Source organism: Paramisgurnus dabryanus, chromosome 1 (assembly GCF_030506205.2).
Source record: "Paramisgurnus dabryanus chromosome 1, PD_genome_1.1, whole genome shotgun sequence".
NCBI lineage: Eukaryota > Metazoa > Chordata > Actinopteri > Cypriniformes > Cobitidae > Paramisgurnus > Paramisgurnus dabryanus.
In genome coordinates, this window is record NC_133337.1 from 68,982,473 (window position 1) to 69,270,830 (window position 288,358).

Sequence of the window (288,358 nt, forward strand, 5' to 3'; positions counted from 1 at the left end):
TAAGTCTTTCGTCGTGCACCAATCAGAAAAAATAGACCACTTTTGAGCGTAAAGGCGCCTGGTAGATGGGGCCCTAGCTTCAGTTAGAGTATTTAACACTCGTCCTGAAAGGCGTGAAGGTTGCCGTTCAGAGACCAAACGTGTAGATTCCATAGCTCCGGCTGTGGATGCCATATCGTCCCTCTCGCCTGAGATAGGAGGTCTTTCCTCAGCGGTACTGGCCATGGTGCTGATGTTTTCAGCTGCCATAGGTCGGGGAGCCACGGTTGATTGTGCCAAAACGGAGCGACCAGAATTATCGCGCATTTCGTCTCTCTTATCCTCTGAAGGACCTGTGGTAACAGGGCCACCGGAGGAAAAGCATACAGAAGACACGCCGGCCATGCTTGCGACAGGGCATCGTGATGTCTTGAGAAGAAGATCGGGCAATGCGCGTTCTCGTCTGATGCAAACAGATCGATCTCCGCCCGGCCGAAGACGGTCCATATTCTCTCGACCGTCTGAGGATGCAGTCTCCATTCTCCCGGCGGCGGACCGTTGCGCGAGAGAATGTCTGCACCCGTATTGGCTACACCCGGTACGTGAGTCGCTTTTAACGAACGTACGTTCGCGTGAGCCCATAATAAAAGCCGTTTCGCCAGCCTGGATAGGGAGCGAGATCTCAGCCCTCCTTGATGGTTTATGAACGAAACCACCGTCATACTGTCCGACCGCACTAGAACGTGTTGATGTTGGAGTTTCGGTCGAAAGTGTCGTAGCGCTAAGATAACCGCCCACATCTCGAGGTGGTTGATATGTAGCTGAGACAACTGGTTGTTCCACGCACCGAAGGCGAGCTCGCCGTCGCAGTGAGCGCCCCAACCCGTCGCAGACGCATCCGTAGTCACCACTTTCCTCCTGCTCACGGAGCCGAGCTCCGTGCCCGAGAGGAAAAGGTGAGGGGATGTCCATATCGAAAGCGCTTTCACGCAGCTGTACGTGATTTTGATTAATAAGCGGCCCGACAACCAAGCACGGGGCGGAACTTTCGCTTTCAACCAAAACTGAAGCGGCCTCATGAACAGCATTCCCAACGGTATTAGTGGGGATGCTGCTGCCATCAGACCCAGCATTTTCTGGAATCGTTTGAGAGGGAGATGTGAACCCGCTTTGAACGATGCCGCCTCGCGTCTGACCGTGAGCGCGCGTTCCTGTGTAAGCCATGCCCGCATCTTTAATGAGTCGAGCGTCGTGCCTAAGAACGTGATTCGCTGCGTGGGGGTGAGCAAACTCTTCTGGAGGTTGATTTTGAACCCCAAATTCTCCAAATGCTGGAGTACAACGGTCTTGTGCGCAGTAATTTCCCTCTCTGACTGTGCCAGAATAAGCCAATCGTCGAGGTAATTCAATATGCGGATGCCGCTCTGTCTGAGAGGGGCGAGAGCCGCATCCGCACATTTGGTAAATGTGCGTGGTGCCAGAGATAATCCGAAGGGCAGAACTTTGTACTGGTATGCTGTCCCGTCGAACGCGAATCTTAGGAACGGCCTGTGACGTGGCGCTATCGGAATGTGAAAGTAAGCGTCTTTCAGATCCACTGATATGAACCAATCGCCCGGTCGAATTAACGCCATGATTCGTCTGGCTGTAAGCATTTTGAACGGCCGTTTGGCAAGAGCGCGATTCAAAACGCGTAGATCCAATATCGGTCTGAGGCCGCCGTCTTTCTTTGGAACGAGAAAATAACGACTGTAAAAGCCTGATTCGCTTTGATCCGCCGGGACCGTCTCTATCGCGTCTTTTAGTAATAAAGAACGCACCTCTTCCCTGAGGATCTGTATACGATCGTCTGGGACAGTGGTGTAGAGAACGCCGCGAAACCGGGGTGGTCTCCGGGCGAATTGAAGTGAATAACCGTGTTGGATTACGTTTAGAATCCAGCCCGGCATACCGGGGGTGGATTGCCAAACGTGAAATTTGACGGCGAGCGTCGATATGCTTATGGACGTTAAGCCGTGTGTGTGTGTTTGTGTGTACAGAGGAGGAAATTTGCTCTTTTTGTGAAAAGGTAAAAATTTGTGTTTCGCTGTTACAGCGAGGGCGTGTCCAGCGCCCGAGGGGACTGAAACACGCAGAACTTTCGAGGGCGGGCCGGCCGAAGCGGGACCAGAGCCTCTTTTCCTCCTCAGACTCTCTTCAGGGAGGCGGTGCCGGCGTCGGGTCCAGCGTAATCCTAGGACGGGGACCGCGGCGTCGAGGCGGGCCAGCCGGTCGTGCAGGACGCTGGCGCTTGACCTCCGGTTCAGCTCTCGGCTGGGGCTGAGCTGGTGCTGGCTTAGGGCGTTGAGTTGGCGGCGGTTTTGGGCGGCCGGTCTCAGACGCTGAGGCAGATCGTTTCGGTAGAAAATGCCGCATAGCCTGCGACGATTTCTGTGCCTCAGTGAAGCGCTGGGTGAACCCCTCCACAGCGGAGCCGAAGAGCCCCGACGGTGACACGGGCGAGTCAAGAAGGGCAACCCGGTCCGTGTCCTTGATTTCCGTCAAGTTCAGCCACAGATGTCTCTCCAGAACAACCAGGCTGGCCATGGCTCTTCCTACAGCCTGAGTGGCGACTTTAGTGGCGCGAAGGGCCAGATCAGTCGCGCTGCGCAGGTTTTGAAAGGTCGACGGGTCCGGACCTGACTCGTCCATGTCACGGAGGAGTTTTGCCTGGTATACCTGCAGTACCGCCATCGTATGGAGAGCGGATGCAGCGTGTCCGTCGGCGGCGTAGGATTTCGACGCCAGGGTCGATGTCAGGCGACAGGGCTTCGACGGATGGTTCAACTTAGCCCTCCATCCGCCGGCTGAAGACGGGCAGAGATGGGCGGCGACAGTTTCCTCGAGCGGCGGTATCTTAGAGTAGCCGTGTTCGTCGGCGCCGTCCACTACGGAGAGGACGTGGGAGACGGCGCTCTGAGCTCGGGTGGAGTGGGGAGCACGCCAGGATTTGGTGAGCTCCTGGTGAACCTCAGGGAAAAACGGCGCCTGCCGTTGGCGGGATGATTGACGGCGCCCGGGCTGCAGAAACCACTCGTCCAACCGGCTGAGTTGAGGCTCTGACGGCGGCGACCACTTGATATTGAGCTCCGTCGTAGCTTGCGTCAAGATGCGGATGAGCTCAGAGTCGTGAGGACGCGACTCGGTAGGTTCATCGGCGGCGGCTGCGTGGGCGTCGTCATCCGAAGCCGCCCAATCCTCCAACTCCTCAGAGGATGACATCATCTCCAAGTTGTCACCGGACCCAAAGGAAACCATGCCGCTAGCACTCGGCAGGGGGCGTAAGTCCTCACGGGCGAAGGTGACAGGATGACGGCGGGGAGACAGAGCACGCGGGGGATGAGCCGGCGTGGACTCGGTCTCAGGGTGTCTTCCAGCTTCACGGCTCCGCTGCTGTTTAGGCGGGAGAGCACGGGAAGCCTTCCGTTTAAAGATCTCGAGGCGGGAGCGCAGCACCGCGATAGGAAGGAGCTCGCAGTGGGCGCAGCCCGCCTCAGTGAGTACGGCCTCGGCGTGGGCAGGACCCAGACAGATGACGCACTCTTTGTGGAAATCCTCCACGGGCAAAGGGGCTCGGCAGGAGCCGCAATGCCGAAGCGACATTATCTCAACGCGCTTCTGCTCTTTTAGATACTCTTGTAGGCTCACCGGAAAGCGGCAGGGGAACACGCTGGTGTGTTGTAGTCCGCTGCAGTGCTTGGATCGACGGCGAGTAAGGGCTTCTTCTTCGGAGCAGCGAGAAGGTTCGCGCTGAAGGAGAAAAGTAATGAGCTCTTGACGTATTTCACCGGCTTATATAGGGACGTGTGCCACGCCCCCGCGCGGGCTCAAACGTCATTGGTCTGTATTTTCTACAGACGTTAACCAATAGGCTTCAATCACGGAGTAAACAGGAGTTTCCCCCATAGCGTCAGCAAACTGACGCAATGCGAAGTGAACCGTATTGAAAGGGAACTAAGAAAGTTTATTTATGAGGTTTTATTAGAAAAGAAATCAAACACCTCAAAATTTTGACCTGGCAGAACAAACACAGATTAAACATAGTCATAGTCTTTTGACTGAAATTGTATTTAGTTTTAGTCATATTTTTGTCATCTGAATTGATTTAGTTTTAGTCTAATTTTATTCAACTAAATGCCATGAGATTTTAGTCTAGAAATCTACATTAAATTTAATTTAAACCCATTTAATTTTAGTCTAGTGTCATTGTGTACTTGAATGTGCCATGGTGAAAAATATATAGCCTAACTTTGTGATATAAATATATGGTAACACTTTACAATAAGGTTCATTAGTTAACATTAGTTAGCTACATTAGTTAACATGAACTAATAATGAACTGCACTTACAGTATACAGCATTTATTTATCTTTGTTAATGTTAATTTCAACAATTACTAATACTTTATTAAAATCTTGTTAACATTAGTTAATGTACTCTGAACTAACATGAACAAACAATTAAAGCTTAAATTTTTATTAACTAACATTAACAAAAATGAATAAATAATGTAACAAATGTATTGCTCATGGTTTGTTCAAGTTGGTTAATACATTAACTACTGTTAACTAATGAACCTTATTGTAAAGTGTTACCAAATATTCTTATATAGGCCTATCCTAAAAAAGATATAATTTTAATATTTAAAAAAATCCAGTAAACTAAAATTACACTAACAGAAATATGATAATGCATATTAAAAACGTGAAGTTGTTCATTTGAAAGATTAATTGTAAACACATGTAGTACGTAACACCACTATCTCACATTAAGTGCACTACATTTCTTCTGTCATGCATCCCTCTTTACAGTAAATACATTACAGCATACTTGATTAAATGTGAGGACAGTGAAATTGCACACTTATTATCAATCTTATGATGTACTTAAGTTACTCGGGCAATCAGTACAGGACCTCGCTGGTTTATTTTGGCTTATATAGTAAGTTATATCAAGTTATGTAACATACCAGCTCAGGTTAGCTGATAAAGTAGCATCAGAGTATATAAACATTTGTGCTTGCCTTTGAGTTGCGGGATGACCCTCCTGCAATCGCGCTTCAATCACTTTTGTTTTGATTGTAGCATCACATGTTTAACAAAGGCTCCCTTGACTAAAGCAAATGTGATATGCATCCATATGTTTGCTCTTTATCTCTTCTCTCAGACCCGACGCAAACTTTTCTCTACAGTTTATGACATACGCAGCACGCAGATGTCCCGCTACGGTGGCTCAACGCAAGCCATTCAGTGTTTGACATCAAAGTACCGCGAGACCAGACCTTCTCCATATGCATTTGATTCGCTCTCGCAGTACTTTGATTTCATACGATTGCTCTGCGCAGCGCCAAATGAAGTCCCTCTCAGTTGTGTGTGTGCGTGTAACCTCGCGACCACAGATTCTATCCATCATCACCCTCTGACACTTTCGTCTCGTTATTATTTGACGAATAAACAATGTAGGGAGTAACGTTAAGTGTCATTTCAAATGTAGTGGAGTAAAGAGTACAAATACCCAATCAAAACTGTAATTGAGTAGAGAGTAAAAGTTGCCTATATTTTTGATACTCAGTCAGTACAAGTACAAAGTAGCCCAAAAAATACTTAAGTACAGTAACGAAGTACATTTACTCAAGTACTTTACACCTCTGATTGTACCAAATACACAAAATAACTTTGTTTTTTAGCAATGAAATAGGTGCACTTTAAGTTTAAGCATTGATCTTTGCCAAGAAGTTACTACCCAGACCCACCTGCCCACAACTTCTTAATAAACTTCACCATTGTGCTGAATCAAGAAGGGTCCCAGTGGAGCCCTACCTCTTCAACCACATCTTTTTCTTAAACATCCCACTGTCTCTAATGTACTAAAGGGCATTTAAACACAAAAGACTGTTTAATGCCAATATTTTAATTCCATTACAGTTGTTAGATCTGGTCTCCACACCACAGACAAAATAAAAAACGATCCAGCCCCGGACACCAGATCACGTCAGAAAACATAAGTTTACTTTGTTAAAGCATCTGTCAGATACAAGGCTGATCAATCGTTGCTAGAGGAGAGCATAAACAGAGTCGTGAGACGGAGGTTTTAGATGATAAAATAGAACAGAGTTTTATTGATGGACAGATAGTTTCAGTTGCATATGCCTCAATGTTCAAACCTCGTCTAACCCAGGAATACAGCATACACGGTTATATCCAAAATTGCTCAGCTGCATCATCCCTTAGACCTTGGGCTTCCATAAACATTCTCTTTATCTATCTTGTTTACACACAGACAGAACAGCTCTATGAAACTTAACCACAAAGAGACATATAAAATATAGAAATACAATGAATTAATGAATGATATAATAAAATATAGAAATATAATAATGAATGAATAAATGAATAATGAATAAAAACAATAATGAATAAAATAAATTAATAAACAATAATGTAATAATAAAAATGATAATAATGAAATTGATAATGATAAAATGATATTAAATAATCAAATACAATAATTAAATGGATAAAAACTAATGATTATAAAATGATTATGATAATTATGTAAATAAATGATTAAAGATAAAAAACACAATAATAAAAACATTCTGCACGTGAGGATCTAAGGTAGGATCCTTCACTCCCCCCTCTTAATCATATATGACCAAATTAAATGATTACTGCAAGCAAACTTTCATAATCTTTATCAAAATGTATCTTTGAAAAGCTTGGATGGTACCTATCCATACTTTTCCCTTCTACACATTCTTAAAAGAACAGGTCATTTCCGTCATTCCGCATACCAGCGTCGGTTGAGGGAGTGTGTCTTACACTGGACAATGGCCTTGATGGGCCTGTCACTGTCAAGTGTCTAATAAGACAAATCAACACTTTTATGGCAATGTACAAGATGATAAACACTCCTGAAATTACAACTACCAAAGGTGCCTTCAGATGATTCCAAAGTGGTCCTAATATTGATGTAAACCACGCATCCCAATCGGATGAGAAAAGACCATGGTCTTCATTTAGTTTAGCTATTTGTTCATGTAAAACTTTAGCAAGATTATGAACCACTTTCTCGAAAACGTCTGGAATATAAAGGCAACATTCGGACATTCGGCCGCAATTACCTTACATGTGCCCCCCCTTGAGAAGCCCATAGCATGTCAAGCGCCATTTGATTTTGCAAAACAACTTTTCTAATTGCATTTACTTCGTCCGAAATATTAGCAATAGAAATGAAAGTGGCGTTCGCTGTAGCTTCAAATGCTTCATTTAATGCTTGTACTTCGTTTTATAAATCAGTTACTTCTTAGAATGGAATAAAGAATAAATCTTCCTAACCATTTCTCAGTATCAGAAATCGAACGTTTAGTATGTCTCATGATTAAGTGCTGCGTCACATAATCCTCTGACACTACTCACATCGCTGATAAAGGTACAAATAGCAGATTACCTCTCAACCCTTAGGAAGTAATGGATAAGCTTTGTTACCAGAAACGAAGTGTGTACCATTAGGAGTAATTAGTGTTTCATTTGTCATTATCAGAAGAGCTTTGTCACATCTGGAAAACTGGAAACGCATTTCTAGTTTGTAATTTTTACCCCATTTCCTTCATTTCCTTCAGAAAGAATTCCCTTCAAATTTACATTTAGAATAAATAGATGGCTTGATTCAGTACTGTTGTACACAGGAAAATACCAGGAATTACTTGGATGGGATAACTTTTTGTAGTGGCAAACACTGCTTGTTGAATAGCAGACTGCTTTCTCATGAATAATCGACAACCTTAAAAACACATCTGTACGAATTTGACATTATCAGTAGTTCAATAATCATACACGTTGACACCAACTTCGCCTTGTGATTTGGTACAATTAGAATTCCCCCCAAAAAATCATGAAAATATACTCTTTACCACCCCTAAATGCCTATGCTATGGCCATTTCCATCTTTAACTCCAGCCATTTTCAGCATCTCTTCCCAGCAATAGGGCATAGTAAGATAAACAAATTGTCTGGTAAGGTTGCAACTTTGATACCAAAACCATCAACTGTGTATCACTAAAACCATCAACTGTGGTGCACCACTTAGAGTGTTCAAAGATGGAATAGAGGTGTCGATTATCAAATCAATTAGAATTTGACAAATGTTACCCATGTTACTTTGTTCAATGATGGAGATCAAATCAGATAGCGGTAATGTACGTACATACAGATGTAGATTTTTGAAGAAAAGATTGACATATCCAACAATTGGAAATATTAGGCATCTTAGCGTATGTATGAGCTAGAGTTACTGCCGAATTAAGATTACTGTGATTTCCATGGATGAAATAATGAATCTGAATTGTGAATCAGAAAAGAAATCAACACAGCAAATAACATTGTGTTAATTTGGCTCATACACTTCAGTGTCATAATTAAAAAATGACCCATTTGCCTAGTTTTAATCTGGATAAATTTTGTATAACAGCCAAGTGTCTTAAATTTAAAAACAAAACCCCGTACATATGTTAATTAATGGCCAATACAAATACTGAGTGCATACAGTTAGAGTGAATCCATGAATCATTCTGAACAGATGTGAAACGCATCAGATCTAATATATCTCTGACTCTGTGTCATGTCATGAAGACAACACTTGCAACTGTGTCAGTTGTGATTCTTGAAACTCAGAATGTCTCTGTTCATGGAATCAACCGGAATCCACGAAGTCTCGCCAGTCCGTCCTTCCTGCAGAATCTCGAAGTACAGCGGAGGTCCAACTGCTGTCTGCTGGAGGTTGGTGCCAATGAGACTCGTAAACTTGATAAGCTTAATTTTTCAGCGAATTTCTTGAAGGCCGCCGACATATATCTCTGCGAAAACATAAAAACAAAAGAAAGGAAAACAAGAGAGCTCCATGGCCAAAAAACAACTTTGTATAAACAAATTTGTTAGGAAATATCTTGTTTTGACTATTGCTATAACTAGTTTTGACTCCCATAGAAAATATAGAAAACAACTTGTTTTGATTCTCATTGAAACCTTGAGAGTTTGATCCATAATCTGACTTAGCTTGAAAACTTGAATGTTGAACGTCGACCTATGGGCAAGACAATCCAACGCATCCCAGACCTATCTACCTATCCATCGATCTAACTGATGGCTGGCTAGTCTTCGGAGGGTACCAATTAGGAGATAGGAGATCTCCTACCCGGAGTAGCTCCAAAAATAACAAACTAAAATAACAAACAGCACGCCAACCACACAACTGGCGCTAGGAACAGCCATGCTGGTCATGCTCTTACTAACCGGAAAATGCGTTGGACCACCCATGTTTGAATCCTACAACATTTCGATTGTTTAGTTAAGATTTGGGAGTATAAGCTAATTTTGCAGACTAATATTTGTCCATCTAGGTTTACCTAGCAACTGCACTGCTGAGTTTTATTGTTGAATTTTATTCGCTGAATTTTATCGCAGAATTTTATTAGCTGAAGGGGTACCTAGTAGGACCGCATAAGAATCGCCCTATTTTGGTTTTAGACCTGAGTATTGTTATTTTTATAAATTATTTGCCCTGGCACAATATTATGTTGTACATAATTTTTACAGCATCCTGAACCTGATTTTGCTTTTTTTTACTGCTTCAGTCAAAGCCATACAATATGTAAAAAGAGAATCTGATATTAAATGTAAATTTACTTCTGCAAGGTCTGAAGTTTCTGCTATGCCATTGAATCTCCAAAAGCCTACAGACTTCCTGACATACCTGACCAGTAAAGTATTTACCCTGATCAGAATCAATCATGTTTCATTTCATCTGGAATGATGTCTCGAACCAGCATATTAGCCATAAAGGCAGCAAAGCCTTTCTTTGTGAAAAAAACCTTTACACCAAACAAGAAATTTACCAGTTATAATTGTAATATCTTGATAACCCTTGCATTTAGGTAAGGTTATAAAGTCACTCTGCAATTCACAAAACAGCCCTGAGGTGTTCTGCTTACAACTGATAGAATTTGGGGGTGCTAAATTGTGTTTTTGAGAAGTTACGCATCCGCAAACAATTTCTTTTGCATGTTTCCTAAAACCCCTCGCCCACCAATTTGCATTAAAATGTAAACACATTTGAAAAACACGCCTAAGCGTCCGACACTGTATATCTGTGTGACCAAATAAGGAAAAGACTTCTGGATTTACAAATCGGTGTTAAAATTTCCAAATATTGTCATCCGCCAATTTGCAACTATTTTCAAATCATTCTCATTTCTCCTTTCTGGAGCATTGAATTTGAAAATCAGCTTCTCAGCTATGTCTGTGAGCTGTGAGTAGTTTGTCACCAAAGATGACACATTTGAGCAGTAAGAGTTTCTCTGCCGTTCATGCAGCTGGCAACCGTAGCTGCCTGGTCAGCAAGGTATTCCCTTTAATCTCACTAGAATCTCCCTTCAGGTGGGCTTTTACCGCAACCTGTTCCCGGGACATCTCAGGAAACCTCTCTGCTGCCAACCTGCTCGAGAGATATGCACAGCTCCCCAGGCATAACAAAATATTAAATATAAATTTTAGGTTTTCTGTTACTAGCCAATTCACATGTTTTTTGTGATTTTGCCTTTCATTTCCTTTTTGTCCACAAAAGATAAACATCATTGTAAATCAAATTGGAATTTGTAAGTGACAAATTGTCTAAGAACACTTAATGTTTGTATAATATCTACACAGTCACAATCATGGCTGTTTGGAATTGCTTCAGACAGACCAAGTAGTTTAGCTGGATTTGATGGTGTGCCTTCTTCAATGTCATACGAGCAGCTTTCTCTAAAAAGATAATAAAGCATAAACAGAATATGTTTATCAAATGGTTATCTTTTGACCAAGCAAGGCCAAATACACTGCCTGAATTGCTCGTAAACAAGGCCCCAGCTTTGTAAAACAAAGTCAAGTTGAGTTGTTGTGAATAATACCCATACAGTACAGGCTAATTTCGATCTTCTTGTATTAAAACAGATGTCATATTACCCCTTTGTTCGTTTACATACAATGTAAAAGACTTTCTGTGATTAATCATGCAAGTGCAGGAGCTTCGCATAAGGCTTCTTTCAATCCCTCAAAAGCTATTTTAACTTCAGGAGTCCAGTTAACTGAGTCTTGGGCCTTTGGATTACCAAATTGTTTAAGGGTTGTGATTTTTCTGCATACCCTTCAATCTAATTACATTTGTAATTACATAAACCCAGAAAAGAAAGAGATCTCAGCTCTTGAATAGTTGTTAATAGATGTTTTTTTTTATAACCTCACAGTGACTAGGTGTTATTCGCCTTTTACCCTGCGATACACTTTGAATTTGGGTCAAAGATTACTTCTGTTTTGTTTTGTGATCTTTATTGTACAAGAAATCAAATAACCTGACGTCTCTCTCATGTTCAGTTTTGTCTTCTGAACAAATCAAAATATCATCAATATATTGAATGATGTCTGATGTTAAATCTAAGTCTTTCAAATGTCTTTGAAGTCTTAAATGTCTTTAATGTCTTTAACAAAGACTGCTGGTATCATTTTTACCTTAAATTGTAAAAGCAAATAATGATGAAATTTATTTTACAATTGGTATAGACCAAAATCCATTAGTCATATCAAACACTGTAAACCATTTGTGTTCCGGTTTTATCAAGCTGAAACTTGTTGATGAGTCAGACACAAGAGGTCTTATCTTATCAATGTATTGGTTTGCTTTGCTACTCTATAATCAACTGTGAGTCTCCATGATCCATAACTGCCATGTTACATTTCAATTCTGAATTGTAAATCTGAATTCAAATTAATCAAAACATCCAAACCAAGTAATGGCTGAATAATGTCACCTACTACACTGCAACAGTGACTACATGTGGGACTAACTGAAAAATGAGAGGAAGATCTAAACATCATGGATGAGTCCCCATTTATGTTACGAACCCCTGTTAAAATATGCTTATTGGAAAAGGGTTAAGCAACATAAATGACACATGACACTCACTCACACATCTCATTTCCCCTATTCTCGACAGGTTATTAAATGTTTAAATTATACTTAAATTTTACTTTAACACAGAGAAACATCAAAATAGAACACAAGTTATCTCGATAGGCCAACATCATCACGCACACAGAATTCACAGCTGCGTACCGCACAGCAAAGCTGCTGCCTAGGCCATAACACCGAGTTTCTCTGAGAAATGTCAAACTTTCTTCTGTTGCTTCTGTAACATGAAGTTTCGTTTCTGATTTTAGAGAAACTTCTGTAAGAAAATCAGATAGAAAGATTGTTATCTCTGATTCTTATCAATGAGAAAATAAAATATGTACTTAAAATATGGACCCTAACATATAGAGTAGAGTAGGCACATAAGCACTCTCTCTCAAAGCTTTAAAGAGAGAAGAGAAAAGCTTATCGTTGTTTTGTTTTTACTTCAGCAATTGCTGGAAGAACAGATACAGCGCCTCTCAAACCCCCTCATTCGCTCACACAAATGTTCAGTGATTCTCAACACTTTCATTTATCCTTCATTTACAACTTGCAAATGCGTTCCAAACTACTTACTTTTGTACTTCCTACATCAAACCAAACCTAAAGGTTTATCCAAAGATCTCTTTTAGCTCTATCGTCAGTTAAATGTTCACTACTCAAAGTTTCACCAAGAACCTCTTTCAAACTGTTTCTGTCTGCTCATAACAGATTGACTGAAACTATGCTGAACCCATCTCATCTGACCAATAAAGAAAATGAAATCTCTTTCAGAGCTTCCAAACAGTTAAAACTGATCTTGGATATGACATTCCCTACTTTCTTTGACCATCATAAACTTACTCCACTTACTCCACTTCCTCTAACCTTCATACACTTACTTTGAGCCCTCAACTCTATGAAAAACAGCACACTGTCTTTCACACACACCATTCGTATCTGAACATAAATTTACTGGGCATATTTTATTTAGTAAAATAAAAGAATGAGAGTTGAAACACTTTACCTTTATTTTACCCATTAAAATTTTTGAAAAATATTCTGTGGTTGTGTACGCTCCTGTGGAGCTTAATGAAATAGTCCTTTTATCAGACAGTTGATAGCAGCTGTAATCTTAACTCTAATTTGGAAGATTCAACCACAAATTTATAATCCTGTCCCTTAACTGTTATGTTTATACATGGCAAATTTCGAAAAGCAACTTCTTTAAACATTGTAGAATTAAACGGCATATATCATATATATCATCGTATATTAACTGGCATTTGCAAAGGCAGATCTTCATTGCCAAGCACAGCATAGAAGTAGCAAAACCAAAATACAATACTCATCTGAACTCACGAAGGACATGATTTACACTTTTACAAACATCATTGTCTGTGTCAAAATCTGAAACTGGTTGTTTGGATGTCACTACCAGTGTTGCATGCATTGATGTCACTACCAGTGTCGTATGCATTTAAAATCTGGTAAAACTGACGTAATTTTCTTTTGATTAACAAAGAGTTGTAACTTAAACATAAGCCATTTTAGATTTTTGTTTATTTTCAAACTGAGCCTTTAACATTTGACTATCTATCTTATAACCCCTTCAGCATTCCCTCCATAACTTCTTTTATCTCTGTTATGTTTGTCTTGATTTTACATTTTCACTTTTCAATTTCTACATTTAGACAAAGTGACAAAAATCCAAGGGATACGCTTCGATTCTCGGGTTATCATTTTTTGAATTTTACACATGTTTTTTTTTTTTTAACTCTTTATATACGTCTTTAATATGTCTTTACTTTTACCTTTGTCTTGGGAACCTAAAGACCGCCCAACGTACTTTGATGTTATATTATATTTGATGTTATATTTAGCAACTGAATTTTTCTTTTTCCTCTTGTTTGATCTTAAAGCGCTCTTTCAGCTGTTGTTTTAGCTAGCTTTTTAATTATATCATCTAGCTTGAAGCTTGATCTCTGTCTCTGACTGCTCCATTATCAAAGTAATATAATCTGACCAGTAGACAAGCTACCAACACAGTACGTACTGAATTTTCCAAAATGTCAGAACAGAACACACTCACTTTTGCTTTTGCTTAAGTGGATGAGTCAGGAGAGAGGATACCGGACCAGCCAAGGTTAACCCTCCGTCTTCACTCGCGGCTTGGAGTCAGCAGCCAGTGGTCTGGAAACATTTAAATCTGGATGTGCGAGAGAAAATCCCGACTCCTCGTTCGGATAGAGACAACAAAACTTGTTATTCTATCCTGCCGACTACGCCATAACTGTTAGATCTGGTCTCCACACCACAGACAAAATAAAAAACGATCCAGCCCCGGACACCAGATCACGTCAGAAAACATAAGTTTACTTTGTTAAAGCATCTGTCAGATACAAGGCTGATCAATCGTTGCTAGAGGAGAGCATAAACAGAGTCGTGAGACGGAGGTTTTAGATGATAAAATAGAACAGAGTTTTATTGATGGACAGATAGTTTCAGTTGCATATGCCTCAATGTTCAAACCTCGTCTAACCCAGGAATACAGCATACACGGTTATATCCAAAATTGCTCAGCTGCATCATCCCTTAGACCTTGGGCTTCCATAAACATTCTCTTTATCTATCTTGTTTACACACAGACAGAACAGCTCTATGAAACTTAACCACAAAGAGACATATAAAATATAGAAATACAATGAATTAATGAATGATATAATAAAATATAGAAATATAATAATGAATGAATAAATGAATAATGAATAAAAACAATAATGAATAAAATAAATTAATAAACAATAGTGTAATAATAAAAATGATAATAATGAAATTGATAATGATAAAATGATATTAAATAATCAAATACAATAATTAAATGGATAAAAACTAATGATTATAAAATGATTATGATAATTATGTAAATAAATGATTAAAGATAAAAAACACAATAATAAAAACATTCTGCACGTGAGGATCTAAGGTAGGATCCTTCACAGTCATCGTCAAACAGTTTCAGTACATAAAGACACAACCATTATCCAACACGTTACAAGTCTCATTATAATGCAGTTCGCAGAACTGTCTTTCAATCTAAATAAATAATAATAATTGAGGGGATTTGTTACTGCTACTTAAAGGCGCTCTAAGCGAATTAACGCGTATTAGGCCATAAAAATTTTTTTGTTTCACACAGTAAACATATCCTCACTATCTGCTAGCTGCCTGTCCCCTGAGCACACTGTAAAAAATGCGGCCTTTGTAGACAGCCCAGGCTCCACAAACTGCAACAAAAACAAACGTGGTCAAACCTACCACCACAAAACATAACAAACGTGTTCCAGCCAATAAACAACAAGAAGGATTTGGGAGTGGGGGTTGGGTGCTTTCATAAAGACAGAGCGCAGTTATGCTAATTTGAAACTACGCCCACCGGGGGGGAAACAATCCAACCGTCACCATTGACTTTGTATTGCGAGAGGCTGCCTCCTTGTCATTTCTGGTAACAAAAAACAGAATAATGCCTAAAAGCTGCTGTGTGACAAAATGTACAGCCAACAAGCCAAAAAACACAGAAATAAGTATTTATAAGCTGTCGAGCCATAAAACTCAGCCTTGAAGGAGAAAAAAGTGGATCGCCGACTACGTTTCTCCCTAGTGGACGCAGTTCTATAAAAGCAACACTATGTAGTTTCCATGTTAAAATGACTTACAGCTCCCCCATGTGGTTGAAAAGCGCAACAGTGCCTGGTATCAGACACTCTTCTGCAAGCGGGGCAGGGGCTGGGCTGTGTGCTCTACCCTCCACCGCCACTTTCAGAGTGTGCTTGTAGCAGCTAGGAGGCTGCTCAGGTTGCAGCAACAGTACAATTTGTCCAGTTAAAAGTTGTTCTATCACTGAAATAATTTTAGAGACATTATTTAAAGGTAAAAAACTACATAGTGTTGCTTTAATAGTAGTACTATGAAAAGTTGCCTGTTTCCACTTTTGTGTCTTTAAATGCTCGTTTTTGGGGGTCGCCGGCTTATAAAAACTTATTTCTGTGTTTTTTGGCTTATAAGCTGTGCATCTTGTCACACAGCAGCTTTTATGCTTTATTCTGTTTTTGTTATAAGCCAAAAATGACAAGGAAGCAGCCTCTCGCAATACAAAGTCAATGGAGATGGATGGATTGTTTCCCCCCGGTGGGCGTGGTTTTCAGGTTATGACGCTCTGTCTCTATGACTCTTCCAGAAAGCATGGAAGGGAGGGGGAGGAGTTACCTACGCTCCGTTTTGTTTGACAACACTTTGAACGTCAACTAGAAGTGACGTCACACAGATGCGCCCTTTAATTGAATGCATTGGTGCAAGTAAAAAAAAATCATAATTAATGTGACATTGTTATACATTTTTTAAATGTGTATTTTTACTTATTTCCTTTTCAGAGGACGCTTAGACTCTGATATGTGGAAATAAGAAATGAACAGCAGAATCATTTGCTTTTTGAAGGAAATCACCCTATCATGTCTCACAGTTGACTGTCAGTAGGTGGTAGCCCACACAATTCTACTTTTATCTTGCCATAAAAAATAGAAGCAGCACTCATGGGCAACAACATGAATATAAGTGATAGTCAATGTGTTATGTGATCAAAACTGGGACTGTTTGTCACATACTGTAGAGATTTGAATGATCGAAAATGTTTTATGTTGTGGTGAAAATGGTAATGACAACATTAGCTGCATAGCAACTGGATGCTAAAGAGAAGCAAAAGGCAGACAGAGGATGGGCTGAATTGCTTACTTGGCAAGAGAGCCGTGAAAAACGGAATTCCCCAGTGACTGGTAAAAGACACGGGTTGCTATGGTGACCTCATGGAAGGGATGGAGCCTTGACATGTCTTTCCACCTTATGATACAGGATTCCAATGGGCCTGAACAAAGAAGATGCTTGTAACGCAGTGATAATCTTAAAGAGGATATGAAAGATGAGTTTATGATCACATTGGGTATGGCCTTATTTTTTTGGTGAAAAAATTGGTGATCCTAATATTTCTTGTAAAAACAAAATACTCTCATTTTTAGCATAAAATGTATCATACCAATTGTAAAAAAAGAAAAGATTACGCAAAAAAGAAAAGAATGCCCCCGACTTCTACAATCACCATTAATAAAAGGGCCCAATCTCTTAAATGTCTACATGTAATTTTCAATTAAACCTAAAGACCTTTATTATCTGCTTTCATTTTGTGTTAGAGATAAACTGTGGAATATAACAGAGGAAATTCACTCGCAATCATGACACCACTGACTCTTAGAGATTATTGATAGCCACTTCTTCTCCGATTAGTCAAGGCCAACATCACCTGAGCTAATCCTGCCATGTCAGAGAATTCACTTTATTAAGAGGCATCCCCACAGCTTTCCCATTTCGTGAGAGTCTCTCAGACTTTTCCCGCATCTGACATGTCCAATCACAAAGAACTTAGATAGAAGTACCAACTCCATCAGCTCACTTGGCTCTAGGCTTGAAAAGCCAATTTGTGGTCTTTTGGTTAACTTTGTGATCCACGTATCTTTAATGTTTTGCAGGACCTTTCTATCTGTTCAGCAGAGGTGGACAGTGAAGTATATTTTTACTGACTAGGCTACTTAATTACATTTGTACTTTATCAGTGTTTTTCACTATATTCCAAAGCATAATATCATACTTTTTACTCCATTACATTTCATAAATACAAGTTGTTGTGTATTAATTTGCATTAAACAAAAGAATTTAGCAAAAAAAGTATTTATTTGCATTAAGTACCTAAAAAATCTAGTATAGGCTACTTTCTTACTTTTATTTAAATAAAACTACTTTTACTTGAGTATGCTTAAATTTGCCTGCTGGTCTGCCTTGGACAAAGCCCAGACTGAACCCCAAACACCTTTGCCTACTGTATATAAATTAAATCATAAATATTCACAACCTTGATTTTTATTTTATGACACATGCTGCAAACTTTTAGAGTCCGTTTAGAATTTCCCCCACCAAACCCCTCTTTGACCTCTGCCAGTGTCCCAGCAACCTGAAATACATTTATCAAGCATTGGACCGAACATCCTGAAATATAATCATCCTACAATGATGTTAGAACAGCTTCATCTGTTATTAAAAAGTTGTCCAATACATATAAGATTACAAAGCGAGATAGAAAATCCATAATTGTAGTCTACATAATAAGAGCAACTGTATGGGCCATCAGAAATGACACATTTTTTATAGTTAGGGATCTATTATCTACCCTACTCTGTTTGATATATTGCACATGGAGTCAAGAGGTGGCTTTCTGATACTAAAGAAATTTTATTACGTTTATTAAGGACTAAGCTACTCTTAAACGTGTTCTAGTGTGATAATATCCACTGTTGTCTCAGTGAGTCAATTTTAAGGGTGAAGCGGGGTATTCTGTGCCACTAAATGCACCAAGCTAAAATAATGACTGTGTAGGTTGTGTATTGATGCTCAATTGTTTGTATATTTTTCACGTCTTTTCATTTACTTTGGAATAGGGGATACATGCAACAAACTTCCGTATTCTGTAAAAGAAGTTCCCTTCAGGTTTAGATCTTTCGTATGTGCTTAATTAAATATAGAGCCGTTTTACTCAAAATACCTTCAAAGGAGCCACTAAGGATGAGCATTACCAATGTGAAAATGATGAGACACGTTTTCCTGTTTGTTCATGTGAGGCTCAGCAAAAGCCTATAAGGAGGCAAAACCATGAAAAAGTATTACAACAGCATTTTTAATTAAACCACAGGCCCCTGACAACTTAGCAATCCAGCTAGTACATTTATTTTTGTCAATAATTTATTCTTAACACATACAGTAGTAAGATTTGGTTGAAAAACAGTATGTATTTGAAAAATGATTAGAGATTATTATAGCATAGCAATCTATAACATCTTTTTTGGCTTTTATTAGTTATTGTTTACAATTAAGACAATTCATAGTAATAATAATAATAATAATCATATCTTTCATTGTTAACATTCAGATATACAGATAACCAGTGTTGACTTGTTTGTACTACTAATTGGTACTGTATGCTCAAAATGGCTCTTCACACTTAAACACACACAAGAGTCACATGGGTTTGATCTTGGTGATGTGCATCAGGGTGACATATGCATAGTCCATAATACTCTGGCCAGAAATTCCTGTGACGCCTGTGAGCTCCTCCACTACCTGCAGCGCACATTAACTAAAACACTTATTATTTACATGTATTTATTAAGCAGACAATTTTATCTAAAGCAGCTGCACTAATATTTGCATTCCTTTATGATATTCCAAACTCAAATGACTTTCTTTCCATGGAATACAAAAAACGTGTTTTAGCTGAATGTTTATGCGGCTCTTTACCTTCCAATTAATGTGAACTCAGATGCTATCAAACACCAAAAATCAAACCATAAAAGTATTAAAATGTCACATGGCCACTACAATCCAATCTTCTAAAACAGTATTTGGGAGCTTCACACTGGTAAAATCAAAGTGATCCTCATCTATAGCTCAGTGGTAGAGCATTACATTAGCAGCACAAAAGGTCATGGTTTCGAACCCAAGGAAATAGGGTTAATATAAAATGCTAAAATTAGTCAAGGCAGTACAGCGCTCGACAGCATCCTTCATTATTAATTTTCAACATATAAGGCAAAGAAAAGCATAAACATTGCACCCATCATCTTATTTGTGTGCCAGACAAAAGTTATAAAAATTTGATACAACATGAGGGTGAGAAGTTACTTTCACTTTTGCATAAACTAAACTTTTCAAATCCTCAACCTGCCTATTTTTTAACATTACCCCTGGATAAAACCATATACTTCTCTGGGTATTGCTTCTAGGAAATTATTAATATTTAAATACCTTTTCCCATGTTGAGATATGATGAATAAAGGCAGCAACAGCAATGACTCCAACTCCCAAAAGCATGAAGTCTTCAGTCACAGACATAAACTTGGCTCTGTCACAAACACAAGATATTTTAAATTTCCCAAGCTGTGGCATCGTTCAACACCAAACAGTGTAATGATGATTAACCCAACACTTCTGTATCCTGCACCCACTTTTTATTCAGTATTTTAATTACTTAATGCAAAAAATCTTACATATTGTGCCTTTAAGGATTAATTAAAAAAAAATCTTCATCTTCAGAGAGTGGACAGGGAAAAATGAAATACCCTAAAAAAAACTGTACCTTTGCTCATATGAAGGATTGGGGGATCCACTGGCAGATATGAGCAATGTGTTGTAGATTGACTCCCTCTGCAGGTAAATGAACTGCAGTACATACACACAGAGATGGTGCAGTTGCTCCACAGGGGATGTTGGATCATTATGGCCTATGGGAAGTCACAGTATTAATAGTCTCATGAGACCATGGCCACTTTAAGGGGCAAAGGACCACTCAGGACACGTAAAGCAAACAATCACGTTCTGCTTTGTGCCGTGTCATGTTTAGGAGAAGGAGTAGACATGTCTCCACAATATAATTTATTCACAAATAACAATGGAAAACACGTTAAAATATCTCTTTTAGATTTTATAACTGCTTCAAGCAAAACTCCTGGAGGTCTTTTAAAGCCTTTGAACCTTGAATACATTTAAAAAATGCAGTTTGAGTAAACTTACCCAGCACTTCCAAAAGAGTCTCCACATATGTCAAAGCATTTGGAACATTCAAATTAAAGTTGAGAGTTTTTAAAATAAAAATCTCAGAGTCCAGGAGTTTCTGTTTTGTACAAGGGTAACTGACTGAGTGCAGAAATTTCAGAGCAACATCGTTGTTCACAACCTAGATGAGAAAATAACCAAAATAAAACACTATATGAATTTGACATAAAAATGTTTTTGTTCTTCATCGTGTTCTGCATGCATACATTCAAGTGCAGGTCCAGTTTGCTGGCTATCTGAACACTGGATAAGGTGAGAAGAAATAACTTCTCCTTCAGAGTTTGGTAGATGAGATCCTTATAGTTTCCTTTGTCCTTACATGAAACACTTTGTGCGGGTTGTTTCCGCTGGCTGACGATAAGACCTTCAAGATATTTGGCCAGAAACCTACAGTAGGAGAAAGTGAAGCTCTTTAATGAGGTTGCAAATGAATCATGTTTATTCCTGAGTATTTGAATTACCTGTTCAGTATCTCGATGGCATAGTATCCAACCACAGGGTCAAGTCCTAGTTCAGCACAAAAGTAAAACACAGACTCTGTGGATAAAAATAAATTCTGCATCATTTTGAATCACAAAGGTGGCTGGTACCAGATAGCTAGTTATCAAAAAAAGGTCTTCATTTACTAATCCTCACTTTGTTTCAAACCTGTATAAATGTCTCTGTTCTGCTGAACACAAATGAAGATATTCTTAAAAGGAAAAAATATAAAAACCAAACAGATATGGGGCACCATTGATTTCATAGTAATATTTTGTCCTACTATGGGAGTCAATGGTGACCCAGATCTGCTTGGTTACAAACATTCTTAAAATATCTTCCTTTTTATAAAAGTCTTTTTATCCAGCAGAACAAAGACATTTATACAAGGTTGAAACGACTTCAGGGTAAGTAAATGATTACAAACATTTTTTTGTAGTCCCTTTAACCCCTGAACAGGGTTATCAATGTTTTAGTAACATAATATTTTGTACAATTGTAGAATAACATTGTTATGTATTACAATGTAAACGCTGCGATGCATGAATAAAGTATTTTATTACATTTATGCCAAGATCTCCCTGTATTAACTTAGCTAACACCCTCAGTATTTCTTGAGGTAAATAAAACAGATTGACAGTAGACAAACGTCTAGTGTGATATTGTGAGACAAACACTTACCCACTATGTTTTGATCTTTCAGATTTCCACACAGATACGATAACGTTACAGTTTTTAAGTTGGATTTGTTTATATTATTGAGGTTGGTGAGAGTATCAGATAAAATGTCTATAGACACCTCCCTAAACCTCAGGTTTCTTTGTTTGCTGTGTGGAGATGATAACGTGGCTCTTTTTTCCATTATATGTTCGTCGAGCTAAAATTGCTTTACACAAAATAATTAACTATGATGAATAATCTTTAATTTTACGATTTCAAGATCCACGTATTTATGCCACTCTGGCGAAATGTCCGTCAGATGGCGCTCGTTCGTCTTTTGAATCTGTAACTTAGATTTATGTTATAACTGTAAAATTATTTAAATCTCATTATTTTAACGGGTGATATCAATAAAATATTTACTATAAATTTCTAAAATCATTGTTTATTAATTCTTCAAAAATATATAAATCATAAACGTTTGTGATTGGACTACGTTAGCATCTGGTTAGCATGCGCTGCGAAAAGAAAGGACTGCGATAAAATGACGCACAACTTGAGGTGTTTAATAGATGTTGTGAACATTTAAATTAAACAAGACTGCACAGTAAAATCCAAAACTTAAATTTGACCCTTTTTTAGATTTTAGATCTTATTTATATAAAAGTATCATGAAAACATACACGAGTATCCAAAAGGTCCAAGTATCCAAAATAATGTGTCTAATACAAATAAATAAATAAATGTTTGACATCCATTTCTATAAAATGTGTTTAACTGGGTAACGTTGCACAAAAACAGTGCAGCAGGATTGTTCGCCTTCATGCGGCGTCGCAAGAATTGACAGCCTTATGAAGTCTTTATGAAGTCAAATTACCGCGAGAGCGATTCGCGAAATCATAAGGAGCCCTTTGATTTAAATCGCCCTCGCGGAACTTTGACGTCATCCGGCTTTCCGTTCTTGCGGCGCCGCATGAAGTCGAAAAAGCCTATTTTTAATCCTTCATGCTTTTTTATTTGACCTGTGTCGCGTCGCTTCACTTTTTTTTCTTTTGTATTATTATTCCAAGAACAAGAACATTGCATGCATGCATACACATACAAGAGGATTACAATGTGCTTATTTTACAATCAGAATAACAATGGGTCAAATCAAAAAATAAAAATACAATTTTATTTAACTACAACATTGGGATATTCTACAGTAATTCAATAAAAGAAAAGGTTTTAAACATTTTATATATTCGCTTTGCTAGTTTTTTTTACTTTTAATATGTAAAGTAACCTCGCGTTTACGTCACAGTGACAGCGCTTCTAACATGGCTGACAAGAGTAGTCAAGGGGAACCAAAGCCTGAAGCCAATTTTGCAAAGAGAATAGACCCTACAAAGGAAGAACTGAGTAGGGAACAACTGCAATTTATCCGACAAGTGGAAATGGCGCAATGGAAGAAGAAAACAGAGAAGCTCAGGGGTCGAAACGTTGCTACAGGACTCGCCATTGGAGCTGTAGTACTTGGCATTTGTATCCTTAACAACTTGTTATACAAGGTTATAATGGCATGATGTAAGAGTGAGTTATCCTACTGTCTTGAGTCCGGTTATTTATCACGTTTGGTACATTTCTGAACAGGTATAAGAAATGGGAGATCATTTGTAGATCTATAATATATGCTACACGTGGGTGCGTTATTGCATGATCAACCAACGTGCAGAAATTCTATTAACTTAAGTGGTTGTCATGTTAAATGGTTTACTGTAAATTTTGTTTAAAGTTATAAGTATTGTATTATAATTTATTTTTATATGTAGTAATGTTCCAAACCATGTTACAGTAATGTTATCAGAACATTAATGTTTAAATGTCCCTGCTCGTACAGTAGTGTTACATGTTTATGTTACAAGATATTATCAAGTTTTCGGTACTTAGTGCACCGTTACATCGTCACTAGTCAATGCTTTTGTTATAGGTTATGCAAATTGAAGTAATAAAAACTAAAATATGACACTTATTTTGTATAGAAGTTTCTGTAATCTTAGTAGTCAGTCAGACTGGACTATCTGTGTACTATATTCCTTTACCAGCTGAATCCAGACGGCTACACTTTCTACTCTGTATCACAGGAAAAAATAATGGATGAGATAGATGAAGAAGCCAGGACTGCTAAAATACACACTTCCAAGACAGGAGCCAACTAAAATGTCATCTGTTTATCTCTGCACAGACTACAAAACAAACAAACAAACAAACAAGAATGTTGCACTTGGCATCGCTGACACCTATGACGGCAATTCAAGACGACGGCCAACAGAGGGCAGCAGACACATTTAACAATTCCTCATATCTGGAGACTCTTTAACACATAAATATAGCCTGTGTTCAGTTAAGATGAAATAATCATTTGTCTTTATCGTAAATATTTCCCATGGACTATGGTAATTCCGTGTTATTGTAGAAACATGGAAAGTGAAATTCATAATATTCACTGTTATTATGATTTCTGCAGTAATTACATATCACCCTTACTGGAAGTTCTTCTTTAGGCACATATATATATAAATAAGTCAATTAATTTAAAAGATATGCAGCCTAATTTGTTGTAAAGATGTTTTTGTTTTGCCTTTTTTATAAACACAATAAATGTGTCCTGAATATTAGTGTGTAATGGTTGAAATTACTTTAAAGTACCTACGGTGTCCTTATCTTAATCACTCAGTGGTCAAATATTTATGCACATGGTACGTTATTAAAATGTTTCTTAATTTATTTTTTATGTGTGAATTTGGCATGTCTAACACATTGCTCGCTTAACTACAGTGAGTATAAAATCACACACAATAAAAAATAATTTTCAAATCTTTAAAAGTTAATTAATGAAACAAGAAATTTTGTTTATTTGTTATTTTTTGTTATGATACTTTTGCATGTGTTCCTGATGTTACTGTCCTCCCTGTCATTATGAGGTATTTGCTGATGTTACACATCCCCTCTTTTTTGCCATTTTTATATGCTGTGTACAGAAAGTATCTACATTTACATTTTCTCATTTTAATCATTTTGAAATGACAGGGTGAACGTGCAGTTTTTTTTCTTATTATTTTAATGTTTTCTTACACACATAACAGTAGATCTCGTACACAGTAATAGGGGAGAGTATGACTTTCTTGCAGTTTGTCATCTTGTTTACCCAGTTATCAGAAAAAAATGATTGTTTCAAGTTAACAAAATATAGTTGGATGATTTCTTTATAAACAAATAAGTGCCAGTTAGTATTGTTTAAAAGTTTGACCAGATAACTTAGTTGTTAGATTTACTTTGAATGTGTCCATATTATATATTGTGGTTTGCTTGTAGTTAATTCATAAAAAGTGCTGGAACTTTACCAACATGTATTTTAAACAATCTAAGATCTCCTCAAAAATAATGACGTTTATAATAAGCCTCAAAGGCACTTTATTGTGATTTTGAAGTAAATGCTCAACCAATAACAGTGATTTTATTCATATTTATTGAATGTATGTACAAATGTGATTTAGAACATGATACATAATCATAGGAGAAAAGGCACAATGTGTTTCAATGCACATTGTAGCCATCATTACAACACCATGAAGTCCCATACACCCCAATCTAAATTGCATCGATAAAAGACTAAAACTCTTTCCTCAGCAGTATGTTCATAGTGTATATATAAAGGCAACAATTTCACAGTTTTAAATGAGCCATTAATGAATGTTCTCAGGTTAGGGGAATCAAAACCTGCTGGCATATGTACTGCATGTGTGAAACTCAACACTTTAAGACAGAAGTATGTTACAATCTGTATGCAAAGGTGCAAGACATCGTCATGACAGAAAACTCCATCTAAATCTATTTGCCTAAATCTAAAGCCTATTCAACTTTTAATATAAAAATACCCATCTGTTTTACATCTTTCATTTCCTCCTGAATATAATTTAAGTTCATTTGCAGCTGTAACACTACCATATATAATACAACAGACAGAATGCTTTCAGACTGCATAAAGCATTAATGTTTTACTTTACTGATCATTGATTATACTAACCATAATAAAAACAAAACTTTAATGGACTGCCCTTTGTAAACATTAGGAACCAACTGTTTGTTATTGTCTTTGCTGTACTGTTTGTATATCGGCAGGCCATCACAACAGAAACATATGCATATGCAAAGTGCAGTGTGCATATTTATACATGTTTTGTTTTTTCAGAAAGGTTTTTTGTTAATCATTTATATGGCTGATACTTGCGTTTTAACTTTTGAATCTCTAAAATAGTCATAGTCAAAATAATACACTTAAAATATATATGTATATGAACATAAGCATGGGCTTTTTATACATTTGCCACATAAAGGTTAAGTACTGCATCTCAAGGAATAGAAATCTCAAAGCAGGCAAAATAAATCATAAAAAACAAAATATATATATACAGTTCGCCCCTAAAAGTATCTGGACATGTATGTCAAACATAAAAATGTAGAGATGTCTAAGTGTATATCTGCATTAAATAACTAAATATCAAAAGTGACATTAACTTCCCACAGTAACTACTTCTACCTAACTGATCGCAAGGTAATATTATTTTAGTGTGAATAAGTTCAGTTTCTCTTAAGTCACCCTAGCAGAGTTCACATTATTTATAGACATGTTTTTATTACGTTTGACAACCAGAAATTGTCTTCTTTTATATCTATTGTTCAGGAGGTCTATTGGAGTTTGCATGTTTTTCTTGTGTCAGTGCGTGTGTACTATCTGGATAAAGAGGGCACTCTTGCGAACCCTTAGGGTAAAAAAATTGAATGGATTAATATCTATTGTTTTAAAAGTGTTTCAAATAAATTGATATTTTAGTATAATATAAAAACCCTCCATACGTTGTAAGTGTGACTTAAGTATCCAAATACAGCTTGGGGCCATAAACATCAAACCCACCAACCCTCAAAATATATTTCTTTTTTATATTTATCTGTAATCTATTATTTTAATTCACATTGAGTTGTTGTCATAAAAGAAATCCTAAAAACGTCAAGCAACAGGTAATGGAAAAAACTGAAATATTGAAGAGTCTGTGATCCGGATCTGCTAAGTTTATAGTGATTATTGTGTTGGATTTGGATAAGGTCACAAAAACACGTCGGTGTTGAAATTTCAACAGCACAAACACAGGCAAAAGAACAGAAACAGCAGGACTGATCCAATAATGGATTATTGTTGTAGATATATGCATGTTCAGGGCTCATTGTTTGCATATCCAGGGTATATTTTGATAAAAAGTGCAAAAAGACAGTTAAGAATTATATTCAGTGCTGAGCCATAAATGAGCATCATCCCATGACAACAGCATCACATACAGCAGAGTCTCACCAAAAAAAATGGCTATTCACAAATAAAGCAGATTAAGTCAATCCTTCACACAGCAATTTCTGCTTGAGAAAATGTACATCACATTTTACCAGCTGTGAAACCTTTTCTGTTTATTCTTCCAGTTTTCCCTGTATTACTGTATATAATGTCAGTGTATGATACAGTGCTGACTGTATTGAGTTCAATGAGAGGCTGGCTGAGACTAACACAGGCACTCAGTCCAAGCGCTAAAGATTGTGAGAGAGGACAGCGATTGTGGCCAACCAATGAAAGTCTCTCCTCTGTGGCTGCTTATCCATGGATATTATTTTGCTTCAGTCTCAGGTGTTTCAGGATCAGTCACAAATCAGTGAGGTAGTCTGATGTTGTTTTGGTAAGGACTCTTACTAAGAGGAAAGAGATGAAGAAACAGTCATTTAGATTTATATCAGTGGGAAAACATCAATGGGACAATTTGGTACATTCAAGAGTTGATTTAAAAAATTAAATAAATAAAGGTTTTCCTTGAATATTTTTTTTTAATACAATACATTTAGGCACATTTGCATTTTATTTACAGACTGTACCATCTAACGTCTCTTTTTCTTGTTATATAGAGTAGATGGTTTCATCAGACAAGGTTACGCACCTGAACCGAAGTGAACTTCTGGTCTATATTTATTTATCGGTCTGGCTAGTGGCTAAACCGATCTCTACCTTGTCTAAAATAAATGTTTTGGTTTGCTAAAGATGAGGCGAGACGACAGGCATGGATCACAACTGTGTGGAGAGGTTTGGCAGCCAAGAATTCAAGGACCTGTACTGTAGCTAACACTGCATACATTAATTTTACACAGTAACATTAGCTCTGTGTAATAGTTGATACGTGTTATATATGATATATGAAAGAAGGTCATTTACGTATCATTTATTCCCATGTTATCAGAAATAAACTCTTTTGTTATTCATTCAATGTGGAAGTCATTGTTTGTTTGTTACTGCTGAAAGCGTCTGTATGAGCTGGAATAATACTATGTTATTTGTATTTAAACAACTAAGCATACATTTTTAGGCAATCACGCCTCCTTTCCAAAACAGAATGCACATTTTGGTCAGTGATATTTGATTGTGATGGTAATTAAAGGTTTGTTTAACTTCACAAACACACCCGAGATGTGAATGCAACATACCATTATAGTATAATCAGAAGCAAACGTTACTCCTTTAGTAGGCCGTGAACCCTCCTGGGAACTACTGCTACTGTGACCACTTAGGGAATTTTTCCTCATGATACCTAAAGACCACAACGACAGAAAACGGTTCATTATTATTAATGATTGATTGATTGATTAATAAATTAATATTAATACTAAACTAAAGCACAATACTACCAAATATATCTCCAGAATCTGGTAATGTGACTACAACCTCATACTGTAGGCAGCATCCCTAAAGGGTGTTTCAAAAGATTGCTTCTATCCTTTGTGGACATGTCAATCTCATAATGCATTGTGACAATAAGATCTTGAATATAATGCAATACACAAAAGAAATATAAAGCAAGAAATTATCAAAAAAATAATCTTTATTCAGTGCGTGGAGAAGGGTTGATGCCTCCACCAATGCTTGGACATTTACATTTATACACTTAACACATACAGTACTATGCAGAGTGACTTACAATTCATTACAAGTTATACATTTGATCAATATGTGCGTTGCCTTTGTACCCTACGCCCCATTCAGACAGCCAACGACCAGCAGTAGCAGAGCGACGCGATCTCCTTCATTTCAATGGAAACCGGGCAATTTCCTGCGACATGAGCGAAAGTGACCATTGGCGACCGTATGGGCGTGTTCAGCGACGCGAGAAAGTTAAGAAAAGTTTAACTTTATGCAAATGTCGAGCGAATTTCGGGAGCGACTACCAATGAGAACAAAGCAGTGGAGTTCACGTCATCCATCTCTCGTCAGTTACTGGCGTGGATGGTACTCATTTGTTTATGACAAGCAGATTTAGAAACGCCTCATTGAAAGAGACGAGCGACACACAGCGATAACGTCGCTGGCTGTCTGAACGAGGGGTTAGGTTGTTGACTAATTACCGTAGCCTTTAGGGCTGACTGTTTACTTTTGGTGTCTCTACTTTCTTATCCAGTCACTCAAAAACAAATATGAGCAAAAGTATTGTTAAAATATGTTTAAAATGAATCAAATAGATTTTTAAATCCTTATTTATCTATACAATGTCACTGTGCTAGCCAGACACTCACGGTCAGAAGAAATGGTCAAAAATTGGTCCCAAGCTGTCATCAGGGCAGTACCCTTTAAAAAGGTCCTAATATGTAACGCAGCTACTTTACATATTTATACAGGGCTGAGCAATCTATGCTTTTGGTCTTTTTTTCTTACTGTCAGAAGATGATCTCCTGTGAATTTGTGAAAAGTTTTGATGTGTTTTGGTTAAGATATTGAACAAAGAGTGTTTTGGAGGCATAAAATCAAGTTGGGTGTGTAAGTCACCAAATCCAACCTTATATTATTTTAATCACTGTCTTGTTACCTAAAACAACACTGCTGCATAATACAAGGATGGTTAGATGAAGGATCATGGATGGATGAATGTGTGGATATCTATCTATTATAGGCAGATATTTAAAAAAATATCCACCTTTAGTATTTAGAGAGAATCTGATTTATTTGTGTTTAAACTAAATTATCAAGCAGGTGTTACAACAAACCCTCTGTTTGTTACAATGAACCCCACCTACAGGTACGGTGTAATGTTTGCACTCCTGTCACTTTCTGTATATTTGTAAGATAATGGTAGGTCCCACAAACAAACTTTTAGTGTTTATTTGGAGCAGAGATGTGTGTGTTGATGATTAATGATTAATCTTACTAAAATAATTTTTTGAATGATAGAGCCAAAAAGTGTTACTTTGTGCACTGCTCTCCCTTACATTTGATACCAATATGCACCTCTTTTTTAAAGGGTTCGCCCCAGTGACAGCCCTAGGGACCATTTCTTCTGACAGTGAGTGTAGCAATATTTTAACACCAGACTATATTGTAATCATTGGTCGAGTCTCCTGGGTGCTTTGCATATGGAGTGATATCAATTAGATGTTTTCTTTATTTTGGAAGAGAGCCTATTGTTTTTCATTAAGGTTAAATTGAATCTATACTGAGATCAGTGTTTAACCTGTTAAAGGGTGAATATCCAATCTCTGTAGGCTGTTGCGACGTGATGAAGGGAAGTTTCCTCCTTTAGATAGTCGACGCTGGCGGCTTGAGAGCATAGCAGCTGGAGAGACCATGCACGGGGGAGGAACCTTTCCCATCTTGGCATAAAGTTCCTCTATCTCTCGTTTCTGCACCGCCTGAAGACTCTGGACCTCACACATATGCCTGAGAGAAAGAAAAAACTTAAATCAACCTTTTAATTTAATAAGATAAAATCTAAGCATGATTTATGATCGAGACATTGAAGACAAGCCATTAGTTTGCATGTTATATAGCATATGTTTAAACTAAAATGAGAAGCCACTTACTTCTCCCTTAGATCCTGTAGCTCCCCCCACATCTCATCATCCTCACTCTCTGATTCATCGCTGCTCAGGTAGGAGGAGCTTCGTGTGTAGTTCGTCCAGAGGTTGTGAAGAGGACTGGGATATGGAGGGCTGCCTGTGTTGCCATCCCACGCCCTTCCTTCTGGGTCCAAAGCAACAGAAAAGCCACTGTCCACAGATGTCCCCAACAGACTTGTCCCACAATCCACTCTGCGAACCTTTTTCCTTTTGTGTTTCTTATCTAAAGGGATCTCATCATTTTGTTCTTCACCCTGTTCTTGAGCAACCCGTCCAACTTGTTCTTCTTTCCGATTGCTTTGCGACTGTTTAGCAGAAGCTGATGAATCACATGGTGCTTCACAGACATTTTGAGTCTTTTCTGCTGGACAATTTTGCTCCTGAGATGCAAAAGTCGACAAAGGCTGATCCAGTGGCCGGATGAAATTGTCTTTTTCTGCAGAAGGTGTGGTTGATGTTTTACTGTGTGTTTTTCCGATGTCTGTCTGTATGGCTGGGGCAGGAACTGCTTTACTGGGGGACACCTGAAAACGGCCCACAGTCACAATAGACTTTGTCTCTGCAAGAAAGAGGATATATATGTGACCCTGCCTGTGAAAACCTTGCTTACAGTCAACAATTGACTGTTTTCTACATAAAATCATGTAAAGAACATTCTGTAAAACATAACCTTAATATTTTTAATATTGACTGAGTAAGATCATGTCAAAGATTAAAAAATCTATGTGAAATCAATGATTGAAATCAAACTTTGATGCTTCTAAATTTAGATGATGACACTTTAGCCTGGATTTCAGAGGCAGGGTCACACATAAGAAAATATCCACCTTATTTTCACTAAAGTAAGTGATGTGACGTATTTCCCCTCTTTGTGCGAGACGTCCATTTCAATAGCCAGCCGGTAGAAAACAGTGCAGTGGGAGCATGGATAACACATGATTTAAACAGTTATGGTATTTGTTTACTACACCTGCCATGTATGAACCAGTATGAGGATGATATAAAGAAGTGGCCTGATACATCCTATGAAGACAATTCAATAATTTAATGTTGTTGCTTGGGGTTAATGGGTATTCAATGCGCAAATATCAAAGCCAAAGATACCCTTTACATTGGGAAAATCAGTCGAGTGTTTGTACACAGAATATACCAAGACTTTGTGTTTTTAAGCTTTTCAGGTGATGGTTTAAAATGTCACAACTGTCCCTCTGGTGTAACTTTTTTTATACAGCAATTTTTAATCGACTTGTTTGCATTTTTATGCAAGTTAGCAGTATCTTTCTTATTCAACTCATTGTAAGTTATTTGAACAAACCATAATAAACATATTAAACTATTACATGTATTCAGTATTGTTTTCCTTTTTTGAAAATATTATTACATCACTTCATACACACTAGATGGAAACATGAGCTTATGAAATGATTTGATTATTTTAAAATTATTTGCTTTTTCATTTAAAACATAACAAAAGTACTCACAAACACATAAGCTAATAAGCAGTTTATGTCGTATATATTCTGTTATGTAATCGCATTTTTGTGATATATATTAGTAGCAGAAAATATAAACCAGCTAAATCACCATATTTTTATTAGCATAATATAAGTTGTTTTTAAACAATTATTGTATTTATTATTTACTGGCAGTTTGTATAAAAGGTTTTACTGGATGGATGTGTGGATAAAGAATGTACCTGTGCCACGTACACATTCAGCTCTGGTGCGTGAATTATTGTTAAAACAAATGTTTTGTAGAGATTTACTGCATTTGTAGCAGCTTTTATGGCAACCCCTAACTGCACAAATTATGCCGGTCTTCCTGGATTTCATAATAAACATTAAAGCGTAACTAAACCCCTGGTCAGAGCCTGACTCCACCCACTGGCAATATTTGAAAAATGCAAGAAAAGTGGGCAGATCCCAACGGAGATAGAGGGGATGAACTAAGCTCATACCAAGTGTGTGGTGAAAACGTAACTAGGGCGTGGTGATCTTGAACCTGCTTACGTCATGAGTCATTTTTTGGACCCAACATCCAATAGGAAAATTCAACTGCAGTAGCAACCGTTCAACCTGAAGAGGGCAGCACTCAGACGTTTTTACACCATATATTATAGTATTGAAACACTTTATATCCAAATGTCAAAAAACTTACTAAAATCAATGAACAGCACTAATAAAGTCCAATTCTTACAGATCATTAACTTAAAAAAGTTGGTTTAGGGTTTAGTTACTCTTTAAAAAGCCAGTAAAAACGGCACATGTCACCCACAATACTTTAGTGCCTCACCGGAAGTCTTACACAAAAGAGTTGAAAGATGGCGGCGCCCACATTTATGTCAAAGATAAGGTGTATAAAAGGGTTGAAGAATGTAAGCTTTCCAGTGAATCACAAAATACAACTCATATTCTCAGGAATAACTTTTGTTACTAAAGCGTTCCACGAGGAATAGTTTACCCAGGAATTTTTTGTAAAGTATTTTTGAATAATTGTCCTACAGCTTCCTTTTAAATATAAACTGTAGTTTGTAATGCATCAGTCCTATTTTTTGACCAGACAGGCTCACACTGTGTGTAAACAGAGAGCCGTATGACTAATGTGGCTGGGTTGATTTTTCGTAGTTGGCTGTACAAACAGTACAGTACAAAACTACTTTTACTATACTGGCAGTATAAATTCAGCGCAGTAGGTTTAAAAAAGCTAATTCTTTTAAATGTTTTTTACATTTTACAAGGTAAAAGTCTTTGATTTGATTACTATGGTCCAGTACATTATAAAAAGTCTTGGAGTCCCTACCAACAGAACTTTAGATTCAGGAACACATAAAGGCTATTAATACCGCTAGGAACATTACCACCAGATTTTTTGGTCATGCAAAGACATATACTGTACAGGCGGTCCACAAAACTCTCTGTGAGTGAGAGAAGCCATGTATTTAGACCAACTACGTGATGATGAAACCACATTGTGCAATGAAGAAACCCGAGAGTAAAACATCGTTGTAGGGTTGCATAAGTGTGTATGTGTGCCAGTGTTTATTGGTCAAATTTCTTACCAGATGCTAATGAGATTTCTTGGCTCTGAAATACTGTGGTACTCTCTGGTGGTGCAGGGGGGGACAGTGATCTAGGACTGGATGACGATACCTTGAAGAGTGCAAGACCATTTCGTTAGGCAAAATCTGTGTTTCATAACTGAAGTTAATAACAGTTACATAAAACACTGAATAGCCCTTTAGTCACAAAACAAGACGTATAAAGTACAGCAAAACATTAACTTAATAAAGGCAGAAAATGCAGTAAACTTACTCTGCTTGCTACGCTGTTTTGGGGGGAAGACGACAGCCCGGATGAAGACCCAGAGCTCGCCCGCTGGTCCAGCAAGTGCCTGGGAAAAGTTGATCTGTATTCATGATGCAAAGAATAGTCCTTGTATGTTTCTTGTGTATACTGTGCGTTTCCCGGTATTCCCTCTTGAGAAACAGTAAAAGCTGTCTGCTGAGCAGGAATGGGAATGACACCGGGTGAAGTAGACGTAGGAGTAACTCGAGAAGGTGGTAATATCCCAGTTTCCTGATTCCGAAATTGAGAATCCATAGTCTGGTAATACTCAGCCATCCCTGGTGTATACGGCACCTCTCCTTGTACAGGCTGGGAATACTGGGATGCATACATCGGTGGATATCCAGGTTGAGGAGGTGTGTGTTGGGTCATCTGAGGTTGGTAGCCTGGGGGTATGGTGTGTACCATAGATGGCATGGCCTGTGCCAGGCTCGAAGTGGGCATAAACGAATGCGCCATGCTCATGGCCATCGAAAGCACATTGGCCAGGGAAAACAGGGGTTGGGTGTGAGGTGGCCACATTGGAGGTGTGTGAGCAGGTGTGGGAGAGGGGGACAACATGTCAGATAAGGGACTTGAGACGTCTGAGCTGAAGGGACCGGGGGAGCCGGAAGTAGATGCTGGAGCGGAGAGGGAGTAAGTTGGATTGCTGTGCACGCGGGATAGAGGTGCGTGGGTAGGTTTGGGGGAGCCTGGGTGAGGTGGGTATGGAAAGGTAAAATGTGTGGGATTGTTCATATATGAGGGAATATACTGCTGCACGTGAGGTAGTTTGGAATTAAGCATTCTGGGATCAGGAGCGTAGGCCAAAGCTGACGGGACACGATGTGGATGAGGAGAACCTGCAAAAAGAAAACATTGCTGCTACTTAAGTTGTGACTCAAACTAAATTTTTGGTGGTCATTTTTTGGTAAAATAAAAAAATAAAAAAATTATTAATATAAAGATCTTGTTAAGACACGCTTTTCAAGTTTATGTTCAACTAACGGGCAACCCAAAAACAACAAAAGCTACTGATGCAGAACATGTTTTACCAATTATTATACTTGACATAGTAAGCAATAACCATGATTACTATAACCATGTAAATATTTATATGAATGGCAAAAAAGGCTGCATTACCAGTTCATTCTGTTTGTAAATCTTTTGTGCAAACCTAACCAAACCAGATAATGTTCACTCTCTTTTTATTGTTCTACTATATTTCACACACCTACATGCTTGCGTCAGACTGCATCTCGTACAGTATCTGTCATTGCTAAAACAAACAGCGAAGGCTTTATACAAAAGTATATTCTTACAGTGCCAATACATGGAGTTTTGTCTAAAACTGTCTCTGTTTGCACCCTTACAATACAGTACCCCTGCATGCCCAACTTTAAGGGGACGCCCTTAAACCCCCATGCATAGAAAAAATATCCAACCTACAAATAATTGCAATTGATTGGAATTGCAAAATTAAAAGATTCAAACTTGTCAATACTATTTAACACCTAAAACACTGATAATACAGTGTAAACAATTATAAGCCCATCTCATGGTTCACACCCAAAGTTTAGTGGTATTGGTTTCTTCACTGACAGCGGAGCCAACGGACCAACCTCTATGAATGACCATGATTTTGTCATTGATGAAGTGAGTAAGTCACTCTGACATTTAATGAAAATACGAACCACATGTGCATTTACAGCGCCCATCCTGAAGCATATGCTTGGCGGGTCGTTTCGGAGGTTTCCAGTAATTTCATCAATTAAACTAGTTGAATAAACGTAATTGCATTGCACGTTACGACAGTAGCTCTTTGGTATCTCTGGATGCTTGGAAACCACAACCTACAAAAATATACAGCATAAATAAGTCAGAAGTGTTGCACTTAGAAAATGCGTCATAGAAGCAGAAAGCCAGAAGGCAGCAGTACAAAATGTTCTGTAGGAGGGACTGAAAAGCACAGACAGCGGTGGTGAGAGATAAATCGACGGGACATGGCTACACTGCACTTTAACAGTTGGGGGCTTGGCAAGATTTGTGAGTCTTGGTTTTTTATTATGTGGTTTTTTATTATGTGCCAAAAGCTCACTGCTTCTGTTCAACTGGATTTAAAGAAAAGAGTACAGAAGAGTTTATAAACAGATGCTGAGATCAGATTGCAAATAACTATTTTCAACTATACAGTTTCTCTTTTTTTGCAATTTTGCTAAAAACTATATAAACATAATGCTATTCAATTTCATTTTGATGTAGTCAATATTTACCTTTGTAGTAAATAAAATTGTGAAGGTGTCCCTAATCTGTTTACCTTGTTGGTAACTCACCTTAAAATGTAAATTACTTGGCGATCACCTTTGTTACATTATTGATGAAGTACATTGTTAGAAATAAAGGTACAAAAGTTGTCAATGGAACGGTACCCTTTAAATACCAATATGTAAGTTTAAGTTTTAAACTCACAGTTAAGGAGGAAACAGAAGCGCAGCGCAGTGTCAATTTTATTCTGATGTATTCAATATTTACATTTTTCCTAAATAAAAATTCCCAAATCTTTTTACCTTGTAGGTAACTCAACTTAAGTGAGTTTGCTATCACCTATGTTACATTATAAATGAAGTACACATTTTGGCGGCTGTCCACTGTGACTCTGGACGCTGCTCAAATCCCTGCCACACCATAGAGCGCCACTCAAATAGTTTAACATTAAATAACATGATATTTGTCCAAAATCAATAACGATTAACGTAGGCTGCTAACGCATATTTAGCATCTGCAAGTAGACTCTGTCTGACTAAGCTTCCGCTGTTGAATATGCACGCCCGGTGTGCGAGTTGTCCTAAACGCGACTAAGTGTTTCTTGTCCGGTGTTTGATCTCCTTTAGAGTTAGAATTATGTTTAGATCTAAAACAACCTGGATTTTAAAATAAAATCTCAAAATACTAACAAGTGTGAGTTTGGTAAAACATGTAAGTTCTATTTAATAATTTAGCCTCAGATTAACCACTGATGTTTTGTCTGCTTTTTGGTCCTGGTAACAAACAAAAAAGAAAACAAAAAAACACTGCAAACTACTGGTGGATGCCAACAATGGACGCCAATATTAACGAGCACTTGTGTGAGGAGGTTAGTTTGATACAGTACAAAGACTTAAAGCTTCAGGCACCTGTAGTGCACAAGCATCAAGTGCTTTTATTTATGCACTTAGTGAAGTGGCTACCTCTACAGCTCTAAGCGTAAGCTAAATGTTTCTGTAAAATCGAAAGTACACTCTGCGTTAACCATGTTTACATGCATCCTTACATTTTGGTAATGTAAAAAGATTACTGGGATAATGTTTATTACGTTACGTTATAACAATCAGAGTAAACATAATGGCAGTGAGACAAAGTATTACAATTTGATTTACTCTGATCATACTTCTACTCTGACTGAAACTCTGCAAACAGATGACAAGCTCATATAACATAACTCTCCCAGCATAACTTGTTTCCACCAGTCTCTGCTATTGTACTTATCTAGAGATATAATCTTGTAATCTGGACACTTACTTTAAGCTTTAAATGTATCTTTTAAATGTCAGATTGACAGCATTTTGTGTTTCTGTCAAGAACATGTTTCTGTAGCTCAATTGTGAGAGCATTGCATTGGCAGCACAAAGGTTAACGTCTGCTAACTGCATAAATAAATGTGGCCTGTTGAATGCTTTATTCTGATTGGTTGAGAAATGTTTCAGAGGTGTTGATAATGTAAGTGTGGTATAAGTACATGTTTACGATATGCAAAAGGTAAACAATGACGCGAGTTATCGTTACCAACGTTAATTTCTTTTCTTGGACTACAACAAAAACACGTATTGGCAACAGTTTACTTCCTGGGCCTGTTGAAGTAGACACTGCGATCATTACTGCATTGTATTGTGACCGAATCTTTTAATCATGGCAAGGAGCATCACATTTCTAGCTGACATCAGAGGTATTCATGCCAATCACAACGTACAGATTAGCTGACCAATCAGGGACAGAGAGCTTTTCAAATTGATGAGTTTTGTACAAAATCAATGCGTTTGAGGAAGGCAGGATATCTGGAGCTACAAAAATGTACGGTAGGTAGAAAATAATGTGTTTTTTGAACCATAAACCACGCAAACACATTGTATTATACCAAATACACAAAATAACATTGTTTAAGCAATGTTAAACAACCATCAGACATTTTCTGTGGAAACCATGGTATAAGTGCAATAATTGACTTTGGGTCTTTGAATTTCAGAAAGTACTGCATTACCACCTTGGTGTGCATTATGTTTGAAAAATGTATCGCCCCGTTGTCAATTATCCCTTACGTAAATGACATGAACATCGTTTTCATCCTAAACCTAACCCCCAAACCTACCTCCCAAACAAACATTTCATGTGATTTAGGGCATAGCTGTATCATATCTAGCCAGAACCGCTATTTTTCATCCTAATCTTACCCCCACCTAGCCCTAAACCCAACATCTCGCGAGATTTGGCCATAGCTGTATCCCCTCTAGCCAAAACCAAATGGATTTGAGAAAGCTTTAATCTATTAGGGAATTCTCTAAACCTTTAATCTCCTCAAGTGGAATGGATTTGACTGACGGCGCTCTGACAAGTAAACAGACATATGCGCTAAATTAGAGAAAAGTGATTGTGTCCATATCATTGATCTTAAAAAGTGGGTTGGTCTAGCCCCACCCACAAAATGGTTCTGACGCCCATGGTTAAGACAACCTCTGGTGAGACATGTGAAGACTTCATTCAATAAACAAGCTGCCTCCAGGTAAAATAATTACCCAAAATGCCCTGGTGCCAGGCAAACACAATCTGCATCTTTGAGCTTCAGCATGTGTAGAAGGCGCCGGCTAGCGCCTGATGACATTTAGAAAGTAGCCAGCTTTATTTCCACTCACAGGATTAAAGCGTGAGCTAGGCATGAATAGGAAATAGTAGTAGGTTTCCTACATCGGAGAGAAGTGGTCACTTACCTGGAGCATTATGGAAAGACTGTGAACGCAATAGTGGGCGTGCGGGTGAGGTAATGTCTCTGCTGACTCTTGGAGGAGAGGCCAGTGCCCCAGCGCCCCTGCCAAACTCAGCTAAGAAACCAATACACACGGGTGAAAAAATGTCCTGGTTCGAAATGCATTGCATCATTCTACTTTATCAATACTCAATGTTTACCTGGTAGTGAGGAAGACGAATGGGTTTGTTCCAGACTGTGAAGGTTTGGCTAAAAGAAAACAACAAAAATAAGTGAGCCATTTTAGTTTTTGCCATCTACTATTCATTTTATTCCATTACTTTATAAAATAACTTGTGGTGGAGATATAATCTACTTTACAAACAATATGACATTCAAAAATAAGGAGGAAGCATTTTCAGTTGGTAAGTAGGAGTACTCATTACAAGTGTATATTTTACAATTAGGCTACATACAAAAGTGAGAAAAACATTGAAGCCATTCATTCTAAGGAAGGGATAATATAAGTGCTAAGATACAAAGCTTCAACAAATTATAAAGACAATCTGTATGAATGGTGATGCGGTAAGCAATAAGCAACAGATAACATTCAAAACATTTATAATCCTATTGGAAAACCTTTTATTTATCAACTATTGAAACTGTTTTTTAAAGGATTAGTTCACCCTTAAATTAACATTTTATCAGTTACTTGCCCTCATTACTGGCATGTATACAAGAATACTTTTTGTCTCTGACACGTATTCACAAAAGCAGCACATGCATGTGTTAAACATTGGTGTCATTTGTCAGCATAGATATAAAATACATAGATTGGCAGACACATCTATGGAGTTGTATACATACATAGCTATGAAATGAAAGTTTTAGATTTCATAAAAAAATCTTAATTTGTGTTACGAAGGTGGTACATTCAAATAGCTTAAATACTCTACTACTGTATGATTCAGTTTCTTTATTTGTCTCCCTTGGGAGAAATGGCTTGGACAGAGAGTCTACTGCACAAGACAAACATATAAAAAACATTTACATGTGTAAACAATTATAAAGTGCCTTACAATATCCAAATAAACTTATATGAATACAACTCACCCCCCAATCCAATGGCTTGGTTAAACAGCTCCAAGATAATATAAACATAATAATTAATATTCCCTTCACCTATAATAACACCTGATTAATATTTATAAGCTCGATATTAAGTTAGCAACATAGCAGCATCCACACATTTTTTTTTTTTTTACAAAATAACAAAGTAATTTTTTGGCCCTCATGGCTTTCTTTGACAGTACAGGGTAGAGAGACAAGAAGCTTAATGGTATGAGAGAGTGGAACAGAAGCCAAGATTCAAACTCGGGTCCCCTGAAGAGCTAATCCATGACATGTCAGCAGACACTCCACTGGACCATCTATGCAAACACCACATACTTATTTTACCTTCACTTTCCCCACCATCTGGCATCCAAGTTCTTTGTCATTATTTATCTTCCAAAGCGTATTCACCGTTTAATACCGTTTAACCTGCATCCAGTAATTTTATAAATTGGCAATGCTGTAATTTCTGTCAATCTTTATCATATTCAAAAATACATTTCGTGAATACTTGGTTTTAGAAACTGAAGCATTTGAAGCCAACAGAAGAAAATAGGAAGTGTTTAGAGTAAAGTTAAATGTATTGGGCTAATATGCTTTAATGACAGAGTCCTTAAACTTAATTAGGGTTAAGAGCAGTCGCAGTCTAACAGCTAAAGCTTTACCACTTCAGTCATATACACAAAGGAACAGTCATTGTGCTGCACAGTTTACGCAATCCATAACTACCATTAAAAACTCCTGTGGCTCTGAAGCAGCTCCTCATACAAACACAAACACTGTTTCTTCAACACAGTCTCTCTCCTCAACTCCACATCCGCCCAGTTTAATAGAAGAGTGATGTGAATTGGGTATACAGGGTTACATTCTGTTATATGCTAAGCATTTAGTTTTGTGAAAAACAGAGACGACTCCAGAGACAAGCAACTGATGATCGAGGAGAGACACAGACCTCTGTGGAAAAGGGGTCTGGGACACGGATTGTCTTGCACACCTGGTTCTAATCAGGCACTGGCAGAGCTCTCTTGGGGGGTTTACTGGTAGTTAAGCAACCCCCAGGGATCCATGCCTGATTGTGCGGGGGGGTGTACATCCATTACACTGTTATAGATCTCCACAATCAGATGAAACACTCCATTGTTTTGCTTCTCTATACTAATTAAGAGATATCTTAAGATCAGTGGGCTGGCAGGCTAGAGTATCGGATATTGTATATGATCTGCTGAGTTTGGGCACAGAGTAAGACATTTTATTGAAAAAGCTAAATATACCACAATGTTTCATGTTACTCATGCTTTTATCTCATAAAAGCACCCAAAGCTAGAAGGAGTATATTAAGTAGGTACTATACTATAAATGAGACAATATCAAGCCAAGGTTGAAGGATAGGTTATTAAAGCCCACAAACACATAAGGTTCATGTAAACCCATTAGCACTGAGGTATAATTTTATAGTCACTCTAAACAAGTTTTTTGTTGTACTGTTTGGAATAATAAAAGGCGGTACAGAACACGCCTCGAGATAATGAGGTAAAATCTAAAACCCCTCTTGTATAAACTAGTACACTGCCCTCACAATAACGAAGACAACAACTGGTTTTAGCTGGTCTCACAGCCTGGTATAAGAGTTTTGGCTTCTTAGCTGGTCAAGCTGGAGGAACAGCTACCCACCAGATAAAACCATCAGAATACCAGCTTGACCAGACTGAAAGACCAGCTTGACTAGTTTTTCAAGGCTGAGAGGACCATCTTAAACCAGCTACTTCCTTCTTAGCCAAGCTGCATGTCAAAGCTCACAACCTGGCTAAAAAGTGCCCAAAACCAGCTAAAACCAGGCTGGGAGACCAGCTAAAATCAACCAACGAGCTTAGGCTTGTTTAAACTGTTTCTTTAGTAGGGCTTTGATGAGCCACTCACAGGAGCGTGTCACGACAAAGGAAATGATGACGGGATACACAAACATATAACTTTTAATAAACAAATGAGGATTAACAATACATCTACATTATGTCATGACTTCGGTCTAATTACAAAACGGAACATAGCATAAACAAGACCGACCTGGACTAAGACAAACAACAGGAGCTGTGTCCCAATTCAAGGCCTGCGACCTTATAAGCATGGGACCTTAAAGATGAGCACTCGGTCTTTCAAGGTGGCAGCCTCAGAAGTTCGCAAAGAGAACTGAAATGAGACGGTCTAACCTTTGGAGGACCCATAATTGGCGTCACCTGCTGCACGAGCCTATCAGCAGGACATAGAGCAAACGTTTCTGACTTATTAAAATAAATATGAAATCAGAAAAATATTAATTTATTTTAGAAAATATGACACGTTGATGTAGATTAAACTATTCAACAGTATACCAAATTAATCAACCTTAGAAATATATGCAACATAAATAGAATATTATTAACACAAAACATAACTTATAATACTAAAAGAGTGACAAGAAAATGTTTTGATAAATACACACTTTTATTTAATGAAGGTTTTAATTGTTTATTTTAGAATATCCAGCCGTTATATGCAGCCGTTGCAGGCGCGCAATGACTCATGGGCTGTGTCCCAATTTAAAGGCTGCGACCTTCTAAGGACGTATTTTAAGACCGAATGCGTCACAGCAGCGCGACTTGAGGCCAGTAAGGCCGTCCCAATTCAAAGGATGCTTAGAATGAAGCCTCAAAATGCGTCCTCATTTCTCCGCGCTGTTAAGGATAGAACGAATGGATCCTTAACAGCCGAGGATATCCCAAGAGTCATTGCGCGTCTTCAACGGCTGCATACAATGGATGGATATTCTAAAATAGACAACTAAAACCTTTATTAAATAAAAGTGTATTTATCAGAAAACATTTTTCTGTCACTGTTTTAGTATTATAATTATGTTTTGTGTTAATATTATTCTTTTTATGTTGCGTATATTTCTAAGGTTGATTCATTTGATATAGGTCCCTATCTTGCACCCAGCGCAATTGACTTTGTCAGTGACGCATGTATCATTCGTATTTTGCTCCACAGACGCACGCCGGAAAACTAGGGAATGAACTTGCGCTCCCTGGGCGGATCAGCGCAAATAAAGAGGCGTGTTCCGGCGCAAACCATCCCTGATGCTATTTTGCAATTTCAAAAAACACTGCGCCACTGACCAAAAAAAAAAAGTTTAAAGTCAGTGGCGCGTTGCGCGTTGTTCATTATGCTATTTTAAGGGCGCATGCTTGACCATAATGTATAGCGTGAACAACGTGCATACACTTTGCATCTAATCTACACAGATGCAACAGTTATTTTTGCAAATCATAAATTGTTACACAAAAAAATATTAATACACGAGATAAGGGGAATCATAGTGGTGAGCATTGTGGTGATAGTTTTTATTTATTGTGTGGCTGCGTTAAAAAATTCTCATGCAAATAACGATTCAAATATTTTCATAAGTTTGTTGTGTGGCTGTATTATGTTTATTTTATGTAAATAATAATTCAAATGTTTTCATAAGAAACCTTAATGTATTTGAACTTGATTTGTAAGTGTACTTTGGGGTTGGACCTTGCGTGCGTTTCTTGGGTCCGATTTCAAAGCCCCCAAACCCTTTCAGCTGTGAGGGTGGATGCAGATCTGTGTAGAGGCAGATCCACCTTTATGTTAATAAGTCAGAAACGTGTCTGCTGTGTCCTGCCGACAGGCGCGGTGGGCGCGTGCAGCAGGTGACGCCAATTATGGGTCCCCGAAGGTTAGACCGCGTCTCATTTCAGTTCTCTTCGCAAACTTATGAGGCTTCCACCTTGAAAGACCGAGTGCTCACCTTTTAAACTCTCATGCTTAAGGTTGCAACCCTTGAATTGGGACACAGCAATGGGATATCCTCGGCTGTTAAGGATCCATTCGTTCTATCCTTAACAGTGCAGAGAAATGAGGACGCATTTTGAGGCTTCATTCTAAGCATCCTTTGAATTGGGAGGTCCTTATCAGCCTCAAGTCGCGCTGCCGTGACGCAATCGGTCTTAAAATAGAAGGTCGCAGCCTTTGAATTGGGACACAGCCAGGGTATACATACTGTGGAGTTGATGAGGAAATTGCTGAAAGGTGATGATAATTAACAATGACAATCAGGTGAGGGAGAGTGGAGGATTATTAGAAATGGAGTGCAAGTGACGATTATAGGGAAAACAACAGGCAAAAGACAGGGAGACACGACTGTAACAGAGTGACACCCAGCACCGTATTTTGCTAGTGTAGACAATCTGTTTTAAGGTTCAATATGTTAAGATATGCTCTTCGGCATGCCTTGGTTGAAATAAGTGGTCATCTGTTGCCTTTCTATGTGCTTGAATTAGTCTGCCATTATACTATAATATGTGTCTAGAGATGGGTGAGCTTGAGATTACCAGTTTCAAGTCAGCAGTTTCTGAAACACTTAAAATCTGTAAGTTTGGCATCAACAACCATGCCACTCAAATCACCTTCTGGCCTGGTTTGACCTTTAAAAAATCCTGTTGAACATGTCTGAATATATTGGGTTGTTTCCATGTTAAAGCAACACGCTAGCCAAATATCAAAATTACCCCATGATTTACTCACCCTCAAGCAATCTGAGATACATATGTCCATCATCTTTCAGACAAACACATTTGGAGTTATTTTAGTAAATGTCCTTGCTTTTCCAAGCTTATAACAGTAGAAAACAGGATCAGGGAACAATTTCTGACTTTAAAGCCCATAAAGTGCATCCATCTTTCACAAAGGTAATGTACACTGCTCCAAAGGGTTAATAAAGGTCTTCTGTGGGTAATCGGTGCGATTTTGTAAGAAAAATATCCATATTTTAAACTTCATGAACTATAATAAATAGCTTCTAGTAACAACTTCATTTTGGACTGCGCGACATGCCCATGGCAACCAACACACGCTAAGCTAAAACTCTTTCGTGAGTCCAAGATGGCGTAGTTACCGAAAGCTACTTATATAGTTTATAAAGTTTAAATATGGATATTTTTCTTACAAAATCGCATTGATTACCTGAAGAAGACTTATTAACCCACTGGAGCCTTGTGGATTACCTATGTGAAGGATGAATGCACTTTAAAGCGGTTTAATCAAAAGTTGTTACCGGATCTCTGTTTTCTACTGTTATAAAGCATTTAAGAGCAAGGATATTTAATAATGTAGCTTCAAATGTGTTCATCTGATAGATGATGGACATGTGTGTCTCAGATTGCTTAAGGGTGAGTACATCATGGGGTAATTTTGATATTTGGCTGGAGTATCACTCTAATGAGCGATTAATCCATTCCAGTGTATCCAATAGTGCTGGGTGTATATTTATATGTGCATATTCAGTGGTACATACGTGATGATGGCTCACCTGGGAACTAGACAGCGAGTTGGAGGTATTATGATGAGATGGACGATTGACCCCGAAGCTTTCATGATGACCTGATGAATCTTTCTTCATCAGCGACTCCGCCCGTTTCATGATGTCACAGATGCGGTAAATAAAGCCCTCTTTCTCCGAGGGCAAGATGAACTCATTGTGCACCTTTGGGCAAAAGAGAAATTTATGAAAAAAAATCTCACAGCAATTCATACGTTTTTTTGGGAGGTGGCTAATTTGTATAAATCTCATTTGCATATTTTATTCATGTCATATCTTTATTCATATCTGCTTTCGCCCCAAGTGACATTGGGTTTAGGGGTGGAGCTTCATTATTGTTTTTCTAAAAATCGTAAATTTCTGTATGATTCACATAGTACGATTATATGCAAATTGGCCACCTAATAAATTACTTAAATCAAGGCCGGATAAACACACCTCAATTAAAAGAGAAATGGCAAGTGTAACAAGCAACCAATCCATTCTGAAAAAGTGGTGAAGCAAAGTACCACGTACTGCACGTCGTACATATTAGCAGTCAAGGGATCTCTCTGTGCTGAATAAAGAAACCGGGATTGTGCAATACTTCTCAAACTGGATATTCCTTGACTGTTTAAAATGAATGACTGCCTAAATTGAGCATGTGCACACTTGTGTACTCTCTTCTCGGGCAGGTTTAATGAAGTTCGTCCACAAGCTGAGCTTTTACACACCGCTAATAGCAGTGGGTGTTTACGCTTCGACCAATAACACACGAGAAGTGACTACACGCTGCCAGCACTCTGAGACTAAACAAAGAGCCTCTGTATCTCAGCAAAAAGCCACCACAGAAACACACACACACAGGGTAATATACACATTGACACCCAAACAGACAATTGACATTCATCTACTCCAACAAAATCACTGTTAAATTCAAGTTATTGGGAGGGTAACATTTTTGTGTTTATACTCTTTTTGTGCATTCATCTTTTATCTGCATTATGGAGTGAATTCATTATGCAAATTTCCACAATGCCTCCGAAACACATGAAAACTTTTAATGATGATGTGGAATGCATCAGTTTTGTCATTGAGGAAGATAACAAATCTACATTGCACCCCTGCAAATTATAGTCAGGGACAAACAAAAGCAGATGGTTGAAACAGTGGGTGAGCTGGATATTGTGCGAGACAATTTATGATCAAAATATCTCTGCCCAACTGACATCCAAATGTGGAAACTGTTAGCTTTGGACTTATCCTACAATTTCTCCAAAACTGAAAAATGTCATTACCATAATACACCATACTAACATTCACTTGGAGGATCAAGGTGGCTCAAGGCCATAAATAGATCTTTTTACCAGGATGTGGTAAATGTAAAAAAAAAGTGAAACAAATACTTTGAAATTACAATTCAAGTACTCATTTAAAGGATTACTGATATAAAAAAGAGATGAAAATTTTTAAAAATCATGTTCGATGAGTGTGATATCTGGCATTTCGTATCATGACGATTTGTGGGACATTTGTTTACTGTAGCTTTTATAGCTGATCATTTGTGCAATAATGTCAAATGTGCGTCCAATAAAGACGTGAAATAAACCCCTTCAGTGTGATAAAAGACGCTACGCTTTGCGTTGTGTCCTTATCATACTGACAGGGCATATTTCAGTGATAACAACCGGCTGCCTATACATTATCCCTTACTTAATGTATGGTTCTGCCATGTGCAGTTTCAATGATAAAGTGTGAAAGCAGAGGTAGACAATGTGTGTGTGTGTGCGTGCGTGCGTGCGCGCGTGTGTGTGTGTGTATTAAAGATTTAAGGCTACAGTAACCTACCATAACTGCAGCAATGTCTTCAGGGTTGTCACCATCAAGGTCAAATTTGAAGGTGACCATCTTATCATTATGGGTCTGAAGCTGACATTCAACAACTCGGTCAACTTTATCAGACAGCTGTATAGAGAAACATATAGAAAAGTGATAAGTTAAAGTGATTCATTATTCTCTACAGCAGCACCTGGGTGAACTTCATATAAAAACAAAATGCAATCACTAAAATCACCTTAAGTCTAAATTATCCAAAAATCATGTAATTGTGGAAAAAGCAGTTGGATATTTTATTGTACACTTTCAAAAGTTAATCAATGGCCAAAGGGTACCTTACAAACTTCCCTCAAAGATTACAAACAGACACAAAAATGCAGAACATCTTGAATTCCATGCAATATTATTTCTGCTTCAAGCTATTACCGTTAACACTGTGTTTACTGATCTCTGTATTGATATATTAACTAGAGAAATAAAAATAAAATGTGTGGGGGGGTAGTTGGGAGATTGTGAATGGATGATGCATTATTCTCACCCCTGTAATGCGTAGACGAGACCGAGACCTCCTCCTAAACAGTTTGCATGCTGTCCGTCTGCCAGCTTGCTTACTCCCCCTCTCTGATTGGCCCTCGTAACCATCACTTAAGCCTGAGGTCACATCGGAAGCATAACTGTGAAGAAGATCATATTTACTGTAGCATTAACATGTTACATATAACAAACAAAGATTTATATTCTACATTCTCTGGCATGCCAAAAACTGAACATATCTCCGTGTGCATGACGCCGGACTGTCTGTAGTTATTTGTGGTGTTTGCTACCAAACTTTTAACAACAAAATGTGTGGCTTGTTGGGACCCAGCAAGCAATTCTACATTTAAAAGACATATATCAACAGATGTCTAGGCTAAAACAAGGCAAAATGTGTGCTGTCAGTGCAAACATAACATCTAAACATAGCCCAAAAATAAATAAAATAAAATAAACGAATGAATGAAACCAAACACCTTAAAATCGCTGTTGATTTTACTTAGATGATGCAATATCATACATCTCAAGTTATTTTGGCAAGACTGACATGTAATCAAATTCTAAGTTTATTTTGGCCAGAAGTGGGTTACTTATAACCAGAATACACTGAGTCAAAAGTTAACCTATATTATAGTAAAAGGGCACATATTATGTCCATTTTTAAAATATGTAATACAAGTATCAGGTCTAGAATGTGTCTGTAAAGTTTCAGCTCAAAATACCCCACAAATCATTTATTATAGCATGCCCAAATGCTCCTATTTGGGTGTGAGCAAATGGTTTCATGTGTGTAAATTTAAACACAAATGAACTACAGCTCCTTTCTCCCTTACCAATAATCAGTAAGTGCTTTTGGTTAAAATAGATATGATTCCTGTGAAAAGAGTCAGAGAAAATAGTATCTTTAGCCCCAATAAGGCTACAATGTGAAAAGAAACACATTTAGAAAAGCATTTGGGTAAAATTAACCAGTCAGTCAGTGGCAGTGGGTGGGCCTTTATTTGTGTGACGTGACAATAACAAGAAAATCAAAACAGCATGACTAATAAGACTGCTTTGGTTTAATTGGGATTTTTTGTGTTCACACACTGCCAACATATATTTATGTCCAAACACCTTGTAAAAGTGAATTTTACATAATGTGATCTTTAATATCATAACACAATGCCAGCAAGTTTTGCACAGACTCAACACTTTTTTCCCAGGAAAACCGAACCAACAGCTATAAATCATTATTGTAAGCTTACCGTTGTAAATTGGGGGCAAGGTAAGAAGACTTTTTGTTAATTTTTAACTGAAAAAAATGTACGGTTTGCCACTTTAAAAGAAGATCCATTTAGCATAAAATGAAGCAAACTGAAGTAGTATGACATCATCTTAACACTCCTATTTGTTTAATTTTATTAACGTGTTTACATCCCAACACCCTTATTTGTTTACATATAAAAATGTGCTTTTAGGGAACATGGTGGTGCATTTAATGAGTGTAGTGTTCCATGAATAGGTTTTACTAGTTAAAAAGCAAACATGTACAGTATTATGTACTGTATTTATTGTTGACCTCTGACCTCGCAGCTTTTGTCAGTTCAGTCAAGCACAGAAAAACATAACTGGACAGTAACACTTCCTTACAATAAGATATAACAGTTATTTCCTGTAAAACCGACCGTAATGCCCAAAGAAAGAAGCAGACATGTGTCGTATTTAAACTGGCTTTATCTTTGCTGAAGTACTGTTTGTAGACATGTTTGACTTTGGAGCTCTGTGGGCACACTGAGTCCATTCTGAGCTTGTTTCTGTAAGCTAATTGTGTCTCCAAGGTCTTATGCCACACTCAGTTTTATCCAAACAAAATCATAACTGTAGGCCCACAAACATTTATAGCCAGCCTACCACTTGGCAGGATCTGACTCTTTTGAAAGATCTCTGTTTGCTAGGGAATGTGTTCTTAAGAGAGGAAAAACTGTTGTAATGGCAGGCAATCGCTAAGGACATCGTCCAAGAACCAAGCGCACGTGGTGTTTATACTGTATTATTCTATAGGACGCTAAGATTGTGCTCTGTTACGAAAGATGAGAGAAAATGATGAACTCCAGATGATGACATAACCCCCTCGAGACTCACCAAATCACTCACTCACCCACACACACACACACACACACACACACACACACACACACACACACACACACACACACACACACACACACACACACACACACACACACACACACACACACACACACACACACAGCACACACACACACACACACACACACACACAGCACACACACAAACACTCCAGCTGAGACTACACCAATTCTTACATATACCCCTTGTGGGGGAAGAACACTCGACATCTGGGTCTGAAACTAAACAACGACTACAAAGTTTTAGCATGATTGTAAAAGTACAGCATACTGCAGACTAAAAAGGCCAACAATCGCATATCAGCATGCTATTTTGCCATCTAAAATAGATATGTGCACAGCCAAGGTATTATCCGTCTAGATAGAAATCTAGCAACCCAATTAAATTTTAACTAAACTGGCAACCAAATATAAAGGGAAAAGCATGCAAGTCTTTACCTGTCCACAGGTGAGGAGAAAGGGCTTGGTGGTCCTCTCTCAGTGTTAGCAGACACTGCAATACTCTATAATAAAGAAAGAATTGGTCCTCAGCTACATGAAGTGCTTAAACAACATCAGATTGTCATTAAAAAGAAACATGTTTGAAGTTCATTATGACTTGAGGCTAACACATCCCGGAACAGTACATTACATAAATTGGGTTTTAATGGGCCTCCTCCATTTAACTTGTCATTAAGTGAGTCATTAAACTGTAATTAAGTAAGTAAAAACTCACTGAGGGGAAACGTAAAGCTGGAATTGGTGTGGTAGGGATGGACCTGGCCTCTGTGGGTGGGGCCTGTGGCGTGGGGACAGTTGGAGAGCTGATGATGTTGGCATTTGAAATCTCTGTGCCATCTTGTAAACCCGAGGGGCTGAGATATCCATCGGTCTCACAGTCAGCTGGAAAACACAGAGAAAGAGACAGAAATAAAAAGAGAGATAAGTTAGGGGGGAAGTGTGTCATTTCTGTGCTAGCAGCCGAATTCCTGAAATATTTTATCTGTTTTTTTTTCTGTGCACTTCCCATCTGTCATTGGTTGTCTAAACAGATGTTTGTTTGGCAAGAGATTACTATTGTTCCATGAACAACTGTTGCCCTGATCTTCGCCTGTTTTTAAAAAAATCGCCCAAACGTGCAGTTGTGGAAAAAATTTGCTTATACCTGCCGGTATCGATCATATTGGTGCACCCCTAAAAAACAACGTTAGAATACTAAAGGCAATAATTCAGAGAATTTTATAAAACGTCAAAACGCTGGTTAAAAAAGAAGGATCTAAACAAAAATGCATGTGCGAGCCATCACAAAAAGAATATCGTTAAGCTCTATGACACACAAATTAACATTTACGACAAGAAATGTCTGCAAACTGGACTAAAGCAGAAATCAGGAAGCTCGTCATTATCCTTGCTGAAGCTGCATCATTGCACATTACGTCACGCGCTCCTGTATGACCTTAACATAAACAAAAATGCATGCGCATGGTTTCTTAAGAGAGAAATCTTGAATTATTAGCAGACTTCAGACGCTGGGGAAAAAACTACCAAGTGCAGGCTTTTATATACGTCATGTGTCTTTACTGGATCTTTACGGTATGTGTGTGAATGCACAAACAGATTCTGAAAAATCTATAGTTGTGTGACTACACTAAAAACCAAACGATCCCAGACACATTTTCTGTGTATTCTCCGTAATCTCTTTGTGAAAAGGACTGTAATTACTTTTTTATTATTCCATAGTTTTAATGAGTTTACTAATATTCTTAAATGTAACCCTGTCTGTGAAAATCCAAAAAAAGATGATAAAATCATCCTGCGTTACATAAAGAACATTTTGAATGAATGGATGTCAATGGAACAAAAAGCATTATGTGACCGCTCCTTAAGGTTGTGTCCAGAGGTGTATACTTTCTATTGTATTTTTACTTTCTACATAAAAGTAAATTTTCAATTATTTGTATTTTATCAGTGTTTTTCTATGGAAAACATACATTGCAAAGCATAATATCATAATTTTTACTCTACTACACTACATTTCATAATTTCAAGTTTTTGGTTTATATTTAATATTTACAGTTTTTTTCGATTGCTAAACGACAGTGGGCACAACTGGAGCTACATGTGCAAAACTCTAACTACAGTCTGCACTACCAAAAGTCACCTGAGCGCAACTCTTAACACATGACTCAAAACAGCTCAGTGCAGCCAAACACTAAACACAACCCTCACTGAGATAACACACACTGTCACTCACAACACACTGAGAGGAAAAACACTAACATCAAACACCAATACACAAAATACTAACTTTATATCTTTACAGTTTTAACAATTTCAGTGATGTCACACCAAGTAATGTTTTCTTTAAAGAATGATTTATTTATTGATTTATCACAATATTTTTTTTAGAACATCATAATTTTTTAGGGTAAATGAAAATTAGCAGTTTGCTTCAGTTGTCTGTAGTAATTTACGGAATTACAGTAATGAGAAAAAAGGTAGAAACTTAAAGTACATGAAAGGTAATATTATATATAAATGAAATATATATATGAAATTGGAATTTATATTTATATGAAATTGCAATCAGCAGTGTTTGAAAGGCACAAGGCTGAAATCAATTGTGTTTTGAATGTGTGATTCACAGTTTTGACAGCAGTGTGTTAGCATTTGAACAAAGTGCTGTAAATCCACAGTGTTGTGCAGGTTGTGGTTAAAGTCATGGAATAAGTGTGTAAAGTTTTGAAAACTGTGTTCAAGCAATGAAAAACGAACTAGAGTTTGGTCCACATGAACTGCTGCTGTGCAGACTGTAGTTAGAGTTTTGCACATGTGACTCCAGTTGTGCCCACTGGCGTTTAGCAATCGAAAAAAACTGTAAGTACATTAAACATCTAGTACATTTTTTTACTTTTACTTAAGTATAAAGTACTTTCGTACTTTTACTCAAGAAGAAAAAGTAAAAAAAATTATGTAATTAGGTATTAAATTAATTTTAACATGCAATATAAAAGGAATTCACAGTATGATTCTATGCTTTAGAATGTAGTGAACATTTTTTAGTAAAGTAAAGTAAATTCTTTCCCAAGACAAACACTCTGATAAAGCACAGATGATTGGAAATTTTAACTAAATACATAAGTACTAAACAACTCTGGTTGTGTCAAAGATTAAAAAGCTAAATGTGAAATTAGTGACCAAAATTTTGATGCTCCTAACTTTAGCCTGGATTTGACAGACAGGGTCACAAATATAAAATTAGTAAGTGACCCTAAACGTTTGAATGCTACATTTAAGTCAGGTCTGTCTAAACTTTGAACTGATGTGGATGTTTGTGTAAACACTAAAAACAGCATTATTGCAATCATGCAAACATAAAAAGTGCCTACAGGTTGCTGAAGAGCAGCTTGTATGCTGGATATGAAAGTGCTGGTCGGCCTCTGTTTCCTCTGCCTCTGGTGGAAAAGTCCCATTTATCCCAGAATCAGATGAGGCAATAACAGGAGAGCACATGGATTCAGGGACTGGAGTAGTGGGCAGAATCTGTACAGGAGGGGGAGTGAGGTTCTCAGGCATCTGACCAATGGGTTTGGGTGAGGGAGGCTCAAACTCCTCCTCAATAATTCTTTCCTTCTTTTGCTGCTGCTGCTCCTCTGCCTGCCTTCGATGCTTCTCGCGCTGGCGCTTAATGGCCGTCACGCGATCTCTCATCGCCTTGGCAACCAGTTTGTAGTCCGCCTCACATACAAAACCCAAAACTACCTGTAAAAGACAAACGCTTAATATACTTAGTGTACTATAAACACACACCTGGCCATAAAAACAGCATTGACGTATGTGTGAAAAAGCAAAAAACAGGGGGGTCATATATAGCAGTGGACACGATTCAGAAATGTGGATCTAAATGTAAATTGTGGATCAAGGATAACAAAATAATATATTTAGTAATGTGATGTGTCAACTCATATGATGCACAATGTCAAAAAAATGGGTCAAAAGCAGAACCACCAACAAACAGATTCCTCAGTAAAAACTATACAATGAGACAAGCACTTGTCTTTAAACAAACTAAATATTAGCACAGGCCTGCACTGGTTACTATATTATTCCTCTGCAAATATTGACACAGAGTCACAAACCTTTAAGTTTTATAGAAGCATGCAAGTATGAGATGGCTGCACGTAATCACTGTATTTATGAACATAACTTCCTATATCCTTGCACCCCATGCTGGAACATTGTGTTTCGACCTAAACAATGTAGGGCAATGTTCTTTTTTCCTGCCATACCATATCAGCATATAAGTCAGATTATGTGATCATGTTCTTATGTTCATGTTCTGATTCATTTGTTCTTGATGAAAGCAGAAGCACTGAGTGATAAAAGACGATCTGAACTAATAAAGATGGATTTCAGACAGGAGGAAGTCTCCAGTTTCATTCTGCCATCGTCATGTGACCTCCTCTTCCTCCCTGCCCCCCTCCTCATGCATTTCCACCCTGATGATTAAAAATGTTGCCCTTGAAACTGTTTTGCAAATTAGTTTACTGCTTGTTCATGGTTAAACAGGCTTTGTCTTTAAGTAAATGGCAATGGGCAAGTCCACTATTTAAAGTGACACTCCACTTTTTGAAAATATGCACATTTTCCAGCTTCCCTACAGTTAAACATTTGATTTTTACCGTTTTGAAATCCATTCAGCTGAGCTCTGGGTCTGGCTGTACTGTACCACTTTTAGCATAGCTTAGCATAATCCATTGAATCGGATTAGACCATTAGCATCGTGCTAAAAAATAACCAATCCTGCCTATCATAGATTGTTGTAATAAAAATAAAGCAAACATTTACAATAAAAAACAACTGTTATATATCCTGTTACAGCTTTGCAGCTTGAACACTTTGTGGTGTATCACAGGATGAATAGATGTACTTTGTTGATCCCTGAGGGAAATATTTGTGCTTAGTGTTTAAAGTGACACTCATTGAGAAATATTACCGCATCCTTGGAGATAAGATCTCAACAAGAAACAAACCAAAAGCTCACAGTAAATTGTACCTGGGGTGTGACACCATACTAACTACACTCTGTGAGATATTGTGCTACACTGTAAAAAACATATTGTGAAATTCACAGTAATTAACTGGCAGCAATTGACAAGTAACTTACTTTAGAAAAAGCACAGTAAGTTACTTGTCAATTGCTGCCAGTTAACTACTGTGTTTTTTTCTATAGTAAGTTACTTGTCAATTGCTGCCAGTTAACTACTGTGTTTTTTTCTATAGTAAGTTACTTGTCAATTGCTGCCAGTTAACTACTGTGTTTTTTTTTTATAGTAAGTTACTTGTCAATTGCTGCCAGTTAAATACTGTGATTTTGCTGTACTGTAAGTTACTTGTCAATGGCTGCCAGTTAACTACTGTGATTTTACCGTACTGTAAGTTACTTGTCAATTGCTGCCAGTTAACTACTGTGATTTTTCTGTACAGTAAGTTACTTGTCAATGGCTGCCAGTTAAATACTGTGATTTCTTTTCCACAGTAAGTTACTTGTCAATGGCTGCCAGTTAACTACTGTGATTTCTTTTCTACAGTAAATTACTATTGTCAATGGCTGCCAGGTAACTACTGTGATTTTTTCCACAGTAATTAACTGGCAGTCATTGACAAGTAACTAAGCAGAGATTATATATTTTTAATATATAGTTCATTGTGGTTTTCCCTACAGCATTTGATTGGTTAGTTATTTTCTGTAAACATTCATCAATGTTAAAATAAAGTTGTAATGGCCAGCCTTAAAGGTTGAGTTACAATTATTTAAAAACTCAAGACTGTTAAAAGAAGGAAATACAAAAAACAAATCTAAAACAATATAAAAGTCCAAGCGTGTTAAAAGTCCAAATGTGCAAAGTTTCCACCGTGTATATAAAATCCAAGAAAGTGATATCCAAAGTCCATAAAACGTAACTGGACAGGTAAGCCCAAATACACAAACTCCACACACCAGCAACCGCTTGTTTTAGCTATAGCGTCAGCTAACCATGTGCTCCTGCTCCTTCCTTTTATACAAAGTTCCATGTCATGTGACCCCTCACATGACAGGCAGACGAAGCAAAATAAAAGACATACACACATAAAATAGCAAAAGGATAAAATGGCTAAGAAAACATGTAAAACTAATTTAAACTCAAATACATAAGTCACAATATAATGAGTGGTAAAACATGTATCTTGTGTGATCATGTCACAACGTTAATGATCTAATTTAAATATGCTAAATTACAAAACAATACAATAAGTTTTCTGATTTGAAGGAAAATGCTACTGTTTCACAGATATGTACTAAATTAAAAAAAAAATTTTTACAGTCAAATACATTCAATAAATGCATGCTAACATTTGTAAAATAACATTTTAATTTGGATGAAAAAGTATGAATTCCCAAGAAATGTATCTTAAAACATCTTAAACTTTTGTTACAATCTAAATAATAACTAAATATAATTCAGTACAATCTGTAAATAAAACAAAATAATAATTATGAATCAAAAGTACACTACAAGTAAACTGTAAGTTTCCTCCAATTCTTATTAAACACAATATTACTGTGAAGTATAATATCTGAAATGCAAAACAAATTTATGTCTACAATATTTTCACTCCAAAATAAATAGTTCTAGTGCACAACACAACCATTGATTCTAAAAATGATTCTAAATTCAGAATCCTAATTTTACAGTGTATAAGTAACATTAAAATATGCCCAAAAAGGTCAGTGAAACCATACCACAACAGACAATGTTAAGAGATTGAAAAGCTATTTTCATTTAAATTGCTAGTAATCTGGATCCTACAGTATGAATAAACATATTTACAAGATTTACTAAAAGTTAGAATTTATGTTTTAATTCTATTCAACATGCTTAAACACATTATTGTTTAATTTACATTAAACGTGCCTGTATTGACATTTAAGTACGAAATAATATCAGCTTTGAGTGGACTAGTTATCAGATGTTTAAGTGAATCACCAAAACATGACTCCAAACAATGGACCTTTTCCTATAGATTATGTATCATATATGTGAACAAAGTTATTTATTAAGTTATTTATACACACTTCACTTTGATGAAACTGTGCAATTTTATTTCCTGTGTGCAGATTTAGCCACTGGTAAAACTCTTATGGGACTGCTCTCCATTCAGAGGGCTTATGTGTTTTCATGTCTCACCAGCATATGGCCAAGATGATTTCAGTGTAATACTGTTTAAAGTATCTATTAGCCTACCATGTGTATTTTCTCTAAAATTAAATATTTTAGCAGCAAAAAAAAGTCACAGAAGAAGAAGCTAAGCAAGCTAACCCACAAACGAAGAAGAAACAGCAACTTGTTGTGTATAATTTGAGAAGACCAGCAATGATGGAAGTAAATAAACAGCGACTTTTGATGCAGTTTGAGTTAAATCACTCCTCAACTTGGCTCATCTTTGTTTTCACCGTCTCAAACGGAAATACCTATGAGGCAGTTTTTTTTACCTGACGGGAGGGGTTCTGGTGGACCAATCACAGCGCTTGCGGTCCGTGTAGATCTGACGCGCTGTTAAAAATGTTGTGAGGCTACGCAGCGCTACGCACAGGCTACGGACCTACGCACGACTATAAATCGCCCTTTAAACTGACATACTGGGTGCATCCCAATTCAGGGGCTGTGGCCTTCCAAGGCCGTATCTGAAGGCACATGACATCACCGGGCTGTGACGAAGGCTGTCACAATTCGAAGGCTCCTTCATATAAAAGCCTCTTACTGTGGCCTTTTCCCCACTGTAACCGAGTTAGGGCTGTAACGCTATAGCTTGTCCCATTAAAAAAACCTGCCTGATTATGCATCAAAAATCATAATCATTCAAAATAAAACAAAATCATTCAAAATCATTCAAAATATTCTTTATTATCATGAAAATACCTGAAACTATTTGAAGAACAGCAATATAAATATTCCTGTAGACATTTCCTGGAACAGCGTTTGCAATGCTAGCCTACTTCTTCTGTGGCACAAAGGGAGTTTCTGCACGAGAGCGCCCCCTGGCTTTTGGATGTGGCAGCATTTCACTGTAATTCATGCAAATTCATTAATTGAGAAAACGCGCATTTGCACGATAAATCGTTAAAGCCTACCGAGGATCCATAGATGTATCCTTCAGAGCCTTGGCTATTCCAAAGTTCAAAATGAAGTCTGGGTATTTTGAAATAAACATTCAAAACTGTAGTTAAATAAAAGTGTATATTTTGCTAATTAAAGGTCCTTGTGGCTGTTTTACTATTATAAATGATGTTTTAGTGATGTAAATTAATATTATTGCTGCAATGTTGTGTGTTGCGTTTTGCTTTTGTATATTTCTAAGGTTGGTGAATTTTACATACTGTTGGATAGTTTAATCTGCATCAATGTGTTATATTTTCTAAAGTAAAATAAAAAAAATCTGCCACCATATATATTTTTAAAAGTCTGATAGGTCTCAGCTTTTGTGTCCCAGTGACAAGCGTAGTGGGCGGGAAAAGCAAGTGATGCCCCCGTAGGCTAGACCGTCTCATTTCATTTCACTTTGTGGTGTTTATGCTGCTGCCTTCAAATATTGAGCCTTGCCTTCAAAGTCCACGGCCTTAAAAGGATCCAGACCCTGAATTGGGATGCACCCTCAGTTTGTTCAAACTAAACCAGTGCTCACACAGCAGTCATTGGCCAGTTTACTGAATGACAGTCATATCAACCAATTATACTCAAAGCAACATTGACGAGTCAGCCAATACAATTTGGTAACACTTTTTTTCGATAGTCCACTTTAGACATTTTACTAATTATAAGTAACTTTGCAACTACTTATCCTACCAATCTTTACAGTATTAGACTGTCTGCTTAATATCTATTCACACTTTATTGTGATGATCCCTCAACAGACATTCAACTGACTAAGTATCTTTGCAGGTGCATGTCAACTTATTCCACTTACCCTACCCTCTTCCCTAACCCTAACAGTCTACTAATACTCTAAGGACAGTTAGACAGTTAGTTGAGATATAGTTGCAAATTAGTGAAAGTTGGTTGACATACTTGAAAACTTATTTATAGTTGTATAAGTATTAAGTGTAACCTACGATTTATTTCAGTGTGGTAGCATATTTAATGGAATGTTGTGTGTACCATGTTGTAGACAAAACAATAATCATAGTGACTTTCTCCTTTAAAGAAATAGAAAATAAATCTAATTTGTCATTACTAGCATAATACTCAAATATAATATAATAAATATACTTTAAAATCTATTCCCAACAAAGATTATTGAAGAAATAATTTTCTTCAATTTATTTTGTGTATCCTGAATAAGATTAGACAGAGTTTTTAAAAATAAAAGTCAATCGGGTTTAAATGTCAGGAGTTCCTGTCGGGATGAAAGTAACACTTGTTACTCTTCTCCCACTGCCAATACTGTTGCATTATGTTGAAAATGTATATTTTTTTATTTGATTTAATTTTATTGTGTTTAAACTGTTAAAAATTTTTGTTTTTTTTCAACAATTCAAGTTTGTACTGTCAGGTTGCTTTAGAAACATTTGATGAAACCAAAATTTAACCAAAATACATATAAACAAGATCATAGTCATGTTTATTTACTAAAAACAAGTGTAACACAAAAATCTATCTTGTTCTGTTCTGTTACTTTTGAACCACTTGTGTGTTACTTTCGTCCCTGCTGACAGAGTCTAAGGCCATTTTGTTTCCAAAATTTCACCTGGAATTCATAGTCCACACTTGAGTTACTGATCACAGCAAAAATATCTGTCTAAAACTTTATTTTTTAAAATTAAGTTTTTCTGAAAAATGGTACTTTCGCCCCTGCTCACCCCTACTGTGAGTCTCTACAGTACAATGTTGGTTACTGTGAGTCTCTACAGTACATTGCTGGTTACTGTGAATCTTTGCAGGATATTTTATTCACTGTGATTTTCTACAGCACATACCTTTTTACTGTGATTTTTACAGTTTTAAAACACTACTGTGATTTCACACTGAATGCACTGTAATCCACTGTGAACTTTATTAGAGTTATTTGCTGTGCATGAACACAGTTAATTACTGTAGATTTCACAAGCATTTTTTACAGTGTAGCAACGGCCTATGCTTAGAAATCTGCCTGGGGCAGAGCTTTGCAGAACGTAAGTGAATTTAATCCCCACCAATAACTTTTGGCTGAAACTCACCATCTCCTGTGCCACCTCCTCTGGGACATCTTTGTAGAGCTCAAACAGGAACTCAATAGCATTGTTGTCCTTGTACTTTCCGTGGAGTTTCTTGGTGCCATCCATACGAAGCCATAGCTTGAGACCGGATTTGACCATGTCATCTTCCTCGGCCAATTCGACGTGAACACCATTATTCTCCTGGAAGAACCTGTGCTCCAGCAAGTCTTGGATGGTATACCTACAGTAGTAGCCAGTTGGATTGATTTGAAGTCACATAAACTGTACTATATAAAGTGAACTATAACATTTTTAAAATATGAAAAATGTGGACTTGATTTATAACTTTGGCAATCACTGCTAAATGCTAAACATAATGATGACAGCAGTTAAATATATTACCTATTATATTACATTTTTGCATTTGTTCCAGATCAGGATTGTGACAAGTATTGAAAAGGAATAAATAGTTTGAGTCGCACAATACCTTTCATCTTTGTTCATGCGGATACAGCCTTCAATGATTTCCTTTAACTCTGATACTTTCACTTTGTAGAAACTGTCAGGCTTCATTCCCTGAAATAATAAATACATTGTATGTAAAATATATGTCAATCATTAATAAAAACTAAGTTTAATAATGGATTCATGGATGTTCATTACATAATTATTAATAATTATAAATCTTCAAATAATTTTTTATCAATTTGATCATGAGGTTTTAAAACAACACAGAAATTGAAAAAAGATCTTTCTCATTTCATGCTCGAAAGGTTAGCGTTGATAAAAGTTACACTGTACAGTGCTTAAACGGGAAAGACCAAAACTTCAAAATTGCTTGCCAAGGTTACATTCCAACATATTACAAACCACAAAACATCTGTCAGCATAATAATATACATTGTGCTTATTTTGTATTGTGTATATTTTAAACAATGCAATGTGAATACAGGTTATATGGGGATTGGCAATGTTGTTTATATTGTTTACATTATACTGTTTATATATGTATCCAATTTACATGTTTAAATATATATATATATATATATATGCCTGTGTTATTCTCCCAACTATCTCTATTTCTCTTGACTTGCCTTGTTGCTGCTTTGACACTTAAAGTCCATTTAAGACTTACAAAGCTATGATTGGCTTTTTACCTGTATGGTTCCTACAGCCAACAAACAAGTGGACCCATTGACTCAATGCCAATGTTTTGATTTTGTTTTGTTTTACATTGCAATCTTTTCAAATAAAACACAACATTTCTATTTAATTGATGAGCTGATGACAGTACAAGATTAATCAGATTTATTCCTGTTACATTTTGTCAATCTGACTATATTTCTATTTGATTTATTATCTGTTTTTGTATTTAGACATGGTAACAACAAAAGTATTTAAATGGTTAAGTTACACTATTTCTAATAGGATTTTAATGAATAACACTTTAGGGTTGATTTGCAGGGCTAGGTCATTCCCCTTGACACTTTCTGTAGTCTCACGTAATATTTGTGGAGCATAAGGTCCATAAACCATTTGGTGAGGTGTGGATTCTTGGATGACTGCCCATTTCATTTACACTTTGGTGAGGTCCTTGGATTTGTCATTAACACTCAACAAGTTTTCAGTGCAGGCTTTGTTTCGTTTGTTCAATACACGTCATTTAGCAAACATAAAGTAAAAGCATTGCCGTCATCTAAATACAGTTTACTATACATGAAGTTTAGGTACATGTTTAAATATATCATAAATTGTTTCCTGACATGTGTTTAAAATTAAAAATACATATGAATGCATGTTGTTAATTGTAATACATGTAAAGCTGTATAGCCCAATCTACTGCAAATTGTTGTTTATGTCTGAAAGTTGTACTTTTGTGTACAACGTATTACACTGTTGAAACTATTACTTTAATAAGGTAAAAAGTTATATTTTTCATGTAGATAGTTTAAAGATCTTATCTGCAAAATGTCATTAAAGGTCACGACAGGTTTAGAGTGAATGCACAGATTGTCAAGTTTTAAAAAACGGATGAATAGCCATATTTAAAGTGTGTATACACTGTAAGAGGTTGATTTAAATTAGGGTGCAAACACTGTACAAGGGTTATGGTCAATTATGTGACTAAATATTTTAAGATCTTCAATTTGACTTTAGGTTATGTAGGCATTCATTAAATGGATGGTTCAGCAAAAAAGCAAGAAAATTACCCCATGATTTACTCACCCTCAAGCCATCCAAGATACGTATGTCCATCATCTTTCAGACAAACACAATTTAAGTTATTTTAGAAGTTAGTTATTATAGTTTCTTTCTATAACCCTACCAGCATCTATGGCTATATTCATGGCTAGAACTTGTTAATCCATACACAAGTATCTCACCTAACTTGCATGTTTTTTGCCTGTGCAAGGACAAGCAAACTCCACACAGAAAGGCCATCTGACCTAGCTGGGGCTCGAACTGGGGACCTTCTTGCTGTGAGGCAACAGTGCTATCAGCTTTTATTACAAAATCACATCGACTACCCTCAAAAGGCCTTTATTTACCCCTGGAGGCATGTGGATTACTTCTGTGAAGGATGGATACCCTTTTTTGAGCTTGAAAGTCATGCACCCTGTTTTCTACCATTATAAAGCTTGAAAGACATCCAGGACATTTTCTAAAATAACTCAAATTGTGTTTGTGTGAAAGATGGTGGACATGTATATCTCGGTTGGCTTGAGAGTGAGTAAATCATTGGTAATTTTTGTTTTTCAGTAAGTCCATTTGTGCTTGCAGAAATCTAATTCTCTGTATTGTTTTTGAACTGACTTTTCGATCCAGCAAAACAGACGCATTCGTATGAAAACTAAACTGTTGTGTGGGCCCCTTTCTCAGATTAAAAAAAGAGAAAGGTCTTATTTCATACAAATTTCACAATATGCATAAATCCAAATAAATGTTTTCAGACAGGATTAAACTCACGCTGGTGACTTTGCGGTAAATCTGTGCTGCGTTTTGGCACTCTGAGTATGGGTATTCTGATGTCGTCATCTCCAAGATGCACATGCCAAATGCGTAGACATCCACCGCCTCGTCGTACTTCTCCTCATACATTTCTGGAGCCATGAATTCTGGGGTTCCTGTTAAGCACAGTTAAGCACAGTATGAATTTTGCTCATTACATCACTATCCAATGGAGCTAGGGTAATGACAAGTTTATTAGACACGGTACAGAGTAATACCACATATTTGTAAAGGACCTTGGAGATGGAAAAAGTATGGCTGAATAAATGACAGAAGGAATGATTGTGACTGACAGAATGATAAATGATAGAGTAATGAACGGATATGCGTGACCAATAGTCAACATTTAAAAGGAAGATTTGAATATTTTTATTAATATTTAAAATATAATGAGTTTCAGTGGTTTGCAATGATTTACCGATCACACTCTTTGCAAAACTAGCTCGTTTGAGTGTGGCCAGTCCAAGGTCACCAATCTTCACACTTCCTGTGGGCCCTGTGATGAAGATATTGTCACACTTCAGGTCCCTGTGGATGATGGGAGGGGTGCGTGTGTGCAGGAAATGAAGTCCTTTAAGAATCTGACGACTCCATCTCTGCAGAAGCTTTGGTTTCATTTCTTTAAAACGCTTCAGATACCTAAGTAGCGGGCAGGTATATAAACACTTTAGCATATTTAAGAGGCATTTATATGATATTAGAGATCCTAGGAAGAAGAAAAAACTCACGTTTTGAGAGTGCCAGACGTCATGAGCTCAGTGACCAGGAGGACGCATTTGTGCCCTTTCACAGTCGACTTCCAGGAGTCATAAAAGCGCACAATGTTTGGATGTTGAAGACCCTTTAGCATTTCAACCTCCTCACTGAAGCGCTGCCTCTCCATTTTTGTCAGTTTGCGAGTCTGAAGGGGAAAAAATATTTAGTGACAACAAAGATCACCTGTCACAACCCAAAAACATCCCAAACAAAACACAAAGACTGGAGAGGTTGTTTGTCTGGAGAGTTACACCAAATATTAGCACTTTTGGAAGTCACCAACCTAATCAGATCAGAGCACATGAATTAAAGGGATAGTTCATCCCAAAATGAAAAAAAAAATGATCGTCACCACCACTCACCACACAGTTGATGGCACCACTTGACTTCCAGATTTAAAACACACTTAAAAGGTGCAACCTAGATACATCATCAGTGATGTAACTTGGGGTCATTGGGAGTTTTCGATCTTTCAACATCATACACCCTCACCCAGCCGACCCAGCCAAAGATGATCAGTCCCCGACTTGTGTCTAGGTTGCTTAGTAGGATAAACCAACCATAAAAATAAACCAATTGTGTGGCTACCATCAACATGTCTTCTTTTCTGTTCAAAATAATAAAGAAACTCAAAAAAGTAAAAAATATTAGGGTGAGAAAAAGATGAACATTTTTGGGTGAACTATCCCAGAATTTAAACGCCAAAGCTATTTATTCCCAAATCTAGTCCCATTTCACTTAATCTACCTATCTTAACATATCATTGGATTTTTAGCCCAGGTCCCCATACATGACACTAACATAACACATACTGTACATCGAATACCACATACTGTAGGCCATCAGGTGGACCAGGTTCCTCATAAAAACACGGCAGATGTATGTCAATTTATAATAAGTCATATGGAAATGCTTTAATCTGGTAATGTCCGAATGACCAAGAATAAATGTTAGAAGAAACTTGGATGAAAGAGATCTTTCATAAACTCTTAAGCAAAAAAACAACTTAGTTTATTTGTCACAATTCTTATGACGTACATCCTCCTTTAATAAGCACAATTTACTGGATATTCAGGCATATTAGACTGCAATTAGCATTTAATAACCACTAAAGCAGATAAGAGCCTGTAGGAGAACTTAAACAGCAAAGAATTTGCTTATTTACATGAGACACCATTACAAAATCAAATTAACATAATTGCAACCTATTCTTAACATAGGCTTTTGAAAACGCTCAGTGAATTGCAACTGGACTAAAGACAAGCAATTACTTGGCAACATGGCCATTTCTGTCTTCTTGTGGGTATGAAAGGCTTGATTTAGCTGGCCGGTGCCTCTTTGCCGTGTGAGGTGGGTGGAAACTCCTCAGAGACACGGGTCCAAGCACTATGAATCCCACATTCAATGAGTTCTGGGAAAAGCACTGTATGTTTACAGTATGTCTTGAGTGACCACACTGTATGATGATGAATACATATAGGATTGTGACAGAGGGTCTGCAGAAGAATAGGGTCTACATTTAACTTCTCGGTAAAGAGATATCCACACAAATTCTGGTCTAATGCAATATTGCAGATATTGACAAAGGGCTACATGTCCAAATCTCTCACTTTTATCGCAATCTAAATCTCTTGATTGAACTTTCATAGATAAACACAGATTTAAAAAATAGAAACACCCAAGAATTTGACAGAAGTAATCTTACTCGCTTGGGAAACCAAATTATATATATATATTCTTGTTGAAACATGTGTCTTTCCCAAACCAACATAACCACACTTTCCCTGGTGCCTAAGGCATTTTTTTACACTATATGACTGACAAGCATTGTCCCTTAATTCATATGTGTTGGCAGTCACTCACGCTATCTAAGTTTACCATGTGGTCCCTTTGAACATACGGTACGGAAAAAATACAGTGATACACTACACACATATCTACTTAATAGACATTTAGACCACTAATCTTATTAGTGCTTCAAATGTCAGTATTGCACTTCCTGTCAAACACGAGACTGCCTTTTCCAAGCTGTGTGTCCACAATCAACATTGACTCCTATCCCCATAACCATCCTCATATTAGTCACGCGATTAAGACCCACTTACAGTATATACAAAGACCCGTTTCAACACCAGGTAAAGTGATTATCTACTAAAATACATGTGCTACCTTTCTAGGACCAACTTATCTGTGTATAAAAACAAATTGTCAGGAGCAAGGTTTTGAGAGGTGTGGGGAGGGTCATACAATCACCGGGCTAACAATAAAACATGCATTTAGTAATCAGGGCTTTTTTAGGATGTGAATATCATAAACATGTATTGGACTTTCCAATGCTTACTAAAAGCAGAAATGTTTGGGTATATGTTAGGTTGTCTCTACCCAAAGTAAGCAACCCTAAAACAGCAACTTTCCATAAAAATATTGCTTCTGACAAGCCGTAAGTAGAGTCTGACCACTGGTGCACAAACACTCACTGTACAGTAGCTCTACGAAAAAAGCACTACAAAAACTATTTTAAAATGATGATATTTAAAAGATGCAGCAAATATATGAGAAGTTAAGATACAAAACCCTCTAAGTGTGTCTGATATGTTTTCTTGTTCTTATGTTCAGTAATTTCACTTTAATGGCAATAAAAAGGTTATTAGTAAGTAATTGAAATGCTTTATTTTTTACTTTAGTCATTTCATCGCTATATAACAATTGTGACTGTCTTTCACTGCAAAACCCTCTAAGTGCATGCAAGTTTTTTTTTTTAGCAAAAACCTACACTTCTAAAACATTTAGCTCTTTGAACAAGACAGTAAACAGTTGCAAGATCACTAAAGATGCAACTAGAAACACTGTAAATGATAAAATTCAACTGAATTAAACATTAGGGGGCGCTGTGATTCATGTCACTACAACATTTAGGTTGTATTAAGGTCCAAGTTAGGGGTGGGCGGAATGACCAAAAATCTATTTCACGGAATGAGTCATTTTATTTCACGGAACGGAATATTTCACGGTATACATGTTTTTCAGTTTATATTGTTTTTTTGATGAAAAAAATGTACAGAAATACACCACTCACTATAGCTTTTAACTAAATGCTCACCACAGTTTTAAAATATGAGCAATTTAAAGTTAATAATGTTAAAGTGAAAATGCCCACAAGATAACAACAGATAAGTCTTGATTAGACAGAATCTTGTTTTTAATTGAGTTATTAATTTTATAGACTATTGAAGCTATGGTATGGCTTCATTGTATTTTGTATTTATGCATACATTACATTAAACATATGCAATATGTAAAATGAACAGGTATAAATATATGAAAAAACCTACAGACAGGATAAATACCTGTATATGAGAGAAGAAGCTCCAGATATTATAAATGTGACAAGTGCTATGATGTGATGATCATAAAGTTTGTTTTAAGGTCTTGACGCCCTTTACTTTCTATTAGATCTTAACATTTGCATCTCTTTCTCGTCTTTCCGATCAAATATGTTTGTATAAGCAAATGGCGCATCAAACTACATCGCTCCAGCAGAGCACGTGTCACTGATAAAAACGCGAGTTTTGTCTTAGCTTGCTTAAAGTTCAGAAAACTTTACAACTATTAGCATTATAGAAGAACTCTTTATTTGGCGTCGCAGCTCCTTGCGCTTGCCTAGAGAGACCTCTGCATGCGAGAGACCGGCCGGCTGCTGCATGTGGAGAGAGAGAGAGCGCGAGAGAGAGAGAGAAAGTCTATTCTAGTCTAGTCTTGTCGGGTTTAGTGTAAAGTTTGTCTTTGTGAATATCTTGTTATACGTTGTTTTGCCCCCACGTGGGCTTTGTTTTCGTGTTTGTACAATTAAAGCCTTTTGTTTACCCCTTCATCGTCGGCGCTTGGGTTCTCGTCTGATTCCTGACAAGGTCCTCATATTCTGAAAATGGAATATTCTCTAAATTGTATTTGAGTTAGAATTTGAATTAGACCTAAAATTATTTATTGATGCAACAAGTTTACATTGATTGGTCTTCAGAGAGAATAACTGTTTTAACTAAAAGTCATAATAAGCCAATTAATGTAATTTATTACTGTGAATTTCTTATATGTCAAAAATACCTTTACTTATGACAAAGTCACAATACATGGCATCTTATAGATTTGTGTTTTATGTGAATAGCTGTTTATACAACAAATACATTTGGTCACACTAGTGCTGGATGGTTTGACCAAAAATCTATACTGCATTTTCTTAAGTTAAACTAGCCGCTGGTTTTTCCCTTACTTAAAAATGAATGTTTAGTTTGTGGGTTATTTCTTAGTATTATTCAAGAAAAACACAACAACAAAATATTACAATTAATAGTACAAAAAGTGTTAGGTTTCCTTAAATATCATGTACTTACAAAAGAAAACTTGAACACAATGTAAAGCTGTTACATGAGCTGTTACTTACATTTAAATTATCTGCATGTAATACACTCTTAAACCTAACACTAAACCCACCCTGGACAACATAGCTATACACAATAAGTACAATGTATTAAATGCTTTTTTCTAATGTAAGTACACATTATAGTTAAAGGCATCTAATATAAAGTGGGACCATATACATTTTAAAAACTTTTATTTAATGACTTATTAGTTAAGGGTTTAGTTAGTTAAGGGTTAAGTTGACACCCTATTGGATTGGCACTGTTAAAACATGTTACAAACCACATGCCTGTAACCTAATGGGCTTAAACAGGAGTAAAGTGCATCTTAGATTGTGACTATACCACCCTAGAGAGATGTAGCAGTGTTCAGGACAGCCTAAGGCACAGTGAGGCAGCAATTGCAAAATGACACATAACAAGCTTCACAGGCTTATCATGATTGAAAGAAAAAACCTAAGGGCTTGCAAGTGAATGGGCCATATGTTAGTACTAATGTGTTTGACGTATGTGTGGGACAGTGAGAACAAAGTAAAATGTACACATGTTTGACAGCTATTAAACATTTGCTAAACAAAGAAAAAACACTAATACATGATATGAGTCAAAATATTGGTCCAAAATCACAAGCCCGGTATGCCACCATTAGATTTGTTGTTTTTGCAATGGTACAGTGATAATGTACAATTATCTCTGGCTCTTTACAATACAACTGCAAAACACATGAAATTTGTATGAAGTATTAAAAAACTGAATACAATTATAAGCTTAAGAATCAAGTATTTAGTTTGACCTCCTCTTAGGTACTGTGCACACAAAAGCATTTATGCCAGCGTATGTATTCAAATGTTTCCAATGGAAGTGCTGCCCTTTCAAAAACGTCAGCAGCTGACGGGTTTTGTCCGCGTTTTTCTGTGCTCAGCGCTGAGTGCCGAGAGCTGAAAAAATTTCTACTTAGTTCGACAATGTCACTTTTTACTTCGCCGTCTAATCATAGTGACGGAGTGGTGGGACAAATATCACAACAACCAACCGTCGTTCAACGCCTGATAAACAAAGCAAAAGTATCATACCAACTAGTCTACAGTCGGCGTCCACTTGGCAATTTCAGCCGTGTTTGAACACTTTGGTGTGCACGCCCCCTTACTCTTGAGGAATAGCAGTAACCTAAATACCAGTGGCGAACCGTGGGTACTTCAGCTGGGCCTTCAAAATATGCAATGAAGTGCAAATGCCTCTCCATCCATAATACTAGGCTATTCGTATTTCGTTAAATCATACAGTGAACGTGTAAAAATTCTGAGCACGCAAAGTTGAATTATAGAATGGACATTGTCTGCCTTTAAATGCAGTTTTAAAGTTTAAAATTACTTTAATCTAACTGATAAACACAAATACAGACTCTGCTGCTCTGTAATGACAGGGGCTCTGTTAATTTGCATTTAACAAGCTTAAATTATGTTCTTTAATTTATTTTTTATTTTTTGGAAATATATATTTAGCTGTAGGATACCTTGTTAGTCTTTTTCATAAGGGGAAATATAGCACCTCAACCACTCTCACCGCAGAGATTCGGGCCATTAGACTGTTTTAATATTAACGGTCTATGATCTTCGTCTTTGGTGTTTTACGGCAGCTCGCATCCAGTTTGTTGCATGCTTAGGACTTCATGAAGGCTTACAATGCTTTGTTTTTTACCCGCCCACTTGAAATCAAAACGTGATTGGTCGATTTGCCCGTCACTCTCCACACAAAAACACATAGCTTGGCCTTCCCTGGGATTCATGAAGTCCTAACCAATGAATGAGCCAGATAACCGGGCCTTAATAGAGACAGACGATTCTGATTGGATAAGATGTTTTCATGACATGAACCTGACAGTAAGCTTTACGTTAGAACACAGATGAGAGAAAATATATTACATGTATTGTATTAAATTGAATTAAATAGAAATTTAAAAATGTAAAAACATTTTTATTGAATACTATATTATTTATTTGTATTATTATTATAAAAAATCTTTTTATAAATTTTTTTAGGCCTTCTCTGAAGGCGTAGAAGGCCCTGAAGGTTCCCCACTGCTAAATACTCTCAAAACCCTCATTTGTAATTCTGATCTAATGAAGTCATAACTTAAGTCTCCTCAAAAGAGTTCAAGATGGCTTAGTGCCAAGAGAGTTCACACTAAATACTGAATTTTGTCAGAAGAAACCGTTTTGTTCTGAATTTTTTTTACACTTATGTGTAAATTTTTTCTGTATTTTCTGTTTGCAAAAATCTAAGGATGGTCATTAAAACTTTGCTGAAAATACAAAGCAGGTGGTGCCCTAAGTACTTTACATTAAAATGTAAATGCAGACTGTTACATTTGCAAAAGAACCAATGAGATATTAGGACCCATTATTAATGGCAAAAAAACAACTTGTCAAATTGGACAAAGCACCAAATTTAGGCGTCATTTTTCCCTGTTAGTAACATACCACAAGTCGTCCTACCTCTCTCATTTGACAATGATGTTAGAGAATTAGTTAATTTAGTAAAGTATATAAATATATATAATATATATAAAGTATATGACAATTCTTCTTCTTCAAAAAAAAAAGACTACATTTAAACAAGACTTATGGATCTCTAAATAAGATCGAAATACTAACTGTTTTCTGTTATGGTTTTGCTTAAATATATGGTAAACTATTTCTTTAACAGCTTTAGACAGTGAGACTATATTTTATTTTGCATCGTAAGCAATAAAAAAATTATTTTGAACCTGTCAAAATAAACAATTACTTTAAAGGTTAAAGTTAAAATCATAGACTTTGTGATTTTATTTTAATTGACAATAAAGTTTTTCGTAATGTTTATTTTGAATTTTAACCAATCTTGGCTAAGCTTTTAATTCCTAGGCATTTATTACCGTTTGTTATTGAAAGATATGCTTACGTAAGTTTTTGGAAAGCATTTTTGTTGTAAATAGCTTTGGTACTGTAGGCCTGAATGTTTAGAGGTACAAATGTAGAGAAACACATGCATTCAATCAGAACACACTGCTGGGGGTTGAGTGCAGTACAGGACAGCTGTTTCAAATCACTGTTTAACCCTTTCTAGTCCTACATTGAAAAAAGAAAGCTTGGTTAAAGGGTTAGTTCACTCCAAAATGATTTTTTTTTTCATTAATTACTTACCATCATGTAATTTCACACCTGTATGACCTTTGTTCAACTTTGAAACACATTTTTTTGCATGAATTAACAGGCGACGCCACATTGGTACGGGCATAAACTCATACAAGTGAACAGAGGTGGGTAGTAACGAATTACACTTACTTTGTTACATTTACTTGAGTACATTTTTTGGGTAAATAGTACTTTTAGAGTAAATTTAAGGATGGGTACTTTTTACTCTTACTCAAGTACATTTCTAGTGAAAAAACTATACTTTTACTTCGCTACATTCGGCGTCGCTACATCTTTTATTGAACAAAGCTTGCATCGCATTATGAAACTATTCTTTTTGACCTCTTGGAGTGAAAACATAGACCGAACTTGAAGCCACACATGATCTGCCTCCATTTCCATATAATTTCCCCACAACTAAACAAACTGAACAGCATAATGTAAGGACGTCTTGCATTTATACACAAATCCGGACACCTCACTAATGTGTAGAAAATACATTCAAATAAAAACGGAATTGTATTTTATTTAAATCCTTCCTAAAGAATGAATGAATAAAAATAAAAGAATAAAGTTTGATTTTAAAGAAACATGTAATAATAAATGTCAAGTTGATTTGCACAAACAGATAAGTTCCATATGAAATTCTAAAATGATAATTTTGATTAAGCTCGTTTATGTTCAGTAATTGCACTTTAATGGCAATGAAAATAACCTATTCATATAAAAACATAACAAACAGACACACACATTCTTTTTTGTTTATTGTTTGCATGTTTAAAGGCAGATGCTGACAAGTTTGTGTTGTGAACATGAAAATAAATACAGAGTTAACTGTCAGAAAAACATCTGTGTGTATGTTTGAGATTTTTTTCTCAAATGACACGTTATGTGATGTTAATGTATGCATTGCAGGACTGAGATAGGCTGCTTTACTTGTATAAAAGCAGAACAATGAGACTTTTAAGGAGAGGTTTGTGAAAATTCAGTGCTTTTGCGCTACTTCTCTATCAGATCGGAAGTAACGAGTAACCAACTACTTGAGTAGTGTTTTCATCTAATACTTTTTTACTCTTACTTAAATAATTAGATTGATACTTTTACTTTTACTTGAGTACATTTTTGTATAAGTACTTGTACTTTTACTTGAGTACAGATTTTGGGTTCTCTACCCACCTCTGCAAGTGAATTGGGGAGGTGCAGCACAACACGTATTGCAAGAAGGGACCAAATCGCTCAATGACCCCTCTAGGCATTAAATGAGTTTATGTATGTTTTGATTTAGGTAAAACCACCCAGAGCACTCAAACAAATGCATATTAATGTGCTAAATCCACTCTGTATACCTTTAACATCCACATAGCAAAGTCCTTTTAAAAAACTCTCAAAAACCTAGCATCACGTCAAGCAATAATCCTACTAATAATTCCTTAAGAAACAGTAAAATCCATTTTGATGACCATGAACTATCTGGATTTGTATTGGGTTGATGGTCTTTGGTTCTGGTGTAGCTGCTAGATCAGAATAGGCATGTTGTTTAGCAGCAGAAAATGCTGGTCAATAAGCATATCAATGCCAGTATCCAAAGGATGAGATATTCTGGTGACAAGCAATGCTTGTCTTTTTAACAGGGAACAAGAATTACTGTTTTATTAATCAAAACAAAATCAGGATGTTTCAACTCAATTCACGCAAAGCCAAAAACTGAGATCACCATAAGCCAATGGAATCAACAGATCAATGTTATAACCATGAACACATGCATATTGCATCAGGTTTGTAAATGATGTCGAGCACATTGTGGACAATAAACACCTGTCCATTGAGTCATTTAGTCATCAGTGTCTTCCAAACCTTTGACATACAAACGCACTTTATGTAAAATTATTCAGGAACTTGAATTTAATCATATAACGATTAAATCAATAAATGAAAATGTTCAAAAAATTAGACATGGCGCTCTCAAGTCTACAATAATTAAAACCTGGAGGGTACTTCAACTTCATGTTGAATTACAAATGTCAAAAAGTTCAAAAAGAACAAAAACATCAATAAACTTTACTTTTATCGTTCATGGGTGATGAACAAACAAACATCAGTATAAAGAATAAACACTATCAGAAGACGCAGTTCTGGAACGTGTTTAGTAGAAAGGAAAATAACTGTAATGACAAACTGTTCCAGGGGTTTCCAGCTCTCAACTCATTTTTCTGTTTATTCACGTTGATCCAACACTTGATCCGCTTTAAATACATGGCACAACATGAAATCTGCAGATTGCTTGTGGAATAACTGTCACAAAGTACTTTTGCAAAAAGCCACCATATTCGTTTTCCTGGCATTTGAATTAAATTGACGTCTTAAATGACAAATGAATACAATAGGGTGATTCTCACTAAATCCAGACTTAGCGTCCAGCATCAGATTTTTTTTAAAAGCCCTTGAAGCCAATGTTTTTGCACATTAAGGTCTGAACTTACCATAACCATTATTTTAGAGGATTTAAAAAATATATCCTATAGAATTATTTACATTTTTTATATTATCATTATCAAAAATTATCAAAATCATTTACCAACTCATGTTTCGGTAATGAGAACTAAAAAGTGTCCAAGTACTATGACAAACAAAATGTCAACTTTGATCTGGAGAGAAAAAATAAGAACTGCTTACCTGGTAGCCATCTTGAGTATTACAGTCAATCATGTCCCTTCCAACAAATTGTTGAAACAATGATTGAAAATTGTTGCGGAAGGTGAGAAAATTGGTCTTGGACAGATTTATATTCCTTATTATTGTCTCTACCAATGATCACCAAACACCACATTTTTTTACTATAAATGTTTATAGTATAACATGTACTGAAGCTTTTTATTTTTTTTAGATTTTTTTATTATAAATATTTCCACATCAAAAAACCCAAATCCAGTCTTGGACACGTTGCGGTAATGAAAAATTTCCCCTTAAATGTGGAAAAAACTACAAAATTGGTTTGTTGGATGTAATTTGAAATTATGTGCAAAATAGTACATAAAGAGATGTTTCTAACTGTATGCTAATTTTGTTACTCTTACTTTGCATTTACTTTTTTATCAAAATGTTTCATTACACTTCATAAGTCTAATTTTGCGAGAATCACCCAATCTACCTTGTTGGAAGACATTCTGTTGCTGAATCCTACATATGTATAATTCCTATACATACATTTCCCCTCATAGTATATAAACCTGTTTTTATGACTAATAGCAGAGGGGTGTGTTAGGGAAAACAGTTTCATTTTTACACTTCCATTTAAAGGTGCAATAACTGCCTTCTAAAGTGAATTTTGTCAACATGTTTGCCATGTGGCCTGTGTCTATAAGCCACACATTGCTTTGGGATGACTAGTCTTCCGACTCTTCCATAAACTTGAAATGTTTATTGATGTCTGCTTGTAGGGGTCTACATACAGTATTAGGCTTTTCACACCTGAAATTGTTAACCCTGGCTTATTCTAAAACCAGGGTTACCGGAATCCTGTTTTTTTTTTCATGTTTCACACTGTTCAAACTTAACCAGGGGTTAAGAGTTAACCCTGGGTATTCATAAGTTGACGTTTCACACTGTGCATTCCTAAACCCTGGGTCAGGAGTCTCCAACCCAGCTCCAACACACCTGTCTGTAATTACCAAGCAACCCTGAACACCATGATTAGCTACTTCAGCTGTGTTTAATTAGGGTCATAACATTCTAACCCTGCTTCGTTTCACACTGCATGCGTTTGGCACCGCAATGCGGGGTTAACACCACAAATGCGGTGCTAACCCTGCTCCGGAGCAGGGTTTCATAACCCTGGGTAAAAAGCGGTGCTAACACCGCTTTCAAATTACAGGTGTGAAACGCTCCTTAACCCAGGGTTAAAAGCGGGGTTCAGAATGAAGATAACCCAGGGTTAAGCGCAGTGTGAAAAGCCCTTATGTGTAAAGTCAGGCCAGAAAGGTTTTGGATGTTACATAAGTAGCGCGTTCATGTTATAGAGCTCAAATGGGGTTAGGACTGCCTGTCAACATAGTCATTATGAAGGGTAAAGAGAGGAGTGAGTTTAGATAATGTGGTAGATTTTTTACTACAAGTTACCCTGGAATATAAAGCGGGAAAATGACTTTGTTGGAGAAGCGTTAATAAATTTAGTATTTTGAGCAGCACAAACACAGTCCTGTAAAGATCTTTGCACAATGTATTCCAAAATTTCTGTATGCATTCGTTTTGTATTCGTAATCCTAAAAAAACGCAGAAAATTGAAATCCACCCAAATTTTTTTGATGGACCACATTTTTTAACGTAGGAAAATTTCCACTATAATAGCAGGCAGCTTCAGAATCTCTTAAACCTAAATGAAATTAAATCCTAATTTCTAATTCTAATCGAATGACTTGTTTCATGCCAAGAGAGGTCACAATAAATACTGACTGATGCCTGAAGAAGACATTTCGTTCTGAAAATTGTTTTGTTTTAAATTTTGTGTACATATATTTTCTTTTTGTATCTTAAAAAGTGAAATTAAAAATGGATGGACATTAAAACTTTGCTAAAACAACAAAGTTGGTGCCTCTTAGGGTTTGTGCACAGTAGTACTGTAAATATTTCGCATCTTCAACCTATACAGACAAAAATAGGATTTGGCAATTAGTCCTGCTTTATTATTTTTACTTTGAACAAACCCTTTCTCCTGACAGATGACAAAAGGGTGTAATTAAAGTTTGAGAGGACCCAGGAAGCCCATCAAAATATAGTGATTAGCAACCTTCTTTCTCCACTTTCCCATCCCATCCTGACCTTTACAAAAACATGATCACCCATTAGGCAATCTTTAAGGGGGTAAGGTAGAGCCATATGTATAGATCAGCATATCATAGATAAATTATGGGAGGCTTTTGTGACCAGTACACTGTCCCAGGTTTACTGGGCCAGTATGGCCAGAACACATTAGGAACTGCATAGCAACCACTAAGAATGCCTTAGTAACCCCTAAGCAATGCCCAGGCATACAACAACTTTAAAAATGCAGAAATAGGTAGAAAACCAAAACCACACAACCACTTCTTGTGTTAAACCTTTGATAAAAGAAACACAATCTGCCACACTGCATCTCTGCTCCCTACTCACCTACCTACCCATAAGTTTGGATTGTAATAGAAATGTAGATCACATTATCTATAGTCACAGGATTTTGTGGTAACACCTGTAGGTCGGTAGCTGCCCTAAGGCACACATCAATGCAATCCTATGACAGCTGGAATTTACCAATGATAGTATACAAATTTCAACTGCAGGAGCCGTTCATAAATTGAAACAGATTGTAATGAGATGAGAGAAAGTAAAAGACAAATATGGATAAAAATGACTATCAATTAGTTTTTGGGTGTAACTTACAAATTCTTTCAAGAACATGTCTATACTTAAACCGATTAAAATGTAATACTATGAATATTCAGCGAGTTGGGTGCATACTTTCTGCAGCACTGCACTTTAAATGGAATGAGGGACTGCACTAAATGTTCTCCCTCATCTTTGAGTGTGCGCGTGTGTGTGTGTGTGTGTGCGCGCGCGCGTGTGTGTGCGTGTGTGTACTTGTGTTGTAGGGGCTAAGGGGGAGCACATTCTCCCTTAGTTGTGTGGACCAAAAGTACCCACAAGGTTAGAAAACCCCAATTCTGCTACTGTAATTTGTGTGGACCAGTCCCCAAAAGTGAAACATTAAAGATCTGAATAGAGAATGGTGTTATTATGACTGTACCAGGAAGCATGTGGCTATGGCATTGTGTTATCATTTAGGTTTTGATAGTGTTTCTATTTCAAAAGCAAAGGTAGCAACATGCCACGAGAGAAATAGATTGCCAACCATAGACAAATTATAACAAAAATAAATATCTTCTGGAGAAGGAAGATAACTTTGGGAAAATACAAAAATAAAGTTTAACACACAGGGCCCTATTTTAACGATCTGAAACGCAAGTGTGAAGCGCAAAACGCAAGTGACTTTGTGGGTGGATCTTGGGCGCTGTTGCTATTTTCCCGGCGGGAGAAATAACTCTTGCGCCAGGCGCAAATCAATAAGGGGTTGGTCTGAAGTAGGTTCATTATTCATAGGTGTGGTTTGGGCGTAACGTCAAATAAACCAATCAGAACGCTATCCAACATTCCCTTTAAACACAAGTGCGCAAGTTCCATGGCGGGTTGCTATTATTATGACGGATATACCAGGCGCACGCCAGGAGCGGTTCACAGCCAAGGAGACCGACGTTCTTGTAAGAGCAGTCAAGACAGAGAAGTTGTTTTGTATGAGCAATGGGGAAACCCGCCCAAATCAGCTTCGGTCAAACAGGCGTGGGAGGAAATAGCCACAATTGTCTCATCAGCTGGCATCCCCAGGACGTTGTGCCAAGCGCTACAATGATGTCAGGAGACGGGGGAATCCCAAGCTTGCCAGCATAAATCGGGCACGCCGTTTAATGGGAGGGGGATCTGCCTCTACACAGAACCGGACACCAGCAGAGGACATCGCTGCGTCCACCCTCACCGCTGAAAGTGTTGAAGGCGGTTTGGGGGCTTTGAGTTCGGACCCAAGAAACGCAAGCAGTCCAACCCCAAAGTACACTTACAAATCCAGTTCACATACATTAAGGTTTCTTATGAAATATTTTAATTATTATTTACATAAATTAAACGTAATACAGCCACACAACAAACTTATGAAAATATTTTAATCGTTATTTGCATAAGAATTTTTTAACGCCGCCACACAATAAATAAAAACTATCACCACAATGCTCACCACTATGATTTCCCTTATCTCATGTGTTAATATTTTTATTGTAACAATTTATGATTTGCAAAAATAACTGTTGCATATGTGTAGATTAGATAAGCAAATTGTGTGCGCGTTGTGCACGCTATACATTATGGTCAAGCATGCGCACTTAAAATAGCATAATGAACCACGCGCAACGCGCCACTGACCTTAGACTAGTTTTTTTTGGTCAGTGGCGCAATTGTTTTTTGAAACTGGAAAATAGCATCAGGGATGGTTTACACCGGAACACGCCTCCTTTTTTGCGCTGATCCCCCCAGGGAGCGCAAGTTCATTCCCTAGTTTGCCGACGTGCGTTTGTGGAGGGAAAACCCCGCTGTGCGCCGGTGCAAAATACGAATGATACATGCGTCACTGACAAAGTCAATTGCGCTGGGTGCAAGATAGGGCCCACAATATTAATTGAAATATTTGTCAGCACCTTTTCTGCTTGGTGAATAGTAATAAATTGGTCTTCGGAAAAAGAGAAATCAATGAAAATCAATAAGGAGTAAGCCAGTAAGGCAATACAATAAAGCATTAACAGATCTTACTGAGTTGGAGTTTAAATCCCAAATCGATCTCTTATCAAATGTTAGCAACAATTTGTAAAGCCATCTCTTTCCTTTAGCGTTTAATTTATTCTTTGTTTATTCATTGTGCTGTATTGTAAAGACAAAATAAAGTGCATCACGGCAGCCTTTATCAAAGCTGTTTATTGCAGGTACATGCATGTGTTAAAGGGGTTAAGCTAATCCAATATGTACTCTTATTTGTTTTTTTTTTATACCTCAGAAACATGTTAAAATGTTTCAATATGGCAAAGAAAAGAGAAAACTGATTAAAAATATCCAGTTATCTCTTTATGTGGTGCCAAACAAGCACCAGACATTGTATCCCAAACTTTTATGCAATGTGGTATAAATACTGATAATACATTATCTCTCAGCATTTATTGTATTCTTGTACAATAAACGTTTTACTAATATTTTACTATACTATTTATTAATTTGAATAACAATATACATAGCACACAGACACTGGGTAAAGTACTTTGTATTTAAATAGATTTAACTGTTTTGCCCACACATTTTGGGCATGGAATGAAATCTAAGTAAATATTTATTTTAAGACCTTTCCTAATAAAAACTAAATATTGTAAGACCTAATAAAATTAACCACGGTTTTACTTAAAATAAACCCAAAAAATCATAGTCAGCATAGGTTAACCATGCTTACCACAAATTAACAATACTGTAATAGGGTTACCCTGGTTTTTGTAGTAATACCATGATTTTACAAATAGTACAGAGTTAATGTTTGTTTGCCATGCTGTAGGCTACAGATGCCTACAATGATGGTCTGGAGGTATATCACAAGATATCAAGATATCACAGAGAAGCTTGAAATACATTCCAGCATTGACTAACTTTTCAAATGAACGCACAAGACGGCTCCAGAATTAGATTCACTACAACAGGATAGCTGCTAGTTCAATGTCCCGAAGCATGAAAGAGGAAGAGGCAAAGGTGGAACAGGATGTACTGCATGCCGGGTTTAGTTACCTGCTTGTTCTTGTAAGCTGCACAAGTCTAAAAACGTAAATGTTGGTGATTGTTTTAGACATTTCTGTTCTCTGAAGCAATAAAAAAAATAAGATAAAGTATTACGTAAGATGCTCATAGTTTTTCGTATATCTTGAAACAGTATGTTTTGTCACAACACACAAGTCATTAGTGCTCTTTACCCGATCAGTATTAATAGTAATATCAAATTTATATAAATTTATATCAGGAAGCCAGGTAGAACAGTTCAATGCTCACTTGGTGAAAGAAATAAGTCAGTTTAAATTATTTTAAAGGATTATATTGCAGCTTGCCTAATGTGCAATTTTTAGCTGCCTAGTTTGTAAAGATTTCTTTAATAATTCTGTTGCACCAAACTTTAAACCTTGTTTTTTAAAAAAGGAGGTTTAAATTTAACCCATGATTTTGATCATGGATTTAAGTTCAAAACAGGTCTGACAAAAATTGGCCTCAGTGAGGTGTTCAAATTAAAATTAAAGCACAATGCGCTGTCGAAGTGTGAGGCTTGCGGCCGGATTCACAGATGCGAATTTTGGACAAACAAAAAAAGTGAGGAATATGTTTAACATTAAACAGCAGCGATAACAGTGATGATGAGGCGAGCACTTTTGATTGCAACCACGCCTCTCGTTTATCATGCCTGCGTCCTGCGAGTATGCTGGGCGGTGTCATATGGACAGGGGAACGCTGTCAGGAGGAGCAGAGATGTCAAGCACAACGGGTCAAGTGCATGCTGCAGGGACCAGTCTAGAGTGATAAGGACTCTGATCTGATTATGAAGATTAGTAAAATACACACAGACCAGGGGAACATTTCAAGAACAAGAAGTTTTATTTATACTGTTTGCATACATAATGTCTTGATAAGCTGAAGCTTCTCTGCTGATCTATTTGGTCAATTTCTATTGAGATTTTGTACATGGGTGTTTTCATTAGACAGAATGACTCAATGTTTCTTCTCAAGCTGAAAAAGCACATAAAAGCACAATGAAGTGATAGTTGTAAGCTGGCAGCATTTAATCTGAGTGAAAAAGTTTGGAAACAGAGTCCTTTGTTCTCTTTGTTGAAGGTTATGGTTTGATGCTCTCACTTTCTCCCTTGCTGTCGCTCTCCCTTTTTGTAACAGTTAAGAGTCTCTAGTTGTTTTAAGTGTTGTTTGAACACATTTGAACACTTTCACCATTCTCTAACCTGCTCAGGCCCCAGGACGCACTAGCTTTCGCATGTTTTACAAGTTGGCGCATTCGTATGAAATCGTCAGTTAATCATGCAAAAAATTTACAACTAGCATAAAAAGCAATAAAAAAAACACACCCCTAACCCCAACTTCACAGGGGTCAAAAGAAAATCGTACAAAAATGTAAGAAAGTGGAAGCCCTGATATAAATCAACTTGGGAAACTTCTGTTTGAGATTTTGAGTGACTTATTGTTATGGAAATATGAACATAGATACTTTTAACAGCAAACAAAGTTTAGTTGTTTCTATTGTTCCTGAAAAAAGAAAACATAAGAGATTTGTCATTATTTTTGGGTTGATGTCAACTGAAATGCTTCTTCAAACAGTTATATTTAGAGTCCTGTACATTGTAACTGCCATGATAAGCAACAGTTCTGCCAAATATAAAAGTTGACGTTTACTCACTCTAATGTAACTGAGGAATACTTTCAGTGTATGAAGGCATGTGTCCCCTTAGTTTTTGAGCCAAATGGATTTTTGCATGCTACTTCCAAATCAAAAAAACATCTATTAATCTGTTACTTGTTTTTCAAACCTTTTTAATTAGATTGGGTTTTGATAATGTTACATGTTACATTAGCAAGAAAGTGGAAGTGCCAAGGAAAAGAAACTCTATAATATTTTTTAATGTCTGTTTGTTGACAGATTTCTGTAAGCTGAGTACACTGTGCCCCCTTAAAAAATGGTGTATGCCCTGCCAATCAAGCTGTGTGTATTGAACTAGCAGTGACCTTTCCACCTTTTCCAAACCTTTTCCACATTAACCTGACTAATTCCTGTTTGTCTGTTACAAAAATGTATTCATACTCCAAGTCTCCTTGTCTTCCTCGGGTCACACACCTTTAGAGTCAACTCTCCTTACTTTGTTTGCTTATTTTACCCTGCCTGTGAAAACTAGGCATGGGCAATACCACTTTTTTTTGCAAACGATAAAATGTACTTATACACTTTTAACGAAACCGATAAAGATACCAATACTGCTTATTATGTGTATAAATATATATAGGCCTATCCATAACATCATGGAAAATGTACATTTTCCAAAAACATTATTCTGTATGATTTATAAGCTCTACGTTGATACCAAATGATTAGCTTTTAGGCATAGAATTAGGGATGCCTCGATCTGTATTATTGCAGCTGATACTGAGTACCGATTTCTTGTCGTCATAATCAGCCGATATCGATGCCCGATACTGATTTTTCTAGTGATGGGTCATTTTGAACAAATCTTTTGTATGACTCGGGAGTAACGAGTCATCTCGGAAAGTGATTTGTTCATTTTGTTCTGACCGTGCATGTGCAACATATATTGGTTCTGCTATTGTTTCTGTCAGTGTCTCTCAATTATTGTTAAAGAGTAACTAAACCCCTGGTCAGAGCCTGACTCCACCCACTGCAATATTTGAAAAATGCAAGAAAAGTGGGCAGATCCCAACGGAGATAGAGGGGACGAACTTAGTGTGTGGTGAGATGTAACAAGGGCGTGGTGAGCTTGAACCTGCTTACGTCACGAGTCATTTCTTGGACCCAACATCCAATAGGAAAATTCAACTGCAGTAGCCACCGTTCAACCTGAAGAGGGCAGCACTCAGACGTTTTTACACCATATATTGTAGTATTGAAACACTTTATATCCAAATGTCAAAAAACTTACTAAAATCAATGAACAGCACTAATAAAGCATCATTCTTACAGATCACTAACTAAAAAAAGTTGGTTTAGGGTTTAGTTACTCTTTAAATGTTTCTTCAAGATCTATGGTGCACATATGTCTGTTTTAATTCTTTTAAATATTTTTTGCTGGCATGATATACAGTATAAACAATAAACAACAATTAAGGGTACAGGGTTTTTGTGTGTACATCATTACTATGTAATAAAGGTAGGTTTCACAGGCATCTCTTATTAAATAATTGTACTATGAACTTATATTTATTATGTAATTATTGCTTATAAGGTTTGCAGTTATTAACTAATTTCTGTATCCAGTGACATTACATAACAAAAACGAATAGGACCCAAAGACTTGAGAGATGAACGAATCAAATCTATATCCGCTATGGGCGGCATAGCCTTATATTGGAAAGATCGAATGACTCGGGTCAAACCGGAAAACTCGAGACATAACAATTCTGTTTCCGGATGGCATACACAGCCTATAGGGGGCTGTCATGCAACAGAAGCACAATGTCTTGTACACGAGGACCGACTTAGGAGGCAAGCTCATCGTTTCAGTCTCTTGTGCAGCTTATGTGAATGTCAAGAAATAATGAAATAAGCATTTATTTCTCATAACTTGTTAGAAATGTCATAATTGTTTGGATAAGTGGTTGTTCTCGGGGAATTTGTGAAATAACATGTTATCATATTCAAATGAATGAAAAAAACGAAATGATTCGAAAAGATATTAGTACACTTTGATGAACGAGATTAAAAGATCCGAATCAGAAAAATGATCCTAACTTCCACTCACTAGATTCTTCAAGCTGATATGCAAGCTCTTTGATTACTGTAACTCTTAAAGTAATACCACAGATGTTGCCTTTATTATATTATTTAATTAGGTCTATTATTGTTGTTTTATAACAAATAAATAAGAATCAAATAAATAAGCACAACAAATATTTATTCTACAAAGAACAGTATGCCTTTAAAAAGGCTTATGTCTTCAGTTTATGAATTAAATGACTCTGTGCACAGTCATTGAGTGTATGTGCCGTGGAAAAGAGCAGCTGCAAGTAAAATGCAATTTTAAACTGTCAAAATGTATGATGCATCAATGTCCTCAATAGATATGTTGTACACACTTGTTTGATGGGCATGTGAAGACCTGTCACGCTCCATAATATGACTGGAGCACGTCCTCATAGAAAATACACATATCTGTATAAAGGCAGAGAGAGAAATCCAAATCTGCAGGTCACACATGAGCAACGAGTTGTAAAAATGCTCGCACTGCGAAAAAACGGTCTCAAATTGCACCCGCATTCAGAAGCCCTATGATGACAAAAGTAAATAAAAATGATTGTTTCATGATCTTGAAACATTTTGACACATTGTCTTCATAACTTTGCACATGCTGCATGTTTTATGGAAAAGTATTTCTTCAAAATAAGCTTTTGTTTTGGGGGTTTTTTGGGGGTGGGGGGGTTGCAAAATTGCACTGTGTCACCAGTTACACAAATGTTCTCCATGTGCACACATGTTCACTTAAAGCTTTTTTGTAATTACAGCTGTAATCTTCCTATACCAGTTGCTAAAGTACATACAGCCCCCATACATAGTGTACAGCTGCTCTACGTGATGGGTGTGGTTGCATGGCTGTTGAACACCATTGCAAGCCCCCTTCATTTTTGCCCTGAGAAGGATTATATAGGTCCATCAGGAAGCTGCTGATAAGATAGTCACGGCCATTTTACAAGACCCTTTTTAGTGCACAGCAATGACATAAAATTCAAAGGAACAGGGTTTGATAAACTACAGACTTACGTATTACTTCACATGGCAGTCAAGTTGCTGTGTTTTTTCAAATGTTCAGGGTTTTGACTCAGAACATTTTAAGAGCTGCTTTCAGAACACAAGAAAGTGCACAGTGCCCTTGTGAACATGTACCCTGATATAAGGGGACAGGACATTTTGACCGCAAAAACAGCAAATTGTTACCATGTGCCTCTAAATCATTTAGCTGTTCAACCCCTACATTTTTTTATTTTCCTCTAATTCATGATCCCTTAGGCACTCACTTAATGTTGTTAGCTGTGTTATTTAGTGAATCTAAAAAAAACCATGTCAAGTTTTGCTTTGAAAACCAAAATTTTCACTGCAATTCTCAACAATTCACCATATAAAAAGATCACAATCAATTATGGGTCAAAACAAAAATACCTTGGCTTCCAACAATACCTCTTGTTTCAAAGTTACTGCATTTAAAATCATCTTAAATGCAAAACTGTAATAGCACTATGCCTTGCACACTTACACTGTCTGCGTTTATCTTGACAGAATGTATTAAGATTTTGATCCATGTATCAATACTTCTGCAAGCTTTTTAAATAAACTAACAACTTAACCAGGGGTAGGCAAAAATTGCTTTTGGGTATTGCCTTTTGTTAAAAATACAAGCAAACTTCACCACTGAAATTTCATACACATTGTATCACACTGCATTATAGACATTGAAATGTGTGGCTTAAACTGTTCAGACAATAATATAAATATATTTGGTAAGCAAATCCTCAATATGACTTTTTTGGGTGAACTATGTCCCCAACAAATGATATGCATTCGTTGCATTTTGGGTTTAATTTAGCTAAATACGCTCAAAATATTATTTTTTTCCTCAAACACTCTTGTTTTACTTCAGAAGACATTTAAGAGTCAACTGAATTTCTTTTCTGTTGGATGCATGTGCTTTTTGGAGCTTTAACATGTTGGATTCTATATATGAATGTGTGACTGCATTTTTTTTTTTATATAAAAATCTGTGTTCATGTTCAGCTGGTGGTAGGAGGGTAAGTTGATTAAAAGTTTTATTTTTGGGTGAATTATTCTTTCAACAGCCAGTTTTGCTGTGTCAGGCTGGTTAGAATGCAATATACAAAGCAATGTTTTTTTGAGTGTGTTTATACTTTTGTGAAAAATAAACCTACACAGTGATTATACAGTAGGTCATGGTAAGCTGAGATATGAGAAACTATTTTAACATCAAGAAAATTATACACTAGTGTGCGTGCCAAATACTCTGCCTAAAAACTAACAGGTTAACACATCACACTGTACATCTGTGAGTAATACAGAGGAAAATTCCACTGCAAACTGCAGCACTATTGGTTTACTAGCACAGGATGGCTCATTACCTACATCACAAACCAGACAAGCCACAGGAAGTACATGGAGTAAAGGCCCAAGTACTTGCTGCTAACTACACACAAGACTTCGCTGGAAATTTACAGCGGTCCAGACAGAATAAAGAGATGTGTTGCCACAAACTCCAAATTGTTAAATATTAGATCTGTCTTTATACTATTTTTTATTTATATATTTTTCTCTGGTAATCAACAATGGTGGTCCACGGAAATACATGCTTGTCAGAGGTGATCTTTTCAATAGGGCTATTATGGTTTTCTTATTAGCTTGTTTATTAATTGTTATGCAATTTTTTCTTTTTCATTATTGATTTTTTTTTTGCCTTTATTCATTCAAAAATTTGCACAAATTCAGAAAAGCTCTATGGAGAACACTACTGCTGGATAACTGTATGGTAGCCTAACTGCATTAGTTTGGACAATATGGACACATCTTTTATCTGGAATTCAACTCATATGTACATATCTGCTGTGTTTAGATTGTATTCTCTTATATCATAACTAATAAATACCCAAATTATTTCCTTTTAAAAATGTTTTTATTACTTAACAGCATCACAGAGCATCAATACATTTTCAGTGGTACTAATGCAATTATCGCTAATACTATTGCTCACATTCAGGGTTGGGGACATGGACAAAGTCCTTCACCATAAGTATTATCTATAGTTTCAATGATAAATGAAAAAATAAAATTATATAGACTTAAACTGAAGATGCAACCTAATTAGTCATTATCTAGACATATAAATTAACATTAACACATTTGGCAGATGTTTTTATCCAAACTCACTTAAAGTGCATGCATTACAAGGTATACCTTTTTATTAGAATGTGATTCCTGGGTTTGAACCCATTACTTTTTGCCCTACTAATTCAATGCTCTGCAGATACATAAAGTACAGGCTGTGTTTTTCACTTAAGTAAATGTAAATAAATGCAAAAAGTTACAAATCACAAGAACACCTTAGGCCCGATACTATGCGCTTATCAGTGTTCTGCTCTGTCAAGCATCCACATTGCAATCCCATCAATATTGCCAGTTACTTTTGAATGGGCACCACTCATGTTTTCTTCAAAATGTTTAGTTTTGATAAAGTTAAGGTATACTTGTGAGAGCTCAGTTCAAATATCCATTATCAAGCCAAGCTGACACTCAATCCCATTAATGATAAAGGATAAAATAGTTTTGGTGGTATTGTTTGGAATATGTGCAGTTTCAAATGAGGAGAACTGAACAGGTAAGACAACCAGCGGCTCACATTTAGCTCAAGATCATGATAATCCCATTGTGACAAGCAGTGCTGCCAGGATGAATGAAAACAGCAGACATGGGGCCCTATTTTAACGATCTGAAACGCAAGTGCGAAGCGCAATGCGCAAGTGACTTTGTGGGCGGATCTTGGGCGCTGTTGCTATTTTCCCGGCGGGAGAAATAACTCAATAAGGGGTTGGTCTGAAGTAGGTTCATTATTCATAGGTGTGGTTTGGGTGTAACGTCAAATAAACCAATCAGAACGCTATCCAACATTCCCTTTAAACGCAAGGGCGCAAGTTCCATGGCGGGTTGCTATTATTATGATGGATTTACCAGGCGCATGCCATGTCTTTGAGCAGTCAAAGACAGAGAAGTTGTTTTGTATGGGGATAGGAGAAACCCGCCCAAATCAGCGTAGGTTAAACAGGCGTGAGAGGAAATAGCCACATTTGTCTCATCAGCTGGCATCCCCATCGTTGCCAGCATAAATCGGGCACGCCATGTAACGGGAGGTGGATCTGCCTCTACACAGACGCCAGCAGAGGACATCGCTGCGTCCACCCTCACCGCTGAAAGGGTTTGGGGGCTTTGAAATCGGACCCAAGAAACGCAAGCAAGGTCCAACCCCAAAGAACACTTACAAATCAAGTTCATATACATTAAGGTTTCTTATGAAAACATTTTAATTATTATTTACATCAAATAAACGTAATACAGCCACACAACAAACTTATGAAAATATTTTAATCGTTATTTGCATGAGAATTTTTTAATGTGAAAGGCAACAAAACCCACTAAGCAGTAATTGTTGTGCAATTGTTAAAAGGTTTTTCATTTATTTAAGGACAAAAAAACACTTAACAAACTAATTCCTTGACAGTCTGATGTGTATACTTGAGTCATTAGGTATGTATGTAATCCTTTTACAAAATGGGCAGTTGTGTGATGCCTTTAAAAAAAAAACATTTTAAGTCATCTACTGTAATCCAATCATTGAGGGGTTTGTTGCAACTGAACCTCTGATATTGGGACAGGGCTCCAGACCAACTTTTTTCACTAGGAGCACAGTGGCCCCCAACTGAATATTTTAGGGGCGCAACCAGAAAATGTAGGGGCACACACCGTAAATCAACATGCTAACCAAATATCCACATCTCTACTAATTTCCACTGTATTACTAATAAATACTTTAATGATAGATGCAGAAAGTACAATGTGCTGTTTCAAATTCAGTGACACATTTTATTGTGCACTTTTGGAAAAAAAGGTCAAATTTACTGGTTGCACATGTGCGACTGGATGTAAAATTCAGTGGCACACTCTCAAATTTTAGGGGCAAAATGCCACCATTTGGAGGCAGTCTGGAGCCCTGTGGGAGCATCTTACAACTTATCAATTGAATTAAGTCACCTGCATATGAACATGTCCTGAGTTTATCTGCCCTTTCCCTGCTATACGCCTGTTACGTCAATATTAAGGCTGGGTTTAATAGCTTAATGATTCCTCACCTCACTTCACCCTGCGAAACTCACATCATAGGACAACGTAATGTTAGACAGGAACAGTGGCGACCATCCACCTGACGTGCGTTTCATGCCTGTGTTTGTTTACACTTCTAAACACCTCATGTAGGATAGAGGTGACATCCCAAAAATATGCAGACTCAGTTAAGTTCTATCTGTCCTATCAAAACAAAACATGTTTTCCAAAAGCCATCACAAAATTAAATGGTTCAAAGCATAAATTCTGATAACATCGCTGAAATGCAAGCTGTCACTGGGACAGTACCCTTTAAAAAGGTTTCAATTAGGGATGCGGCAATAAATAATACCTGGCCGATAACAATTCAGAATCGCACTGCCAATATTATGCACAGCTATTTTGTGTACTACACCTTTTGATCAGTAGTAAGTCCTTATAATCTGAAATCACTAGTTTAGTTAGTTTGAGTCGTTTATAACATGCATTTGAAAAAGCAATACTCGTCAAACATAATCATTATACATATTCTTTATCATCATAAAAATACTTGAAAATGTTTGAAGAACAGCAATATAAATATATGCTTAAGCCATTTCCTGGAGATGCGTGTGTAATGGTTCTTCTTCTGCGGCCCATATTGAGTTTCTGCACGATGTAGCCTCCTTTCACCATAGTTCATTGAGAAGCATAGCAAGCATCATCTGCCAATTTATCGGTCCACCCCTAGTTTCAATATGCACTCTTTGGCACCAACATTAGAACTCATTAGGTACAAAGATGTACTTTGGGTAATGCAGCCTCATTGACAGCTTTTGACCATTTTTCTGACAGAGCACAAATTAAAAATTATGTTTAACATCTTTACGCATCAATAAGATTAAATGGTGAGCGAAAGAAGACCTCTATTTATGTTCCGGATTCTCGCATTTGACTCCTGAGAAAACACAGCGTTTCTCTTCTCAAGTTTCAGAAATCTCAAGAGAGATCTTAACATTGTTTCAAACTGGGCTCAGAATTGACAAACTAGTACCAAATTCTGCAAAGGTCATGGATTTTAACTTGTTTTCCAAAATCAACATTTTCCACTATCCACACATCTACTACTGCAGATAACAATTGTCTTATTTGTTTCATTTTGTATTCCTCATAAGAAACTGCAGGAGAAACATTCAAACATGTTTTCATTTAAGAGGGAATTCCTAACCTCCTGAGCTATGAAAGAGCAACACAATTGTCCTCTGGGGGACTACGATTGGGGGTTAACAACTAGTGCCTATACATGAGGGTATGAGCAACCCCCTGGTGTCACCTCTCCTAATGAGCACAGAGACATGTGGAACGTGAGCATTAACACTTTTAAGTGTGGACGAGGTGGTATGCAAGAGTGACTGGCTAAATAGAGAACTGCTTGAGGTTAGAGAGAAACACAACAGGAGGGAGTTAGCAAACCTGCATAAGTGATTTCACAAATCTAGCTATATGGCTTTTATTTAAAACAGCATAAGGTTACTGACATCTAACTGTGGATACAACTTACTGTGGCTGTGCTTATTTGCACGTAGAGTGCTAGTGTTCCTGTTTAGTTTTGGCACCTGATGACCCGTGACCGATCATAGATAAAAATGTATAGCCTGACTGGACCCGAACGGAATCGGGCAAAGAGCACGTCCACACTTTTTGACATGTTGTTAAATTATATTATCTGCATGGCAATTTAAGTAAACTATTTGCACAATATTTTTAGCATACACAGTACTGTATGTCCTTTCTTTGCTTTATTAAAAGCATACACGTCAAAATGTCCTGTTACAGGTCATGGGTTTGAATCCAGTGAACTGATTTTTTTATTGCACTTTAAGTAGGTTTGGAATGAATAAAAGCATCTGCCAAATGCATAATTGTAAAACCTGATGCTAACAGTTTATTAGTGTAATAAATCACTATTAAATGAATAGTTTTCCTTTATATAACTTTGTTTGAAGGTCTTTATAAACCACCAATATGATTGCAAGGAGGCATATCTACTTAAACAGAGCATTGCCATATAACTTTTAAATTAGTTTAGCAAAGAGACCTTACCTGTAACTCGCACCATGCCACCTCCACCGTGGTCTCGGTGTCCAGACCCTTGTAGACCGTCTTGAATGACCCTCTCCCTATTTCAATGTTGAATTTGAGATACCTTCCATCTGGCGAGGTAGCCACAGCTTTGGTCTCAATGTCCTCTTTTTCATCCTGTTCCAGTCTGCTTACAAACGGACGACGTTGCACCACTTGCACGACCTTGGACACCTCATTGTCTGAATCTGAACTGCCATCCTGGGCAGCAGCCGGGGACAGGGGAGTCTCGACAGAGCTTCTCCAGTCTTCTGGAGGTGATGAATTGGGGTTGGGGGTAGAAGACTCTGGGCTGGAGATAGGAGATGGAGAATTTGGAGATGGGGGTTCTGTTTTATCCTCTTCTGTTCTTGTGTCTGATATTAATATGTTTTCAGCAGACCATGAAAGCGCCTTGGAGAGTGTCTCGTTGTATATTTGTGGGGCAATATCCACACTGAGTTTATGAAGCACGTATGAGTTTCTCCTCGCGCTCAGAGAGGGAGTCCGCAGCATTGGCACTCTTGTGAGACAGTCGTCCTCTAATTCAACAGGTAAACCTGGAAAACCACGTCCAGGGATTTCAATTGTGGTTTGTGACATGATGAGGACTGATCAATGCATCACAAGCTGAATGGAAAGAGTAATAAACCCGCATTAAGCATGTGCACCAAAGTTCATTATGCCTCGCGACCACACTGATCTAGATCGGTTTTTATTACTAAATAGCTTTTGAAATGCGCGCAAATGATTAATAATACCAATTAATAATTAATAGTATTCTCATTAAATACATAATTAATAATAACTGCATCAAAACAAAATACACGCTTTTTTCGCGGTTAATTTAGCATCTACATTATATCGACAATATAAAGTGGAAGACAAAACAAACTAGTAAACTTTTAACTTTTACCTTATTCAGAAGAGTCTGCAAATAGTCCAGAGTTTAAACAGAACGTTGCATTTGCACAAGCTTTCACACATTCTGTTGATCTACAGTGGCGCTCGTGCTTCTGCTCTCTTGACAGTGAGTGAATGTCGTTGGCTCCGCCCCCCTTCACCTGGGTCCCGCGGCATTGGGTTTCAGCAGGCTTCCTTTCGTATAGTAAGTGCTTATCATCAAGACATCCTGGTCACAGTACCCATTAAAAATCCCCCTTTAATTTTATCATTTTGCAGTATTTAGGAATAACTGGCTTGCCCTCTAAGCAAAGTTGGTTGTGGCACTACCTGCACACAGACTGTTCACTAGTAAAAATACTAATCCTTGATATTAGCGCTAGAATCATTAATAATAAAAATGCTACTTTTTATAACAGGAAATATATTACCTCTATAATAAAATGTAATGTAAAGTAGGCCATTGTCTTGAAAAAAAAAATCATACTGGAAATGGCATTTTCACAAATGAAATTAGAAATTAGTAACATCTACATACAGTACTGTGCAAAAGTCTTAGGCCACCATCACCAGCTTTGTTGTTTTAGCAAAGTTTTAATGTCCATCCATATTTTCACTCTTTTTTAAGATATAAACAGAAAATACAGAAAATACACAAAATAAAAAAAAGACAATTTTCAGAACCAAATGTGTTCTTCAGGCATCAGTCATGACCTCTCTTGACACGAAACACATATTGATCTTTTTTGAAGAGACTGAAGTCCTGAAGCCATTCGATTAGAATTATAAATTAGGATTTCATTTCATTTATGTTTAAGAGATCCTGCAGTTTCCTGCTGTTGCTCAAGTGGAAAGGGGAGTTTACCCTAAATACTTGACACCTCAGCCTATACTTTTATACTGTTTTTAATATACACATTTCCTGTATTTTCTGTTTGTTTTATAATAAAGAGACTGAGAAATAATTAGATATGATCACTGTACAATTGCAAAAACAACAAATCTAACAGTAGCACGGTGGCCTAAGCCTTTGGCACAGTATATCTATAATTAATTTCTTTGTTAAAAATTCCAAAGATGCATATCAAGTTTTATATATCAAAAATATATAAAGTTTTACTAGAAAAAGTGCTAATTTTAAATGAAAAATGACATTGTTACTAGTACAGATGTTCATTACTATCAAAAAATATCGGTAGTAATAATAATCTTTTTTAATATCTGTGATTGGCTATGTTAATTTAAGTTATCTATAATGTCTAACTTGAAGGAAAATAATATATATAATTTCTCTTCAATTTAATGATGCCTTTCCAGATATCTAGAATAGAGGGTCTAAACTACAGTGTTAAATGTGTGTGCTTATTTACTTTTATGTGTAGCACTGTATTTTACAGCCCTGTTTGTACAAATTAGTGTATGCATTAAATGGAAAGCGGATATCAAATTGAAGAGCAATTAAACTCTTGAATTGCCTTCATCATGGTGGTTGTTCTTGTACAACTATGAAAACCATTGAAAATGCATTTTGAATTCCAATACATGCATCCCGAGAAAAATCCATAGCCTAATTTAATTTGCATATGCATTGTGGAGTAGTTAAATTCTCTGAGATTAATAATTTTCAAGAATATTTCTAAGAGACGATGCAACTACAAACACCCACATACAGAAAACCTATTTACATTTCACAAACAAAAATCTGACATGCTGTAAATATGAGCTATGACAGCCATGACTGTTGCATACAGTCTAATTCTAAATATATTCACAATGACTTTTATTGTGTCATATTTTTATGGCCTTCAAAACCAACTTTCAACATCTAAAAATATAAATAAAAAAACTATGATTATTGGCTTCAGAAAGGAGGTTCTCTGTAGGGCCCAGTTATTACTTATGGCAAGAAGATATTCATAAAAGCACATGAAATATAAGCAAACTTGGGCAACTTTAGGAATCACTTAAGACACATTTGTTAAATAAATAAAGCTAGTTTATCTCAGCTTCACAAGGGTGGGTTAAAGTAACCATGATGTGGTTCACATTATTTATTAATGTCTTAAGTATTTAACCCTTAAGAGTTCCTAGGGACATTTTGTGCCATTTTGATTTTGATTTTTAAACCATCTTGACTGTGATGGTTGAATATTGCCCAAACTTGCCAAAGGTTAATAATTTTTGATACATTTTAGAATTTTGGTTTCAGTTTTTTAAATTAGCTTAAAATGGCTAAGCTACGCAAAAACCGACTAATGTGTTCCTAAGGACAAAAACTGCCCCATTGACAACCATTATAACTACCATTTTTGACCCCCCATTTATCTTAACTTAAACTAATACAAACCTTTATGTCAATATATAATTTTAAACTACTGGCCTTGAAGTTTTAATTTTTATACTTGTCCACCAGGTGGCGCTACTTTTTACCATTTCATGCATTCATCAAAATGTCACAATTTTTGCTGTTTTCTGCGGACCGCATAGCTGTTGAAAAGATAAACCTTTAATGTTGAAAATTGGTGTGTGTGTAATATAAGTGTGTCTGAGTGGTAAGGGGGTGGTGGTGATGTCGGGGTGGAGTCGGTATTGAGTGGGGCAGGGGGCATATTCAACATATCCAAATTCTTCTCCCTTTTGAAGGGCACATTCTGCGTTATAAACTAATTCAGTAATAAAAACGATGAGAGGCCAGAACCAAAACAAAATCAATGTTCATTTTGTTTCTCGCTCATGTTGTTTATGCAAGTACACTGTTATAAGTATGAACAGTATAGCAGAAGTAGTGAAAATGGCAAGGCATTACAGCACACATAAGGCTCCTGAAATAATCATGCACTTCAAGAGCGAGGATGGCTCCTCATCTTCCTCCGAGGATTCTGAGGTCGACACGGAGGCCTCAGAGGTGGAAGAAGACCAGCTGGAGTCTAATTCATTAGAGGGATCTTCAGAAGACTTGTCAGAAGGTGAGAGCGGAGAGGAGATGGATGAAGTGGCGGCAGGATGGACGTCAAATATGGAAAAATCTTCTGGTCTCCCACAAACATGGAGATGCTCCGCTACTTCCCAGCAGCCAGAGATTTGATCCCAGGGCTCACACACTATGCCACTGCCCGAATCAGTGCCCTGACTTCAAGCTTTTCATTGATGCTGATGCATGAAATCCTGCAGCATATTGGGGCCATGACAAACCTACATGGGAGACAGTCATAGATTGGAGAGATCTTCAGACAGAGAAACTGCAGGCTTATGTGGGGCTTCTCATTCTGGCCAGTGTTTACAGATAAAAAATGAATCAGCCCTAAGTCTCTGGAGTGAGAAATCAGGACAGGTCACTATCTGGGCTACGATGTCCCACAAAAGGTTTCACGACTTCAGCCAAACACTGTGGTTCGATTAATGTTAACATATTGTCATTTAAAGGGTTAAAATTTCCAAAATTTGTATTAATATTTCACATACATGTTTCAGGAAGAAGTAGTGTTAAAACATTTAATAGTTTAAAGTGGAAAAAATTATTGATGTATGATATTTTTAGAGCAGTTTTTGGGAAGGTGTCATTTTGGCCTTAGGATCATTTTGGCCTTAGGAAGTGTGAGTTTTGTATAAATTCTGACCCTTTTCAAAAAATAACAATGCATCAAAATCAATGTTGCTACCAATCTTTGACCCATCCTAGGGTCTAATAATAATTATAATCAAATGGTAGTTCAAATGTTTTTTGGGGGGAAAATATTTAGTTTTTTTGTTTTTTCTGTTAAAAAACATGGGTTAATGTAAACAAACTGGCATGTAAAGGGTAAAAAATTTCCACAAATTATATTAATATTTCATATGTATGTTTCAGGCAGAAGTAGTTCTAAAAGACCGAATCATTTAAAGTGGAAAAAATATTGACATATGATATTTTAGAGCAATTTTTGGGAAGGTGTCATTTTGTGGCCTTAGGAACACTTAAGGAAGTTTTTTATAAAATCTGACCGTGTTCAAAAAATAAGAATGCATGAAAATCAATGTTGCTACCAATCTTTGACCCATCTCAGGGTATAATAATAATAATAATCACATGGTGGTTCAAATGTATTTTTTGGAAAATATTTAGTTTTTTTGTTTTTTTCTGTAAAAAAACATGGGCTAATGTAAGCAAACAGGCATATAAAGGGTTAAAAATTCCACAAATTTAATTAATATTTGATATCTATGTTTCAGGCAGAAGTAGTTCTAAAAGACTGCTTCATTTAAAATGAAAAAAATATTGAAGTATGATATTTTAGAGCAGTTTTTGTGAAGGTGTCATTTTGTGGCCTTAGGAACACTTAAGGAAGTTTTTTAAAGGAACTCTTGAGGGTTAATAATAACCAAAAAGTGTCTTGTTGTTATTTATAACAGTATATTTTTTGAATGGTGGAGGACAGTTTTAAGAAATCCTAAACATAAGAGCCATCCACATATTACTTTAATGAAGTGTTCTGCACTTAGGGGCTATTGCTCTTCAATCAAATAAATGAAAAACACTTTCATGGTTTGCAGGAGAGAACCAAAAATGTCTCCCTCATTTATTTTTGCAGTATTATAATGGTACAAAAGATACAGTGTGGTAAGATACAGTGACAACCAGGGAAAATGAGTGAACGCGAAGAAAATTTTAGCAAAACATTGATATAAATTCCACTGCTATCAGAAACAAGATATTAACTCAAGAAAATTGTATCTTTACCAGGAAGCATTGTAGGTCTCACAAAAGCCATGTCTGAGATTATTACTGTCTTTTGGCTTTGTAGCTCTACACAGAAGAAATGTTCAAGTAAATCAAGAATTCTTCAGGATATACAGCAATAAAAGGAGTGAAATAAAAACTTCTGTACACAAAAATAAGATTTAAGAAAAGTTTCTATTATGCCATGGATTTAGTCTGATATTTCAAATTTCTTATGCATAATGCAAATATCCTATCTTGGTTTCATCACTGGGCTCATAAATCACCTCCAGTTTTGTCAGGTGTAAAACCACCAATTTATACATGTTCCAAAATGGAAGATCTTTATATTTTGTTTGGGCTCATTTGCAAAATAGCAACTTATCACTTTGAGTTAAGCAGTGGAGTGTCTTATATGAGTGTCCTCACATCCCAGTGGATTGTGAGGAAACAACATGCTGGCCTGACAGTATCCCAACATCCCCTCCCAAAGTCTGAATTGAGAAAGCCTAATTCAAAAAAACTTGACACCTTTTCCATCATCCATGGTTATCATTTCTGCCTTCCCTTCAGCCTGTAGGGCCTGAAGTGAACGTAGCAACATCCAATCCTCCAATCCATGAAACTCTGAAAGATAATGTTATAAACAGAGAATAATAAGGTGATCAAAGACCATTGGCAGAGTTGTTTGTCCAGTACAGTGGGGGTTAATGGTGGTCTTGGGTCGGTTTGATTGTGTCAAGTTGGGTTTGGTCACATGGTCAAGGAAGGGATATAAAGACAATAGGTGTGTTCAAGTTCATGCGGTGCTGCGCAGACCAATCGGCAAGGTTTTCCGCATGCAGTGATAAAGTTGTAAGCCTATTATTAAAATACCAAGAGTTTGGTCTTTTGCTTCTTTTCATTTTTTATTTTATTTCATGACACAATATAACATACTTGGGTATATTACAAGATTAACCTCTTATAAAAACATACATTTATAATATTTATTAGTGGAGCTGAGGGTTGGATTAAACATGAAACGCATGTGAAAAAAATATAAAATGGATTATAACTTTCAAATACTTTAGACTAAACCTCTTTAATTTTCTTATGGGAAAACAATCTCAATGGTTTCCAAAATTCCTGGGCTGGAGACTTTTAAACATCATTTAAACATTCTGTCATGTCAATGGAATTACAAATTCTTAGGCAAAATGGTATGGTTCATCATATGCATGACTAGAGAAGGGGATCTACTAAAGTTTGACCTTGGTACTTACTGGGGGTCATAAAAATGTGTTTCACATAAGTCTATTGTCATGTCACTGCTTGTGCAAAACTTTCTGGAGACACACACAACATAAAGTCATCAAAAGTATTGGGGATAACATCAAATTATTGTTTCTTTTCTTTTTGGGCCATTGGCAGTACATAACACAACCAACGCACAAAGATTTAGGGATAGCACCACCTATTGGCCAAAAGATGTAAACAACTGAACTGTAAGTGCTTTCATACCTTCTTTTTCAGTGTCATCCCCATTAGCGAGTTCATAAAGTGTAAACACTGAGTTAACCATGCCATTTTTTGAAACCTAAGAGTAACATTGGGAAGAAAAGTATGTTTTAGTTAAACCAGACACTTATGCCAGTGCACCAAAATACCTGGTACATGTGGTTTTCATTTGTGATATTCTATGCATGTCATCTGGATTTATTAAATGAAGCACTTTAGCACTTTTAAAACAAAATGTATGTAATTTAAGTTTATGCTGTAAATAAAAATTCTCTAAACTGCTGAAGAAATTCTCACCCATTGATAAATGAGTTTGCCCCACTCCTCTGGTCTCCTCCACATTATAAGACAACGTGTTTTATTCTTGTCTAACCATTCTAGGTTCCCTATGATAGAAACAAAGAGCACAGCATTTTAAAACACCAATTTTTCTCTTAAATTTTCAAAAAAGGTATTTTCTTGACAATACACTACACTTGTACACAACCATTGTGTATGCTACAAGTGTACACAATACACTTGACAATACAATAGATAAGCGCACCTTTCTTTTTTAGTTCTTCAAAAACTACTAGTATGGCTTCAACTGAAAGTTTTCCTGAACAGCACAAGTTATGGAAAAACGTAGCCAGAAAATAAAAATAGCACTCAACATGATAACACCACAATGGCCTAAATGTGCCATTGAGACAAATATGCGTACAGGGTGTAAAATGGGCCTAGCTGTGACAACATTCAATTAAAATACAAAAACAAACAAAGACTCTGTACAACATGGCATCAAAGGATACTCTCTGTTTTCTTGTTGTTAAACAAAGGGCTTTCCTGCGCCTCAAGCACGTCCAGTGTGTAGAGCTTTCGATGGCGACAGTATGACAGAACAAGTGAACACCATGCTGCCAACTGCTTCTGTCTTGTCTCAGCATTTGGTTGTAATCTGTAGAGAGAGAGAGAGAGAGACCATTTCACTTGCTAAAGTAGATACATTTGTATCTTCAATAATTACAAATTGCAATAATTGCAAATCACAATTGAAAATAAATGCAGGCTTTCCAAGCGGTGCAAACTAGTTTTTAGTAAATAATTTAATAAATACATGACACTGCAAACATTTTTAAAATATTCTGCTAGTCATAGCTTCCTTCACCTGCTTCAGCGTTTGATGGCTGGAATGACAGACAGGCCACAGTACTGTATCATACATGAAAACCAATACGGTTAATCTATTTCTTGCGTTATAGTTGTTTAAATGCATAAAACCGGATTTTTTCCTGAACGGAGTATCTGGACGGCAAACAGTAGCTTCATTCACGACATTACATTTTACACTTTAGATAACACGGACAGTGTTATGGATACTGACCCTCATTTTCCCATCTGAAGAAATGACACTGTAGAGGAAATCTATTTACTTACGTGAAAAACGGAGGAAAATTATACTGCCAGGGCCACTCAAAACTCATTGCAGATTTCTACTAGTTGTGTTAATGTGTGTGGCTCCGGGTGAGTCTGCTTCCGCTCTGCTGGAAATATGAGAAAACACCCGCCAAATTAAAAGTCTTTTCAGATTTAACTTGATTGTTTCACCTGGTTACAGGAAATACTTTTCGATATTAATTTCCACCATGGACACATTAATGTTCTTTACAAAGTCGTATGCTAATTTATCAGGAATATTACAAAAAGTGTATTTACATTTATATACAATAAAAATAGCGAGATGGGTCTGTCTGCGGACCGCAAGAGAGGGGCGTGCCGTTAAGGGGCGTAACTTTTAGCAGGGGGCGTAACTTTAAGTTGTCCAAGTTACACAGAACCACGCGAGACGTCAGGACGAGATGTTGTCATTCTGTCTTCTCTTCTGCCCGCATAGAGATACGGCGGCTAAAGGCGTTATTAAAGTTGCTCATCCAAGCGCCTTCATGTTTGTTCGTACCAATTTTAATGGACGGGAAGCCGACTGACGAACATCCTTTTCCCGAGAAATGGTTCGGCTACGACACATGTTAAGAAGTCACGCCAGGGGCTGAATTAAAGTCGACCGTTTCAGGTAAGCTCGCTAACGTTAGCTATGTGTTGTTAGCCTAATGTTAGATTTGTGAAGTCCGTTCTATGATTACACTTATGATCAGTAACGAGTAGTTAACAAAATGCAACAAATCTTGCATGAGTTTCATTGCTCACCTATATATTTTCCTGTTTACGATAGTAACGTTAGATATTAGTACATTAGAATCTTACAGTTATTCCTGTAAGTTGTCGACATTTCAAATGACAGTTATTCATTAATGACCTATTAAACGTCATAATAACACTGGAGTTAAAGGATGTGTGTACTACGGTCTCGTTTTTAATGTATCTCTCTCAAACCCTATTCTGTTTAAGTATGGGTGCCATTGTTTATTCTCATAATGTAAGCTTATTTTAAGTACAAATGTAAAATATGTTTGTTTATGGTTATTATTTTCACAGCTGCATTGATGTGAAGTGATGCAGTGGACAACTTGTGAGGGTGATACCATCCACATGCACCTTAACTGTGATGCAGAAATACAATAGGATGATCCATCTGTCTACACTTCAAAATCACAAAACAACCCATATCTGTTATGGTAAAACAATGTGGCGGTTTTCCAGACAGGGCTTATACTGTTCCAGGGCTAAAATGCATGTTTGAGCTACTGTAATTAAGAAAACACCTTGTACTGACACATCTCAACATATCAGTGCCATTGTTTTGTTTCAAGATGCACACCAGTCTTGTTTTTGTAAGGTTTGTTTGTAAAAACTAAAATTTCCTAATATAAGTGCCCAGTCCTGGTTTAATCTAAACCATTGGTGACCAAACCTGTGTCTTGAGATCTACTGTCCTGCAGAGTTCAGCTCCAACCCCAATCAAACACACCTGAACCTGCCAATCAAGCATTTCAGGGCAACCTTAAAATTATAGTCAGGTGTGTTTGTTAAAGCTGGGTTAGAACTAAAATATGCAGGAGGGTAGATCTCCAGGAACAGGGTGGGTCACCCCTGATCTAAACAAAGGGTTTCCAAACTGTGTCCTGCAAAGTTTAGCTCTAACCCTAATCAAACACACCTGAAGCAGCCAATTAATGTCCTACTAAGCATACTAGAAACTTACTGGCAGGTGCTCTGATGCAAGTTAGAGCTAAACTCTGCAGGACACCGACCCTCCAGGACTGAGTTTGGGCACCCCTGACTAAGCCCTGTCTGGGAAACTGCACCAATGTGTTAAGCTGGCACCATTGGACATTACTGCTGCTGAGAAACAACCACATTTCTCAGCTCTACACAGGGTTGACATTGGATGCATTATTATTATAAAATGCATTCATGTGCACTTTACCAATACTGTACATACATCAACAGCTTCCAGCTATACACTTGGGATCAGCTCCTGATGCCTCTCATAATGCTGTGTTATAATTTATTGCAGGGTGATCTTGCTAAAAGGATATTTTTATAAACCTTTACAATGTCACCAGATGTTACCTGTTGTGAATTATTATTTTATAAACCTTTACAATCTCACTAGTTGTTACATGTTGTGGATAGTTATTTTTATAAACCTTTACAATCTCACTAGTTGTTACATGTTGTGGATAGTTATTTTTATAAACCTTTACAATGTCACCAACCTTTACAATGTCACCAGATGTTACATGTTGTGAATGGTTATTTTTATAAACCTTTACAATGTCACCAGTTGTTACATGTTGTGCATAGTTATTTTTATACACCTTTACAATGTTACCTGTTGTGAATAGTTATTTTTATAAACCTTCACAATATCACCAGATGTTACCTGTTGTGAATAATTATTTTATAAACCTTTACAATGTCACCAGTTGTTACATGTTGTGCATAGTTATTTTTATAAACCTTTACAATGTCACCAGATGTTACCTGTTGTGAAGGGTTATTTTTATACACCTTTACAATGTTACCTGTTGTGAGTGGTTATTTTATACACCTTTACAATGTTACCTGTTGTGAATAGTTATTTTTTATAAACCTTTACAATATCACCAGATGTTATCTGTTAGTAGCCATTTCTTATAAAACCACGTGAGCTCTGTAGATTCCTCTTAAAACTTAAAATGAATTAAGTTTGCAAGTGAATTTCATCTTGGTTTAATACATATTAAACTGTCTGAGGTGCACATTTACTTAAAAAAAAAAGACGAAGTCACCCTCACTGTGTAACAGTTCACGATTTAAATATTGGTATGCCTCGGTACTTTAATAATTTTAGGATGGTAAATATGTCCATATATGCCGTATATGGCCATATTGTCTACCCACGTTAACAACGACGATGAATGAGACAATATAAGACCATCCGAGCGTCTTATGAAGCTTCCTCCGTGCCCTCAATTTAAAACATTTACGGCAGTAACGTTATTTGTCATTACGCTAAAGTTGAAAGAGAGCTATAAACAATCGTCTTACTATTACTAGCTATCGGATGTGACGTGTCAGTTTAGCGGAAGTCGGACATCTCGCGGGATTCTGTGTGACTTGGACAACTTAAATTTCCGCCCCCTGCTAAAAGTTACGCCGCTTAACGGCACGCCCCTCTCTTGCACTCCGCAGACAGACACTATTGAAAATAGCCGGTAAAGCGGTCATCCAAGCGCGGGGCGGCGCTGTGAACGGATCTTCTCATCCGGGAAATAAGGCGGATGATGCCTAGGCGCCGAGATAAACAATCTTCAATTGTCATTGTAGCTTATGTAGTTTATTATTGTGCAAAATAACCGCAAACTAATGTGATTTGGTGTTTCGCGCAACTGTTCCTGAGAGTAGTTGTAGTAACTGTACGTTTTGCTTATTTATTGCGTAAAATAATAATGAAATAATGCTATTGAATGATTTGGAGCCCATGCAGTCAAAATGACAAGCTATTTGCTGTATTTAAAAAAAGTTTGCATTGGGTGTATTGTATATAAAATATTTGTTCGACACTGTATTTAAGACACGTATATTTTGTGCAGTTTTTCCAGCGTGATGCAGGCGACAGAGGACGCGCAGTCTTCTCTAGCGGAGCGCGTGCAGTGTCTGGAAGTCAGCGAACAGAGCAAAACTATTGAAAAGGAGAAAGACAGAGGCGAGGAGACTGAAACTGAAACAGCAAATGACATTAAAACAGAGGATGACGCGGGTATACTATATTTATTGCCTCTATCATGACACTGCCAATGCATTTTTAAACATGGTTTATGAAAATAACATGGTTTTATTTAAATACACAACTTACATTAAATGCAATTAAAGGTGTCTTGTGTAAAGTTACTACTAACAACGTGTTATTATTTATATACAATTTAAATAATGCATTACTGTAAATAATACTTATACCTTACGAGGTAGGTCACAAGAATCCTAATAGTGCGAAATAAATAAATGTCATTTTTTTTCTTTAATTGTATATTGTGGTACTTTTCAATACATTATCCTAAGAGCGACTTGTTTATGTTCCTGTTTCTTCCTCAATCACGCTCAGGTGTACGAAAAGATGTACAGCGAGACAAAGACTCCATGGAAGTAGAGGAGAAGAAAGATGACGCCGCCGCAGAGGGAGGAATGAATGGAGGTAAAGAAGAAGAACACCAGAAGGTGGAGGAGGACTGGGAGATCGCCTACAGTGACGAGGAGATGGAGGAACCCAAGAACTGGATGCCTCCACCTGAGGAGATCAAACGGCTATATGAACTCCTGGCTAAAGGGGAAGTTCTGGAGCTGCAGTGGGTCCCCCTGCCCCGCCGGCCTCCGACCCCCCCACGCACTCCCTCGCCTGAGAGAGATGGAGACAACTCACAAGACGCTAAACAGGAGGAGAGTGAGCGAAAGTGAGATAAAATACAGTTTGTTATTTAATAATCGTCTGTTTTGTTTATGTGCTTAAAAACATTTTTAAATAGCATTTTTATAACAAGTGGCGATTATTGATCTTTAAATCATTGGTCTTTTATGTTTTTGTGTGTGTTCTTCAGGGCTCTTTCACCAACAGAGTTTGACTTTGATGAGGAACAAACTACTGCAACCCCCAGGAACTCTTTTCTCAACCGCAGAAGAACGCCAGGTATGATGCATTTGTTTCGGGGTGTTGGGCTGAGGCTCATATAGTGCAGATTTTAAATAATACAACCTGCTGGTTTCTGTGTCTAAAATGTGCTAAAAATGCCTTCCACGTTCAATTAGTGTCAAATTATTTTGTAGTTGTTTACTATTTTCAGAAACAGGACAGGAAATATTCATACCATATTCCCTGCATTCAAAATTGCATACTGTGACAGTACACACTGAATTAGATGAAGTACCTACTGATCGACTGTTAAAACAGTATAGTTTACTATATATTATAATTATGGGTAGTATGAATGAAATCATTTTGTATTTACATTTGAATAGAAACACGTTTCTGACATTTTTTATTATGACGACACCTCTCCTTTTTCTTTATTGAGTGACTCCTCTCCGGGGGCTTACAGGATAGTAAAGTGTCCATTAAGTGAACACTTTGTGATCTTGCTAGAAGTAGTATTAGGTCATCGGGGTACTTTTCACCTACTGTTTTCTAAAACTATATATTCGCACACACTACTCACCTCACCTACTGCTTTTCACCTACTATATATTATATATTAGACGATCATCTTAAATTTGAGCATATAGCTTTTCAAAGAACTAATTCCATCAAGCCCATATGTTAAAATGTATTTTTTGCATATAGCTATATTTAAAAATGTAGTGCAGTGGTCATAGATGGGTATAAATTAATAATCATTGAAGCTTAATACGTATGAAATATCACATTGGGGGGATCTAAGGCTATTTCATGCATTCTGACTTATTAATACAGTTTAAGAGTTGGATTCCTCATGCTAAACAGGCAAAGTGTCAAAAGAGTAGTCGGACGTATGACAGAGTATTTCTGTGAAGGATGCACTTCGCCAGGTGTTCGTACAAGTTTCGGAAAGTTTTTTTCGGACATGAAAAATTGATACGTAACATCCTTGCTTTATTTCTTTAATGGGCAATTTCAGTGCAGGAAGTACAGTGGAAGTTCTTATATGGGCACTTTAACCGGAATAGCGCACATGCACACACCAACCAAGAGCTGACAAGAAATCAACGTTAACCAAAGAAGTGTGTTGTTGTTTGTGAGGGAAATTTAATATTGTTCAGCTTCCCAATGAACCCAGGCTTTTGGAAAATATGGATATAGTTTGTTTATTTGGGGTTGTGCATGCGTGCGTTTGTTTAACAGTGGATTTAGTTGAAATGGGGCATGAAACTGCTCTAAGTACAATGCAGTAGTTAATCCTTAATTAATTGTCTCTTCCTTCTCTTATTTCAAGGTTCTTCTGCCCGCTCAACGGTCAAGCGTGAGGCTCGGCTAGACAAAGTGCTGTCAGACATGAAGCGTCACAGAAAAATAGAGGAACAGATTTTGAGGACAGGCCGTGACCTTTTTAAAAGTGATAAAACCCGGCCGGGCCTTGTGTCCGAGCAGCCCTTATCACCAAACAGTAAGAGGGAGCGGGATAAAGAAAGAGAAAGAGACAGTGATCCCAGCACGGTCTTCAGTCCCCGACAGAGAAGATACTGAGACACAAAAAGCCTAATTTATAACTTGACATTTTGGATTGAACAAGGAAATGCTGTTGCTCATGATTTTTACTGAATATTAGTTTTTTATACTGTAAATAAATGTCTTGCTTAGATCCTTCAGTTTTTACATTTCTTTTTTCAGGTTTACTCATCAATTCTTCTTCATTTCTTCAAAAAAGTTTTTTTTATTAAAACAGCAAGAAAAGGTTAATGCACCTTGAAATGACAATAAGTAGTTTAAAAGACTGGAGAGGTCATTGGTCGGGATGCTGTATTGGATGCTGGGTTTTGAAATGTTAAACAAAAACTTATGTTAATGAGAATTATTTTGCACAATACAACCAATTTTGGTAACACGTAACATTCAATAACATTTCTTATTATTATATCATTCTTTAAAGGGACATTCCACTTTTTTTGAAATTAGGCTAATTTTCCAGCTCCCCTAGAGTTAAACATTTGATTCTTTCCATTTTGGAGTCCATTCAGCTGATCTCCGGGTCTGGAGCTAGCACTTTTAGCATAGCTTAGCACAAATCATTGAACCTGATTAGGCCATTAACATTGGGCAAAAAAATGACCAAAGAGTTTCAATATTTAAAACTTGACTCTTCTGTAGTTACATCGTGTACTAAGACTGACAGAAAATCAAAAGTTGTGAATTTCTAGGCAGATATGGTTAGGACTATACTCTCATTCTGGCATAATAATCAGTGACTTTGCTGATGTAACATTTATAATTGTAATAATTTGCACTGCCCAAAATAGTCACATGCTATTGAAAGTAACCAAGGGGACTAATATCACCACGCCTGCTGCAGCCATGTAACATCAGCAAAGTCACTGATTATTATGCCAGAAGGAGAGTATAGTCCTAACCATATCTGCCTAGAAAATCGGTGCTTTTAATTTTCTGTCGGTCTTAGTACGTAACACGACAGTGTCAAGATTTAAATAGGAAAAATATCGAAACCCTTTGGTTATTTTTTAGCGTGATGCTAATGGTCTAATCAGATTCAATGGTTTATGCTAAGCTATGCTAAAAGTGCTAGCACCAGACCCGGAGATCAGCTGAATGGGTTGCAAAACGCTAAAAATCAAATGTTTAACTCTAGGGGAGCTGGAAAATGAGAATATTTTCAAAAAAAGTGAAATGTCCTTTTAATGTTAGTTAATACAAATACAGTGGTTCATTAATTGTTCATGCAATGGTGCAATAGATAAAACATTTGGGGGCAGTTTCCCAGAAAGGGTTAAGATGAATATTGGACTAAACCTTAGTTATATTAGGACATTTAAGTAGTTTTTACAAACATACCTTACAGAAAAACAGTACTGTTGTGCATCTTTAGACAAAACAAAAACACTAATATAATATATGTCATTAAATAAAAACACCTTAAACATGCATTTTAGTCTGGGACTAGGATAAACCCTGACCGGGAAACCACCCCTTGTTATCATAAATATATTATGAAATGCAATAAGCATTTGAAATTAACTAATTTTAAACACACTGAACCTTATTTTAGTGTTACCCAGATTTCAGGTGTCCTATTTGACTGAATTTTAGTGTCTGGAAGAATGATCTCCTCCCAAATTTAAAGCTTTCAAGAACCATTTTATGTGAAAATCTTGATCTGTCTTGTCTCTGATATAAGCTTGTTTTAAATCCATTTTACTTAGAAACTGAAATTAATGTCAGTGTGTGTGTTTTAAACCCAGTGCAGCACATTCACAAATGGACCAGGAGAATAAACAATATAACATGCAACACATGAGACAAGAGTATATATTTTGCAATGAGACTGAATTACAACAGTGCGTTCATTTTGTACTTAATGTTAACAGGTTAAACAGGTTCACATATGTAAAAATAAGACAACAAAACCTAAACCAACTAAAACAAATATTTCAAAGAAAGCCATCAGAAGCGGTTGTTGCCGTTCACTAAGATTAAATAGTTTGGAATAGTGCTCAATATCTGAGCATGTGGTCCGGTACATTATAGGTTTCACAAGGGACAAAGATTAAATATAAACATGCAAAGTCATGTCTCAGATTCAGTGCAATGGACTTTCTGCACCTGTATGTTTTTCAGTTTCAAATCAGCATACAGTCATTTAGGGACGGTTTCCCAGACAGGGCAGTCTATTCCAGGACTAAAAAACGCTTGTTTGAGCTGCCTTAACTGAAAAAAAGCTTACACTGACATGTGTTAAAATATATCAGTGCATTGTTTTGTCTCAAGATGCACACCAGTAATGTTTTTTTGCAATTCAGATTTATAAAAACTACTTAAATGTCCTAATAAAGTCTGAACTCTGTCTAGGAAACTGCCCCTTTTAGTATGAACTTCCAAAAACAGGCCTTGTGGCAGATTCTTTGCAAAGTTATTTAAGTTTTGTAGGCTAACTGGCACAGTGAAACTTGCAAGTGTTTAAAGGCTGTTTTAGAAACAAAATCTGGTGTAGGGAATCCTGTTTTATGACTAAAAAGAGATTAGAATCAATGACTAATTAACAAAAAATAAATGAAAGCTGGCAGGCTAGATGGCCAACAATAATAAAAACAGTTAATGTTACCACAATAAATAATCATAAGAAACACATACCAGTGGCACTTGACAGTGCAGAAAATGACAATGAATAAAGTGCAAATAAATTTCACATTGTTCATGTACAGTTATATCTTGTATTAGGTTTGTTTATGTAGAGGATATCCATCTCTGGGACAAAAGTAAAAGATACATTATAAGGTTATCAGAGGGATAAGGCAGCTTAATATAATTTAATCCCTTTAAAATGCCCATTTAAAACATATGCAGGGTATGGGCTCAGATTTTTAAGAGGTTATACTAGGAATACTGTCGAGTAAACTGCAAATCTTAAAACAATGTTTGTGGTAAAAGCCATTTAGAGATGTTCCTTAAAGGTCCACTGTGTAAATTTTTAGCAACATCTAGCGGTGAGATTGTGACCAACGGCTAAGTCCACAGCTCACCCTTCCCTTTTGAAATGCATAGAGAAGCTACGGTACCCCTCACAGGACAAACATGCCGCCGAGACAACGAAGTAGAAAATGTGCTCTTTTAAACAGTTTGCACGTTCAGGGCTTAAATAGCAACTTCCATGTTAGGAGATCTGTGGTATGTGTAGAAAAAAACAGCTCATTCTAAAGTAATAAAAACAATACAGTTCATTATGTAAGGTCTTTATAGACCACTGATAATGTTGTTATGTATATAATATTGCATTTTTGTCAAGATCCTCCTAAAATTTACACAATGCATCTTTAAAGCCATTTTGTTGCGGATTATTGTGGATTACAGGTCTAACATTCAGTGTAGCTACTTTGCATACTCTGTTTTCTGAGATTGAGCAGACCATGTATAATTAATATACAAAAGAAAACATTCCAAAACCCTGTTTATATATCTGACAGGATTTAATAACATTTTAGATATTTTTTTCATGAATTAGCTTGTTAAAAGAATAGTTCACAAAAAAATTAACATTTTGTCATCAGTTAAACTTGCATGTCCCTCTCTGCCATTACTCCAAAATTGAAATTGTGATTGTAGTTTTTAATAATATATGCTAAAGAGGAAATAATGGTTTAAATTTAACATAAGACAAAGCTATCATATGGCTCAATATGACTTGGAATACAGTGCAAAAGTCATGTGGAGCACTGATGCGACACTTTAATTTTTTTGCATCTTTTTGGAGCATGGCAGTATACAGAAAAGACAATAGCTGGGACACTCTACATCACATCTCGTGTTCATGTTTCACTAAATAAAGAAAAACAGTATGAGATTTGAAAGGAGAGTATACGATTACAATATCTTCTTTTCTCAGTAAACTATTTCTTTTAAACTGCATAAACTTTCCTCAATAATGTTCTCAATTCACTAGAGACTGTACATTTTTATATTGCCTGATGTTTTGGGTTGCTCATTTGCAGACCAGTGCTTTATGTAAATAATTGAGGAATTATCATTGAATTATGTATCTGCAGTAATACTTCTATATACGCAGAGTACAGACCTCAGGCACTAGACGTCGGCCCCGCTCCTGACATTTCATAACCACATCAAAGTGCCTTGAACAAAAAGTGCTTCTACAGGTTCGTAAATGTTCTCGCATAAAATTTGCACTTATTGCCTTGGTTACCCAAATGTGTGGGTTTGACACACGTCTGGTTATTGTGTAGACACTTCCACAGATTTATTGTCAGCATTTCTCTACTAAAGCATGTCTTATATACATTACACATGCCCTGTAACTAAATGTAATGCTGTGCTGTAATGTGTTACGGCACTAGTGCATCTAGTCTATCTCTGTTTATTTTCATCCCACACATCCTTTCTTTTCCCGATTAATCATTGCATTCATTTGTTTCCACTTTTATTAAGTTTTTAGCTTAGTCTTGTTCATACGGTACAAGCTCCTCCCCTCAGTGCGAAATTGGGGGCGTGTCCTGACCCACCATTGGTGTGTTGTATCCGTTAGCTGCCAGAGACAATGGTGCATGTCCTTCTGAATCAGGCTTGACCGGAGCTATCGGCTTGCAGGAGCGTGAAGACCTGCCAGTAAACAGCCGGAACGCCCCTCTGCAGATCAGGGAAAACCAGTAGAGCTGCGGAGCCATAAGAAGAGCTGCTCCGAGATTACACTGCCACGGTACTGCAAAAGGAACCCGGTAGAAAGGAATAGAGGCGTACCTTAAAAAGAAAATGGCCAGAAAATGCATGTGTTCAAATGAGGTGTGTAAACAAGAGTACAGTTTCTACTGAGGAGACACCTTGTGCACAGTTCAGAGAGGACACTGATGAAGGTTCAGGAAGAAAGTTTAAGGAATAGTTCGCCCAAATATACTATCATCATTTACACCTTCATGTTGATAAAAACCATGTCTAAAACACAAAATAAAAAAATACAGTAAGTATGGTGTGCTCCTTTTAAGTCTTCATAAAGGAACTGTTTTTATTTTACTCACCCTCAAGCCATCCTTCACGTGAAGCAAACGTTTTGTTGTAAAGAAAATACTTGCGACAAACAGACCACATTATTGACTGATTATCTTCCCCTCTCCTGCCGCTAAAGGGCTCATTATAGTTGCGCGTAGGTCCTGTGGCGAAGCCGCGAAGGCGTAGGTTAAGCCCGATTTATAGTCGTGTGCAAGCTCTACGCTGTAGCTACGCCGTAGGTTATCCCTAGCCTCTGTGTAGCCTGACGTGCACCTTGCAAAATTTTTAACAGCGTGTCAGTTCTACGCGGACCGCAAGCGCTGTGATTGGTCCACCAGAACCCCTCCCGTCAGGTAAAAAAACTGCGCCATAGGTTTTTCCGTTTGCGACGGTGAAAACAAAGATGGGCCAAGTTGAGGAGAGATTTAACTCAAACTGCAACAAAAGTCGCTGTTTATTTACTTCCATCATTGCTGGTCTTCTCAAATCATACACAACAAGTTGCTGTTTCTTCTTCGTTTGTGGGTTAAACCTGCCAAGCTGCTTACACAACAACTTGTTGTGTATGTTTTGAGATGACCAGCAGTGATGGAAGTAAATAAAAAGCGACTAATATTGCAGTTTTAGTTAAATCACTCCTCAACTTGGTTCATCTTTGTTCTTACCGTCGCAAAAGGAAATACCTATGACACATTTTTTTACCTGACGGGAGGGGTTTTAGTGGACCAATCAAAGCGTTTGCAGTCCGTGTAAAAATGATGCGCGGTTAGAAATTTGGCGAGGTGCACGTCAGGCTACGCAGAGCTACGCACAGGCTACGGATAACCTACGGCGCAGAGCTTACACACGACTATAAATTGGACTTAAAGGTGCTCTAAGCGATTTAAGAGCGTTTTAGACCACAAACCATTTTTAGTTACATACAGCAACCATCTCCTCACTATCTGCTTGCTGCCTGTCCGCTGATCAAACTGTAAAAAAAGTGCGATCTCTGTAGACAGCCCAGGCTCCACAAACTGCAATCAAAACACTGTGGCCAAACCTACCACCACGAAACATGACAAAGTGTTCCAGCCAATAAACGACAAGAAGGATTTGGGGGTGGGGGTTGGGAGTGTTCAAGAAAGCACGGAAGGGAGGGGGAGGAGTTAGCTACGCTCTGTTTGTTAGAAAACAGTTCAAACATCAACAAAAAGTGACGTTACACAGATTCGCTTAGAGTGCCTTTAACTCAAACGTAGTGTTAGTTGTGTTGCATCAATAGGGTATTCTGTGACAAAGGAACCAAAGTATTACATAAAAAACGAGTGATGGAAGAGACAAATTGTGAATAAAATCCCTTAATTCGCAAAAAAGCTTTCATACTTGCTGGAGGTGTTTTTTGATTTATGTGAAAAATAGTACATGCAAATAATGAGAGATGTAAACGCTTTTGGTGAATAAATTCTGACGTAGCGAAGATTAAACCCATGTGTGTTCCAACCCACTGACAGTCTAGCTGTTTCTGCTGTCGTTATCTTTCCCATATATGAGGCTCGATGTCGTTGCAATGTCTTTGCTTCTGGTGCCTACATTAAAAATGTTGCATTTCTTCTTCTGTGCACAGCTTTCAGTTTGATAATTACAAGCTGCACTTCTAGTAAATTTATAACTTGCCCAATTGTCACTACATGCAGTCCTGTCTCCATTTTTTAAGCGAGTCTTAGTTTATTTACTGTTGGTTACCAATACCACCTATCTTTTGCTCGAACAACTTGATGTAAACGCACCTAATTCACATTTGTTTGTTTTTCTTTTTTTGCGAATTTTGAAAAGATTCACTTCACATTTGGATGGAGACCCAGCTAATGATTTACAAAATCATATTGAAGCCATACTTGATTTTTATATAAATAATGTTTTTATTGTGTCTTTTATATCTGTTCCACACACAAAGCTATTGGATGGCTTCAAACAGAGAGCATCACTGCGTCTAAAATCGCGTACTGCCACAGTATGTTCTGAATTAGACAAAGTACCTACTGATATATCATTAAAACAGTATGTGTGGATGCAGTATGAATAAATTTTTTCATTGTCATGTGACCCATATGTCCTTTGACCTATGACGTAATCAGAACAACCAAGACCATAATTTATGTATGCTTTGTTTAACAACTATTAAATTAAATCAAAAGGAATTCATTTGTAGTATCTAAGTCCTGTTTATAGATTTCAGTTATGTTTATTATATTCACTTGAATGTGGTGACTCCAACGAATGCACACTTAAAAATATAGCCAGAAGTATTAGGTCATCCAGAAACTGGAAACTATAAATTGTCCTTTCTAATACTATAAAGTATGGAAGATTTCAGATACTTACTGTGTAAGTATCTTACTTTACTGTGCTTTTATGGTGGGTAAACATTAACAGAATTTAATTAAAGTTTAAGGAAGCTTTAAGAGACATACCTTCCGTAAACGAAGTAGAGATAGGGGAAGAGAAGGACTCGACAGAGGAAGAAAGTTATCAGCATAACAGCTCCATTTACTTTGTGAAGAAGCCTGTGCTGTTGCTTGTACTTAACACAGAAAGATACATAGAAATAGAAGGAGAATTATGTGTTAAAACTTGATGAAGGAATGCAAAAGCAGAAAGAAGAAAAGAAAGTGTGATAGATTATGAAATGGTTCTTTTCAAATTAATGCGTCTTTATTTACATTTTTAACTATCATATCCCATTCCCATAATGTGCATAGACAATTTAAGTAAACTATTTAATGCCTAACACTGGAGACTAGGGGGAGCTGGGGAGAATATTATACCAAAGCCTGGATTGACAGACAGGGCTTAGCTTAAGCCAAGACTAAGCCTTAGCTAAATTAAAGGTTTTCTTTTTGTTTTTATGTCTATGTGGTGTGTTTAATATGATTTAAGACAAACCATGTGCAAATTCATCATTCAACACCACCACTGCTGAGTATCTTCTACAAAAAATAGAATTTTCCATAGACAGTCTCAAATCCACAGTTTATAATCGCAACCAATCACGTCAACACAGTTGAATGAGTGGATCATAGATATGTATGGATGCTGCACAGACTCAGCGTTGAAATGATCGCAAGACTGCTACTAAAGCTCGACTTCTGTAACGCAAGGTAAATGCTATAACCCATTAACATCATCGCCCTTAAAATACTGCAAACGCACAGCTTGTGTATGCATGGTGAAACCATCAGTAACGTGTCTGGAAGTGCCGAATGCAGCATCTATGTACATATTTATATTTATATATATTTATGGTCTAAGCTAATGTGACTGAGTAGAGCCAAGGACTAATTCACATATTCATAAATCCGCATATACTAAGTAACGGAAGGGTACAGAGTTTAAAAAAATCTATCTATTTTAAGTCATGAAGGGAATATAATCACAGGAAAAAACATTTACATGTGCTGTTTTGTTGTTTAGAGATAAGTTTTAATGGATACAATAATCAACTATGGGGAGACTTTAAGCCATTTCTAGTGTGCATCTTGAGACAAAACAATGTCACTACTCACTATATTTTAAGATATGTCAGTGCAAGCTCTTTTTGTTAAAACAGCCCAAGCATACATTTTAAGCTCTTGTCTGTGAAACCAGCCTAAGTCATGATGGCTAGGGAGCTATGTGTGATCATCTAAGAGGGGTGGCTGAGAACGGAAAATAATATTTACTGATCAAATTAAAGAATGCTTAATTATTTTAACATGAACTCAACACAGGTTACTAAGATTGAGCATGTCTTTCCATTAAATAAATACATTACCATTTACTTTTACCCTGTCAAGGTTTATAAAAGCTCTGTACACTGTTAATAGGTCCGACTCGTATACCAGAAGTCAGCATTTCTGTAAATACACTTTACTATGAATAATGTATTAAAGTACAACGTAACTGAAGTTGTGCTTAATGTTGTACATACATTGTTACGACCAATGCATAGGGTGGACAAAGAAGCACTCATCTAATCAATAATGAATTTACCTGGATGAGGATTTTGCCTAGACAGACAGACGGTGTGCTGAGTTCAGCCAGGAACATAACACCCTGGAAATAATCGCCTTTCCCTTGCCTCCAGAACTGGAAGTGATTATGGGAGAAAAAGAGAGAACTCAGTTTCAAGTGGTCAATTTGCTTAATGTAGAAGATTAAAGCCTTATATCTTTAGTGACACTTACCACAGAGACGGGGAAGCACACAGTGACCATGACAACATGATGCAAGACCATGAGGAACTCTCTGCGTAGATAGCCAGACACTGCCAGAGCCTTGGATTTGGACCCATTGTCCACCTCATGCCCTTTGACCTGGAGCTTGTGCCAGTAACACAGGAACATGGCGTAGATATCGTACACAAAGTATGGCACAGCAAACAAGATGTAGGAGCTGGTCAGCCAATGTCTGTAGTGCAATGAAACATAAAGTGAACTTGTAGTTTGTATATTTGCTATTATACTGTATCCTGTATCTTCTAACAAATAATGTATGAAAGATCGTTCATATACATCTAACATATAGAAGTGGTAGTTTGTATAAATAAAAACACTTGATGTGTTTATTTCAATGGTTTTAGTTAGATCATTTACTTCAATTCACTTAAATCAAATGATGAAAAACTTATAAAACAAATAATTATCTGACGTGGATATACGGTACAGCAAATATGCACTTCTAAATATTTAGGGTAACTCATTGTTATAGTAAAGTTATTAAACGTATAGAATAACACAAATATAACTACGGGACTATGCCGTGTTAACAAAAATAAATTAAAACTATGTTGTATTTTAGCATCTTCAACCTTAATAAGACCCTTGGGATCAATCTTACCCCCAAGCCACTTTTCTTAAGTTTAAAAACATGGTTCCCTTCATCTCAGTGGAATAAGATTTTGTGTCTTTTCCAGATTATCTGTCAAGATTCATATAAAAAACTGGGCTTGATGCGGTCGTTCTAAAGAGGCGTAACATTTTTTACTTAAATAGTCTCTTTGGGGGTAAAAATCTATTCATCCAGAATAAATCTTATAATTTAACAAATAAAAGTAGGCCTGTTACTAGAGCACAAATGCAATATAGAAAAGACATGCTCAATCACACACACACATTCTTGTTTCAATGTTTTGTGGGGACATTCCATAGACGTAATGGTTTTTATAATGTACAAACTGTATATCCTATTCCCTCCCCCAAACCTAAATCCTAAACCCAACCATCACAGAAAACTTTCTGCTATTTCAGATTTTCAATAAACATCAGTCTGTCATGATTTACAGAGAACGGGACCCAAGTGCAAGGTAACGGTGAACTCAAACAGGGTTTATTAAACAGAAAACAAAGGCCAGCGTGGGGGAAAACAACATCACAGGAACCAATGACACTAAAGCAGGGTTGTCCACTCCTGCTCCTGGAGGGCCGGTGTCTCTGCAGAGTTTTATTCCAACCCTAATCAAACACACCTGATCCAGCTAATCAAGGTCTTACTAGGCAGACTAGATACTTTGAGGCAGGTGTGTTGAGGGAAGTTTTAGCTAAACTCTGCAGGACACAGGACCTACTTTGGACACCCCTGCACTACAGACTAGACTAACTTGACTAAGACAATGACACAGACTAACAGACTTGACTAGAAACTTTGACTAAGCAGATTGCGTTGCCACAAACAGTAACAGTACAACAGTACAAAACATACAAAACGATCCAGCACAGGACAGAACACACTGGGGCCTTAAATAAGAAAACTAAACAAGACAATGAGGGAAGGACAGGTAAGGGGAGTTAACCAATAATGAATTATTAACGAGGAGACAAGGGGGCAGGGGCATAAACTAGACACAGCAGCACACTACCCAAACAAAAGGCCATGTGCTGCCACACAAAACATGGGTACCACGATCCTGCCCCATGACCATGAACACCTATGAATAACTATGAAAGACTGGCAGGATCATAACACAGTCTGTTTGATTTATAAGCTTGTTTCCTCATGGGGACCTCAATGTCCCCACAAGGTCACAAATGGTATTCCTATCTTTGTTGGGACAATTGGTCAACATGATAATTACCAGGTATACATTCAGTCAGTCAAATTTTTCTGGCATTTTGTAAAAACAGACATTTCAAAATGCATCAAAAACTAAAAAAATATTCTACCATTTATGTCCTTTCTAATGTCTATATATACATAAATTCACAAAATGTATCACAAAAGTAGTGATTTGAGTAGTTAGCCACATCCAGTAAAATGAATGGGTCTCTATGGGCCTCTGCTGGTCGAAATGATTTATTTCCTAAACCGTAACTCTTTTGTTTTTTTTCTAAACACCTGGTGGCCGAATTCAACACATAATGTCTATCAATATCTAAAAACAATATAAATCAAATTTAGATCATAATTTATGAGAATTTTTCACAAAAATTTGATATTTTACAGGCAAGCTAATGATGTAGTTGAGGAATTTAGTGGTAAACAGGTACAAAAGTACTTAATATGTCCCAAAACACAGCATTAATATATAGATGGGAAGTAAACAAAAAAATGTATATATTATATATGTATCATTAAAAATGTAGATATTTTTTGTAATCACTCATTTTTACCCACGCAGAACTATAACGTATACAGGAAAATCGTGTCTTGTGAGGGTTAAAGTATACTCAACCACCTTAAGGTATCACCCTAAGATCATTTATAAACATTATTCCCATCTTTTCTGTGCTCTTATTGGTTGTTTTTTCTCTGTTATTTGGTCCAAGTCATCAATTTTTTAATATTTTAAAATGGCATAGTAAATTATCAGCCATGTAATTAAAATTAAACAGCAAACTATATGATGGAATTTTTTAGACCTGACTTCACACATACATACATCTTATTTATTACTTTTGTGCATCTTAAAACTACAGAGCCCGCCTGGTCACCCCTCGGAAAAAAAACAAGACCCGCAAATCCATGATCACGGTTTTGTATTCGTCCCCTCGCACTCGGATAAAAAAAAACCCGTACTTGAGTTAACAATCCGTGCCCTAAAATTTGTAAACCGTACCCGCAGTACCGTTCCCGCAGTAAACCGGCGAAACGAATTACAAAACCGTGATCACAGATTTGCGGGTCTTTTTTTTCTCCAACTACATCTCATATGCCTGCCTGTCACTAAGCCTTTATCCAGTTCATTGAGATGCAAGCAGCACAAACCTACTTCAATTATAAAGATTATTTAGATTTATTATTGATTAGATTTATTATTGATCTTTTTGTCACAAAAGTGATGACTGTTGCACCTACTGGTCCTCAATGATGTCCTCACAGGATGTTGAGATGATGTAACCCGCTGTAGAAGCCATAATAGCTTGGATGGATGACACCAACCTTAAAGAGAGTATGTACAAGAAAAACTATAAATACTCTATAATATGCAGAATGTTTCTTTGTTAAAAATTAACAGGTACAGGAGTGTCCAAAAGTCTTAGATGACATTGAAGATCATGGATCTTATTTTTCTTGGAAATTAACAAAAACATTTAAGATTCTGGTTCATATAGGGGTCACAAAACAAGCTCCTAAAAACATGTTTTATATATATATATATATATATATATATATATATATATATATATATTTTTTTTTTCATTATTAAAAATTGATGTAATGCATATTTTTGAGTCAGGAACAATGTTTATAAAATGTTTTTTTTATTAAGCAACATTTCAGTACATTTGAATGATTTTTGTCACAATATTTTTGATATCATTATTATTAATGTGGTTCAACTAATTGTCTATTTTTGTCTATTTGCCAGATAAGTTTTAATGCACTTTCTGCATTTGTTTATTTGATATTGGAATTTAAAATTATAATCCAGTAAACAACTGTATCACAAAAACAACTTTTAAGAACTATAAATGTAATAATAATTTTTAATAATTAAAAAAAAGTATAATAACAATTATAGACAAAATATAATAGCTAAGCCATATACCTTTTTCAAATTTATTAGCTTAATGTTTTTTATTGCTTATGGACATTTATAGCAGTTGCACACTTGGACTGGTTGCACCACCTGACTCTTGCAATGAATTTACATTTAACAAACTTCTGCTTGAATTCTCTTGACTGTGATTTCAAATTCAAAGTATACTTCTTGAAATGTTTGAAAAATTGAATTTTTTCTAGTAGGCTACATTGGTTGTGCAACCTATAACAGAAAGTTTACCAGCCTACCTATTACATTACATTACATTAAAGTAGCTGTTTTTTGTATTTGAAAGAAATCTACAAACTTTTCATTCAGCCATAAAGACCACTCAGAGATATCATGTTATACTTGTTAGCTTCTTCATAAAAGGCCCATGATTGCAGTTGTACTACCTTGTCATTTGAGAGAATAAATTGTTGGACAATTTTTTTTATTATCCTCACATTCCAATATCTACTACTGATATTTGTGAAATGTGTTCATGGGAAAGATTTTGAACATAAAATAATGCAAAATAAATCACTCAAAGTATATTTAAATTTTAAACACATTTTTTAACAGTTTGAACATCTTTGTAGACTTAATCATTAAGTCTTAAAATGGTCACTTGTAAGGATACCAAATACTAAGAATTTATAAAATGCATTTAATGTTTCAATTCAACTTCTTTGCTCAAACTGTTATGCTGATCAGATTATTTTTATAATGAATGAATCATATATTTATTTGAAGGTAAAGCATCATCAAAACAAAATCCATGCATTCAAATGCATTCATTTCAATGATACTTCAGCAACAATTAAACAAATACTATACAGGAATAATAGAGAGATAACTGAAGATAAGAAAGGTACAGATGATCAAACATCATTTAAGGATTTGTTGTTTTGAAGTGGATAGTTTACCCAAAAATTTAAAATATGTCATCATTTACGCATCCTCGTGTTCTAAACGTGTATGAGTTTCTTAATTCTTTTGAACACAAATGAAGATATTTTGAAAAATGATGGTAACAGCACAGTTTACAAATCCCACTGACTTCCATAGTAAGAGAAACAAATACATGAAAATCAATAGGTACCATCAAGTGTGTGCTTACCATCATTTATCAAAATATCTTCTGCATTAAACAGAATAAAGAAACATATACAGGTTTAGAACTAGAAGGGATAAGTAAATGATAACAGATTTTAAATTTTTGGGTGAACGATCCCTTTAACCCTGTAAAAACCGAAATGTTTACCTGGCTGAAACCATGACTGCATTCCCCTCATTCCATCTCATTCCAGGAATGAATCTGAGACACTGCTTGGATAACAGAAAAAGTCCTGGGAAAAACACAGACCCTGCTGCTATGATGGACAGCATGATTCCTCGTAGTTGATTTGTGGTAATTCTGTGTTCAAAAATGCCCTTCGCCGTTCTACTGACCTGCTGCCTCTTCTGTAAAAACATAGGGTAAGACAGTTATAAATAAACAAAATAAAAACATTCTCCTAGTATTAAGTCTGATAAAGAAAACAAAATGAAAAAAAAAAAAAGGATTCTCTTGGGTCTGAATTACTGTATGTTGCATGAATCAAGTTATTATGTACGCCCCATATGGTGCCACATGTGGCCAGTCACTTGCAATGTAAGGGTAACACATGAAAACCAAGTCACATGTCAAATCTAATGTTCTGAGTCAATAATTAATATCATGCTATAATAAAGATATAGAAAAGGATATAGAAATAAAAACATCTTACATGTAAAGCAAGAGATGAGTACATGGTGTGTATTTCTGACATAACAGACGCCTACTGTTATCAAAAACAAAGGATGGAACCTGTTTCCAACCCTTATCATCACCAATACATATATCCAACCCATGCATGCAAACATGCGATCTCCAGAAATCCCTCTGTATTAAATCAGCAATAGCAGAGCACTGTTCATTCATTTTACAGAAACTCTAGAATTCGAAAATCAATGTAAACGCACGTGAACCACAGCTCAGGAACTGACAAAAATGCGCAATGCGCTATCATGTAGCCACATATAAAACAAAGTATTAAGAATACAAATATCAGCACGGCAAGCAATCTACATGCAAAATGGTCGACCACCCTTTAATACAATACACTACGATAAAAGACGTGACAGATGCCAATATTGGCGTTCATTTTCCCGAAATGTGATGTTATTGGTTCAGGAAAGACAATGCTCGTCTATTTCCATTAGTTAACAGGAAAAAAATGGTGGTATAATGGTGCACTGGTATAGGCCTGAATAATAAATAAAAAATAATAAAATGTACTGCATGATTAAGGATGAACATACGTAACAGTCAGCGGCCTGTCGACCCTCGTGTCCCCGTACAAACAAATAACAAAGAGCGGGCGCATGTTTTGTCAAATGACATGTTTTTTGTTATTTGCAGTGTCGGAGCGATGAATTAATCTGTCGTTGAAGCTGACTTGGATCGAGTAGTTCAGAAATGAAATTGCTTATTTCTTCAGTCCGGCTTTCGCTCTCCTCACAAAAAAAATCGCTCCTAAATCTCCCGACGTCGCCGCTGGCGCTTCTGTTTCGGTAAAACCCACAATTTGCCTCGGGCGAGGCGTTGCTTCCGCGACTAAAACCGTGAATGAGCCCGCAACTCCTCCATCCAGGGTGTTTGGATAAAGTCCGTTATCCTGGCTGATATTGTGCGCTACACTATCGATCACACAGAGGACAGCAGTGCGATGACACCACTGCTGCAGAGCGCGTGTCCATCACCATCTGCACCGCTTACATTACCAAAATAAATCAACCGACTTCAGATCAATAATTTTCAACACCTAAAAGCATAGTTCACTCCGATGCATTGTCTTTAACACCCATATGATGTTGTTATGTTATGTAGGTCAGTGGATGCTTGAGATAACCATCAGACCATCTGAGGTACAAATTTCACGCTCGTGTTGTGAGAAAAACAATGTGCGGAACAGAGAGTTCGTCCCTCAGGAGAACAAAATGATAACGCACGTGGGATCCACTAATTGTTTGTTAGAGGATTCGGCAAAGTCCTTAGGGAAATAAACGAGTAATGCGTCAGTAGCACTCAAGAGCATTAATGTATCTAAAAATTGTTGCACTTATGGAAAACGTGTGCTGTTATTATTACGTTGTTACAGACTATACACATAGTAGTAGCCTACTGTATTTGGATTTGTAAAAGGTAGTGCTAAAGGTCGGTATGGTTAGGTTTTATCTTATTTTTGGGTTCTGTCTAAATGAATGCAACAGAGAATAAGCTTTGCAATTGTCATGATCAATACCATTGTGTGCAGCTGTTCAAGTAAACTAAAGTCAACAAAAAATGTTACAGACCATACAAATATAATATTTTTTGTGAAACATTTACAATGTCAGAAAAATGTGTACTCTTACAAATTGGTACCAAATGTGTACATATCTGTACCTAATGGTACTTATTGGTACCCTTTAAAAGGCTACTGCCCCAGGGACAGCTGTTGTACATATTTTGACCATTATTTCTAACGGTGTAGGCGCAAACCATAATTTCCCGTTGTCTGAATTAGTCTGTGTCAATACTGTTACTGTCAGTCTCTATTACCAACAACAGTGTTGACATTCATGTGTGTGAGTGAGTGAGTGAGTGAGTGAGTGAGTGAGAGAGAGAGAGAGAGAGAGAGAGAGAGAGAGAGAGAGAGAGTGAGAGAGAGAGAGAGAGAGAGAGAGAGAGGGAGGGAGGAAGAGTGTGTTTCTCTGTGTATGACTGTCAGTTCTGTTACACAATGTCAACACTCTCTACCTTCAGTTTAACTAATGACACTAATTCAGACAACAGGAAATCATGGTTTTCAGCTGTAAGACACCTTTACAGAAAATACATTGTTATGACCTGTAATATCTTGTGATTCGTGTTAATGAGTAGCAAATTATTAAAATAATGACATATATAACCATTTGAAAAGGTAGAAAGTAATTATGATTTTGAACATCAAATGTACCTCTAATAATATGATCACCCATATACAGTGGCAAGAACAAGTATGTGAACCCATAGAAATGAACTGTTTTTCTACATTGATTTGCCATAAAATGTGATCTGATCCTCATGTAGGTCACAACAATAGACAAACACAATGTGCATAGGTTGACTTCGCACAAATAATTCTAGTTTCTTGTGTATTTTTTGAAAATGCCCATTAAACTTTTGCAGTGCTGGAGGAAAATATAAGGGAACCCTTGGATTTAACAGCTTGAACCTCATTTGGCAGCAATTACTTCAAGCAAGTGCTTTCATTAGCTCTGAATCAGACCTGCACCACGGATGTGGTCTGAGCACGGTTCGCTTTTCAGTCATTTTAGTGGAGTTTGAGATCACTTGGTATACACACTAAACTGCTCCAAGAGCGTTTAGATGGCTCAAACGAACTAGGTGTGAAAAAAAGGCTTGCAAACAAAAACTAACTCAGATGCTTCAATAAGAAAGTGCTACCTTGCAAACACTACACGTTCTATATGCACAGAACAGTGTTGTACTTCTTTACTTTTTTAACTTTTTTTTTTAAACAATCAATCAAGAACAGTTGTATTTACAAAAAACTGCAGAAGACAATTCATACAATAAGGCTGGACTGCTTTGAGGGACAATGTTTACGAGTACAACTTAATGGGTGAAAAGTGCAGAACCAGGATTTGATCTGGTAAATTTCAATTTTTCATGGTAGTGTATATTTGTAGCAATAACCAACAAATACACTGTATGGCTCAAAATAGATTTTTTTAACTTTCAGATGATGTATGAATCTCAAAACTTACATTTAAAAAAGATTGCCCCTTATGACTGGTTTTGTGGTCTACATCAAATATATTCAAGGCAAATTTCTTAAGATAATACTGTGGGTGAATTGAGACAGAGATCCTCAGGCAGAAATGAAAACAATGATACATCAGGGATTTAATCTACAATTTTACTTCAGTTTTCTCAGTGAATATAGCCCCATTTAAACTTCAGAAAGTTTTGGTAAAATGATATGGATTAATTTTATAGATGAAGTTAATGGAAACAGAAAAATCAAGGTCAGACCTCTTACACACAAACACATCAGCTCACATCAGCACTCAAATTTTCACATTACTAGTCGCCTGAGCCAGAGAGAATTACCTAATTTTCTTTTTAATAGTCAAAATTACAAAATGATAACATGGTCTAACATAATCTACAAAATAATAATAACAATATTAATGGTCATGGTAAGCATCAACATTTTGTTTTGCTCTGTATATAGACATGCATACTGCGGAGAAATATAAAAATATAAATATAAATACATCCCATCATGGTTCTTTCCCTGTTCACTGACAATAATTTAAAATAGTTTCAGAGTTTGACGAATTAAATGTGGTAGTGTACAATATGGCATTAAGATGCATTGTCAGAGCTTACAGAGATTAGAGGTATTATTTCATATCAACGCTAAATTATAAAGAACCTAAATAAAATTTTACCTTTATAAAAACAACTACATTTTTAAACAGGAAGAACAAGTTTCATTTTAAAATGAAGTTAATGTCTAACCAGGTATATCAGTATACAGTACCAACACTAAACTGATCCAACACTCCAGTACAAATCCAGGAAGCAAGACAATTCTTTTTTTTATATACTGTTTTGAAACCTTGACCTAGTAAAGAGTGTTATGTCTCGGTGTTATTCTCAATTACACTTAAACAAATATGATTAAGCCCTTCATTAAACACACCATTCAAACCAGAAAAAAATGAAAACATCATATACGAATAAGTTGTTTGATAATATTCTTAGTGAATGCAGTTACAACAGTTGCACTCATTTTTGATGGACAGTCGCTAAGGATAAAGTAGGTGCACGCAATTTTTCTAGACCATTACAATTGCTGTTTCTTAAACTGTACGAATACAATCCCAGCTACAAGTCATGTCTCATTGTGGGATCTCAGCTGTCATTAATGTCAGACTGCACAACAGCAAAGTCTTGTTTAAAAGCAGACACAAGCAAGTAGGCAAAGGAAGCAACACTGCAGGACTGTGGCTCCAAATCTTTATCAGAGCTAAAAACCGATCACAATAGTCATTAATCAACAGTTGCTGAACATGTCAAGTGATTCAAGACTACCAATTTTGGCTTAGGATCATAGAATTTGTGACCCTGCCAGTAAAAACCAAGCTCAAGTCTTTTTTTGTGTGTGTTTTACTGTCGTCTACATCAAATCATCCTGCATAATGTAAAGAACATTCTGTGAAAATATATCCTTGGTATCTTTAATATTGACAGAGTAAGGTCATATCAAAAATTTAAATCAATGTGGTGAAATTAAACTTTGATGCTATGAGTCTTGGTTTTCACAGGCAGGATCATAATTGTACAAAGATCTCCAAATTGGTCAGAGACAGGGCCTCATCCAGAAGCACTAATCTAAACGGATCCAAAAATCAGGTGGAGATTTTGAAGTTTTAATCATGGTCTATATATATATATATCAGAAAAAGCACAGAAGAGAAACAGAGGACGAAAAACATGAACATTTTAAAAGACAAGGGGATTGCTGTATCACTAAGCCACTAAACACGCCTATCAAATCCACCAAACGCCTATCCATCCACACATACAGTCATGGCCAAATACTTATACTCAATGCAAACATCACTGTTATAACTGTAAAATAGAAATCGATTTTCCATTTTGTTTTTAAAATTAGTATTAGTTTTTGACAAATACTTTAGAAAATCAATTCTGGGTGTGTTTACATCAAGCACAAACTTAAGCATTTACAATACACAGCTATAGTTTCTCATAAAATATGATCATTTTATTTATTTTAGGCCACTTTACCCTATGCTATTTATGCGATTTCCTTGTTATCAATCTTCTTCACGCAAAACACCTGACACTTTTAAACTTTTCGTAAATGTATTACAATTGATCTCCTGTCCTTTGTGGGCAGTTAACAAATGATGCCAGGTTGTGCCATCACAGTAATTACAAGGTCACTTTCTCAAACCAACACGTTCACTGCTCCTTGGTGATGGAACAAACTGAACCTTCACCCAAAAAGCAGAATTTATCACAATCTTCCACAAGCATTTAACTCGTGGCTAAATTAATACTTGTGAATTTACTTTTGGTAGTCTGGATAATTGTTATACTGACACGAGTTTAGTTATTTGGCCAGTACTGCACCGATACTATCAGTACACACAACAAAAACTACACATATCACTTAGTGTGTGCATGCTAGTAAAGACCATGCCATTAAATAAAATAATTTGGAAGTTTAACTCTTGGATTTCTGCGACTTTTCTACCTTCTTTCAATTGTTGATTTCCTTATAAATCCATCCTGAGCCAGGTTTACAGGTCTAGCCAATGATAACAATGGGCAGAAGATGTACAGTAGAAATACACAGTCACATTATCATCAAGAAGTCCTGTAGTAGCAATGCAAACGAAACATATAAAAAGAAGAAAGCAACTAAGTGAATCAAGTCAGTGAAAGCTTTTTTCTGTTAGCATTACACTGAAGAAACTGTGCTCTCTGCTTGTGTCTTTGTCCATCACTATGCCCTGATCCCTCTGGTCAAGCCAAGACCGCTTTGAAAGACAAAAATTGTCCTCCTGCCCCCTCAGCAAGACCAGAAAATATACATATTACTTGGAAAAACTAACTAGTTTTAGGAGGGATAAGTGTTTTGCAACTACGTGTCTTGTTATGTGCATCATTCAGGTGTATTTTTTTTCAATATGCGTCATGCTACAGCAGTTGTCATTGTACATACGTGTTGCATGTCATAAAAACATGATGAACTTTCATTTAAAATTCCTTTCTTTCACAGTTTGTCCTTGGCTTCTTTAGTGTTTAATCACAAATGGCTCTTTTGAGTCATACAGGTTTAACTATGCTCCGTTGTAAATATTGTTACTAGCTTGTGTGTAGTTCAAGCCTGCTCTGCTAGCTTTGAGGTTGCGGGATGATGCTGGAGCAGTCGGTCACTAGCAGGTCCACAACCGTGTTTCCACTGACAAACACTGTAGGTGTCGACACCATGTTGCACAAAGTGACCGTGCTTCCCGGCACTGCTTCGCTGGTGGTGGTGGTGGTGTTAATAGGGTTGGGGTCACTCACTGGGGGATTGTGGGTACCCATGTGGCCTTGCAGCTGTGTGGGGGTCTTGCAGTGCACACCACACAGCTGACAAACCAGAACACCGCCAGACCCTGAGGTGCCAAACCCTCCTCCGCTCTCCTTCCACTCCTGACCGTGGTGCTTTTGAGCGTGAACACGCAGGTACGTCAGTGTGGTGAAACCTGAGGAGTAAATGATCACATTGACCAACACTCCAAAACAATGCATTTAGCAACATGATTTTTTTTATTTGTATAATGTCCGACTGACGTGACCTTTGCATCACATCTCGCAGTCCTTGCATTCTGTATGTGACCGTTATTTTTACGCGTTGGATATGTATAAAGTATCATACTTACTGCGATTGCAGAGGTGGCAAGTGTGATGCTGTGATTGGTTGTGCACCCTCATGTGATCTGTGATGTAGGCAGCAGACAGCAGCTTGCCACAAATGTGACATGGAACCTTTTCTTCATGTCTGATCATGTGTGCTCTCAGTCTGTCCCGTGTGGCAAAGCTCGATTCACATGTCTGTACCAAACAACATAAACCTTCACATGTTAAAATGATAAGCAATAAGGTACAAGAAACTTAATTGGGAGTATAATCATGGCTTCTATACCGGGCATTTGAAGGGTCTTTCTGAAGAATGGACCTGTCTAACATGACTGTTAAGATGATCAGGCCTGTGAAAAAAACAGACACATTAAAAACAATAAAAACTTTATCAATCTATGTCTATTAGAAGAGCTTAAAGTGAAAATAAGTACATATTCCCCTGGTTTCACGGACAAGGCTTGGGGCGAGTCTTAAAACATTTTTGAGCAGTCTCAACTGAAAATACACTGTAAAAATCCAACTTCAAAATGTTCTTTCAACAAAGATAATTAAGAAACTTGAAAAAAGATTTCTTTGTTGAAGCGGGTCAATTCATTGTTTTGTGTTCACTGAATGAAAAAAGCATAATCATTAAGCAAAAATATTATTTTGTTGACTGGACTTGTTCTCCCAACTTGCCAAACTGAGTAATCTGAACAAGCAATAAAAAAAAACAATGGTCGGAATGGTTCCCAGCATGCTTTGCGAACCGTTCACTTCTTTGGTTAATATTTACTAAAAAAGATAACCGTTTTAATGTTTGCTGGATTTATTTATGTTGTTATGTTGTATTTAAAGTTATTTAAAAGAATTATGTTTGTTCCTTGTTACCATGATTGAGAACTGTGTGCTCAGTGTAGAGGGCAGCACATCATTACCTCACAGCAAAATGGTCTCTGGTTTAAGCAAGGGGTAAAGCCGAAAGTATACTCGGGACGTCCGCGTATGCGCGCCGTCCGCATGACGTCATTTTCGTCATCAGGAGGGTCCGCGGACGGCCGCGCGGACCGTCCGCGTGCAGCCCAAAATTTGAGACCGCGCGGACAGTGCGCGTACAGTCCGCGTACGACAGCGCATGCGCGTGAAAATATTTAGACAGGACACTCCACTATAAACAATTATACAAAGGAAATAGACAGCATTTGCACACACACTATCGTTTTTCTTCTTTAACTTTTACTTCTTCCAAGAACAGAAAGCTGTGGAGCATGTTTGTTTGATTCCTGTTCTTTGTTGTCTTCTTGTTTGTTCTAAACTGTGTTTGCAATGGTGGATCAGTTACTTTTCTTCACCTATCCTAATGTTTTAATGTACTGTACATGTCGCCAAATCAGTGCTGCCCTGAGAGCCTGTTAGACTAATAATTTGAATAAGAAATCATTTGTATTGCGTATAGTGTCGAACGCGGCCATCCGCGTGTAGCCGCGGGGACTATACCCGGAAAGCTGCGCGGACGCGTGCGCGCGCGAGCCGGACGCGGAAAAAAGTATACCCGGCCCTTAAGTCAGACAAAGACTTTGTTTAGGAGACCTTTCTTTGTGGAGTTTGCATGTTCTCTCTGTGACATTGTGGGTTCACTCCCACAGTCCAAAACATGCAGACGCTTTTATCCAAAGCAACTTACAGTACATTAAAAGCTAGACATTTTTATCAGTACTTGTGTTTCCTGGGTTTGAACCCATGACCTTTTGTACTGCAAACACAATGTTTTACCACTGAAGGATACAGGAACACAAGGAGTTGCCCTTTACACAACTTGTTTGGGATTAACTTTATGGATAGATGCTGGAAAAATGATGTTAATTACTGTGATGGTGGCAGTTTTTTACCACCGCGATGGTAATGCACAAATTCACCATAGTTCATAGGCGCCAAATTCTTTCTCTGCCGGTGAGTTAAATGCGACATATGAGTTAAAAGTATCCAAAGCACCCAGGGGATCGGCACCTTTCTGTGTGTTTATTGCATTGACTGTAAAAAAAGATAGACAACGCCCGTTCCCTCTCTTCCATTGGAGAAAGTGAAGCCGCCAGTGTGCCGATACGGCGCTGACATCTTGGGTCTTGAGTCTGCGCTGTAGCGATTTCAGGACCAGTCCTGAGCAGTAGTGAGCAGGAAGTAAGGCCGCAAAATCAAGACCCTGCCCTCGCAGAATGCGCAGATCACAGCTGTCAATCATGACGTGACACCACCGTTTTATAACATTAAATAACTAACCAAAAACAAACTTATTTTAAAAACAAACACTTGAATTTACATCAGTGTGATAAAAACTACAGTAAATGACAGAAACCAGCTTCGGAAAAATAATTGATAATTGAAGTGTAATTAAATTGTTTAGTTGGTCTCAAGTCCCATTGAATAACACAGGGGAGGCGGGGTTTATGACCTATACTGGGACAAGTCACTGGGGGGGGCGACCGAGACATTTTGGCTTTACTTTTCAGGGTTTGTGCGGCACGCTTGGTTTATTGTAGCACTTCCACTCATGAAACAACAAGTTAGAAACCTTTTTAGTGTATATAATGTTTCCAGCCACGCTGAAAGCGCGTTCTGGTGGTGTACTGGTAGCGCAGATTGATACTTTTTCGCAACTTTGAGTGAACAAGAGAGAAAGCCTGTTTCTCAATCCAAAGGCTGCAGCCTCCAGAGGTCGCATATGCAGGCTGTACATGTCATCAAGCCTGGTTTATTATTTTCAGACATTTGCAAGTCATAAGCATATTACAACTGTAAGGGATCTCAGGTTTCGGAAGGGGAACAAAACTGCAATCGTTCCTGGGTTTCGGACAAAATATGTCAGAGAGCATTCCTAGAGTACGAATATATTGTATTGCAATATGGAGCGTTTAAGTATTAACACTAAATCAAAACTAAACAACAGATTTGTAAATGAAAAGGTTTAATAACAATACTGACTTAAAGTTACAATTTAAATGGTTACACTATAAATGTATGAAATGGTAAATAATACAAACAATTAACTGTTTCCAAAGTATGTGAGATACTACCTGATAAGAACAGAGTAGGGATGTCCCGATCCGATCACGTGATCGGAAATCGGCCCTGATCACGTGGTTTCAGACTTGATCGGAATCGGACGTTACCTTCCGATCAGGACTCGGATACATATGCAGGGTTTAAATTGGGCCAGCACACATACTGAAGGTCTCGCTCTGCGCCAGTGTACGCGCTGTGCTGGTGCGTGTGAACTGACCCGAATAATAAACGTGTTTTCATTCATAGGCTTCACACACTCGTGCATGCGGTGCACCCAAAACCGGGTTTTTACCGCTCATTTAAACGACGCGTCGATCGTTTTTGTCACTATGTGCTCAGTTAATCTACATTAGTACGCAGCTCCGTGTCTTACTCAGAACCTCAAGAATGCGCATTCGCGCAGGAGGATCACATTACACATTGTAGAGATGAGCGATAGAGAGAGGTAAGAAGTCGAAAAAACTTAATAGAAGTCTAGAAACAAAGTATTAAAGTATGTATAGGCACATCAATCATCTTATTACAATATGTTAACTAGATAACTGGATACAACTTGTTGTATTGTTTAATAAAATAATGTATTTTGATTATACAAATTAATTACGACCTAACTATAAGGATTTTTTAACTAACTGGTGACCAGCTTAGGGAATCTCTATGGCTAATTTATAAGACATATTGCTGAATCAGTATGTTGTTTTTCTTGTTAATTGAGTCTTTTTGGGTAGCTTATCTTATGCCTAGAATACGTCAAGGAGGTTGATTCTTATAACTTCCTTTAAAAGTTTGATCAATTGTGCATAATGACATGTGCAACCAATGCATATAGGGTGTCAGACTCATAGATGTGCATAATTTAAAGTTCAGGTTTTAAAGTTTGGGTCAACCTGTGGCACAGCTTTAAAACTGAAACTTATAAAATCCTATCAGAGGTCCAAAATGTCATTGAAACACACCAGTGGCTTTGCTGTCATCAGGATTAAACATGTTACCCCTCGAACCCTCCCTCCTAACAGAGCATCCCCACAAAACCCCAATTTAACCCCTGAACATATATAGTATATATTCATTATTTTTTAACACATTTATAGTTATGCGCTGGCACAGAGTTAGGGGTTGTGTACACCAAAACTTTTACGCCCGCGGCCGGCGCATGTTTTCAATTGTTTCCAATGGAAGCTCGGCGTTTTTCAAATAAGCCAGCAGTGAGCGGGTTTTTTCCGCGCTGAAAACCGGCGCTTGGCGGTTTTCATGCGCTCGGCGCTGAGAGTCTAGAGTTGAAAGAGGTTCAACTTTGGGAGAAAAGCTCCGCTCGTCAATGTCAGTTCTCTCACGGCCGCCCAATCACAGTGGAGCAGGGGCGGGACATTACCACAGCAACCAACCGACTCGCAGCTGAAGTATCACAGCTACCAAAGTGCTCAGCTGAAGAAAGCTGGCACTCAGCTGAAAAACAGCTGGCATTCGGCGTCCTCAAGGCGTTTTCAGCCGCGTTAAGTTTTGGTGTACACAGCCCCTTAGACTCTTTTGACTCCACACAGAAACAGCAATGCGTGCGGCATGACATAAGGAACATCATGGTTCTGTTTTTTCTCTCTTCTTTTTTATGTATTATAGAAGTATCGGATCGGGACTCTGTATCGGCAGATACTCAAAATCAAATGACTCGGACTCGAGGGCAAAAAAACCTGATCGGGACATCCCTAGAACAGAGAAAGAAGTTTAGAAGAAAAAGATTCACACTTAAGAACTGGGATCTCGGCCTAAACCCAAGAACTCAGGTGAAGAAGAAAAGGAAAGGGAAAAGGCCAATGCAAAAGGCAAAAGCCCAGAGCTCATAAAAACCTTGACCTATATCCTCTATCCCTTGACCATGTGACTAAACCTAACTTGATACATTCAAATTGACCAATCAGAAGATCACCTTTAACCCCCAATGTACTTGACCAAAACCAACATAATACATTCAAACTGACCAATCAGAAGACCACCTTTAACCCCCACTGTATTGGATAAACAGTTGTGACAATAGTCTTTGATCACTATCAGCATAGGGGGTTGTGACAAGTTGTGACCAAGTAATAAATTCCTATATTTTTAATCTTACACAACAATGTATGATTAACAAATAATTATCAACTTTTTATAATTGTTAATGTTATGAAATAAGACAGTCTTGATGACGTATGCAGCTTGCAAATGCCACCTCCGGAGGCTACAGTCTTCGGATTGAGAAACGGCCACTATCTTGCCTCCTTGTTCTGCCCCCAAGCCAGCGGGTCACTACTGATATCATTTGCCTTCCTTTGCAAATAGCGCATTAACTCCGCGTCTGCTGGCTGTTTGTGTTAACACGAACCTGAAGACATCTCCCTGGGCGTGATTGTACTTGATATTTTTCATAATTTGTGACATGCACACCACCGGAAGGGCGTACTTCCCCACCGCGAGTACGGTGGTGGAGTGCAACTCGCGGTGGGGAAGTATGCCCTGCCGTGGTGCGGTGGTAATTACAAACGTCCCAGCCCTAATGCTTATACAGTCGTAATAGTTGAAAGGACTCAAGTCACCACTTGTAGGTTTAAGTTGACATTGCTCAGTAAATTGAGTTAGGTGAACTACATCACCCAAGAGTTGAGTAAACTCAAAAAAGCTGTGCAACAAGTTGAAAATCTAAGTTAACTTTTTATTTTTTACAGTGTAACTTGCACTGACAGATCTTACAATAAGCCAGTGCCATTGATTTGTTTTGAGATACACACCAATGACGTCTTTTTCTAAGGTATGTTTATTAAAGAAACTTAATAACTAAGGTTTAGTGCTGGCTTTAGCTATACTATATAAGAGTATAGCTTAAAAAAGAACCCCTTCACACACACACACACACACACACATCTCTCTCTCACGCCAGTCAGACCAATCGCGCAATGCATCACATATGCTTAAACTTTTATGTAGCCACGCAACAATAATTTCAGCATGCATTTAGGGCTGTGACGGTTAGGATTTTTTTCTCACCGAGGTGAAACATCAAAAAATCACGCGGTTATGCGGTTAACCGCACAACAGTAACCCCCAAAGCCCAAGCGACCCCAAACTAAAAAAACTAGACAGAACATGTCGAGCTTAACATTGTTTCTTGTAAGCAAAACCTTGATTCCAATTTCTTTAGACATTTTTAGTGTTTTTTTCGGGTAACACTCCGTGCATATAACGCATTCCTCCAAACGCAACTGGTTGAACGTTAAATCATTTATTGCACAATATAATGGGTTACAACCAATGACAAAAACTGTTCCATAATTCATATTAAACTCAAAAGATATCGAAAATAAATACTATTTCATGTTACTATAGTTAATGTTTTTCATTAGAATTTTTCAAAGCAGATACGAAACGAAATAGCCTATTGCATCATCCCGTAAATAACTGCGCAAAACTTATAGATACTCCAATCAATGCTTTAAATTTCTGCTGCCCATTTACATTATCAAGAACGTAATAAGAGTTTTTTGATCCCGAGCTGGAGAAATTAGTTTAAACCATTAGCGAGTCACGCTGTCAGTATGTTAGCGCTCACCTGCCTGACTGCTGTGCTGTCCCTTTGGTACTTCGCTCATCTCGCTAAAGTCTTGGAGATTTCCAACTGTCGTTGCTGGGCTGAAGTTTTATGCTTTACTAAAGGTATGTTTGGTGCTCCCAAGTCCGACAAACGCCACATGATAGTTAATCATCAAAAGATGTGATTTTAGAGAGTGGCATTTCCTCACTACAATAGTCAGACATATAGGTCTACAGCCGATCGCCCTAGCCTTCATAACTATAGTTGGCATGTTTGCCCATTATAGTTTAAATAATTATGCTATTCTTATCATCACCAACGCGCATTTCTTTCTGCCCATACACCTCCTTGCACCTGAATAATGTAATGCGCGTGGCTGTGAGATGCACTTGAGATTTAGTTATTCGCGCAGTGAGTGAGTTGGTACGGTTCCATGGCATGCAATTAATATCAGAGCACCTGGGCATGACGCGCTTAAAGTAATGGCTTCATGTTTAAGAAGATTGCACCCGTGACAGTAGGCTATTTGTGTGTATTTAATTGAACATTTTCTGTAGACACCAAGTACTGAAACTAAGTGATTAAATAACAATAATCAGATACGCGCACATAATAAACCCCTATATATGTTTAATCCCTCCCCCTTGCGCGGAAAGCTGTTTTTTTCTCTAGAAGCCCTAAACACAGGATGGAAGACAGTAAATTATGATTAACAATGACTTTTGTGTATAGTTCATATCATACAGAATATGACTTCTGTAACTTTCACCAGCAAAATAAATAAATAATGAAAATATAAAAATGTGCAGTGATGACGATGATGACCTCAGCACTGCGGTAGTCATCTCATTACTGCGGTGATGCGGTTATCGTCACAGCCCTACATGCATTCACTGTATACAGCGGGACGTGATGTTGTGATTTTTCGAACGGATTCTTAACCTTAAATGCACCGCAATGCAAGTGATGCAAACCAAATGCAGCGTTCTATTGAAAAGTAATGTATGTATTTCTGCCGAAACCAAACTGCAATGAAGCAACTGAATGTCTGACTGGGGTGTCACTCTTCCTCAGGCACAGAACGCGTGCACACACACACAAACACAGATGCACGTGTGCGCGCGCACACACAGGTTGTTACCATAGCAAATAGACTCACCCCAGAAATGATATATTATTTGTTAGTAGCCTAATGGTAAATGCTGCAGGTGTAGAAATGTACATAAACCAGATATTTACTTTGATGTCAGGGCTAGATTACAGCATGAAACCTGTTGTGCATATTAATAAATTAAAGTGCTTAATTGTTGGCACTGGAACTTATAAACACTAAATGGGTAAAAATTGAAATAAATAGGCTTATTTTTTGGAGCCAAATGTCAATACCTCTAGGTTTTTTTTAGAAATAAAAGCCAAATGCTTGAACACTTTACAGGCACATCATTTTCGCTATGCATTATTTGTTTTGGTTGTTTAAAAACACACACAAAAATTTTATCCGATTACTCGATCGATTCAGTGCTAGATTAATCGATTACCAAAAGAATCGATAGCTGCAGCCCTAGTTTGTATTAATCTGTAAAGTGTGGAACAAAGGCAAGAACAAAAATGTTTGTCCTACCTTGAGAAAGCTTTAGCACAATGTGGGCAAATGTAGGGCTTCTCCACTCCACCCTGGTGGGATTTGACATGATGGCTCATGCGGTCTTTCCGCTTGAAACGCTGCTGGCAGATGGGGCAGGAGAATGGCTTCTCGTCTGAGTGGGAGAGCCTATGTCTGTTCAGGTGATACACGTCTCTAAATGCTTTACCGCAGGTCTCACATGCATGGTTTTTACGCACAGTGTTGGGGTTCTGGTTTACTGGCCTCTGATGGGGAATAAACAATAGTGATGTATAATATGAGATGCAAGTAAGGAATGCACAAAAATAGTACTGTTATTACATTTTAAAAAATTCCCAGGGTGATACCACAAGAAGCTGGTTCACAAAATGCCAACAGTACACTTTCACCAATCCTAGGTAAAGGCTATCTACACAGTTTTTTTTAAACAATATAGTTAAATTTGCGTTATTTATATAGTTTTGATATGTTTAATGTTACTTCAAAGAAAAAAAACTGCTAGAAAAAATTGTTTGGATTTAGCATTCGTTTAAATTAGTCAATAAAATATTTAAAATAAATTTTTTGTATCTAGTAATTTAGTCACGTGGCAAATAACTGCATAAAAACAGCAGCAGGCAAGGATCCTGAGATTTTTTTTTACGCTAACAGTCAGATGGCTGCATATTACCCCTTACATATGATTCACTTTATGACACATGAAAATGTACCCTGAGAATACACCCACCTGTAAAGACTCCCCTGTTGCTATGACAACAGGTGAAGGAGGCGGGAGGGCGGTCACAGTGGATGCCACACTCTCCATGGCAATTTCGTTTCCATCTTGAGTGGCCAGAACTTGTGTGTGTTGAGGGGGCAGTACAGTAAGAAGAGGGAGTGTTTGGGGTTGCTGCTGGGGCATGGAGAGGTGGAGGAGAGAGAGAGGGACTGTGTGCCTTTCTGTACTCTCTTTGGCCACAGCATTTTGGCTCTGGGAGCTCCCCTTCATGCGGATACCAGTATGGACGGATTGATGACGCCGCAAGTTGTAGCTGTTCTTGAACTGCTTGCCACAGATGGAGCAGATATGAGCCGCACGGGCTGGTCTGGACACTGGTTTCTCTGGAGATTAAAACTGGGAGTTATTAAGGATATTACAGAGTTCCCACAGCTTTTGATCAATACATTTACAAGACTTTTCCATTGGTTCCTGATTACTGGTTATGGATTTATAGATAAACAATAACAGACTCAAAAAGGACCAAAGAATGCTTTCAGATTTGAGTAATATGCATATTCCATGATTTTCCTGGGGTGCCATTCCTGAAAGCAACTGTGGTCGCAAGTTCTGTCATTACCAATAGAGTTCAATGGTAACAACGACCATAGATGGCTAACAATGCTTTTGGGAAACGCATCCCAGGCCTGGAAATCCCAATTGAGAAATTTCAAGACTACTGTAAACAACATTAAAAATTGCACCTGAAGTGCCTTTGTTGCTTCCGGCTGAAACTTTGTTTTTCTAACTGTGCTTCAGAGAGTCGTTTTACCATATTTCTCTATGTGATCACTGTGGAACATTGAAGCAACCACAGAAAACCTCCAACCCCTCCCTGCCAGTTTCCTCTCCAAACCTCCCTCCCCTTCCCCATGCCCACCGCTCCTGGAGCACCATCCCTCCCTCCCACTCACCCACCAGGTACATGGTCTTCATTGAGAACTGCAGTGTCCACTGTCGATGGTGGCGGGGCAATGTGTTCAGTGGGTGGGGTTTCAGGAGAGGTCGTGTGGACAGTCAGAAGTTCTGATTGGAGGGTGCCCTCCACTTGGGACTGAGAAGGTGTGGTCTGGGAAAGAACAATCAAAAAGTACTAAGTTTGAATTCAAAACTTCCGTGCAGGAATAGCTCAGAAACTTCTGGTTGCAGACTGAGGTCAAACGCTTTTAAATTTTTATGTAGATGTTGATAGAGAGAGATTGCATCTAAATGTAAACATTCATGTCCACATATATACACACATCATGGTCAGTCTCACCTGAAATAGAAAATTGCTCCACGCGGCATCCATTTTGTTCCAGACCGATGAATATCATCAACTACACGATAGTATGATTAATAGCGCCTCATTGGCGTCCCTTAAATCGTCTGTATTTTGCAAATAATGAACGTTTAGAAGTGGTTTCAGCTATTTTTCAAAGGTTAAAACCTTTTTTTATAACCAACCCAGATTTCCAGGCAAATGTGAACACTGTTTTTCACTTTGCTGCTATTTAACCCTTATTTGCGAACCGTTAATCACAATAACGTAGTATTTATCCATTTAAATTACTTTAAAACTATATATGCATACGAAACCAGTGTTAAGATCAATTTCCAAACTGTAATACCATGCATTATAAAACAGGAGATGATGCATATAGACGTTAAAATAACGGTTACACGTAATGCGATTGTCTCATTTGAAACAGTAAAACTTAAAGTCTGCTGTGGATAAATCTGTGTTTTCCCCTCGATTTCCCCGACAGGCCAATCGAGTGTAGGTCGAAGCCTCGCTGTAGAATTCAAACCCTGACCCTGAAGAATAACACTCGAGCCCGGCCGCAGCCCGACGCTCCACCTCGGCGCTTCAATTCACAGGATGTCATCTTTCTTTTTTTATCGCGCTCTCTCTCTCTCTCGCACCCTCCCTCCCTGTATCTTTCTTCCTTTTCTTTTTTAATTCCTCTTTCTTCTACCCCCTCCTCTCCTTTTTCGCTCTCCGCTATGTCCCAGTTGCTTTTAAAGGGGATGGCTTCTCCCCCTCCTATTTCCGTCGCTTTTCTCCTTGCTCGCACAGAATATGAGCCGACAGAAATAAAATGACAGCAGCGCTACTTACATCATCAAGATCATCTAAACGGGTTGCAAATATATATATTTAGATATAACTTACAGCAGCAACAAAAGATAAATATAAAAATACGGTTCATAAAACGTAACTTTAAAACAAACCTCACATTTGGAAAAATTAAGCATTTGCTTTTATTATTGTATGTTCTTCAAACTAAACTTGAATACAATAAAAATACGTTGTTGTGTGTTTTAATGTTCCAGACAACTCGGATTTGGGATAGTTCACACATCAAAACCTAAAATAACGTCTGAATGTAATAACATTGAAACTATTTAGTAACATTAAGACATGCTACAAATAATTTCCTAGCATCAGAACAATGAAAACATTCAAAGAGCGCAGTTCCAGACATCATTTCCGGGTTGAGGTGGGAAATATACTAACTAAAGCAATTGTTTTTTGCTATATAATCTTTGTTTACCATTTTCATTTCCACCGAAGAAAATGAACAAACCAAAAGCTAATATTTATTATATTTGAAAAAAAAATTGAGCAGAACAAAAGCTGAAACGGTGCTATTTTAAACTATAGTTATTTTTACTTTGTATTTAACACGTGTGTATTTTCTTTACTGTATACTATTTAATTAGCTGTAATTAAATAACTATATTTATTTTACTGTCAATAAATATACAAATAAATAAATAAATATAAATATGCTCCCATTAACTAATGAATCTCAAGCACGTCTTAAAGGGCACGTCACAGTGACGCATAGAGGATTGTTGATGTGGTCATCAATGTCGTATAAATAGAGAATAATTTAACTCTTTCAATCACTTGTCTATACAGAGATGAATAAAACCAAGTAATATTAAACTGATTTAAATACCATAATAAGGACAATGAGACGATTCACGTTAATATCAATTTATTGTCATCATAAATTGCTTCACGTTTTATTTGATTTTTTCTTCAACTTGTCTTTCCCCTTCAAGTCAGAAACTGCTTGATTTCAATAATTAATACGTTTCAAGGTTTACTGAAAATGTCCTTCCAGCAAAACCTCTACTTTTGACCTAACAATCTGTTTGACAGTCAGCACATACATACACAGGATGGTAGACAGATAGACTCCATCTATCAAAAAACCAGACAAACTAGGAGAGCCTCATTTACCACTGCACATGGATCCAAACAAGTTCAACCTTCACCTTGGACTTGCTCCGTTGATATTCCTTAAAACATTCCACATCAGAATGGGATTCGCAACACTGTCCTAAGATCATTAAGTCATATCACACCTTATCTAACAAACAAGTTAATCCATTAAATGGTACAATCTCATTGGCCCTCCTAACACTACATCCAACATCCTCAATACATCATAAGTTCTGCATGCACAGTTTTACTTTAAACCAAGCATAACGTAGTAGGTTAAACAGAGAGATATCAGAGCTGGCGTTTCTTGATTCTGAGTTCATCAAAGTTTTCTTTTCTTCTTCTTCCTGGATATCTCCGATATGTCTGTGAAAACCACCTTGATGCATGGTGCACAAGGGATGTTCCTTCTCAGCTGAGAATCTGTCCAATGATCACTTTGTTTTCAAATGCACTTTAAAGAATCCCACATGTCCTATGAGAATGCAATTCCCCAAATGAACAGAGGACTCTCTATGACAGAGATATATGCTTCTGTTGTTGGATCTGGACAGAATCACAACCACAGTAGCCCCCACATCTTCATACGACTTACTGTTAGTGCTGGTCTCTGTGAAGTGTAATCCTATGCACTGTACCTCTTGCCAATCAAACTAATACACAACGACGATTTATCCTCCCAAAAGTTTAGTCATTGCAATCCATTATAATAAATAAAGTCTGTGTGTTTTTTCTTTATTGTTTAGGGTTTTAGGTGCTTACCCTCCTGAGTAAGCAAGATCTTCCTTTAAATCTTGTACAAAAGTGACAACATCACCAGACCGTAAACCATTCAGCCAACTCATACAAACTGCTTGTTAACAATTATTAATATTCATCCATTAATAATAATAATTAATAATCATAACACACACTGAACCAAACAAAGCAATTTTTTGCATTTGAATTTTTTTCTTGTCTTTTTCAACCAAATGGCCTGAACAAATGTTTTTGAGAAATTATAAAAGTGTCATCATGATACCATTGAACACTGAGTATGATACCACGAGTTATTACGCTGTAATAACAACTGAGATTCAATACCGTTCTTTTGCTTTTCTCTAGCAATTAAATGTTATCTTCACATATTATTTTATCAAAATGTTGATAATTATTATGACTTTAAAAAAACTGTGGACACATTGCTTTAACACTTTAGATACTATAAATACACCATAAAAGATCCAATTAGTGGGAGCGTGAACGTCTATGATTTTGGAAAGGTATCTTTACATTTTAAATGTGACTGAATGACATATAAATACAAATGTATTTACTACATTAATCTCATGCATTAAAGCAACTTCATAGACATAAATGTATTCATAAAGTCTGACTGAAAGAGAAACTTTCGACACACTGTAACAAGTGTGTGTGAAAGTAATCTTTACAAACATTCTGTGTTCGTGTGTGCACATTCGCAAGAATTCTCTGTCACACAAAAGATATCGATATAGCACAGCATCCCTTTAAGACTTCTTAAAGGCAGTGGTGATGTTTCCGTATAACCAATATATTATTACACTTACAAAAAAAATTATTAAAAAAGAAACAACTACAACAACCAACAGCAGGAAAAAGCAATACGGCAAGTAAAATGTGCTCTCTCTTGTTTTCATTTCAACTGGCATTAAACTCTCCAAATCAAGCCCAACTATTCTTTGTTTAAGAGTAAGAGAGGTGGGATCCATTGGAGATGTGCGAGGTGACCGAGGTACTGCGGCTCAGAACTCCGTCTCCGCTGCCGGTTCCCCCCGGGCCTCCAGATGCTGTTCTGCGCAGGGGCTGAGGGCTGTTCCTCAACGCCATTAGGCTAGGACCCCTCACTACCAGCCCTCCTCCTCCTCCTCCGTACACTCCTTGAGTAGAGGACTGAGCGGAGGAGAGAGATATGGAGGGAGGAGCAGGAGGAGGAGGAGGGAGGAGAGCGAGGGACTGGGAGGAGGAGCGGGAGGGAAGGTGGTGGGAGAAGACGTGGGGGTGTGCCAGATCCCCCCTGCTCCCTCCACCCCACTCCTTCTCTTTCTCCCGCTCCCTCTCTCTATCCCTCTCTCTCTCCCTGTACAGCTGGGGTGTGCTCTGGTGGTGGTAGTGTTGGGGAAGGTGATGGCGGTTGTGATGCGAGGAGGAGGAAGAAGAGGAGGAAGAGGATGAGGAGCGGGAAGAGTGGTGGTCTTGTGGTAGGTTAAGGGCATGGGAAGAAGAGGATGAGGATTCTGCCCTGCTGGGAATCCTGCGGGAGTGGGGATGTGGTGCCCCTCCATGACTCCAGTGGCTTGAAGGACGGGGGGTCTGTGCGGAAGGGTATCCCTGCTTGGGGTGAGCCTCAGAGGGAATGCCTGTCAGAGCCAGGCTGCTGAAGCCGAGACGAAGACTCTCAGAGTCGAACGCCTCAATCTCAGATGCTTGGCGCTCCAGAAGGGATCGGATGCGCTCAGTACGCTCATTTTGCAGGGCCAGCATCTCCTCCTCAATCTACAAAAAAACAAAAACATCAGCATGCAAACCCAGTACAGTTAGTAATGCTAATGTTACAAATGCTTTCAAATTACAAGCGACACACAGTGACAAAGATTCCATTCGTTTTAATGAAGTGCTGACGATTTCTAGCGACTCGAACAAACAGTGATGTTGGCGACTTGAAGGGGCAGCCATGCGACGAAGTTGAAAACTTTTATGCAAATGATGAGCAACTTTCGGAAGCTCGTACCAAAAGGAGATAAGCGTGGTGTTCATGTCATCCATCTTGTGACAGTTACTCATTTGTTTATTATTGGACAACAGGAATTAGGAACACATCATACAAATTTTTTATGTACTTTCCTGTTAATTTATCTTTATCAACACTCTTTATTCTCATGTCACTGTGTTTGTGCTAAAACGCATTGTATGTAAAGCTGCTTTGCAACGGTGCAAAACTGTGAAAAGCATTAAAAGCTAAAAAACTTTTGATTTGACTAAGAAAGTTAAAGAAAACACATTCCAGAATACCCCGAAAACTGAAGCAAGACCTGCCAGAAGTAATTGCTAATCTTTACAGCGGTTTGAATAATAAATAAATCTCTACAGAGCCCCTCCCACAGAGGATGTCATTCTTTATCGGTTGACCATTGGACCTTTTTACTGGAAGGTGGGACTAGAGCAGCCAAATTGACTGCTGCGATCTCCCCGATTCTTAGCAATAGCAGTGACACATCTTGGGTATTATTATCTTTGGCAGAGATCACGACCCTATTTAAAGACATCTGGAAACTTGTCACTTTAACTGTAAAGACAGAGTTTTAACAAAAAAAAAAGGGAACTAAACAGAGATAATTAACAAAGTTCACGGCATAAGTGTTTTTATATATTCATGTTTGATTATATAAGATATAGATTTTTGTCTAGAGAAAAATACTTAATAACTAGTTTGTTTGACTACACCCATGAGTAATACAAACTTTTTACCCTCTGTTCCAGCAGTGCTCTACGTATGGAAACTCTTTGCTCCAGGTCTTTAACCTCTCTCTCGTGCTGAGTGTCAGTATGCATCTTGATTTTGCTCTGATATGCATTGAGCAGCTCTAACTCTTGCTGCAGCTGCATCTTCAACACCTGATACTCAGCTTCTTGTGTCTCGTCCAATCGTAGCTGGAAAACAAAAGGGCCCAATGTCAACAAGGTTTGGCACCTTCAAGGAAAACAAACCCAGTTGATGGGAGAAAGCCAGGGATGATGGGCAGCTGGACGTTAATGTATGTATGGTGTGTGCCTTTATGAGATCTTTATGAGCACATTTACACCTGGTATCAAGATACGTTTTGGTCAATCGGATCACAAGTGGACGAAATAAAAACATTTCTATTCACACGCTGTGTTTTAATCCACCTCTTTTGTCCACTTTTGACCACTTATGTCCTGATTGGGGGAATGGGTCTATGGCAGGGTTTCCCAATCCAGGTCCTTATGGACCCCCCACCCAGAATGTTTTAGATGTCTCCTTATTTAACACACTGGATACTCGTCAGCTTGTTAGGAAGACATGTTTACCATTTTGGAAGGCTAAGGTGTTTGAAATAAGGAAACATTAAAATCTTTCTGGGAGGGGGTCCTCAAGGACCGGGATTGAGAAGCACTGGTCTATTGTGCTGATGAGTGGGTCGGCTCATAATCCACCGGTGGGTCAACCCATGTATATTGCGTGCAATTTTCTAAGCCTATAAAAAACATTAGGGAATATATATATTTTCATATATTTGATAATGTTAAAATACCTAGGGCTATGTAGCAATTTAACGTGCGTGATGTCCCCAAACCTTTGGCCTCAAGTCACTATAGAGCCAGCAGCTCACACTGCCAGCCAAAACAACAAAACAAACAGAGAAATAAAAGTGAAAATTAAAGACGAGGTGCGGGAGAAAAGAAGGTCAGGAATTAGAATAGATAATATAATGCTGCTTTGAAATGTTGATCATTATCCTATCTTGTTATTACTATGACCATGCTGGTTTCTATGGTTCATAGACATATGTTGTTGCCAGTTTACCGGGAAATGTGTCTGTTTCCAAGCACTTTTAGGCCGAAATAAAGCCCATTTTCATTTGCATTACAATGCCAATTATGTCTATTTAATGGTCGTGGGGCGGGTTATAAAAATATTGTATCAGTGGTGCAAGGCAGACTGGGGCAAGCCAAATAACTTTATAATGGCGGGACTCGTGGGTTGGAAAAAAACTACGGTTGAGTTCCACTGCTTTTGTTTAAACGGGAGTGGGAGAAATGATGGGTTGACAATTGATGTGCACTAATACTATGTCAGATATTATGGCAGAGTACAGCTACGTGTGTTGTTAGTAAACATGCTGTACAACGTTTTGTACACGTCTACGTAAGGACTATCTCAGATGTTTCAGAGTACTTGCAACTTTCACAGGCTCACAAAGTGAAACAAAAATGAAAAAGGCGGAGAGCAGCCGCTTTCGTTTTTACCAACAATAGTCTAAAAACCATGGTAAACACTGTGGGCTCATGCTACAAGTCATGTCCGATGGAAAAACATTGTGCTCGGTACATCATACATTAGATCAGGGGTGGGGAACCCTGGGTCCTGGAGGGCCACTGTCCTGCACAGTTTAGTTCCAACCCTAATCAAACACACCTGCATTTCATTTCCAAGTAATCCTGAAGACTTTGATTGGATTTTTCAGGTGTGTTTGATTAGGGTTGGAACTAAACTGTGCAGGACAGTGGCCCTCCAGGACCAGGGTTCCCCACCCCTGCATTAGATCAATAGGTGGAGAGTAGGCTTTTGTGGCTATTTGAACACATTCGACAACAAGAGCAACTATACCACAAAAGCAATCCAGTCGATAAATGAATGTGGTCAAAAGTGTACTAGCTCAAAAAGTTTCACACCCATATTTACCAATCGACCAAAACGCATCTAAATATCAGGTGTGAACAGGGCTGATGATGGGGTTGAAATTGTGATTGATGTTTCCTTGCCTTACTCACAGCCTGTGTGGATAGCATGTCGTTGATGGAGTGGTCATACTGCTCGGCCAGAATTGCCAGCTTACGGGTCTGTTCATCTTTGAGACGCTTCAGCAGGGCTTTGTGGTCAGATTTCGGGGTGTTTTCCAGCAGGTGGTTTCTTAGTGCTTTATACTGACGGGTTTGGATTTTACACGTGTCCTGGAACTGACGCTTAATCTGCAGCTCTTTAGACTATGGGAATAATAACAATAGGATGGTGACAAAGTTTGAAAACAAGCCTAAGAGAAGAAAAAGTGGGGTTAACAGGGCATAGAAAAGAAGTGGCATTACTTATTAAGTCATGCTTAAGAATATTGAATAGTGGCAAATATTAAAAAAGTTAAATGAAATAAATGTTTCACCTAAAAATTAAAATAACCCCATAATTTACTCACCTTAATGCCATGCTAAGTAAATTATAGGGTAGTTAAAATTGATGGGTAAACGATTTCTTTTATTTTGTTTACCTGGCAAAAAATTAAGAATGTGGAAACTCTAAAATAAAACCTGTATTTTCTGTAAGAAATTATCATAAGTTTATAGTTTCATTTCACAGATGTAATAGGTTGTTTGAATCACTCTAACTAACTCCAGTAACCGAACTACCCTTTACCTAAAGAAACAGTACATTGCTGGACCCAAATATCAGAACTGGAATTTAAAGGGGTCATGAATTAAAAATTTGACAAACAAGAAGTCACTGTATTATAAAAACATCCTGTAAATTTAAGAACTCATAACATCCTAATTTGCCCAAAAGCAGCTTTTATCGAAACCAAGCTGCCAAAATGCTTCAATTCAAATATTGTCTCAGTAAATGTCTCAGAATACAATTCTGCAGTAGTAGTTTTTTTGTTTTAAATGTCTTTCATTCATATACACATTTAAAGGTATAGTTCTGTATTCTGCGATTTATTCACCCACCCTTGTTGTTTGAGTTTCCATTTTTCTTAAACACAAAAGATATTTTGATAAATGACGATAAGCACAAGTTGACCGTATCTACTGACTTTTTTATTTTTATCCATGGAAGCCAATAGGTTTTATGAATCAAAATAAATTCATGTTCAGCAGCAGAAACTGAATGTGGATTTAGAAAAACATAAGGGTGAGTAAATAAGGCAACATGACAGAATTGTCATTTATGAATTAACTGTCCCTACCTATTTTGTTTTCAGAGCATAGTAAGGATTTTTGCTAATGTCTGTAAAATTCAGGTAAAGTCTTATAATCTAATTCTAAGATTAAGAGCATCAAAGTTTGATTTCACCTTAGTCAGTATTTGACATATAAATGCTATTTTTCACAGAATGTTCTTTACATTATGTACAATGTTTTTATGTAGAAAGCAATAAATCATAAAAAAAAATCACTTTAGCTGGTTTTTCACAGGCTGGGTCACATGTTTTACATGCAGTGGTAATCTACATCTAAGCTTTGAAAGCGACACTCCTATCACAACAATCTTTCAAAGAGAGGGTCAAAACCAGAATATAAAATAGCTTATTACAATTTACAACTAAATTGTTTTTGGAAAAATTGCAAGCATTAAAAGGTGGACAACAGAGAATGTTATGAAATATGCAGTTCATGATATTTTTACTATGAGTAAAAACAAAACTGAAATGAGAAGAATAGTTCAGACAAAACGACAAACCAAAATAAAAGGAACCAATGGACAATTATTATAACAAAACAAAAATTTATTTCAGAAATGTATAACATAAATCTTTGTTTAGACATTAAAGTAAACATCCATTCATGCACAAACACATAAAATGAGGATGAAATGCACACAATGGCCTTTAAACAGACGGTGCAAAACATAAAATACAGCAAACGTTCCTCAAAGAATAGATAAGAGTGTGTTTTTTGAAGGGAGCATATGTAAACAAAGTAAGACTTTTAAATAACACAACAGTCAACAGCTGGACCACATATGGCTTAAACTGAAATGCACCTCCTCTTCTTATTCATACTTTCGAAGAAAGAAAAAACTTTTTGGGAACAATTATGCCTACAAAGACATTTAAATTGTTAAATGCAAATGGTCCCTTTGAAGAATTGTAAGGCGTTTTTACATTTAAGATAAGGTTTCAGAGCAGTGCAAGCTTTTCTTTGTAAAACCAACCATCAAACTCTTGAGGTCTTACAGTATGTCACATTTAAGCTTTGGTTGTCATTTTGCATTAGTTTTGTCCAAACTTAAGTAATGATTGTTACAATGGCTTTTCATACTTTGATATGCAAAATTGCACATAACGTATAATCTATAGTAATAATAAATAAAATTTAACTCTGCACACAAACAATCAGAAACTTAGGGCTAATCTAGGAATATAATATTTGGTGTGAAAGGTCTTGCATAAACATGCTTGATATAAACTCACTTCATAAGAATGACCAAACAACTTGTTTACATGGTAAATATGGTCAAATAATTGCCTGTAGTGCAATAACAAAACTATTATACTGTGTGTGTGTGTATATATATATATATATATATAAATGCACAACCCATGGCTTAGCACACCAGTCTATATTTAAGTAGTCGTGCTGGGTGCAAAGCGGGCTAAGCAATCTCAAGTAATTTGTAATATCTATATGTGCTACGCAAGCACATTAACTAACTCACTATTTAATAATACAGTAAAAAGAGGGATCCTATTTTACAATTTACTTTAAAAGAATAAATAACAATGCATATATCATTTTTGTAGAGAATTCACCCACATTTTGGAATGAAGATTTCACTTCATATTATGAGATGTGTTTAAATTAATATTAATAAGTCAAATTCTCTGATATTCAGCATTTTGGAGAAAAAAAACAATCCAGATTATGTTCTGAACTGAAAAATATGCACTGATTCACTGTGTGCTGTAGTTTTTAGTTTAATATATTTCAGTATGTGATTGCTTATAAGGTTTGTGCAGTTTGAGATCCTGCCTCTAAAACATCAAAGTAAGCGAACTGTTGTTCTGTATTTCTGCACAAAATTATTTGAAAATAACTATTGCTATAACTAACTATTGTTGCTTCAAGTTGGGCTTTAAAATGGTTTTAAACACTTTAAGTGATAACATGCAGCCTAGTTTCTATTTCAACACCAAAATGTGTTGAGGACTTCATAGAAAAAGGAAACAAAATTAAACTAAAGGTGAAACTTTTTCTGAAGAAGAACTTCTATTGCACTTTTGGTAAACCTTGTAATTTTATTTGGGGGAGGGGGGCTTGTAGTGTTAAGCAGTGTATTTTAATTGCAGCAATCTTTTGTAGATGCAGTTAAGTTTGCAATTATCAAACCAAAACAAATGCTGTTATGGCTTGATCATCGGGCCTAAACGCAAGTTTTGCAAAGAACGGTTTAAAGTTAGCCCTGGTTTTGCAACATACAAATTCATTGTTAAAGTTTTGTTAAAGATTGTACAAACATGGCCTCAATCGCCAATTATCCGGTAATAAAATAAAATCAAACTTTTACAAAAAGCACAATATTGCCTTGAGCTTTACGTTCACTGGTGACTTCCAATGAATGGGAGAGTTGAATTAAACAGTACATTAATATAGACTGAGTATTTCCCTGTAAAACAGTCACCAAAAAAAAGAGTGCATGTGAGCAAAGAAGAGTAAAATCACAAAAAAAATAAAAGGGAAAATGCACAGTGATGGATGAATGGAATGTGCATGCTCACAAAGATCACAGATAATACTCATTTTCCTTTACCAGCACTCTCTCTTTTCTCTCATCTCCATGGCATCTTTCCTCTCAAACTCCGCCCTGAGGGTGTCCTTCTTAACACGCTTTCCCACCTCCCCTCATCCCTGTATATTCTCTCACTCTCCTCCCTTCTCCTCCTCTCCTTCTCTCTCCTCTCTCTCATCCTGCGCTTATGTTCCCTCACAGCTCTGGGCAGAAGCCTCGGCAGCTTGCTTGCTTTTTCTTTGCGGAGCAAACCGAACGTCTGCATCCTTTTCAGGTAATTCTGCGGCAGTTCTCGAAGTACACGTTTGGCTAACCGAAGCACTAGGGAGTTAGCCAAATCTGTTAAAGTGCCTAAAGGTCGCCTTACAAACCGCCTGCACAAAAGCACATACCGTGAAAATAAGATGGCACGTTTTCTTTTAGCCTGATACTCTGGAGGAAGACTCTTTAAAGGCACAGGGATTCGAGACTGCCGGCCACCCCAGTTTCGGCCAGCTTTAGGGAACATGTCGTAGAGGTTACGCTCAGCAAGTCCACCCAGGAGCGACTGGCAAACGGTAAAGAGCGGCTTTGGCAGCCGGAAAAGAACCCGCATCCACAAGCGATTGAGTTTACGTGGGGCGTTCTGGAGGAATACCCTAGCTGGACGGACCACAAGCACCACAATGAGGTACAGAGTGAGAAAAAGCGAAGGTGAGCTGAGGAACGATGCAGAGATCAGGGCTACGGGGACGTAATAGAGCCCCAGGCTTAGCGATAGACCCAAGCTGAACAGACCCAAGCCCCAATAAGTTAAAGAAAGGTATGTGGAAAATGAGAGAGCGCTACAAGAACGCAGGAGTAAGTATGAAAAGAAGAGGGCCAGGAAGGCAAGTTCACCAGAGAGAAGAATAGAAGCAAGAGTGGGAAGAGGAGGCGAGCGACGAAGAGAAAGAAGATAGATGGAAAGGAAAAGTAGCGTGAGGACAGATGGCTGTACGGCGGTGGAGAGCGAAAGAGAAAGACAAATTGCGTGCGAGAAAAGGGAGGTAAAAGAGGCCTGGGATGAGGAGGAAGTGGGGGAGGGAGGTACAAAGATGGGCGGCGGTTCAAGTTCCTCCAAAGTATCCGGAAAGTAGAACTCTGAGAGTTCATCTGTATCGCGCTCACGAATGGGACGCTCGAAAGAGGGGCCGAGCATTAATTCCGAGGGACAGCCGTCAGCCACGCCTCTATCTTCTTCCTCGCTCTCTGATTCACCATCATTGTCCACCTCCCACCCAAGCCCTTCTCGTCTTGGATCACTTCCTTCATCTATGTCAGTTTGGCCTTCTCCCTGGTGCTCTTTATTTTTGGACATAATATTAACCTCAAATGTCACCTTTGATTGTCCTTCTGCACTTCCTTCTATTGCAATGTTGGCTGAAGTCACCACTTCCTCTTCGTTTCCTTCACTGTCTATCTTTTGACATTGGTCAGTAAATATTTGGTCATTACTAAAACTTACATTTCCTTCAAGAATTTCTTTTTCCCTCTTCTCTTCCTCAGCTGTCTCTTCAAAAGCACCTGTAGTCTGCCCTTCATCTCCATCTATCTTTTCTTCATCTCTCCCTTCTTTAGCCTCTAGCATTTCCTTTGGCCCCACCCCTTCAACACAATGCCCCTCCCCTTCACTAGTCTCCTCCCCTTCTCTCAGAGGCCCATCGACTTCTGTAATGTTTTCTGTGATGTCACAGTCACTCACTCTCAGGCTCTTGGGCTGCTGGCGAACTTCCACGGCATGCTTCTGTCGCAGCTCTTGTTCACGACGCTTGTTGTACTCCATCTGGTTGGTAAGCTCGGTCTGATGCTGCGTCCTGATCAATTCGGCTCGTGTGTGCTGCACCAGGCCCAGCTGCCGAAACTCCAGCTCTTGGGTGGACTCGTGGTGTCGGAGCAACATGGCACATTCCAGGTCCTTCAAAGTTTGTTTCTTGTTCAGGTCCTAAATTGGGATACAGAAAAAACAGAGAAATAAAATAATGTAGTGATAAATGGAGGATGGTGGCGTAACCAAGTCACTTGGTATTAGGTATATATATCAGTGGTTCCCAATATATATCAGTGGTTCCCAACCTTTATTCCTTTAAAAACACACACACACACACACACACACACACACACACACACACACACACACACACACACACACACACACACACACACACACACACACACACGTATTGGGACAATAAAGGAAAAATTGCTCTTTTTTTTGTGGATTAAAAAAAAGTGTAAATATATGACAAAAGCACAGAAAGTCATTTTATTTTTCACCCGTTTTAACAAATCAACCAACTCAATGGATCAAAACATATGCATTTTAATTCTATCTAATGTGAGTATATTGAAATAGTGAAGCCTAAGAAATAGTGAAGGTAAGCTGAGAAAAGGAAAAGAAGCGTGAGGACAGATGGCTGTATGCCAGTTAAGAGTGAAATAAAAGCAAAAGTGCTCTGTTTGCTGTGGAGTCAAGAAATGTCTTAAGGTAAATATGAGACAAAAGCTAAATTAGCTAAAGTTTTTACATTATATGCAGTTATACAAGTTGCTATATGCAAATTTAAATTTAGCGCATTCATTCAACTTATTTATATTTGAGACTGTGACTTTGGTTAACATTTTTGTCATTTCTGAGGACAAGGCATAGTTGATAACTAAAATATTTAGACGTGGCAAAAGGTGCAACGGCCATCTTTCCTTTTGATTTTGTCATTACGTTAACAAGCATGCAAGCAAAATAGGATATTTTAACTACCGTATCTTGGTATTTTGAGCAAATGTATTTTAAAACTAAATATAAAAAAATTATATAAGATTATTACTGGAACATTTTATGCATTTTTATTTGACCTCATCAGTTGCCGCCCCCATAAGATCTCCTTAACTCCTCCGCGTTAAGTTTTATTTCAGACATCTCAAATTGTTTGTGCTTTTTCTCATAAAAATGTCAAAGCAAACAGCACAGACTTTGACATACTACTCACAAACAAAACTCTTAATCTCAATTCTTTATTGTTATTGGAACAAGTGGATGTACAACAAAACCGAGTGTGTAATTCACGCACTTAACACACACACCACGAGTCAGGCCAAGTTATTTGTTTAACAGTTTTGGGTCCTTTTGAAGATTGAAGAGGCAGTCACCGTCGACTACCATAGTAACCAGAAAACCCCAATCAACACAAAAATCTGCATTTGGCCTTTGATTGGGGATCTAAAGAACAAGCGGGTGATTAAATAATGACAAAGAAGTAATGACAGTATGTTTTAGACAAAATCTGGCAGATTTCAGTTCCTTTAAAGTTCCTACAGAATCCCAATAAAACGATAAAAAAACATAGTTGCTCATTCGAAACACCCGAGGTCGTTTTACCTCTCTGAGAAGGTCCTGCTCCAAGTTGTGGCGGGCTAGCAGCATCTTCCTCTTATACTGACGACTCTGCAGCTCGTAGTATTGCCTCTGTCGTCGTAGCAACCCTGCCTCTTCTTCTGCTTGGAGCTGCTGGAGACACTCCTTCTGCTGAACCAGCCACTCTTGTTTCTCTCGCTTTGGTGTGGACTGATTCTCATTGAGTTCCTGTAAACAGGACCAAAACTTTCTGGATATCCGAGAGAATTCCGTAGCCAAACATCACATTAGATGTTTAATGTTTCGTTTCTTTGCTGGTAATGCAACAGTGGTCTCAGTCTTTATACTAGAGGTGCAGTAGTAATTCTGCTACATTCATTCTGCCGTGGGGGGTCGCCACACTAAGAGTCATCCCTGTAACGGCTGCAGCTCGCAAAATCAGACTAACAAAATGTATTTTAAATAGCTAGATAAATTCCGTCTGTGATTTGCGCTGTTTACTTAAAATATAAATTTTTTTCCCAGGGGTTTCGTTTCAAATAGCATTAAAATCAACAGAACAAGATGATTTATACATGATCACGCACCTGCAGCGCTTCTGTGTATGGAGAAAACAGAATAAAATAAATAAGCCTATACGAAATATGTTTCAACTAAATAAAATTAGCAGATTAACTAAACAAATGAAAATGTAGCCTGTATGATGAGTTTGTTGGTTTTTGTTTATGCTCCACTTCCACTATCACACGGAAACCTATGCGGCAAAAAGCACTAGGACTGTTAAATCTTATAATTTTAAACGATACATCACGATGCTAATGTGAATAACTACTGCATCGATGCATAAAAACAAATAATCGATAGCGAAAAAAGCAGTCCGCACTTGCATCTCTCTATTAGGCAAGTGTGCACACACACAGGAGACTGTGTAAATGATTTAAAAATTGTCATTTGATATTTTTGTACTGAAAGTTTTTTTAGGATGTTAAGCGCTCAAGTGACACATTAAAGATACTATATTGCATCTCTACGCGATATTATGTGCCTTATCAAAGCAGCAGAGAGAAGCTGGAGCAGAGTTTTAACGTCAGGCTTTGACAAGAAAGATCAGAAAGAGCAGCAACAGTAAAAGTGTTAGGGAGACTTACCTGTGCTGGGGGATGCTGCAAAATATCTCACAGGACATAGGTGAGGTATGGCTATATATAAAGACCTCTCTGAACTGATTGGTTGCATTACATTACCATGCTCCTCCCATGCTGTATCATTATGGATTTGTGCATTCTGTCTTAACTCTTTCCCCGCCATTGACGAGATATCTCGTCAATTAAGAGAAAACGCTTCCCCGCCAATGACGAGATTTTCCGTCTTTCCGCAATACCGCTATTATCCACCAGGTGGCGCCCTTCCGCAACTTTTTAAAACCGGAAGTATTGCCCTATGGCAAGCTGCTGCATGTCCGTGTCTGTTTTAAAGATCGCTCTGAATGAGATCTATATGAAAAGTCCGTCATAAAAATGGAATTATCTCTGCTTTTTGCTCAAAATATGGTGTTTTTGCAAAAACCTACCCATATTCAAAAGCTGATTGCAAAAGAACCACTAAAGGTAGGATGAAACGGTTTTTTTTGTTTGAAAGCAGAGGGTCTGTTCTTTCATTTGGTATATAGTATGTTTATATATTTAAAGAAGAACATTTTCTGGAAGGCATTAAACTTTGGTGAAAATCATGAAAAACGCTGGCGCTGGCTGGCAACTTTTTTTAAAAACGCTGGCGGTGAAAGAGTTAATTGGCTCGACCAGTGTAGAGCCCTGCTTGAGTTATGACTAACATTAATGATATTTATTTATAAGCCATGTAGGCTACTTATTTATTCCCTGTGTGAGTGTGATTCTTGAGTGTGGAGGTTGGGAGTGCGTTTACGCCCCCTGTCGCTTAGTAGGAAAAAATCCTATAGGAAACACTGTAGATTCTATACCAATGTCACAACTGCAAATGTTTTCAGGTACTTGAGAAACCCTTTACATATTCGCTAATAATGACTTATTATACTATGCTATGTTCAGCATTCATTTCGGTCACATGCTCTTGAACACAACTCAACCTGTACAATACAATAGCTTTTTGTAGACTCACTGATATGAGTTATCACCTATGAAAAATCATGTTTTTAAATAAATAATTAGGAGCTAAGATGCAAAAGCCCCTAAACGCCACCTCCATTAAAAATGAGAATGATATTAAATGGAATTTATGTTCATCAAATACTTTTCGCTTCAAATCCACTAAATCCCACACTTAGGCCATTCAGAAATACCGGTTTCCTTCTCGCACCTGAACTTGTAATGTGCATGACTTGGACTCTTCCTTGCACCTGAGCTTGTAATACGCATGGCTCTGACATTTCCTTGCTCTAGAGAGGTTGTTAGGTGCGCAGCGAGTGTGTTATTCCCACTCCCTGGCACGCAGGAAATTTCAAAGCTTTAATGACGCGCTCGGATTAATGGCATCACTTTTAAAGCTCACGTAACACACGCTGTTTCTGCATTTCTGATGTTAATCTGGAGTACCTATAGAGTAGTAGGGCTGTCACTTTTCGTTCGAAAATCGATTGCACAATCGATCGGACCAACCAAAAAAAGTTTCGAAAACGAAAATAGGCAATCGATTTTAACCAAATATGTACACTATTAATTTTAAAAGAATTAAACAGTTAAAAATATAGATGTAACAAAACTCACAAACAAGCAGAAAAAGAAAATAAATAATTCCGAAAGTGCAGTAGGTGTGCGAAAGCTAGACAGAAAATACCCAGCAATTTTACGCACCTATAGTTTCACGCTTTCAATCGCTGCATCTAGTGTTTTGCAAAGAAAATGCAGGACAACGTCAATAAACCTGTGCAACACGAGAGAGCGTCAAAATTGTGACGTTACAGGAGATGAAGGAGTTATGACAAGGAGCCACCCTTGCGAGCTGACAGCAACCCGCTTTTGTGATGGAAGATTGGCAGTACGAAATACGCAGCTGGCAACGAAGTACCCGAGTTTCCCTGGGACATCAGTGCGGTCGGAGTGCGTCTTCTCAACAGATGGACATATAGTGAATGAAAAGCGCTCTGCTCTTGACCCCTAAAATGTTGATCGACTTGTTTTCCTGACCAATAATTTGTAATGGCCCTAGCCTTTTTGCGCATTTCATTATGCCTGCTTAGTGCCGCCTAAGTGTCGGTTACGTTTAATAAAAAAATACACAGCATGTTCTCAACTTCAAGTAAGTCTATTTAAAGTTTCATTTTTGAACAGTTGTTAGAAATGGATCGAATCATTATTTAAAATAATTTTTGAATTGCCTAAATCATAAAAGCAGCCAGTTGAAGCCCGCAGTAATGTTTTTCATTTATGGCAGCAGTCCACTCTGCATATTGTTTTAGAGAATGTTGCACTACTGTTGCTGTTTTTTATTCTGCACGAAACTTAATGACAATGAATAAGAAATATTGCTGACTTGTGCGTTTCAGGCGCTCTCTTTACATTTGTCTGTTATTTGGCGTTGAAAATGGAAACGTCTTTTTTTGACATGGAAAATCGATTTTACAATCGATTCAATGAACACTTATATATTAAAAAACGATAAGGATTTTTTCACAAAAGTGACAGCCCTATAGAGTAGTATGACATACTTTATATCTCCGAAGAGTCTTTAGTTTAATCAGATTTAGAAAAGAAAGATTAGCTTTACCGAATCTTTCGGATAACGTACGAAACAATGAAGAAGGAGGAGTTACTACCGCGGGTGGAGCGAGTACGAGTCATGCAACACTATACAACACTGTTTTAACTTATGATTCACTACATGTTCGTGTCATTTATATAATATGCACGTGACTATTTCCAACATAAGACAGAAGTCTTACTCACCGCCTGCAACTCGTGACCCGGTTGGGAAAATCCACCGCATCAAACACACACGCAAAACTCCGCTGCTACCCCGGATAATAAACTATATCCATTGTTTTCATGAGGCTGGATTTCTTCTCCTTACATCCAAAAACACACTTCTTCATTCGTGCCTTTGTAAGTTTTGAAATTAAACAAAGCTGTCGCGTGATGTGAATGTTTATATGTTCTAGCGTCTCCTGCTGATTGACGGGTGGGCGGGGTTTTCCGGGGGAAGTGCCCATATAAAGAAGTGATGCGTATAGAAAACCCCAGAAACGTCAGTTGGACCTGTAATCGAAAAAAACTTTCCGAAACTTGTACGAACCCTGGCAAAGTGCATTCGGCACAGAAAAACTCTGTAACACGTCCAACTGTTTTTTTGACACTTTGCCTACGTTTAGCATGAGGAAACAACTGTCTTAATAAGTCAGAATGCATGAAATACCATTGAACCCCCCCTTTAAAAAGAATGTGGTCGTGACAGTGTTGCCCTTTCAGTCAATCAGCTTCTTCTTTTGTCCACCAATCAAGTGGATTGTCATAAATAAGTAAAAAGCTAAGTAACCTATTGCCCTGTCCCCCAATACTAGTGTGTATCTCACAGACTGACGATAGGACGATCTCACTATGGGCATATCGCCTAACACTACAATGGTAAGATGATAATAAAGATTTATAATTGGAGTCGTCCGGACGGTTTTCCCCCCAAAAAAGTTTGAAAAACGTAATTTGAGTTTGAATAATGACGTCACATCCGTAAACAAAGAAGAGGAAACGGCCGCTTCATCACATGTGCTCGGGAAGGGAGTTTGTAGCTGGTTTAGAAAACAGTTGCTTTGAGTTTAAATGTGTCATCTAGATGGCGGCATTAAATCTGTAAAGTTTCAAGCTACGATCATCTGGAGAATGGCATGTAAATATGTCAGTATATTACGTTCTTACATCTAGGGAATCATCTGTTTCAACGGTGAAAGCTTAAACTGAGAGCTCGTGCTATTACAAGAGTTAATATCAGCCGAGCATTTTTTAACATTTGAAGGAATAAAATAATGTAGACAGCTTCCTCTCAACCAGTAAGGCATTTGTTGAAACATTTGCGTTATCATTTAGTCAAGACAAACACGACAGATATAGAACTTCACTTCAGTGTTTCCAACAGGCTTGGCGAAACATCAGCCGGGTGTAAGGGTGAAAATAGGTAACTAACGGTTGTTTTCGGACTAGGATGTACTTCTGTCATTTGTATGTCTAATGAGAGATCCTCTCTCATGTGGTTATCACAGACATCAGATTCATTCGCGCAGAGTAACGCAGAAGCAGAACATTACTCCGCAAATAGCTGCAATTTAATATTTCAATCAGAGATGGCGATAGAGAGGCCAGAGTAATGGACTGCAGCTATAAGAGGGTTTTGCATCTGAACACATTACTTATTTATCATATTTAGGTGTAAAACTAGTAAAAACAAAGTGATAATTTTATTAGTAGTTCACCTCCCCCAGCTATAAGGATCTGTAATTCAGCATCTCTACCAGCTAAAACTAACATTTGATGGAATACAGTATATATTTGCTTAAAATCTATAAACAAGCTTATACCTCTTTGAGCTGTTCCTTTCGCTGTCTATACTGCCGTTTCTGGACCTCATTTAAACTGGTCAACTCCTTTTTCTGCTGGCCCAAGATGTGCTGCTGAAACTTCTTCTCATCTCCAAGAGTAGCCTTAGTCTAATGAGGAAGAAAAGAAAAAATTGGAGTTATGGTAGAACATACAATATGCAAGTTTTACTTCTCTTATGAATAAACTACTATCTAATATAATTTAAATGCTTTACAGTCAATGATTTATTAGAAAAATCAAATTATTTGGACTTATCACCAGTAAATACAAATAAGTGTTAAGTGACCAATTCTTGAACATCATGTTTATTTTAATTCAAAATATTAAGTAAACCTTTTTAATTTATAAATGAAAACAGTATGTACAGAGATCAATATGATCTTCTCGAATTACCTCTTTCTCCAGGATGGCTTGATGCTTTTTGTTAAGCTTTTCTGCCTCACTGCTAAAGTTGTTCCTTTGTGTCTCCAGCTCCTTGTCGAGCCTGAGCTGATGTTCATCCATCTCTGCCTTCAGTTTGTTCTCCAAAGCCATCAGCTGTTTTTGATGTTGCCTCCTCATGCGTTTGTACCCGGACATCTGTTCTCTGAGTGCTGAACCCTGCTCGTGCTCCTGAATCTGACGAGTCACCAGAGAAGCTGTGCGGATGGTGGCAAAGTGGTCCCGTCCCCTTCGTCTACGACCCCCAGAGGGGCCCTGCTGCTGAGAGTCTATCTCTGGCTGGTAGGGGTCATCGTAAATGTTGTCATGGTTCTGTGAAACAAGACGGATTAACATTTTCTTTATGACATTTGTATAAACAAATGTATATAAGGTTTTGTGTATTCCAAATAAAAAGCTAAAACAAATCCATCGAGACATACCAGAGGTTTGTGCAGCACAGAGCTGTTGGAGGTCACTGTATGTTCGCCCTCCTGCATCATAGCCATTTCACCACTGTCATCTGAACCATCGGCCAGGCTGTTTACTGATGAACTCTGGGAACTGGCACTAATTGACATGGATGGCAGCGAATGCGAGCTTTCCATGCTATTAACAGTTCCCGTCCGCAACATGTACTGCTCTACATCCTGCAAAACACAATACGTTTATAATACATGTCAGGATGAACTGTACCAATGGTTATTTCCATGCATTTACAATGAATGGGAAGTGAGAAATATGATCACTTTGTCTTCAAAATATACCAATATCAGTTTAGTAGTGAGAATTGAGAACAATGAGAGAACAATTGAGAAGCTCAGATGCAAAAAACGCTAAACACCACCTCCGCTCTCTGCACGTATAATATGTTCATCAAATACCTTTGCTTTAAATCCAGAAATAACGCCTGTTGACAAAATCCGCTAACCGATTTTTCAGCAAGTGCATGCAAAATGAATTTTATGAACGACAGCGCACAAAACAACCGTGGATCACATTCAAACGTGTGTCCCTTGTTGAGTAGTTGGACCTGAATACCATCCGAATGTGGCAGTGACATGGATCACATGCCCCTTATGTGTGGTTCAGTTTCTTAATTTTTACAATCTTACTTTCATAATTTGCAATGTGTTTAGTTGCATTTTAAGTGATTTTGCAACGGTTTACTTCGTCCTGTCCAAAGAATTGGATTTCTTTTAAAAATCGAGGTTTATGTCAGAAGCAGCTTGCATGCACTTAGAGGGTTTTGCAGTGAAAGTCAAATTTGTTAAGTACCAATGAAATGACTAAAGTTACATTGTTAAAATAACTGATAACACTTTCATTGCCATTAAATTCAAATTACTGAAACTAAACATAAGAAGAAAATGCTAATTTACAAGAAAACATGGTAGGCGCACTTAGAGGGTTTTGCAACTGAACTCAATTGCCCCAATGATTCAAAGGATCTCTGAAAACTTAAAACGGCTTAAAATTTCTCTATGTACCTTATACAGATCTATTATCAGAAAGAATACAGCACACAAAGGTAAAAAGAACAAAGAGTCAAATTTCAAATGCTTGAAACACAAGCAGACAAAGAGTTTACCAAACTCTGAATTACGTGTAGGCCTATTGTTGAAGTGTATGCTTTAGCTTTTAACAATGCCAGCGAGGGTTGACACCCAGTCGGATACATTTCATGTCACACTGATCAACTGTGCCATCGAAACACTGTTTATGTTTCCAAACAGAGCTTATCTACTTTATTATAAACAGTTAAAATGATTATGCATGTCCCTTTATTGTTTGGGGTCTTGAAAATGAAAGTTCTTTTGACAACAAGATAAAAGTCATCTGGTGCTAAGCCCACCTCTTCTTCCTCTGTACCCTCAGTAACGGGCCCATTGTGCGTTTCCTGGAAAAGGATCTTTTTCATCTTTCGGTATTGCAGATTATCTAACTCCCTTACGGCATCTTTAGTACGTGCTATCAGATCCATTACCACAGTTACTGGACGCTCGCGACATAGGAAGTGATGCTGGAGAAAAAAACAGATAAAGATTTGTTTCAAGAAGTGTAAAATGTGTTCCAATGACAGCTTTAAACTTCCTCAAATCTTTTACTTTAAGCAACACATCAGAGGTAGGTCTGTCCTGGGCAATCTTCTGCAGACAAGAGTCTACGAAGTTACGGAAATAATCAGACCTGAGAAGATGGCAAACAGAATAGAAACATTTATGAGCCATGTGGAAAGATAAATGGCTAACAGAAGAGATAAGCAGTGAGATGTGCAATAGTAAGTTAAAGTTTGCTACCAGTGATTGGACTGCAGGACTGGGCTCTCATTCTGGGCTATGTGGTATAAGGCACTCATAGCATTCATGTTAAATAAAGGCGGTTTTCTTTCCGCTGTAACAGAAAAAGAGGAAACAACCAAACAGTAAGCTGCTAAATTTCCATTGTAAGTATACTGATGTAAATGCAGTGGCCATTACTGACTTTAGATTTTCACAATGCAACTTGCCACATAATACAGAATTTGTTGGATTTTAGTCACTCAAACAAACATTTGTGAATTGTAATATATTGTACAAAGTACATTCCCATACCTGTCAAGAGTCTAAAAAATGAATTGAGGACCACATGAACAATTAATGCATGCATTTATTTACCAAGCTCTATGCAGGTGATGCCAAGTGACCACACATCAACCTTTCCATCATATTGGCCTTCATCCATGGCGAGGATTACCTCTGGAGCCATCCTGGAAACCATCACATGACAAATTAAACAGAAAAGTAATATTTAGTCTGTGTCATGAATATTACATTCATATAAGTTACAATTACAATACAAGTTAATCTTAATGCTTATTTTAATGGAAGTGTTTGTTTACCAGTAAGGAGTGCCCACAAATGAGTTGGCTGGAGCAACAATGGAGGCAGAGCCAAAGTCTCCTAGTTTGACCTGACCAGGCTCTGTCAACAAAATGTTACCTGCTTTCACATCCCTGTAAGAACAGAAATAACCTTTCTGAATCATAAATACAACATACAACCTCTAAAATGATCCACAATTCCAAAATATCCTTCCAAGGTTATCAAGGCTTTGATCATGATCAAAAGGGCTTTGTTAAGGGTATCAAGGTTATTTTATCTTAACTTAAAATGCTGAGAATTACACTGTCTAATACATTCACTCTATCACCTTTACAAGATAAGAGAAGCCAAATCACAAATATTGCTTCTCACAGCTTCTCCATACCTGTGAATCATGTTGTGTGAGTGAAGGTATACCAAGCCCTGCAATGCACCATGGGTAATTGCTGCTATCTCCACTTCCTGCAATGGTTTCTTGTGCACTGAGGGAAAGGGGAAGAGGTCAAATCGATTTCCTGGTTTTGTTTCTCCAAACAGCGCTAAATATTTAAATGCATTCATGTCCATCTTCCTTTATTACAGTGATTTTTAAATTGGTTTTATTTTAGCTCACAGATTTTACACTGTACATCAGCTGGTGACTTAATCATACAAATGTAACACAATTTTTCAAATGAAATTCATTAATAACAACATTGTGATAACACAAACACTGAATTAGTATTAGGGCTTTGCAATTGATCGTTATTGATTCAATTTCGATTTTTGATTCAAACAATAACAAAAACAAGATAATCAAGGTAAAACAATTATTGTGTGATTTAAATATAAATCACGTGCTCCCGAACCAATGTATTTGTAAAGCACTTTAAAGGCACCACTGGCTTTGACACGTGTAGCCTATTGTAACACTTACTATTAGAGTATAAGCATAACTATGGTATCATTAGAGAGAAGACACTTTGAGCTTCATTTTCTAGATTTCAAAATTATTTTAAGTTAAAAATAAAAAAAGCTAGAGAGGCTGGGGTACATACAACACCTTTTTTATTACTAAAAAACTTAATGATGTGTGTGAAACCTAGAAATGCAATGATCCCAAAGCCACAAGTCTAAAGAAGTTATGTATCACGTTTGAGGTCAATAAGACTAGTGCCTTTTCTAAGTGCCAGTCACCCCCAAAATAAAAGTATTTTGTTTACATGCATACACGTTCGTTCTTATTATAATTTATCTTTATGTTAGCTTTAAAATGCAGTTTCCACACCAGGAAATAAAACATTACACAAAGATCGTTGGATTCGTTATCTAATCGGCTAAACGTTCTGTCTATCAATATTTTTCATGAAGTCACTGGAGGAACAAGCGAGTCAAATGACGTCAAGATTTTTGACAGCGCTGTTTGGATATTATGTATTATACTCCTGCCTACTATTAAAAACAATGTTTGAACGCGAGTGTAATCTCATATACAGTGTTCCGGCGTAAATAGTCCTCAGATTGTATATTCTATTCTATTACAAGATGGTCAATGGGAAATCTGAAGAACAACAGACTATACATCTATATTTCATGGATTATACGCATTTGTGGACAAAATGGTCATTGCATTTACGCTATTAGACGGTTTTCATGGATTCGACTAACAATCATTATATCAACACAAAGGTAAGAAGTCCTGTTTATATTTTGCATTTTGTCATCTGGATTTCTGTCACAAAATACTAAATTTATGATGCTAGAGCATTGATGCTAAACCCGTAGACCTTTTAAACCAGGGGTTTTCAAACTTTTTGTGTGTGTGGACCACTATTTGTAATCAAGAATTTTCGCGGACCACCTCATAATACTACTTATGAAATATGTCTACACAAAGTCCTGAATTAATCTGCAAATCTAAATAGTCTTACTAGCACTAAAACTATAACTGGTCATCGCATCAGTACAACAGGTTTCTTAACCTTATATCATAATTATTTATATACATATTCTCAGTGTTGGGAAAGTTCACTTTCTACATGAACTAGTTTAGTTCACAGTTCACAAATTTTAAAAGGAACTAGTTCAGTTCATAGTTCATATTTGAAAATGTTGAACTAGTTCACAATTCCAAAAATGAACTAATTTATAGTTATTTTTTCCCATATTATTTTTTTTTTAAAGATTGCCATTATAGCCCATATAGAACCACCACAGACAGCAATTATTTGATCAGTTTTAACACTGAAGCTAAATGCGTCAGATTTCATCTTCATATCCAACTTTAAATCCTTATCAAACCAGGGTTTACATTAGCATTGACTACTACATTAGCATTTGTATTTGCTTGCACATACCTTGAAAGGCTATTCGGGTGGGGGGCGAGAAGCGCTGCGAGTAGGGCTGGGACAACGCGTCGACGTAATCGACGACGTCGATGCAAAAAATACGTCGACACAAAATATGCGCGTCGATTCGTCAGACCCAAAAAGACGGCACCGTTGAGTAGTAGCAACGCGAGTGGCTCCAGTCCACGCCGGCTTCGCAGCAAGTGTGAGCAGTGCGTAAGCGGCGCATGTTTTTTCAGCGCCCATGTTAACAAGCATGCACCCCGCCGCATGAGGAGCGCGAGCTCGCGGCTCTGTAGCAACAGTGCTGCAATCGTTTCTGCGTGGGTTCTGCTGCGCTGCTCAAGCTCATTTAAAGTGAAAGTGCTTTGTTTATGGTATAAATGCTCGTGGATTGACGCGAAAGAGTGTCATTTTACCATAAAATCATGAATGTGATGCCAAGTGTGTTTTAAACAGAGCAATTTAACAAAAAGCAATGAAATATGTAAAAACACACTGTTGCCAGAAGACTGCGTTTTCATTCACTCTCTGTACAGCAGTAAATGTATGAGTCCTCATCTATCTTAATAAACTTAAGAGAAAGAGATTTAATAATATGTGCTTCTTAAGTTTAATTGTGTTTATATCTGTCATTACATGGACTAGAACAGCACGAAAACAATGTGGATTAAACAAATCAAGTTATAAAAATTACACTGTGTGACCATCAAAAGGCACATTGAAGAGGTTTTGCTCATAAATGCATGCAAAATAAAGTCATTTGAACTTGAGATTTTTATACTGTTACTAAACAGCACAGTATGTGCTGCAATTGCTTTATGAAATGCTACCTCTGACTAAGAATGCATTATTTTGCACTTGTATAGTCCTTTTTTATTTTGAAATTTCAAGAGCAATCAACATATATGAAAATGTTTACATTCAGATATGTAAATCAACATGTATAAATTGCTATTAGTTAATTAATGGGGAGATAATCGATAATCGAATCGAAGTCGAATCGGACTGATAAAATGAATCGTTAGATTAATCGATGCATCGAAAAAAGAATCGCTAGATTAATCGTTTAAAAAATAATCGTTTATCCCAGCCCTAGCTGCGAGCCATTGCGTGTATGACAACTCGCAGGTATTGCACACCACATGTGCACGTTAAATAGCGTGAGCTTAGTCAAAGTCTATTTCAAGATCCGGAATATGCGTTAGCAGCCTATGTTAATCTTTAACGATTTAGGACAAATATGATGTTATTTAATGTTAAACTATTTGAGTGGCGCGGCAGGAATTTCAGCCGCGTCTGTGTTGTTTTGATGACGCATGCAACGTGAGTGGTGAACACTGACTGGTGGTGGGGTTGCCAGATTGGGTGTTATTTCCGCTACACATTAAGGCCTGTTTACAGTGTGTTTTAGTCGGGTTTTCGCCTGGAAGAATATGAAAATCTGGCACCCTATTGAACGACGTTAAACTGAGAGAGCGTGCCGTTCAGGCACCAGAATTAGGGACTTTAAGCAACAGCTGGGAATGGAACGGCTACGGCGACCGGAAGTATGCTGTCAGACCGCCGTAGCCAAGAACGTAAAAATCACTAAGCAAGCGTAAACAGGACAGCGCAACGTGGTATTCATTTATTAAGATACAAAAAATTGTCATTTAAAAAAGCAAGAGAAGGATTGCTTTTGGCATTACATGACAATCTTTTGTCAGAAGAAGTTTTTACTATTGTATGATGTAAATAAGTCTAAAAACCTAGATTTAAGCAATACTGAAAATGTTGAATACTTAAAAATCTTTAAAAGTAGCTTACATTTAAAACATTTGAACACATATTATATAAAAGACTTGTGGTACAATCATAAACTGATGCAATTATGCCTTGTGCATAATATGCCATGAATCATAACATTTATTTACATAATCTCTCACGTTGTTGCGACTACGGCAAATCAGCTGTTCTCCCGTAGTAGACCGTTACAGTAGAACGTCGCAAAGTAGCAGTTAAATTCGCACATGCGCAATACAACGCCAGAATGCCGTTGCCGTTCCACCAGAGTCTGTTGCTTAAAGTCCCTATTAATGAGTTCACAGTAACGTTCATTAGGCAGTAATACAGTACGTTCAGTTCACGTTCGCCCAAAATATGAACGAGTTTGTATATTAAAATATACATTCTTATTTTGCCTTTACACGGACCACCTGCAGTACCTTCACGGACCACTAGTGGTCCGCGGACCACAGTTTGGGAATGGCCGTTTTAAACGATGTATAGTAATGTTAATATTATTAATGTTTGTAGACAGTAGGCTATATAGATATTGTTAGCAGTGTTAAAAAAAGTGACGTCATCCCGCCCACGAATTAGTGCGCATAGAGATGTTAATAAATGCATTACAGTCATTAAGTTATTAAACGTGTCAAATAATCATGATTTTGCCCATATTCGAGCAGCCCTAATTGGTATTACAAAGCGTGCACAACGTCAGCGTCCTCATTGCTGTGTGTCCAGGGCTCAATGCTAAGAATTTTAGATACTGGCCAGGTCGGGCCAGTGGTTCAGGTTTTCACTTGTCCCGACAAAATTTTCACTGGCCCCAATAAAAAAAAGTCAGTGTCACATATTTAAAAATACTAATTTAAAAGTCATATATAATTGTATACATATACAACAAACATGTTCCAACGAAAAAGGCTCCCAAATTTTCTGCTTTACTTTGTAAACTGACAGCAAATTGTGCAAAATATTGCATCGTTTCTTTCGTTGTGTTTTACCCAAGTAAATGTCTGCTTCCAAGATGTTAAATAATAAACATTGATGAAAATATATTTTAGTGACTGAGGGTGAAGCACTGGCCCGATCGGGCAAGTGACGTTACTTTTTACTGGCCCGAATGTCTCTCACGCTTGCCCCGGGCCATATGTTGAGCCCTGGTGTAGTTAGTCTCTTTCAATGAGGTCTTTAGGAGGCGTCTCTAATTCTGGTTGTCCTAGTAACATCTATAAACAAATGAGTAACCATTCTCTAAGTAAATGACGAAAGACGGATGACGTGAACTCCACTGCTTTACTCTCATTGGTTGTTGCTCCAGTAAGTTACTCGTCATTTGCATTAATTTGAACTCTGCTCAACTGCCACGTACCTGTGATGCCGAAAATCACCAAGTTTCCATTTCCAATAAATGAGATTGCATCGCTCTACTGTTGCTAGTTGCTGGCAGTGGGCATGCAGCACAATTTGCTTAATTGGATGCACCAACAATTTTGATAATCGCCAACAAAATACATGAAGCATTTTTATCCCGCTTAAAGGCACAATATGTAAGATTTTTTAAAAACATAAAAATCCAAATCAATAGGACAAAGATTGATACAACAATTGGTGTGGCCCTACTTGACAGTAACAGTCTTGAATAACAGAAAGCACCAGATTTGGTTCAGTGAGATCTGACCAATACTCAATGCATTGTAAAACAATAACTTCAGTACCAATTAGTGCTGGACGCCTGGCAATGCGCGCATCGATACAGCACCTTCCATATCGATTTGGATGTACTTTTGAAAGTAACGTGACGAATTTCTGTTGATCCGTGATCCATATGGAAAAGACGCATGTGTCCCGCGGAGTACGTAGAGTGGGGTATACTTTCACTTTACGTGTCTGTCTTATCTGTCTCGCTGGCGCACTAGGGCTGGGACAACGCGTCAACGTAATCGACGACGTCGACGCAAAATATACGTCGACGCAAAATATGCGCGTCGATTCGTCAGACCCAAAAATACGGCGCCGTTGAGTAGTAGCAACGCGAGTGGCTCCAGTCCACGCCGGCTTCACAGCAAGTGTGAGCAGTGCGTAAGCGGCGCATGTTTTTTCAGCGCCCATGTTAACAAGCATGCACCCTGCCGCATGAGGAGCGCGAGCTCACGGCTCTGTAGCAACAGTGCTGCAATCGTTTCTGCGTGGGTTCTGCTGCGCTGCTCAAGCTCATTTAAAGTGAAAGTGCTATGTTTATGGTTTAAATGCTCGTGGATTGACGCGAAAGAGTGTCATTTTACCATAAAATCATGAATATGATGCCAAGTGTGTTTTAAACAGAGCAATTTAACAAAAAGCAATGAAATATGTAAAAACACACTGTTGCCAGAAGACTGCGTTTTCATTCACTCTCTGTTCAGCAGTAAATGAGTCCTCATCTATCATAATAAACTTAAGAGAAAGAGATTTAATAATGTATGTGCTTCTTAAGTCTAATTGTGTTTATATCTGTCATTACATGGACTAGAACAGCATGAAAACAATGTGGATTAAACAAATCAAGTTATAAAAATTACACTGTATGACCATGAAAAGGCACATTGAAGAGGTTTTGCTCATAAATGCATGCAAAATAAAGTAATTTGAACTTGAGATTTTTATGCTGTTACTAAACAGCACAGAATGAGCTGCAAACGCTTTATGAAATGCTACCTCTGACTAAGAATGCATTATTTTGCACTTGTATAGTCTTTTTTATTTAGAAATTTCAAGAGCAATCAACATATACTGAAATGTTTACATTCAGATATGTAAATTAACATGTATAAATTGCTATTAGTTAATTAATGGGGAGATAATCGATAATCGAATCGAAGTCGAATCGGACTGATAAAATGAATCGTTCGATTAATCGATGCATCGAAAAAAGAATCGCTAGATTAATCGTTTAAAAAATAATCGTTTATCCCAGCCCTATGGCGCACGTGTCTGCATAGTGAGCCGCGTACTCGCGCGCGCGCCCATTAAAGTCAATGAGTTCAGTATGAAAGCGCAGATATCTTAGCCTATACTACTGCAAAGGGCTTTATTAGCCATGCTCTTATAAAACAGTACTAACGCATTTGAGAAGAAACACGACAAAGATTTGCATGTGAAAAGTATATGTCTAGAGAAGAGATACAGAGCTACTTCTAACTATAACTGTCACATTGATAATCTGATTTCTATTAAATAGTATTAAGTCTGACTGCACGTTTATAGATATATTCATAGATGTAGAATAATGAGAGACAAGAGTAAGGCACCATCTTTGTAAAACTGCTTTTAAAAAAACATAAGTTAAGTACTAACTCTGGGATTTTAAATATTTCTAACAGCTAATAAATGAATGGCAAAACACAACTGTTACAACACTGCTTATTCAATGTACAATAAACAAATAATAATAATAATAATAATAATAATAATAATGTTACTAAATTCTGAACAAAAATGTAATTCAAAATAGGCTTGTATCGTGATGCGCATCGTATCGGGACCCTTGTATCGGGACACGTATCGTATCGGGGAATTGTTGGCGATACACAGCCCTAGTACCAATACGGATTCAGGAAATCAGACAGTGCATCCAATAACAACCGACCCAAAGTCCCAACATCCATAACCCCTGAAACAATTGAAACATCCACTCACCTTCCAACAGATCTGAGGCCGAACCCAAACAGTATTCCATCACCAGCTAGATACAGATCAAAAAGGAAGTGAATGGAAAGTAGAGATGGAAAGAAGAACAACAGAAAGTTATTACAGCAGTTTGTAAGTGACAAGTGGTGCATCTGGATGTGCTTTTGTTGTAAATGGAAACAGTGTTCGGGGTCAGTACATTCGCTGAACAAAGCTTTTCAAATGCTTTCAGCATCCCTCCTACACAGAGACTGACTCACCCATGCTGTGTGTTCTCGCAGGTAGCAGCCTCTATACTCCACAGTGTTGGGGTGCCGCAGCTTTTGAAGGAACTTTACCTCTTTGATAATATCCTGCCATTTCTACAGCAAGAACAAAGAAAAGAATCATTGCAATCATTCTGCATTGCTTTCTTTGCCATTCAGTTCAAATGCTTCATCAAATGATTGTAATTTTGTGATCACCTGCTTTATCGCTATAGATTTTACTGGTGAGTTTCTACATTTCACATTTGCAAATTAGCCATCCTATTGCTGAAATAAAAAATTAACCATGGTTTTACCACAGCATTTTTTTAACCATAAAAACACAGCAAACATAAATCTAGTGCGTTCACATACACATTAAAAAACAAACTATAGTCCGGGCTTTAGTGAACAAATCAATGTGAATTGCCCTGCCCATGGGGAGGTGTATCCAACGTCAGTATTTACGACACTGCAATTGTCTGTTAAAACTCTACCACATGGGGAACTGTCATCTTCTGCCATAATATTAGATGCATATTTACAGTTTCCCATTAACTACAGCAGTCCACAACAGTCTAATTTGTCCCACCCACAGTCTCAAAACGTAACAAACGAAAAATATTTGTAAACTTCTCATTATAACGAAGATATCTACAGATTTACGGCACTGTTTCGCTAAAGAATGTGTCACTCACAGTCAGTCAGCCTTTGATCTGCATCACGCACACATAAAACCAGTGTTTCCAAACTTAAAGGGATACTTCACCGATTTAGCATTCAGCTTTGTATCTGTAGAAACCCGGCAGTATTACTGAATGACCATGTTTCCCTCCATCATTTTCCCCTGAGAGGAGAGATATCTGCATTTTGGTTCTGCAAAAAAGTCCTCCGATGATGCAAAAATCGTCATATTACATCATCGGAGGACTTTTTTGCAGAACCAAAATGCAGATATCTCTCCTCTCAGGGGGAAATGATGGAGGGAAACATGGTCATTCAGTAATACTGCTGGGTTTCTACAGATACAAAGCTGAATGCTAAATCGGTGAAGTATCCCTTTAAGAGACTTTTCAGACACCTTTAGCAACTATTTAATTTATGGAAAGTGTATAGTAACAAATCTAGTGACTTTTTGGGAAAACAAAGCTTACATTGGAACCCCAACCGGGGTGGTTCTAAAACATTTATTGGGTACTACTTACTGCACCCAGTGGAAAAGCCCCCAAAAGTAAGCTGACCCCAACCCAAACTGTGGTGAACTATGCAATGGAAAAGCACCATAAGTGGCAGAGAGAAGTAGCAGCACATTTAATTGACCATACAGCAGCTGAATGAATCAAAACAAAATAGATTTTCCAAGGACCAGCCACTTATCTGTATATTATTTGCTCTTTTGTTTGTTTTAATGTAGGTAGTTATATGGTGATTTTGTCAGACGACGTTGTGCTTTTAAATCAGGGCCTATATTCATGAAAAATTTTAGCGTAAAGAGATGCTTTTAGTGACAAAAATTCTAAGTAAATTCTTAGAAATGTCAGCGTTTCCCCTTAAAATGAAGGAAAGGATCCTATTAAAGAAAGAAGAAATTCAGAAAGCCTCTTAACCCTTAAAAGGGGTCTTAAGGTTCAAAATGGTAAGGAGTGTTGGCAAGGACTTTAAAGAGGGTTAAAGGGGTGGTTCAATGGTATTTTATGCATTCTGACTTATTAACACAGTTATAGAGTTGTTTCCTCATGCTAAACGTAGGCAAAGTGTCAAAAAAGCAGTTGGGCGTGTTACAGAGTATTTCTGTGCCGAATGCACTTCGCCAGTTTTTTTCGATTATGGATCCAGCTGACGTTTCAGGGGTTTCTATACATATCACTTATTTTTATAGGAAAAGCTGTAAAGTTCACCAGTCAATCAGGGGGAGACGCTAGAACTTACAAACATCACATCACGCGACAGCTCTGTTTAATTTCAAATCTCAACAATGGCATTAAAAAGAAGAAGTGTGTTTTTGGATGTAAGACAGACTTCTGCCTTATGTTGGAAATAGGCGCGTGCATATTATATAAATTACACGAACATGAAGTGAATCATAAGTTAAACAGTGTTGTATAGTGTTGCATGACTCGTACTCGCTCCTCCTGTGGTAGTAACTCCTCCTTTTTCATTTTTTCGTACATTATAAGAAAGAATCGGTAAAGCTAATCTTTCTTTTATAAATCTGATTAAACTAAAGACTCTTTGGAGATATAAAGTAGAGATCAACCAATACTCATTTTTGTAAACCGATAACAAATATTTGGATGCTTATGTGCCCGATAACCGATATGCTGAACCGATTTTTATTAACTGTTATACTTGTGATTTTGACATAATTACTACAACACGACTGAACTGAACAAACCCTTATAATAATAATAATCATCACAATCACTCCCTCTTTGCATACAAAGTAATAAATAGAGGGGTCTGAAAGAGTGAAGAATAATATTAATTTAATGAATAATGTAGAAACTATATTCCAAATACATGGACCATTCCAAACACCCCTATCATTTCGTCAGAAATGGACTGATCCAAAGTTCGCGCTGCGGTTTCCAGGTAACAGAGCGGGAGAGAGAGAAAAGTATAGCGGAGTTGGCTGCATATTCTACATAGTTTATAGAGTAAAACAGGTGGATTAAGTGCCTTTTTTGGGATTTAATTTCCCAAAAAAATTTAACATTTCAACCAATAGTTAGTAAAGAGATTTTACAAATAATATCACTGACTGGAATACTACATTCAGGAAAGTAACAAACAAAACGGCTTATATATCATTGTATTTCTTAACTGGTAACGTTATTTGATGTCAGAATAATTAATATTTTGTTGTTATAGTTTATGAAATGGCTGTTGACAGCGCTGTTTATTTATGCATTTACTCACGCATTAACTGTATCAAACTGTGACCGCTTGCGAAGGTAATATATAATTATTTAATATCCACAGACATTTATTTAGATATTTAAGCAAAATAGTGTTTATCTGGGAAATGTTAATATAACTTGAACCCCGGTAACTTAAGTGAACAGCAATATGAACGTGATTTTACGATGCTAATGATAAGCATAAATAAAAGAAAAACGAATTTAATTTAGCGTTTTTAATTCCACAAAGCATTAATTCATGGTTGTTTTATTCATGCAAAGCTACGTCGTTATTGGGACCGGATCTTATGGATCAGCGTGACTCTGTGAGTTTGTCTCTATTCTTGGACAAGCTGCATACATTGCTTTTAATATATCAACTTATTTAACATAACAAGCATTAATGCACAAATAAGATGTGTTATAAATGCCTCATATGCAAAGTAAGTATACTCAAAGACCTTTTAATGAAGTCGCGTCACTCCGCCTTCATATTTTCTGTGCACGCTGCTGCTGTGGATTCCTCTCCTCAGATGCGTTCAGCGCGCAATTCTCAATTCTCTCGTTTATCGGTCAATCCGATATTACAAAACCGATATCTGATCATCGGAAAATGCTCAAATATCGGGGAAAATATCGGAAAACAGATATATCGGTCGATCTCTAATATAAAGGATGTAATACTACTCTATAGGTACTCCAGATTAACACCAGAAATGCAGAAACAGCGTGTGCTATGTGAGCATTAAGAGTTCTTTAGCAGCAGGGAAATGAACAAAATTGACAAAAAGTGTTGCACACAATAAATGACAGTGGGTTAATAAGACCCAACACATTAGATCGTGCAGGATCATGTTTGTGACTGATCTTATTAGAGACATGCTAACATTTCTGACACCGTGCAGAAATGTCATACCGCCAAAGAGAGAAGTAATCACTACATTAAATATAGTAACATATTTGGCAACTGGACAAAATGTAACTATGCAGCAGAAATTTGGGTCTGTTACAAACTTCTATGAGCAAATTTATCAAATGAACTTACGGAACCTCAAATAAATAAATATATTCTATTATAGCTCGGGTGTGAGCACTAAACGTTCCAGAGCACATTTCTGTAAGCTTGACTTCAATTATGCATTGTTAACATTCCTCACGCGACTTCAGCTGTCCCCTTCTAATCCATGCAGCAGGATTACATGCAGCCGTGTGTCACTGTGTCCCAAACAACCCAAAATAATAGCTGTTCAAGTAGGACGTCACAGACCTATCAGTGTATTACATCAAATAACCATGACAGCAATTAAAAACCACATTGAGCAGTCTGCTCGAGAATCGCTTGTGTTACTTTCATGTCATATTATGATCAGTCTGCACAGCGACGCATGAAGCACAAACTGATAATTACAATGGACCTTTAGTCTACTGAGAAAAAGTGTTTATTTTTTCTTTAAAACTATTGCATTAATAATGCAAGCATGCTCAGGCCCAGATCACAAAAGTGTAGTATGAGTGCTCAATCCTTATGCATTTTTATTTCCTTCCTGATTACACAACACCTCCAACAACAAGGATGCACATAAAGAAAACAGAGTAAATGTGCAAACTGATGTAGGTGAGGTACATTACTTAAGACTTCGCAGACATGCCATTAGGTTATAACTGCTGTAATAAAGTCATTAAGTTTCATTAAGAAGTAACTTGCCAATCTGTGTTTATTTTGCGGAAGATCTTTGCATAACTATGGTGAAATGTAATTTATTACCATGGTAAACTATAGTAATATGATCAAAGTCGATGTGTGGCTTACAAACCATGATTTTATAAACTGTGATTAGTAAAACTGTAGTAACCTTGACTTAAGTATAGTAAAACCATGGTTCATTTTGGGGCTGTTTAGACTTGGTATTAAGTTGTGTTTTCATCAATCGGATCACAAGTGGACGAGACAAATCATGTTTACGCCTGGTTTTTAAATCCGTCTCTTTTGTCCACTTTCGACCGCTTCGTCCTGAAAACTGTAAAGGGGTGGTCTGTCGAGATGGAGGGCGAGTCTCTCCGCTGTCATTTAAACGCGAGCGAGGGTAATGATGAGTTTATATGGACGCAAATAGGGCTGGGCGATATGACTCAAAAAATTATCGAGAAAATGTTTTCCATATCAGTCGATATCGATAATTATCACGATAAATAACAAATCTTTACTCCTTTCAAATTTAAAGGCAGATTTTTGCTCCTGAATGAAAATTTTAAAAACCAGACAGTTAATAGTGGGTTTAAACTACTTTTTATTCAGAACATGACAAATACAAATACTAAAATCTTGTTTTAATGTTCATGCATCTGTATTTAATGTAAATCTATTTGTTATGAAATCAACACATTTCTGACACAAAAGCAGCAGACTACTGTCACTTTAAGAACCAAGACAGACTGCTTTAAGTTTCAATATACTGAGTAACAGCTGTTTATGTTCACTTAAACAAGAAAGAAAACTTAGTTCAGTGATCACGTGTGTTATACATATACGAGTTATACACGCTGATAAATGGTGTCACATTGCTGTGGCAGCGCACATACGCAAACACTATATTCACTGCAGTGTTGGATCTGCTGTTTTTCCTCAGGTTCCTTTGTGAATGTCCTGTAAATATACTTTTAAAGCTGTGCGGACGTGTGCGTGCGCAAGGCGGACGCTGAATGAAAGTACAGTATACTGCACCTATTGTGTCTGTTGTGTTTGACGAACCCTGTTTGCGCATCAAACAACATTACACACAAGAAACTGTTTCCGCGCATTTGAATTCCGTGATTCCGTCCGCATTATCTGCATCGCGAAAATCATAGGTCTCTACTAATAAATGAATAACTTGCCTCATCTTCCACTCCTTCAAGTCTAACTGACACTGTGATTGTAGAGCGCATGCCGAATCCGGAAGTGCTCGCGCAACATTACGCACAGTGCGTAAACATTATTGATCACTTATCCAACTGTCCTTATCGTTTTATCGAAAAAGTTTGCATCTGTAAAATTAGCGTTATCGAATTATCGCCCAGCACTAGACGCAAACTAATATTATGTTGGAGTCTGCTGCTTGTGTAGTAAGTAAACATGCTGCCCAGTGTTTTGTACATGTATATATAAGAGCCTATTCAGCGCAATTGATGAACTTTCACACGCCTGCAAAATGAAACTGCAGAGATCAGCCGCTTCAGTTTTATCAATGAAAGGCTAAAAATAGCGCTGTTCACCATATGTTCGTGCCAGAAGTCAGAAAAGACGTAAAACATTGTGTTCAGTACCTCAGAATAGATAAATGGGCGGAGAGAAGGCGGTCGCCTGTGGCTGTTCAAACACATTCAACCACATGTGCGTTTACACTACAAAAGCAATCCGATCGAAAGGGTTTTCGACTACCTCTGATTGTGGTTGAAAGTGGTCGAAAGTGGATGAGCTCAAAACTTTTTGAACACTGTTTACACCTGGCATTAACGTCGTCCATTTGTGATCCGATCGATGAAAACGCATGTTAATAACAGCCTTTTTCATAAGGGGGTTTATAACAATTTAAATCCCAAGCAGGAAACTCACTAAATCATCTCTATACCGTTTACATAATGCATGCATAAGTTCACATGATTTCTCTTTGTTAACAAAAAGGTAAGGAAAAATGTTAGTGTGAATGTTAGTGTCTGTGTGTGTTCACCTCATTAGACTGCTTGCCACTGTAAGACATCTTCTTAATGGCCACCACCTCATTGGTGCGGATGTCATGGGCCTATAAGATGCAAACAAATAATGTCAGAAACACGTGAGAAGTGTGACAGGAGGGGAAAAGAGTCACAGCAAATCACTTCATCTCAGTTCACTGATCTGTACTCAAGCTCTAAATGTCATAATGGCCACTTACAAAGTAGACGGCTCCAAAGCTGCCATGGCCAATCTCTCGTAGGTCTGTGAAGAGTTTCTCCGGATCCTCCTTGTAAAAAAGTTCAGCCACTTCTGGGTCCTTTAGATTCCCAGCCCGCACACTTGACGGCATGGCCAGCGCCTTCACACACACACACACACACACACACACACACACACACACACACACACACACACACACACACACACACACACACACACACACACACACACACACACACACACACACACACACACACACACACACAGAAAAGAGTTTGCAACTTAATACCTGATGTAACATCTACAACAATGAAAGACAAAAAAATGTATGGGTACAACATTTCAGCACAAAAAGGGACTTCCTTAGCAATAACACACCCTAAATATAGAAACACTCATATAAGAGGCTAAGCCTATAATATGCATGACAAAATCTTAAGTAATTGATTCCAATAATAGAAACTGCACACGTCAACTACTAACCAGAATGGTAATCTTATCAAACCAAAATCTTAAAAGATCATTTCCGAGACCAAGGCACTTTGCTACATCAACGACCATCACTTATAAAGTAAATACACTAGACAGCACTATATAATGATTATCTTAACAATAATATAAGAGTAATAGTGATTATTATTCATCGTCATAACAGCATTGCACCAGACACCTGGGTCACCATAGAGATTTACACTTTTTCATCAAGTTCCTATTCGCATTCAGATTAAGATCAGACATGCAAGGTTTGTGCTATGTTTAAAACACATGAAAGATTAGTTTAATAAACTGACAGAAAAAGAATAACTTCGGAAGAGAACACACCATGTGTGACTGATAAAGCAAAGAGAAATATAAGTTAAGTTACATGCACGACACGATTAACTTAGTCAATACTGTGAATTAAACACTTTACCTTACTAAATAAATAAATAGCTTACATGTATAATGTATGGTTGCACTGTCATTTTAAAACATTAAGTTAAACATCAAAGAAAATGCAATGAAAGGTCCAACAACTGCTGCGATCTTGCACGTGAACATACATAAAAACTGGCGTATCTCCAACAGCATATTGTGTAAACCCGAAAATTAAATTACCCAAATGCATGCAATATTAAATAGCTGCAGCGGTCACATGTGGTTGACAATGAAATATAGAGATATTTCCATCCGTGCATTTCATCTACCAATGCATTCAATTATTTACAGAGCCCGTCCTACCGTGGTTTATGGGATCCACTGTAGCTAGCTAAAGTCAGCTAGCTCTCTGACTCTGGCCTGAGGAAAATCTGGCCTCTTTTCTCCGTTCTCACTTCACACAAAGCGATTTGACTAGCGATCCATCTATTTTTATTGTAATGATCTTGATTATCCGCTATTTTTTCCGATCAGTAGTTTGTAATAAATAATAATGCTGTTAACCGTTAACGGACACAATCAGCTGGCTGTCAAGCAAAGCAGATAAACACTTCAAATCACATTCCGATATTCCACCTCTTCCGGTCGTATTGTCTTCAGGTTTTGACATTCCGTCGCTGTCATTCGTTAATTCACCTCATTCTGTTACCGACAAGCCCATTCCTGTTTTTCGGTCTCATTCGCTTTTTGTTCAGGACTTCATGATGGCGGAATGGGGCGGGAGCCGACCGGAAGCCGGAAGAGCGCGTAAAGTACAAATTAAGAGTTTTCTAATGATGGGGACCCACCCATAGATATGTATATAAAGGCTAGATGGCTCGTCCGCGCTGATGGCCAATTGAGTGGAACGTCCGCATTTTGGCGGCCATCTTAGGACAGGGCGCTCGCTCACTCGTAGCATTGAGTTTTAATGATGCAGGTACTTTTAAATGACCATAACTTGCTTAATTTTTTACCGATTTTCAAACGGATTGGTTTGTTATAAACGTCAAAGATGTACCTATGATACTGAATACGTATACTAAAAATAAATAAAAAAATTCATGAAACATGTTAAAGCATCCAGAATTATAGCCACGTTAATAACGTTTGTAAAAAACCAAACCGTTTGTAAATCCGTCAAGAATTCAGCAAGTTACGAGCATTTTAGTTGGCGTATGTCACTCACCTTCCGTCCACAGCAGCAGGGAGCAGCACTATGGCAGCACTGACCTAAGATGGCCGCCAAGTGACGACACAGCTGACTCCGCCTTGAGCCATCTAGCCTTTATATACATATCTATGGACCCACCTGCAATTTGCTGTTGGACTCAACACACATAAAGAGTTTTTCTTTCATAAATTATTTTTTATCTGTGATTGTAAACCAAGACTAGGCATGATCAGACGTTAAGATCAAATTATATTCATAATCTGTGTAAAAATCATTATGTGTCCCTATCTTAAAGGAACAGTATGTAGGTTTGTGGCCAAAACTGGTATTGCAATCACAAAACTTGTGGCTAAAACTGGTACTGCAATCACACAACTAGTGGCCAATACACAAAATGACAACATAAACATCAGTTGAGGGCTGCAACTCCACTTTTTAAATGACAATATCCTGGCCAGACCACTGTTGTGTGAGTGATATAAGTATTTGAAATTAAAAAGATTTCTTAATGTCTAGTGACATCAGGGCCATTTTATGATTAATTGATATACATTTCTTACATACTGTTCCTTTAACATGCATAGAAATGAATACATTACTTAGCGTTTCCTTACAATGTCATTTAGGTGTATGTTTTGTCCATGACTGAGAATGCTCTTTATCTACTGTAGATAAATATTAAATAATACAGCAAGTGTCTTAACACACCAATGATTTAAGCAAAATATTTTGTACATAACTGCTGATGATTTAAAGAAATGCAGTTTATAATTAAACTGGATTTGCACTTGCTGTTTCTAATTAAAAGCACATATTGTACACCACAACATTGACCAATAGTTGCTACTCCATGGTGTGGATACAATGTCATGCCAATTTTAGCATGGTGCCACCTACCAGAAAGTGTGCCTTACAAAGAAACTTAATCTAAGTGGTGGAGGGTCAAAAACTGAAATAATAGCCACACAAAGAAGCAAGGAGGTCTGGGAGGAGGGTGTGTAGCTGGTGTGGTGTAGGGAACTGCAAAGGTCAGGCTTTTTCCACTATTAGCTTGGCTCTGTTATGTGGATCCCCTGACTTCTCTGGGCCCAAGACTCCACCTCATCCCGCCTGCTCCACCTTGGCATTGCACTTCCTCCAAAACTCCCATATTTCCCCTTCTCTCCTTCCATATGTGGACTGTGCTTATCAGTACAAAAACGGCTTTGTGAAAGCAGATGTAATGTCAATGGTTTGTGTTGTTTAGTCCAAGTGTTTCTGTTCCTAGTGTTTCCAATTTATTTTAGTAAATCATCAACTTAATTTCTCTCTTGTAGGTTGCCTTAACTGATTGTGTGTCGCAACATGCAATATTGAAAACAAGTAGATTTAAAACCTGGAAGTAGGGCTGCACAATATAATTTCGGCATTAACATTTCAAAATAGCATGTTCAATATTTACATATCAGAACATGAAAAGCATGGAAAAGGAAATGTTTTTGGGTGTCTTTCCAATGTTTCACCACAAACGGCAGAGATTCACAGATTCAATAACATTTCACCCCATGAAAAATAAGGTGCTACCAATTAACACGATTCCAAAAAGGTTTTATTAACATGGTCTGGTCACTTGACAAGTGCTATGTAATCACACAACCATCAAACGATTAAACAGAGATTTCCAAGTCATCTGGCAAAGTCAGAGTATTTCTCATATTGCAACATAGAATGCAGTTAAACAAAACCCTCTCATGCTTTAATTTCTTCTCTATGCCTTCTCTTATGTAATAATTGGCACAACTGATCTCATCTGGCACACCTGGTAACAATCTGGCACGACCTCTGTCTTTAAAAAAAAGCATAAAGGAAAATAAATATTAATAAAAAGTTGTTAACGGCTAAAGCGTCAGACTTAATCCCTCATGCAAACAGATTTGTGACTTTAGAGTACGTTTTGAATCCATGCATTTATGCAACAGTGACAAGGTAAACAGTTAAAGGTTATGAATGTGTAGACATTAAAGATCATCATGTTTCGAATAATCTTAAATTATTTTAATAACCATCTGTGACCCTGTCTGTGCAAACCCAGGCTAAAGCCTCATAATCTAATGACGAGATTAGGAGCATCAAAGATGATTTTACTCATCGATTTTACTTTCATGTCAATCTTTAACACAACCTTACTCAGTCAGTCAGTATTAAAGATATCAATGTTATATATTCATATTTTTAATGTTCTTTACATTATGTAGGATGATTTTATGTAGAAAACACATCATAAAAATGACACTAATGGGGTTTTCAAGGGCAGGGTTACAATGTATAGATATATTGAAAAAATAGGAATTTATATAAATATATATCAAAAAGGTAAACATTTGTGAAAAGTGACATTTACTATTACATTATCCAATCATGCCAAAAATTAACACCATATTAAACACGTACACAATTATTTCATATTATATTTATAAAAACTTTATATTTGTAAGTCGCTTTGGATATCTGCTAAATGCCTAAATGTAAATGTAAATTTATAAGAGAAAATTATAACTAAATTTTAGACAAAAAGAGAACTCAATTTATTTGAAAGTTTACACCTATTGGGCCCTATCTTGCACCCAGCCCAATTGACTTTGTCAGTGACGCATGTATCATTCGTATTTTGCACCGGCGCACAGCGGGTTTTTCCCTCCACAGACGGACGTCGGCAAACTAGGTAATGAACTTTCGCTCCCTGGGCGGTTCAGCGCAAAAAAGGAGGCGTGTTCCGGGGCAAACCATCCCTGATGCTATTTTGCAGTTTCAAAAAACAATTGCGCCACTGACCAAAAAAAACTAAAGTCAGTGGCGCGTTGCGCGTGGTTCATTATGCTATTTTAAGGGCGCATGCTTGACCATAATGTATAGCGTGCACAACGCGCACACACTTTGCTTATCTAATCACAGATGCAACAGTTATTTTTGCAAATCATAAATTGTTACAATAAAAAATATTAACACATGAGATAAGGGAAATCATAGTGGTGAGCATTGTGGTGATAGTTTTTATTTATTGTGTGGCTGCGTTAAAAAATTCTCATGCAAATAACGATTAAAATATTTTCATTTCAAGTTTGTTGTGTGGCTGTATTACATTTATTTTATGTAAATAATAATTAAAATGTTTTCATAAGAAACCTTAATGTATATGAACTTGATTTGTAAGTGTTCTTGGACCTTGCTTGCGTTTCTTGGGTCCGATTTCAAAGCCCCCAAACCCTTTCAGCAGTGAGTGTGGACGCAGCGATGTCCTCTGCTGGCGTCAGGTCCTGAGGCAGAACCACCTCCCGTTACATGGCGTGCCTGATTTATGCTGGCAAACTTGGGATTCCCCCGTCTACTGACATCATTGTAGTGCTTGGCTCAACGATGGGGATGCCTGTTGATGAGACAATTGTGGCTATTTCCTCTCACGCCTGTTTAACCTACGCTGATTTGGGCGGGTTTCTCCTATCCCCATACAAAACAACTTCTCTGTCTTTGACTGCTCTTACAAGAACGTCGGTCTCCTCGGCTGTGAACCGCTCCTGGCGTGCGCCTGGTAAATCTGTCATAATAATAGCAACACGCCATGGAACTTGCGCCCTTGCGTTTAAAGGGAATGTTGGATAGCGTTCTGATTGGTTTATTTGACGTTACGCCCAAACCACACCTATGAATAATGAACCTACTTCAGACCAACCCCTTATTGAGTTATTTCTCCCACCGGGAAAATAGCAACAGCGCCCAAGATCCACCCACTAAGTCACTTGCGCATTGCGCTTTGCACTTGCGTTTCAGATCGTTAAAATAGGGCCCTTAATGTTGTGTATTGTTTTCCTGCAATGAAAGTTTGTATGTATTGTGTTAGTTTTGCAGTCCCTAGTTTGTATTAAGCAAAAACTGCCCAACATACAGCATTAATAGCAAAAAAAATGAGTATTTTTGTACAGGATCATGTTACTTGTTAAAGGGGCAATGGCATGAAAATCTGACTTTTTCCATGTTTAAGTGCTATTATTGGGTCCCTAGTGCTGCTATCAACCTAGAACATACGAAAAAGATCAACCCAGTAACTTAGTTTTGGTACACCATTCTCTACAAGCACATGAAAAAATAGGTCGTTGAAATTTGGCTCTCCTTATGATGTCATAAGGAGCTCTTATTATAATAAAACCACCCCTTAATCCAACCACAGCACTGCCATTTAGTGCAGAGAGAAAATAATTCACAGAACAATTGAGTTTCAATTTCAACAAACCACCATCATTGTGATCAGTGTTTGAATTTCATCCGCTCATGTGCATTTTAAAGGACACACCCAAAACGGCACATTTTTGCACACACCTACAAATTGGCAATTTTAACATGCTATAATAAATTATTTATATGGTATTTTGAGCTAAAAGTTCACATATGTGCTCTGGGGACACCAAAGATTTATTTGAGATCTTAAAAAAGTCCTGTGACATGGCCCCTTTAATATGTTTTCTGGGAAATTTATATCTTACCTATCCTTTAGAAGCTACTGTTAACATATTTCTTTGAGGGTGGTATTGTATATTTAGTTAGATTTTTTAGTAATATCATGATGTGCATCCTTCAGATTGATGTCAGTATACCCCCCCCCCCCCCCGTTACTTTTGAACCATACAAAAAGCTCTCACATGCAGTCATCCAATCAACTCTCTGAGAAGGAAGGTCAACATAGCAATTGACTAACGGAGTCTGCTGTAGAAATAGTGGCAAAGCTAAAAAAAAGACCAACAGATAAAGACAAACTGAATGAATTTCACTCAGGACTGAGCACGGAAAAGGGTAAGAATATTTTTTACAATATTTAACTTAATATTGTATTTGGTATAATGTGACTGTATTTAACTTAAAGGCCATTTTTAAAATGCAAGCAAATGCGATCCACATAACAGTAAAATAAACAGAACTATAATGTGCAATGCATTTAAGTTGCAGGATTGTGTAAATCCTTGTTTTTTTTTTAGCTCAGGACAGACGCCGTTCACTGAAAGCACTCTGATCAGCTAAATCCTACTTACAGCCATGACTGCATGCATCTTCATACGGGGAGGCAAAATTGTAAGTGTTATAATTTTTTATGATGTTTCATTATCTACTATGGGTCACACTTTATATTATGTGTCTTTAACTATACTTACATAAGAAAAGCTTATAATACATTGTGCTTCTTGGGTACATTTATGGTAGATTTAAGATTAGGGGTGGGTTTTAGGGTTAGGATCATGCAAATGCTTTAAAGTAACAACATGTACACAGTCTTTACATTGTATGCATTGTTTGTGTATATTAGTATAGGACATATTAGAAACCTAAAGTGCAACCACTATCAATCCAGCCTGATCTCACAGAATTAGTACTTATTTCATGAATTCATACAAAGTGAATTGGAAAAAAACATACTTTTGTTATCATTAGAAAAATCAGTAATGAAACCACCCCACTAACCCAGCCCTTAACCCCAACGTCACAGGGACAAAAGCAAATTGTAGAAAAATGTATGAATATGGTCGTACAAATAAATACAAATTAGCCATCTCGTACAAATGAGATATGGTTGATATATCAGTCAAAGAGAGTCAAATAAATAAATATATATTTTAGAGAGAGTTAATTAAATAATTTACAAATATTGCAAACTATATTATGAATTTTATTATAATGAGAAATGTCAGTCGTGCCTATTTGGCATGTTTCTTGTTTGTTTGTTTGTTTGTTTTTTTAAACAAATGTAAGGAAACTTTTGAGGAAAAACAGAAATGAAATGCAATAAGAAATTTTGTAACGGATTTTTTAGTGTATTGAAGTGGGTACAGTAAGTTAGGCCTGATTAAAAAAAAGATAATTATTTTCAGCTCCATAAAAATCATGTAGGGTTTAATCTGTCATCACAGTAAAGCTTTAGTCAAATTTAGCCGATAAATCCTCTAATTCATCTGAAAAAGGATAAACGTGCCATTGAGTTTTGGCTTCTTAATTGTAGTGCACTGTTTTATTGTTATCAAAATAGGGCAGGACAGGTAGATTAGGATTTTTAGATTTATATGAAAATGAAGACTGTGGCATCAAGCATGTTTAAGAGGCTTAACCTACCTGCTTTTTTGATTTTGCAGGACAGACAGTTGGCAGATGATGAAATTGAAGGTAAATACAACCTGTCAGCTGTATTATCTTCTAATATTTGCACGCATTTACTTTGCACTTCAGCCTTAATAAAACAGTGTGCTAAGCAATTATACACTGGGACCCAAATAAATCTGACCTTTTGTACAAAGGCATTAACAGGGTCATTATCACAAATTTGCTTTGCTTAAGTGATTACTGTAAGTGATTATTAAAAATGCAGATTTTTAATATTTAGCCAGGATTTTAAGTGATAAAATCTCTTTGGGTAACACTTTATTTTACAGTGTCTTACATGTACACTCTCAGAAATAAAATACAAAAGTTGTCACTGGGACAGTACCTTTTAATAAGATATGTACCTTTGAGGTACCTTTTAGGTACAAAAGTGTACTTTTTGAAAAGGTACCACCCTAGTGATAAGGTTTGTACCTTCTTGTACCTGAGAGTATACATGCACTTAATAACAGTTGTTTATGCATAAACATGCAACTAACTCTAAACCAAACCCTAACCCTATAGTAAGTACATTATTGACTCAGTACTTAACTAAATAATTATCACGGACACTGTAAAATAAAGTGTAACCTTTTGAATCCCAGATTCTTAAAGGAAAACACCACTGTTTTTCAATATTTTACTATGTTCTTACCTCAACTTAGACAAATTAATACATACCTATCTTTTTTCAATGTGTGCACTTTTAATCTTTGTACAGGGCCTCGTGAATGTGTTAGCATTTAGCCTAGCCCCATTAATTCCTTAGGATCCAAACTGGGATAAATTTAGAAGCCACAAAACACTTGAATGTTTTCCCTATTTACATGAGTAGTTACACGAGTAAGTATGGTGCCACAAAATAAAACTTTTGTTTGGAGCGATAGGAATGAATGGGGCTAGGCTAAATACTAATACATTCACGAAGCGCTGTACATGGAATTAAAGTTCACACATTGAAAAAAAAGGTATGTATTAATTAATCTAAATTGAGGTAAGATAAGAACATAGTAAAATATTGAAAAACTGTGGTGTTTTCCTTTAATGTGTTCTTAGACATTTAAATCCTATTGTATACATCAAAAATTTTCAAAATACCTATCTATGTATTAGTTATTAAAATGTACTTCTGTAATAAAATATTTTTAGAAGAACAGTTTCAATAAGAACTTTGACAATAACTATTACATAGGCATTAGTATTTTCTTGAAGTATTACCATTTGATGGCATTAGGTTTGTTGCTATATTGATATACAGCATGTTGTTTATATGCCTTGATCATCATTATTGTGGAGTATTTGTAAACTTTTTGTTTTAGAGCTGAGAGAGGCATTTAATGAGTTTGACAAGGATAAGGATGGACTCATTACCTGTAAGGATCTAGGAAACCTGATGAGGACAATGGGTTATATGCCAACTGAGATGGAACTAATCGAGTTAGGCCAGAACATTAACATGAATTGTAAGTGGCATACATTTTTAATAATGAAATCAAGCAGACACGGTTATCATCATCATCATCATTATTATTTTACTTTCACTTAACAGCCTGGCTGGATAATGTTAATACACATAATAATCATATATAAACTTATCAGCACAATAATCAGCACATACAAAATAAAAAAATATAAAACAAAACAACATGCAAGGGAAATTTTGATAATAACATGTTAATTTTCTCTCAGTAGGAGGAAGGGTAGACTTTGAAGACTTTGTAGAGTTGATGGCTCCAAAGCTTTTGGCTGAAACAGCAGGCATGCTTGGTGTGAAGGAACTACGAGATGCTTTCAAAGAGGTGAGAAGACAAAATAAAGAAATATGTGTTAGTTTTGCAAAGTAAGTATTATTCGGCACATCCTTTAAAAGGTTGTATGAATTTACTCAAACAGAAGGTGCTAAAACTCTCACCAGGCTTTCCCGGCCCCCTTTGTGGTGGTACAGCATCATATAGCAACCAACCCGTCACATAACCGGTTTAGTTTTAATAAACGGTATCATTTATGCATCACTACTCTTACTAAATGATATTAAAAAATAATGATATTCCCTCAACATGTTTCCTGAGCACTCCCCCCATCTGATATTGGATAGATAAATAAGTTTTGCCCCAAATTCACACCACAGGTTAAACTAATGTTGCTATGCACTTAAACTAATGGCTGCTCCAGTGTTTATGGACACTTTCGGCTTTGCGATTTTTCAGATTTTTGTCTTTCTGCCAAAATCAACCTATGAATTGCTTACTTACAATTGTCTAGACTGGGATACAAATATTACACATTTTAAATCCTTAAATGATGTGCATTAGTCTGATGCTGATATTGAAGTGACTTCAACATATACACAGCTTTTAAAATATACTTTTATACAGCATTTAAGTAAATCCTTCATAATGTGGGAATCTAAGCCATGACCTTTGTGCTGCCTTCACAATGCTCTATCAACTGAGCAATATAAACTACATTTGGTTACATAGATAGCTGCAATCCATACTTTTTCTTATCTACAGTTTGATATGGATGGTGATGGATCAATCACTACAGAAGAGCTAAGGTGTGCCATGAGTAAACTACTGGGAGAGCACATGAACCACAGAGAAATTGATGCTGTGGTCAGAGAGGCGGACAACAATGGAGATGGTACAGTAGACTTTGAAGGTGAGAATTTTGACCATTTCAATCGCATGAGACATAAGATAAGTGCTGTTATATAAAGCATATTTTCACTTTACAATTTGAGTTGACAGGATCTACAGTATGAACAAAGACCTGAACATGCTTTTATGGTTGTCTTTTGCAGAGTTTGTGAGGATGCTGTCAAACTGCTGAGAAATTCATCCATGGTTACAACAAATATATGAAAAACATGGTTGCTTGCAAATTCTGATTTATATGATTAAAGTTGACTGTGGCGTGCTTAAATTTACTTAAGCTAGAACCTTTTAAATGTAAATGACTACACTGTAAAAAGATTCCGTAGAATTTACAGTATTACTGGCAGCTGGATGCCAGTAACTTACTGTAGATTTAAATTTATGTTAATTACCTGCAACCTGCAAAATTAAACATTAGCAAGTCTGTATCTTTACAGAATAAAACTAAAATAACAGCCTCAAGCGAAGCATTCTGGGAAACAAAATCTGAAGGAAAAACACAGAAAAAGGTTGATGAGGATTTTTGGTTCCCAGAATGCTTTGCATGAAGCTGTTATTTTATATTTTTATTCTGTAAGACAAAGACTTGTTAATGTTTAATGTCCATTTAACTTTGAACAAACTGTTGTCAGTAAATAACATAAATTTAAATTTACAGTAAGTTACTGGCATCCAGCTGCCAGTAATACTGTAATTTCTACGGAATCTTTTTACAGTGTACTGTACCCAAATCAAGACAATATGAAATGTATAATGTCAATCCCTATACATACAAAAACATACAAAATCCCCACATACCTGCACAACAAAAGCATGCACATACAAATACAAACATAAATACAATAAAAATTCATACAAAATATTTGTTTTCACACACTATATGCTGAATTTTTACAGGATTTTGTGCAGTATTCTTTTTATTTGACTAGATTCAATATCAAAATATGTCCTCAAAATGTTATTTTTAAAGATATTTTCACAGCAATAAAATACAATATTATGTAATAAATACATGTCTTACTTCCTCATATCAAACCCTAACAAGTGTTGGCCTATGCAGTAATGCCAAGAGTTTATCTCAGCAGCTCTATAATGATATATCTAATTTCTGAACTTAACTATATATATATATATATATATATATATATATATATATATATATATATATATATATATATATATATATATATATATATATATATATATATATATATATATATATATAATGGTGTGGGGGATGATTTCTTGGCACACTTTAGGCCCCTTAGTGCCAATTGGGCTTCGTTTAAATGCCACGGCCTACCTGAGCATTGTTTTTAACCATGTCCATCCTTTATGACCACCATGTCACAAAGCTCGGATCATTTTAAATTGGTTTTTTGAACATGAAAATGAGCCCCCACAGTTACCAGATCTCAACCTAATAAAGCATCTTTGGGATGTGGTGGAATGGAAGCTTCGTGCCCTGGATGTGCATCCCACAAATCTCCATCAACTGCAAGACGCTATCCTATTAATATGGGCCAACATTTCTAAAGAATGCTTTCAGCACCTTGTTGAATCAGGGCCACATAGAATTAAGGCAGTTTTGAAGGCGAAAGGGGGTCAAACACAGTATTAGTATGGTGTTCCTAGTAGTCCTGGTAATCTTTTCAGGTGAGTGAATTTATATATATATATATATATATATATATATATATATATATATATATATGAAGAGTTTGGTTCCAAAACACAATAAATCCATTTTGACAAATTTCTGTAAAAACATGTTCACATAGCATCTTTAGGTTATAAAAACATAAAAAATTCAAATCCATAATTTGATTTTCAAAGATTATAAAAACAAATTATTTTTTTCCACAAAATGCAATAAATCCATGACAAGTTTTTTTTTTTCAAAATTCTATAAATCTATTCAATCAATGTATAAATGTGCATTAATTTTTGTCATTTAATATTCATTTAGTTGAACAGTTGTACACACTGATTAAAAAAATAAACATTAATGGCATTAATCAAAACACTTACTTCATCATATTAGGAACACTGTCATTGCTGCGGTTTAACTTGACGTCGTCACTTATCATTTTTCTGATTCTCGTTGACTTTGAATAAAATTATGAAAAGTTGTTCATAAGATCCCCTGGGGTCAATGTGTTAGCAGGAGAGAAGCTAGATGCTGTCTGGAGAACAAGGGATCGTCTCCCGAGTGCCTCTGGCGTAAAATATTAGATGTTGATGACTTACGTTTCTTTCCGGTCAAAGAAAACCAATGCTATTAAAGCAAAACTAAAAAGTTTTTGCTCTTTGCTCCCCCTACAGGTTAGAAGCGTAATTGTTCATTACCACTGTCGTAAATACTGCAGCATAGCTGGCTCTGATTGGATTGTAGGTCTGCCATAAAGCAAGTTTTTCGAACTACAAGACCACAACCCGACGGTTGGAAACTTCTTTAGTGCGGTTTTGGCCGATAGAGGGCTGCAAAGCGAATGTGAAAGTGCCGTTCATCCTGTTTTGAGTGGATGAACCACTGAAACTTTTTTGGAAATGTTATTTTAAGGTAAAAAAAACTCTTTAGTGTTGCTTTAAAGTATTATTTGGTTTTTGTTTGCTTGTTGATCGCTAAGTACAAAGTAGATGAGGAAAACTAGGACTCAACGCGCCGCCATTGTTTGTTTACATTGTGTGGAATGGTGCGCTGTAATTTGTGGAGCAGATTTATTGCATTCTGTAGAAAAGGAGGAGTGGCGTTTATTGCGTTTTGGGAAAAAAGGGAGAAAAGATGATAGAATAACACGGCGGATATTGGATTTTGCGTAAAATTAAGAAATTTACTTTTAAATACTGACCTGATATAATACTGATTTTGGCAGTAACTCATTTTTTTTAAATGCCGTTTATTGCATTTTGGAACAAAACTCTTCATATATACAATATATATATTTATATATATTTGCATGAAATAGAGATCCTGCAGGCTAAATATTTCTGACATTTCACAGGATAAAACAAAAAAGCTGTGTAATCTATGTATGCCAAGAGCAGATGGTGAAGACAAGAAATCACTTTTAAGAGAAACTTTCTGTGAAAGATTAAGGATAATGGAATGGCCAAGGGATGAGAGGCACAAGAGATTTTAGGTAGATGCACTTCACAATCTGTACAGAAAAAAACAGCGACACATGTCTATAAACAAGAAACCTCTGAATTGCTAAAGCAGGAATGCATAGACAACTTTGACAGATACTGATAAATATGTTCTGTTCTGTCTGAAAAATATTGGAAAAAATAGATTTTGAATTTGGAGCAATATTTTTTCAGACAATTCAGATCATAGAAAATAAAATAAAATATACATAAGATAATATAATACTTTCCCCAGCTGAAGACATCTGGGAGAAAACATCCCACTTTTCAGATTTTGTCCAGCTTTAAAGGCAAAGGGAAACATTTTTTGTCCTCACATGGTTTAATCAAAAGAAACTCCCCTTTAACCACCTGGCCCCTTTCTGAATTTCCTGTTTCACTTAAATAAACACAAATAAATTGCATTATAAACTGGGTTAATGGATTGAGTGCTTCAATTATATTCATGTCATCAGAATCAGCACAAAATAAAGCATTTTTAATATCAAGATCTCTGGGGACTGATCTGGGAAGTTTCCTAATTTTGATGATTCAGAAATGTATAAGGACTAAATGTACAACTTCAATCTGTTTGCACCAAACAGTATCTTTTTTAATTTACAGATCATGCAGTCTCACAGTAACTAAATACATTTATGCATTTAGCAGATGCTTTTATCCAAAGGGACTTACCGTGCATACCTTTTTAATCAGCATGTGAGTTCCCTCGGTTTGAACCATGACCTTTTTGTGCTGCTACCGCAATGCTCCACTACTGAAAATATCTCTGTTAAGCTGACATTTCTCAGGGTTAAAGCAAAATTAAACATAAAAAATTAAAATAAAATAAAACATTAGAAATATGACTTATAGTTTTTCAAATTGATGCTAAAGAATTTTTAAAAGAGAGTTGTTTAAGTAAATAATATAAAACAGGAATGGTGGCACACTTGACAGTCAGGGAACAAAACAGAGGACACTGTGTGATTAGTCCAAAATCCTAAAACATCCTAGATCAGGCTGTACTGGGGGGGGGGTATTTGGAGAGGGGTCATTGGAAGGCCACTGGAAAGATTAAGGCATTATGTGATATAAAGGTGAAAAACGAGTACTGCATTGATTCCTTAGGCATAAGACAGACACTTTAAAAAAACTTTGACCTTATTACATCATCAAAGAAATTTCAGAAATCATTGGGTATTAAAAAAATAGATCCTGTGGTCCATTTGAAGATTATTTTCTGCCGTTTCTATAGTTTGCTTTTGGGACTTGAAAGTGGTAAAAGGTCAATTAATATCACAAAAACCTGACAACATGAAGATCGTAACCACTTTTTCAAGACCGTGAGAGGAAACTAATGTGGAAATATGGGTAAACTCTGAATATTGTGGAGAAAAGTCACCAGTGTCTATAGTAGTTAAAGCTTGGATAAGTTACTGTATTTGAAAAAAACACTACATTGCACTATTAATTCTGCTTTCTCTCTTATAGCTGCATGATACAGAAATGCTAAATTTGGACATCTGGGATTAAAGTAAACCAACTGAAATTTTTCTGTGTACTCAATATCACAGAGCACATCTGTCTTACAACTGCCCTCTGTCCTGCAGTCCTGCATTAGTTATCACGCTACTGTCCAGTGCCAAGGCAACAATTTATGCCCTAAAAATGCCTGATTAAAAACGTATACAACACTTTCTGGTTTTGTTCTGGTTTCTGTTTATCTATAACTCAAATCTGTGTAAACGTAAAAAGCATGAAATTAGATGCACGTCAGTAAGTGACATAAATGTATTCATTGTATTTCCCCAAAATAGTGTTACAGTATATATAATTATTAATAATAGTAGTAATTTTATAATATTATATTATTGGTAATAGTTTAAGTTTCTCCCTAGAAATCTCTATAATATGATTTTATTCTCATAAATCTCTCTCACTTATTCATGATAGCAGCTGCTTCTTTGACCTGCTAAAGTATCACCTTCCCCTAACCCCTTTCACCAACCCATTATTTAAGCATTATTTAAGAATCAGTCTAACTGATTTACTAACATGTACTATTTTTTTTTATCTCACAGTTGTATATAAAATGTGCCAGGGCCTTGTAATCCTTTAGTACACTTTTGCATAAGGGTGAGTGAACCAAAAATGTTTTGGGATGTTTGCTGCCCTGCCAAAGATGCAACGTGAGCTTTTAGTCACACTATTAAAAAAAGTGCGCAATTCACAAAGCAAATAATTAGCTACACTCTTGGGTAAATGCTTAGGTGATGATATACCAAATAATACCAAATTGTCAATTTCAATATTTCTGCAGTCATATTCACAAAATCATCGTTGTGCTCACCGTTCAATATCACTCATAAATGATCAACCATCATTTATAAATTATCACCGCGACAAGTTATAAATCGTCTCTGTGTAAACTACTTGATAGTTATTCTTGTTTATTTCATATACTGGATCCGAGGACAAGGACATGAGTGATAGCCCTATTAAACGGTGAACAGATGTTCGACCAATCAGATTCGAGATTCGGATCTAATAAAAATACAAGAACCAGAATTCTTTGCGAATGACACTCTCACCGGATATTACGTTATCGCAACGCGTTATTCTTGTACTCGCCACACTGACAACTGCTGCAAGAATTACAGTGAGTTTATTGTATGTAATGTGACTTTCTTACTTTCAGTCATTATATACAAATCTCTGACGATCACTTCTGACTTAAGTTTTAGACAGATTATTACCGTGCAATGATTCAATATTCTGCTTGTGCACTGCAGCTAGATTTGTAGCTTGTCTGATGGTCTCACTCTATGCTTTACATAAAACCAAGTTTTATTAACGATATATTATACAAATTATACAAAAAGCAGCCAGCAGGTGTCCTGCATACAAGGGAACTAACGTTTCTTCCTGTTGAAAGATTATCCCACACAGCGTCCCCAGAAAAGTAAATGGAGTGGCACACTAGGCTAACATTACTGAATCATATAATTTTCAGCTTCTAACGTCTTTATCAGCAAATAAAAATTACGACATGGTCAGTAGGTTGTATGGCTCATTCTACACTGTTTCAACTTACCTTTTTAAACTAATAGTCGAATCCTAACGTTCAATTCCAACATAATTTTCTAAAGCACTTTCACAACACAACTATTTTTACCATAACAGCGAGGCCCTTTCAAACCGAACATGAAATGGAAAGCGAAACAAACAGGTTTCACACCGAAAGCGAAGTGATTGATAACCTTCATCTAATGTGGAATTCACACCAGACCGAGAAGAGGCGGCAAGCGTGAGTAATTTCTGCATGAATGTCTCTAATGACTAGAAATTCACGAGCAGCTTTCACGCGCGAATGAAGCGAGTAAACGCAAAATGTTCAAGTTTCCAACTACGCGCAAATAGCTCGTTTTTGCCGCCTCTGCCGCGGCTGGTGTGAACACACAGTATTGCTTATGCTACGTACACACCAAACGTGGGGCATTGCGTTACACACTCTAGATCAGGGGTCTTCAACTACTCTTCTTAGGGGGCCAGATTTTAAAATTGTAAATATGACAAGGGCCAGCCAAACTTTTACCCATATTTTTTACTTTTACCATATATATATATATATGTGTGTGTTGTTGTTGTTACTTTTGTTATAGTATATATATATTAAAAAAAACATATTAAAAAGCATGCATTTTCAAAACAAATGTATCCAGTGTGTTGCCTTTTAATTACTGAAAACTCATATTTTCTTTATTAATATTTACAAACAATTGCAACATGTAAGAGTCAAATTTTAATAGTAAAAGTATAAGATCAACACCCTTAAACATTTTTTGTTTATAACTGTTTAACTTTCATTAATTTTTACATGTCAAGTATTCACAACATATAGCCACTCCTAATGACTAAAATTGCACAACATGTTTTCTTTTTTTTATATTTTATAGATATATATATATATAGGCTAAACAGCCTTTCTGTTGTACATTACATTACAGATATGTCGGGAGTTCGCCCCCTAGTGGCTGTCGTAATGAAATTGTAGTTTAATCGTAAATCTGTCATGGGAGAGAACCTTTAATCTACGAATATATTTATAGTTAATAATTTACTTACCAGTAATCAATCGTTTTTAAAGTATTCAAGTGTTACTGATAAAGTGAAACAAAAAATAATTAATAATTTTTACTTAGCACACAGTTTTGATTGGAACACACTGAAATACAGCACTTCCGGTTGCCGCGTCACATGCGGTGAAGCCGCATAAGTTTATTTTCTTTAACGCATCCAAAGCTCGAATCGGATCAGATAATAAAGCACCCACAGATGGTTTGCAGCCCCTTTCTGACTCACTTTCCGTGTTTTCGGCTGTCATTTGTCATGTACATTGGAAAGGTTAAAGTAACCACGCTGAATTTAAATCAGACTATAGTCATTTCTCAATCCGAAGGCTGCAGCCTCCGGAGGTCGCATTTCCAGGCTGCATACGTCATACAAGTCTTATTTCAGAATTTTAACTATTATAAAGTTGACTATTATTCTTAGTTAATCGTAAATTGTTGTAATATACATATGATTTGTGAATGTAATGCTCAGTTAACTTGATGACATATGCAGTTTGCATATGCGACCTCCGGAGGCTGCAGCCTTCCGATTGAGAAACGGCCAAAGGTGACCGGCGGGCCGGATAAAGATTATTGGCGGGCCGCACTTGTCCTGCGGGCCGCCAGTTGACTAGCCCTGCTCTAGATTACTCGCGGGATTTTACTTTGTGTCATGCGATTTTTTTTTTTCCGTCAAGTTGAATATTTTCAACTTGGGCGAAGACACGTTTGAGGCGAATAGCGCGTGTTTTCATGGCAAACGCGCCACCCATATTGCATCATTTGCATCGCCCCACGATTGACTTTGTATGCTATCTACTCGTGCAAATCGTTGAACTCGCTTCTGGTGTGAACCCACAGTTAGTTCACGAGTTTTTTGCAGAAATCTGATATTTTTGCACTGTTGTTTACGTTATAATTAAAATGCAACTGCCATCAGTCTTCATCCCTGAAGTGACCTGCATGCGAGAAGATCCAAAACTGAGCATTAAAGGGGACATATCATGAAAATCTGACTTTCCATGTTTATAATTTTTTACAAGTGCTATTATTGGGTCCCCAGTGCTCCTATAAAACTAGAAAATGTGAAAGAGATCAACCCAATAACTTAGTTTTGGTAAACCATTCTCCGCTAGCATGTGAAAAAATAGCCGTTGAAATTTGGCTCCCCTTGTGAAGTCAGAAAGGGGATAATATTGCCCCTTAATCTGCACTATCCAACCACGGCACTGCCATTTAGGGCAGAGATCAGCTCATTTGCATTTAAAAGGACACACCCAAAAACGGCACATTTTTGCTCAAACCTACAAAGTGGCAATTTTAACAAGCTATAATAAATTATCTATATGGTATTTTGAGCTAGAACTTCACATACGCACTCTGGGGACACCAAGGTTTTATTTGACTTATTAAAAAAGTCTTGTGAAGTGTCCCCTTTAATTCATGTATGCAGGATCGGTGGCGCTGATTAAGAATTAATTTTACCCTGCGCTCCATTTCGCATAATATCCTAAATAGTCCCAAATCGTAGTATTAAAAAATACAAGTTTCAAAGTTCCCGGGTGATCTGTTGTTTCCAAGTAAAACTCGAAGTGTAGATCCATGTACACTTATGCCTGTAGAATGTTTTTTAAGTGTACGCGAACATACGCGCACGTTCGAATGCACAGCTTCCTACCTACACGTACGAAGCAGTGCGTGAACTGTACCTACACACCCTTCTGATGCACTGTATGCAGACCATCGCGTATGCATAAAAAGTGGACGATATTTCGGCCTTTAAACAGCGTAACTAAATGAATATATTAAAATATACAGTAAAAATTCACTGAATGAATAAATACTTAAATTCAAAGATGAGTGCTGTATTTTTGATGTTTGTGGTTTTTTTTAGGATCACAGTGTCGTTCAGGCAACAGTCGTCACTTGTTTTGCCTTTGTATGCCCCAATGTGTGCATACTTTTTCGCTCTGCACTCAAAAGTATCTGCTTTCCCTATACAAAAACAACACATACTAAATAGGGCGTAGTAGGGCCTATAGTGAATTAGGGGTTGTGTACACCAAAACTTTTACGCCCATGGCCGGCGCATGTTTTCAGTTGTTTCCAATGGAAGCTCGGCGTTTTTCAAATAAGCCAGCAGCTAGCGGGTTTTTTCCGCGCTGAAAACCGGCGCTCAGCGGGTTTTCCGCGCTCGGCGCTGAGCGTCGAGAGTTGAAAGAGATTCAACTTTGGGAGAAAAGCTCCGCTCGTCAATGTCAGCTCTCACACGGCCGCCCAATCACAGTGGAGGAGGGGCGGGACATTACCACAGCAACCAACCGGCTCGCAGCTGAAGTATCACAGCTACCAAACGCTCAGATGAAGAAAGCTGGCACTCAGCTGAAAAACAGCTGGCATTTGGCGTCCTCAAGGCATTTTCAGCCGCGTTTAAAAGTTTTGGTGTGTCCAGCCCCTTAGAATGCAGCTTTTCTCTTGCACACTGGGTGGTAGTATTGCCCTACCAAAGACTCGAATTTCGTTGTTAAACTTTTCAGAAGACATTTTTTGTTTTGAGGTTGTGACAGTGCTTTAATCTTTTCCATAATGATGACAGGTTTCATGTCATATGATGTAATACGAAGATGTGCTGAGAGTTTTTGACCCCTTAGAAGCACTTTTTTATTGACTTGAATTTTCACATTTTATAATATTAGTAAACATTTAAACTGTAGTGTACAGTATGTAGTTAAAATATGTTTCTAATTGTTAGATATTTTCTTTTTTTCAACAGCTGTTCATCAGTTCATGTTGGGTGGAGGTAGGAAAGTTTCTGAAAGACTCTTCCAATTCAGCTGTCTTGGCTGTAACATCTCTTTCAAAACCAGCACATTTTATCATAGTGCCAAGCTTCCTACTTCACATCATTGCTCTTTCCCAGTTTCAACTCATTCCTTTCTCGCGTCTCCTTCGGATTATTCTTCTTTTCAACGCACTGTTCAACCAACATCCTATTTTCCTTTGATCAGGTCAGATAAAATTATTCGCTACTTTTCCTATCTCACCCATCCTGCTGAAGAAATGGATTTAAAGAAAGTGCTTGATGTTCTAGAGCAGCTTGCTCCACTGTCTTTGGCTGAACCGTGGGATAATGTTGGCCTGTTGGTGGAGCCCAGCAAACCACGTCCCATCAAAACAATCCTGCTGACTAATGACCTGACAGCGGCTGTTATGGATGAAGCTGCGATGATAAATTGTGACCTGATTATTTCATATCACCCACCGCTTTTTCGACCTTTCAAGCGCTTGGTGCAGAAGGACTGGAAGCAGAAATTGGCTGTCAGAGCAATAGAGGGTGGCATTGCAGTTTTTTCTCCACACACCTCATGGGACAGCATTAAAGGTGGTCTAAATGATTGGCTTGTTGAAGGAATGGGTAAGAAAGCAAATTTCAGACCTCATTGTGAAGAATTAAGAAGAGCTTTATTCTTTTGACTAATCAATTTTTAATTGATCCTTTTTCTACAGGAAGTGGGCAAGTATCGGTATTAAGACAAGCCTACTCTAGCGCTCAAGACAAACACAGACTTGAATTCTCATTGTTGAATGATGAAGAACTAGACAGCCTTTTGGCACAGCTCAGATGCATAGAGGGCAGTGAAACCTTTCAGTTATCTACAGTAAAGTAAGTATATAACTAAATATATCTCTTTAAATGAAGGCAAATCTCTAAAAAATAATACAATAACACTGTCAGTTAAATTGCAATTTTCATAATTTATCTCCAGAAATGAGGTTGGAGGACAGCAGGTAAATCTAACCTGTCCAAGTTCAGCTTTAACTGCTGTTGTTCAGAATTTGGTTTCAAATCAACATGCCAGCAAATCTCTAAATGTTACACAAGTCCAACAGGTAATAAGGTAGTAACTCTTTGTCTGTTAAGTCATCTTGTGATTAAGGGATCTGTCTGGCTTGTGCAGTGTTTGGCAATCACATACCTTGACAGACTTTTTTCCTTAAATCCAGCCTCCTTTGTTAGGCTGTGGTCAAGGACGACTTAGTGTTCTGCATGAGCCGGCGGCTCTTGCTGTAGCAGTACAGAAAATGAAAACTCATCTTGGTTTACCCCACTTGAGACTTGCTCTGGGGGACCAGCAAACGTTAGGTGGGTTATTATTAATATTATAAAGACTGAAATGGTGTATTTGATGTGGTCTTGTTGTTTTGTTTGAAGATTGTGCCATTTGGTGTAAGAGAATGAATTTGGTACACATGCAAGTAATGCAATCAGACTGAATAGTTTAAAGTGTGCATACAATATTTACTTGCTTATAACAGCATTTATATGATGTTTTCTAGAGTCTATGGTGAAGACGGTTGCTGTATGCGCAGGGTCTGGAGGTTCAGTCTTACAGGGTTCGAAAGCAGATCTCTACATCACAGGTATATCTCGTAGTACATTTTATTGAAGACCTATTAGTTGAAATCATTTCCTACAATAACACCTGTTGCACAATATTTACGATACAAAAGACCATGGGCATGGTCATTATTTTTTGTCAATATTTACTTGCCCTCATTTGGTTTTATCAGAAACCAAAACTATTTTAAAAAGTGTTGTTTTGGGTTTTCTGGTTACAATGGGAGTAGATGGTGACCACCTCTTCAATCTTCAAAAGGACCCAAAACTGATAAACAAATAACTTAACTCGTGCTATATATTTTAAGTGCCCTGAAGGAGCAGAAAAGGGGTTGGTGAAAAAACAAATGAAAATATAATCCATTATTTGATGAAAGTCTTGCCCTGCGCCTTGGTCACCATACATACCCAAAGTAATCAGAAAACCCAAAACAAACACTTTTTAAAAATCTGCATTTGAATACTAAAGAATAAAGACATTGGGGGTTCGAACAACATGAGGGTGAGTAAATAATGACAAAGTTTTCGATTTTTGTAAACTATCCTTTCAAACTGTGTAATTGCTTCCACCTCTTTTTTTTCTCTTTGGATCAGGTGAGATGTCCCATCATGAGGTTCTAGATGCTGTTGCCAAAGGCACAAGTGTGATTCTCAGTGACCATAGCAACAGTGAAAGAGGCTACCTGTCCGTATTCAAAGAGAAACTGATGGAAAAACTGGGTCACACGGTTAGCGTAGTCATCTCTGAAAGCGATAGAGATCCGCTGCAGGTAGTGTGATGTCATCCAGTTTTACACAGGGTGCTTGCTATGCATGTGTAAATCAGAAATCATAATATTGCACTTCTATGCAATAACCTTCATTTTGTAATTGTTACATTGCAGTTTTCCTACTTGCCATCATAAAAAAAATCTATTTATAGTTCTTTTTAAATGTACTGTAAATGTATTTAGTTATCAAATGGTAAGAAAGTGTTAAGTGTGCTTTTAAATGTCTAATAAACAGTAGGAGGTAGAGGGGGAGGGTGTTTTTCCAAGTAGTTTGATAGCAGGGTGGGATAGTCAGTCATAACACCTGTGGCTCCCATTGAAAACGCAGCTGCCATGTCACTCTCCTCATTGCACACAAGCAGCTGCACCTGAGACAGAAATGAAAAGATTTTGTTTTGGATTAGATTTACGATTCATGTGCAACATTTTTTGCTTTGTGCTACAAAACATGCTCACCTGTATACCCCTCTTGACTAAGTGCTCCAACAAAGATTTCCGCATAGTCAACCTGAATAAAGCATCAGAAAAAGCGATTGTAATATTTTTTTTGTGAGCCATTCAAAGGATACAAAACTCAATATTTATTTTTTCCAAAAACATCTTATAATGAATTTTACAGGCATTAAGGGCTAAGAAGAGCACTGCTTACTTCTGAAGTAAATACACTACAAATCTTTTCTTAAGAATGGCTTCCTCTGGAATATAAGTCCTGAAAAACACATAATTATTGCATTAGTTATGCAAGTCAAATGCATTGTGTAGATCAGTGGTTCTCAATCCTGGTCCTGGCCTCCTCACATTTTGTAAGTCTCCCTTATTTAACACAGCTGATTTAAATCATCAGCAGAGATCTCATTCAATTGAACTGAGTCTGTCAGATAAGAGAGAGATACAAAATGTAGAACATTGGGCCTCCAGGACCAGGAGTGCGAACCTCTGGTGTAGATAATAGCAATCTACTCTCATATGTTATGAAATTAGCCAACACCTCTTGAAACATTTTAAAGAAACTCAGTCTTTGTAACTTATCAAATCTCGATTCTTCCCAGTTCCCACAATTTCAACTGTTTGCAGATAATATAGACCAACCTGTTGATAATTCTGGGCAGGTAGAACAGCAGTAGACTTTCACCCAGAGGCACAAAGGGGAGGAGGCCGGTATAAAAGAGCAATAAAAGCACTGCTCCACGCCATATAGTAAACATGTAGGGCATGTGTGGGTTCTGCAAACAGAACAAATGACACAGAAATAAAGAAAAGATAAGCCAAAGATCTTGCATGAAAGATTTGTGTTCTCTACAAATTTACAAATTGGCCTCTTTCATTTAAACACGACAGTCTATTAGTATATGAGTGAAGATTGTAATGCTCAATAATGTCAGAGAAAAAAAACTGTTGCCGTACCTCCTTTTGACAATTATCCATTATTTTTGATTCTTCAGAAGCCCAAATTGTAATACCATCTCTTCCATACTGTTTTACAAGACTAGAGACCTATAACAACAGAAAAGAGTGAAACCAGATTAATTTCATCTACATAACTAAGCACAAAAGAGTTTAGAAAATTTGACCATTTATCTGGCTCAACATCTTGCAACCAATCATTGTCCTCTGATTTAAGGGTTATGGATTAAAGGCATATTTAAAACATGACATGATTTAGCCAAATAGGACATTTTCATTAATCAGTGCTGCACTGTTAATTTTAAAACAACAGTTTATATAAAAAAAAAACATGGGCCAAATCTTTTTTCTTACTGTCAGAGAAAATGGTCAAAAAATGTCTGTGGCGGTACCCTTTCAAAAAGTAAATTTTGGCATCTAAAGTGGTCATATTACTCACAGGTACATAATGGTACCAAATGTACATATATGTCTACATACAGTAAATGATACATACACTTTAAAAAATGTTGGTTTATTTTTTAACCCACTGTCAAAACTAAAGGTACAAATCTGTTACTGGGGCAGTACCCTTTAAAAAAGGTCATAATATGTACCATTTAGGTACAAATATGTATCTTTGAACTGCCAGTATGTACCTTTTGAAGTACTAATATGCACTCTTTGGGTACAAAGATGTACCTTTTTAAAGGGTACTGTCACATTGACAACTTTTGTACTTATATTTCTGAGAGTGCAGCGTTGTGTTGAAAACGACCCAACCCTTTGGGATGTATTTTAATTTGTGCTAGGTTGTTTCAAGCCTAAATGCTGGGTTGTTTAACCCATTGTTGGGTCAAACATAAACATTTTCTGGTTAATTTAACTCAACACTGTGTTGAAAAAAAAACCAGCATTTTTTTTTAGAATTCATGTACCATTCACTGTACAGATACATTTGGTACCAGTATGTACCTCTGAGGTACTAGTATGACCTCTTTAGATATAAAGGTGTACTTTTTGAAAACATACCCCCAGTGACAGCTGGGGACCATTTTTAACTTGGTCTAATACATCAGAGTAATATGATAGATAATAATTTTACTCCAACCTCAGCTTTAAGCATAATCCTAAAATCCTGTCAGTTGATGATAATGTTTTTATCCGAAAGAAGGATGCTGATCCAGAAACATGTCGTACTTGATTAAATCTCTTTACATATCAGCTAGGTAAATGGGGGTTTACCTTTTTAATAAGCAATCCATTGTCTTCTTTGATTTCAAGTATCATTGGCATGTTAGGAAATTTTTTGAAGACATCTTCAAGTAATGCAAACCTTCTGTCCTTTCCTGAACTGTAGTGTCCTAACCGAAACATGTGCAGTAGTAGTAACTTTTTAACTTTTTCTATAAATCAATATTTAAAATCATGTAAACTGTAAAAAATAATTCAGTGGCTTTGTAAATATCACTAAAATAAATGATTAAAATAACTTAATAAAATCTCTTTATGTCACTAAGTTGATTTTTTTGAGTTGGACAAACCAAAATAAATGACTAAAAAATAAACAGATATTTTTGTGTAAAATGTACAGATATTATTTAGTTGTATACATCAAATAAAATAAGTATTTAACTAACAGATTATTTCTAAAAGATATCCTTAATATTTGTTTTAAATTTGAATCAATATATTTCAGAATGTCACACTTATATATTTTAGTTTTTAAAACTGTAATAATTGCTCATTTCAAGTTAACATAGGTATTTAACATCAACAAAAAATTTTTTAAGTTTCATGCATAACTTTAACTATGATTTACTCAATATTTTTGGTGAAACATTTATTACATTGTATTATTTAAGTAAATGTAGGCAAAAAATTAAGTAAATCAGATGTAAATTTAAAAATCACAAAGCCAACGGTTTTTTAATCAGCAGTAGAAGAAACTGCGCCTCTTGCAGGAAGACAAACAACCCCAAAACTCCTCAAAAATCCTGGTAAGTGTTGAGTTTATTAATATTTACACTTGTTTTTAATGAAATATTTGATGTGTTCTTGCGTAAACAACTTAAGGTGTATTTATCTGAATACTTTCGGAGCCATACTGTAAACTGGGTACAATAACAGCTTTCTGTGCACATACTGCTAGATTAATCATGAATATTTTTATTTTACGTATTTATTTAGGTCACCAAAGTGTTAATACAGCTGTGCTACTTGAAATGTGTGTAAAAAAATCATTTCTGATCGTTTTATTACTGCATAATGTGGTTGTGTAGACAAACACGTGTAAATCTGTATGGGTGATAGTCAGGCGATCCGAAATCCGGTCCTCAGTTTCGCTCCACCCGGACTTTTTAGACCTTTCACATGGAAGCGGAACACAACAGAGCTTTACAGAGCTCACACGCTTATATACATTTATATTAATTATCTCTTGACTCCATATGTCTATGCTTTATTTTCCTTTTTTGTGTTAAGGGTCTCGCACACCGGTCGAGAAGCGCCTCGTCTCGTGATGACAACTCACAGTTTCTGACACCGCACCGGACGTTCGCATTAAATAGCGCGAGTTTAGTCAGACAAAGTTTACCTCCAGATGTAAAATATGTTATTCGTTAAAGATTTGGGACAAATGTGTTATTAATGTTAAACTAAGTGGCGCTCTGTGGCAGCATCCAGAGTCACAGCGGACAGCCGTTTAAATAAAGTTATCTTTGTTGCAGGTGCTGGTGGTCCACCTGTCTGGGTTCAAGAAGTGATTCTGCATGCTGTGAATTTGAGTGACCTCTCAGAGTTTATTCAGCTGATTGTTTTTTTACCATGTACAACGTTTGCCATTTTCAATAAAATAACGTTTAAAAATTGCTTTGTTTATCATTAATAATTGATTGTTGAGTATGAAATAAATTTATAACATCAAGTAAATAAAATTAATTTATTTTAGTGAAATAATATTCACAAAATGTTCATCTACATCTAAGTAACATTTTTAATGATATCAACTCAATTTTTTAGTAGACTTCACTAGGATTTTTTATTGATTTGCTTTAATATTTTTGATTCCATCTACTCAATTTAATTTGTGATAAGAAATTAATGTAATTATTAATATCTACTCGATTTCACAGCTTTCAAATGTACTCAATTAAGTGTAAAAATGCTTCACCAAGAATATTGAGTAGATCATAGTTATAGTTTTTACAGTGTACTATAACAGTTTATAGCTATAAAGCTTTTTAGAAAAAGCTTACCAACATAGAACGTGACTTCAAGTTTCTCTTTATAAAGAGGCAAATCCTAAAACACAAATCAAAAACATTCCTCAGATTACAAATTAAATTGCGTGGAGCTATTTAATGACAGTGAAGCCCCATTTAAGGGGTTAAAATGTCAGAATCTACCTTAAATCTAAGCGATGACAGTGTTTTATCATATCCTGTTTGTCTCAAAATGTTTTCATCATGTGAAACCACAACATATCCATCCAGAGTGAGGTGACAGTCCATCTCCAACATCTCAGTCCCCATGTTAACAGCACTATTACAGTGATGATCTGATTAGATGATGCAAATATGGGGCGATAGAACAAAAAATAGACTCCAAAAGAAACTTACTTGGTAAATCCCTCTATTGTGCTTTCTATCTTCTCTCCACTCCCTAAAAAACAGTGAAGTCTAAAATAATAAGTCAAAAACAAATGACCGTAACGCTGTTATTCATTTAGGCAAAATGAGCATTGGAAGAGTTGTCACAATGTACACTAAACAGGGAAGTTTACAATTTAAGATTCCTGGATAATATGTGAATGATACCTTTTAACCTCTTCAACCCTGAAGACCCTGTCCCGGGTCCAGAATTTCGTATTTTGACTTAATATAAAATATTCTTTTAATCTTTGATGCTCCGTCATGGACCCCAGTAACACATATGAGATACTGTTTGAAAGCTTAGAGTCTCTACTTTCTGCAGATATGCATCACTTTGACACATCTTTTACTGTAAGAAACTTATTTACACTTAATTTACACTATCACCCCCCCAATATTTTATTATATAATTTAATATTTACATATTTCATATTTTTCAAAAATGACAAACATGGGCAAGTCTTATATCAAATGAAAGCTCTCATTCTCAGGAATAACACTACAGCGTTATTTTTGTTCTAATATCAACACATATCCAACAATCGCTGAATTAATAATAAGGTAAAAAATGGTCTTTTGTAAACATATGTGAAACTTGAGTGTGGACTGCCTCAGATAGCACATATAGCCACAAATGATACACCATCTTTTATTTTAGGTCCTACTCTAAACAATGAGTTCATTCACATCATTTTCTTTGGTTGTGTGCATATATAATCCCTTGCTATTTATTATATGTGTAAAACAAAAAATTAATATTTATATGAAAAATGTATTTCCGCACCCTTCAGTAAAATGAGAATAACTTTTGAATGCGACATGCTAAAGAGTTCATTCTTTTTTTGGGTGTTTACTGTCTGCCGCTGCTAACAACCAGAACTGTCTGCAGTCTGCTAGAGCACAAAGAACCAGAGTTATACACTATCAAAGACAGTATTTACAACATAAAAAAGAAAATTTGGAGTTTCATCATATGAAAAACAACATAAATAACAAAATTTGTCACAAACAGCAGCTTTTTATGTAACTTCAAAGGGTTTTCTTTAAAATGATATAAAGAAATTGCATTTTTTCCACTGTATGTGGTTATGGGGACACTTCAAATGTTCTTAGGCAGAAATTGTATACAAAAAGGGTATTATTCCTCCCTTCAGTTGGAGTTAAATATCTTTTGCATAGATTATGATAGAGAAAAAATTCCTTTTTCCTCTGTAAGCTGACAATTGCTGGAATCAAACAAAACTGTCTGCAGGGACCTGAGATACCCAGGGCCAGAGTTATATACTTTCAAATAAAACACTGTTAAATATAAAAATGAAATGGTGCTTTTATGCCACCTTAATTTTTAAGAGTGTACTCTCACTAAAGGTGTATGAAAAAACACCAAAGTTACCTTTTTAACCTTTTCACATGATCTGTTCTGTTTTTTCCTTGTAAATTAAAATAAAACCACTTAAAGATAAAACAACTTCATAACAGTGAGTCAAAATTTGAAAACTGAAGAAGTTTAGAAGTCAAAGTCAGTACACTGTTAGAATAAAATGGTCACTGGAGCAGTTCCCTTTAAACAGATCCAAATATGTACGTACCATTAGGTACAGATTTACATTTGGTACCAATATGTACCTCTGAGGTACTAAGATGTACTTTTAGAGAGGGAAAGGCATCTAACAGCTATATGTTGATTATTTTTTCTGACAGTGTTTTGTGTTGTTCTTCTGCTGTTAAAAATGAAATTAAATGCAAAGAAGTGTTAAAATGATACTTGCCTCCTCTGTGTGAAATGTGTCTGCAGTAAAATTCCAGCCGTTTCTTCTTATGAAGTATAAGTGGATTGCGTAGCAGGTAAACCGAACAAACAATATAAACTCCAACAGCCATCAAGAATAAAATAATCCCACTTACCGCTTCCATTATAAAAACTAACAACTAGTGACGAAATGAACTCTTCGCAGATATAATGAAATCTGTCAGTTTTGCTACAGAAAGCAAATAATCTGACTTGATCAGCAGCAGGTATTCGATCTTTGTCATAAGTTTTTCTTCAGTCTTTTATATGAAGTTTTCCGCGGTTAGTCCTTCCTTGCTGTGCATGTCTTATCTCATGCGGGTTTCTGGTGTTCATTTTGACTAACCAAGCATGTGATCATGCACAACAATTTGTGTGAGTCCAAGGGTGTGTGTGGTTAGGTATGATACTAATATCATAACAGGATTGCTTAAAAATGGAAATAGGGTTAAACCATGGACTCAAACTGCTATCAAATATCTTCATTTTAACTATAACCTTTGAGATTCAGATATTGCGAAACATACTACACTACGTGAACTATAAAGAAATAAAGATTTTGCTCAATATATATATATATATATATATATATATATATATATATATATATATATATATATATATATATATATATATATATATATATATATATATATATATATATATACTATATATGTCCCTTATCTGAACTGTAGTGGTTTGTGACCACAGTTTTAGTTTCAAAAGCACCAGCTGAATAGCATAACTTCTGACTTTCTGACCACAATGATTCTAGACTTCTGAGATTATAGCGCATTTTTCATGGGAAACATGCATGTGGTTTTGTATGATGGATGAAGTCATCATGAACATGTAGAACATATGATGGCATTTTCTTATATTTTGCAATGTTAATATATAGCTGTGTCATTTGTCATGTGTTGAGATGTTTCCAAACTCTTTTATTTATTTGTGCATGTACCCAGTCATTGTTTAAGGTTTGACATTTTTTTGCTCGTTCATATCAATTTCAACCTACTGAAATTAGTCTTTGCATTCTTTAGAAAGGTGTGGCAGTAGTTTATGAAGGAAATTTTATTTCCTATGCCTACACCTTTGTCAAATATTCACTACAGGTGTAAATGTGTACTTGCTGTGACCAGAAAATGGCTTGCGAGTATTCAAATTTTTTAAAATCTATTAAATTAATAGAGGTATTAATAGAAAAAATCTATAACATAAAATGTTATGTCAGTTATGTTAATTTAACTCAATTGTATTTTTAGAGCACTTTTCACAATTTTGCTTTGTTTAAACAAAAAGAGGAATACTGAAAATACATTTTAGCACAAACAGATTAAAGATGTTAAAAACAACCCAGCACTGGTTTATTTATAACCCAGCACTTCTTTCTGTCCATTATTTAACCAACCATGAGTTAAAACACCCAACTTGCGTGTTTGGATTGGTAGTGTCCCCATCAAGCTTGAAAACTAGTTTAACCTGCCAAATGGTAAACCAGCCCTAAATTTGGGTAGTAAAGACCACCACCAAAGCTGCAAAAACCAGCCTAAACCAGCATGAAGATTCATGCTGGGCAAGCTGGTCTTTTTGCAGTATAGTAGGCAGCCGGTTATTATCGCAAAAATAAGACCTGACAGTGTGATCAGGAATAAGCCCCTTGTATCACCCCGAAGGGGGTTATTTCACGATTACAACTGGCTGCCTGTACATTATCCTGCTTTTTACACAGCTATTTACCTCATATGTAAGGTAAGGAACAAGAAATATTGATTTGAAATAATTGTTTTGCTTATTTTTAACAAATGCAGATCTTTTCTGAGGAAAACCTGTTTATTTTCATTTTTGAGATGTTCAAATGTCACAGACACACTATTTGGTTTAATCATTTGTAAACATAATGTCAAATATGTTATTAAAATACATATTTATTTAACATTTTTATGTAATAATTAAACTGTACCTGTCAACATTATTCGCAGCACCTGGGTTACCGCGTGTTATTAGTTAAGCAGTTCTTATCTGGGAATAACAAACCTGCAAATGTTGCAACTGGCCAATCAGAAAAAAGAACTCCAACAGCTGTGTAATAATACTAAATGCATATAGAGATGATTTGTGGATAATAGACATGTCTTGAGTAACCCATAATCCTTCATCAGCTTTTTACAGCAGAGTTAACAGATTTAAACAGTTCCCCCTCATTACAGCTGATGTAATGTGAATAGAGATAGTGGTGCTACTGTTGTTACAAGAGGCACACCTGGACAATCATAAACACATTAGCTGCCATTAGGCCTTAGAGTCCCTATAAACTCTTTAGTGAACACACTTGGGTAGGTAATGACGTCCACCCCCTCCTGAGAAAGACAGGTGGGGTCGCACCTCCACTTCCTCTCTCTCCCAGCCTTACTTTTATCACAGCTCTGCGTAAATGAAAAACAACAACAACAACTACAACAACAATGTTAAGGTAACTCTGGAGCAGCATCATGGCAGTAGACCTGTCAGAAGGTCCAAAACTGGCCTTTATCAAGGTCATCTAAATGTAACTTCACATTAGCTATTATAAAACAGCTAGTTCCAATCCTTGATTCTGATTATGATCAATAGCTGTGCTTTATTCACGATAAAACGCGGTTATGACCGCTTCACCCAATGGTTCTATTTATCACTGCGCCCTTAGCAACTACACATATCAGTTTGAGAATGGTTTGTGGTTTTTATTTGAGCTTTCATGCATATTACACATTGGAATGTTGTTGTTCACGGTCGAGGAATATTTTTTCTAGCGGAATGAATGCTTTTATTGATTTAACTTCATGAAAGTTGCACTAATACATTTTTTTACTTAAAAATTGTGTGGTAACCGTTTTATAGAGGCAATAAGTAATGGCTGAAGGGGTTGTAGGCACTCCGCTTTGTGTCATGCCTAACAACACCCTTCAGCCGTTACTTATTCATGATACAGCACAGCCTCTCGTACCTTATTGCTTACTTAAAAAAATGTTGTCTTAAAAGTAAGGTATTAACAAATTAGTCTTTTATAGTACCTTTATTGGTATGATCAATGATAGATATTAAAGAATTCACTGAGATGATGCCAAAAAATCATGAAAATCAGTTTAGCAAAATCTTTTGTGAACCAAAAGCATGCAAAAAAAGCATCCTTGAAAGCAGGTGTTAATCTGGGGTTGTTTTTTAAAACACATTTTGATGTTGTGTCAGAATCCTTGTTTACCTTTGAGACCAAACTGCAGCAGTAAGACCAAACTGTGTGTTACAGGCGTCCACGCCTCACCACCAACCGAGAGCAGACATTGAACTGAACAGAGAGCAAATGTTGAATTAAAATAGAAATGTTACATACAAAATTAAGTCTATTTACCAACTGGACAATAGTAAGCTTTGTCCATATGTACTTTCCATCATACAACTTCACAAAGCATTTTCATTTTGGTCATCTTTTACAGCATCTTAAGCTAACTTAGTTTTGCTTAAATTTCCATGAAACCAAGATCCAGAACCATATGGAATTGACTCTTTTCTGAGAACGGACGCACTCTTGAATCATCATGCTTGTCTCCAACTTCTGTTACAGCTAATTTTGGCATTCGGCCATGTTTGCATTGTAATGTGACATTGTATATTTACATGTTATATAACTAAAAACATTTTCACTCAGGTGTTAAATATGTACAATTTAATCAGTAGGCCTAGAAATGGTATTTTATATTATTTTGAATCTGTCATCATCTCAGCTCCTGTGGCCTCATGGGATTGAAAAGTATTTATCTGATGAGCACTTCACAATCACGGCAAAAACAGTCGGTCACTGGGTATTTCTTCGTTTCATGAATACTGAACTGTAAAAAATACTTTGCTGCCTTAATTTTTTTGTTAAATCAATTCAGATTTACAAGTCATGTCAACAGAGATGAGTTGTCACAACTTGTAAAATATAATTGAGAAAATATAATTTTTACAGTGTGAAGATTGTGACATGTTATTCATTTTAAATACACTCTTAAAAATAAAAGTGCTTAAAAGGTTCTAAACAGACATGTAAGAACCAATCTTGGAAACATAAGCGTGGGTTTTACATGCTACATAAAAATGCAGCATTTTTGTCAAATCAAAATATGTTTTTAAATTTATTAAAAAAATTAAGTTAAACAATTTCAACTTGTTTTTATAAGTTATGTCAACTTATCACAGCCCAAAATTAAAAATAGCAAGTTGCTTTCACCGTGTGCATTCCTTGTTACACTTAAATTCTTAAGTTTAATCAACTTAAATTTACAAATAATAACTTTCTTGACTAGTTAGGAGTCGCTCTAAATTACTTGAATTAGCTTACGTTATTTCAACTTTATTTTTATAATTTATAGCAACTCCTCACTAATCAATGAGGTTAACATGAATTGATTAATATAAGTTGATTAAACTTAAAAGTTTAAGTGCAACAAGGATTTTTTTTCTCAGTGTAGGGTAATTCAGATGTGGGGTCTGTCTGTAAATATAACAGCTTCTTTGGATTTCTGTCATAGATTTAGTGGTACAACACTAAAAGAAAAGTTGGCCTGACAGTTTTGTTCATCCATTATCAGTCTATGTCTATGAGAAAGAGCTTGTATTTACTTAACACGTGTTTTAAGAACAATGGTGCAGGACCCAAGAGATGAAGCCTGGAGAAACAGAAGAAAAGGGAGGACGTGTGAAGACCTCACCATTTGGCAAATGTGTGAAGGTACACTCACCTATATAATACACGCAGAGACAAACGGAGAGGCATTAGAAGAAAAGATACAGAAGCGAACAGTCATCCTTTGGAATATTTGAAACGCAAAGGAAACCTTTAAACCATTTAAACAGCATTGCTTTACAATGAGTGAGGTGCTGATTTGAGAAACCAGAAAGCAAGTAGAAAAGGACATCCACCAAAAAAATGCTAGGTGTGGAAATGTATCCTAGTTTGGCTCTGGGACCACAGAGACTGGGCGACTGCTTTTACAGAGGTAAGAAAGAATTCATTATTTTCAACAGAATGAAAAACCCACAGAAGGAAAGAGTATTCCACTTGTAATAACAACATGCTTGTCAAAATGTATTGTGAATGGAAAGTCATGGCTTACGGGAGTGGGTAGGAATGATGTAAAGCAGAGTAATTTCAGCTGTGAAGTATTTATGATTCAGCATTAGTACCTTATTGCTCTTATAAAACGGTTACAACAGAATACAAATATTAAAGCCGTACAAATGTATCGGTGCAACTTCTATGAAGTAAAATTACCTTCTACTGAAAAAAATAGTCCCTGACTGACTGTGAACAGCAGCAGAATGTTTCACATGATGTTGCTAAGGATGCTGCACAGTGATACACAAAATGGGTGAAGTGGTCATAGCTGTGTTTTATCATAAGAATCAACACCTTTGTGGCCGGTTGCATAAACATAGCAGTGACGTTAAGAGTGCGTCTTAAGAATGATTCTGACTAACTAGCAATTAGTTAGGGCTAATCAGTCTTATTATTTGGATTTAAATTAGACCAATCTACCTTTCTATGTAATATACTTAAAACAGTTATGATCAGTCTTGAAGAAAAAAAATCATGACTAACTTTTGAGACTAGTCTTAAAGGTTTATGCAACCGGCAACAGGAACTAACTGTTTATAAGTGAGTGGGGTCTGTTGAATGCTTTACTCTGATTGGCTGAGAAATGTTCCATGGTTGTTGATTATTTTTCTGTAAACCGCACACCTGACCTGTCAAATTTCTTAAAAATAGGCACCTGAGCAATGTTTGTGACTCCAGTCCTTTGAAATATTTGAAAATAATGCATACCCGCATTATTACCACCTTGGGTGTCCATAATTTTCTTATTCAATGGCCCGTCGTCAACTATTCCTTACTTAAATTATATTTGATGATGAAGGGACAAATACATCTAAGCGCATCATTTTCAGTTCAAGTACATAAAGTACACTGTTGGATCTCCTTAAAAATGACTTCAATTGGTAACACCTAAAAAATTATTTCAACAACTCACTGGAAGTGAGAAAATGAAAGTTGATAAAAACCTTACATTTTACATTACGCTAATGTAAGCATATAATCTGTTTATACAACTGTTGCTTACCCCTCTGCACTGAATTTTCCAGCATACCTCCTCCAACTGCAATTATATGAATTTCTAACTAAATGTAGATCAATTTACAAATGCAGAAAGCTGTACTTTCACTTTTTAAGAATTATATGAATGTATTTTATAAGGTTATGTTAAATATGGTTAACACTTTGCAATAAGGTTGTATTTGTTAACATTAGTTAATGCATCACCTAACATAAATAACTGTATTGGCTTGAACAAAGATTAATAAATTATAAAAAAACTATATTGCTTATTGTTAGTTCTTGTTAGTTAATGCATTAACTAATCTTAACAAATCCAATCTTATTGTAAAGTGTTATCTAAATATGAATATTTAGTGTTGTTTAGAGATCATCAGTGTATTAGAAACCCATACATTTCCTTGTGCAATTCTTTGATAAAACACAAAATACAGGGGGCATCTTACTGTAGTTAACGCTGACTTGTTGCCTGTAGATCGTGAGCCGTCAGCACATGTGCCGTTATACCCAACAACATGTGACATGGCTGCTCGTGGCCTTCCTCCGCGGCTGCTGCAGCCGCCTCCTGCCACTGTCGAGACACCTGGGAATCCTCAGGATACTGTCAAAATGGAACTTGAGAATGCATCATTGTGGAAGCAATTCAGTTCAGTTGGCACCGAGATGATTGTTACAAAGAAGGGCAGGTGAGCGCATTTTATTGTTCATTAACGCTACTTCAATTAAAGAAACGCATGACTGACATCCTACTTAAGTCATTTTTTTCTTGACATATTGGCCATGCTACTTTATAGTGTTTATTTTAAACATGTACTTATTTTAATTTAAAAGTATTTATCTCTGTTCCCAGGAGAATGTTTCCACAGCTGCGAGTGAAATTGTCAGGATTGAACCCATCACTGCGTTACATTCTTCTTTTGGACATTGTACCTGTCGATTCCTCTCGCTACCGTTTTCAGGACAACAGCTGGCAGGTTGTAGGTGGGGCAGAGGCTCGGCTACCAGACCGCGTCTTTATCCACCCAGATTCACCTGCGACTGGAGAGCACTGGCAGAACCGAACCATATCCTTCCACCGGGCCAAGCTCACCAATAACACATTAGACGCACAAGGATATGTGAGTAATTATTGACAAAGCATTCATTGTATGTTCCCTTGTCTTTGTTTTTCATTAAAGTTTACACCATTGTTTGTTATTATTAAAAAGCTGTAAGTAATACTTTATAAAATGAAAGTGGTGTCAAACTCTCCTTCTTCCAAAGGTCATCCTCCACTCCCTCCATCGATACCAGCCACGCATCCATGTGATTGAAGCACGAGATGTGCTGATGTGGGGAAGAGCTCAGCACTCCTTCACCTTTCCTGAAACACAGTTCATTACGGTCACTGCATACCAGAACAGCAAGGTGCAGAAAAGACTAAAAACATATATAGACAGAATAAAATGTTCATCTACAAGCAAAAGAAACTGCTCTTTTCAATTGCAGGTTTGCTAAATGAAGAGTTCTTAATTTTTTTATATCTTGATTTTTCCTAGATCACTGACCTAAAGATCAACTCCAATCCTTTTGCAAAAGGCTTTAGAGAGAATGGAATGAACTGCAAGAAGTGAGTTACACACATAGTTAACAATTAAAGGGATAGTTCACCCAAAAATAAAAATTATGTTATCATATAATCATCCTCAAGTTGTTACAAACCTGTACACATTTTTATGTTTCGCTAGACATAAAGGAAGTTATTTGTAATCACGCAGGAAACAAAAGCACCATCGACTTCCATAGTAGGAAAGAAAAATAGTCAGTGGTGCTCAAAGACGGTTTGGTTACAAAAAATTCTCAAAATATCTACAAGTGTTTAACAGAACTAAGACATGTATACAAGTTTGTAACAACTTAAGGGTGAGTTAATGACAGAATTTAAATTTTTGTGTGAACTATCCCTTTAACAATAACAGAGGTGTTACAAAACCTGAATTGAGATTAAAATATTGTTAACAATTTTCCCAGACAAAGAGAGGCAAGGTTAAAGAGGAAAAATACTCCCAATCAAGAGGAGTCCCTGGATATTGGTGAGAAAATGTACTTCTGAATCGATATAACTCACGCAAGCAAGCACGCACACGCACGCACGCACGCACGCACGCACACACACACACACACACACACACACACACACACACACACACACATTTATATTGCCTATATACACAACCAGACAAATTAAAACATAAAATTTTTCTCTCTGGCCCTCTCTTGTAGAGTCATGTGACCCTTGTGATTCTACTGAGGTCCTCCAACAATCTGTGGAACTTACAAATTCTGCCCTGTCAATGATAAATACTGGCCTTCCTATCACAGGCCAAAACTTTCACACAGATGTACAATCTCTGCAAGAACAGACAGTCTCTGGCCAACCACTTGTCCTTAGTCAAGCATTTTTGACTTCTGAGGTGTCTGACATTCCCTCTTCAATGGAGAGTCAACAGCAAACAACCTCGGACAATAATGTAAACAACACCATGATGGATGGGTAAGACCTTTAATTTGCTTTATATATTTTCCACACTTAATGCCAAAGGTTGTTGTTTGGGAACATGCTATTTAAAGATGGCTCTATTTTTCTAACAGGTCTGGTCAAATGATGGACCTTCCTGCATACATGTCAACTTTTCCAACCACTCAGCTCAGCTCCTCAGTGCACCCATCAGTACCTATGCCTCAGTCATCTTCCATCTATTCTGGTGTGTCCTCCACACAGAATTCTGACCTTGAGCTTCCTCAGGACTCCACTACTGGCTCTCCACCCTCTATGTCCACATATTCATCTATACTTTCATCAGATTTTTCTTCTCAGATCTCCTCCACTACTTTACCATCATCTGCAACCTCTCCTCCAGGCTCTTCTTACCCTCCTCTATCTCATTGCACCTCTCCGCACCTTCTACCACCTTCATCATATCACTCTCTTCTTCCACCGGACCAGTGTCAGGACAACTTAAGTCCCCATACACCTACAGATCCAACTTTCCAGTCTATCCCACCTTCCTCTTGTCACCGTTCTGGGTTAACTATTGACCCTGCTCAAAATCAAGTAGATGAAGGTGGATTAAGCTCCTCCAACGCATCAACTCCTGTTGACCAAAACTCAACTCAAACATCTTTTCCCTTTCCTCCGGTGCAGTCCTCAAACGATCCTGACCCAACATCCCCTCCATGCCAAACCCTGCCCCAAACTGCCCTCCCCTTCCCCGCTGTGGCACAGTGCAACTCCAACCCCAATCTTACCCCATCTGAACCAAACATGACCCTAACTGCTTTTCCATTTCCTCCAGCACAGTCCACTCCTAACACTATAATGACTCCCTCCAATTCCAACACAACTGTCTTCCCCTTTCCCCATGTTCAACAGAATCATAGCCACCACCTCAATACTTATGGATCTACCCAAATTCCAACAGCTGGTTCTTTTACACTTCCACAATCATTACCTACTTCTTGTCTGAGCACTGTCACATCAGTTACAAACCCAATTTATCCAACAGCTGGCCCTTTTTCCCTCCAACCCACCAATGTTGTCCATCAAGGCCATATACAGGCTGTTTCCAGCACACTTCACCCTGCCACAGCATATCAAGTACCGGCATTCCCCGAATCTTTTCCCAAGTACAACACTCCTGGATCTAATCCTGGTCCAAAATCTCACCCTTCTTACCCCTTCTCCACTCACCTTCCATCTGGTCCACATCCACTTCAGAGCCTAACTCTGCCATCATCCAACTCAATTCATAGCGTTCCTAGAATCCCTAACACGGCCCAAATTCAATTTACACAGTCATATCCTAATCCCTCCCTCTCTCACATTCCTCCCCAAACAGCAAACCCTTCCCAGATCTCATCTCAGTCCTTTCCTCCCATTCAATCATCAAACACCTCTCATTTAGTGCATGCTTCCCTTCCAAATCCCCATGTTGCTCCCACCTCAGCCCATGCACAATGCACTGCCTCTTCAAATGCATACCCCGCTGTTGCTCCCACTGAGATAGGCACCTTCTCCCAGGTGAATTCTGCTGCCCCCTATCTACCAGATATGATACTGCACCCTTCTTTGCTCCCTCCTCTGGATCCTTCACTTTCCTCTTCTGCCCCACCCTCCATTTATAATCCCTTTCCCTCCTACTCGGTACGTCTTTGCCAGGACCCACGATCTTCCCTGCATTTACCCCTCAGGCATATTTATAGACAGCCACAGCATGCCCATGCTCATGGTCAGGGGTCTTACTTTGATCTTGGAGGAAGAGCTGTGTTCTGAGAATGAACAGAAAATAAGAAATATCTCCAAGGCGTGACCAAGATTTCTGCATTAGTGTATTAATACCTATAGTTCTAAAGAAAGCACTGCACATTTTGTTTAACCATCATTTATGATAGTGGAAATGTTTAAGTATTTCTACTGTTTGTAAGATTTTTTGTTTGTTTGTTTGTTTGTTTTTGATTCTGAAATGTAGCTACTGTAGCTTTAATCAAATCTTTAATAAACAAGGCTCTAAATGTTTATTTCTGCTAAAACTACAAAATAAAGTTTTTTTAATTTTACGCATTACACCTGACCACAAAACGTATTATTATTGATAAATAGGGATTGTGTCTAAAAGGCTATATCTCAGTAATTATACGATTTTAAGTCAAATTTCAAATTACAAATTCAATTAAATTACAGGTTATTTTTCATTTCAATAGGATCATTTTTTCTATAACAGATGTTAGGTAAGCAAGTGAGCCCTTTAGGATAAATGTCTCTGAATCAATCCCCTAATATGACATATACTCGTTTCAGGTCATACAGCTTTGACTAAAGAGCTGATAAATCTAATAATCACTGTATAAAGGTACCTCATAAGAAAATACAACAGGGGCCTTATTTATAAAGCGTGCATACGCACAGATTTGATCACAAAAATCCACAGTCTTTGACGTGAAAAAGTGCTTATGCCACGTCAGGGTCTGAGTAGATGTCCGATTGCTGCAAGTTTTTAAAATATAAGCCATTATTGCTGCTCTTTTATATGTCTATGACATTAATTATCCATCGTTTAAAGGCAGAGATCAAGTTCAAGATCATTTGCGATTTATAGATTTCACATCTGAAAGAAAGGGGTACACGCGGTTTCTGTGCGTACGTTCGGTTTATGAATCACATGCATTTTTGATAAATGATTAAGATCAAATGTAGGATGGTTTCTACGCAGCATTTTATAAATGAGGCCCCAGGTCTTAAACAGGCTTTCAAGGTATCAAAATCACACCTAATGATTTAAAACAAATTCAAGTTACGTTTAGACTAAACCAAGTGCATATTTAGTGCATACAGTGTAATTCTCTGTAGAAATTTACTCCGAAGTTAAATCAGTTCAACAGCACTTCAGGGGGAATTTTTTCCTCGACACTGCCCAGAACAGATTTGGGAAACACCAACTTTAACTGCTTGGATTTATCCATGAATTCAGTTACAGGAAGCTCAAACAAGGGCCTTAGCAGAGTCGTTCATCACAATAATGTAGTAATCTTTTAAATAATCTTTACAAATGTATCTAAAAATAAAGATGTAGCCTAGTGTTTAGAGAGTCTGGCTTATAGCTGAGAGTTGTTGGTTCGAGGAGATGGCGACTGTGGTGAATTTGAGCAAGGCACCTTAACCCTAATTGCTCCTCGGGTGCTAAAGGGATAGCTCCTTTCTGGGATGGGTTGGGCTGGAATGCAGAGGTCACATTTTGAGTATCCATTACATGCTTGACAAAGCATGTCACACTTTGCATAAACCTATTGAATTTTACCAAATGTACTTTTTTGTAAATACTTTCTTTTCATTCAAATTAATTTTAATTAATTTAAAATTGTGTTATTTGCAGATGTGCCTTTAATTTCTGGATCCTTCTGGGGTCACTGTATGTTCTGCAGTTACTGACATTTGCTCATGATCAGGTGTTGAGAGTGGGTGTGTTAAAACTGAAGAGAGTCATTAAAGTCAAGGTGACAATTTCCTCAACTTCCTACTCCACCTTCATTCTTTTCCCCCTTTCCATTTGGTGATAGACAAATGGCGCTTTTCCATTGCATAGTACCCCACGGTTTAGTTTAGGTCGGGTCAGCTTACTTTTGGGAGCTTTTCCATTGGGTGCAGTACGTAGTACCCGATACTTTTTTTCGTACCACCTCGGTTGGGGTTCCAAGCGACCCGAGCTGATACCAAACGTGACGCGAAAACACTGTAGATCACTGATTGGTCTGAGAGAATCGTCACGTCATCGCTATAATGTAAATATTAGCTTTAGCTTACTGCTAGCTTGCGCTGTCTCAAGCAAACATGTTGTTATCTGTGTTCTGCTATAAGTTTCCAAACACCGTTTTAGCGATGAAAAACATCCGCAGCTTGAGAATCCGGGACACCATAACAGTTTTTTCCAGACTTGCAGTTTGTGGCGGCACATTCGCGACGTGCACGTCCGCATTATATACGCTTAAATGCAACTTGAATGAGGCTCAGCGGAGCGCCGTCGACTGACGCCACGGGTCGGGTGTTTGAACAGAAACTGTCATGTGAGACAGAGGTAGTTATAAACGCGATGTGCAAACATCTATTTGTGGTGGCCAATTTTAATTTTGTGGCAGACTGAGAAATAAATGAATGTATGGGAATGTACAACAACGCTCTCACGTGTATGATGTCACAGCAGTAGGCAGCGTAAATATAACGACACGCCTATAATCCCTCCCCCTCCGAAGTGATACTAAACTCGATGGAAAAGCTAACCACGCCAAAGTGAGGTGAGCTGACCCGACCCAAACTAAACTAAACCGTGGGGTACTATGCAATGGAAAAGTGCCAAAAGAGAGGGTTTAAAACAAGGTTAGGTAAACAGCACAACACTATAAAGAACATATAAAGACACTTTAAATGACTGCAAATTATTGTCTGATTTGATGTACTTTAATTTAAAAGTTGTAGACAACCAAAGCAAATTGTACTGGATATTTCATTTTTAAAACCCCACGAAAAACTATTATAATACATTATAAAATGGTCAAACAGTGCTGTCACTGTGGCAGTACCTTTTTAAAGTCCTACAATTGGGGGCATTTTTGACCTTTTTTTGACATTGTATTATTTGACAGCTAATGTAATTCATCTGATCAACACTTTATGGGCTTCATTCACTTCATTCATGCACTGTATGGTTTTGAACAAAGCCACTAATATTTTAAAAGGGATCATGTAGCAATATTTTCACAATCAATGTCTTAGGATTGAGGTAAATTGCGATTGTAACCCATTTTCAGTTCTATATAGTAACAAATAAGAAGAGGACAATTGCATTTTTATCCATACACACTATTTAAGTACACTTAGTAAATGTACTATTTTTACACACAATTTTTTTGTACTTAAAATAGAAAACATTAATCTATAATATAGACTACTAATAAAGTGTATTGATATATTCATATGGTAATACTTTACAAAAGGTTGTATTAGTAAACAAATTAGCTAACATAAACAAACAATAAACAATATAGTTTTTCAGCATGTATTTATTCCTATTATTAATGTTTGTTAATGTCAACGTACAACACAGTTATTTATGTTAGTTCATGGGACATTTATGTTAACAGTTACAACATTTGATTTGTATAAATGTACTAATAAATGTAGATAATTATAATGAACTAAGATTAAGAAATGCTGTAGAAGTATTGTTCATTCATAGTTCACGTTAGCTATAAGTCATTTACTAACTGTTAACAAATACAGCCTTATTATAAAGTATTACTAATGAATTGAAGTATTGCTGGTGTTTAGTATACTAGTTTAAGTGCACTGAAGAACAACCAAAGTAGAACTATACTTAAAATAAGTGTATTTGTAGTGTATAACTTTTACTTTTATTAAGCACTAAAAATAACCATGAAGTATAAATGTTTGGTCTGATATATTTCAAGTACATTCAACATTATTTTAACTTAAGATATCAGTATTGAGTCAGATCTGAATGCGAGTTTGAAGTTGTTAAGGAAGAGGAGCAATTTCAGTGTTATGGACATGACATTTGCAGTCAAAACCTGAGATATGAATTCACAGAGAATTAGGGCTGGGACAACGCGTCGACGTAATCGACGACGTCGACGCAAAAAATACGTCGACGCAAAATATGCGCGTCGATTCGTCAGACCCAAAAAAGCGGCGCAGTAGTAGCAACGCGGGTTGCTTCAGTCCACGCCGGTTTCACACAGCAAGGGTGAGCAGTTATGGCAAGCGAAAAGGGTCATATTAACGCAATAAATGAATCGCGTTTACATCCAAACGCCGTATTTAACGGCGTTTAAAACAGAATTTGCGCCGCTAAATACGCCGTCGGGATTCCAAACGCCGTAAAAACCGCGCGAAAATCGGCAACAACGCCGTTATTTACGGCGTTTTATAATCCAATCAATGACGCCGTTTTGAGACGCCGTTTGTCTTGCCATTTACGCCGTAAATAACGGCGTTATCTTCTGTCAAAGACGGCGTAAAAAGCGGCGTTTGCTAGTGGTATAATGAGCCCCTCCCATCAATTTCCACAGCCAGTAGGTTTGAACCGTTCTTACCCAATCAATGATGAACTGAGTCAGGCCAGAGCAATTCATACTGATCATCCATGATGAAATAAGTGTTTAAAGATTACATGCATGCGCAGCATATCATAAATGGGCAGCAAATTATAGTTTTTTTCTCTAACGTTACTAAGATTAAATATATTACTATAGTAGCTTAAGGAAAATACTGCATCTCTGTATCATGTTAAAATAGGAGCGGTAATAGCACACCAACCTCATTTAAGGTGTCCCAATTATTAAGTAAATACCTCGACATTAAGTAAGGGGTTGAAATATTTCACAGCTTTGAGTAAACATGAAATCCCACCTGGTGTAACAGAGCCCAGATCAACTGTATAAGTCGATTAGTTATGAACCGTCTCAATTAGCCTGGTGGTTAGAGCATTCGGTTCAAATGTCGAAGCTGCTGCGGTTCAAGTCCAGTATGGAGCGGATTGAAATTCTTATAATTTTGTTTTGTTTATCAACATCGCTTATTTTTTAATGAGACTGTCAATAAGAAAGGAACGCATAGAATAAGTATAATATAGTTTGTATATATAAGTGATATTTCAAAAATATGTTATTTATCATACGCAAAAGTTAAGGCTACTGTCCACCGACATATGCTGTTTGAAGACAATTGTACGATTTTTGGAATGAAATACTTTTGTTGGTATTGCTTATTTCTTATGGATCTTAATCTCCATACATAAAGCCGTAAGCCGTGTGAAAGAGAGAAAGAAAGATGGAGAGAGAGCAAGCTGTGTTTACATGTGTTTGTAAGAGGCTACAAACTTTGTATAATAATATAATGAGAATATTTATAATATTTATCTGCGGCAATAAATAATCCATTTGAAATATATCAACATGTATTTATTCATTTGCTGGATGGTATCAGCACTAAGCGAAAAATTACTAACACTGAACTGCAATAAGTAAATGAACTAGTGTGCCCCGGCTATCAGTGGTTAATTCGGTCTCTTTTTCTATTAAACAATTTTATTAATTCACTGTATTTATTTCTATATTTGTTTTGGAAATGCTTTATTTTATCAAATGAATCTGCATGTTTTTATTGATTTTAAAGTTTGCCATTTAAATGGAACGGGCGGACTCGCAGTATTTCTGTCATGTCAGTTAAACTTGATGGAAATATGCGGTCCAGCAAAAAAACTAAATATTTTTAGATCATGTAGGCTAATATTTTAATTATTAAGTGTATTTGTTAAATAAATGCATTATCTGACAATCAGCATTTGTGATGGGACGCATCTTGGTTACTTTAATCATTTCCGTAAGTACAAATTATTGCTACAACATGATATTTCACACATCGTATGTGCTTCTTATTTTATAACAACAATATATGGCCCTTTTCTATTCTAACACGGAAGGTTCTATTATACAAGATTTAAATTTTTAAAAAGATAAAAAATGTGATTGATTGAGTCTGTGAAGAACTGACATTCATAAAACCCAGCCCTGGGCTGAAGTTTAATCGATCAGCGCTGCGGATTATTACTGCAAAGTTTTGAGATTTTTCAAAGAATAGCCATTTGTGTAATAGTTTTAAATATCATTGCATAGAGCATTTTGTATTATCTAGCAATTGGATGGAAATGTGAAAATATTACTCGTGTATTACTCGGAGAGCATTAGAATATAACAAAATATGTTTGCAGTTACATATTAACAATGTCATAGTCATGTATATTTATTTACACTCTTGTGAGTTATTGACAACAGCAAAAATATTCTCTGTCTAAAACATTTTCTTTTAACATCACGTTTTTTCTGAAAAATTGTACTTTCGTCACTGCTCTCCCCTAAATAAAATCCAAACTTCATTGAACTATTTAAAAAAAACACAGCAGACTGCTCACAATATGGATAATTTATGGAGTCCACCTGTTTAAATACTGTTAAAATACATGGGTTATTATTGTACAATAAAGTAATACTTTTGGTCCACATATCTTTGGTCTTTCCGGGCAGCTTACTCGATTACTTGTAAAGTAGGCTACATTTCTTGTATTTTAATCAATATATTTGAGAATGTCACACTTAGCCTATTTAAGTTTTAAAAACTGTAATAATTGCTTATTTAAAATCAATATTATTTGTATTTAACATCAACTTAAAAAAACTTTAACTATGATTTTTATTAAATATTTTTGGTTAAACATGTTAACATTTTATTATTTGAGTAAATGAAGGAAGCAAAAAAGTAGATCATATGTTAATTTAAAAATCACATCAGGGCCAAAGGTTTTTAATCAGCAGCAAACTGCGCCTCTTGCTGGACAACAAACACCGCAGGAAAGTAATTTTACCCTTACAATATGTAGTCTATTTTGTTAATGAAATATTGTCTGTTTCCTTGCGTATACAACATAAGGTGCATTTATCTAAATACTTTCGGATTCTGTAATATTACCTGTACAGTAACAAGCAGCTTTTTTGCACATACTGCTAGAATAATCGTTTTATTTTACGTATATATTCAGGTCACCAAATTGTTAATACAAGTGTGCTACTTAAAATGTGTGTCAAATAATCAATTTCTGATCGTTTTATTACTGCACAATGTGGCTGTATGCAGCTTAAGGATTTTGGACAAATATGTTATTTAATGTTAAACTGTGAGAGTGGCGCTCTGTGGCGCTACAGGGATTTGAGCAACGTCCAGAATCACAACAGACAGCCGCCGTCAGTTGCCCCCAGTGTGTGTATATATAGAAAATAATGTGTTTGTATTTAAATTACATTGCGCTTTTCGTCTGGTGTGCCCTTCAGACGCGTTTCACTCCTGCTTTGCGACAAGCTTTGATCTCACCCGTCTCTTCATGACTCTCCACTGACTGCATTTAAAACATGTTCATTTAAATAACGTTACCTTTTCAATGTGTGCAGGTGCATGTGTTTAACTTGTCAAATTTGACAAATAAATGTTCGATAAAATAACCTGTCGCTTTGTTTATCATTGATAATTGATGGTTCAGTATGAAATTAATAAGCTTCACATTAAGTAAATCAAATTTTTTTAGTTAAATAATACTCACAAAAATGTCTACATCTATTTAACATTTCTTTAGGATTTTTGATTACATATACTCAATTTTTTGTGATAGAAAATACATTTAATTATTGAAATATACTAAATGAACAGATTTCAAATTTACTCCATATTTTTAAGTGTATAAATGAAAAGTTTTTAAAGTGTATTACACAAATGGCTATTGTTTAAAAATTCTTAAAACTGTGATCACTTTTAGTAATAATCTGCAGCGCTGATCGAAAACTTTAGCTCAGGTCTGAGTTTTATGCAGACCAGTTCTTCACAGACTCAATCAATACTTTTTTTAGACCTTGGTTGTAATATAACCTTCCATGTTGGAGTAGAAAAAGGCCATACATTGTTGTTATAAAATAAGAAGCACATGTGTGTGAAATATTTTGTAGCATTCATTTGTACTCACGGAAATTATTAAAGTATAGTCAAACCTGTTCATTAAGGAGCGTGCCAATACTTTGTCATGACAAAATTATAAGACTTTTTTTCTGCGTATTACAAAAGTGCTGAGTGTCAGATAAAATGCATCGTTTTAACGAATGTGTAACCCACACAACACACAAGGTTACTGGAGTGCAATTCTCTTTATCGCCTGCAGCTAGCGCAGGGAAATCACTCTGCCTGCAGGTTGCCAGGCAACCTAGTAAACAAACACACTTTCCTCCGGTTGAAGACGTTGCTTGAAAGTATCAAGAACTGTTTGAAAGCTGTGAGAGAGAAAGTTAAGCTGCAGGATGTTGAGTTTTTCAAGATACCTCCGATTGGTTTTTTAGAAAGGGATAGATCTGAATCTTACCCTGGCGGTCAGTGGTGAGCCAACCGCAGAAGTGAATGGACCAAGAGCCTGGTGTGGCCAGCCGTGGCATCTTTGGACCTATCATCATCATCCTTTGCCTTCATTTTAAAAACAGATAGTGAAGAGAACATATACTTCAAGAAACACTGAGAACTTCCATGGACTCATTCTTCATTTGAGTTATTTATTTTGAGTTTATTATGCACTGTGCACTCAGGAAGCCGACTTAGGTAGGCAGGGAATGTAAATAATTAATTTATTTTTTATAATACACTTTATAATACATTTTCAAATTTACCTGTTTTGTGTTGTCTGTTTTCTGCTAACCTTTTACTATTTCAGGCTCCGTAGAGCTTCTGATACTAGCCCATATCTCATTTTTAATACTTAAATTAGTTATTAATTACACTATTATGTGCACTTGTAACCCCTTGTCTCAAATTAGTCAAAATATTAGCATACATTTAGGCCTACACGTAAACTGAATATATTTAGTTTTGCTGGACCGCATGTTTATATTTCCATCAATTTTCGCTTAGTGCTGAATGCTGATTAGTGCTGATACAATCCAGCAAATAAATAAATACATGTTGATATATAGTTCAAATGGGTTCTTTATATATTATTGCAGATAATTCATATACGAATATAGCCAACCAATATTTGTTCTGTCTCATTATATTATTATACATGTAAACACAGCTCTCTTGCGCTCTCTCCATCTTTCTTTCTCTCTCTCTCGCTCTCCACATGGCTTACTATGGCGTTTGAGATGCATAAAAAAACAATACCAACAAAAGCATTTCATTCCAAAAATCTTACAATTGTCTTGAACCAGCATATGGCGGTGGATAGTATAGCCTAAACGGAACAGCAGTCGATCAAAATATTAGAAACATGCACACCCGCTGGCCGTTCGTCCAAGAAAGTCAGCGGAGGTGTGGGCATTCCCGTAATTTCGGTGGTTTTAAATATGCATAAATATAAACATAAATATAAACACATAAATTTGCCTATTGAATTTGCCTAAATTACTTTTCAAGTACAATGCACTCAAAATGAACAAAAATGACTAAGGAAGAACAAAAAGTTAGTTAAGTCCAGTAATTGTCCGCATACTTCATGATGAGCACTGAAGAAAGCATGGATTGAAACGTCTGCTCTCTAGTCTGTTTTTTATACACTTTGCACTGTTGTCACTTTTGCATAAAATATTTTTGAAATATCACTTATAGACTATTTACGAAATTTGCTAAATTGCATGAACATTAAAAATCTCTTATTCTATGCGTTCCTTTTTATTGACAGCCATTAAAAAAATAAGCGATGTTGATAAACAAAACAAAATCAAAAGAATTTAAATCCGCCCCAAAGTGGACTTGAACCGCAGCAGCATCGACATTAGAACCGAATGCTCTAACCACCAGGCTAACTGAGACAGTTCATGACTAATCGACTAATACAGTTGATCTGTTAGACCAGGTGGGATTTCATGTTTATTCAAAGCTGTGAAATATTTCAACCCCTTACTTAATGTCTTGGGTAAATGTATTTACTCAATAATTGGGACACCTTAAATGAGGTTGGTGTGCTATTACCGCTCCTATTTTAACATGATACAGAGATGCAGTATTTTCCTTAAGCTACTATAGTAATATATTTAATCTTAGTAACGTTAGAGAAAAAACTATAATTTGCTGCCCATTTATGATATGCTGCGCATGCATGTAATCTTTAAACACTTATTTCATCATGGATGATCAGTATGAATTGCTCTGGCCTGACTCAGTTCATCATTGATTGGGTAAGAACGGTTCAAACCTACTGGCTGTGGAAATTGATGGGAGGGGCTCATTATACCACTAGCAAACGCCGCTTTTTACGCCGTCTTTGACAGAAGATAACGCCGTTATTTACGGCGTAAATGGCAAGACAAACGGCGTCTCAAAACGGCGTCATTGATTGGATTATAAAACGCCGTAAATAACGGCGTTGTTGCCGATTTTCGCGCGGTTTTTACGGCGTTTGGAATCCCGACGGCGTATTTAGCGGCGCAAATTCTGTTTTAAACGCCGTTAAATACGGCGTTTGGATGCAAACGCGATTCATTCATTGCGTAAATGTGGACCTTCTGGCTTGCCATAAGCAGTGGCTGCGGCCGCGCGGCGCGTGGTTTTCTCAGCGCCCATGTTAACAAGCATGCACCCCGCTGCATAAGCAGCGCGAGCTCGCGGCTCGAAACGGATATAAACGGAGGTCGGAGCCAGCCGCAAATACTTGGGCGGCTCTGTAGCAACAGTGCTGCAATCGTTTCTGCGTGGTTCTGCTGCGCTGCTCACGCTCAATTAAAGTGAAAGTGCTTTGTTTATGGTTTAAATGCTCGTGGATTTACGCGAAAAAGTGTCATTTTACCATAAAATCATGAATGTGATGCCAAGTGTGTTTTAAACAGTCATTTGAGCAATTTAACAGAAAGCAATGAAATATGTCACTGTTGCCAGAAGACTGCGCTTTCATTCACTCTCTGTCCAGCAGTAAATGAGTCCTAATCTATTTGAACAAACTTAAGAGAAAGAGATTTAATAATATATGTGCTTCTTAAGTCTATAATAAGTCTATCTTAAGTTTATATCTGTCATTAAATGGACTAGAACAGCACGAAAACAATGTGGATTAAACAAATCTAGTTATAAAAATTACACAGACCATCAAAAGGCACACTGAAGAGGTTTTGCTCATAAATGCATGTAAAATAAAGTAATTTGAACTTGAGATTTTTATACGGTTACTTAACTGCACAGTATGCACTGCAAATGCTTTACTGAATGCTACCTCTGTCTAAGAATGCATTATTTTGCACTTGTATAGTCTTTTTTTATTTTGAAATTTTAAGAGCAATAAAGATATATTGAAATGTTTACATTCAGATATGTAAATCAACATGTATAACTTGCTATTAGTTAATTAATGGGGAGATAATCGAGAATCGAATCGAATCGAAGTCGAATCGGACTGACAAAATGAATCGTTAGATTAATCGATGCATCGAAAAAAGAATCGCTAGATTAATCGTTAAAAAAATAATCGTTTATCCCAGCCCTACAGAGAATGCATGTATTACCAATGAATTAAACCATCCATTTATATTTTCCTAAACCTCTGATGATAGTGTCCAGACTTCAGAAACAAATCAGTCTATTTATGAGTTTTCTATTTAAACTGAGGGAAACATGCATGTGCTATGGATGTGACAAAAAACAAACACATTTTTTTTTAATTAGAAGGCACAAACCAGAAGCAATAATACCCAACAAATGGAGAAAGGATGGCTCTTCAAAGAACATTTTATTTTTTGAGGAAGAAGCAACATTATGGACATGAGTCATCATGGCATTTCTCTTTCATGGAAAATAATGCGAAAATGCTTTAAAAAAATCAACAGAGACTTTTGATTAAACTAAAAAATAGTGATGTGAGATTTTAGTATGGTTAAAAACTTTGGGCATGCAAATATCAATGTTATTATGAAAAGTAAAGAGTTAGAACCCTTGCTTTCTGAAATATTGGGGGCGCTCAGAGCTTTGTATTTCTCATTGAGACTAAAGTTATAAAAAAACCTATAGTAAATAAAAAAAAGTATTTTAGAAGTGGTGAAATGGGAAAAAATATTATTCATTTCAAGTTGACTTTGAATTATTACAAATGTCCTCCAGGTGGGAGTATTTCTAATTTCCACATGTGCAGGAAAAATACACTTTTATACAACTCCAAATCGGAAAAAGTTGGGACACTGTAGAAATTGTGAGTAAAAAAAGGAATGGAATATTTTACTAATCTCATAAACTTATATTTTATTTACAATAGAATATAGATAACAAATCAAATGTAGAAAGTGAGACATTTTGAAATGTCATGCCAAATATTGGCTAATTTTGGATTTCATGAGAGCTACACATTCCAAAAAAAAGTTGGGACAGGTAGCAATAAGAGGCCAGAAAATTTTAATGTACATATGAAGGAACAGCTGGAGGAGGACCAATGTTTAGGAATGGGAATGTTGTCCCATTCTTGTCTAAAACAGGCTTCTAGTTGCTCAACTGTCTTAGGTCTTCTTTGTCGCATCTTCCTCTTTATGATGCACCAAATGTTTTCTGTGGGTGACAGATCTGGACTGCAGGCTGGCCATTTCAGTACTCAGATCCTTCTTCTATGCAGTCTTGATGTTGGAATTGATGCAGTTTGTGGTCTGGCATTGTCATGTTGGAAAATGCAAGGTCTTCCCTGAAAGAGACGACATCTGAATGAGGGCATATGTTGCTCTAAAACTTGGATAAACCTTTCAGCATTGATGGTGCCTTTCCAGATGTGTAAGCTGATTATGCCACACGCACTCATGCCATCCCAAACCATCAGAGATGCAGGTTTCTGAAATGAGCGCTAATAACAACTTGGGTTGTCATTGTCCTGTTTAGTCCGGATGAAATGGCGTCCCAGTTTTCCAAAAAGAACTTCAAATTTGGATTTGTTTGACCACAGAACAGTTTTCCACTTTGCCACAGTCCATTTTAAATGATCCTTGGCCCAAAGAAAACGCCTGCGCTTCTGGGTCATGTTTAGATATGGCTCCTTGTTTGACCTATAGAGTTTTAGCTGGCAACAGCGATTTGCACGGTGGATTGTGTTCACCGACAATGTTTTCTGGAAGTATTCCAGAGCCCATGTTATGAGTTCCATTATAGTAGCATTCCTGTATGTGATGCAGTGCCGTCTAAGGGCCCGAAGATCACTGGCATCAAGTATGGTTTTCCAGCCTTGACCCTTACGCACAAAGATTGTTCCAGATTCTCTGAATCTTAAGATGCTATTATGCACTGTAGATGATGATAACTTCAAACTCTTTGCAATTTTTCTCTGAGAAACTCAGAAAACTATTCTTCGCCGAAGCATTGGGGGAATTGGTGATTCTCTGCCCATCTTGACCTCTGAGAGACACTGCCACTCTGACAGGCTTTTTTTTATACCCAATCATGTTGCCAACTGACCTAATCAGTTGCAAATTAGTCCTTTAGCTTTAAATTTTTTTGGAATGTATAGCTCTCATGAAATCCAAAATGAGCTAATATTTGGCATGACATTTCAAAATATCTCACTTTCAACATTTGATATGTTATTTATATTCTATTGTAAATAAAATATAAGTTTATGAGATTAGTTAATTATTCCATTCCTTTTTTACTCACAATTTCTACAGTGTCCCAACTTTTTCTGATTTGGGGTTGTAATTCAAGTAATGAATGTATAAAAATAAGCTTTTGTACTGAATTTCACACTGCGTTGTATCCTTTGTGAATTGTGTTTATTTGGCTGCTGTGATCTTCTCTCTAACTCTGCGGCGCAGCTCCTGTCTCAGCAGGTCTCTTTCCTTACGGATGCCCTGGAGCACTGTACGGTTCTCCTGAGCTCTCCGCACCAGATACGGCAGTGTGTCGTCCACTGTCCCATATGGCACTGACTTGTACACTGAGAAACCATGCTGAGCTAAAAGAGGAGAAGAAAACAACAACCCCATTTAGTGCTACATTAGATGATGTTGTGATTCTATCATGAACTTCTTACCAAGAGTGAGAGAGACATGGTCACACATCCCCAGTAGTTGACCAAAACAGACAGAGCTACTGTCCCTGTTGATCCCCAACTCTAACATTCTGAAATATAGCAAAAAATATATATATAATTACATTACACATATATAGCCTTTTGCTGGCCATACTTGAAATGACCAATCTGTGGCAAGTTTAAGTTACACTAAAGGTTTACCGTGTTACTGTCCGCCTGACTGATTCTTCATTGTGAGTTGCAACAATAATCATATAGCGTTCAGGTTTCTCAGAAATGAGGTTGAGCATAATCTCCAGACATCTATTATAACTACACATACATGTAGACATATAAATACAGTGACTAAAGAAAGTATTTGGATATTAAGTCACATTTATAAATGTAAAGTGGCAATCTGTAATTAACAGTTACATATCAACTACTATTTTTTGTTCAGTATCCATTCATTACCTTTCATTAGTTTTCTCCCATGATTCATGTATCGGATCTGTCCGCTCCTCCTTTTTTGCTAGATTCCTCTCTTTGTCCATATAAGCACCTCTGACAAGTTTTACACCAAGACAAAACATCTGATCAGCAGATGTCTGAATTGCATCAAGCAACAAGGTCCTTGATTCCTGCGGACAAAGACTATCTTTAAAACCAATAGTAAGCATATCATGTGCTTTTTGACCTGCACTGATGGTCGCAAGCATACATGTTTTAACTATAAAGCAGCTTTACATGAAAAAAAATATTATTATTGACCATTATTTAGATCATGATGGTCACCCAGCCTGACCTGCACCAAAGCAAAGCACTTGACAATCATTTAATACAAGCATTGAGATGTGTGCTGGTCAAAACAAATGCTTTCAGCAAGAAAACTATTTAAACCAACCTAAGCTGGTTTGCTGTCTTAACTGGTCTTTCAGCTGGTCAGGCCTCCGGCTTGTCAGATTTTAAATGTTTTGCGTACTTTTCAGCTGATTAGATCTGAAGATAAAAACCAGTTTGACCAAACTAAAAGACCAGCTTAAACCACTTTAGAAGTTGTTTTTCAGCAGGGGAAAAACATAAACTGTATTTTTTGGTTACGATGTAACAACCTTAAGATAGCACTGGTATGTGTTCCAGATCCAGGCACTTTGTTGATTGAACTTCTTCATCATGGCCATGGTAATGAGTGAAAGAGCAGGGTTTATATATGTGTACTCAGCATCCACCAGAACACGGACTTTATCAGCACTGGCCTGTCAGTTGACAAACACAAAGGATACGCTTTCTTAGACTTTTTTGGAGCATGTTTGTTAGTGATGTTTTATCTCTTAGAAAAATTGGTACCTCTCCTATTTTGTTGAGTCTCTGAAGGCCACACAGGAAATGTGCGTTTTCACTCTCTGATAGGCCAGAAAATGGGATTTGCTATAGAAATAAATATCTCTGGTCACATAATCTTGGTACATACATACAGAACAAGACAATGTGTCAAAATCTAATGCTATGGGGATAGATGCTCTGAAGATGAATTTAGTCACCACGACCATGCTGTCCATCTGTACCATGGTATGGTAATGTTTATGTACTTTTGATTCAGCAGTGTTTTGGCAAGGAGTCAACATCTTTTCTTTTTCTCAAATTGACATGACTTAAGCTTAGTCAGACAAATGGTTTGGTGCACTGTAAAAAAGATTTGTTGGTTCAACTCAAAAAAGTAATTTACCTGGTTGCCTTAAAATGTTCAGTTAATTCAAATTTAACTAAAAAATGTAAACAAATCTTGTGTCAACTAATATTTTTAAGTTGAATAATAAAAATTCAACTTACTTTTTAAAGTTGAACCAACTTTTTAACAATGTGTATGTATGTATGTTGTGTGTGTAATATACAAATATATAAATTACATAAACAATAAAACAATAAACGTAATATATGTATAACTGTATAAGTCTGTGGTATTAAATCTTTACCTCTCCTTCCATGGCTCTAATAAGCAAGTTTAGATCATACTGTTTAGTCCTTAACAGGGAAGTCAGTTTAACCTGCGATGACAAAGCATTTTTAAATCTATAAATTGATACATCGGTTAGTGTTAGCCTTATAAAATAGCTTTATATAACCTACACACAGCTCAGGTCTAAGAAGTGCTGTGATCTTCAGTTGCATCATTGGATTTTTACTCCAGCCTTTACTGTGAGACATGTGCACACATTCCAACATGGCTACGAGGTTGTCTTCATATCGACGTTCCCTGTATGTGTAGAGAAAAGTGTATCAAAAACTAAACTCTCTCCATCCCATTTTGTGGGGCTCTGTGTTCTGAAAGGATGAATGTGAAGAATATTTTCTATTTCATTGGGCCCTGCACTGTAAAAATGAAAACTTAAAGCAACACTATGTAGTTTCCATGTAAAAATGACTTACAGCTCCCCCATGTGGTTGAAAAGCGCAACAATGCCTGGTATCAGACACTCTTCTGCAGGCAGGGAGAGGGGCGGGGCTGTGTTTCCTACCCTCCACCGCCACTTTCAGAGTGTGCTTGTTGCAGCTAGGAGGCTGCTCAGGTTGCAGCAACAGTACAATTTGTCCAGTTAAAAGTTGTTCTATCACTGAAATAATTTTAGAGCCATTATTTAAAGTTAAAAAAACTACATAGTGTTGCTTTAAAATCAACTTAAAATATAAATATAAAACTTCAATTGGTAACACTTAAAAAAATTATGTTTTTTTTTACTTACAATTTTCACCTAAAGTGAAACTAAAGTTAAATTTAAAGTAGAAAAAAAAGAAATTTTTTAAGTGTTACCAATTGAAGTACATTAATATTTTAAGTTGATCCAAGTTTTCATTTTTTACAGTGTGTGGTGTTACTTCACATTAAGAAAACCCCAATGAAAAGTTAATATCTGAAAATGTAATTTTATTTAACGGCAAGAGTTAAAATGCTATACATTTTCTGAATATTTTACCCAGTGCTTTCTCCTAGGTCCTCTTCGATAGGAACAGCCAGCATGGGGTGAAGCCCAAATGAGGCAATCTTTTGCATGGATTCTGCAATCTCCCCTTCAGTTTCCCCAGCAACAAACTGAGCGTACACAGATTGACGCAGGACCATTGAGAAAACTCGCTTACCCAACACCATCCTTGCAATGGTCATTAACTTTAAAAGAGAAAGGGATGACAGAAATTTAGTCATGTTTCAATGGTGACTTAACAACAAACGATTTAAGAGGTTGAAACATGATGCTTTGTTAGTATACAATAGAAAAACAACATTTCAGTTCAGGATTAAAATGCTGAAGTTTGTAAAGAAACAGAATTGAAATTAACCCTTATGGGTTGTTGAGGCCACTTTTGAACGAGTTTTGAAAAAAATGTTGTTATAATGGAAATCAATGGGGCAAAAAAGCCACAAACAATTAATTAGGGAGAAAAAAATCTGATGCTGCACAAAAACTAAAAATGCATCAAAGCCAATGTTTTTACTAATCTTTGACACGTCCAAGAATGTGAACAAGGTAAAAAAAACAAGCCACAATCACTTTTTATATTGAAAACTAAGGGGTTAATGGTGCCACATGGTGATCAACAGTAAAAATTACACATTTTACCTCTTAGCAAAAGGGAAACCACCAACAATCAAGAAAGCATGATTATATGGTGTTATGGCTTTGGAATCAAAAAATGTTGTTAAAATGGAAGTCAATATGGAAATAAAAGCCATGAACAACTAATTAGGGAGAAGAAACTAAAATCTGATGCTGCACAATGATGAAAATCGAGAATTTTGTGTTTTCCCTCCCAAATTAGTGACATAATTTATGAACTTGGCATTAAAATCATGGAATTTTTGTAAACATTTGGTAGTTTTGATCAGGACTGAGGGTGATTAACAGATTCATGCAAAAAAATCTGATAAATTTTTACAGCCATTTAATTTAGTGGCTTTTTTGTACATGAACAACCCGAAAGGGTAGTGAATTTGAACATCCCACAAGGGTTATTGTTTTTAATTTCTGAAGGGTTGCCCAACCCTGATAAAGTTTAATCATACACCTGACAGGAAGCAACAAAGTTTGTACACAGAATTGGTGTGATTAAAAAAAAAGACTGTCGATCAGTGATAATTGGGGTCTGGAACAATAAATATTCTTCATTCATTTCACTTTGTAGCACTGTTAACAGTTAATAACCTTTAATAACAGTAAGCTTTGTACATATCTTCCAGTTTTCTTTAAAACAATCTCATATTTTAAATTATGCTGGTGTAAAAAAAAAACTAGAACCAAAGGTGTAGTGTGAGTGCAGACGTACAGGAGAGTAGGGAGGGGGGACAGTCGTACTCGGGTATGATTCGGTCAGGGTTAGGTATAATGTGAGCGCGCCCTTATTTCCATGTGCTTCTTAGTCATGCACCAGACGATGCTGAATAACTGGAAAAAATATGATGCAGTTTGCCTCACCTTACCACAGTTGCTAACCAGCAGAGGGAATGAGCAAAGCCTGAAGACTCCCAGTGCTCGGATGAGTTCCCCAAAACTCTTCACCTTAAATGCTTGCGGGTCCTCAAATGTCAGAAAGGCAGAAGGCTTACAGAGGTCACCACTTCCACGCTTTACCACCAGAGACTGCGGGTCAGCCATGCTCATGAGCCGCAGAGATAGAAAACGATGGAATGCAGGTGGCCGATAAAGAAAATACATCTCTACTGAACTTATACTAGTTAAAGAAGCGAAATACGAGAGAATATTTATTCAATCAGTTAAGTACAAAGATCCCTGTATTTAACAGATTCTCTAATCTGAATAGTTGTAACAGTGATCCATTTTAGCTTTATCTTTTTTCAGTTTGAGGAATTGGCTGTGCTTACTCTGCAAACAAACACACACATATGTTTTCACAAACACAACTCACATACAGTCATTCTACATACAAACACAAACAAGTGCTTTCCATCAATGACACCTGCAAACATATAAAAAAGGAAAAAGCCAAAGTTGTATGAAATCAGTTTAATGTTCAATTTCCTAAACATGTTAATATCACATGTATGGAATGTAGTCACAAGAACTTTGTAAGTCACAAAAAACAATACATACATTTTCTTACCTTTTTAAGGATGCTAATACTTGCAACTCTAAGGTTCTGTCCAACTTTTACAGTCCAAATAAACAGACAGGAACAGAGATCATGAATGGGGTAGAGAGAGGGGAGGTTTAGCTTAGGTCTGTTGGTTAATCACTGACATGAAGTCTGAACTTTGGGACATAAAGGGTAAATAACAAATATTCAATATCCCTCCCCTCCATAAATATGATGGAGCATCAATAATAACAGTTCTAATAATTCTGTTAAGAAACACCACCAAACATGTGGTTGACATTAGCTCAATTAGTCGATTAGGTTCGATTTTACAGTGTGTTAGGTTTTCACAATGTGCACCCTCAAGCAGCTTTACTGAAACCTATTAAACATTTGAGGATGGTTTCCCAGACCGGGTTTAGGTTAATCCAGGACTAGGCCCAAGTTATATTGGGTTATATAAATATTATATAGTTTTTACAAACAAACCTAACAAAAAACATTACTGGTGTGCATCTTAAGACAAAACAACACTGATTTATGTTAAGATGAATCAGGGGAAGATGTTTTTAAATAAAGGCAGCTCAAACATTCATTTTAGTCTGGGAATAGGATAAGCTCTGTCCGGAAAACCACCCCTTGAAGTCTTATTATCAAAAAACAACAGACATTAAGCTCATGTCCAGATCAAGAATCCCTTTTTTATTTATTCATTATCCTTTATGTAAAGAAACACAGCATTCAGATGAATTTGTATGATCCAAGTAAAATTGCTAAGCAGTAAACATGATAAGCAAGAGAAACGAGCAGATGTCCGATGACCTTGGGTCTTGGGAAGCAGACAGACTTTGGGGTTTAGCAAAATGATGTGTAAGAGAAAAGGCCATGCTGAACTTTGTTCTTAATAGACAACACTAACAAACTAGGAGCAAAAATTAACTCTTTAACTCCCAAACCCCTTGACCTGCCTACAGTATGAACCAAAATAACTCTAAAAACTTATTACAGAAACACAATTGTTTAATTTTTTACATTTTGTTCAGTGGGCATTATCATTCAAGATTTTTGTCTTAATATTATTCAAGTCCATGTGAAGTCACTTCAGAAATTATTTTTTTATATCACAATTGTTTAGAAATATACTGGTGAAACACGTTACAAAATGCTGTGTACTGAACTATGTAGTACTGAATTGTGGAGCTACAGTGTTTCCACATTTGTTTTCGGAATTATTTGAAAATGAGTATCCATTTAGGTTGCAGCAGTGTTTGAAAGGGCAACTTTCCTGCGAGTGGGCATGGTTTCAGCACAAAAACCAGACACACCCCCACCGTTAAAGAAGAGAATCCTGCATGTTTAAATTTGGCTGGGTGGTTATCATCACATATTTCTGTTTTTTTTTCACTGTCGGTGTTAGAGAAGTCAAAAGCAAGCAAAAAATTCCTAGATTGTTCCTTGTGTTACTAAATTAGTTGTGCAACGACATTTTTTTTACCATTTTATCCTGTAACATCAATCATGCCAGAAAGGCTTTTAGTTTGAATACATGACAGATATGCTCAACGCAAACTTCAGCACATATACGATAATCTTTACACAAGGGTGAACATCACTCAACCATAAACCCCTAATGGACACCAGTGGAAAAATTTATGTCAAACTGCAAAAAGCAATGTTTTAAAACAATGCAAAACATAAACTGACGGAAGTGTCATGTTTTGTCTGTATACCCTTTATTAAATTCAATCAGGTTGTAACACAATTAACTTGACATTTCTTCCTAGCCTGATATGCCAGATACCTCAAACTTGCAGTGTAAACAGAAGCTCTTAATATAGAAAAATTATTTAATAGGATGCCAGTTTTGTTATTAGATTAAAAACCTAGTTTATGATTTGGTAAAGCACTGCAAACCAGTAAGCAGGCAGACAAGCTAAGCTAAGCGGTCTGATGTATTGAAACGGATCCAAAGATGTACATTGGTGCAAAGCCAAACAGAGGAATCAGTATGAGCCTTGGTTCTGACCCCTGTAACCTCCACGCTGATAGTTCTGCTTCTGCTGGTAACTGCCTCCTTTCTGATCTGTTAGACAGACACAAAACAGAAAGAGAAAGACACAGTTAGAAAACCACAGACTTACTCTTCAAGAGATTTCAAGATATTGAGCCTTTAGGTTTGTCAAGGAAGACGAGAAAGAGGGAAGTAGGGCCTCTGAACGACCAAAAAGTGAATTCCCATCGCATTTATTTAAAAAAAAAGGAAGTGATGAGTGAGCAGGTAAATGGGTGGATGAAAAGATGAAAGATTAATTTAACAGGTTCATAACCACCTCGTTGGTAACCTTGCTTCTGGTGGTAACCTCCCCTCAGTTCTGGAACTGCATAGCAATAAGTGTTTAGAAACACAGCTGAACATGTGCGTGTATACACACACACACACACACACACACACACACACACACACACGCACACGCACGCACAACAATCAAAACAACCTCATCATGTGCAACAGGCCAAGTGGTAGGCATACAGCTTTGCTTACATTGCAGATATAAGTGCATGAATAGTTACCTCTTTGATAGCCTTGCTTCTGTTGGTAACCTCCTTTTTGATCTGTGTAGAGAAGTCAAGTCAAGTTTAGACTGTGAAAACACAATGAGGTTTCAATATGATTCCCTAAAATTGCAGTGTCCCATCTACCTCTATTAAAGTAGCCTCCATAGATGCCTTGTTTAAGGTCAAAGACACGTTCGTTGTTTTCTACCAGGCCACCAAGTTTCTCAGCCAGCTGCAGGGCCATGTTTTGCAGAGAGGTGGGCTCGGTCCTGTGCATTACCACCGTCTGAGTCGGTTGGTCCAGAGAAGCCTAGTGTATCAGAAGGGCAAACATATGTACGGACAGAGTGTCGAATAGTTCAATTGTTCTTTCAATCTATAAAATTGAATGATCTGTATACCATGAGCTCTTCATTAATGATCATCTTGCTGATGATGCTGTGCACTGTGGGTAACTCCAACTCGAACATCTCTGACAGAGTTCCCATACTGTACAACAGAAGGAGAAATAGAAATGAGGAATCCTCACATAATAGGATATTTTACAGTCTTGTTTACTGTACAAACAGGCTGCAAGTACCTGATCGAGTCATACACGCTGCTGTAGGTGAACAGGTAAGTGCGCAACGACTCCTCCTGGATCTTCCTGTAAGTTAAGAAAATGTTGAAAAATGAGATTAAAGTAGGGCTGCAACCACTGATCTATATAAATGACTGGATTGCGCATAGAACGCTTGACGTAACTGCGTGACGTGAAGCCAGCGCAGAGTTCGAGCCGCCATCTTGGTATACCCAACCGGCAGAGAGCGTCATTGACTTCCATTCAAAATCATGATCAAAATTTACCCCCTTTACAGCGTATCAGTTACACAAGGTTAATTTTTAGGATATGTGTATGTTAATTATTTGTTAATTCTGGTGTTATTTGCAATGTTTATGTTTTAATCGAGCAGGATAATGGATTTATAAAAAACCGTTAAGGTGAGTGTGTCTGTTGCATTTGTTAATGACATGGGTATAAATAAAGTTTTTTTGACATTCAGCTACACTGTGACGGTCAGCGTTATTTCTCTAAATAAGTTTAGGTAACTTGTAAGTTTAGATAACATAATTTAAAACTAGCAAATTATTGCATGCACATACGGTACAAAGCATGATTATTTATATAGATTTCAGAATGAGCACGTTTATTGTCATTAATACTAAATATGCTGCGGTCTGTCTGCTGATATGATACTGTAATAAAGATGAATGTATAATAACTGATTAAAACGCAAAATGTACAACTTTCAGTAAATAACTATTTACATGCTTTGGACGTTTGTGTTGTAATAATGTACAGGGTAAGTTCACATATAAAAACGAAGACGAGTAAAGTGATGTTTTATCATTAAAATCTGATAACGTCCATTGATTTAATAGAACGTTTGGGTATACCAACATGGCGGCGCGGTGGCTTCACAAGTGTGACGTCATGCGCAATCCAGTCATTTATATAGATCAGTGGCTGCAACTAACAATTATTTTCATAATCGATTAATCGGGTGATTCTTTTCTCAAATAATCAACTAATCTGAGAAAACCCTACATATTTACTTAATTAGATTTTTCACTACTTTCAACCTAATAAGGCACTAAATTGATATTTTAACCCTGGAGAACCTACGGGTCAAATTTGGCCAATGTTAATTGCTGCTAATAAAAGGGTTCTTGGGTTCTCCAGGGATAAGCCTTAAATAAAAAAAGTGTGAAATATAAAAAAGTGCCCTAAATTTATGCACGTACCTCATGTTGTATAAAGAAACAGTGCCTGGTCACAAAATCATAAACGTCATATTTACATTGAATCTATACACTGAGTACTTCCCGGGCATTACGAACCTTACGAGCATTTCCCGGACACGTTGTGTTTCTGGGAACAGATCCCACACCTTGCTGTTCATCTTCTCATTGATTATAAAGGAATGGCAGGTTCTCCAATCTCCCATCTTCATAGCCTTGCTGGCAGCTACGACATGTTCCCTCATGCTCTCAGGAGGACCTGTGGACAAAATCAAACATAGGTTAAAGCAATGTTGGCTCTCATTCATATCAATTAAAGTAAATCTCTTATTGTTCTCTCACTCACCCAGCAGTGGCTGTCTCTCGCCCACCCTGAGCTGGTGGTGGAACTGTTTGCTTATCATCCTACGGCGGGCATCGAACTCATGGGCTGCCATGTAAGGGATCTCCAGCAGCATGGCTGACACCAGGTACACACACTCCAGAAGCTCCAGGTTAATGTGCATGTGGAATGGCACCTGACAGATTTGAAATATTACATCATTAAAAAAAGGCTACTACTTTTGTCCTTTCAGACCTGAGAGGGTGTCCGTTTCAGTTGAATTTGCAAGCTGTGCGAGTGACCAAATCGCAGCTCTTGGGTAAACTTTTAGTCAAAATTCTGGAATTTGCAGAGCATCAGTTCGATAAAACTACACATACACAACAATATGCTACATTCTTGTATAGTGTATGCCGTTACGGGAATGTGGCTTTACCTGTCGCCTCTTCTCGATCTTTTCCTGTTCAGCATTTCTCTCCTGCATATTCCTCATGAGAAGCCCCTGTCCCAGCAGCTCTTTGGCTCTGCCACTTGACTGGATGTCCAAGAGCGCGTTGTGTGCATCTTTTATCATGCCCTGACGGAAAGCACAGATACCTAGCTGCACCATGGTCCTGTTGTACAAAATCTGAAAGATAAAAAAACCATTAACCAATTTCTGGGCTAAAGATTGTCTTTAGACGAAAACACCTAAAGTAAGTTTGTGCGTTTGTACCTGGACAGGAGGGTCGGCGTGCTGGATGTTGTCTTGTAGGTGACTCATAAGCATTAGGTCCCTGGCCTGGTACCAGCGACTGTGCAGGGCATGATGGTAGATATGGCATAGGATAGCGCATGTGCGGATGCGGTCTGTGCGGTCCTTAGCGTAAATAAACTTACACAAACGGTCCATAATAATAGCACTATCCTCTCCCTCGCTTTCCTCCTGATCCTGTTCCGACTAAAAGAGACAAAACAGAGATATCTGAGAGAGGGCAAAGGTTAACCGCTAAGTTTAAACTCTCATCACCAACCAAAAAGTGCTGATATAGCACGGCTCAATTAAAAGGCTGACCTGGGGACAATGTGAGGGTATGAAGGACCATTTACATTTAGGCCCTAAGCAGATGCTTTTATCCAAAGCAACATTTTACTTCCAACATACTGGAAGAATTAAGATTTTTTGTTTTGCATTAAACATTGTTCAACACATTGATTTTTAGAAACTGCAACAATTATTATTCAGTTATATGAATTTTTAAGCTTAGAAAGTCAGAGCATCTTCTGCATCCTGACAAACGGATGAAACACAGACTTTAATGGGTGATAGCTATAACTTTGCAATGGTGCTTTGAAACACTAAATTCTAGACTCACTTTAGTCTCTCCCTGTAGACCCAGGCTGCGTCGGTGTGCCTTGTAGTCAAACTTATAGTAGGTGTGCATGATCCTGCGCAGATAGACGCGACACACTTCCTCTGTGCTGCCTTTAGTCTCCAGATACTGTAGAAGTCGGTCAATGATGCCACAAACATGACCCTCATCCTTTAGATTATCAACATACTCTGCAAGAACAAGAGAAGAACCGGTATAAAGCCACAAAAACATAGACCAAAGGATTGCGGGCCCACTCAGACGAGCTTGTGAAATGACTGAAATCAGGATCTACTTTACCTTGTGAATGAGGGTCGGTGTTCTGCATGATTTTGGTGAATTCTTCATCCATTCTTTCCACCAGAGTCAAAATACAGCCACGGACACGGAATGGCTAAGAAAAATATGCTTAGCGATTAGATTAGTGATAATTGTTTTTCAGTTTTACTTTTTAAAATTTTTATGGTAATTGTAAAATTATTTGTCAAACAGTTTACAATCATTAATCATTAATTAAATTTAGCCTAAAGCACCTGCACTACGACTAAAAACAAGCAGATAGGAAGACTTAAGGCGGTGCTGTAGCATGTTTAAGCAGACCATTAACTTTGTTTGTATAAATCATGTTCATTAGGGGTGGGCAGTATGAGCAAAAATTCATATCATGGTATTTTCCACTCTTCAGCCGGTATAGCGGTATTACGGTTTGGAGTCACACTGTAGTAAACCTTTGTTAAATTACTGGCAAAATTTGTATTTTTAACCTTATGTTACTAATAAGTGAGGGATTGGACATAGACATGATTTTTTATCTTTTCCCATTTTTTCCTTTAAAAGTGCCATTGTGTGAATGGGTGGACTCATCTTCTTATGCATATTGTCACTAATATGGGAAGTATGAAAGTATGGAAATTAGTATGGTCATTTGCTGGTAGGCTATGTGCCTTATTACAATGTTTTACGCTACATCCAACAACTTTAAAGCTGTGTGCTGTGTATATCTTGTGTCTGTTTGATTTATAAATATACAAAAGAACAAGATTTTCTTTTTGTTGATAATATGAACATCTGATGGGAGATGCCATCTCACTTTAAATTATTATTAATCCCTGAACGCATTAATAAATGCAGTTTATTAATACAAGTTAGTAATATATTTAATAAATGTATTTATTGCATTTAAGTTAATTAACCAGCAGATTCACAGTGCCAAAACACTCCACTCGTTTTTTTGCGTAAATATGCACTATGTATTGTTTAATAGCCTCTCTAATTAATAAATCTGCATTAAGAAAACGAAATTTAGCATTAAAGGCTGTTTTTAATGTGTTGGGCATGTTGCTTACGTTATCTGCTAAAGGACTCTGAAAGCGTTATTCATTTAACCGTAACTGCTCAACCATTTGCGCTATAAAAAAAACGAATGGTTCCTAAAAGAAGATAAATTACACTTTTTGGCAAATTATGGTTTATTACGGTAATTTCTTGCTTTCCATCCTCCACTCGCTGGTGAGTGCGTGCAGGGCGCAGTAGAGAGCAGATCTGAGTGAAAAGGGAGTAACAACGTTAAACGCCTTTGAAGCAGTGAGGTAAAAAAAGCCTACTAAATGTATAACACTGCCTTGGGACTCGACAGCCCGACTGTTTTAAATTGATTTTCAACAAAGCAGTGTTGATTTTGTTCGCTTCTGGGTCCTCTTATGTTTCAGAACCTGGCAATGTTTAGGTAAGCCACGGGCTTGTTTCTCGCCAAACTCGCTGTATACAAATCACAACACCTGAAATATAGACTTTGTCAGGATTTGCGTGCACTATGATGTGCATCCTCTTAAAAAAATAATGAATTGAAAAAAATGGATTGAAGTGCGATCTGAGATTTTCGTCTTGTGTTTCTGTGGACAGCGCATCTCGGGAACGGAGGTATGACTTTTAAGACTTGGGTAAACTCCCGCGGGGTCTTAAAAAAATTTAAATTCAGAAAGTTAAATTTAAGTCCTAGGATGAAAGATCTGGTCGTTTTAAGGCCTTAGATATAATTTTCTGAAGGTTAGTTTTTTTAACACCCCGCGGGAACCCTTATAAGTGCAAAAACAGAATTTAAAATATGCAATGCCGGTATCAACGGTTTTGCAAAATACATACCAGGGCGTGACAATACCGGTAATTACTATCATACCGGTTTATCGCCCACCCCTAATGTTCATTAAAAAAAATAAAATAAAACAAAACAGGCATACTAAAAATGCATCAAAATTGGGGTAAGGTGAACCCAAAACAGACCAGTTCATATGTATGGCTGCCTAAAGAATAATTGAGGAGTTCAGATGCAAAGTCAAAGTGCGTCTTGCGTCAAAGTGCGTGTTTTCATGTAAATGAGCATTTTTTTTCAGGCTCTTATGTTTTGGTTCAGTAATTTTACTTTAACTCTTTTCCCGCCATTGACGAGATATCTCGTCAATTAAGAGAAAACGCTTCCCCGCCAATGACGAGATTTTCCGTCTTTCCGCAATACCGCTATTATCCACCAGGTGGCGCCCTTCCGCAACTTTTTAAAACCGGAAGTATTGCCCTATGGCAAGCTGCTGCATGTCCGTGTCTGTTTTAAAGATCGCTCTGAATGGGATCTCTATGAAAAGTGAAAAAATGGAATTATCTCTGCTTTTTGCTCAAAATATGGTGTTTTTGTAAAAACCTACCCATATTCAAAAGCTGATTGCAAAAGAACCACTAAAGGTAGGATGAAACGGTTTTTTGTTTGAAAGCAGAGGGTCTGTTCTTTCATTTGGTATATTGTATGTTTAAATATTTAAAGAAAAACATTTTCTGGAAGGCATTAAACTTTGGTGAAAATCATGAAAAACGCTGGCGCTGGCTGGCAACTTTTTTTAAAAAACGCTGGCGGTGAAAGAGTTAATGGCAATAAAAAGGTCACAAACTGAAATGCCTTATCTTTCATAAATGTCACTTTAGTCAATGGTATTTCATAGGGATGCACCGAAATGAAAATTCTTGGCCGAAAACCGAAAATAAATTATGCCATTTATTACTACCATTACATTTATGGCTATCACTGTGTACTAACTTTACTAGGGGTTTGACGGATCACAAAACTCACAGTTCGGATCACATTACAGTTTTTGAGGCACAGATCGGATTATTCTTTGGATCAGCAAAAAGCGGGTGGGAAAAATCTAATAACAAATAAAGAAATGGCAAACATTTATAAAAAAAAGTTGCACATTAAGTAAGGTCTGAAATTAGCATTAGGTACAGAAATCAAATTGAAGGAATCATAACACTGTCCTTATTGTTTGAATTAAATATAATTATTATTATATATCTCTTTGTCTTTGGTTGTTTGATTAACATTAATGACACAGACTTATGTTAATTGAGGTTACTGTCTCTTTAAGAACAAATAAGCACAGACTGGTTTCTGACTGTAATCTATACATACACTTAAGACAAACAAATGTTTTTATTAGAAATACTATGGAGAGCATTTTGTTTGTATGTGCCCTGTCAAGAACAGTAAGATTTTATGTTCGCTTGCTTTTTGAAACAAGTCTCTGGTATGCACTATTGAGGGCACTTAAACGCGCACACACACAGAGACCGAGGGTGAATCCCAAACAGCGCAGGATAAACAGTCGCTCCACATAAAAACATTGCCATGAACAAAGCTGACACTGTTTGTCAAAGCACCACAATAACACTTACTGTTTTTGCATTGATATATGAAGCAATTAGATGACCCCTTTATATTCAAACTCAATATATACAATACTATGTATAGTATATTAATAGACAGTGCAGGTCTAAAGATTACAAATGTGACTGATGTTATAATTTCTATTAGATAGGCACTTTTACCTTTTCTGCTCTATCTTTCTATTTCTCTCTTACCGATTAAAAAAGCTTTATCCACTCATTATTTCAGATTTAAAAGTCTACTTGCGGTCCGGTGACAGGTAACTTTACTTACAGCTTTGCGATTTTTTATATCTTGAGTCAGCTTGAGCTTTGCTCGTTTTAGGAGGGATTTATTAAACATGGATGCAGAATTAGTTTAGGATCTGTCCGGATATGTACAGTCACTGATTCTGCGGGACCGTGACAGGTATTTTTGTTAATTAACTCTTGCGATTTTAACCAGGTTTTAGATATTTCCTAGACAACATATGAATTACTTTCAGGTGGATTTGGGTAATTTTGTCTAGGCTTACTGTCTTATGTAATCTATCACTGGGCTAACTATGATAAGCAATGTGGATTATTTTAAGAGACTATTCAAACGATGGCATACACATCTATCGCTGTATGTTTGTTTAACGTTTAAGCTAAACAATAGCGCGGTTGGCGACTTTTCACCTATAAAACAGAAACTTGCTGATTTGTACTAGATAAAACCAACACAACAGTACATATGCATAGATAATTTTACCTGATATGAAGTGTGCACTGCAAACACGAGTATTTATTTATGATCGTCTCCGTCTAGTCTGTACGCCGTATTGCATTCAACCACAATTGTCTTCTTGATTTCTGTGAAGAAATGTCTGCCCGGATCCGGTAAAACTTTATTTTTGAAACAAAAGTGCTGTTCCTTCTAATCTGGCAGCCCAAAACACAACAAGATGACATTTTAAAGTCAAAAACTCAAACTTTTAGCGCGTCGGCTATGAGTTACTACTTATTTTTTGCCTCCAGCTAGAGCGGAGACGTCACAGTGACGTGGGTGATAAAGGGGTCTATTCATTGAGAAACAAAGCACCCGAACGGCCACCGGGAGAGACACGACGTGCTTTCACGCAAAATGAAGCCAACTTGATGTGTTGAAGGCTCAGAGCACATTATAAAACGTATTCTTAAAAAAACATTTCTGTTTTAATAAATGCTCATAGTAAATCATAGCATATTGCCTAAAACATAAGGTAGGAAAAAAATAATCAGTGATACATTTGAGACCCATAAAAAATTAGGGTCGCAATTAGGGATGCTAAACAATTAATCGCGATTAATCGTTAGCAGAATAAAAGTTTTTGTTTACATCACATATGTGTGTAAACTGTGTATAATAAATATGTATATATATATATATATATATATATAAATATGAACACATTCATGTATAATTTTAAGAAAAAAAAAAATGTATATATTAAGTATGTATATTTATATATAATATAAATTATATATAAATATACAAATGTATATACACATGTAAACATTTCTAAAACATATACATGCATGTGTGTACATTTATTTATACAAATTTATTATACACAGTTCACAAACATATATGATGTAAACAAAAACTTTTATTCTGCTAACGATTAATCAATGATTTATTGTTTAGCACCCCTAGTCGCAATGGCAGTTTAAAAGGTCGCATGTGTGACCATTTTGGTCGCAGCGTAGTTCCCTGACATTACGTTGTTTTTCATTGCTTTATTCGGCAAATGTATGCTAATGGACTACAGTATGAGACTCTCTCTAAAGTTTTCACATCAAGAGTTCTGATCGATTACGTCTGACACATTCAACCGCACTGTGCCTACAGAAAGCTGCTCACTTTAGCGCCTTTTTGCTGTTAAATACGTCCACACCGCAGATGTTGCTTCAGACAAGCAGGTACAGGTCGCGGTTTCTGTTTGCGTCACACAACATTTCGGCCGTATTGTTTCGTAATAAAAATCTTTCGGCCGAAAATTTGCGGTGGGCGAATATTTCGGTGCATCCCTAGTATTTAACAAATTTGATTGTTTTTACTGTCAAACCCTTCAAGACAAAAGTGCATGCTTTTGACACAAAAATCCACTTCTTTGGGAAAGACTGTAAACAGATCAAAATCACTGAAGATACAACTAGAAACATTCCAAGTAATGAAAGTCATATTGTAAAAATGAAGAAACTAAACCACACTTTAGGGGGGGCGTTGTGACCCATGTCACCGTCACATCAGGTTGTATTCAGGTCCAAGGACTCACAACGGACCAAAATTTAAATCTGATACCCGGTCAATTAATCTTCATCTTATGTGCACTTATGATGGGTACACACCAAAAGATAATCGGGCTGATTTTGGCCCGATTTCCCCCCTTCTGACAATCCTAGCTATGTCCCGAGTATCACGATGGTTCTACAGATTATTTTCCCTTCGTGTGAGGTGTGTTTAGAGTGTCCAAACCTGTTCGGAAGAACGTCGGAGCCGCGCCGATCGTAAATCGTAAATATTCGCCATGTTGAATATTTACGATCGGCGCGGCTCCGGTTTTCCTGGTTTCATGACGTATGCAGCCTGCATATGCGACCTCCGCAGGCTGCAGCCTTCGGATTGAGAAATGGCCAAAGTGAAGTTGATGTGGACAGCAGAGATGGAGGATCAGCTTGTTGATTTGTGGCAACAGCACGAATGTTTATACGAGTCTTGTAAAAATTATTCCAAGCACTATCATTGAAAAGTCTTCCTGCATATCATCCACCATGCTTATTCTGAAGTCTCACGAGATTTTGTGGGGTTTCCTGTGTTCACAGTCGAGACTAAAAATCTTTTTATAGGAGCAAAACGGTTAAATCTAGGATTTTTTATCCTCATTTTTGTGGTCTATCAAATTTTTTAAATCTTATAAGATGTAAAAAATCTTTTGGTGTGTACCCAGCCTTAGAGGAATTTGCTGTTGGTGTATTTGTCAGCAAACTGTTGCTTTTGAATGGCCTATAGCTGGAATTAAGTGGATTTGGTACTAAGGCAGTGGTTCTCAAAGATTTTATGCATGCGGCCCCTTTGTATACAGCACCTCCACAAAGAAAACGTATGACATAAAACATTAGTTTAATTAAAATGTTAAGTTTTATAAACATATTTAAATATACAATGCAAAGCTCTTGGTTATAGCCTTATTTTTCTGAGGTTTAAATACACAGAATTTACGGTAAATTAATGTATTTGATAAAATGTCAAATGCCACAGCCTCCAGTGTGAGAACCACTAAACTAATGCCGCTTTTCCATTGCATAGTACCCCAACGGTTTGGTTTAGGTCTGCTTACTTTTGGGAGCTTTTCCACTGGGTGCAGTAAGTAGTACCCGATACTTTTTTTAGTACCACCTCAGTTGGGATTCCAAGCGAGCCGAGCTGATACTAAAACGTGATGTGAAAACACTGTAGATCGCTGATTGGTCTGAGAGAATCATCACTACCTGCGTTATAAGGTAAAAGATTAGCTAGCTTGCGCTGTCTCGATTAAACCTGTGGTCATCAGTGCTTTGCTGTAAGTTCCCAAACCCTCATTTAAATGACACATGTTGAGAGCATGTTAATGTCAAATCTCATCTTTGACAAAGGAGGCGTTTATCGGATTTTGCATCTGAGGTCATCAATTAGTTGCCATTCAGGTTACCCAGTGACTAGACAGTTTTTCTACTAGCCTTACATTACACTATCTTAAAGTAAATATTATTTCTTAAAGGGAAACAAATGGGTGTAACTCAAACAAGAGAGGCATTACTTCAGAATGTGTAATGCTGACCTGGTCAGAGACTGCCAGATTCTCGCTGTCCTCAGCAATGTTCTCTCCAATAAAGATATTGGTGTTGTTAAACAGGATGTCCAGCAGCTCATCAATGCATTCCAAACACTTTTTCCACATGTCAGCCTAAAGAGAGAGAGAAGAAATCTGAATTAAAATCACTAGAGGGCATTATGACACCACCTAATCAGCATAAGTGTTTAAATCATGAGGTCTGTGTGTAAGGAGAAGTTATTTTTTTCAGGAGATTAAACATAAACCGAAAAAACATGTATGTATATATGTATGTATTACATAACAAACAGGTTATTAGGGGTCAAGCACCGAAGGTGCTGAGACACCTATTGGAATTGTACTTTTTTCTTCTTCTTAGCCATTGGTGTCTATGGCAGCCCTATGAACCGTATGTAGGAAAATGATGAAATTTGGCACAGTTGTAGTGGTGGTCATAAATAGTCATGTGGCCAAAAATGGGGTCTCTAGCAGTAACTCTATAGCGCCACCATCATCTCAAAAATTCAATGTTCAAATGGTTATAACTCATGATCCATTTGCTCTATGAAAATTCTACTTAGTACACGTGATTGCTCTCCTCATGCTTATTGTTTTTAATACCTTACAGTAAGACTCCCCATTACAGTAGCGGCCATTTTGAAATGTACAGTATTTCGTTTTTTCGCTACTCCTCCTTCAAATTTGGTTCAATTCTTATGAGATTTGGCACATGTGATCTTTGGAGTGAGCCGCATAGAAATGACTGAACAGAATTTTGATATTTTTCTTTATTTAAAAGTAATTAATGCGTGAACTTAACGAGATTGACGCAAAATTGGTTCTGAAGCTGTACCTCGGTCATTCTTTGATCAATCGAGATGAAATTTGGTACGCTTCATGTCGACCATGAACTGGGGGTCCATGCCAAATTTGGTGACAGCGCCACCTATGGGTCATGAGATAGTAAAAAAGGCTATTTTTGCGCATAACTTCTGAATCGTTTGTCAGAAAATTATGATATTGGTGTCTACGGATTCCTTACCTCATGCCGCATCTGTCGATGTGTATTATGCCGGGTTTGACCGAACCGCCTGTCCGCCATTTTGAAATTTGTCATAAATTGTTATAACTTTTGAAGTATTGGATATATTGGCGCAAAAATCGGTAGGAAGCTTTGGCATGATGTCCTGATTGTATCTGGGAAGTCAGAATACAGCGCCACCTAGGGGTTATAAACTATAACAGTTCTTATAGAACTGCTCATAACTTCTGAATACTTTGTCGGATATTAATTTTCTTTGTGAAATTGTATTCACTGGTTTATGCCGATTGCAACGATACCTCGTTTGTCATTTTCCATCATTCTGTTCATGTGTTATTGTAAGGAATATGGTAAATGATTTTTTCGCTACTCCTTTTACAAATTTTGTTTATTTTATGCCAGGTTCTGCTCGTATAATGTTTGGAGCAATCCGCACAGAAATGACTGAACAGATTTTTCTTGCACCTAGGAATTTTTTTGAGAAAAACCTCTGTAAAGTTGATCGTCCCTGTGATGTTGTCTATTTGTCATAGTTAATTACTTTATATTACATTTTATAGCGTTACTCTACGGAATGTTCTTCTTGTCTTCAATCTCACTTGAGCTTTTTGATTCTCATATACATTGTATTTCTGTGATTTCTGCTCTGCGGTGTCATTTCTACATCTTTGGTGATTGGCATAATGTCAATGCTTGCATTTCTGTAATCTCTTTCCTGCTGCCCCTTGAGCTGTGTCTGTTGAGTGGCGCATCCACTAAGTCGTATGCATAGAGATCCTGAGTTCATGGGTTCGAATCCCACCTGAGGCAGGTGTTAATTTCTTCTATTAAAGTTTTGTTCTTTCCCACCTATTCTTCTTGACCTGTCTGTAGTTCACATATGTTCTATTTTTGCCATGTTTTCTGTTGCTGCTCTGCACTGCGGTGGTTCTGCTCTGACATTGCAACGCTTTGGGTACTTGCTGCGCTTTGTGTTCTTGATGCACCTTGGGTGGTCAGTGAGCATTGGGTGATTGATACCTTCTATGTTGCTTGCTGTGCTTTGGGTGCTCATTGCGCTAAAGGTGCTTGGCCCCGAATCGCTGCTTGCAGCTATATTTTTAATTTATTTCTTTATTACCGCCTCCTCACCTGTTGTTGGGTCTGGAATTGTACAGGGCTATAGAGTAAAACCACAGTAGGGTTGGGAATCGAATTTTCGATTCCAATTCTGTAATCGGATCCGAAAGAAAGGAATCGGATCCTTGTTATAAAATTACAATTTAAATTCCACTTAACGATTCTGGGCCGCACGGTCACATCATTTTCACGTCATCTGACAATACCTGATTCATTTGACCTATAACCATCTGCGCACAGTGCACAGGACTTTCTGTTCGAATACTAAAGTCAGATCACACGATGGACCGTGGTGGAAGGCGCTCTGAAGTGTGGCTGCATTTTGCAAATAGAGTAATTATTGTGACAACTATTATGTTGCAAGGTGGGTCACCAGCAATATGGAAAAGCATCTGCAGTTGGTTCATCGCATCAAATCAAAAGCATGCACTCTGTTTGATGCGTTGTGCATCCCGAGTGCTGACTCTGCCGAGTGCTCTTCATTAGTTACCATCAACAGAAGTGCAGGGGCAGTGACGGTACATGCTACACGTGAGACCCCTTCTCCTTCACTTCAAAAGGACGGCACACACAGGAGTGTGACATATCAATCACAACATTTATGGTAAAGGGCTGCATGCATTTTCTGTTGTTGGGTTGCCATCATTTAGGTAAGTGTTACGTTACAAGGGAAAATGAGTTAAAAACCATTTAGAGCTAGCCTAGTCATGTTTGTTTGTTTTAAACCTCCTAAATAAGTTTTTATGTTCAGCTGTAAATAGGCCTGTCATGATAGCTACTTTAAGTAGCGGTTAAATGGCCCAGAAATAATGTCGATAGGATTGTCTTTTTAAGAACATTTTATCTCACTGATTTAATATGACATTAAAATAGCATAATAATGTAAGTACATACATTCTAATGGTGCATTCAAAACAGACGCAAAAAGGGCAGCAATCGTGAGTGAATAACATGTTGAGTCAATGCAAAGACCATACCAATTGAGCGTTGCTGCATAATCTGCGCGAGTTGAAAAATCAGAACTTTGACAGATTTTTGCGCCGCGTTAACCAATCAGGAGCTTGCTCTAGCAGTGATGTGATTACAGGAAGCGAGCGAAGGCAGAAAAACAACAATGGAGGACAATCATCATCGCTACACGAGACATCTTCGTACTTTTACAGGAATTAAAACGATCTTGTTTGGAAGAAAGTGAGTGAGGAGGTCGAACAATCTGGTAAGTTTACTCAATTTGAGCTATGTAAGCCCCTCCCATGACACAAACTTACATGTGAATGTCTTGAATGACTAGAATTTAAAGTGTGAAAGAAGCAAGAAAACTCAAAATGTTCAAGCGTCCAACTAGGCGCGAATAGCACGTTTTTGCAGCCTCTTCAGTGTCTGGTGTAAACACACAGTAAAACCACAACTTAGATTTTTAAGAACATCAAGATGAAAAACATGAAATATTGATAAGAAACTGGATGCAAGAAAAAACATGCAATTTTAAACGGGTAAAAGTCTTTACAGGGTTTATTGCTTTAGACGAGTGTTACTCTGATCACATCTATGAGAATGCACCATAACAACAGTCACATTTATAATAGCTACACCTCAGATCACCTTTTTGAAATCGCAAAAAAAGAATCGTTAGCAATCGGATCCAATAAAGGGAGTCGAAATCGATACATTTTAAACACTGCCTAACCCTATACCACAGTGTGTAAAAAATCTTAGGCGAGCAACACGATCAAAGATCATGAATATGATTAGGGGCCTATAATTTCCACAATCACGGGAATCGGCAAATGAACACAGAGTCTGGTTTTTATCTCGGAATTTTACATATTTTGAATAAAATTCTGTTTTTGTGTGGGAGAAGAACGTATGTCTGGGGGAAATGCAGACCGGGAGAAGAAATTTATAAATGCATGTTTTTACAGTCATTACAGTAATTGGGTTATCCCGTTTTTCCCATAATTGAGCAGCCCTACTGCAAACAGGGAATGTGAAAAAATGTTTCCTCAATAAATTCATAAAAGGTCATTCCTTTTGTATGTGTACATTTTAATCATTAACATTAAAGGCACACTCTTTTTATGAATAAAACAACGGTAAATGGTAAAAATTTGGAAATTTGGGAAAAAATAAAACAGATTTTACAGGGCCCTATATGATGCGTGACGAAATTGGTGCCACACACACTATACTTAGGCTTTAAAGGTGACAGAATGAATAAACATTTTACCAAGTCTTAGTTAAAACTCTCATTCATAATATAGCTATCTGAGAGAGGTTTTTAGGAAGCTTCTAAGGCATTACAGACACAACCAAAATTTTGTTGTCTACATGTCACATCACAAAACAAGGATAATACCACGTTCAATCATTCTATGTCACTTTTAAATTCAAATTACTACACACATGTCTTACCTTCATGAACGCAGCCAGGTTGGGGTTATAGTCATAAAGGGAGGCAATGATGTTGAACTTGATTTTGACAAGAATGCCCTCACCGAGGTTATTCTCATTAGCGATGCCTGCGAGAGCATGAAGGAGCTCAATCTGAGCAGCTCTGCCAGACAAAAACAACAACACCACATTATTAAGAAAGCACACACTTTTTTATTGGATCAATTACAAAATACGACTTTTAAAAACTTGCATGTTCACCATAGAGATGTGTTCAGTAACTGGGTTACACATGCAACAGTCTGTCTTTTGTTATTGTCTTTTTTTATACCTGTCTGTTCCCTTCTTGCCTCGTGCCTGCAGGATCTCACTGAGTTTCTTTATCACCACAGCAGTGTTGATCTCTGTGCCTTTAGCGAACATTTTGGGCTTCTCCTTCACCAGTGGTACACCTCCCTTCACCTTCTCCCACCCTCCCTCCTCTCCCTCTCCTCCCTCTTCCTCACCCCCTTCCACCAGTCGATCAATCTTCTGGACTCTTTTCTTCTTTGGATCCTTCTTGCGATCAGATGGTTTATCGCCATCTTGTGTTCTGTGAGGATCAAGTAAAGACAGACATTTGAATATACACGTAAAGATAAACATGCGAGAGACTAAACAGCTTGACGCTGAAGCACATACTTTTTAAGGAAGGCTACGGCCAATGATGCTGCAGTTCCTTCGTTGTCATCACTGTCACTACCGCTGTCCACAGAGTCCGAACCCCAATGCTCATCATCATCATCGTCGTCGTCGTCATCATCACTCTCAGACTCTTCATCCTAATACCAATGCAAAGTGGTTCATATTCAGATTAAATGAGTTTGTGTCTCATCACAATACATGACAGTAATTAACACACGGGTGAATTATTTCTGCAAGTGCCTGGTGAAGTTACATTGTGAAATATTAGACTTACAGCTGCGCCCTTGAGGAACTTGCTGGCCTCTGGGGCTTTCTTCTCCTCCTCCTGAGGCTTCTTTTTCATAAAGCTCTTGGCTGTTGCACCGTCATCTTCACCCTCGTCATCACTTTCAGAGGATGAGCCTGCTCAACAAATACATTTTTTATAACACAACTTGAAAAGCAAATCAACCGAACCTATATCAGTTCAAAGACACATATGGTGAGATGGCTAACCACTCTCAATTTCATCCTTCTCCTCCTCTTCATCAGCTGACTGCTCTGGGTTCTAAAATAAAAAACAGAGTAACACAGCTTACACCACAGAACGGCCATGAAATTTCAAGCGTGTCCACAAAACAATAGCATTTTACTTTACCTCTTTATAGCTAGCAATCTCCGTTTCAAACTCTTTGTTGTATTTGCGAATCTTTTGACGCAGCGTGCTCAAGGCTTTAGCGTTGTTTTTGTTCATCTTCTTTTTCCCTTCCTTGTCCTCCCATAGCTATTTACAAAGACAAAGTTATTCACCACTCACAAAGCACCTGGTAATGTGTCTCTTCGTGAAATATTTGACTATAGACTTTCTGTTTGATATGTCTGCAGTGTCTTCTACATACCTGGTTGAGGTAGTCCTCTAGATCAGCGAGCAGGCGGACATAAAACTGCGGCACCCCCTCCTTGTCCACGATTGTTTTACTTTTATTGAACGCTCGACACAACTGTTCGAACTCCTCCAGGCATTTGGACATGTCTCGGATCTTCATGGCATTGCGAATGGTCTTGATTAAGTTGGTGAGCTCCTCAAACCTGGAAAAAATCAGGATGTGTGAAGAGCAGGTTATAAATGTAGCATATTTAGATTGGTGAAACCACAGAAATCCTGAAGAATACTGATCACTTCTTACTATTAATATGTACTTTTTGTCTGAATGTTTGCCATACTTGATTTATGAATTGCTTAAGAGATGTTTTACAATTATTTTGGAACTTGACAACACCCTATTCACCTTCATTAGACAAAGTGATAAAGATGTAATTTAAAACATTAAAGAAAGAAAATTACAGTCATATAATAAGTGAGCACTAACCGCTTGTCCTTAGCACTGCGTACTATTCTCTTAGTGTCCTCCTCATCATCACTTAGCAACAGGACCCTAAAGAGAAACAAGTCAAGTCAACTACTGCATCAAAACGGGTCACAACACAAAAAATAAACAATACAAAAACATCTACTCACTGCTTATTAAAAGTGGTCCCGCTTGCTTTTGGGGTGATCTCATCGGCGGAAGATGATTCTTCCGACTCACTGTCGGATCCGGTGGCAAAAAAACGGGACATAATAGACTAGTCTTACTGCTAAAATGAGAAATCAAGAAAAAAGTTTGAATTTACCTTTCCACTAAACAACAGTAAAGTAACAGGTGCATACCCAGCATGCATGCATTGTGCTTTCACACCAGCATTGTTTCTAGTGCAAAACTGAAGGTTGAGGTGATTTTGCCAAGTAAGATGGCAAGAAACATTCCTGCCAAAAACACAGTCCTTCCTTAAATCTGAACTTAAAATCAGCAGTAATAAGAATGTTTTACAAGCCTGTCTGTATCTATCTAATCCTAAAATCTCACTGGTTGATAGAAATATTGCTGACCAAGAATATTTATCCAGGAACATGTTGTACCTGGTGTACTTATTTGACCTTAAAATCCCTGTAGCTGTCCACATTGTTTTCTGACAATGCTCAGCCTCATGCTTTTGTTTCTGGTGGTCGTCACACTCTGATGCAATAGTGCCCCCCGCCCCTATCAGTTCAGGATAATATCTATCATTGTGAACCTTACGGGGCGGTTTACCAGACAGGGTTTAGACTAATTTAGGACTAGGCCTTAGTTATATTAGGATTTTTAAGTCGTTTTACAAACAAACCTTACAAAAAACTATACTGGAGTGCATCTTGAGACAAAACAATAACACTTGTGTGTCAAGATATGTCAGTAAAAAGTGTTTTTAAATTAAGACACCTCTAACATGCATTTTAGTCTGGGACATCTTAACTAAAGCTAAGCTATACGTTGTAATAACCCCTGTAACCTGAAAGTGTTAAAAGGTTTGTGTTCCCTTACTGAAACAAAACCCAATACACTTTACACCATTAATACTACTGGAGTATAAGGCCGAAAATGCACATACAAATAATGGTAAACAGCTGATGATTCATAATGGAATTATGTATTGAAAACCATTTAATTATTTATTTTTAGCGAAGTCCTGTCCACATATCGTTAAATTCAAAACACTAACCTTTAATTTTATTCCTAAAACCCACAAGTGCTCTTTATGCATTGCATACTGTACTCTTCTTCTTAAATTAAGAACATGATTATGACTTGTTGCCATATGAATGCTAATAAAGGAGTTTCAGAACACAGTTTTATATATAAATTATTGCTCTATATTAATAAAAAAACCGAATTATGATAATGATGACATTAGTAGTGCTACTACAACGTAAAAAATAGGGAGAGAAGAAGTAGCGGGATGCTTTTATTAACAGGACAGCCAACAAAACACGCTTTAAACAATAAAACTATCAAAGCAAATGGAAATATAGTAACGTTAGACGTGTAATAACCTAGCGCTTTGTACATACAGATGTAATCGTATGGACAGAAACGTGCAACCGGCTCCTCCAGGCCTAACCGTATTGTAACACATATATCTTAAATTCCCGTAGACCTAACCAATACCATACAGACACGAAGAAATGAACTTACCTGTTATTTTTGAAAACGTCTTTCGTTTGTGAAATCACACACTACAGACTTTAAATCCAGATTTGCAATTTGGTAGAACAAGGCAAGCGACAGCACGCGTCAAAGCCTTGTCGATTTTTCAGGAAAGGAAGAAGTAATGAAGGCGCCAAACCTATTGCTGCCAAGCTCCAGTGCCACCCAATGACCTGGAGCGAAACTACAGGCGTCGTTAAAATCTACATAAAATCAGAATTGATTGAATAGAGATAAGAGTAGTGTGCTCCAAAACAAAAACAAACTAATTTATAAATTTGTGTATATATATATATATATATATATATATATATATATATATATATATATACACATATATATATATATATACATAATTTATATAAATTAATTCAAAACGTAGTCTCTTGCGTCCTGCAACACGGATTGACTATTTTGATGACATCATTATGCACTTCAGCTTCTCGTGACTAAAGGAAATTTCCTAGTTGAACAGATGATGGTATTAACCTGTTCCCCTTTCTGTAATTATACATTTTCATGCATCTCTCCTAGATATATATATATATATATATTTTTTTTTAATGCACAAGATCCAAAAGGGATCATAATTAAATTGATATAAACTTATAAAGGGTAATACAGGACTTTTTGTACTGTACATGAGAAAATTTTACAAATTTTTACTAACGTGTTCCTAAAAGTTTGTTCTGAGATGGTACATGCTTTTACATACACAGAAGCAGAATGGCATAAACTTATATTTTGGACAGTAAATAGTACACCCATAAACAAAAATAGTATAATGCCTAATTTAAAGAAGAACTAAATGTAATTTTTACAAAATCTTTAAGGTTTATCAATAACAATAAAAAGAGATAACATTGTTAAAACAGATTTTACAATGTCTCCGCTACACATCACCAAATACTTTTAATCTAGACTCTATCTCCAAGAAGAAAATGAATGCATTTCCCTTATCCCCTTCTTTAAGATTTCTAGCATTGTCCTTTTGGAAAAATCTTTTGTATCTCTTAAAATTTTGTATTACTAAATTGTTTTGTTAGAACGATAAAGATACCAGGCTGAGGTCAACTAAACGCTATAGGGACAAGTCAATATGTCCCACCCTAACTTCCTGTTTCAGTGGAAACTTTGTGCATTAATTACACTATGCATAATCATAACATAATACAGACATACTAATATTATTTGTGGGTGGAATGCCACGGTTGACTGATCAGAGAACTCCAGAAACGCAATAATCCAACATATTAAATTAATAAATGTGGATGAAATATGACTTGGCACCAATTGAATCTTATTTATACAAAAGTACATTTTATTTTCACAAATTAAAAATAAAAATCAACAATAAGTCCTATAGAGAGAACAGTCAAGAGGGAAACACAGATTTTCTAAATCCAACTTGGTTTGTGTTGCTTTCAAATGTTTCCAGTGTAGGTAATGTCCATACGTTACTGCAGTGTGGGAAGCTCAGCATCTGCAATTCTGTCCTTCACAAAAAGCTGTGAAACTATAACTCAGAAGAATGTAAATAGTAAATAAAGCAGGAAAATTGCCATATTTTCTGACACATTTACAACTTAAATGAGAATGTAAAAGAAAGAGGGAAAAAACAAATTCAATGTTTAGACCTCCTGCATTCTGAGGAACACCCTAACTGCCTTGTATTTCCAGCAGTCACATCTTTACGCCTGTACTGTCTCTACTGCTATTCACATATATAATGTCTACATCTACAGCGCACAATGACAGCAAGAGATTGCAGAGCAGTGTATGAGAATATAAAGTCAAGTGTGTCCTTGATGGCAACGACAGAATAGGATAAGACCATTTGAAAGGTAGAAAAAAAATAATTGAATATTACAGAGTAAGGAAAAAACAATTAAGACAATTGGGCAGGAAAAGAGAAACAGAGTCAGAAAATTAAAGTACACACAGGGCATCACTTCCTGTTGAGAGTGCTTGACAAAGGAAGCTCAAAGGAAATAATCAGCAACTGGCTTTTTGGATGGAATGCCTCTTGTTTCTTGTGGAGCGGCTTCAAATATAATGAATTCTTTCTGCAGGTGTTCATCAAGTTCCAAAATTGCAGCCACATTACCACATCTACGACAAAAAAAATCAGGGTTACAAATGCCAACAGCTTACAAACCACTGACAAAAAACTGCATGCTATCAGGCACATCAATGCTAGTTAAATCCAGTCCTCACACCCCGATTCAACTCATCAGCTTGTTATTATGTTATTTACACTAGCTACGCACACTTTCAAATCCTTCTCGGGGTATGATGATGTCACACGCTGATATTTCTGTGTTGCACCACATTATTAAGTTGAACAAGCCTTGTATGGGGAGGGCTGATGAGTTATGGCGTTTTTTGGGAAATGTCTAAAACATTCTTTTGGGGTGCACATGGACTGAAATTGAGAAACACTACATATTGTTTGTGCAAAAAGATCATGTTTTTCGTATTTATATGCACATTTGATCTCCTTACTCAAACTTTCCGCCTGATTCACAACACGTACGTATGCACATGATTTGTTCTTAAACTTGTTCTGATGGAAGTCAATATAGAGTAATCTACATATGCGGCCGCATGCACAAGGTTGGCAATTTGCATAGAAGACGCCCAAACCAGTTCCATATAAGGGCTTTCCGCAGTGCTTGTCCACAGACGATTTTAAAGCAGTTTGTCACCGAAGCTAAGAGCCACAAAATAAATCCATGATCATATCAGTTAAGTTTAGTTTTGCATTTTCAATTTGGGAAGTTTTGCTGTCAGTGCCAGTGTATCCACCTAACTAACAGGAATTGGTAAAAAGAATTATATGAGATGCGATAATGAAGACATTTAATATGACTTTACCAAAGACACACATCTCTGTTATTCAAAAATTTAACAGACATGATGCCTAGATCAAGTGATTTAGACTTTTCATTACATTACAGTACCTTTACATTAGGCATTAAGCAGACGCTTTTATAGATTTGAAAAAGCGAGTAAGCAAAGCGTGAAGATGCGTCATAACGCACATCTTTATGTGTAGAAAAAAAATTATGTAGCCTATATAGTAATGTATTATATACTGTATATAATGATAATATATAAGAATCTAGAAAATATTATAATATAAAATATAATAATGTAAATATTATAGCAATGATTATAGCATACATGCTTATTGCATATGTGTGGTATTAGTTGTTCTTTAATTTTTTCTTGAAAGTTTTTGTTTAATCATAATTTGTTCATGAAAACGTCTGTACCCACAATTCACGCACAAATTCGTACATACGCATTAGGGTGGTCCTTATAATGGGTCAATTTTTTTAAATGCTCAACTGTCACCCCGCAAAATGTGTTAGGATGTCAATAAAACACACTGTGCAAAATTTTTAATTGTTCCTACAATAGTTAGGTTGCTAAAAGCCTTTGAATATTTCCGAAATCACATATTTTTGCAAAACGATACCATTTAAAAACGCACAACACACATAAAACTTGCTTCTTGGAAGGTAACTTTGTTCCAGTTATTTCAGTCTCTTCTGATCCGAGTAACCATATAGCGGACTTTCTTCGTGTTGGTTCAGCCATTGTCTTAGTGTATATTGTCTATTGTGCTTCATTCACATTGAAGTTTTCTTGCTTTGAAAGACACACCTAAACTACACAACTAAAACAGGAGTTTTAATTGCATGGAGCATGCTCATATAATTCCATTGCCATAAGTATATATTATTAAACTATTATACATGCTAGCACAAAGTATCACATAATACGCCAATGTGTTTTTTTCACATAATCCGCCAATGTGTATTTTTTTTATTCAAACAAACACATTGGTGGGGTGAGAGCATAAACTTTTAAAAGTTTAAAAATAAGGACCACCCTAGTACGCATGCTTAGTGAATGAGACCTGTTGATCAAGAAACAAAGCTTACGTGAAAAAATTAATCACATCATTCTGAAACATAAATGCTTAGGTTTTGTGTGTGTTAAATAAAGAGTGTCATCTAAATTATGAGCAAAACTGAACAAACCTGTAGCTAGGGCTGGGTTACGATTAAAATTTTAAGGATCGATTTGATTCCAATTCTCCAGATCTTGAATCAATTATCATTATTCGATTCGATCCGATCTTTGAGATTTAGATTAGTGTTTTAAAAAAATGATTTTTTTTCATTTACCTGAATTACAGGACTGTTATGCAACATATTAATACTATTTGAAAACTCCAGAAATGCAAAACAACCGCTTGCTTAACGTTACTGACCGCCATTTTCATTGTTTTAATGTCCTTCCACCTCGCGTGCATGCGTGAATTCAATTTAGGGTTGCTGTGGTGACAGAATTTTCTCACTGGTGGGCTTAATGCGCATGCAGATGTGCGCATTTTACTTTCACTTTTGAATTACACAACTGTTTAAATGCAGCGCTTGCGTAAGCTGCGTTAAATCACATATGAATTTGCGTGCAATGCGAGTGCAACAGCTGGTTTAATTAAGTGCTTGAGTCAATGTGCGCAGGTAATTCTCACAGAACCCGCCAGTCCCAAGCAGAGCAACAGGCTACTTCTCCATAAAGCGCTGCTTGAATGATGGGTTTATTGTTTTTCTTGATGATAAACAACAAGAACAAAACGATCTCGCTTGTATTAAAAATCATATATGTTTATCATAAAAAAAACAAGTAACCACGCGGCTTCTGCCGTCGTCTGGTCAGTAGGGCTGTTCCGAATACCGTATTTTCCGGACTATAAGTCGCACTTTTTTTTCATAGTTTGGCTGGTCCTGCGACTTATAGTCAGGTGCGACTTATGTCAAAATTTATTCATACTGACCTTAAAACTTTAAAAACAGTAAACGATGATATAGAGGCCGTTTCTCAATCTGAAGGCTGCAGCCTCCGGGGGTCGCGTTTCTAAGCTGCATACGTCATCAAGACTTATTTCAGAATATTAACAATTATAAAGATAACTATTATTCTAAGTTAACCGTAAATTGTTGTCATACAGGCATGTTTATGACTTGCAAATGTTTTGCTCAGTTAAAGGAGCATTTCGCCCGTAGAAACATTCATCTTTATTGAAAGTATGTCATATTTGTAGTCGAAATGTAACATACATTTAGAATTTGGTGCCTATTTGACCAAGAAAAGGGGTGTTTGTAGTCTCACTCCCTCAACAAAGATATTGGACTTCCTTCTTTCAATGATGCAAAATGATGATTTTTACATCATTGAAAGAAGGAGGTGCAAAACTGAAATCTGTATTTCTCTTGTCTCAGCGGCAACTGAGGAAATGATGCATGACCATTCCAAAACATGACTGGGATTCTAACTATACAAAGCTTTATGCAAATGGGTGAAGTGTCCCTTTAAGATAAACCAGGCTCGATGATGTATGCAGCCTGCATATGCGACCTCCGGAGGCTGCAGCCTTCGGATTGAAAAACGGCCAGAGATAACTTATTTCCTTGCTTTTTCGTAACCAATATTGTTGCATTGTCGCCGCTTTGTTAGTGACAGCCAAACGCCGCAAATGAGGAGAATAGAGGAGAGAAACGATCGGGTCTGATTGGTGAATGAATAGCGTTTGATTTTACACTGTGTGTGTGTAAGCAAGTTTGACTGACATAACATCTGGATTGTTGTAATGTAAATATGTGAAAACGTGAATGCAGCATCTGAATACAGGGAAATTCTATACAAGCAAGATAAGCGCCGTCATTTACAAAGAGGATTGCATGTATGTATGAATCGAGATTGTGATTCTTTTTGCGATCAATCGTAGAGCCCTAGTTGGAGTGAGTGAGAAACCATTGTTTAGTTGAATAACTTGCCTTTCCAGATTAAATGTCTGTTCTTGGGCTTGGATTTTGTGAAATAATTTCCTAAATAAATGCGACTTATAGTCCAGTGCGACTTATATATGTTTTTTTCCTCTTCATGATGCATTTTTTGACTGATGCGACTTATACTCCGGTGCGACTTATAGTCCAGAAAATACGGTACCATTTTTTGAGCTTCGAAGCTCTAGTAGAAATCAAATCGAATATTCGAAGTTTCGGAAGGAGGGGCTGAACATATTTTTCTCTTTAACTCTTTCCCCGCCATTGACGAGTTATCTCGTCAATCTGCAATACCGCTATTATCCACCAGGTGGCGCTCTTCCGCAACTTATAAAAAACAGAAGTATTGCCCAAACAGCTGAATGTCCGTGTATGGTTTAAAGATTGCTCTGCATCTGATCTCTATCAAATGTCCTTCACAAAAATGGAATTATCTCTGCTTTTTGCTCAAAATTTTGTGTTTTTGATTAAACCTCCACATATTTGAGAGGTGATAAAAACAGAACACATGAAGGTAGGATGAAACAGATTTTTTTGTTTGAAAGCAGAGGGTCTGTTCTTTTATTTCTTATATTGTATGTTTATATATTTAAAAAGGAGCATTTTCTGGAAGGCATTAAACTTTTGTGAAAATCATGAAAAATGCTGGCGGGGAAAGAGTTAATAAAGTCTGTGTCTGTCTGTCTGTCTACAGTTGTATTATGTGGCGGATGTGTTGCTGTGGACCCAGGGGAGTGTAGTGCCTTTATTTCGTGCAATATGGACATGTGATACGTTTAGAATTAATAAACTTTAAAAATACTACAGAACCGCGCAAGCCGGAAGCGGCGTGCCTGTCCCGCGTCCTGCGAGAACAGCATTAGTGAAACAAAACACAAGAGCAATATTTTTAATAAGGTAGCCCAACATTTTTTTAACAAACAAACATTCCCATATCAGAAATTAGCAGCACAGTAATTACTGACAACGTAAAGCGTAGGCTATTTAAATAAAACAACGAAAATAAATTAAGTTCAACAAACTGTAATAAAACCGTAGCATACTTTTAAAATCAAGTTTATTTACTAACACTTACATCATCCAATATGTTTTTTCATCAGTAGAACAATAAAGAAGATATTTTGCAGAAACCCCAGTGCTCCGTCATGCAAGTCAACCGATTCGCCACTTTATGAGCTAAATAGGGCTGGGACAACGCGTCGACGTAATCGACGACGTCGACGCAAAAAATACGTCGACGCAAAATATGCGCGTCGATTCGTCAGACCCAAAAAGACGGCGCCGTTGAGTAGTAGCAACGCGAGTGGCTCCAGTCCACGCCGGCTTCACAGCAAGTGTGAGCAGTGCGTAAGCGGCGCATGTTTTTTCAGCTCCCATGTTAACAAGCATGCACCTTGCCGCATGAGGAGCGCGAGCTCGCGGCTCTGTAGCAACAGTGCTGCAATCGTTTCTGCGTGGGTTCTGTTGCGCTGCTCAAGCTCATTTAAAGTGAAAGTGCTTTGTTTATGGTTTAAATGCTCGTGGATTGACGCGAAAGAGTGTCATTTTACCATAAAATCATGAATGTGATGCCAAGTGTGTTTTAAACAGTCATTTGAGCAATTTAACAAAAATCAATGAAATATGTAAAAACACACTGTTACCAGAAGACTGCGTTTTCATTCACTCTCTGTACAGCAGTAAATGAGTCCTCATCTATCTTAATAAACTTAAGAGAAAGAGATTTAATAATGTATGTGCAAGTTTAATTGTGTTTATATCTGTCATTACATGGACTAGAACAGCACGAAAACAATGTGGATTAAACAAATCAAGTTATAAAAATTACACTGTGTGACCATCAAAAGGCACATTGAAGAGGTTTTGCTCATAAATGCATGCAAAATAAAGTCATTTGAACTTGAGATTTTTATACTGTTACTAAACAGCACATAATGAGCTGCAAAACGCTTTATGAAATGCTACCTCTGACTAAGAATGCATTATTTTGCACTTGTATAGTCTTTTTTTATTTTGAGATTTCAAGAGCAATCAACATATATTGAAATGTTTACATTCAGATATGTAAATCAACATGAATAAATTGCTATTAGTTAATTAATGGGGAGATAATCGAGAATCGAATCGAATCGAAGTCGAATCGGACTGATAAAATGAATCGTTAGATTAATCGATGCATCGAAAAAAGAATCGCTAGATTAATCGTTTAAAAAATAATCGTTTATCCCAGCCCTAGAGCTAAAGCATACATATCCAATACAAAAGTCATCCCCCATAACTCCGTGTGATGTCTTGTGAAGCAAATCAATCAGTTTTTGCAAGAAACTGAACGTTATTTAAAACACTATTAGCGTGAATGCCAAAGCAGGAAGGGCGCTTTACGTTCGAGGCGATCTCTTCCACTTCCACTGAAAATCGAATGTCAACCCACGGAACGAATATTCGAATATTCTGGTCCAGCCCTACTGGTCAGTCAGCCTGCCTCGCACACTGACAGAAATAAATGAAATCTGTAGGGGTGACCCCGAATAGTCGAAGATTCGATGCATCGATAGGAGAAGCCTGATTCGACTACTAATCTCACAGTCGAATCGTCGCAGATGTGTTATGAAATGAGGATCATTCAATTTTGCCCGTATATGGGTGCACACATTATCTGATTTCACATATAACAGCTTTCTCACAATATATTAATATACTGCATATTATGATAATGCTGCAAATAATATGTGAAGTAGCAGCTTTCAATAAATATTTTTAAAATGCGTTTATAAATCCAACAACCCCTGTGTCCGGGCTACACGTGCATAAGAGGTTTCTATGTTAATAAACCATTGCCTCTTTGTTTCTACATTTAAAAGACAAAGCTGGCAAATTATATTATGCCTTTTTTTCTTTTAATAATTTCTATATTTTATTTTATTTATAAATCACTTTGGGTTATCTGATTTAACTATTTGGCTTGTGTTTTGTTTCCGTGCACTTGAGGCATTTTGCATATTTGTTCTGCACTTTGTTACTTCTGACCTTATTTTATTAAAAAAAATTATTTATTTTAACCGTAAATTCTGATCTAATTTAAGTATGTAAATTTTGGATAGCTTTTCGTTGTATGGATGTTGCGCTGTTGCGTGCTGGATATGCTTGCGCGTTTAGCCGAACGGGCTAGGTGCTCTGCGTCTCATATTTAGGAGTTCATCAAACTAAACATTAAAAAACAGATGTTTTTCGATGAGTATAAGTTTTTAAAATGTATTAAAAACAGAGGTGTTATCTTCTCAAAAGTTAAACTACAAAACAGGAAGCCGTTTTTTTTATATCGGTGATTAGGGCTGGGACAACGCGACGTAGACGCAAAATATGCGTGTCGATTCGTCAGACCTAAAAAGACGGCGCCATTGAGTAGTAGCAACGCGAGTGGCTCCAGTCCACGCCGGCTTCACAGCAAGTGAGCAGTGCGTAAGCGGCGCATGTTTTTTTAGCGCCCATGTTAACAAGCATGCACCCTGCCGCATGAGGAGCGCGAGCTCGCGGCTCTGTAGCAACAGTGCTGCAATCGTTTCTGCGTGGGTTCTGCTGCGCTGCTCAAGCTCATTTAAAGTGAAAGTGCTTTGTTTATGGTTTAAATGCTCATGGATTGACGCGAAAGAGTGTCATTTTACCATGAAATCATGAATGTGATGCCAAGTGTGTTTTAAACAGAGCAATTTAACAAAAAGCAATGAAATATGTAAAAACACACTGTAGCCAGAAGACTGCGTTTTCATTCACTCTCTGTACAGCAGTAAATGAGTCCTCATCTATCTTAATAAACTTAAGAGAAAGAGATTTAATAATGTATGTGCTTCTTAAGTTTAATTGTGTTTATATCTGTCATTACATGGACTAGAACAGCACGAAAACAATGTGGATTAAACAAATCAAGTTATAAAAATTACACTGTGTGACCATCAAAAGGCACATTGAAGAGGTTTTGCTCATAAATGCATGCAAAATAAAGTCATTTGAACTTGAGATTTTTATACTGTTATTAAACAGCACAGAATGAGCTGCAAACGCTTTATGAAATGCTACCTCTGACTAAGAATGCATTATTTTGCACTTGTATAGTCTTTTTTTATTTTGAAATTGCAAGAGCAATCAACATATATTGAAATGTTTACATTCAGATATGTAAATCAACATGTATAAATTGCTATTAGTTAATTAATGGGGAGATAATCGATAATCGAATCGAATCGAAGTCGAATCGGACTGATAAAATGAATCGTTAGATTAATCGATGCATCGAAAAAAGAATCGCTAGATTAATCGTTTAAAAAATAATCGTTTATCCCAGCCCTAACGGTGATAAAACGGAAACTAGTATCTGCACCGAACCTATTTCTGCCTGACACGAATGTCTTTCTTGTGATTTAATATTATGGTCGGGCGGTGTTCACTTTCAAATGATAGCAAAGAGATTCCTAAAATAAATAATATCATCCGGTCTTTCTGTATCTAAAGTTAATACAGAGATGATCAAAGTCAAAGCAAGCAAGCAGGTATTTCTGTGCTAAATAATAATGCGTATTGTCTATAAAATCATTAATTTCAGTGTTTTTCTTGTTATAAATTAACGTTTAATGAATTGTATATAAAGATTAGTTTTTATCATTTACAGTCACAATCACAAATTATTTGTCATTTCTCATTTGTCGGGTTTTTTTTGGTCATGACTGCTTTGACGCGCTATCTCCAAATTAAATAAAAACACTGCATTGTAGCCGGAGTTTCCAAGGCAGGATCACCTTTGTTTTTTTTTAGGTTTAGTTATCAAAATGTATTTTTGTGTGATGTTCTGTAGATCGTGGCTTTAAAATGTTATGAGGAATAATTAAACAAATGTTGCCTTACATTGTACCTTAAAAAAATATAAATGCATCGTCAGTTTTGTCTTCGTTTATTACTTGAAAGACAGTTTTGGTCACTTTATCAGAAAGTTGTTTATGTGTGCTGCTTGTGAAAGAAAATAAAAGTTAACAATTCTATACCATGAAGCCGGTTTAAGTGGATAGCCAGGTAAGTTTAAGATTAGTTTGCGCCAACCCTGGATTTTAGGTACCATGAAAGTAGCGCGGCTTTAAGCGGTGTTGTCGCCATGGTATCTTACGCTGCACGGCTAACCTGCCCCGGGGCAGGTTATGTTCTGGATTCGAGATCTGAGACTGCAGTTTGACCAATCAGCTGCGAGCAAAGAAATATATAGGTGACGTAACTACTAGCGTCTCCACGCAAACTTTATTTATTTGTATTTTTTTATTGAGCATATTCAAATACAAACATTAAGGCATATTTAACAATCACTATTTTCCGTGTTGATACCGCATTTAAAGAAAAAAACTAAGAAAAAACAAAAAGAAAAGGAGGGTAATTAATATTAAACATCAAAAGCAGAAATAAGTCTCAGGGGTCTCCACGCAAATTGTTAGAGCACTTCGTAGAGAGAGTTTTTAGTTTTCCCTTGCCCAGTTATTTGTATGAAATATCTATTTTTCCACGGAAGGAATCTCTTATCTTTGCAAACTTCTAGCCTCACATAAGAAATGTATTACGTTGAATCCGTGCCCTTACTGTACCGTAAATGTTGTGTATTGCGTTGCGCCTTATTTGCAAGTGGTACACACTTGTATGCGGTCGATGGGGAAAACACGGTTTGTGGAACCATGCGCAAGGTGGTCCTCGCACTGTAAGAAAGCCTACATTAACAGCTTCATAGTGTTCCCCGGACATTTCCCGACCATGTCTTTAAAAGACGGCTATTATAAAATTCCCTGTAAGAGTATTAACAAATTTAACAATGTACATTTACTTAAAAAAGCATGTTTCACAGCATGTTACTAAATATATTATACAATGAAGTACATGTTAATGTAAATGTTATATTAAAAAGAGCAGAGGCAGTATTATTTCGCTCTTGAAATTAATCTTCATACTTTTGTATAATTAGCTCATGCTCCTCTGCTAAAAAATACACTGCTCGTACGTGCTCGCTCTATTTCTATTCCGATTGGTTGTTCGGTGCCGACGTCACTCTTTTATGTGCACGCGCGGGGGGAGTAATCATAGCCTAAAGATCAAAGCCTGAGTTGACAGAGAAAGTTGATAAGCCGCTTCATGGGACAAATAAAGCCTGATTGCATCAGTTTGGTTTTGTCAACTCAAAACCAATTCTGTAACCCCGAGTTTGTTCAGCTACCTTCATGGTATAGGCCCCTGGTCTGGCCCCCTCCCGACCCATGCACACAAACATAGATGATTCGACTATCGGTCGACTATGGAAAGATTCGACAATTCTGATTCAAATATGTAAATCCTTAGTCGAGGACACCCCTAGAAATCTGACACCTGCTGCTCTGTGATGTGACGCGCGTTCAGCTCCGCTGAATTCAGGCAGCAGACAAATTCAGTTCTTAGTGTTTGCTCTATCTAACGAAATTAAATGATTTAATTAAGAAAATATCAAAACGACGGTGAAAGACGGTGTCGCGGTGGGCAAGTGATCTAATCGCGGCAAGCCTAATTCAATGACACGGCAAGTTTAAGTTATTAATTAATAAATCTATCTTTAGAAGATCATATGAAAATCGATTCAGAATCGGTGAATCGATTTTTTCAACACAGCCCTACCTGTAGCAGTAATTTGGAGCAGACCACACAGTGAGAACGGTCTCATTGAAGTGCCACTTGTATCCTTCCATGACAAGCTGGTGTGCCCGACAAATCATGTCAATGTCATTGGCAGCATTAAACTGGGCCACAACATCACTGCCAAAAAGATAGCCAGCACCCCTAGGGCTAACACCCCAGCCTGTGGTGTCTGAATCAAAAGAGGGATCAATTCATACAATTAGTTACTTTCACTAAACAGCTAATAGTCTTGGTATAAGTCAACCAATATCTTCAGAATTACCTTCAGGATCAGACCACAGAAGATCACACATAGGGCCATCATGAGGCACTTCCTGCTTCCTGTCAATAGTTCTAATCTGGTCCAGAGTTTGGATTGAGGGCGAGAGACCTCCATGTACACAAAAGATCTATGGGTTGCAATATAAAACAAAACATTACTGCTGTGTAGAAGTTTTTCCATTCAACCACTGAGTAAAGTAATGGTTGGGATTAATAAGCGTTATTAATGGTAACATGAAATCTTGGTAATAAAAGTCTATCAACCATCCAAACAAGGACTTACTTTGCCGTCAATAATGGCCGAGAGAGACAGGTAGTCAAAGATCTCTGTGCAGTACCTCCATACTGTGACCGAGCCATATTTTCTTAAGCACTCATCATAAAAGCCATATACTTGTGTGATTTGCCTTGACTCATGGTTCCCTCGGATAAGGGTAATTCTGTCTGGATAGCGCACCTGTAAAGGCATGTTTATAATTAATATCTCATTCAATTACAAAATAACTTTACTAGGGATGGGCACTAGTAGCCAAGTACTTGCATGTGAAATCAATGGTCGATCACAAAAACAATGATCGTGCGGGTTCAAAGTTTCTTTATGGTTGGTTACAGTGCATTCCAGTGCACAGACTAGAGGTCGACCGATTTATCGGCCGATTTTTGGCATATTTTAAAAAATCGGCTTTGGCCGATTTTGCTGCAAAATTAGGCCGATTAATAGGCAGGCGCATCTGCGGGCACCTAAGCGCTGTTGTAGAGCTCGTGACGCTGCCTGCCTCTTGCTGCAAGCAGCTCGCTCCCGTCTCGTGTGTGTGCAGCCGTGCCTTGTTGTTCACAAACAGCTTTACTAAATGATGGCGGATCGCGCGAATTAAGCAGCCAGTACAACAGCGCGACGGGGTTATGTCTCGCGGTGCACTGTCCGTGCAAAGATTAGGCTCATTTCATGTGATTAATGAGTGATGATGAGTTTTGTTTGCGTGACAGAGAGAGAAGAGCCGCGCCCGCACGCTTTCTGTCTCCCTGCTTTTATTACTCAAAACAAAACTGACCCGATGGCGAAAGGTCGGAAGACCAAATCATATCCACCGAGGAAATGTTTTTCGTGTTGTTACAGTAACACTTTGTTTACAGTTTTGCGCTGCTCAGCCTGGATTAGAACACAGCGCGTCCGATTCGCGAACTGACTCCTTTGAACGGATTCGTTTGAATAAACGGTTGAAACAACAGATCTGTCCCAACACTAAAGTCACAAGACGTCACTGTCAGCACAATCAGTCACTTATAGCGTCTCAGAAATGAGAATGTAAATGTGTTTAAAAAGATTTGCCCTAAATAACAGTCTCAACTAAAAACCATAGACATTTACTATGTTAACTTTATGATGAATAAATATTTTATCAGGTCTACCAAATAAGGATTTTATACTACAAAGCAATAAAAGCCATGGTAAAAAACTGATCAAAGATGATGACAGCAGAGTGTCAGGTAATAATCTGTGTCTGATAAATGCATGGTGCAGAGGAGGTTGTAAAACTCTTCAGAAAGACCAGTCATATATTTTTAAATACTTTGACTTAAATAGTGACATTTTTGCATTTAAAATATCTGCTAATAATGATGAGAACATTTTGATTATTATGTACATATAGAAAATCGGCCAAACATATCGGCCATCGGCTGCCCTGATTTCTAAAAAATCGGCATCGGCCAGAGAAAAAGCATATCGGTCGACCTCTAGCACAGACTGCTACTAAAGTGCTTCCATGGTATCCGCACAATGCTGTATAAAGCCGAACACACTCCACATCAAGACACTATGCTTTCAAAAGCATGCAGTAATGTTCAACTTCACTTTAATAAAACTAAAATACAGACTCAGGTGCAAAACGTGCAGTGCTGTCACAAGTTCAAAGCACCATCGTTTTATATTTAAACATCAAGGGTCGGTTTCCCGGATAGGGCTTAACCTAGTCCCAGACTAAAATGCATGTATGAGCTGCCATAATTCAAAAACACCTTGAACTCAAAAAACAGTCCCATTGTTTTGTCTCAAGATGCACACCAGGATTTTTGTTTTGTCTGTTTTTTTGTAGAAACTACTTAAAGGAGCGGTGAATCAAAAACTCAATTTTAACTTGATAATTTGTTATATAAGAGGTCATCATAGTTAAATGAACATCCTGCAAGTTTCAGAACTGAAAATGTCTGTGCTACTGAAATATAACCGTTTTTGGCACCAAGCCAGCTAAACACTCCAGTGTGGAATTCGGAAATCTATGACGTCAAAGTAGAATTGAAGCACCTCCCCATAGCCAAATACAAGGAACACTTTTGTAGCCCCACCCACAGCTTCGCGTGACACACGTGTGTCTCAATCAGTAAACATGTCTAAAGATTGCCAAATGTAACCAAAATGACTTTTAAATAATTTTTTTCTGATAGACTTTTATTTTGACGCGGTGATCTGTTATGATAGACTAACCATGGTAACGTAGTCTTGGGTAGTGGAAGAACCGCGTGGGAACAACACAGAAGCTGAATACTTTAATTCGGAGGCTCGGAAAATAACATGTAATGCGTGGATAAAGGTTGTTTTTGAAGAGTTCCAGCTCGCGTGGGGAGTGTTTGATTACCTTGTGTACTGTGCGGATTCCCTTGTAAAGAAGCAAGTCGATGCTGGATTTGCAGAGAGACTGTGATTAAAAGCACCACTAATATTGGATCTGACGAAAATGACACAGCAAGTAAGACATTTTACTTTATTTAAGTTACTGCGTTTCACTATTGCTTTGTTAGAAGTAGGGTTGGGAACCGATAACCGGTTCTTATTCAGAACCGGTTCCGTTTTTTAAAAGGAACCGGAACCGCACGTAATTCTTAAGTTTCGGTTCTAAAAGCGGTTCTGATGCGAGGCACGTGCAAAGCGCTTATGTCTCTTACCTCATGAATATTAATTACGTTGAGCCACTGTTTATAGTCACTCGCGCAACCAAATTAACGCAGCTTACCACAGAAAACACTCGGGCTGCTGAGGTAAGCTTTGTAAACTTCGTGTTAAACATGTCTAAAAGTCAAAAGTGTGGATTCTAGGGCTGTTGACGGTACAGTGCGACCCAAACTAGAATGCTTCACAAACTATGAAAAATATAAAGTACAGTCTCCCCCAGCGAGATGTCTTCAAGTTCGCGTGAAAGCAAACGGACATAAGACTCAAGAGTTAATGCGCTATAAACCGATATCAGTGATGACCCGCTGGCTTAGGGGCGGAACAATGAGGTAAGATATTCTTGGTCAAGGTTGCGAAAAAGTATCAATCTGCACTACCAGTATAGCAACATGCGTTTTCAGCACTGTGCAGACATTATAACCCCAAAAAGGTTCCTCACTTGAACCGTGTGTTGTTTCACGGATGAAAGTGATAAAATAAACACGCACATAGCCGCGCCGATCCCCTGGTCGCTCCGGGGCTCGAGCATCACCCACCGAAATGTCCATGCACATTATGCTCAATTGCTTCACATTTCGCATCTAAAACCATGAAGCAATCGATCGTGTTTCCCTTCAACAGTTTAAGCATAAGATTTAGATTTAGAGATGTATCTATTTCGCTGAAGATTATAGATGAAAGATTAATTTAGTGCTGGGCAGAGGGTAAAGGACAGTGCAGTCTTCTGGCTACAGTGTGTTTTTAAATATTTCATTGCTTACTTTTGAAATTCATGACAATTGCCGTCACATTTATGATTTTATGGTAAAATTAAACTTTTTCGCATCAATCTACGAGCATTTAAAGCATAAACAATGCACTGTCATTTTAATTGAGCGTGAGCAGCGCAGCAAAAATAGAACCGACACCGAAATGATCGCAGCACTGCTGCTTAGGGCCTAAGGCCTAGTCCTGGATTAAACTAAACCCTGTCCAGGAAACCAACCCAATGACATACAAAAGGGCAACACAAACATAACATCTTATACTGATGCAAGCAGAGTTGAAAGGACGACACAGCTAACTGCTAAAATGATAGCTATAGATGAAATGCTTTTTATTAATGTTGAAAATTCTATGTGCTTTGATCAATCTTGTTTTAAAGGGGACATTTTAAAAGACTTTTTAAAGATGTTAAATAAATATTTGGTGTCCCCAGAGTACGTATGTGCAGCTGTAGCTCAAAATACCATAAAGATAATTTATTACAACAAATTGCCCATTTTTAGGTGTAAGCAAAAATGTGCTGTTTCTTAGGTGTGTCCTTTTAAATGCAAATCAGCTGATCCCTGCACTAAATGCCAGTGCCGTGGTTGGATAGTGCAGATTAAGAGACAGTATTATCCCCTTCTGACATCACAAGGGGAGCCACATTTCAATTAGCTATTTTTCACAGGCTTGCAGAGAATGGTTTACCAAAACTAAGTTACTCGGTTGATCTTATTCACATTTTCTAGGTTGATAGAAGCACTGGGGACCCAATTATAGCACTTAAACATGGCAAAAGTCCGATTTTCATGATATTTATTCCCCTTTAAAGCACACTGTTATCGCTATGGATGGAATCCGCAATGCAAGATACTTTTTGGCCAGAGCATAACTTAAAAGTTCAAGTTCACGTGCATAGATAGAATGTTTTCCTAATCCCACTTCCACAAAATTTCTGACCATTACCACCTGCTCCCACAACATGCCCTTATCACTCCCTCAATGTCTGTATTCACTCCCGCACACATCCAGAATAACCAGAATTACCTTAAGAGCAAGAAGTAACAAAAAAGTCTCCACACTGTAAAAGCCTCGGTCCACAAAATCTCCCATGAAGAGGTAGTTTGTTTCTGGAACGTCTCCTCCTACCTGAAGGAGAATAAGTTATTAAACAATGATTTAATTAAACCATTAAAACACTAAATATAAAAAAAATAATTTAAAATTAATCAAATTAATCACTCATAAATCACCAAGTTAAATTTTTTTTTTATGTGGGAACTCAGACTTACTCTAAACAACTCCTTCAAATCATAAAACTGCCCATGGATGTCACCACACACCTAAGAGAAGAAAAGAGCATTTAAAAACATTTCCATGCATGATTAAATTAATATTTAGATTATTAGAATAGAAGTGAAATGTGCCAACACAAACTCAAATCAAATACTTACTGTTACTGGAGAGTCCACTCTTTGTACATTACTCTCTTCAACTAGAATCTCTCTGTAACACATTAGTGTTGAATAAACTTATCCTCAAAATCAAAATGCTTTAAATGTATTAGTATTATTAGTCCCACAAATGATTCAGTTTGAGATATTACCTGGCTTTGGCACACAGGGCTTTCACCTCATTTTCCTTGATGAGCTCACATCTCCGTAGCTGGTCGATCTGTCTGTCTAGATCACTCATGTCACTCATGGTGGATCAGAGAAAGAGTCTGGACACTCGAAACCACTGAATACAGCCGGTGTAGTAATAACAACCCTTCTTTGTGCAAACCAAACACAAAGTTCTTCACAGACACCGGATGAAAAGATGCGGAGAAATGGTGGACAAATCTTGGGTCAGCAACCTGTTTGGTATAAAGAATACGTCAGACTGTCACCAGCACACCCAATACGTAGTAAAGAACATGATGTCATAAAATTTTATCCGTCCAAAACAATAATCAGTGGCTAGGGCAAGTCAACATTAGTCACATTAGTCAAAAATGATGTCACATTACACATCTACAAATGCAAATGCTGTTTTTTAACATTCTACACGGCAATGATTATTTTAGAATTAGTTATCTTTTAAAGAAAATACTTGTTAAAATATGGGCTAACAAAGCGTTTACAATTATTTTAATAAAATGAAGTAAAACACGTTTTTTTTTTTTACTTTTACTTAAGGATAACAGAACATTACCAAAACTAGCAATTCGTTAAAACTGACTACGCAATATTTAACCAAGTTAGATTTTATTCATATGAAAGTAACTAAAAGGCAAAAATAAAACTAACATACTAACTTTAAATGGACTTAAATCATATTCGGCTGACATTTCATTTCAGTGTCGACACCACTCGAGCGTTTGAACAGCTTTTAAATAATGGGTGTAAAAACTTAATTTAAAATGACCGTTAGTTAAACATTTAATATAAATGTTTTATCTATGAGATATAGTTACTTTAAATGTAAAAAACTCAAAACTATGTTCTTTATCAGAACCAACATGATGAAAATAATTTGACTAGCACAAGTTTTCTGAAAACTCAATAAATAAACAAGCGCCAAATAACATTAACCAACACACCACCGTCCCGTCAATCCTTCATTTCCAAGTTATTAAGAATCTTAATGTCAAACTCGACCGCGACTATACGGAATTAGCTGAGCTAACTAACGTTAAGTTAGCACGAGCAGCTAAATAAAGGCCTGAAAAAAATCAGCTCTTCTCTCCAGACATCTGATCAAATTACACGGCCAATGTATAATCTTTACCGCTCAAACCACAAGAGGGTTAAAGAAACATACAAGCGACACCTACCTGATATCACGTCTTTAAAAGATATGTAAAAATGTGTACAATTCAAAAAATATAACGCAAGCATAACGCATTTCAGGTCCTCTACCCGGTTCATCAGCCTTTTCTCCCACCACCCTCTACCGGCTTCGAGCGCCTCCCTTTTGGAAAGCAAGACATGTGTGACCGCCAGCGGCTCTCTGCTGCCCTCTAGCGGCGGTCAGCCATACATGACCGCCAGCGGCTCTCTGCTGCCCTCTAGCGGCGGACTGACATAAACACATATCCACTCGTGGCTCTCCGTTGCCTCTAGCCGTCATAAAGATGGCTTATCACAATTGTTCATGTAGTAACAGAGACGAGTCTTGTAATGAAAAATGATAAATTCTTTATTGATATAGATATATAATTATGTACATCGTCATACTTCATATTTTATTACTTCTTTTCGATTTAACAAATGCATTGTATAACGATTACCCACACATGAAATAGAAAGTCACAACTTCACACTCCTTTACTGAGAGAACAAAAAAGATTCTAATGAAATTGAAGAAGTTGAATACAATGTTGTGTAACCCAAGTGGTGTAACTAAGCTCAGGCTTAAGACTTCTGCAATAGCACAACTTCCCAAAATATAAAACAGTAAGTACACAAAGTGCCTTAGTAAGAAAAAATAACAAATATTAAACAGATGAAAAGTGCATCTCTACATCCAAATATAATTACATGGTGACACGTATTACTTATTTACAGGTGCTTTGAGTTTGCTTTTGAGTTCTGCCATCATCAAGGGACTGCCCATACTGCACAAAACAAAATAAATACAAAAATAAATAAATATTTACATAGAGTCAGTTGTATTTGAACAGTAAAAGCTGAAATATACATGTTAATGTAAATATAACTATATTATGAGCCTTACCCAGGATGCTTTGGGGGTGTCCATTTGGGTTTAAGTGAAGCTTGCTCTTGTTTGACAGAATTCTCTGTTTGTGCAACTGATTTTGACTAAGTAAAGAAAAACGTAAATAATGTAAATCACAAGAATAATATAAAATGAGGTTGTATTGTAGATTATGCATCAACACTGCCATGTGTTCATTTACACTCAAAATGGTTTGTCTATACTGTACCTCCACCTGTAGTCTGCTCTCTGCCCTTTCCTCTTCTCTTACTTTCTGGCCAAACTCTGTTTTTCTCAGCGTGGGCAGCTCACCAATCACTGTTGAACAATTAAAGAGATTAGCTAATATGTTTAAGCATATTTTGAATTATAGTTTGCATTAATATTGCTATGGTGGGACTACAACTGTAAACTGTTTCCAGTTTTTTTAAATTTTCTGATTTGGTTTTTTTGTGTATTTTACATTGTGTCCTCATGTGTAGCTGCTTTGCGACAGTATAACTGTGAAAAGTGCTATACAAATAAATGTGAATTAAATTATACTACAACACAATAATTTATACCCCCGTGGAGCTGCAATGTCCTGATCTAAATTTACCTGGGAGTTTAAATCCAACGACCCCTTTACTTTGTATGGAAACGCCAACACCATTACCTGCCTTTAACAGGCCAAATGGTGGAGGCTTTTGAAGAGATGGTTCTGTTGAGGTCTTGTTTATGAGCTTTCTGGGGTCTTTTGGTGGTCGAATTAGGGGATTCTTCAGAGCAATTCTAGACTTCTGAACACTAAAGTCCAAAGATGTTTGCTGTGAATGGAAAAACATGCTGTTACTCAAAGAGGTCATTTTAAGATGCATCCTTATTTACTTAATAAAATGTTTAACATTACCTGTATATCTAAATCAACAGTTGCTGACCCGTCTACCAGGGATTCTTCTTCTTCTGGAAAATCTTTGCTCGTGTTATCAAATGTTTTCAGCCACGGTTGATCAGTTTCAATTTTTTCATCATGACAAGAGAATAGTGTTTCTCCAACTGTATCCCTTTCTTTCTGCTCACAACCTGCATCAGCTGGTTCACATACTGGACAGAAAACATCATGCTCATCCTTTTGCTTCTCGGCGGCTTCATAAATCACCATTTCCACCTTCATTTGTACCAAACTCTGATCTGCATCTCCTAACATTTCCTTTTCTCCACCCAACAATAAGGCATCTGGTGGCAAACATTCTGCTGGCTTTTGAATTTCTGCGTCACAAGGTGTTTCTTGTATGCATTTATTTTCTGTGTCTATCAGTTCTTTCATGACTTGATTTATTATTTTTTCTACGTCCTCTACTGTGGTATCTAATGAATCTGTTTCACTTAACAGTCCGACCTCTGTCTTGATGTTCTCAGTGTATCTCTCTGATTTACCCTGCGAATATTGGGTTTCCTCCAGAACCTCTGACTTCAATAATTCAGTTTTTGCTTCTGCAGGCTCTGGTAAATCCTCCGCAAGTTCTGTTCGATTGACGTCACGCTCTGAAGATTCACATTTATCTTGATTTAGTGATTCACTGATAGTTTCCATTGTTGCTTGAGACAGTATGCCTTCTTTTTCTATGTTCAGCTCAAGAATCTCATTGTTTGCTTCACTGCCTGTCATCAAGACTTCTCCTTTATCTTCTGAATCGGTCTCTGTTTTCATGGTTTCACCAATCTGCTCACTTGTTAGTTCAACACATTCCTTGAGAGAACACTTGGCCATTTCCTGAAGTGTCTGAATTTGTTTTGCACCAATTTCTAAGGATAACATTGGAGTTTCGAACTCAGCTGCTTTCACAAACGTGTCATTTAAGGGTTCATATTGGGTCATAACAGAGCTTTGTGACCGATCTTCTGCTGGAATGTGCAGCTCGCTTATGTTGGCCTTCATCTCTTCAAAAGATCCCAAAGATGTTGCGACTGCAGTAATTTGGTTCAAATCCACTGAATTTACTAATCCGATCGCTGGTCTTTTACTTGGTTCTTGAGGGAGGTCACAGACAGTAAGGTCTGAATGATTTTTTGTTTCAGGAGAATCCTGTTTTAAAAAATCTGACTGCTGGGTGTCCTCTGATGCATCACAAATTTCAACTACTACTTCATTTACTGATGTAGATGTTCTTAGCCCTATGTCATTGTGTGCAATGCTATCATCACATATTTCTTTTGAACCCCCTGATGGTGTTTCTATCAACTCTAATAGAGATTGTGTTTGAATTTCTCCCAGCATCTGCTCATGGTCTTCCGTCTCACCAAAATGTTCTGTAGTTGGCAATTCACCAGCGTCCAGACACTTTTGTTGTTCATCTTCTTCAATGTTTTCATCTGGCTCACTTGTAGCACTAGTTCCAGGTATCTCAACCACATTTTTAGAAATGTCATCTATTACTTGTCTTTCTGATGTCTGTATCCCCTCATTTTCTAAAATATTTGGGTATTCGTCCAATAAACTGAGCCTTTTATCCTCAAGAAACTTCAAAAGGTCTTCCTCATCCTGTGTTGAACTCCCCAGACTTGAAGGCTGTCCTTCATCTTTCACTAGTGACTCAGTTTCTTTGTCCTCAACACTCTTAGTTTTCTCCTGATCCTTATAAATGATTTGCTCTTCTTTATCAAATACATATTTAACTACATTCTCCCCGAAAAGGTCTCTGGGATCTTCTGTAATCCTGATGTTTTCTGTCTCTTCATTCTCCATCTTATTCATCAGCGTTTTCTGCTCTACATCTTGGACAGATTGGTTGGTTACTTCTGTGTCTTTTAAAGCTTCTGTCCTCATTACACCCTCTTCACCATCGTCTTCATTATAATGATCAAAATCTTCTTTTCCATCTTTTTGTTCGGTGTCCTCAGTTTCGTTTAGCTCTTGTTCAGGTTCACAACCATCAAACTCAATATTTGCCCTATGCTCGGTAAATGTAGCCACTTCTTTTTCAATATGTGCTTCATCTTTTGTTTGTTTTTCTTCATTTTCATAATTCAACTGAACATCTAAAGCTATTGCTTCATCTGTTTGCTTGTCATCGATTTTGCAATGGTAACTTTGTGTAATTGTGGTGTCTGTTTCACTTAACAGTCTGACCTCTGACTTGATGTTCTCAGTGTATCTCTCTGATTTACCCTGCAAATATTGGGTTTCATCCAGAACCTCTGACTTCAATAATTCATTTTTTGCTTCTGCAGGATCTGGTGAATCCTCTGCAAGTTCTGTTCGATTGACGTCACGCTCTGAAGATTCACAATTATCTTTATTTAGTGATTCACTGATAGGTTCCATTGTTGCTTGAGACAGTATGCCTTCTTTTTCTATGTTCAGCTCAAGAATCTCATTGTCTGCTTCACTGCCTGTCATCAAGACTTCTCCTTTATCTTCTGAATCGGTCTCGGGTTTCATAGATTCACCAATCTGCTCACTTCTTAATTCAACACATTCAATAAGAGAACACTTGGCCATTTCCTGAAGTGTCTGAATTTGTTTTGCACCAATTTCTAAGGATAACATTGGAGTTTCGAACTCAGCTGCTTTCACAGACGTGTCATTTAAGGGTTCATATTGGGTCATAACAGAGCTTTTTGACCGATCTACTGCTGGAATGTGCAGCTCGCTTATGTTGGCCTTCATCTCCTCAAAAGATCCCAAAGATGTTGCGACTGCAGTAATTTGGTCCAAATCCCCTGAATTTTCTAATCCGATTGCTGGTCTGTTACTTGGTTCTTGTGGGAGCTCACAGACAGTAAGTTCTGAATGATTTCCTGTTTTAGGAGAATCCTGTTTTATTAAATCCGACTGCAGAGTGTCCTCTGATGCATCACAAATTTCATCTACTACTTCATTTACCGATGTAGATGTTTTCAGCCCTATGTCATTGTGTGCAATGCTATCATCACATATTTCTTTTGAACCCCCTGACGGTGTTTCTACCAACTCTAATAGAGATTGTGTTTGGATTTCTCCCAGCATCTGCTCATGGGCTTCCTTCTCATCAAAAATTTCTGTAGTTGGTAATTCACCAATGTCCAGACACTTTTGTTGTTCATCTTCTTCAATGTTTTCATCCGGCTCACTTGTAGCACTAGTTCCAGGTATCTCAACCACATTTTTAGAAATGTCATCTATTACTTGTCTTTCCGGTGTCTGTATCACCTCATTTTCTAAAATGTTTTGGGGGTATTCGTCCAATAAACTGAGCCTTTTATTCTCAAGAGGCTTCAAAAGGTCTTCCTCACCCTGTGTTGAACTCCCCAGAGTTGAAGGCAGCCCTTCATGTTTCACTAGTGACTCAGTTTCTTTGCCCTCAACACTCTCAGTTTTCTCCTGATCCGTATAAATGATTTGCTCTTCTTTATCAACTACAAATTCAACTACGTTCTCCCCGAGAAGGTCTCTGGCATCTTCTGCGACCCTGATGTTTTCTGTCTCTTCATACTCAATCTTATTTATCAGCGTTTTCTGATCTACATCTTGGACAGATTGATCGGTTACTTCTGTGTCTTCTAAAACTGCTGTCCTCATTACACCCTCTTCACCATCATCTTCATTATAATGATCAAAATCTTCTTTTCCATCTTTTTGTTCGGTGTCCTCAGTATCTTTTAGCTCTTGCTTAGATTCACAACCATCTAACTCAATGTTTGCCCTATGCTCGATGGATGCGGCCACTTCTTTTTCAATATGTGCTTCATCTTTTGTTTGTTTTTCATAATTCACCAGAACATCTAAAGCTATCGCTTCATCTGTTTGCTTGTGATCGTTTTTGCAATGGTAACTTTGTGTAATTTTGGTATCAACACAGAGTTCATAATTGTCCTCCTGGACCACATCAGTTTTTTCCCATTCAACTGTGGCAACATAAAATCTGGCCTCTGCTGAATTATATTTTGTTTCTTCCTTATGTTTCTCAGCATCAATCTCCTTTACTGGCCTGTCAGTATTTTTTGCTGTATTCCTGTAGAGAGTATCTGCTCTAGAATTAACACTTTGGTTTCCATTAACAGTGACATCTGGGCTAAGATATCTTGCAACAGCCCCTGACAGATAACCCTACATAAGCAAAACAATTCACAAGGTTAAATTACTCAATAAACTATAGTATACCTGTGTCCATGTAACACTTATTATTTTAAAAGACAGAAAATCAATAAGACTATTAAACTATAGATATAAGGCAAAATATAACGTATTTAACTGGAATAATTGATCGAATTTATGTGCCTTTTACTGTCATTGGTTGGCCTGGCTGTGAAATCCAGACTTAGTAACAATATAACTAGATTTAAAGCTTTAAAGTTTGAATTTCTCATTGTTAACACATTGCCTTTAATCTTAAGGCATTATACTCAGTCAGTATTAAAAATAGCAATTTTTTATTCTCACAGAATGCGTTATTTAGGATGATTTTGTGTACAAAACAGCAAATAAAAAATACTTTAGCTGGGTTTTCACAGACATGGTCGCATTTATTCGGATAACATTTAAAAGAAATGACTCACCCAAACTGTCCAAATAGTGCGACCAATACGGTTTACAGAGCCTTCAGAAGTGTCCATTGCCGATGATAAAAGTGTTGACAAACTAATAACCCTTTCAAGTTTTGGCGTCGATGTCTGAACCACGCGGATTTTTTTCTTCAAATAATCTCAATTGATTAGGCGTTTTAACCCACGCAAGCACAATTATTTTAGTCATTAATATCCTTAGTGCGTGATGCTGCTCATGTTTGTTTAGTTCATGTCGTTCATATGTCCGTTTTAATAAGGAAGACGATGGTGTGAATCATAACACAAGCCAAAGCAAGCGCAGAAGCACTGAGTTGGTTTGTGGTGAGAAAGATGCAGCGTCAAAGGGCCTGTGACATTTAACCACATCATTTCGACAAACACTTCTCTAAATTACAGGTTGTGCATCAAAACATCCACATTAAAGTACTTACATCTAGCTATCTGTCATCCAGTAACAGTATTTTTTGTGATTTATTGTTTTCTACATTATTTTCTAAATTCATCCAACGTAATGTAAAGAACATGAATATTTAATATAGATTTTTTTAATACCAACTGGATTTTTTTTAGGTATACCTAAACCTTTAATATATTAGATATGTATTTTATTAAAGTGTTTGTGCGCGCGTGCGTGAACACACGTTCCATTGAGCTTATAATATTATGTGTGCTTGTTTAAATAAGTGTTGTGGTTGAGGTTTGACACAACTCATAAAAAATTGTCACAGTGCTACTTCATATTCTTTCTCACGGACGCATTATATCGTATGGCAGCTTGCTTTGTAAATGTTTATTTAATTACAATACCTGATGACAGACATAAGCTTTAAAAATATGTAGTGTTTGGTAGTGTCTCTATTCGTTGTGCATTATGTAATTAGTAGTAAAAGAAAATATAGATTTTATGAAATAAATAAATATAACGTTATATCCAGTAAAGATGTGGGGTCAGGTCTGAGTACATTTCTAAAAAAAAGGTTGCCGGTTTGATGATCCATTAGAAAAATCTGTCCTCTACAGGCTCTGCAAAACCAAAAAATTACACAAATGAAATTGAGAAATGCATTTCTGTAATGTAAATATTTGTTTTGTTTTTAGGTAAACATCAGTTATGCCTTTTGGCAGACAGTTTTATCAAAGCAACTTACAGTTCATAATAAGGTATACCTTTTTTAAACCCATGACCTTTGTGCTGCTAATGCAATGCTCTACCGCTACACAGGAGCACTTTTACAATGACATATATTAGCATAGATTCAACATCAGTCTTTGACTTGCCAATGCTAATGTTGTAATATTTGTATAACCCAATATTAATGTAATCTGCATCTTATATCTGCCACCATAAAGGTGGGCCACACATATGTGCAATGAATCTGTCTTAGGCCACTAATAATATTTCTGTAGAGGGTGATTTAGTGCAACAAAATTAATATTAATGTAAAAGAATGAATGCTAGTCATACCGTTGTGGTGGATGACATTGTGGTTTTATTTGACTATACAAGCATTGCACATGCAAACTATCTTATACAAAAACAACACTCAATTGTAACACATCAGTTACCTGTCCATGTAAGGTATGCAGGCAAGCTCAGTGCAGGATGTTTGATCTCCACAGTCACTCTTAGATGCTCTCGCGTCAAACTCACTCTGTTAATACAAGATGGATCCACTTCCGTGTCCTTGTCTGCTTCATTCTTTTCCATATACTCCTTTTCCTCAGGCGTTTGATCATTTTTTACTGATCTCAGTCCATCCACAAATTCTTTTATTTTATATTCTGCATTAAGGTCTGCAGCAGGTGGCTTGATTTCTGTACAATAAGGCAAACATATACCGTCATAAACCCATCATGTTATCACAAAAATGTTGTTTATGCTGCACATAGCGCACTCTGAGAGCTGTTTGTCTAGTAAACTATGTAATATTTATCTGTTTGATGGCATGAACTTACTATCAGTGTGTCCACCTCTGCGACTTTCCTGTTGTCCTGTGGATCTCACCACAGCACAAACACTCCTGAGCTCTGGTTTCCCCTCACTGTTTATTTTTTCTCTCTCTTTTGACAAAAGTTTAAACAACATTTTGCCACCAGCAGCCCAGAGCAGTTCAGCATTTGGGTTTCCTCCACTGAGAAGGATGGAGAATATTCTGACACCATCACTGCCCCGTTGTATTGACAAAGAAGAGGGTATGGTGGGAGCAACTGAAAGACAAAACAGAGAATTAAGGTGTAAAATACATGTTTACAGCAAACGATTATGATTGACAGTTACACATTGATTAGTCTTTTATGTGCCAGTTTACCCATATGAGTATTCCTCCAAACTCTCTCGATTGGCTTCATAAGTGAGCAATGCAATATTCTGCAGATGATTTCATCTCCCCTGATTGTCTCATCCACCTCCTTCAAGAATGCATTTGCCCGAAATGTCCTGGGCAGAGTTTGTAAAGGGCCCCAAAGCTCATCTCCTTCCTTTATTTCCACCTTGCTTTCCTCTCCCTCCTCAGCCACATTCCCCTTTACATGCAGCCATTTGACTGAGATTTCAGGTGGGTAGAAACCTGTTATTTCACAGGCAAGGGTCAGGGGTCTCCCCTCAATGCATGGAGAAGGAGAGGAGGTAATTTCTGAAACCGTGGGTTTTTTAATGAACCCTTGGGAGGAAAAATAAATGTTTTTACATTCTGAGATTAAAATCTGCATCTTCACAATATTATGTAGTACTATATACATTTCTTGAACTTTATTATGCTATGCTCCGAATACAGTTTTAGCATACTATTGCTTACTATTTAAAAAATCTATATGAATCAGGACACATTACGACATTAACAAACATTTTAGAAAATAGTTAGCAAAATTGTTTTCACATGACATGAGTTGTGTGATCCAATATCACCTCTGAAAATGTTTAGTTATCATTTGTAATTCAATTTTATGTTTGAATGAATTGGTTATCCTATATGAATAATGATAAAAAACACAAAAAAGTATCTTGTAATTTTGGTTTTCCTTGTTAACCTGGAAAAATCAAGTTAAGTGCATTGCATTTTATTCCATGCAGTGTGTGATCTGGATACATTGCATATCACTGGTTTACTCACCTCTGGTTTCCCGTGTGATGGGCAGCTTGAGGGCCATGTGGTGAACAGTAACCCACACTCTGGTCTCTCCTCTTTCCAGCTCTGCTTTGGGAAGCCTGCACTGGCTCATTGCGGAAAAGAAACCCTCAGCATCAGGCCGAGGCGCGGCCAGAGCTGGAGGGATAGACACTGGGCAAAGCTCCCCTCCTTCACAGAACCAGCGAAAAGTGATGATGTCTGGATGAAAGTGAGTGGCCTGGGCTGTCAGCGTCACAACACCTGAGCATAGGATCTGTTAATGCCAATCTCATATTATTATGCATTTTTATATGTTCTAAAATATTGTATATTGTCCCTATATGATACCTCGTTCCACATTCGGCTCTGAGAATTGGATTTCCGAAATTTCAGGGGGTGCTAAACAAAAAAGCCAATTGAAGCTTTAACAATGAAAAATTTACATTTAAAATTAATAATGCAAACATCTCATTTTTACCTATTTTATACATGTTAATGAGAATCTAATGTTAAACACTGGAGAGAATAGTGAGGGTTACAAATATTTAAAAAAAGTACAGTTATTTACGTCACAATGCAAAATTTTGTAATAAAGTATGCTTCGTTTAGAATCATAAAAAAGTAATTTCTTTATAATATAATTAAGTTGAATATTCAGTGATAGATTTAACCTCAACAAGCCCTCTGACCTAGAATAGTAAACTTATCAGATACTCTCTCTGCCACAGTCTTGTCTTTGCCCTTATATGAGATCCGGCATTTAAAGACTGCTCCCTTGTGAATAGACAGATTGGGTATAAAGGTGAGGGAGGAGAAGAGCTGTTTGTTTGAAGCAGAGGATGAGCGGAGTGGCAGCTGAGTGTGGAGCTTGTAATATCCTGCAGCAGTAGAGGACAGCAGAGGACCTTTATCAGACGCCTCAGACACACAAGAGCTGCGAGACGTGTAGGCTGCCGAGCGGAAAGAACAAAATTTTTTCACACCTGACAACAGGGTTAGAGAGAGAGAGAGTTAGACACACACACACACACACACACACACACACACACACACACACACACACACACACACACACACACACACACACACACACACACACACACACACACACACACACACACACACACACACACACACACACACACACACACACACACACACACACACACATGTTGGTGTATGTGGTTTACGGGGACATCTCCATAGACGCAATGCATTTTATACTGTCCAAACTGTTATATTCTATTCCCCTTACCTACCCCAATCCCTAACCCCAATGTCACAAAAACCTGTTGCCAGTCTTTAATCTATGAAAAACTATCATTTAGTATGTTTTTTTAGCTTTTCCGTTTATGAGGACACTCTCTGTGTCCCCGTAAACCCCCTTTATAGCATAATAAACATGTCATTATACACTATTCATGTCCTCGTAAACCACATAGACCAACCCACACACACACACACACACACACACACTCAGAATGAGACAGACTGCTAGTTTATGATTACGGAAGTTAATCATTTGCATAACTTGTGTAACATCCTTTGTGTAAAACTCAACCCTTGTAACGCTTTGGAACCTTGTTATTATGTGTTAACAGTGCAGAAACGATGTTTTTTTTTCATGCATTTCATTAGGAACAGTTGATGGATCTACACATGAATAACATTTACATTTATTGGTATTTAGGCATTTGAGAGACAATTTTTATTCAAATAAAAAATACAACATTTCAAGCTTCAAGAATTCAACTATATGAAAATGTCTCTGTCCACAGAGTTTTACTGCAAAGAAATTACTTTCTTATTTAGTATTTTTTGTCTTGTTTTCAGTACAAATATCTACTTTCTAAAGAAAATCTAGTTTTTAGACAAATATATAAAATGTAAGTAAATTTGTGCTTAAAACGAAAAAATTTTTCTTGAATTTAGTGTTTAAGAAAAAAAAAATATACAAAAAGTTATTTAGGGCCCGAGCACCGAGGAGCAGGCCAGAAGCCCTATAGTTATTGCTCAATTTGTTTAACACTTTTGGGCACTTTGGGTGCCTTAACATACTCGAAAACTCTTGAAAACTCTTGAAACAGATGTCAGAGTCGTCCATCATTGCATCCGGGCAAAGACTGGAGTACGGGCATGGCAGGGGGGCTCTGTAGCGCCCCCTGTAATGCAAAATAAAACATTGGTGCACAGATTGGGCAAACATGTACACACATGTACGAAAGTTGGTACGTATATAGATCTCATTGACCTGAACAACTTTCGCCATCAAACCTATTAGCTCCACCCAACAGGAAGTTGGGCCCATCAGTGAAGAAATTTTAAATACTCCTCCTAGGGAATTCATCCGATTGACACCAAACGTGGTGATCATGATGTCGAGACAGTGGACTTGCTAAATTGCGAAGGGATTTTTGATATCTCGAACGGTGCTGCCATGGCGAGGCAACAAATTTATTGTGAATACAGAGAAACAGAAAGTGTCTAATATCTAAAGCAAAAATGTCTTATTGGTATGACAGGCAGTGTGTATGTTCGGCCAAGG

The 288,358-nt window shown here is 37.1% G+C and overlaps 17 protein-coding genes across 32 annotated transcripts in view; 5 read left to right on the forward strand and 12 right to left on the reverse strand.

Moving 5' to 3' along the window:
• Window positions 1-19,026: 19,026 nt before the first annotated feature.
• Window positions 19,027-22,033, reverse strand: cntd1 (cyclin N-terminal domain containing 1). Its single transcript, XM_065253317.1, has 7 exons — window positions 21,853-22,033; window positions 21,153-21,228; window positions 20,898-21,078; window positions 20,650-20,812; window positions 20,216-20,360; window positions 19,885-19,981; window positions 19,027-19,200 (listed from the first exon to the last, which is right to left on the reverse strand). Exons 1-7 carry the CDS (start codon window positions 22,031-22,033, stop codon window positions 19,099-19,101), a joined length of 945 nt encoding a protein of 314 aa, XP_065109389.1. The 3' UTR covers window positions 19,027-19,098.
• A 1,093-nt stretch (window positions 22,034-23,126) lies between these two features.
• Window positions 23,127-24,485, forward strand: coa3a (cytochrome C oxidase assembly factor 3a). Its single transcript, XM_065257566.2, has 2 exons — window positions 23,127-23,355; window positions 23,926-24,485. The coding sequence occupies exons 1-2, from the start codon at window positions 23,151-23,153 to the stop codon at window positions 24,027-24,029; spliced, it is 309 nt and encodes a 102-aa protein (XP_065113638.2). The 5' UTR covers window positions 23,127-23,150; the 3' UTR covers window positions 24,030-24,485.
• Window positions 24,486-24,624: 139 nt separating this feature from the next.
• Window positions 24,625-92,029, reverse strand: wnk4a (WNK lysine deficient protein kinase 4a). 4 transcript variants are annotated; one of them, XM_073815889.1, is made up of 21 exons: window positions 91,928-92,029; window positions 90,994-91,641; window positions 64,039-64,211; window positions 63,729-63,949; window positions 63,269-63,426; window positions 60,789-60,877; window positions 60,323-60,542; window positions 53,457-53,829; window positions 50,804-50,970; window positions 50,527-50,591; window positions 47,943-48,078; window positions 47,417-47,533; window positions 45,581-45,754; window positions 39,324-39,372; window positions 39,128-39,238; window positions 34,098-34,972; window positions 33,845-33,935; window positions 30,751-31,345; window positions 30,402-30,607; window positions 28,387-28,490; window positions 24,625-27,599 (listed from the first exon to the last, which is right to left on the reverse strand). In XM_073815889.1, the coding sequence occupies exons 2-21, from the start codon at window positions 91,612-91,614 to the stop codon at window positions 27,564-27,566; spliced, it is 4,581 nt and encodes a 1,526-aa protein (XP_073671990.1). In that variant the 5' UTR covers window positions 91,615-91,641; window positions 91,928-92,029; the 3' UTR covers window positions 24,625-27,563. The 4 variants fall into 4 exon arrangements, with proteins under 4 accessions (XP_073671990.1, XP_065109505.1, XP_073671992.1 ...); XM_065253433.2 differs by having other exon boundaries at window positions 24,625-27,603; XM_073815891.1 differs by lacking the exons at window positions 30,402-30,607; window positions 30,751-31,345.
• A 4,400-nt stretch (window positions 92,030-96,429) lies between these two features.
• On the reverse strand, window positions 96,430-99,653 carry vps25 (vacuolar protein sorting 25 homolog). Its single transcript, XM_065257561.2, has 6 exons — window positions 99,527-99,653; window positions 98,902-99,047; window positions 98,655-98,708; window positions 98,408-98,496; window positions 98,114-98,189; window positions 96,430-97,237 (listed from the first exon to the last, which is right to left on the reverse strand). The coding sequence occupies exons 1-6, from the start codon at window positions 99,571-99,573 to the stop codon at window positions 97,125-97,127; spliced, it is 525 nt and encodes a 174-aa protein (XP_065113633.1). The 5' UTR covers window positions 99,574-99,653; the 3' UTR covers window positions 96,430-97,124.
• Window positions 99,654-102,794: 3,141 nt separating this feature from the next.
• pagr1 (PAXIP1 associated glutamate-rich protein 1) lies at window positions 102,795-105,865 on the forward strand. The gene is made up of 5 exons (XM_065257448.2): window positions 102,795-102,948; window positions 103,126-103,292; window positions 103,635-103,980; window positions 104,125-104,213; window positions 105,493-105,865. The coding sequence occupies exons 2-5, from the start codon at window positions 103,139-103,141 to the stop codon at window positions 105,741-105,743; spliced, it is 840 nt and encodes a 279-aa protein (XP_065113520.2). The 5' UTR covers window positions 102,795-102,948; window positions 103,126-103,138; the 3' UTR covers window positions 105,744-105,865.
• A 1,656-nt stretch (window positions 105,866-107,521) lies between these two features.
• tlcd3bb (TLC domain containing 3Bb) lies at window positions 107,522-121,685 on the reverse strand. 2 transcript variants are annotated; one of them, XM_065253430.2, is made up of 7 exons: window positions 121,045-121,685; window positions 119,966-120,165; window positions 118,032-118,115; window positions 114,926-115,148; window positions 114,732-114,827; window positions 113,174-113,283; window positions 107,522-110,474 (listed from the first exon to the last, which is right to left on the reverse strand). In XM_065253430.2, the coding sequence occupies exons 2-7, from the start codon at window positions 120,088-120,090 to the stop codon at window positions 110,207-110,209; spliced, it is 906 nt and encodes a 301-aa protein (XP_065109502.1). In that variant the 5' UTR covers window positions 120,091-120,165; window positions 121,045-121,685; the 3' UTR covers window positions 107,522-110,206. The 2 variants fall into 2 exon arrangements, with proteins under 2 accessions (XP_065109502.1, XP_065109501.1); XM_065253429.2 differs by lacking the exon at window positions 121,045-121,685 and adding an exon at window positions 120,471-120,934.
• A 1,990-nt stretch (window positions 121,686-123,675) lies between these two features.
• Window positions 123,676-138,207, reverse strand: mazb (MYC-associated zinc finger protein b (purine-binding transcription factor)). Of its 2 annotated transcripts, XM_065253427.2 has the most exons (7): window positions 137,460-138,207; window positions 137,120-137,270; window positions 136,172-136,545; window positions 135,442-135,689; window positions 127,503-127,566; window positions 127,240-127,411; window positions 123,676-127,062 (listed from the first exon to the last, which is right to left on the reverse strand). In XM_065253427.2, exons 1-7 carry the CDS (start codon window positions 137,490-137,492, stop codon window positions 126,707-126,709), a joined length of 1,398 nt encoding a protein of 465 aa, XP_065109499.1. In that variant the 5' UTR covers window positions 137,493-138,207; the 3' UTR covers window positions 123,676-126,706. The 2 variants fall into 2 exon arrangements, with proteins under 2 accessions (XP_065109499.1, XP_073671993.1); XM_073815892.1 differs by lacking the exon at window positions 137,460-138,207 and having other exon boundaries at window positions 137,116-137,267.
• Window positions 138,208-139,203: 996 nt separating this feature from the next.
• Window positions 139,204-177,366, reverse strand: taok2b (TAO kinase 2b). 4 transcript variants are annotated; one of them, XM_065253426.2, is made up of 19 exons: window positions 177,208-177,364; window positions 175,712-175,852; window positions 175,508-175,579; window positions 168,916-169,017; window positions 168,665-168,710; window positions 161,278-161,374; window positions 160,910-161,023; window positions 160,686-160,777; window positions 160,329-160,422; window positions 160,137-160,218; window positions 159,884-160,051; window positions 158,472-158,678; window positions 158,002-158,361; window positions 157,587-157,715; window positions 152,072-152,275; window positions 150,401-150,640; window positions 144,951-145,163; window positions 142,905-143,087; window positions 139,204-141,932 (listed from the first exon to the last, which is right to left on the reverse strand). In XM_065253426.2, exons 1-19 carry the CDS (start codon window positions 177,253-177,255, stop codon window positions 141,123-141,125), a joined length of 3,402 nt encoding a protein of 1,133 aa, XP_065109498.1. In that variant the 5' UTR covers window positions 177,256-177,364; the 3' UTR covers window positions 139,204-141,122. The 4 variants fall into 4 exon arrangements, with proteins under 4 accessions (XP_065109498.1, XP_065109496.1, XP_065109495.1 ...); XM_065253424.2 differs by lacking the exons at window positions 139,204-141,932; window positions 142,905-143,087; window positions 144,951-145,163 and having other exon boundaries at window positions 148,166-150,640; window positions 176,935-177,366; XM_065253423.1 differs by lacking the exons at window positions 139,204-141,932; window positions 142,905-143,087; window positions 144,951-145,163 and having other exon boundaries at window positions 148,166-150,640; window positions 177,208-177,363.
• Window positions 177,367-182,842: 5,476 nt separating this feature from the next.
• On the forward strand, window positions 182,843-186,897 carry cabp5a (calcium binding protein 5a). The gene is made up of 6 exons (XM_065257552.2): window positions 182,843-182,881; window positions 183,934-183,964; window positions 185,260-185,403; window positions 185,630-185,739; window positions 186,454-186,601; window positions 186,744-186,897. Exons 1-6 carry the CDS (start codon window positions 182,846-182,848, stop codon window positions 186,770-186,772), a joined length of 498 nt encoding a protein of 165 aa, XP_065113624.1. The 5' UTR covers window positions 182,843-182,845; the 3' UTR covers window positions 186,773-186,897.
• A 5,417-nt stretch (window positions 186,898-192,314) lies between these two features.
• nif3l1 (NIF3 NGG1 interacting factor 3-like 1 (S. cerevisiae)) lies at window positions 192,315-199,540 on the forward strand. 3 transcript variants are annotated; one of them, XM_065257550.2, is made up of 8 exons: window positions 192,318-192,385; window positions 196,612-196,638; window positions 196,847-197,253; window positions 197,346-197,502; window positions 197,606-197,729; window positions 197,844-197,982; window positions 198,177-198,260; window positions 198,832-199,540. In XM_065257550.2, exons 3-8 carry the CDS (start codon window positions 196,899-196,901, stop codon window positions 199,014-199,016), a joined length of 1,044 nt encoding a protein of 347 aa, XP_065113622.1. In that variant the 5' UTR covers window positions 192,318-192,385; window positions 196,612-196,638; window positions 196,847-196,898; the 3' UTR covers window positions 199,017-199,540. The 3 variants fall into 3 exon arrangements, with proteins under 3 accessions (XP_065113620.2, XP_065113621.2, XP_065113622.1); XM_065257548.2 differs by having other exon boundaries at window positions 192,315-192,385; window positions 196,612-197,253; XM_065257549.2 differs by having other exon boundaries at window positions 192,317-192,396; window positions 196,612-197,253.
• gdpd3b (glycerophosphodiester phosphodiesterase domain containing 3b) lies at window positions 199,232-206,377 on the reverse strand. Its single transcript, XM_065253422.2, has 10 exons — window positions 205,809-206,377; window positions 204,011-204,049; window positions 203,798-203,933; window positions 203,648-203,693; window positions 201,636-201,754; window positions 200,412-200,501; window positions 200,097-200,230; window positions 199,657-199,716; window positions 199,464-199,515; window positions 199,232-199,375 (listed from the first exon to the last, which is right to left on the reverse strand). The coding sequence occupies exons 1-10, from the start codon at window positions 205,955-205,957 to the stop codon at window positions 199,232-199,234; spliced, it is 969 nt and encodes a 322-aa protein (XP_065109494.1). The 5' UTR covers window positions 205,958-206,377.
• A 3,699-nt stretch (window positions 206,378-210,076) lies between these two features.
• On the forward strand, window positions 210,077-216,500 carry tbx6 (T-box transcription factor 6). 2 transcript variants are annotated; one of them, XM_065257547.2, is made up of 8 exons: window positions 210,077-210,850; window positions 212,441-212,651; window positions 212,816-213,083; window positions 213,229-213,372; window positions 213,504-213,574; window positions 213,976-214,037; window positions 214,228-214,498; window positions 214,597-216,500. In XM_065257547.2, the coding sequence occupies exons 1-8, from the start codon at window positions 210,781-210,783 to the stop codon at window positions 216,275-216,277; spliced, it is 2,778 nt and encodes a 925-aa protein (XP_065113619.2). In that variant the 5' UTR covers window positions 210,077-210,780; the 3' UTR covers window positions 216,278-216,500. The 2 variants fall into 2 exon arrangements, with proteins under 2 accessions (XP_065113619.2, XP_065113618.2); XM_065257546.2 differs by lacking the exon at window positions 210,077-210,850 and having other exon boundaries at window positions 210,924-212,651.
• Window positions 216,501-227,797: 11,297 nt separating this feature from the next.
• prodh2 (proline dehydrogenase 2) lies at window positions 227,798-235,684 on the reverse strand. The gene is made up of 11 exons (XM_065253416.2): window positions 235,179-235,684; window positions 234,533-235,034; window positions 233,039-233,229; window positions 232,194-232,320; window positions 232,040-232,111; window positions 231,414-231,494; window positions 231,179-231,322; window positions 230,541-230,707; window positions 230,289-230,399; window positions 230,088-230,176; window positions 227,798-230,009 (listed from the first exon to the last, which is right to left on the reverse strand). The coding sequence occupies exons 2-11, from the start codon at window positions 234,770-234,772 to the stop codon at window positions 229,828-229,830; spliced, it is 1,404 nt and encodes a 467-aa protein (XP_065109488.1). The 5' UTR covers window positions 234,773-235,034; window positions 235,179-235,684; the 3' UTR covers window positions 227,798-229,827.
• A 1,178-nt stretch (window positions 235,685-236,862) lies between these two features.
• eif3c (eukaryotic translation initiation factor 3, subunit C) lies at window positions 236,863-257,113 on the reverse strand. Of its 4 annotated transcripts, none has more exons than XM_073815893.1 (23): window positions 256,958-257,113; window positions 255,424-255,542; window positions 255,275-255,340; window positions 254,804-254,993; window positions 254,563-254,688; window positions 254,421-254,472; window positions 254,200-254,327; window positions 253,923-254,062; window positions 253,573-253,833; window positions 253,263-253,404; window positions 248,675-248,821; window positions 241,464-241,557; window positions 241,167-241,354; window positions 240,527-240,751; window positions 240,248-240,439; window positions 239,836-240,007; window positions 239,589-239,748; window positions 238,288-238,353; window positions 238,109-238,196; window positions 237,852-238,017; window positions 237,723-237,764; window positions 237,482-237,529; window positions 236,863-237,234 (listed from the first exon to the last, which is right to left on the reverse strand). In XM_073815893.1, exons 2-23 carry the CDS (start codon window positions 255,522-255,524, stop codon window positions 237,155-237,157), a joined length of 2,874 nt encoding a protein of 957 aa, XP_073671994.1. In that variant the 5' UTR covers window positions 255,525-255,542; window positions 256,958-257,113; the 3' UTR covers window positions 236,863-237,154. The 4 variants fall into 4 exon arrangements, with proteins under 4 accessions (XP_073671994.1, XP_073671995.1, XP_073671996.1 ...); XM_073815894.1 differs by having other exon boundaries at window positions 248,696-248,821; window positions 256,958-257,112; XM_073815895.1 differs by lacking the exon at window positions 237,482-237,529.
• Window positions 257,114-258,262: 1,149 nt separating this feature from the next.
• ppp4cb (protein phosphatase 4, catalytic subunit b) lies at window positions 258,263-276,453 on the reverse strand. The gene is made up of 9 exons (XM_065253411.1): window positions 276,297-276,453; window positions 275,085-275,336; window positions 274,933-274,984; window positions 274,771-274,821; window positions 274,526-274,627; window positions 270,065-270,238; window positions 269,783-269,909; window positions 269,500-269,689; window positions 258,263-259,081 (listed from the first exon to the last, which is right to left on the reverse strand). Exons 2-9 carry the CDS (start codon window positions 275,180-275,182, stop codon window positions 258,952-258,954), a joined length of 924 nt encoding a protein of 307 aa, XP_065109483.1. The 5' UTR covers window positions 275,183-275,336; window positions 276,297-276,453; the 3' UTR covers window positions 258,263-258,951.
• A 190-nt stretch (window positions 276,454-276,643) lies between these two features.
• On the reverse strand, window positions 276,644-283,668 carry LOC135734575 (uncharacterized). The gene is made up of 6 exons (XM_065253409.2): window positions 282,698-283,668; window positions 278,070-282,248; window positions 277,779-277,986; window positions 277,410-277,498; window positions 277,199-277,284; window positions 276,644-277,079 (listed from the first exon to the last, which is right to left on the reverse strand). Exons 1-6 carry the CDS (start codon window positions 282,752-282,754, stop codon window positions 277,016-277,018), a joined length of 4,683 nt encoding a protein of 1,560 aa, XP_065109481.1. The 5' UTR covers window positions 282,755-283,668; the 3' UTR covers window positions 276,644-277,015.
• The window catches only part of LOC135734576 (uncharacterized), a 50,989-nt gene continuing 44,746 nt past the window's right edge, over window positions 282,116-288,358 (reverse strand). For both annotated transcript variants that reach the window (XM_073815897.1, XM_065253410.1), the window contains 7 exons: window positions 286,503-286,796; window positions 286,162-286,212; window positions 285,817-286,074; window positions 285,016-285,366; window positions 284,663-284,914; window positions 284,273-284,521; window positions 282,116-283,729 (listed from right to left, as the gene is read on the reverse strand). In XM_073815897.1, the coding sequence (XP_073671998.1) occupies window positions 283,704-283,729; window positions 284,273-284,521; window positions 284,663-284,914; window positions 285,016-285,366; window positions 285,817-286,074; window positions 286,162-286,212; window positions 286,503-286,796 (1,481 nt within the window). In that variant the 3' untranslated portion in view covers window positions 282,116-283,703. The remainder of the gene's footprint in view (window positions 283,730-284,272; window positions 284,522-284,662; window positions 284,915-285,015; window positions 285,367-285,816; window positions 286,075-286,161; window positions 286,213-286,502; window positions 286,797-288,358) is intronic.

Coding starts and splice junctions, on each gene's coding strand:
- vps25 (XM_065257561.2), bottom strand. CDS start 99,573: ATGAGTTTTGAGTGGCCCTGGCAGTATAATTTTCCTCCGTTTTTCAC. Junction 98,497..98,654: donor TGAAGAACTAAAAAAGAAAG/GTGCGCTTATCT, acceptor TTTCTATCATAG/GGAACCTAGAATGGTTAGAC. Junction 97,238..98,113: donor GGATGACACTGAAAAAGAAG/GTATGAAAGCAC, acceptor ATTATCTTTCAG/AGTTTCATGGATTGGAGGAT.
- taok2b (XM_065253423.1), bottom strand. CDS start 177,255: ATGACAGCGACGGAATGTCAAAACCTGAAGACAATACGACCGGAAGAG. Junction 160,778..160,909: donor TTTGTGGGCACTCCTTACTG/GTAAACAAACAC, acceptor GATGGTTTCCAG/GATGGCTCCAGAGGTAATCC. Junction 158,679..159,883: donor AGGGTACAGAGGAAGAAGAG/GTGGGCTTAGCA, acceptor TGTGTTTTGCAG/GATGTAGAGCAGTACATGTT.
- prodh2 (XM_065253416.2), bottom strand. CDS start 234,772: ATGTATTTTCTTTATCGGCCACCTGCATTCCATCGTTTTCTATCTCTG. Junction 230,400..230,540: donor TGGGAGAAAACTAATGAAAG/GTAATGAATGGA, acceptor ATGTATGTGTAG/TTATAATAGATGTCTGGAGA. Junction 230,177..230,288: donor GTCAGGCGGACAGTAACACG/GTAAACCTTTAG, acceptor GCTATATTTCAG/AATGTTAGAGTTGGGGATCA.
- mazb (XM_065253427.2), bottom strand. CDS start 137,492: ATGGATGCCGCGTGGAGCAATTTTCTATTTCAG. Junction 137,271..137,459: donor GGAGCAATTTTCTATTTCAG/GTGAGACTGACC, acceptor GTTCTTTCCCAG/ACCACACCTTCTCAGTCCCA. Junction 127,567..135,441: donor TGTGCTAAAGCTTTCTCAAG/GTAGGACAAACA, acceptor TTTTTTTCACAG/GCCTGATCATCTTAACAGTC.
- gdpd3b (XM_065253422.2), bottom strand. CDS start 205,957: ATGGAAGCGGTAAGTGGGATTATTTTATTCTTGATGGCTGTTGGAGTT. Junction 204,050..205,808: donor ATTTCACACAGAGGAGGCAA/GTATCATTTTAA, acceptor TTTTTTAGGGAG/TGGAGAGAAGATAGAAAGCA. Junction 199,376..199,463: donor TAGTCAAGAGGGGTATACAG/GTGAGCATGTTT, acceptor TTTCTGTCTCAG/GTGCAGCTGCTTGTGTGCAA.
- nif3l1 (XM_065257548.2), top strand. CDS start 196,626: ATGTTGGGTGGAGGTAGGAAAGTTTCTGAAAGACTCTTCCAATTCAGC. Junction 197,983..198,176: donor GGGGGACCAGCAAACGTTAG/GTGGGTTATTAT, acceptor GATGTTTTCTAG/AGTCTATGGTGAAGACGGTT. Junction 198,261..198,831: donor AGCAGATCTCTACATCACAG/GTATATCTCGTA, acceptor TCTTTGGATCAG/GTGAGATGTCCCATCATGAG.
- tlcd3bb (XM_065253429.2), bottom strand. CDS start 120,512: ATGTCAGAAATACACACCATGTACTCATCTCTTGCTTTACAT. Junction 118,116..119,965: donor GCAGTCATGGTTTCAGCCAG/GTAAACATTTCG, acceptor ACTCTCTTTAAG/GTTGGTGTCATCCATCCAAG. Junction 114,828..114,925: donor TGTGCTTCCCCGTCTCTGTG/GTAAGTGTCACT, acceptor AATCACTTCCAG/TTCTGGAGGCAAGGGAAAGG.
- ppp4cb (XM_065253411.1), bottom strand. CDS start 275,182: ATGAGTGACATGAGTGATCTAGACAGACAGATCGACCAGCTACGGAGA. Junction 274,822..274,932: donor GAGTGGACTCTCCAGTAACA/GTAAGTATTTGA, acceptor TTCTTCTCTTAG/GTGTGTGGTGACATCCATGG. Junction 269,910..270,064: donor CGGCCATTATTGACGGCAAA/GTAAGTCCTTGT, acceptor TGCAACCCATAG/ATCTTTTGTGTACATGGAGG.
- tbx6 (XM_065257547.2), top strand. CDS start 210,781: ATGCTAGGTGTGGAAATGTATCCTAGTTTGGCTCTGGGACCACAGAGA. Junction 213,084..213,228: donor CATTAGACGCACAAGGATAT/GTGAGTAATTAT, acceptor CTTCTTCCAAAG/GTCATCCTCCACTCCCTCCA. Junction 213,575..213,975: donor AATGGAATGAACTGCAAGAA/GTGAGTTACACA, acceptor CAATTTTCCCAG/ACAAAGAGAGGCAAGGTTAA.
- pagr1 (XM_065257448.2), top strand. CDS start 103,139: ATGCAGGCGACAGAGGACGCGCAGTCTTCTCTAGCGGAGCGCGTGCAG. Junction 103,981..104,124: donor CAGGAGGAGAGTGAGCGAAA/GTGAGATAAAAT, acceptor TGTGTTCTTCAG/GGCTCTTTCACCAACAGAGT. Junction 104,214..105,492: donor CAACCGCAGAAGAACGCCAG/GTATGATGCATT, acceptor TCTTATTTCAAG/GTTCTTCTGCCCGCTCAACG.
- LOC135734575 (XM_065253409.2), bottom strand. CDS start 282,754: ATGGACACTTCTGAAGGCTCTGTAAACCGTATTGGTCGCACTATTTGG. Junction 277,285..277,409: donor AGAGCAGACTACAGGTGGAG/GTACAGTATAGA, acceptor TTCTTTACTTAG/TCAAAATCAGTTGCACAAAC. Junction 277,080..277,198: donor ACACCCCCAAAGCATCCTGG/GTAAGGCTCATA, acceptor TGTTTTGTGCAG/TATGGGCAGTCCCTTGATGA.
- coa3a (XM_065257566.2), top strand. CDS start 23,151: ATGGCTGACAAGAGTAGTCAAGGGGAACCAAAGCCTGAAGCCAATTTT. Junction 23,356..23,925: donor AGCTGTAGTACTTGGCATTT/GTATCCTTAACA, acceptor AGCTGAATCCAG/ACGGCTACACTTTCTACTCT.
- cntd1 (XM_065253317.1), bottom strand. CDS start 22,033: ATGGAAAAAAGAGCCACGTTATCATCTCCACACAGCAAACAAAGAAAC. Junction 20,813..20,897: donor AACTGGACCTGCACTTGAAT/GTATGCATGCAG, acceptor TTTCTCATCTAG/GTTGTGAACAACGATGTTGC. Junction 19,201..19,884: donor ATATCTCAACATGGGAAAAG/GTATTTAAATAT, acceptor TGTGCGCTGCAG/GTAGTGGAGGAGCTCACAGG.
- cabp5a (XM_065257552.2), top strand. CDS start 182,846: ATGACTGCATGCATCTTCATACGGGGAGGCAAAATT. Junction 182,882..183,933: donor TCATACGGGGAGGCAAAATT/GTAAGTGTTATA, acceptor TTGATTTTGCAG/GACAGACAGTTGGCAGATGA. Junction 185,740..186,453: donor TACGAGATGCTTTCAAAGAG/GTGAGAAGACAA, acceptor TCTTATCTACAG/TTTGATATGGATGGTGATGG.
- eif3c (XM_073815893.1), bottom strand. CDS start 255,524: ATGTCCCGTTTTTTTGCCACCGGATCCGACAGTGAGTCGGAAGAATCA. Junction 239,749..239,835: donor CGAGAGACAGCCACTGCTGG/GTGAGTGAGAGA, acceptor TTTTGTCCACAG/GTCCTCCTGAGAGCATGAGG. Junction 237,765..237,851: donor TGGAGGCTACTTTAATAGAG/GTAGATGGGACA, acceptor TTCTCTACACAG/ATCAAAAAGGAGGTTACCAA.
- wnk4a (XM_073815889.1), bottom strand. CDS start 91,614: ATGTCACAAACCACAATTGAAATCCCTGGACGTGGTTTTCCAGGTTTA. Junction 39,239..39,323: donor TTCGTCTTCCTCACTACCAG/GTAAACATTGAG, acceptor TTGGTTTCTTAG/CTGAGTTTGGCAGGGGCGCT. Junction 30,608..30,750: donor CTACAGGATCTAAGGGAGAA/GTAAGTGGCTTC, acceptor TCTTTCTCTCAG/GCATATGTGTGAGGTCCAGA.